Source organism: Xenopus laevis, chromosome 9_10S (genome assembly GCF_017654675.1).
Source record: "Xenopus laevis strain J_2021 chromosome 9_10S, Xenopus_laevis_v10.1, whole genome shotgun sequence".
Classification (NCBI taxonomy): domain Eukaryota; kingdom Metazoa; phylum Chordata; class Amphibia; order Anura; family Pipidae; genus Xenopus; species Xenopus laevis.
In genome coordinates this window covers 10,777,920-11,056,932 of record NC_054388.1, presented here as the reverse complement: position 1 = coordinate 11,056,932, position 279,013 = coordinate 10,777,920, and the positions used below count along the sequence as shown (strand labels likewise).

At 41.9% G+C, this 279,013-nt stretch overlaps 1 protein-coding gene across 1 annotated transcript; it reads right to left on the bottom strand.

The window, feature by feature from the left end:
* Positions 1-74,815: 74,815 nt before the first annotated feature.
* tshz2.S (teashirt zinc finger homeobox 2 S homeolog) lies at positions 74,816-204,979 on the bottom strand. Its single transcript, XM_018238182.2, has 2 exons — positions 204,189-204,979; positions 74,816-78,277 (listed from the first exon to the last, which is right to left on the bottom strand). The coding sequence occupies exons 1-2, from the start codon at positions 204,226-204,228 to the stop codon at positions 75,237-75,239; spliced, it is 3,081 nt and encodes a 1,026-aa protein (XP_018093671.1). The 5' UTR covers positions 204,229-204,979; the 3' UTR covers positions 74,816-75,236.
* Positions 204,980-279,013: the final 74,034 nt, after the last annotated feature.

The window sequence follows — 279,013 nt, the reverse complement described above, 5'->3', positions numbered from 1 at the left end:
CCCTGGCCCTTCCCATACTAATGCCCTGGCCCTTCCCATACTAATGCCCTGGCCCTTCCCATACTAATGCCCTGGCCCTTCCCATACTAATGCCCTGGCCCTTAACATACTAATGCCCTGGCCCTTCCCATAATAATGCCGTGGCCCTTAACATACTAATGCCCAGGCCTTTCCCATACTAATGCTCTGGCCCTTCCCATACTAATGCCCTGGCCCTTCCTATACTAATGCCCTGGCCCTTAACATACTAATGCCCTGGCCCTTAACATACTAATGCCCAGGCCCTTCCCATACTAATGCTCTGGCCCTTCCCATACTAATGCCCTGGCCCTTAACATACTAATGCCCTGGCCCTTAACATACTAATGCCCTGGCCCTTCCCATACTAATGCCCTGGCCCTTCCCATACAAATGCCCTGGCCTTTCCTATACTAATGACTGTGCGTTTCCTATACTAATGCCCTGGACCTTCCCTAATATGTGAACTGTATGTTCAGAGCTCTACTAATTGGGATCAGCTGAGTCGCATTATTCAGCAGGTGCAGCTGATTGCCAGAGACCACTCTGTTCTCCCACTTCACTACTGCAGGTTACCCTCTGCTGTCTGCTTGTTCCTGGATTCCTGTTGCTCAGCATTTATGCCTTCCTTGTTCCTGGATACCTGTTGCAAGGCTCCTGAACTTTACCTGCTGTCAGTGCCAAGATAAACAGCAAAGCCTGTCCTGTTTGAAGCCAGAACCAGCATTGACTGTTTCCAGCACCAAAGTTCTTGCTAAACTGACAGTCCAAGCAAAGCCCCCTAATGGGTCCCATGACTTACAACCAACCAGTAGAACTGACAGCACCTGAAGAGCTAACAGTCCGACCCAAGGTGAAGATGACTGGTCCCAGGGGATTAGTCTGCCATATCTGGATTCCTGGCACTCGGGTATCTCCTATAACTGTGAGTAACAAATCTAATATACTGAATTCTATTGTATGTCCTGGAGTGTAGAGGGGGTTCTAGTGTGGAACCCATATTCTGCTAGAAAAACAATAGTGTTATTTAGTAGACTGTGCCCTTATTAACCCTGGCTTTCCTGAGCTGCAGCCCTGAGCAGTTGCAGGATTCGGGGGGAGTATAACCTGCTCTCAGTGGCCAGTGTGGCCCATATAAAAATAACAATCTGCCCATAAATTGAAAGCACAATAATGTTTCTAGAGCTTTCACTCAGAATTGATTTTGGAGTTTTCCTTATGGTCTTATAAATATCTTTTAGAGCTCTGCGGCCTTTTCCTTGCCGGCTATAAATGCCCCGACTTTTACAACTGTCAATGCTTTAGCCCAAATTTCTTTTCTTATTGATAGTCGTTTGGTATTTAAAGGGACAGTAAGGGTTCATTGTTCGTGTAAATGCCATAAAAATGACCAGAATTCAATATACAGTTTATGCTCCTTGTTCCGATTGCTCGTGGTGCTAACGCGGGTTTTGCCCTGGGGTCTGGTCTGTTTGTCCTAAACCCGTTTTCCATTTATTTCTGTGTGTCTGTGGTTTTAAATATTGGTTTTGTCATCCAGCCTAGAGCTTTGGCTTGTCTATTCTGTATCTGTATTGTACTGTCTGATTAACTGGGGTTCAGATATGTTAGTCTCCCCTTGTGAACCCAGTCACTGTGTATATTCCTCTGGCCAGTACTTTTAGGAATAAAGTGCACCAACCTGGGGGGAAAGGTAACACTGTGCTGCCATGTTTGGCTTCAATGTGGGGCTAAGGGCAAGACTCCGCGGACGATTCCGCCGCGATCCGACGCACTGTGCGAAAACGCAGGCGTCCCGCTGGATGCGACGGAAAGAAGGTAAGTAATTCTATTGTCGGATTGTGTCGCAGCGTTGACGTGACTATCGACACAAACCGACACTAACATTACTTTCCTTATTTCCGTGATGCCTGCATTTTTGCGGATCGCGGCGGAATGGTCCGTGGAGTCCTGCCCTTAAAGTTTTACTTGAATGACCTAAAGTTTCCACAAAAGATTTAAGGGGCTGAGTATTTGGAATATAGGACCTTAGGGTTAAGTGTTATGATAAGGTATAGGAGGTTTATATAGTACAGGTATGGGACCTGTTATCCAGAATGCATGGGACATGGGGTTTTCCGAATAAGGGGTCTTTCTGTCATTTGGATCTCCTTACCTTAAGTCAACTTAAATATCATGAAAACATTTTAAAACAGCCAAAAGGCTGGTTTTTGCTTCCAATAAGGATGAATTATATCTTAGTCTGGTTCAAGTACAAGGTTCTGATTTTTAAATCCGAATAATTTGATTAAAATGGAATCAATGGCAGACTGCCTTTCCGTAATTTGGAGCTTTCTGGATAACGTGTTTCCGGTTAACCGCGCCCATAGCAACCAAATTTTAACACAACCATTCCTCTTTCCTGATAGGACAGCAATAAACCGATGTAGATAAAAACATTGCCACCTTAGACCGACAGTTAATTTATGTTTTTGGTGATTTATTTTTAAAAACTTTGTGCATGACACGGTGGTCGGGTCCAATGAAGAACCGTGTGTATCGCTGTTTATGAATTTTGGCTCTATGGCAGCTTCAGCAATGCGTTTATATCATTTGAGCTTTGTTATGGGCAAATTATTGGCCACAAAATACGCATGACCATTTTTACGTAGTGAGGTCCTCTTGTATCGACTGTATTTTTGTATGGAATCTGTATGTTCAGATTATACACGCATTTATTGTACCGTTACTGCTTTATAAATACCTTTTACAGGTAGTGATGCAAGAATTAATTAGGTGCGAATTCCCGCGATTCACCGCTGGTGAATAAATTCGCAAAACTTCAGCGAAAATTCGGCGCAATTTCACCAAAAACTGATGCCGGCGTCCAAAAAAACCGGAAGCTGGTGTCAAAAACGGATGCCGGCGTCAAAACGAGACGATGGTGCAGATTTGCGTAATTTTCGCCGTTTCACGAATTTTGCGGGAAATTCACGAATTTTTCAGCGAAGCGAAACTTCCCAAATTTGCCCATAACTTGTTACAGGGCCTGTTTACCGATAACTTTTTTGTAGGCTGTAGAGAGTGATATTCTGAGACAATTTGGAGTTGGTTTTAATTTTTTATTATGTGTGAGTCCATGACTAAGCACCCTGGGGGGTGCGAAACGCGTAGGGTGGATGGAGATGCAGCTATATTTTTAACTTTTCTACCAATAAAATAATTTTTTAACTGAACACCTCTGGTCCTGTGGATCCATTCGAGTGCCGGTCAGCTCTGCTTCCTTTTTCTCGGCTGTACCGCTCCCTAAAGCTGAGGGTCTGGTGCACCCGAACCACTTTCACTGTTTGAGTTACTCTACATTTAATTCTGGAGCACCTTGTTTTCCCCTAACTATCTGTATTTTCATTTTTTTTATTATTTGTGGATTTTGAGTTCTTTGAGTTTTTATTCACCAGCTCTCCAGTTTGCAATTTCAGCTCTATGGTTGCTAGGGTCTAAATAACCCTAGCAACCATGCACTGAATCAAATAAAAGACTGGAATATGAGCAAGACAGGCCTGAATAGAAAGATGAGTAATGAAAAGTAGCAATAACGACACATTTGCAGCATTCGTTTTTTTTTTTTTTTTTTAGATGGGGTCAGTGACCAGTGACCCCCATTTGAAAGCTGGAAAGGGTCAGCAGTAGAAGGCAAATAATTTAAAAAAAAAAAAAAAAATTGAAGACCAATTAAAAAGTTGCTTAGATTTGTCCATTCTATAACATACTAAAGGGGAACCACCCTTTAACTTGCTATAGAATGGCTAATGTAAAGCAACTTTTCAACTGGTTATCTTTATTTTTATCATATTTTAGTTTTTTGGTTTTTTTTTACATCTTCTGACTCTTTAAAGCTTCTAATACTCTGTAAGGCTACACATTTATTGTTATTGCATCTTTTCATTACTCTTATTTCTATCTAGGCCCTCTCCTATTCATTTGCCAGTCTCTTCAAATAATGGTTGCTAGGGTATTTTGGACCCTAGCAACCAGATTGCTGTTGAATAAAAAGCTAAATATCCCACAATCCTACTGGTCCTTTAAAGGTGAACAACCCCTTCATTATTAATAACCATTAAAGGCATCACATCTGGCACTGAAATTCCATTTGCATGTGATACTTTTGGGGCAACTCTGCTGCATCTGTTGATACGTGTTCTTGCAATGCTTCTGCCCAGTGATGGGTGAATTTATTCGCCAGGCGCAAATTCGCGGTGAATCTCTGTGTGTCAGCCATAATTCTGATGACGGCGACTATTTGACTGTAATGCTCATCGGAATAGTCGCATTTCGCTAATTTTTTGCTTTTTCGTGGGGACAAATTCTCCCATCACTACATCTGCAAGCTCTTGTGTTGGCAAAATTCCCCTTTAAATAATTTAAATTTAATTTTTTTTTTTATCTAAGCACTATAGACTGTATAGATACTGACATCGCGCGTGGGGGGGGTAACGTCGGCAATAAAACAAAGTGAAAATAATGGAATTAAACAAATCCTTGGCAGCCGCACAGTTGAGGCATTACCATCTGAACAACCTGCACAGAAGATTAACATTGCTCAGACGCTCTCTGCTCGGCTGAAACTTAATAATTCTTGTACTTGCCATGATGTATGGATCCCCAGCGACCGCGTCTGATTGGTCGATCCAGGTGCAAATGCAATGGCTGCAGTGAATAGAAACATTTCCTTTAGACAAACTGTCCCAAAGGGATTATAAATAGGGGGAAATGGTCATTACGGCAAAAAGCAAGTTTGCAATGCGGCCGGTTTCTGTGCAGAAAACTCTGACATTATACGGTGACAAATAGCCCAGTCCCAGTAATAGGCGACCAATTGCTAAAACGAGCACATCACCCATTATCTTCTACCCGGGATGGTTTGTTTCCGAGGGAGAGAGAAAATGCGACAGCGGGGATGTGACTGTTTATCAGTGGGAAGGTAATATAGCTCATAAACCGGGAAGTGGAAATCAATACTTCATTACCCAATTGTTAGGCAACATAAAGAATGATAGGGACGGTGTCTAATGGACAGAATGGGACCTGAAAGGCCTTTATGAGACACGGCCCCCCGGCTTAGAAAAGTAGATGGACCTTCAGGCACCAGGAAAAAGAGTCTAAAAGTAGATACAAATCCTAATTTTCAGTAAATTGTGGGAACTGTGGAAGAAAAGAACAAGGTTTACAGATCTTAGAAAAGTAGATGGACCTTCAGGCACCAGGAAAAGTGTCTGAAAGTAGATACAAACCATAATTCTCAGTAAATTGTGGGAACTGTGGAAGGAAAGAACAAGGTTAACAGATCTGAGAGTGTTTCATAACCCTATAGTTTCATTTGCAGAGGACACAGGGGCCCCATTGTGAGGTCCTTCCAATGCTTGTAGACTTGTAGGGTGCTGGGTGTTGTGCCATGAAGTGGTGTTCTAATGTTCTACAGCAGAGTGGTGGGACATCATCAGGTCAAGAGGTGGTTCAGTTTTAGGTTAACTTTTATAGTATGTTTCAATTGGTCTTCATTTTTTCTTTTTTATACAGTTTTTGAATTATTCACCTTCTTCTTCTGACTCTTTCAAATGGGGGTCATTGACCCCATCTAAAAACAAATACTCTGTAAGGCTACAAATCGTTATTGCTACTTTTTATTACTCCTCTTTCTATTCAGGGCCTCTCCTATTCATATTCCAGTCTCTTATTCAAATCATTGCATGGTTGCTAGGGTATTTTGGATCCTAGCAACCAGATAGCTCAAATTGCAAACTGAAGAGCTGCTGAATAAAAAGCGAAATAACTCAAAACCCACAAATAGTACAAAAATTAAAACCAGCTGCAAATTGTCTCAGAATATCACTCTTTACACCATACTAAAAGTTAATTGGAAAGTGAACAACCCCTTTAAGTTAACCTTTATAGTATGTTATTCTAAGTTGGTCTTCATTTTATTTTATTTTTTATAGTTTTTGAACCATTTGCCTCTTTCTGGCTGTTTCCAGCTTTCAAATGGGGGAAGGGTCACTGACCCCATCTAAAAACAAATGCTCTGTAAGACTACACATTTATGGTTATTGCTACTTTTTATTACTCCTCTTTCAGGGTACCTTGGACCCTGGCAACCAAATTGTTGACACTGCAAACTGGAAGGTACTGAATAAAAAGCTAAATAACTCAAAAAACACATGATAAAAAAAAAAATGAAAACCAATTACAGATTTTCTCAGGATATCCTTCTCTACATCATACTAAAAGTAAATATAAAGCTGCTTAATATATTAATGCTTTGGGCATAGAAAGTGTCCTCTTTGCCTATGAACTGGGGAATTGTTGGGTTTGTTGGGCAGGAGATGCCAATTGTTAGCAGGGAATACAGTGAGAGACATACCCAACAGGTACAATGGATGTTAGCATGGAAGCCTGACTGGGAGGGTAAGCCCATCATTCCCATACATTTATTCCATCTAGTAGTTACTATGGTGTAATGATCACATTTTGGTGTTGCCTATTCCTCAAACCTAAACCCTTTCCCCTTACATTGACCCTACTGACGGCTATGATACCCTTTGGGTTTCTTTATAATAAAATCTGATTTGCTTCCTGTCTGTATATCATTTTCCACCATTGGAAACGTCTTTGTTTCCAATCTTTTTTCTCTCTTCTACTATAGTGTGACCTTCCCATCCCGTATTAGACACAACTGTTAAAGTCCGTAACCTGAGCGGGTGCTATGTATTGTATAGCAGGCAGTAGCATGGATATTACAGATCTTTGTCATAATACGTAATCCTTTGGTTTAATTTTGCCCTTGAGAACTTAAACATTTCCTTCCACCTCCCCAAAAATGCACCATGGTCTATAAGCTTGATATCAAAATATATATTAAATGTGCTACTTTGCATGACCTTTAGCAAACATCTGGCGTGGAATTATATAAGACTTTTGTTGACATCCGATCAGGAACCCGATTATGGCAACATTGCTGGAAAGCTCCGATAAATGATATCCCTTATAAACCAAATTTCCAGCCCGATACTCTTGACAGGCGTCGCAAATGGGTTCCCGGCCTATGGCGGTTCATTAAAGTTCAAAGAACGATGGCCTGACGCAGACACCAGATGCCATCACACAAGGAAAGAAATGGTCTTGTCTGTAGAAAACATCAAAACACTTTCTCCGGCAGGTTATATGGTCTCTCTTCATTTCCTCCTCGCCGCTAAGAGAATGAAGCCAATATCAAACCTATACATTTTATATGAATCTCGTTCACATTATTAAACCCTGATGGATCATCAAAAAGATTTTGTTTTCCTCCTTTCAAATAAAAGGCTGAATGAACACTTGGGTAATGGTTTCTTTAGTCTAATGGAAGACATGGCAGTTTTTTCCATGGAGAAAAGCACCCATTATACCTCCTATTGGATGGACACTGCTGACCTTCTAGGACTGACCGGAGACATGCAGGTTCCACTTCCACATAATTAGGTGTAGATTGTTATTGGCTTGGGCCCATCAGGAGATCCTCTGGTACCGTGGCATGCCAGGCTAAAACTGACCCAATCATGGAGACTTTAGAGATTTTAGATGTGTTTTCACTGAGTACTATTGTCCCCTCTATTCCATGCACAATGGACCAACCTATAGCTGATCAGAGCAGTAGAATGGACCAAGGGGTAGGCCAACCCATATCCAGTAGGATAATTAGATTGATAGGACTGGAGCAGGGGTCACCAACCTTTTGTAACTCATGAGCCACATTCAAATGTAAAAAAAGATGAAGCACAACATAAGCATGAAAACAATTGCTGAGTGGTACAAAATAAGTGCTATAATTGGCTATTTGCAGCCCCTGTGTGAACTGGCGGCCCGCTGGAGGCTCTGTTTGGCTGTAAACATGGTTTTTATGCAACTAAATCTTGCCTTCAAGCCAGGAATTCAAAAGTAAGCATCTGCTTGGCGGCAACCAAACATGTTGCCCACAAGCCACTGGTAAGGGGTCACTGGACTAGGCTAACCTTTAGCCAAGTAGAGCATTAACATCCACAGTGTTGGACAGGGTCGGACTGGGCTGGTGAGACACTGGGAAAAAAATTTGTGGGACCCAGCTCTTGTGGGCTTCGCTGACCCGGACCTGCACCCATCTATGGCCCGAGCTACCCCCAATCGGGGCTTCTGACCCGCCAGTCCTATGCTGGTGTTGGACCAGGTCTAGACTGGGAGTCAAAATAGGCCCTAGCAATCCAATACAGAGAGGCCCAATCAGCTCCTCACCAGCCCACTAAATAGTGACTTTATATGGCATTTGATGGCAGCCCCGCTGGTATTTGCCAGAACCCACAGATTGCCAATCCGGGCCTGTGTTGGACCACCCTGTACCCAATCAGAACATTAGAACAGTCACAGGCCTTAACAAACCTATGGCCAATCCATGCAAATAACTTCCATAGGCCAAGACCAATGAACCTTTTGGAAAAGCAGCTGAATGTTTGCGATTTTGTGTTTATGGAGCCAATTTCATACATTATACTTGGCATCAAGTGGCTGTTGGTTTCCAAATTAATCCAATGGAACATGTTATTGTATAGCCAATCAGTGAACATGACGAATACAACTTAACAAACTTGTAGGTACCCCCCCCCCCAAACAATTCTAAATCTCTTTTAAAATTTCTGTATCTTCATCCTCAATGAGGTGAAAAGTGTCCCAGTTGTCATGGCTGCACCCATGTGTAATAAACTTGTGTTAATGTAATAAATTAAATGTTGGATTTCATACGAGAGCCGTTCTTTATACAAAGTTCAGCCACGACTATCATTTATTGTGATATCATGCAATATTTGTCAACTTTAGAAAGAGAATTAGCTGAACGAAGATTTTTTTTTTTTTTTTTCCGGATTCCCTCTGGTGTCTTAAAGTTGGTAATTGTTTTGTTTTGTCATTTTTTGGAAGAGAACGGTGGAAGTTCTTGGCTTCCTTGCACGTCCTTTCCATTGACACATAGCAAGGAAAAATCATTTGGTGAGCGGCGTTCAAAAATATATATCCCGTGAGCAATAACATTCCGGCGCTCTGCATTCCTGATGGAAATGAGATGGATATAGTTGTTTCAAAAGAGCCGCCTAATGTTTCACAAAACGTTTTTAAGTGCTGCACGGCCTCATTTTGTGGAGGATTTGTTTTTTCTTACCTGTGGTACACCTGTCTACAGGCTGCCATGTTTGCACTAATATTCTCAAACCGGTTTTTCCGTTTTCCACATAGAATCTTGTCAACTCTTTGTATGCCAGTTGGATTGTCCAGAATCTCAGCTGCCATAAAGCAGGGCAGGACTGCTGCTTACAATGGGGATCAGATAAGATCTGTGCAGCCACTGGGACAGAATGTTCTGTTATACAGATGGCTAGAATCTCAGGAGCCATAAAGCAGGACAGGACTGCTGCTTACAATGGGGATCAGATAGGATCTGTGCAGCCACTGGGACAGAATGTTCTGTTATACAGATAGCTAGAATCTCAGCCATAAAGCAGCAGTGTTTTATAGTGTACTGTCTATTTCAAGGAAACTAAATGGTAAATAAACTGTAAAAATAAAGTAGGACATAGAGTAGCTGGTGGCACATTATAGCACAGTATATCAGCCAAGGACCCTTGTGAGGGGTGAGACCATTCCTCCTAATGCACTATATAGCATTATTCACTGCCAAGAATGCTCTACAGCAGGGAACCCCAACCTTTTGAACCCATGAGCAACATTCAGAAGTAAAAGGAGTTGAGGAGCAACACTAGCATGAAAAATGTTCTTTGGGTGCCAGATAAGTGCTGTGATTGGCCATTTGGTAGCCCTTATGTGGATTGTCAACCTACATTGAGGCTGTTTGACAGTGCACCTGGTTTTTATACAACCAAAACTTTCCTCCAACCCTGGAATTTAAAAATAGGCTCCTGCTTTGAGGCCACTGGTAGCAAACAATCAAGGGGTTGAAGAGCAACATGTTGCTCATGAGCTACTGGTTGGGGACCACTGCTCTACAGTCTACACCCTTATCATAACAGCCCCATGAAAAATAAAATAATATTAATACAGACACAAAATGAAGTATTCCTTGCCTATTCAACATCCTTAGCCTCATCAGCAAGTAGATAATCTGCACTCTTAACAGTCTCGGGATGGCACTGACTTCATCTCTAGTAACATTGTGCTGTTTCATGATCATGAAGTGACCCGGTGGAGAAATGAATAATCCCTTATAATAAATCTTTCCTACAGTGGGGAATAAAGAGACGGCACGATGGAAAAACTGTCCCTAAAGAACGATCAAGTAAAGAATCGGCAAACCTCGTAAAATCATGTTTTTGTTCAGCAGTATTTTGACGTAGTTGGCCAGCTTAAATATATTACAATATATGGACAAACAATCCCTGTTTTGTTTAAAGGGTAAGGCATTTTTCAGTAGCAGTATGCACAAAATGTCTCTGTTTTAAATATATTGATAATGGGTTGAGTGCAGAGGACTCTTGTATTTGTCTAGAAGGACTGGGTCGCTGGTCCACTTTGAAACCTCCTCAACTGATTCGATATTTTGAGTGAAGATGTTGTGGGAGGAGGGTTTTGAGCTGGTTGGAGGTTCTTGGAGAACCCTTGGGGTAACCTTTCTCCTACAGAAGACCATAGGAGTGGAAGGCAAGATAATAGATGGTAAAAGACCATTCAGTGCATAGGGTAATTTGTTGAACTATATTGGCTGGCCAGATTAATTTAATGGGCTTCTGTTTGACGGTGGGCTTCCTTTTAATTTGTTAGGTAGGGAACATATTTGTGAAGATTCTCATTCATCCAGGTCATGGTATATCCATAGAAATAAGTCAAATCAAGTGGACTTGCTGTGTTTTTTCCTTGAAAACGTTTCACCGGTCAGCCAGCTGGCTTTCTCAATTTTTTTCGGGAATTGAGAAAGTTAGTTGGACGACCGGTGAAACGTCTTCAAGAAAAGCACAGCAAGTCCAGTTGACTTGACTTATTTCTACAGATATAGGTAGGAAGAAGTACAAAATCTAGAATGTAGGTGCCCAGGAAAAGTAAGGGAAGATGGAGGTGAATGGATTATGCCTTTACTGCTACCTTATGGTGATCGTTTACCAGAAGTGGCAATTCTATAAGCAATTACAGTAACCAAATTACTGCGGCTGAAGAAATGACACCTGTCCGTCAAATTTTAGCTATGAAAAAAGCCTCCTGTACTCTCCAATTAGAGGCCGAGACGCGGTGCCCTGTCTGGAAGATTTGCTTGGCTAAGTTGTGTGCAATGAGAGGGACGATGAGAGATCTGTGTAAGTGACGGGGGAGGCTCAGAGCGGATGGCTATCATTATATCGTGGAGCCCTACACCTCCCCAATTACTGGCAGCCTTCATTAATTAAAACTGAATTTCCTTAATAGAATCATCGCTCTTCGGCTTATCAGCGTCTTCCCTCTGTCTGCCGAAACCACAACTCAGCAGTCGGTCAACAAGGGAAAAATGAGATGAGGCTTCTGTGCAGTAAGGCTGGGGGAAAAGTCTATCCGAAGAGGCAAAAGAAGAGAACAAAAAAAAAAATAGAATAAAATTGTTGCAGATATCTTAGAAGCCCGGTACTATTACGTGGTACATAGCGAGGCTAAATAAAGAGCTCCTTTGTAATAAATATTGACCCCTTGTATATTTTGTGCTGCTTTTTCAGTACAATGCTTGCAAAATATACCACCTTGTTACTTTCATGTGTCGCCAATGTTTCACAGACGCACAAATCCACATTCCATCCTTACCCACTGATAAAGCCTCAATAAATACCCCCTTGTGTAGGGGTCAGGAGACATTAGGCCTCGGTGATATTGTATTGAGGGGTCTTCAGTTTGTGGCCCTTTAGTGGTTGCCCTGTGGTTATGCTTCTTCTTAGTGATATCTAAGATCAGGGTTTCCCAATCTATTTTACATGCGAGCCATATTCAAATGTAAAAAAAGTTGTGAAGCAACATAGGCATGAACAAAGTCCATGGGGATGTCAAATAAGGGCTGTCATTGGCTATTTGGGGCCCCTATGGGGACTGACAGCCTACAAGAGGCTCTGTTTGGCAGTACACCTGGTTTTTATACAAACAAAACTTGTCTCCAAGCCAGAAATTAAAAAATAAGCTCCTGATTTGAAACCACTGGGAGCAACATGTTGCTCACCAGCCACTGGTCGGGGAACACTGTCTTAAGATACTTTGTCTCCACCCATGGTTTCTCACTTCAGGGTAATTCTCTAGTTTCTGGCATACAAAGGCAAAACTATTCTTACCTTTACAGGCTGTACTGTTGAGTTACCTCCAAGAACTTGAGCTGAGATGATATTGGTTTGCTTCTAATTGGAGTAGGTAGGTTTTGAGGTTTAGCTCCCTTGTCTAGATATGACCTGCTTGGGAGGTCTTCAAACAAATGTCTGGGAATGAGCAATTATGTGATATTCCATGTGACCATGAAAGTAAATTTTGACTTACGGCTTTATTTAGTATTTGCCTAATTGGAATAAAATGAATATGTAATTTATTTTTAGTTACGGCCAAGATATCCTTGTCTAACCAGAAATGTTTCCTCATTCTTCCCTGTAGTGGTATTGTCCTTCTATAAGAAGCCAATGGTAGCATGGTCTAATGGATAAAGAGTAGGTTCTAATATCATTTGTGGTAAGGCCAATAATGAAGCGAGGCAGGTATACTATTAGTGAGAAACCATAACACTGTATTACCCTATATTAAACACAGTTCAGCAGGAACAGCCCCCTAAGTTTGCTCATTGTACAGAGAGATACCATAAAACTATGGCAGCGTATGTATTCCCCTGTACTAATCACAATGCAGCAGGAACAGCCCTCAAACTTTGATCATAGTCTGTACAGAGACATACCATAAAACTATAGCAGCATATGTATTCCCATGTACTAAGCACAATTCAGCAGGAACAGCCCCCTAAGTTTGCTCATAGTCTGTACAGAGAGAGACCATGAAACTATGGCAGCATAGGTATTCCCCTGTACTAAGCACAATTCAGCAGGAACAGTCCCCTAAGTTTGCTCATAGTCTGTACAAAGAGATCCCATAAAACTATGGCAGCATAGGTATTCCCCTGTACTAAGCACAATTCAGCAGGAACAGCCCCTAATTTGTTCATAGTTTGTACAGAGAGATACCATAAAACTATGGCAGCATAGGTAATCCCCTGTACTAAGCACAATTCAGCAGGAACAGCCCCTAATTTGTTCATAGTTTGTACAGAGAGATACCATAAAACTATGGCAGCATAGGTATTCCCCTGTACTAAGCACAATTCAGCAGGAACAGCCCCTAATTTGTTCATAGTCTGTACAAAGAGATCCCATAAAACTATGGCAGCATAGGTATTCCTCTGTACTAAGCACAATTCAGCAGGAACAACCCCTAATTTGTTCATAGTCTGTACAGAGAGATACCATAAAACTATGGCAGCATAGGTATTCCCCTGTACTAAGCACAATTCAGCAGGAACAGTCTTAAATTTGCCCACAGTCTATTCAGTGAGCTAGCATAAAGCTATACCAGCATTGGGAAGCCCCCATTCAGAACAATTCTATGGTACAACGTTCCTTTAAGCCCATACAAATCTCTATACCCTACAAACAGCTGAAGCAGTAATTGCTGTAGTAAATTTTTCTAATCCCCCTTAACATTTCGGGCCAGAACTTTATGTATTTTGTTCCTGTATAATGCAGGTTAAATGGCGACGGGAATTGGAGAGCCGGGCAACAGATATTAATGAATGACAAAAGCAGGAGATTTTTATTGAGTCGAATTGCCGGCTGCACGCTGTCAATTGGTTCCGATATTTATCCGCGTTTAATGGCCGGGCCATCGCGGATCTCATGATGGAAATATTATTTGTTGCTCTAATTTAAAACTGTGTAGCCAACATATATTCTCTCTCCTTACACCCCTTTCCTGCCGCTATAAATAAGCCGAGATCTCATTTCTTGGGGAGCGAAGTTAAAAACCTCCTTTTTTTTTGTCCAATAAATCTCCCCCGTCGGTATTCTGTTTTTTTTTTTTTTTCTTCAGGACGACCAACTGGGTTGTCAGATTTTCATTTCTGTCCTACCTATTATTTCTCTTAATGGCATTCCTTAAATTTGAAATTAGCTTTCGAAGAATAAAATAATTGAATTCCTGCTGTTTTGTGTATACAGAGGGTGACAGCAGCTAATGTGATAATTTAAACTGTGAATGAGTCTTCACTTTGTGTTCATTAATTACAGCTAATTACTGAATTACAAACCTTCTTGGTTAGGCGCTCTTATGTATTCAAGTCGCATGTTAAGACTCCAGCTGGTAGAAAACTGACTTAGGGCTCTTACAGACGAGCGTTTGAAGCTGCGCTCCCCTGCGTTCCGTTTGTATGCGTTCAGCCGCAGGGGAGCGCAGGAGTAGACGCATTCAGTTTTTTCAATGGGGCTGTACTCACACAGGCGCATGTAGGCGCCGAACGCAGGATGAGACGCAACATGCTGCATTTTTCCTGCGTTCGGCGCCTACATGCGCCTGTGTGAGTACAGCCCCATTGAAAAAACTGAATGCGTCTACTCCTGCGATCCCCTGTGGCTGAACGCATAGAAACGGAACGCAGGGGAGCGCAGCTTCAAACACTCGTCTGTAAGAGCCCTTATATATAAAACTCCATACAGGCCGTCTACCAATATGAGAAGTTAACCCTTTTGCTGCTAATTGCTAATAGAAGCTGCTGGAGTAAAGGGGATGTAAACGTTGGAAGGAACAGTTCTCCAGAAAGATACCCAAAATTGCTAAAGGATGCTCCAAATGAGAATCCAGCCTTATGTCAGCCATTATGCTCCTATCCATTACAGGTTTACTGTGCCGTTCTGGTTTACAGGTATGGGACCTGTTATCCAAAAAACTTGGGACCTGGGATTTTCCGGATATAATGGATCTTTCCACAATTTGGATCTTCCTACCTTAAATCTACTAGAATATCTTGTTAAAATGAACTAAACCCAATAGGCTGGTTTAGCTTCCAATAAGGATTAATTATATCTTAGTTGGGATCAAGTACAAGCGACTGTTTTATTATTACTGAGAAAAAGGAAATCATCTTTAAAAATGTGGATTATTAAGATAAAATGGAGTCTATGAGACATGGCCTTTCCGTAATTCAGAGCTTTCTGGATAACGGGTTTTTGGATCTTCATACCTTAAAGAACCAGTAACATCAAATTTTATTTTTTTTTAAACTCGTTAGTATACAGGAAAAAAAAACCACAAAGACAAATTAAACTTTGAAATCTCGAAGTCTATATTAAGAAATACTGTAACTTATCGAAACTCTGCTTGCGCTCCTCATCATCAAAGGCAATCCATCGCGCGGTGCTCGATTTCTCCTCCCTGCTTTCCTTATAGGAGATATTACGACGGATCATCGCCTTTTCTGAAGAGAAGCGGAGTTTCAGAAAGTTATTTCTTAATAAAGACTTAGCGATTTCAAAGTTTAATTTGTCTTTATGTTTTTTTTCCCCATTGTATACTACCGAATTTTAAAAAAAAAAATTGGTGTCGCTGGTCCTTTAAGTCTACTAGAAAGTCATGTAAACATTAAATAAACCCAACAGGCCGGCTTTGCCTTCAATAAAGATTAATTATATCTTTGTTTGGATCAAGTACAAGCTACTGTTTTTGAATAAAATGGAGTCTATGGGAGATGGCCTTTCCGTAATTCAGAGGTTTCTGGATAATGGATACCATATCTGTACAGGCATTGGATCCATTACCCAGAAACCTGTAATGCTGAAGGCCCTCTCCCATTTTATTCCAATAATTTACATTTTAAAACTCGACTTCCTTTTTCTCTGTGATAATAAAACAGTACCTTGTACTTGATCCAAATGAAGATCCAATTCATCCTTATTAAAGGCAAAACAATCCTACTGTGTTTTTTTGGGTTTTTTTAGACCACGTATGGAGAGCCAAATAACAGAAATATCCCTTATCCGGAAATCCCAAGGATTCTGGATAACGGGACCTGTACCTGTACACCACTGGGTAAAATGGATCCTCCATTATTCAACTAGAAAGGCCCAATGGAAGAGGCAACATTCGGACGGTACAACACTATTAGGGGAAGTTTATTTTTCCTTTAATTACAGACGTAAATGTATTTTTTGATTGTCTTTGCAGCAGGGGAAAACTGTCCCAATATGTCAAAATATATATGACCTATGATATAGGGATAGTGAGCTGGTAATATTTATATTCTAGTAAAGTAGTCTCATTTACTTCTTACCTGTGCCTGAAGCTTGCTAGTTTAAAGTTTCCTGTAGGTGCTTGTGTGGGTTCCTGTGACTTACCTACTGTATTTGACTTACCTCCTGTCCATGTTCAATGTTTAACCCTCTCCTTTCCACCAACTGATTGCCTACCCCATAGCTTTTGGTTCCACTCAACTGCCCGTTCCTGAGCTCTCCATTCTCCCAGCTGTGACTGCCTTTCCCCTGAGCCATCACTTCCACTAACTCACTGCCTTGTCCTAAGCTTTCTGCTCCTATAGGTGATAAACATTAGTGATGGGGAATTTATTCACCAGGCATGAATTTCCGCATTTCGCCACCTGCAAATTGCTTCTCGAAACTGCTGCAAAAAAATTTCCAGCGGAAAAATTTGCTGCGACAAAAGAGCCGATTGTGTAAAAATTGTCACAAGTCAAAAGAGTTTTGACGCCCGTTGACTTCAATTCGTTTTCTCGAATTTGTCACCGGCACAGATTCGTCCATCACTAATAATCTTATTTCCGGTACACAGAGCCCCATGGGACCTTACAGCAGCCCCACTGGGGCCACAGATTTCCAGTCCGGGCCTGAGGTCGAAAAGAAACGTACTGCGGATTTAAACAGGTCTTTACAACTATGTCTGGCCTGGTATATCATGTTAGAAATCCAGCCGTTAAATCAATATACAGATTAGCCTATTAGACAGACTAAAACAGCACATGGAAGAGAAGCCGTTAGATATAGAGTCAGGGACATTGATTTTCTATGCAAAACCACGAAAGGTCAGACTTAGAATTCCCACTAGGAAAAGGAAGGGTCGAGTTAAATGTGTTGTGTTAATTTAACATCCCCCTGTGCAAGTCTGTGACTCTGTTGGCTAAATTCAAAGTAGCACTAGATAGGTGCCTAATATAAAAGGACAGAGACAAGAGGAAAGTGTTGGAAGGGTTACTGTCTGATCTGCTCTCATTTCCCTACAGAAATAGGGATTGGTAGCACTAGATAGGTACCTAATATACAAGGATAGAGACAAGAGGAAAGTGTTGGAAGGGTTACTGTCTGATCTGCTCTCATTTCCCTACAGAAATAGGGATTGGTAACACTAGATAGGTACCTAATATATAAGGATAGAGACAAGAGGAAAGTGTTGGAAGGGTTACTGTCTGCTCTGCTCTCATTTCCCTACAGAAATAGGGATTGGTAGCACTAGATAGGTGCCTAATTTATAAGGACAGAGACAAGAGGAAAGTATTGGAAGGGTTACTGCCTGCTCTGCTCTCATTTCCCTACAGAAATAGGGATTGGTAGCACTAGATAGGTGCCTAATATATAAGGACAGAGACAAGAGGAAAGTGTTGGAAGGGTTACTGTCTGATCTGCTCTCATTTCCCTACAGAAATAGGGATTGGTAACACTAGATAGGTGCCTAATATATAGAGACAAGAGGAAAGTGTTGGAAGGGTTACTGTCTGCTCTGCTCTCATTTCCGTACAGAAATAGGTGAAATGATGAAATTTTGTGAAATGTGTGTGTGTGTGTGTGTGTGTATGTATGTATATATATATATATATATATATATATATATATATATAGAAAAACTGGAGCTGGTGCACACGGCAAGTAAGAGTCCAATGCCTGTGTGCTGGTTCGTACAAAATAGTATATGTAGTTCTATTAAAAACCGCACCAAACAGGTCTTTGTTGCTGTGTCAAAAAATCTAATGATAAATAAACTTCGATTTTTTGACACAGCAACAAAGACCTGGTTGGTGCGGTTTTTAATAGAGCTACTATAAATATATATATATATATATATATATATATATATATATATATATATATATATATATATATATATATATATATTATATATATATATATATATATATATATATATATATATAGCACCATAGAAAGCCAGCACTCTCGAATAAAAAGTTCATATGCCTGGGTGCAGTATCAAAAATATTATCCACAGAATTCCAAAGGATCCGCACTCACAGGTCTTATGCGTAAAAAAAGGTTTTTATTGCAAAGCTTACAGCCTAACGTTTCGGCCTCCTCCGAGGCCTTTCGCTTTGAGAAAGGCCTCGGAGGAGGCCGAAACGTTAGGCTGTAAGCTTTGCAATAAAAACCTTTTTTTACGCATAAGACCTGTGAGTGCGGATCCTTTGGAATTCTGTATATATATATATATATATATATATATATATAGAGACAGAGACAAGGGAAAGAGTTGGAAAGGTACCAGAACACATTTTGGGGGCTGCACATCACTTCAGCGTAGGGGAGACCTTATTTTGTATTGTCTATAAAAACTGTAGTCCTGTTATGTATAAAGTGTTATGACAAACATTCGTGTCCCATGAAAACAACAAGTACTTTGACAAGCCCCAAATGTCACAACTCCTGATCCAAATCCTTCTCCTCGCCAGGCAGGGAATTACCAAAGACTCTTTGCAAGAAAGTTCTTGGGTTTCTCTTGATTTCCGTAATCAAGGGTTAATTCCTCGGCTTCCCACTTCATCTTCATATAATATCCATTCAGACTAATTAAATCTGTCTAATAACGGGAGCGTCTTTGTTCTTCCGATTCTTCATTTCTTACACCCTTCACATCTCATCTCGGCGACTACATGGCATCCCCGTTCTCTTGACAAGCCGAATCCATCCCTAAAATTAAAACATTCCTGACCTATCCGCGGTGACAAGGGAGCCGAGAGGCACGTTGCCGGGGCTATTGGACGAGCTGACACATTTGTTTTTCATTTCAAAAGAGTCGAGAGTGAAGAGCTGACCCCGTCAATCAGTCGCCGAGACAAGTTTAATCATCGTTGCCCTGCGAAAATCCGCACTAAATAGGAATGCAAATAAAGTATCACGGGGCTCTTATAAATGCTAATCAAGGGGAAGTAATCAGGTGGCAATTGCACTGATCTGCTCAGCTAGTGAGTGAGTCAATGTTCTACCTTTGATTTGGACTTAGAACGTGAATGGAGGGTGAGGGGAAGCGAGTAGCTGCCATTAAATCCTAAACGGTCTGCCAGGCCTCATCAGTTACTGGACTTCTTTCCTACTGGTTGATACTGGTTAACCGGCACAAAATAACACCCATTAGAATAAAAATTACCAGTCCCCTCTAAACAACTAATCTGCACCCTTGTGCCCATTGGCTCCCCGTTCTTCATTGCTATGAAAGATATTTACCAGGTTTTGCATTATGCATTTTCCCATCATACTAAAGGTGGCCATACACGGAGAGATCCAAATGAGCGGATCTCTCCCCGATGTGCCCACATTGAGGTGGTCAATATCGGGCTGATCCAATTCCAGGCCCTAGGGCCCAACGATCGGACCCTAACGAATAGTAACGGGCGGTCAGATCGCGGGACCGCATCAACGAACAGATGCGGCCACGATCCGACGGGATTTTTAGTCCCATCCGATCGACACGGTCTGTCGGCAGCTTTTATCGGCCCGTGTATGGCCACCTTAACTGAGCTTTTAACAACGGAATGGAAATGTTTCCTAGGTCTTGTTGGCATAATGAAATTGAAAAGGTCTCTGTTGTTTTCCTTCAGATTTGAATGCAGGTATGGGATCTGTTATATGGAAACCCGTTATCCAGAAAGCTCCGAATTACGGAAAGATCGTCTCCCACAAACTACATTTTATCGAATCCACATTTTAAAAAAAATTATGCCCTTTGTCTCTGTAATAATAAAACAGTCGCTTGTACTTGATCCCAACTAAGATATAATTAATCCTTATTGGAAGCAGAACCAGCCTATTGGGTTTATTTAATGTTTATATGATTTTTTTTAATAGACTTAAGGTATGAAGATCCAAATTGTGTAAAGATCCATTATCCAGAAAACCCCAGGCCGTCTCCCATAGACTACATTTTATCCAATAATCCAAATTTTTTAAAATGATTTCCTTTTTCTCTGTAATAGTAAAACAGTAGCTTGTACTTGATCCCAACTAAGATATAATTAATCCTTATTGGAAGCAAAACCAGCCTATTGGGTTTATTTAATGTTTATTTGATTTTCTAGTAGACTTAAGGTAGGAAGAGCCAAATTAGAGAAAGATCCATTATCCAGAAAACCCCAGTTCCCGAGCATTCTGGATAACTGGTCTCATACCTGTATTAGGAGCTAAATGGGTAATTGTTTTTGCTTGCATGTAGGCACATGATTCCGTATAAGAAGCGATCAAAGCAGGAAGTTTATAACTAACAGAGTAAAGGTGTCCATACACGGAGAGATCCGCTCGTTTGGCGGTGCCAAATTTGGCAATCATGAGATTGAGTAAAAATTGTTCGATCGAACGATTAAATCGTTCGAATCGAACAATTGGATAGATTTTAGTGTACGATTAAAGGATTTTTATTCGATGTGCAAAGACTTAGAAAAATGTTGTAGAAGGTCCCCATAGGCTAACATAGCACTTCGACAGGTTTAATTTGGTGAAGTATTGGTTTTTTTAAAGAGACAGTACTTCGATTATCGAATGGTCGCATATTCGAACGATTTTTACTTTGAATCGAAGTCGAAGTCGTAGTATCCTATTTGATGGTCGAAGTATCCAAAAAATTATTTTGATTTTTTTACATCAAAAATTCCCTCGAATTCACCTTGACCTTTAGTAAATCTGCCCCTTTAATTGTGCTGAATTTTGAGAAAAATAAAGTAAAAAACATACATTATAAAGAATGCTACGGACATGGAAGCTTTCCAAATAAGGAGACTTTCTGTAATGTGGATCACTATATCATAAGGCAGGCTTCCCAAACTGGCACAAAGATATCTGACAGCCTTACTCCCTTAAAGGGGTGGTTCACCTTTAAGTTAACTTTGAGTATGTTATAGAACGGAAATTCTAAGCACCTTTTCAATTGGTCTTCATTATTTATTCTTAAGTTTTTTTTTTTTGTTTTTTTTAATTGTCTTCTTCTTCTGACTCTTTCCAGCTTTCAAACGGGGGTCACTGACCCCATCGAAAAAACAAATGCTCTGTGAGGCTACATATTTATAGTTATTGCTACTTTTTATGACTCCTCTTTCTATTCAGTCCCTCTCCTATTCATATCCCAGTCTCTTTTTCAAATCGGTGCATGGTTCCTAGGGTAATTTGGATCCTAGCAACCAGGTGGCTGAAATTGCAAACTGGAGAGCTGTTGAATAAAATAAATCAAAAAATTATAAATAATAAAAATATGAAAACCAATTGCAAATTGTCTCAGAATATCACCCTCTACATCATAACGAAAACTCAAAGGTGAACAACCCCTTTAAGTGCCCACAACTTGGTGAGTGCCACCTGGGGAACACACTACTGTTCTTGCTAGGTCTTCCCGTCCAACACTCCTTGAATTTCCTATATTTCCTTATCCTGCCACTAGCTTTATCTCATTCTTGGGGTCTCTTATCCGTGACTTTACTAAGGCTTAAGTTACTTTAGGACCTGCCTTCTTCTCACGTCCTAAAGCCTAATTCCTCAGACACCCCCAGCACATCCACACTTGGCACCAGGAGAGTCCAAATAGAGAGAGAACCATGTGCTCCTTACTACAACTACCCCTGGTTTTATAGGTACAGTACACTTACCTCCTAAAGGACATAGGTACACTCTTGTAACTGCTTACATGCCCTACACCAGGGAGCCCCAACCTTTTTCATCTGTGAACAACATTCAGTTGTAAAAAGAGTTGGGGAACAACACAAGCATGAAACAAGTTCCTGGGTGGTTCAAAATAAGGGCTGTGAATGGCTATTGATGGCCACTATGTGGAATGATAGCCTAAAGGAGGATCTGTTTTACAGTACATCTGGTTTTTACGCAACCAAAACTTGCCTCCAAGCCTGGAATTCAAAAATAAGCTCCTGATTTGAGGCCACCGAGAGCAACATCCAAGGGGTTGGGGAGCAACATGTTAATCACGAGCTACTGTTGGGGATCACTGCCCTACACTAATCTTGGTGATATTTGGGGAGAAAGCATAATTACTTTCCTGGATACATATAAAAACCACATCTTGAAGGTCACATATGGTCCAATTTGCCACAAAAGCTAATTGTTGCCCTAGATATTCTTTGAACTTGTATTTATAAAATTTTCATGACCTCAGTGGGGCTCTAATCAAAGGATAGACCTCCTTGGGGGCAATGAACAGAAAAGTCCAACAATCACTGCCTCAAAGATGCTAAAGCATTTAAAAAAAACCTCAGGGTTTTTATAAAGGATTGATGTTGGAATGTGTCCGTTCTCCTTCTGTAAGGTTAGAGTTTTAATTTTGTGTTGATCTCAGCAAAAAAAAAGAAGAAAAAACTAATAAAGAACATGGAGTTAGATCTGTCAAGTGTTCTTTATTAACGGAGGCTTGGCGGAGCAGCATAAAAATTATCATTTGTCATTGCCATTAAACCAGCGTCAACTTCTCTTAAATCTCAAGAGCTCCGACCTTCCCGGTGAGCTGAAATAAAGCCTGCCCGGCCATTTGTAAGAATTGGATCACGGTAACTCTCAGGAAGAACCTCACTTTCAGCTCTTGAAGTATTAATCAAACCGAACTAGTTACAGCATGTCTGCTGGTGCTCATCTGCATTCTGGGAATGAAATCAGGCAGGAATTGTTTCAAGCTGAAATTATCATATATAGTAGCCAATGTCTAATGATTGACTGATGGTTTTTAATGTCACACGTGCTTGTAACTGTTATTTGGACATCACCAAGTACATAACTGGTTCTCCTTTAATATTGTAATCTGTGGGGTAACAATGGCCAACTAGGATTCCAGCACATCTCCAAGTTTGTTCATGGTTCAGTGGGCCATTTAGTATTCAGGTAACTGGAGTTCGATCTCTTTGTCTGCTCTTATCCAAAGCCTTGAGGAGCTTTCTTTGTTGACACTTGCCACTTAAACGTAGTTTAGTGCACTGCTGTATATGGCCACCATTAGAAATCCATCTAGAACTCCAGGCATCTGCTCTGCTAGGACATCCAGAGCTTTCTTACTTACTTGACATCTATCTATCTCTCACATGGCTGCTCCATTCCCAAGGGAAAGGTGCTGATAATCTAGGGAGCAACAACAGCAACACATGAGAAAATAGTGGGGACAAAAATAGGAATGAGTAAGTACATAGGGGTGATATAAAGAGGGGTAGGGAAAGGAGGTTAGGAAGGAGAACAGAGTCCTTCAGTTCATCAGTTGAGTCATTTGCTAATCTGATTTCCCATTTTAGATGTTCACCTTTTTAGGGATTCTATTCCAATTTAGTGGTGAATTATTAGTCCCTCTCACATCATGGTTATACAGTTCCTTCTTTGCTGTCAGCCCGAAGTCCCATCACCATGTCCCAGACCATATTTTAGACCAGTGATCCCCAAGCAGTGGCTTATGAGCAACATGTTGCTGCCCAACTCCTTAGATTTTGCTCCCAATGGCCTCAAATCAGGTGATTCATTTTAGATTTCTGAATTGGAGGCAATATTTTGTTGCATAAAAACCAGGTGTACTGCCAAACAAAGTCTCCTGTAGGCTGCCAGTCCACATAGTGGCTATCAAATAACGAATCACAGCCCTTATTTGGCACCCCAGGAACTATTTGCATACATGTTATGTTTTTACAATTGAATGTGGCTCATGGGTAAAAAAAAGGTTGGGGAAACCCTGCTTTAGACCGTATTTACCTGTAAATCACTTTCAAAATTTCACCTTGATGGCAGTACACTAGTGTCTTTATGCTTCCAAAACTTGCCTCCAAGCCAGGTATTCAATAATTAGCACCTACTTTGAGGCCGCTAGGAGCAACATCAAGGATTGAGGAGAGCAGCACAATGCTGGGTGGGAACCAGTTCACTAAAGGTATGAAGCTACTAGAGCTATAAGGGCTAAGGTACATCTACAGTAACGTCAGTCAAGACATTGAAATGGTCTTCCCCATTTACCCAAAAACAAGTGCAACTTTTGAATTGACTGCTTGTCTCCTAAAGTCATGCGGCATTATATGCTTGGATAAAAGTAGTGGGGCAGGGATTATATCTTTTCAACACCCCCACACAGAGTACCAATGAACTGCTCCATGATTTGACACCCCTAAGAATACAATAAGTGGGTAAGGCCACTAATTCAAGGCACATTTGAAATAAAGCCAAGGTCCCATGCCCAAATTTGTGAGATTTATTTGTAGGTAAAAACATTCACTTCCAAATCAATAGTAAATTTGCTGGTAGGGATGCACCGAATCCATATTTTGGATTCGGCCGAACCCTGAATCCTTTGCTAAAGATTCGGCCGAATACCGAATCTGAACCCTAATTTGCATATGCAAATTAGGGGTGGGAAGGGAAAAACACTTTTTACTTGTTTTCTGACAAAAAATCACGTGATTTCCCTCCCCGTCCCTAATTTGCATATGCAAATTAGGATTTGGATTCAGTTCGGCTGGGCAGAAGGATTTGGCCGAATCCGAATCCTGCTGAAAAAGGCCGAATACTGCCCGAATCCCGAACCAAATCCTGGATTCGTGCATCCCTATTTGCTAGGGCTGATCTTCAAAATATCATTGGCCTTCTCAGAGTTTTCCAGTTAAAATTTCCTTTTTTTTTTTTACCATAGGTCAAATATTTAATTTTTTTTTTCTTAAATCGTCAGTGAACAAACTTTTACCAAAAGTCCCAAAAGTCATTCTATCTTATGAGACAAAATGTAAAAAAGACAAAACAAAACTCCAATAATTTAGAGCAATATCTGCCATGTTTAAGCAGGGTACAACCCGACGTAACTGATAAAAACTTCAACGGGGAAGCAGTTAAAGAATATTACACATCGGTTTGGTAAAGAATGCAAAGTGGTACCGGTGAATTCATTCATTCCACTCAACAGGCAAAGCAGGGGAATAGCCGGGCCACCTGAAAAACCCATTATGATTCAATCCATACATCTGCGTGTTCCGAATGATCATCTTTTTCCCCTCTTTTTAGCTCTGAAATAACAAACCGTGTTTGTGCTGAAAATTCGAGATGACATGTGAGAATTCTGCAGCACGGCATTAGCAATCTGCCTGATATATACTGGCCCCTAGCTGTTTTCAATTAATTATATTTCTGATTTTCTAGCAGGCAGGTTGCAGAGAAGCAAAAAAAGAAAAAAAAATCAGACCCAGAGGTGACAGTGGAGAGGCATTTTATCTCCGCAAATAAATCTGAATTAGAGAAATGACAAAGCCAAAGTCATATTTTGCTTTGTTTTATGGTGTTAATTACTCGCTCGGCTACAACAAATGCATTTTAAATACAGCCATGTTGTCTAAAGTGTCAGCCCAGCAGCCTTAAATCTTGATGCTTAGGTGCTAAAATAGCCCTCCGTGGAGATGACGGGAAGGAAGGTGTCTTGGGGTCCCTAAGCTTTGGAATATTAATAAGCTGAATGTGTATTGTGTGTGTGTGTGTGAATAGTAGTATACTGCACACTCCACGGCTGATTGTTATACCATGTGACACCTACAAATAGAATGATGGATATGTTAACTACAAGCTTGCTTGAAATATAGACATATAGGGGTCACCTACTGACTAATGAACAACAGACAATTTTCAAATCTATTCCGTCTGTGTAAGGTCCCTGCTGTGTCAGCGTTGCGCCCTGGTCGGTGTGGTCGCAGGTGCAGTAATCAGGCAACTGATGTGCGCCTGCGCGCCGCATCGAATGCGGGCGACGGACGCCGGCGCGGAGGCGCGGGCGACGGTCGCTGGCGCCGGGGCGTGCGCGACGCAACGGACGCGCGCGACGTAACGGACGCGCACGACGGACGCACGTAACGGACGCGGTCTGATGACGTCAGTTGGCGCCAAACTAGCGCTATTTAAACCTGCTCCAGTCTCTGCTCTGTGCCTGGTTATTAGGTTTATAACTGAAACCCTAGCGTTGATACCTTCCTGTTGATATTGTGTTTGACCCCTGCCTGTTCCTGGACTCTGATTCTTGCTTGTTGCCTTGACCTTCTGCCTGTTTACCGTTGACGATTCTCGCTGCCTGCCTTGACCCGGATATCCTGACTACGCCTTGCCTGATCCTTCTGTACCTCGTTTAGTCTCACTGGCTACTCTCCACACCCCTGCTCCCCGTTTCCAACCTCGGGTGAGTTAGCGGGTGTGTGAGGCGCTTGTGGTTCATTGTCTTCTGTTCCTACTCCTTCTACGTCTGGATCATACTGGTAAGCCCGACATTATAACCAGGCCATGGATCCAGCTGAAGGGGCTTCACCGCTTACCGTACTCATCCAACAGATGTCGGAATTGACACAAGCAGTGAGGGAGCTTCAGAGCGGATATACCCAGATGCAATCCCAGCTGAGGGCCCAACCATCCACCGCAAGCCAATCCACTGTAGCTGCTACCACTTCTGTTGGTCCCACTGAGGTACAAGTTCTCACCTCCGAAATCTCGGAACCTAAAGTTGCTTTTCCCGAAAAATTCTCTGGGGATCGGAAAGCCTTCCGTAATTTCAGGAGCAGCTGCAAACTCCTTTTTTCTCTGAAACCTCACACATACCCCGATGAGAACACACGAGTAGGGGTTATTATTACTTTTCTGTCCGGAGAACCCCAGACCTGGGCCTTTCGTTTAATGGATCGACGGAGCCCTGTATTAGCTTCTGTGGACACTTTTTTTGATGCCATGGCGATTCTCTATGACGACCCTCATAGAGTCTCCACCGCTGAAGCCGCCCTTCATGCTCTCAAACAGGGAACTCGTCCTGCGGAGGACTATACGCTTGAGTTCCGGCAATGGTCCGAAGATACGGATTGGAATCCTGCGGCCCTTAAGCACCAATATCGTTTGGGTCTTGTCCCTGAACTGAAAAACGAGCTCGCTCGTACAGGAATTCCAGACACGCTGGAGGGTCTCATCACTCTTGCCATTCAGCTCGACCAGAGACTCAGAGAGCGCAGAGAAGAGGAGAAAGCCGAAAAGGCTGGCCTGATACCTCATACCTGGGTTGTACCTACCGCCCCTCCTCCAGTCCAAGTACCTTTTCCCTTGCCTTCCTCTGCTTCAGATTCGTCCTCGGAACCGATGCAAATTGGAGCCATCAGGTCTGCCCTCACTGCGGAAGAACGCCTTCGTCGCCGCAGATTAAACCTTTGCCTCTACTGTGGCCAGGCCGGTCACTTATTAAGGAGCTGCCCAACCCGTCCTACGGGTAAAGACTTTTTTAGTAAAGACTTAAAATGTTGTAACAAACCAGTACCTTTACTGACAGTCTCTCTCTTTCTGCAGTGGGGAAGTCAAACAGCAAAACTCCAAGCCATCCTTGATTCCGGAGCAAGTGGCTGTTTCATGGACAGTACGATCGTTTCCCAACTCCAGATTCCTCTCCAACCTAAGAAGAATCCCATTTCCCTTCGGGTGGCTGATGGTTCCTTAATTACTTCGGGCCCAGTGGTGCAAGAAACCATTCCTCTTTTTGTTTCCCTCAATAAAAAGCATTCGGAAATGATGAATTTAGATGTGGTCACGTCTCCTCTTTTTCCTGTCATTTTGGGGTTGCCATGGTTACAAAAACATAATCCATCCATCAATTGGGCCACAGGGGAAATAACCTTTCTTTCGCAATTTTGTCAATCTAAATGTAGATTCGAAAGTTATCCTTCTTCTAGTCAAGTTTGTTCGTTATCCTCCTCATCCGAAGTTCTTCAAATTCTTCCTCAAAGCTATCGGGAGTTCGCAGATGTGTTCAACAAGAAAGGTGCCGATTCTCTACCCCCTCATCGCATCTATGATTGCCCAATTAATCTTTTGCCCGGTTCCCAAGTACCCTTTGGTCGTATTTACCCGTTGTCCGAACCAGAACTAGCTGAACTTCGCTCATATCTTGATGAAAATTTGGCCAAAGGTTTTATTCGTCAATCTTCTTCTCCAGCCGGGGCAGGGATATTCTTTGTCGAAAAGAAAGATCACTCATTAAGACCCTGTATTGATTATAGAGACTTGAACAAAATAACGATCAAAAACCGATATCCTCTTCCTTTAATTCCAGAGTTATTCCAACGCTTAACGGAGGCCAAGATTTTTTCTAAGTTGGATCTGAGGGGAGCATATAACCTGGTCAGGATACGTGAGGGAGACGAGTGGAAGACGGCGTTTCGTACTCGCTACGGCCACTTCGAATATCTGGTGATGCCGTTCGGCCTTTGCAACGCTCCCGCAACATTCCAGCATTTTGTCAATGACATTTTTCGGGACTTTCTTGACATTTTTGTTATAATTTATCTGGATGACATTTTAATTTTTTCTAGTTCCTTAGATGAACACAGGATCCATATGAGGAGGGTTCTTGCTCGCCTTCGCACTCACCAACTCTATGCCAAAATTGAAAAGTGCATTTTTGAGCAGTCCTCTGTTGAATTTCTAGGATTCTTTATTTCTCCTCTAGGCATCCAGATGGATTCAAAGAAGATCTCGGCAATCCTCGACTGGCCAGCTCCCACATCCAGGAAGGCAGTTCAACGCTTTATTGGTTTCGCAAACTTCTACAGGAAGTTTATTAGAGGTTTCTCTCAGACTATTCTACCAATAACAGAGCTGACTCGCATGAATAAGAAATTTTTTTGGTCCTCTCAAGCCCAAGTATCTTTCGAAAACTTAAAGAAACTTTTCACATCAGCTCCTATCCTTCGTCATCCTGATTTATCCTTACCATTTGTTCTGGAAGTCGATGCCTCTGAAGTTGCGGTGGGCGCTGTTTTGTCCCAAAGATCTGGGATCCAAGAGGAGCTCCATCCAGTAGCTTTTTTTTCCCGTAAAATGGCAAAATGTGAATGCAATTACGATGTGGCCGATCGGGAACTACTCGCTATTAAACTGGCACTGGAGGAGTGGCGGTATCTTCTGGAAGGTTCCAAGCACCCTATTCTTATCTTCACCGACCACAGAAACTTGGAGTACCTTCGTTCCGCCAAGAGACTGAGACCAAGACAAGCGAGGTGGGCTCTTTTCTTCATGAGGTTTAATTTCCACCTTACCTATCGGCCTGGATCTAAGAATACTAAAGCCGACGCCTTATCCCGTATGTTTACCCTCGATGACGAAATACCTTCTTCTCCTGAAACCATCCTGAAATCCAACAATTTCCTTTTACTACAGCCGACCCTTCTTAAACAGATCCAGAACGCTTCCAAGTCCATCATGGAACCAGCCCTCGTTCCTAAGGGAGGATTTCTTCTTCTAAAAGACAAGATTTTTGTTCCTGAGGAGATGCGGTTGGAGGTTCTTAAAAGTATACACGACTCCAAATTGGCCGGACATCCAGGGGTCAAGAAGACTATTATCGCAGCTAAAAGATCGTTCTCTTGGCCAGGATTAGCCAAAGATTGCTTCCAATTCGTTTCTTCATGTGAAATTTGTGCCAGATCTAAAGACTCTCATTCTAAACCCTTTGGCCTTCTTCAACCCCTTCCTGTCCCTTCCCGTCCCTGGAGCTCTGTTTCGTTGGACTTTATCTCGGAATTACCACAGTCTGATGGATGTTCTACCATAGTGGTATTTATTGACCGTTTGACCAAGATGGCTCATTTCAAGTCCTTGCCCAAGCTCCCTTCCGCTTCCGAAACTGCAGACGTTTTTATCAAGGAAGTTGTTAGGCTCCATGGTCTTCCGCAGGAGGTGATATCGGATCGAGGTCCACAATTCACATCTCAGTTCTGGAAAACCTTGTGTGGCGCCCTTCAAATTTCTGTTTCCCTTTCTTCAGCCTTTCATCCTCAATCCAACGGCCAGACGGAACGAACCAACCAGACTTTAGAACAATATCTGAGGTGCTACTCTTCTCATCTTCAAGACAACTGGGCAAACCTTCTACCTCTTGCTGAATTCGCTTACAATAATGCTCACCATTCATCCATTAACCAGTCTCCTTTCTTTGCTAATTATGGTCTCCACCCTTTAACCTTTCCTTCTTCTATAGTGGCTGATATTCTGGTTCCCGCAGTTCAAGACCGCCTCAACTTCCTAACAGACAATTTTCGGAAACTGCAAGAGAACATGTCCAAGGCCCAGAAGAATTTCAAGTTATACGCTGATCGGAGATGGAATAAAGACCCAGAGTTCAAGGTGGGTGATCGAGTCTGGTTGTCTACTATTAATCTTAAGTTATCTTCTCCAGCAGGAAGCTCGGCCAACGTTTCCTGGGTCCTTTTTCTATTGTTCGTCAAATTAATCCTGTGGCCTTTCAGTTAAAGCTTCCTGCTTCTTGGCGTATTCATCCGGTGTTCCATTCGGCTCTCCTGAAATCTGCTTCCACCTTCCAGTTTCCAGGTCGTACGACTCCTCCTCCTCTCCCAGTTCTAGTGGATAATCAAGAGGAATTCGAGGTCGAAAAAATTCTGGACTCTCGTATTCGAGGCAGGCAAGTACAATACTTGGTGGGATGGAAGGGCTATGGCCCTGAAGAGAATTCCTGGGAGCCAGTCAAGAACATTCACGCTCCAGATCTGTTGAAAAAATTTCACGAAGAGCATCCTAACAAGACCGCTGGTTGTCGTGTCCTGAGGCCACTCCTTGATGGGGGGCAATGTAAGGTCCCTGCTGTGTCAGCGTTGCGCCCTGGTCGGTGTGGTCGCAGGTGCAGTAATCAGGCAACTGATGTGCGCCTGCGCGCCGCATCGAATGCGGGCGACGGACGCCGGCGCGGAGGCGCGGGCGACGGTCGCTGGCGCCGGGGCGTGCGCGACGCAACGGACGCGCGCGACGTAGCGGACGCGCGCGACGTAACGGACGCGCACGACGGACGCACGTAACGGACGCGGTCTGATGACGTCAGTTGGCGCCAAACTAGCGCTATTTAAACCTGCTCCAGTCTCTGCTCTGTGCCTGGTTATTAGGTTTATAACTGAAACCCTAGCGTTGATACCTTCCTGTTGATATTGTGTTTGACCCCTGCCTGTTCCTGGACTCTGATTCTTGCTTGTTGCCTTGACCTTCTGCCTGTTTACCGTTGACGATTCTCGCTGCCTGCCTTGACCCGGATATCCTGACTACGCCTTGCCTGATCCTTCTGTACCTCGTTTAGTCTCACTGGCTACTCTCCACACCCCTGCTCCCCGTTTCCAACCTCGGGTGAGTTAGCGGGTGTGTGAGGCGCTTGTGGTTCATTGTCTTCTGTTCCTACTCCTTCTACGTCTGGATCATACTGGTAAGCCCGACACGTCTGCTGGTATATTTTTGGTTTTAGTTCACTGGTTGTCAGCCGTTATTGATTTAAGCCCTCCTTCAAAAGACCCAGTTTGTTCAGGGCTACCTTAGCGCCCGACAAGGTTACAGATTTATGGGATTTAGGGGAGAAAATAAGTTACATGTCCTTCTGGTATTTCAGGGATATCTAGAGAAGCAGATAGGCATTCTTTCCAAATCTCAACTTCTTTTACCTTCTGGCAAGGATTTCAGGGGTATCTAGAAGACCAAATAAGCATTTCCCCCAAATCTTAATGTATATTACTTTCTGGTTGGGAGTTCAGGGGTTTTAAAAAGAGCATATAGGCATTTCCTAAATCTCAACCTTCTGGTTGGGCTTTTTGGGGTATTTAGAAGAGCAGGTGGGCATTCTTCCCAAATCTCAACTTATTTTACCTTCTGGCAAGGATTTCAGAGGTATCTAGAAGAGCAAATAGGCATTTCCCTAAATCTCAATCTATATTACTTTCTGGTTGGGAGCTGGTTGGGAGCAAATAGGCATATTCCAAATCTTAACCTTCTGGCTAGGGTATCTAGAAGAGCAGGTGCTCATTCTTCCCAAATCTCAACTTATTTTACCTTCTGGCAAGGATTTCATAGGTATCTAGAAGAGCAAATCAACATTTTCCCTAAATCTCAATCTATATTACTTTCAGGTTTGGCTTTCATGGATATTAAAGGAAAACTATACCCCCCAAACAATGTAGATCTCTATTAAAAGATACTGAGTAAAACAGCTCATGTGTAAAACCCTGCTTCATGTAAATGAACCATTATCATAATAATATACTTTTTTAGTAGTATGTGCCATTGGGTAATCATAAATAGAAAATTGCCATTTTAAAAAATAAGGGCCCCCCCCGAGATCGTAGGATTCACTGTGTACACATACAAACCACATGTAAGGTCACATGAGCCAATAAACAGACAGAGTTCTGCCTTTTGCTTCCTCACTTCTTCCTGTTACAGTTGGTGTTGTAGTATTTCTGGTCAGGTGATCTCTGAGGCAGCACAGATAGAGTCACGAAATGGTGGCTCAAGGCAAGAGATGTAAAAGGGCAATATTTATGTAAATATATATTCCAGTTTGGTAAGATTCTTTAATATGTCATTCAATTTGATATAAACTATCTGTTGCTTAAGTATTCATTTTGGGGGTATAGTTTTCCTTTAAGAAGAGCATATAGGCATTTTCTATATCTCAGCCTTCTGGTTGGGCTTTCTGGGGTATCTAGAAGAGGAGGTGGGCATTCTTGCCAAATCTTAATTGGTGTTGCCGTCTGGCTAGAATCTCAGAGGTATCTAGAAGAGCAAATAGCCATTTTCCCCAAATTACAGTCTACATTACTTTCTGGTTGGGCTTTCAGGGGTATTAAGAAATGTAAGTGGGCATTCTTCCTACATCTCAACTTGTGTTACCTTCTGGCTAGGTCTCAGGGCAATCTAGAAAAGCAAAAAGGCATTTTCCAAATCATAACCTTCTGGCTGGGGAATCTAGAAGAGCAGCTGGGCATTCTTCCCAAATCTCAACTTATTTTACCTTCTGGCTAGGATCTCAGGGGTATCTAGAAGAGCAAATAGGCATTTTCCCCAAATCTCAATCTATATTAACTTCTGGGTCAACTCTATCTCAGCCTACATTACCTACTGGCTAGGCTTACAGGAGAATCTAGAAGAGCAATTGGACATTCTTTCCAAATTTCAACCTAAATGGCCTTCTTGTAGAACAGTTTGGCAACCAGAGACAGCAGTTTTGGTTTAAACATCTGCAATAAACCCACATTTCCATATTGTTCCCTTTGAGCTGATGCATTTCCACTGATTGGGAACACTTCCCTTTCCTAATACCAATATTGATTGCTTTGATAATGACTGATAGGGAATTCTCTGGCCCGGAGACGTGAGTCACCCGTCACTCATATTTTGCTGACTGCAAATTTCTAAAAGAGGGAAAGCAAAAAAAAAACCCTTGGCTCGGGGAAATACTGCAGCTGAATGCCATTTATCATCCCAGTTTAAAGGATTACCGCGTTCTGACACTGGATTTAAAGAAAAGGAACAGCACATTGTTCTCCATGCGCGGGTCACCCACAGTTCGCCAGGAATAATGTTTTTCACTGTCTAATAAAACCAAGGGTGCTGCATGGGAACCCAGGACAACGTGTGGATGGCAGCACTTTCGCATTCATTTATCAGCTTGTGTGTTTTGGGGCACATTTTGGCAGCGAGAATCAAGGTGAAGATGAACAGAGGAGGGACCACATGCAACACCTCAACACTCTTTAGATAAAAAAGAAGAAATTGCAATATTGAAGAATATAATTTTTATTATTTGCATTCATTTTTTTAGAAGATCAACTTTTTAATGTTTAATTCATATTATTTGGACAAATCTCCAGGCTCCTGGCGAATCAGACCAATTTGCATCCCCTACGCTGATCACAAATTTGCATCAAGAAATGTATTTTATTTTCAAGGAAGTCTATTTCCATCTTCTTCCATCAGATGTTTTATATCCAGCTGAGACTCTGGACCTCTGAAGGAACCATCGCTCCTTATGTCCTGAAACCAGAATAAGCCTCTCCCACTGCTCTCTCCAAAGCACATGATCCACATGTAATTATACTGTAGATGCAATTCGATTCTCCAATCAGAAGACTGCCTTCACCCCAACGGGTGGCTGTAGAGCTGGGTATACATGTGAGAAGCCTTGTGCCTTTATATGGTCACAGAACCCCTCAGTGACTTCTAATATCCTTATCATTTACAGTAGGGGGTACATTATCCCTTATAATACATGAGTGATACTCAGAATTCCCTGTATATCTCAGCCTGTAGCCTTGTGCCTTTATATGGTCACAGAACCCCTTAGTGACTTCTAATATCCTTATCATTTACAGTAGGGGGTACATTATCCCTTATAATACATGAGTGATACTCAGAATTCCCTGTATATCTCAGCCTGAAGCCTTGTGCCTTTATATGGTCACAGAACCCCTTAGTGACTTCTAATATCCTTATCATTTACAGTAGGGGGTACATTATCCCTTATAATACATGACTGATACTCAGAGTTCCCTGTATAACTCAGCATGCAGCCTTGTGCCTTTATATGGTCACAGAACAACCCCTCAGTGACTTCTAATATCCTTATCATTTACATTATCCCTTATAATACAAAAGTGATACTCAGAGTTCCCTGTATAACTCAACCTGCAGCCTTGTGCCTTTATATGGTCACAGAACAACCCCTCAGTGACTTCTAATATCCTTATCATTTACAGTAGGGGGTACATTATCCCTTATAATACATGAGTGATGGACAGAGTTCCCTGTATAACTCAGCCTGCAGCCTTGTGCCTTTATATGGTCACAGAACAACCCCTCAGTGACTTCTAATATCCTTATCATTTACAGTAGGGGGTACATTATCCCTTATAATACATGAGTGATGGACAGAGTTCCCTGTATAACTCAGCCTGCAGCCTTGTGCCTTTATATGGTCACAGAACAACCCCTCAGTGACTTCTAATATCCTTATCATTTACAGTAGGGGATACATAATTCCTTATATATCCTTGCACTGCTTTTGGAATCTCCTAGATAACTGCTGTATACCTAGGTCCAGTCTCATTAGAGTGTGTGTTTTTGGACCTGACTTGGACGGCTACATGTTCCAATTAGATTATACTGAGGGCCTACAAAGAACTATTGAGCGAAGGCAACATCATAATTATGTGACAATTAACATATAACATATTTTTAAGGCCATTATAAATAGCAAATCGTATGCATTCTTTTTCTAATGACCACAATCTTTTATGTTTTGAGCATTTAATTTTGGAGTAAGACTGCCAAGACTTGGCCCCTTAACAAATACAATGATCTATACAATATCAACAAACACCCATTCTGTAGGTTGGGGATATTTCTAGCAAATCTCAAATAACGTTTTTAACAATAGGTTTAAAACCAAAAGGCAAATAACCCGAAAAGAAACAATATAAATCATCCCAAATCATAATTTCTTGGAAACAAACGAGGAAATCGGATCAATGAGCATTGTTCCCCAAACACTGTACCGATTGGCTCCTGGTAATGTTCCGTTAAATGTATCATAGGGAATTTGTGTACAGGGAGCTTTGTTCCAGGCATTTGTGGGCAGGATAATTGATAGTCCGATCCCAGGAACCAGCAACCTAAAGCATTATATTCTTTAATTAATATTGATCTGGTTTTAGAGAAACATAAAATCCTGCATCAGAGTAAAGCGGCTCACTAACTCCAGTCTGCCTCCTTTCTACCTACTCCAACGTCCCTGATTTCATTTGCTGCTTGGTTTAGGTTTAGATAATCATGAGGAACCTAATTAAGCAAAGCAGAGTCCTGAGACTCTGCTTATACAGATAGCTAGAATCTCAGCCATAAAGCCCGGCAGGACTGCTGCTTCCAATGGGGATCAGATAGGATCTGTGCAGCCACTGGGACAGAATGCTCTGTTATACAGATAGCTAGAATCTCGGCCATAAAGCAGGACAGGACTGCTGCTTACAATGAGGATCAGATAGGATCTGTGCAGCCACTGGGACAGAATGCTCTGTTATACAGATAGCTAGAATCTCAGCTGCCATAAAGCAGGACAGGACTGCTGCTTACAATGGGGATCAATGAGGATCAGATAGGATTTTATTGCAAAAATCTTACCACGGAACGGAGGAAAGTTATTGACTGCTTCTTTACTAAATATGATTTATATGAACAATGATGCAACTTCAACCATCTTGTCCTGTGATGCTTAATTATACAGACAAATTGTCCAGAATGGAAAACTAACGGAGATGCTAGAATTCTATTAAGCAGTTGAATTAAATTGAATGGTGTTGCCCTAAAGTCCACTAGTCACTATGGTACAGTACTGTTCTAATACTCTGGGAGTCTAGTACAGAGGTTGTTAAACTTCCAGCTCAAGCCCCCTTTGGAGGTATAACCTTTATTCAGGTGCCTATTAACTTATAACAAGGTTACAGATATATAGAAACATTGGGGTAACAGTCACCCTGCTATAGTTCCAGGGGTACCCAGGGCACAAATAAGCACTCACCCCAAATCTCCCCCTAACTGGCCTTCAGACTGGGCCCCCTTAGCTCATAACAAGGTTACAGATATATAGAAACATTGGGGTGTCACCCTGCTATAGTTCCAGGGGTACCCAGGGCACAAATAAGCACTCACCCCAAATCTCCCCCTAACTGGCCTTCAGACTGGGCCCCCTTAGCTCATAACAAGGTTACAGATATATAGAAACATTGGGGTAACAGTCACCCTGCTATAGTTCCAGGGGTACCCAGGGTACAAATAAGCACTCACCCTAAAGGTAGTACTCTACGAGCGTTTTTCATCGGATCAACGCCTGACGACAAAACGCACGCGACAAGTCGGATGGAGACGCAGGCGTCAAGATTCTAATTGGACCGAATGAAAAGTCGCAGGTAAAAACAACATTACATCCGACGCGACACAACTGTCTGGACGCAGAAAGCAGCGTCTTCATCCGACAGTCGGACCGTGTAGTTGTTACCTACGACTTTTTATTCAGTCCAATTATATTTTCAGACTCCATCCGAATTGTTGCATGTGTTTTGTCAGCGGGCGACGATATAACGAAAAACATTCTACCCTAACTCTTTTCGTTGTTGATGACTCCCCCTGCTATTGCATCCAAGGCGCATGCCTACCTGTAACACCAACACTAGGCCACCTACTGCTTTCATTTCCCAGACAGGAGACAAAATCTAATTATTTTTTTCCCCCAGCAGCAAAGTCTCAGATGATTAAGGGGATATAAAGCCAAAACAAGTGTCTTTGTATAAAGAGCAGCGGATAAGACAACCTTGAAAGAGCAGATGTGTTAAGTAGACGTCGTATGTTTTTATTATGAACAGAAGAATAGGAGCACTTTGAATGGAATTCATTTTATTTCATAGAAAATACAAAAAAAAAACCCCCATCTTTTTATTAATTTTTTTCAATTGTTCCGGAGTTGGATGTTTCCCCTTCTATTGATCAATTTGATTTTCCCAGTGATCAGTTATAGATTATTATTGTTTATACAAAGAAGGAGTGATGGACGAATAAATTTGGCAGGCGCAAATTAGCGGCAAATTTCCGCCAGCGAATAAATAAGCAAAACTCCCACGAATATTCAGCTTTAAAAAAAAAAATTGGACGCACATCAAAAAAGACGCTCGAGTCAAAACAGTCGCGCATCAGCACTATTCGGACGCAAATTGACTTTAACGCTGACGTCATAATTGACACAGACATCAATTTTCGAGTTTTCCGAATTTTTCGCTGAAACGGGAGAAATTCGCCCATCACTGGAGGTGTCACTTTTTCATATTAAAGGAGAAAGAAAGCTACTGAAGCAGTTTATTGCCAATAGATTAGCCACAATAGTGCAAGCTATAACACTATATTTATTCTGCAGAATGCTTTACCATACCTGAGTAAACATCTCTAGACATTGTCTCTGTTTGTTTAGGATAGCAGCTGCCATATTAGCTTGGTGTGACATCGCTTCCTGCCTGAGTCTCTCCCTGCTCACTCATAGCTCATAGAGGAGCAAACTGAGCATTCTCAAGCCCTAGCCCTGTTTTAATTGATTTAATTTCGATTGGTCTTTTTGAATTCGAATTTCGAAGTTTTTCAAATTTGAAATTCAACCCTTGATAAATCTGCCCCTTATTTATTGTTATTGCTAATTTTTCATATTTCTCATCTTTCTATTCAGGCCCCTCATATTCATATTCCAGTCTCTTATTCAAATCAATGCATGGTTGCTAGGGGAATTTAGACCCTAGCTACACGATTGTTTATAATGCAAACTGGAGAGCTGCTGAATAAAAAGCTAAATAACTCAAAAACCTTGAATAATAAAAAATGAAAACCAATAGCAAATTTTCTCGTAATATCACTCTCTACATCATACTAAAATTTAACTCACAGGTGAACAGCCCCTTTAAGAAATAAACCGACTTACCTGAAACCCCTCACCTTTGTTTTATTCAATTTGCCACTAGTTTGTTGACGATAACAGACACAGACCTTAAATGAAATCTGTGCCGTCTTGTAAATCCGGGAACATTGCACAGAAACGCTCTCACATCTGCGGTCAGATTCATGAATTAAACATGGAAGCCAGGCGACGGCAGAAATATTTAGAGGAAATGAAGAAGGATCAGCTCTGACAGAGGCAGAAATAAAAAAACACTGATATTTGGGCAGTGGGAGTTCACTGAAGGTTGTACATCCATTTGCACTTAGGAAAGAGCAGCAGCGTTGTACGGTAAATAATTTGTACGCAATGATTCCCTTGTAATGATCAAGGTCCCATGATAAATATTATATTCATTTTTGGGGTTTCTTACTGCAGTGCTTTATAGTTCAGGCCAGTAGGTGGCAGAACTGTGCTCTGAGTTAAAAGGGCAATCTGTATTAGGGCAGAGACAGATTCGGGGAGATTAGTTGCCCGGGGACGAATCTTCTCTTCTTCGGAGCCACTAATCTCTCCGAACTGCCTAGAATGTAAATCGCACGGCACTTGGAGTGATTCGTTTCCCTAAGTCGCCCGAAGTTTCCTTGTAAAGCGACTTTAGAAATCGAAGCGCTCCAAGTGCCATCCCTCCGGCGATTTACATTCTAGCCAGCGGGAAGGCAGTTTGGGGGGAGATTAGTCGCCCCGAAGAAGAGGAGATTTGTCGCTGGGCGACTAATCTCCCCGAATCTGAGCGTGTGTCTCTCCCCTTTAAGTTAACTTTCAGTAATTTATAGTATAACTAGTTCTAAGCAACTTTTTAATTGGTCTTCATTATTTATATATATTTTTTATAGCTATTGAATTATTTACCTTCTTCTTCTAACACTTTCCAGATTTCAAATGGGGGTCACTGACCCCATCTAAAACAAACGGCTACACAATTTTTTTTGTCTTTTTTTGGTGTATTTGTTTTATTTCTCCTCCCCTTTCTATTCAGGTCCTCTCCTATTGGTATCCCAGGCTCTAATTCAAATCAATGCATGGTTGCTAGGGCAATTTGGACTTTAGCAACCAGATTACTGAAATTGAAGACTGTTTCCAAATATCACTCTCGACATTTAAAGGGAAAAGAGAATACTCTCAGTATACATGGGCATAGGCCTGAGCATTTTTGGGGGTTTAGTAAGTATTTATAGGTTCTGTTGCATTATAACCAATGATGCAGGAGTCCCTTTTGTAGCCATGCCTCCAATGGACATGGGTCAAAGCTTGGAGATTACTGGTCCGACTCTTTTCTTAGTGTGTAGGAGATGTTTGTAGGTGTGTTGCATTTACTCAATTATGTAGGTACAGGTGTGGGATCTGTTATCCAGAAACCTGTTATCCAGAAAACCATCTCCAATAGACTCCATTTTATCCAAATAATCCAAATTTTAAAAAACATATTTCATTTTTCTGTGTAATAATAAAACAGTCGCTTGTACTTGATCAAAACTAAGATATAATTAATCCTTATTGGAAGCAAACCCAGCCTACTGGGTTTATTTATTGTTTACATGATTTTCTAGTAGACAAGGTATGAAGATCCACATTACAGAAAGATCCATTATCTGGAAGACCCCAGGTTCCAAGCATTCTGCATGACAGGTCCCATACCTGTACATGTCCAATTAGAGGGCTCTTGTGTAGGCATGCATCCAATCAAATGGAGTCTTGTGTAGGCATGCATCCAATCAAATGAAGTCTTGTGTAGGTGTGCATCCAATCAAATGGAGTCTTGTGTAGGCATGCATCCAATCAAATGGAGTCTTGTGTAGGCATGCATCCAATTAAATGGAGTCTTGTGTAGGCATGCATCCAATCAAATGGAGTCTTGAGTAGGCATGCATCCAATCAAATGGAGTCTTGTGTAGGCATGCATCCAATCAAATGGAGTCTTGAGTAGGCATGCATGCAATCAAATGGAGTCTTGTGTAGGCATGCATCCAATCAAACTGAGTTTTGTTTAGGCATGCATCCAATCAAATGAAGTCTTGTGCAGGCATGCATCCAATCACTGAGAGTCTTGTGTTCCACAGGGGTTCTTTCTGATTTAAAGGGGTTGTTCACCTTTGAGTTAACTTTCAATATGAGAGTGATATTCCTATACAATTTGTAATTGGTGTTTATTTTTTATTATTTGTGGTTTTTGACTTAATTGGCATTTTATTACGCAGCTCTCCTGTTTGCTATTTCAACCATTTGGTTGCTAGGGTCCAAATTGCCCTAGCAACTATGTATCGATTTGAATAAGAGACTGGAATATGAATAGGAGAGGCCTGAATAGAAAGATGAGTAATAAAAAGTAGCAATACATTTGTAGCCTTACAGAGCATTTTGTTTTTTAGATGGGGTCAGTGACCCCTATTTGAAAGCGGGCAACAGTCTGAAGAATAAGGGCAAACAATTAAAAAAACTATAAATAATGAAGACCAATTGAAAAGTTGCTAAAAATTAGCCATGCTATAACCTATTAAAAGTCAATTTAAAGGCGAACAACCCCTATAACTAATTCAGGGGAGTGAGCAGGCAGTAACATCAGGTACAGCTGCAGGGAACGGTGTCCCTGGTCAGGTTGGATTGAATAAAGACACAATATTCAGGTGTTTCACTTATATTGAGGTTTAAAGTATTGGGCAAGCCTCAGGTGATCACAAAAAAACGTTGCGCGTCAACATTATTCAGACGCCCAATAAATTTAACGCCGGCATTAAAATCGACATGAGTGTCCGAATTGAAGTGGGAGTCGAAATTTGCGTTTCGGGAATTTTTTGACATTTCACGGGAAATTCATGGGCAAAACAAAACAAAACGGGACAAATTCGCCCATCACTAGTGGGAATGTTTATAGAAGGGCAAATATATGATTTTAGGGAATAGATGACCTACAGGAAAACATACGGGCAACCACTGAGACTGGTGGAAAGGAGATTTCACCATCAGCATAGGAAGGGTTTATTTAGTGTACGGGCAGTCGGGTTATGGGATTCCGTACTGTGAAATGACTTTTATTCACTAATGACCCTCTTTTTTTATATGAAAAAATGAGAAAACGGAAAATAATTCCGATCTTGCTGGACCTTAATGCTTGTTACGCACGGTGAGTAAAAAGGCAAAAGCTAAACAATAAAATAAATAAATAAAATAAAAGCTAAACAATATTCGAAAAAAGAGAATTTACAGTTAATATTCCTATTATTTTCCATTTGAAAGGAAAGAAGAAAAAAAACTCCTATTTTCTCTGTCATTACAGGAGGTAGAAAAATCCTTTTCATCCCGTCATTAGTTATAAACATTCTCCGTTCCCCCGGGACCAGGCCCCGGGGCCCCTCATCTCACTCTGTAGCTATTTTCTCACTCGAATGTTTTATACACACGCAGCGGCAACGGGGGCATCCGTTTATAGCAAATCCGAATTGTCACCCCTAGCAACCTACAGCATTGAAACATTTATTCGGCTTCATAATCCTGGCACGGAGAATTATTCCCTTCAAGCCTGATAGCCAAATTACAATATGGCAGGTCTCCCCTGAGCCAAAAGATCATTACTGGCAGCTCACAACATACTTTCATACTGATCTGGCGTTACGTGAACACCTGTCAATCAAACACAGCGAAATGCAAATGAGGGGGGGTCTATTGGCGTTCAATTAATCTCCCAACGCCTTCTTTTATTTTCGCCGAGCTGAAGGATGTTTAAAGGGGGGGCTTTGGACTGGAATTTAAAAGGGAAAAAAACAAGTTATTTCCCCAAGGAAGACCAATGCCGGAGAGTTTTTCCATTTGATTAGCATATTGTTCTGCATGTTATTCCTTCCTACCTGACCTGCTTACACATCCGGCCTCATACTAATCTGCATTTATTTCTTTATGTTCCATGTAAAAATACAATTTTTTGTAAATTGGAATACATTAGAGCTGTCCTTACAAGGGTTACAGAAGGGGTAACAGCACAGCAATGGTCCTAGAACATTTAATAGGGATAGTGGGGTTAATAGTCTCTCTGGGAAGGGAGTGTGACTGTGGGATAGCAGGTATAGTAGGGAGAGATGGTGTCTATAGTAACAGTGGGATAATAGTCTCTGGGAAGGGAGTGTAACTGTGGGATAGCAGGTATAGTAGGGAGAGATGGTGTCTATAGTAACAGTGGATAATAGTCTCTGGGAAGGGAGTGTGACTGTGGGATAGCAGGTATAGTAGGGAGAGATGGTGCCTATAGTAACAGTGGGATAATAGTCTCTGGGAAGGGAGTGTGATTGTGGGATAGCAGGTATAGTAGGGAGAGATGGTGCCTATAGTAACAGTGGGATAATAGTCTCTGGGAAGGGAGTGTGATTGTGGGATAGCAGGTATAGTAGGGAGAGATGGTGCCTATAGTAACAGTGGATAATAATCTCTGGGAAGGGAGTGTGATTGTGGGATAGCAGGTATAGTAGGGAGAGATGGTGCCTATAGTAACAGTGGATAATAATCTCTGGGAAGGGAGTGTGACTGTGGAATAGCAGGTATAGTAGGGAGAGATGGTGTCTATAGTAACAGTGGATAATAGTCTCTGGGAAGGGAGTGTGACTGTGGGATAGCAGGTATAGTAGGGAGAGATGGTGCCTATAGTAACAGCGGATAATAGTCTCTGGGAAGGGAGTGTGACTGTGGGATAGCAGGTATAGTAGGGAGAGATGTGTCTATAGTAACAGTGGATAATAGTCTCTGGGAAGGGAGTGTGACTGTGGGATAGCAGGTATAGTAGGGAGAGATGGTGCCTATAGTAACAGTGGGATAATAGTCTCTGGGAAGGGAGTGTGATTGTGGGATAGCAGGTATAGTAGGGAGAGATGGTGCCTATAGTAACAGTGGGATAATAGTCTCTGGGAAGGGAGTGTGATTGTGGGATAGCAGGTATAGTAGGGAGAGATGGTGCCTATAGTAACAGTGGGATAATAGTCTCTGGGAAGGGAGTGTGATTGTGGGATAGCAGGTATAGTAGGGAGAGATGGTGCCTATAGTAACAGTGGATAATAGTCTCTGGGAAGGGAGTGTGATTGTGGGATAGCAGGTATAGTAGGGAGAGATGGTGCCTATAGTAACAGTGGATAATAGTCTCTGGGAAGGGAGTGTGACTGTGGAATAGCAGGTATAGTAGGGAGAGATGGTGCCTATAGTAACAGTGGGATAATAGTCTCTGGGAAGGGAGTGTGATTGTGGGATAGCAGGTATAGTAGGGAGAGATGGTGTCTATAGTAACAGTGGATAATAGTCTCTGGGAAGGGAGTGTGACTGTGGGATAGCAGGTATAGTAGGGAGAGATGGTGCCTATAGTAACAGCGGATAATAGTCTCTGGGAAGGGAGTGTGACTGTGGGATAGCAGGTATAGTAGGGAGAGATGGTGTCTATAGTAACAGCGGATAATAGTCTCTGGGAAGGGAGTGTGACTGTGGGATAGCAGGTATAGTAGGGAGAGATGGTGCCTATAGTAACAGCGGATAATAGTCTCTGGGAAGGGAGTGTGACTGTGGGATAGCAGGTATAGTAGGGAGAGATGGTGCCTATAGTAACAGTGGATAATAGTCTCTGGGAAGGGAGTGTGACTGTGGGATAGCAGGTATAGTAGGGAGAGATGTGTCTATAGTAACAGTGGATAATAGTCTCTGGGAAGGGAGTGTGACTGTGAGATAGCAGGTATAGTAGGGAGAGATGTGTCTATAGTAACAGTGGGATAATAGTCTCTGGGAAGGGAGTGTGACTGTGGGATAGCAGGTATAGTAGGGAGAGATGTGTCTATAGTAACAGTGGGATAATAGTCTCTGGGAAGGGAGTGTGACAGTGGGATAGTAGATGAACTAATGCTTCAAACTACTGTATAGTTCAATATACTATAAAAGGCCATTAAGGAAAGATCAAGTCTTCTTTAAAGTCACCAAAGGTCCCCACTCTTTCCCCTGCCCTTGGTACTGTTGGCAGCTCTGGGGGATAGTTCTGATCAGAAATAACGCCATAAAGCAGCTCATTATTCACAGAAGCATCAGTGGAAGAGGTGTGAGCGCCTGTTGAACTTTCACTGCCCTTTTAAGTGTTTCTTTGGCAATTTGCAATGCTGCCGATTTAATAAAAATGCTCTTTTCTTAAAAAAAAAAAAAAAAATCTCAGATTCCCCATTAAAAATGAACAGTTGGAATCTGTTACCAAGAAATGAAACGGATAAAAGAAGAATTACAAATAAAAAGTCTCCCCGTACCCTGGAGCCGAGAGTCAAAGTGATGGGAAGAGCCGAGATCCCTGCCAGCGCTTACTGGAACCCACCTTGTGTTATTCATATTATACTAAAATAGGGGAGAGGCCCTTTGTGATTCATGGAGGGGTAACGGGGGGGCTTACATAGAAGGGGACAGCTCTGATGTCTATTAAAGGAGAACTAAACCCTAAAAATGAATGTGACTACAAATGCCATATTTTATATAGTGAACTTATTGCACGAGGCTAAAGTTTGAGCTTGTCAATAGCAGCAATGATCCAGGACTTCAAACTTGTCACAGGGGGTCACCATCTTGGAAAGTGTCTGTGACACTCACATGCTCAGTGGGCTCTGATTGGCTGTTGAGAAGCTAAGCTTATGGGCTCGTCACTAATTATCCAGCAGAAAATGAGCTTCCCTGGCTGTAATATAAGCTGATGCTACAGGTTTGCTGATTATTAAATTCTGATGCTAATTGCACTGGGTTCTGTGCTGCCATGTAGTAATTATGTGTATTAATTACTAATCAGCCTTATATTGTGACATTTCTATTCTATGTGTACTGTATATTGTGAGTGGGTCCCTAAGCTCAGTAAGTGACAGCAGCACAGAGCATGTGCAGTGAATCAGCAGAAAAGAAGATGGGGAGCTACTGGGGCATCTTTGGAGACACAGATCTTTACTGCTAAAGGGCTGTGGTTGCCTTGGGCTGGTACAGAAGCACAAAACATCATGTACAACATTTCTAGCCACGTATATAGTTAGGCTTTAGTTCTCCTTTAAACAAAAGTGGAACAATGTACAAAAGGAAACCAATAAATTCATCAAACCTTTGCAAGCTCTATCTGAAGTGATTAGGACACCCAATACATTCACAGAGATTTTTGGGGCTTTTGTACAGATTGAGACTTTAAGAGGAACAACAAATTACGTCGGCGTGGAAACCCCCTGGTTCAGGAAGCGATTTGGGGGATAGAGAGAGAGGAATCGACTGATTTAATCATCTAAAAAACAACCGCAGGGCTGAAAATTGATTTAGCCGAGGGACGGAGCAATTACCCAGTCGCGCCTCAGCCTTAAAGTGTTTTTCTGGGAATATTCTTTTTCTTGTAAATGCGGCTGAACTTTGGCAGGAAACACATTTGTCATATTTAGGCTCCATTTGAATAAAAGTCCAATTTGGCTGCACGGTTTAATAACGGCAGGTGCTGTCCAGATCTTAAATGCCACCAGCACTTCATCCTCATACTTTCTCTTTGTGTTGATCTAATGGAAGGATTAATGGGCGACTGTATCATTATTTCACTCTTCCTTCCATGAAAGTCTTCCATGTCTTCCATGACAGCTTCCATTATTATTAATTAGCAACTAAAGTCTAACATAGAATAAGGCTAGAAATGCTGTATTTTGTATACTAAACATAAACATTAACTTACTGCACCACAAGCCTAATCAAACAAATGATTTATGCTTTCAAAGTTGGCCACAGGGGGTCACCATCTTGTAACTTTGTTATACATCTTTGCAAGACCAAGACTGTGCACATGCTCAGTGTGGTCTGTGCTGCTTAGGGATTGTCATAAATGATCAAAACAGCACAAGTCAAATAATATCTGCCAGAAGCCGATACACAAGACTGATTAATAATCAGAATATACAGACTGCACTGGGTCCTGTGTTGTCATGTAATCTAATGTGGATTTTATAGTTTTTGTATTGTTTAATATAAACTTTCTCCAACTCTGCAGAACCAGTGGCTGCAGCAAAATAATCCTCCAAATAGAATCCCAGTTTATCTGTTTAAATCTGGCTCCATGATCTTTGTCCCTGCAGCTGGAGTTGGAAACAGTAAAGGGGATGTAAAGGCAAAAATAAAATCCAATACAAATCTCTACACAGTCGCCGACTGCTCTACAGGGAAACAAAGAAAGCTGCTTGAGTTCTGCATGGCTGGGAAGTAAGGCGGGTGCTCCCCCTGCTGTTCATAAGTATGATTGTTTCCCTGCAGAGCAGTTAGGGACTGTCTGACAATTCCTATAAATAGCCGTAAATGAAGGGAGAATTTCACTGCATACAGTCAGGTTTCTTATTAAAACAGTAAACATTTTTTAAAGTATATTGGAGACAGGTTTCTTTTTCATTAAAGAAAGTAAAAATGGTATTTTTTTTTGCCTTTACATGCCCTTTAATTATCTTTTCTGCACCACCAACTTATCCTATGATGCTTAACAGCGATTATACATCAGTCCCTACCCTTGGAGCTTACAATCTTTCAAACAGTGTTAATTGTGTCAGGGTGTTAGGGATGGCTGTTTTGATTTGCAGATAGGAGCCAGGGTGCTGAAAAATATATGCAAAAAAATATATTGAAAAATATATACAGCAAAGAAAAGTACAAATCCAGAGGTAGGCAGAAAAACCAAATCAGTCAAAAACAGATCAAGAAGGGGTACAAGGGAACAGGAATGAAACAAGGATTACCGGGATATTGTCAGGAGCAGGAAAAACTGGATATCAGGACTCTGGAACAAAACAAGAATTCTGGAAACAGGTTTCAGGAACAAGATCGGAATCATGAGGCTTGGAGTCCGCGGTTTTAGCCAATAATCCAGCAAAAGGGGGGTTGGGGGAACAGGCTTAAGTAGTGTTCCAATTCATAATTGCTGGATCGAGGGCGTGCACTAGGACATACCTACCTGGAGGCAGCAAAGCAGGAGTCCCCTGAGAACCAGGCCAAACCCAACCAGCCTCCTGTGGCTCAATCATGAGGAGCAGTGTCTGGAACCCAACAGGTCCGTGGTTCGAAACCAGGGAGTTCCTTACAAGGGGACGATGAACCCATGCTAACCACTGAGCCCTTCTTACTGGCTTCTTGTCATGTCATAAACCCCCTTAAAGTAGTTAACGGGTCATGTCCTATAACACTGGGGGTGTGGTTTAGTCGTTGTGGGTGTGGCCAACAAAATGTACCGGACTGTATAAAACAAGCTAATAACAAGGCACGAGCATCGCATGATCAATGGCACCTCCATGAGCTTAGGAGATGCCACGTTTATATAGGGAAGCTATAGAGTGGATGGTGGAGCATTTCACATCAAACACCAATGCGATTGGCAGAAGTTTCTAGTAAATTCCATGACTTCAGTAACAACACAATATACATCTCCCCCCTCCATGGTTTAGAAGTAAGTGTTCCTTAACATGAATGGGACTACTATGGGCTCCATTAGGGCTCCATTAAGGCCCCAATCAGTTTGTCCACCTTTTTTGATGGATTGTAACCGAAAATGAACTATCCCTCTTTGGAACTCATCTTGTGTAGTGACTCTTTGCAATCAAAAGCAGAATAGCTGACCTCTTTATCTACTCTTACACCCACCCCCATTAAGGCATGGGTTCAAATCTCTCCGCTCCCAGGTGGCTTGATGGTTAGAACTGCTGCAATGTTTAGGATCACAAGCAGAACACTCTCTGCAGGGAGTTATTTCCAGCTCACAGCACGGGGACTACTGGGGGCTCCAGTAGGTTTGTCCTTCTTTCTAGCTGATTCTAAACACAAATGAACTATGGTACTTCTGCATAAGGGTTGACCTTTCTGTTTTTTCTTTCCCCCCTCTCCATGGCATGTGTTCAAATCCCTCAGCTTGCACGTGGCATGAGGGTTAGCATTGTGTTATAGTGTTTATGTCTTGACATCAGTCATGACCAGAACATTTTCTGCTGGGAGTTGCTCCTGGTAACAACACGGGACTGCTATGAGCTCCAGCAGGGCCTAAACTAGGGGTAGGCATGTAGTGAGGGCACAAAGGTGGAGGGTTGCTGGACACGTACCTCTTCCGTCTGCCAACCCCTCTTGCAAGCCCTCGTCTCCCGCTGAAAAAAGTAATCGCACACTCTGGAGCCTCTTGTGTGACGCAAATGGGAGGTGGCCGAGGTAGCCACAGGATTGTCTAGGCCACCCAGCTGGTTTGGCCTGGCTCTGGGCTACAATAGAGTTCCAATAGGTTTGATTTTTATGTAGAGACTAATCAAAAGAGTAAGGGCTGACCTTTTTACCCCTACTCCCATTAAGGCGTGGGTTCAAATCCCTCCACTTCCAGGTGGCTTGATGGTTAGAACTGCTGCAATGTTTTGGATCATAAGCAGAACCCTCTCTGCAGGGAGTTATTTCCAGCTCACAGCACGGGGACTGCTATGGGCTCCAGTAGGTTTGTCCTCCTTTCTAACTGATTCTAACCACAAATGAACTATGAAACTTATGCAAAAGCATAAGGGTTGACCTTTCTCTCTTCTCTTAAACCCCCCTACCCATGACATGGGTTCAAATCCGTCACCTTGCACGTGGCATGAGGGTTAGCGTTGCCTCCTCGCAGTGTTTGGGTCTTGAGATCAATTCTGACCAGGACCCTCCCTGCGGGGAGTTATTCCATAAATTGCTGATCAATCCCAACATTTTCTGTTTGAGTGCTAGGGTGGGCGAATACATGATACAGGTGTGAGTTTGCTCCTTTTAGATGTGATTGTGTGCGTCCAACAATGCGGCGTTTCTACGGCTCCAGCAAGGCTATTAGTCGGCCGTACAACTGTCAGTTATTCATTTACTGTCTCACTTGATTCAGTGAATCTGCCCGAGGCTAAGGCATTATCCTTGAGCACATTGTTCATTAAAACACACACCTATTCCGTGCCCACCAGGCTCCCCTAGAAACCCCCTCAGGGACCTTATCCCACGCGCATTTAAAAACCGATTAGTGCAATTTAGCGGCCGGGCCGAGGGAAGAATTCCGCCCGAGTCAGCAAACGGTTAACGGTTTAATTCTTGACAAAGAGAAAGTCAAGACAGTGGTGCGATGGGTGATGTTAATGAAGGTGTCACACATTGTCTGCGGAAAGTTGTGCCTAGCAATCTTCCTTTTTGCGGATGCCTAAACCAGTGACATTTCATCTCACATTCAAAGAGCACTACCTTAATGAAATGCGTAATTAACATATTCTAATTGTGCTGAGGAGCTGTGATGATTCTGACAGAATTCACTTTCCATGTCTAATTTGATGCTAATTTAATCTGTTTCTCTCCTGCCGACATGACCTTTCTTGATTGAGTTTCACGAAGGGAGGAAAAAAAAAAATGTTTTCCCTTATTTGATGGATTGATTTATCCGCGATTGCGGAGACAACAATGACTGAGAGAGAGGAATGGCCGCCGACGCACGGTTCTGAACTCCCGCTTTCCTCAGGCCGCGTTTATCTCTGAAATCTAGTCGAAAAGTCATTTTTAGTGAAACTTTTAATTTCCAATGCAAATCTCTGTATTATGTGCGACATATTCCATTGCTGCGAATACTCACATCATCATTTCTATTCTTGGGTTGAACTCTGTTCCTCGACGCACAATAATGGACTGCGACTTCCAGCCTACTCTTAAAGGAGAATTCAACCCTAACGTTAAAAAACCCTACTCTACATAGACCCCCACCCTCCTCCTCCCATCCTAAGTGTTACCCCGGGCAAATGTCCCTAACGTTTTACTTACCCCTCGTGCAGATTCAGACATCGGAGTTCGCAGGCGCCATCTTCTTCTCTTCGGAATTCTTCAGAATGAGACCGGCGTGTCGATGCATGTGAAGTTGGAGCAATTTTCTGTATTGCAACAACTGCGCATGCGCGAAACGAAAATTGCTAAGGCCCGGTCTCATTCCGAAGATTATCGAAGCGGCTGAAGATGGCGCCCGTGAACTCCGATGCCTGAATCTGCACAGAGGGGTAAGTAAAACGTTAGGTTCATTTGCCCAGGGTAACACTTAGGCTGTGGGGAGAAGGGAAGGGGTCTATGTAGGGTAGGGGTTTAGGGGATTTTTAACTTTAGGGTTTACTTCTCCTTTAACATTTTTCCAATTGTTAAAGCATGCTGGGAGCTGTAGTCCAACAATATCAGGGATGAAATGTGTCACTTGTGTCCTCCTTTAAGAGCTGGTTCACCTTTAAGTTAACTTTTAGTATGCAATAGAATGGCTAATTCTAAGCAACTTTTTAATTGGTCATTATTTGTCTTTCATAGTTTTTGACCAGATTTCACCGGGGTCATTGGCCCCATCTAAAAATCAAATGCTCTGTAAGGCTACTTGTTATTGCTACTTTTTATTACTCATCTTTCTATTCAGGCCTCTCCTTTTCATATCCCAGATTCTTATACAATCAGTGCATGGTTGCTAGGGGAATTCGGAGCCTAGCAACCAGAATCTGAACCCCTAAATCAGAGAGATAACTTTGGTTAACCTTTAGATTGTAAATTCTTGTGAGCAGCGCTGTGTATCTACCATTGCAGTTGGTCATTCTTTATGGTATCATGGCTCCTGATGGGTCAGGGTGCAACTTTTGCAGATATAGGCGTGCCAGATTTGGTGCAAAGCAGAGCCTGCCCTGAAATCCTACTGGTGCAAGTGATATGTGCATGGGTGCTATGGGGTGCAATTTTGTATCGTTTTGGGCAACATCACATGATCCACTGTGTTTTTAAAGGGCATGTAAAGGCAAAAAATAAAATCCCATTTTTACTTTCTTTAACCCTTTCCCTGCCAGCCGTTTTGTCCTAGATGCGAACATCTACTGCCAAGCAGTTTTTAGATATTTTGCACTCTTTCACTTTAAGGGCCTTTCCTGGGGTGGTCTTTTAGTTAACCCAGGAAAACAATATATTGTTTTTTTCAGGACAACCTGAACTTTCACAATATGCAAGAATTTTGGTGTAATTCTACTTCTGTAAAAAAATATTGGATTCTAAGTGTCAAATAAAATGAAAAAAATCATGTTGCACGAAGAAGAATCACATATATCAGAAACATCATTCATTTTATGTACGAGAACACAGCCGATTTAGAAAGGTCTATGTCTCCTGAACGCGACAATACCAAATATATATAGTTTTATGGAGATTTCTCACTTGTATAGCTCAAAATCTACAAGCAGTACACAACCAAATTTCCAAAGCAACACTCCCCAAACGGCATACTTTTGATTTCAAGGCCAAACATTCCGCTAACAGTAGGTTTACCCTAGAAAACTACCCATTACTAGAAAGAACAGATTCTGGTGAATCAAAAATGGGTAGAAATATCTTTGTACTCCAAACCACCAAGTTGCAATTGTTTCCTAAAGTTATAATGTTTTATAGAAATTGGTGAATATTTTGAAAAATGACCTCAAAGCTTCCACTCTACAGCAACATATCTCCCACACATCATTAGGTATCAATGTAAAACACCCCAAATATAAAATCCTGGGTCCACTGAACAGTTTGATGCCCAATATGAATAGATGTACCCAAGCACGTGCATAGGAGGCCCCAAAAGGAAGACCCCCCCGTTTGTTCTGTCATTTCAGATAACTGCAAAATCAACACATTTACATCGTTTTGGGGGGCGGCAAAGGTAGAAAAAAGTATGTTCACCCCAGAAAACCATATATTTCGGAAAGTACACATTCCCCTGAATCCAAAATGGGTATGCATGTCTTTGCACTCCAAAGTACCAAGCGGCAAACCATTCCTAAATTTGGTGATTTTGGCGACATTTCCAAAAATCACCTAAAAAATTTCTAACCTGCAGCATCGTATTACCCACATACTTTTAGGTATCAAGAGAAATCACCCCAAATATGAAAGCCTAGGGTCCTCTGAACAGTTTGATGCCCGATATGTATAGGTGTACCCAAGCACGTGGCATACAGTGGCCCCAAAAGGAAGACCCCCATATAGTCTATCATTTCAGGTACTGCAAAATCAACACATTTACATCGTTTTGGGGGGGCAAAAGTAGAAAACAGTAAGTTCACCCCAGAAAACCATATATTTTCGGAAAGTAAACATCCCCACGAATCCAAATTGGGTATGCATGTCTTTCTACGCCAAAGTACCAAGCCGCAAACCATTCCTAAATTTGGTGATTTTGGGGACATTTCCAAAAATCCCCTCAAAATATCTACCCTGCAGCATCGTATTACCCACATACTTTTAGGTATCAAGAGAAATCACCCCAAATATGAAAGCCTAGGGTCCTCTGAACAGTTTGATGCCCAATATGTATAGGTGTACCCAAGCACGTGGCATACAGGGGCCCCAAAAGGAAGACCCCCATATAGTCTGTCATTTCAGGTACTGCAAAATCAACACATTTACATCGTTTTGGGGGGGGGGGCAAAAGTAGAAAACAGTAAGTTCACCCCAGAAAACCATATATTTTCGGAAAGTACACATTCCAATGAATCCAAATTGGGTATGCATGTCTTTCTACACCAAAGTACCAAGCCGCAAATCATTCCTAAATTTGGTGATTTTGGTGACATTTCCAAAAATCACCTCAAAATATCTACCCTGCAGCATCGTATTACCCACATACTTTTAGGTCTCAAGAGAAATCACCCCAAATATGAAAGCCTAGGGTCCTCTGAACAGTTTGATGCCCGATATGTATAGGTGTACCCAAGCACGTGGCATACAGGGGCCCCAAAAGGAAGACCCCCATATATTCTGTCATTTTAGTTACTGCAAAAGCAACACATTTACATCGTTTTGGGGGGTGCAAAAGTAGAAAACAGTAAGTTCACCCCAGAAAACCATATATTTTCGGAAAGTACACATTCCCACAAATCCAAATTGGGTATGCATGTCTTTCTACACCAAAGTACCAAGCCGCAAACCATTCCTAAATTTGTTGATTTTGGTGACATTTCCAAAAATCACCTCAAAATATCTACTCTGCAGCATCGTATTACCCACATACTTTTAGGTATCAGGAGAAATCACCCCAAATATGAAAGCCTAGGGTCCTCTGAACAGTTTGATGCCCAATATGTATAGGTGTACCCAAGCACTTGGCATATAGGGGCCCTAAAATGAAGACCCCCCCCTTGTATGTTCTGTCATTTCAGGTACTGCAAAATCAACACATTTACATCGTTTTGGGGGGGGGGGGGCAAAGGTAGAAAAAAGTAAGTTCACCCCAGAAAACCATATATTTTCGGAAAGTACACATTCCCACGAATCTAAATTGGGTATGCATGTCTTTCTACTACCAAAGTACCAAGCCGCAAACCATTCCTAAATTTGGTGATTTTGGGGACATTTCCAAAAATGTCTTCAAAATATCTACCCTGCAGCATTGTATTACCCACATACTTTTAGGTATCAAGACAAATCACCCCAAATATGAAAGCCTAGGGTCCTCTGAACAGTTTGATGCCCGATATGTATAGGTGTACCCAAGCACGTGGCATACAGGGGCCCCAAAAGGAAGACCCCCATATAGTCTGTCATTTCAGGTACTGCAAAATCAACACATTTACATCGTTTTGGGGGGGGGGGCAAAAGTAGAAAAAAAGTAAGTTCACCCCAGAAAACCATATATTTTCGGAAAGTACACATTCCCACGAATCCAAATTGGGTATGCATGTCTTTCTACGCCAAAGTACCAAGCCGCAAACCATTCCTAAATTTGGTGATTTTGGGGACATTTCCAAAAATGACTTCAAAATATCTACCCTGCAGCATTGTATTACCCACATACTTTTAGGTATCAAGACAAATCACCCCAAATATGAAAGCCTGGGGTCCTCTGAACAGTTTGATGCCCAACATGTATAGGTGTACCCAAGCACGTGGCGTATAGGGGCCCCAAAAGGAAGACCCCCATATGGTCTGTCATTTCAGGTACTGCAAAATCAACACATTTACATTGTTTTGAGGGGGGCAAATGTAGAAAAAAGTAAGTTCACCCCAGAAAACCATATATTTTCGGAAAGTACACATTCCCACGGATCTAAATTGGGTATGCATGTCTTTGTACTCCAAAGTACCAAGCCGCAAACCATTCCTAAATTTGGTGATTTTGGGGACATTTCCAAAAATGACTTCAAAATATCTACCCTGCAGCATCGTATTACCCACATACTTTTAGGTATCAAGACAAATCACCCCAAATATGAAAGCCTGGGGTCCTCTGAACAGTTTGATGCCCAATATGTATAGGTGTACCCAAGCACGTGGCGTATAGGGGCCCCAAAAGGAAGACCCCCATATGGTCTGTCATTTCAGGTACTGCAAAATCAACACATTTACATTGTTTTGAGGGGGGCAAATGTAGAAAACAGTAAGTTCACCCCAGAAAACCATATATTTTCGGAAAGTACACATTCCCACGAATCCAAATTGGGTATGCATGTCTTTCTACGCCAAAGTACCAAGCCGCAAACCATTCCTAAATTTGGTGATTTTGGGGACATTTCCAAAAATGACTTCAAAATATCTACCCTGCAGCATCTATTACCCACATACTTTTAGGTATCAAGACAAATCACCCCAAATATGAAAGCCTGGGGTCCTCTGAACAGTTTGATGCCAATATGTATAGGTGTACCCAAGCACTTGGCGTATAGGGGCCCCAAAACGAAGACCCCCATATGGTCTGTCATTTCAGGTACTGCAAAATCAACACATTTACATTGTTTTGAGGGGGGCAAATGTAGAAAAAAGTAAGTTCACCCCAGAAAACCATATATTTTCGGAAAGTACACATTCCCACGGATCTAAATTGGGTATGCATGTCTTTGTACTCCAAAGTACCAAGCCGCAAACCATTCCTAAATTTGGTCATTTTGGGGACATTTCCAAAAATGACTTCAAAATATCTACCCTGCAGCATCGTATTACCCACATACTTTTAGGTATCAAGAGAAATCACCCCAAATATGAAAGCCTAGGGTCCTCTGAACAGTTTGATGCCCAATATGTATAGGTGTACCCAAGAACGTGGCATACAGGGGCCCCAAAAGGAACACCCCCATATGGTCTGTCATTTCAGGTACTGCAAAATCAACACATTTACATCGTTTTGGGGGGGGCAAAAGTAGAAAACAGTAAGTTCACCCCAGAAAACCATATATTTTCGGAAAGTACACATTCCCACGAATCTAAATTGGGTATGTATGTCTTTTGACTCCATAGCACCAAGCTGCAAACCATTCCTAAATTTGGTGACTTTGGTGACATTTCCAAAAATCACCTCAAAATTTCCAACATGCAGCATCGTATTTCCCACATACGTTTAGGTATCAAGACAAATCTCCCCTAATATGAAAGCCTAGGGTCCTCTGAACAGTTTGATGCCCAATATGTATAGGTGTACCCAAGCACATGGCATATAGGGGCCCCAAAACAAGACCCCCATATGGTCTGTCATTTCAGGTACTGAAAAATTAACACATACATAGTTTTGGGGGGGAGCAAAGGCAGAAAAGAGTACATTCATCCCAGAAAACCATATATTTTCGGAAAGTACACATTTCCACAAATCCAAATTGGGTATGCATGTCTTTGTACTCCAAAGTACCAAGTCGCAAGCCTTTCCTAAATTTGGCGATAAAAGCAACAGTTTTTACATTTCTGAAAATTGCCTAAACATATTGCAATTGGCCGCATTTATCTCACCCAATTTCTTACATAAAATTGTAAAACACCATAAATACTGATGCCAAGGGTCTACTGAACAGTTTGATGCCCAATATGCATAGATATACCAAGGCAGCTGGCATGTACGGACCCTAAATTAAAATAGTGCATATGAGTTTTCTCCGCTGCCAATTCGCCTTCTGTGAACATAGACCCTTGACTTCATATTATGTGCCTCAAGACCCTCCTAACAGCAAAAACCCCCCCCCAAAACATATATTTTTGGAAAGTACACATTCTGACGAATCCAACACAGATAAAGATCTCTTTCTACACCAAACTACCAAACTGCAAAGCTTTTCTAAACATAGAGGTTTTTACAACATTTCTGAAAATCGCCTAAAAATGTTGCAGTTTTCTGCATTTATCTCACACAATGTTTTACGTACAAAGAAAAATCACCCTAAATATGGACGTCAGAGGTCTACTGAATAGTTTGATGACCAATATGCATAGCTTTACCAAAGTATGTGGTGTGTACGGACCCAGAATGAAAAATGTGCATATGAATTTTCAAGCCGGCCAACTCATCTGCTGAAAAGAGAACCCCAACTGTGCGTTATGTGCCGTAAGACCCCCAAACTGTAAAAAAAAACCTAGAAAACCACATATTTTTGGAAAGTACATATTCTGACAGATCAAACAAAGTAAAATATATATTTCTATACCAAAGCACCAAACAGCAAAACAATACTAAAGATACATAAGCAAAACAGAACAGAATATTCAATAAAAAAATCACAGAAAAAGCAAAAATAATAAAATGACAGCAAATAAATATAATTATGCAGGTGTATACTCTTGCAAAGGAGTGTGTGTATATATGTGAGTATTGGTGTGGGTATATGGTTATACAAATATACAAATATAGTGGGGGAAAGAAGTGAGAAATTGAAGAAAGTAAAAAAAAAAAACAAGTTTGATAAAAACAAAGTGTAATAAAGTAAATTTTGTACCTGGGGATAGGCAAAGTCTCCCCCTCTCGAACACCACTGGAGGTCCGCAGCAGGAAGGCTCCCAGGCAGATCAGCACCAGCAGAGAAGAAGGGGGGCGGTGCTGGGAGGCAGGATTTCTTACCCCAGAAGCAGCCACGTGTCAGCTGACGTTGGCGCTGCTTGGGGTCACGTGGGGGAATGATCGTGGGGCCAGCAGGCGACTGAGGACCCGAACTCGTTGCCTAAGGGGCTGGCAAGTCATCTGCGGCTTTTCCCAGGAGCGCGATCACAGAAGAAAACAAAGTTGGCTGAAACCCGACACAGTAAGTGTGTGTGGGTCGGCGCATCTTGGGGTCGGGTGGGGGGTCGATCGGTGGGGCCAGCAGGGGGTCGAGGACCGGGTGCTCGTTGCCTAGGGGGTTGCAAAGTGATCTGCGGCTGTTTCCTTCCCCTGCGAGCCGCAGATCACACTAGAAAGCTGGAAATTCCAAACAACGTACGAGGTACGTGTTTGGCAGTCTGAGCCCTTGCCTGCCAGAACGTACAGCGTACGTGCTTGGCAGGCAAAGGGTTAATGGAAAAAAAACTTATCTGCAATATACTTAAATTAAAAAATGTGTACTGTTTTTATAAGAAACCCGACTGTATGCAGTGAAATTCTCCCTTCATTTACTGCTGTGGATAGGAATTGTCAGACGGTCCCTAACTGCCCTGCAGGGAAACAATCATACTTATGAACAGCAGGGGGAGCCCCTGCCTTACTTCCCAGCCATGCAGAACTCAAGCAGCTTTGTTTGTTTCCCTGTAGTGCAGTCAGCGACTGTGTAGAGATTTGTATTGGATTTTATTTTTGCCTTTACATCCCCTTTACTGTTTCCAACTCCAGCTGCAGGGACAAAGATCATGGAGCCAGATTTAAACAGATAAACTGGGATTCTATTTGGAGGATTATTTTGCTGCAGCCACTGGTTCTGCAGAGTTGGAGAAAGTTTATATTAAACAATACAAAAACTATAAAATCCACATTAGATTACATGACAACACAGGACCCAGTGCAGTCTGTATATTCTGATTATTAATCAGTCTTGTTGTATCGGCTTCTGGCAGATATTATTTGACTTGTGCTGTTTTGATAATTTATGATGATCCCTAAGCAGCCCAGACCACACTGAGCATGTGCACAGTCTTGGTCTTGCAAAGATGTATAACAAAGTTACAAGATGGTGACCCCCTGCTGCCAACTTTGAAAGCATAAATCATTAGTTTGATTAGGCTTGTGGTGCAGTAAGTTTATGTTTAGTATACAAAACACAGCATTTTTAGCCTTATTCTATTTAGACATTACTTCCCCTTTAAATAAAGGCCTGTCAGAGGCGTCACTAGATATTACTGGGCCCAACATCAAATTATTTTTTAGGCCCCAAAAATGTCTAGAAGTTGACCTGTTTTACCAATATTTACTGAAATTGAATTAAGGCCTTGTGGGGCCCCTACAGGCCCAGACTGGCAATCTGTGGGTTCTGGCTAATGCCAGAGGGTCTGCTGTAAAATGCCATAGACAGTCACTATTTATTGGGGTTGTGGGGGGCTGTGAGGGACTCTGTGTGTCTCAAATGTCAAGGCTGTTTTTAAATCCCAGTCCGGAACTGGGCCCCTATAACTCTTGGGCCCCTGTGCAGCCACAGGGTCTGCTTCTTCAGTATTTGGCCAAAATCAATAAATTTGGTGCACCCCTAAGGGAGAGAGATCTGCACACTAGCATTTATGGGAAGGTGACAGGTGCAGACCTTGGGTTGCCCAATTCTAGGTGCTGAATGGCACCCTTGCTGCATTTACACTGGGGTTGGGGCCAGTTGAGCCGAAGAGGGTGTAAGACCCAGAAAAGGGACATAATGGTGTACTCTGCTTGTGCAAAATACAAATATGGTTATACAGTGTCGGACTGGCCCACCGGGATATCGGGAAAAGTTCCGGTGGGCCAAAGTGTCAGTGGGCCCTCATGCTGCTAAACATTTGGCCTATTTCATGGTTATTCCCTATTTTTATGAGAACAAAGTGGCTAAATAGATGGAATAACAGGTTATAGTATTATAGTATGTAAAGAAAAGAGACTAGGAGAATAGAGGAGAGGAAAAAAAATAGTTCTAAGAGTGGGCCCCTGGTCTAAGATTAATTGGTGGGCCCCTGGTCAAAGGTTTTTGGGTGGGCCCCTGGTGTCCCAGTCCAACACTGTGGATATATGCCAAACATATCCAGGAATTCAGGATTCGGTTTGGGATTCGGCCTTCTTCAGCAGTTTTCGGATTTAGCCAAATCCTTCTGCTCTGCCAAACCAAATCCGAATCCTTAATTTGCATATGCAAATTAGGGACGGGAAGGAAATCACATGAGTTTTTGTCAAAAAACAAGGAAGTTAAAAATGTTTCCCCCCTTCCCACCCCTAATTTGCATATGCAAATTAGGATTCGGAAGTCGGACAAATCTTTTGTGGTTTGGCCGGATCCAAAATAGTGGATTCAGTGCATCCCTAACAAGTTTGGGGGAACCCGGGGAGCCAATTGTTCTCTAACTCTTCTCTATCAGGTTGGACTTGTGCAAATTGGATTCCCGAAAACCAAACTCCCATGAAGCCAATGAAACCAGCACTCCGTGTTCCAGTGGGAGACAACACACAGTATATTTACAGCATGTGTGTGCAACGAGTGTAATGAAATAGGAACTTTGACTCCTCGGCAGCAAGAAGCAATATCCGAGGGCCCTTCCAAGCGGCCAATGTTGTAAAATATGATGAGCGGAGGAGTCTGGCAGCAAAACGTGCGGCAATGAGATATTGGACTCGAGCTGAGAGATGGGAAAAACAGGCTTTTTGTGATCTTGCTGATGATAACGAGCCATTAGCAGCCAGAACCAGCGCAGTCCACAATCCCCTCCACTCGCTCCGTGGTCATAAAAAGCCGAGGCATTAAACGGAATGGATTGAATAGCGACTCCCGGCCAAGAGCGTGGGCTGTGGCACAGGGCCCAATGAAGTGACTTGGCTGGTGTGAAATGTTCATCTTAAGTGAATTTCATGGGGCGGCAGGATATTCAGGGGGTTCCCTGCCAAAAATCAGGGTCCTCAAGAAAGATATTAACCAGCGGCGAGCCAAATGGTGACCTCAGCTTTCATCGTTCAAAGCAACACAACAGCCATGATGTTTACTGATGTGTAATGGGGTCTGTAGGGCAGTTAATTCTCTATTCCAAAGGGCTCTGTTAGGGGCAACCCAGGCTGGTCGGTGGGCTCACTGTGCCATACTATGTGCCCTTTACTGACTCCCTCCCAACAAGGTGCAAAGAACTTATTAGTCCAACCAAAGCAAGTGTCCTAATTACAGAAACAATTCCTAGAGCTGTCACCGGAACAATTACTGCTACGAGGAAGTATTACTGCAGATGTGTAGGAGCCGCAGGGCCATTTTGGCCTCCGCAGAACCCCCCCCCCTTTTTTTCTGTGAGCTGGGGACACAGCTGACACTCTGAAATGTCAGATACTGGGAGAGGCTGGTCCTGTGTGGAAATATTCCCCCTTTTGCATAAAAAAATGACAACCTTATATATTAGGCACCTATCTAGTGCTACCAATCCCTATTTCTGTAGGGAAATGAGAGCAGAGCAGACAGTAACCCTTCCAACACTTTCCTCTTGTCTCTATCCTTATATATTAGGCACCTATCTAGTGCTACCAATCCCTATTTCTGTAGGGAAATGAGAGCAGAGCAGACAGTAACCCTTCCAACACTTTCCTCTTGTCTTTGTCCTTATATATTAGGTACCTATCTAGTGCTACCAATCCCTATTTCTGTAGGGAAATGAGAGCAGAGCAGACAGTAACCCTTCCAACACTTTCCTCTTGTCGCTGTCCTTATATATTAGGTACCTATCTAGTGCTACCAATCCCTATTTCTGTAGGGAAATGAGAGCAGAGCAGGCAGTAACCCTTCCAACACTTTCCTCTTGTCTCTGTCCTTATATATTAGGTACCTATCTAGTGCTACCAATCCCTATTTCTGTAGGGAAATGAGAGCAGAGCAGACAGTAACCCTTCCAACACTTTCCTCTTGTCTCTGTCCCTGTATATTATATTCCTATCTACTGCTACCAATCCCTATATATATATATATATATATATATATATATATATATATATATATATATATATATATATATATATATATATATATATATATATATATATATATATACAGTATATATATATATGTGTTATCACAGAGTATGCTGGGATTTGTAGTGCAGTGATATCTGAGCACTGGGAATGGCAATTGGCCCACAGCTTTGCTCAGACAAACAGTGGACTCCCAGTTAGGCTGCTCCGGCTTTATCTGTCTTAGACAAGGATCAGTCAAGTCAATATGGATACGGGGCCGACTGCAGCCAAACAATTCATATGTTCTTTAACTACAAGGAGACGACCTGCAAGTGCTCAAGAACTTGTGTCGTGTGTTTTTTTTTTTGTCTATGTCAGTGTTGGGGCTTTTTACACCATTATTGATATTATTTAGTAAAGGGATGGCCAAACACGTATGACCTCATGTAATGCTATGCTCATGATGAAGTCCATAAATAAATATGGCTATGAGCAAACTTAGGGGGCTGTTCCTGCTGAATTATGCTTAGTACAGAGGAATACCTATGCTGCCATAGTTTTATGGGATCTCTCTGTACAGACTATGAGCAAACTTAGGGACTGTTCCTGCTGAATTGTGCTTAGTACAGAGGAATACCTATGCTGCCATAGTTTTATGGGATCTCTCTGTACAGACTATGAGCAAACTTAGGGACTGTTCCTGCTGAATTGTGCTTAGTACAGGGGAATACCTATGCTGCCATAGTTTTATGGGATCTCTCTGTACAGACTATGAGCAAACTTAGGGGACTGTTCCTGCTGAATTGTGCTTAGTACAGGGGAATACCTATGCTGCTATAGTTTTATGGTATCTCTCTGTACAGACTATGAGCAAACTAAGGGGGCTGTTCCTGCTGAATTGTGCTTAGTACAGGGGAATACCTATGCTGCCATAGTTTTATGGGATCTTTCTGTACAGACTATGAGCAAACTTTGGGGGCTGTTCTCCTAAAAGCAATGCCACAGCCTTTACCAGAAAGATGTCCTGGTTCAGGAGAGCCACATTCCATTGGCTGAAGTATCTCATTTATTGTGTCAGGCAACTGTATTAGATATTAACTCATACAAAAAGAAGTATTTTGTGTCCTGCTGCTGAGCTGTGAGTTTGCTTTGAAGGCTATCCATCCTGACTGCTCATATTTCCCTGATCTGTAATGAGCCGCGGGGATATTTGGGTTCAGAGAGAGTCCTCTGATGTAAGTGTGGGGGTGAGGGGAAGTGCAAGCTGTGCATCTCCTCTGAACAATTTAGAGACTGTGGCCAAGTTCCAGTGTGAAGCCAACGAGAGAGAATGTGATACGGAGAAGCGTCACTTGCCTTGTAATTCCCATCAGCATCGGCTCAGAGCCAATCACAGTCATATCTGTATTCCAGCTGCACTGTGGGGCCACCATAACACCCACAGATGTAATACTAATGAATAGGCTTCAGAGTGGGGTAACCCCCTCCCCTATTACCTTGTGGTGAACTATTCAAAGAGGAACCAAATCTCCTGCAATCTGATTGGAAAGCTCTTTCATACTCCTTTTAAAGAGATCACCTCTAAATTAGCTGTTATTGTGTTATAGAATGGCTAATTCTAAGCAACTTTTCAGTTGGCCTTTAATTTTTTTTATAGTTTTTGAATTATTTGCCTTCTTCTGACTCTTTCTGGCTTCCAAACTAGGGTCACTGACCCCATCTAAAAAACAAATGCTCTGTAAGGCTACAAATAAATTGTTATTGCTACTTTTTATTACTCCTCTTTCTTTCCAGGCCTCTCCTATTCATATTCCAGTCTCTCGTTCAAATCAATGCATGGTTGCTAGGGTAATTTGGACCCTAGAAACCAAACAGCTGAAATTGCAAACTGGAGAGCTGCTGAATAAAAAGCTAAATAGCTCAAAAACCCCAAATGATAAAAAATGAAAACCAAATTGTATGGACTTTTCCAGATAATGGATCTTTCCATAATTTGGATCTTCATACCTTTAAAGCATACCTCCCAACATTTTGAAAATAAAGAGGGACAAAAAAGTTGGGGAAATGTAGCGCGGGGAAATTTTTTTTGAGACCACGCCCCCTAATTACCATGTTCATTTTACAAAATTTGGCAGGTTATGAAAGTTTGAACATATTTCTATGTTTTTTTTTCCAGTTATTACAGTTTAGCTAATGAAGGTGAATTGCCCTTTAAGCTGTGAGTCTAATTTTTCCTAAGGGACCTGTTATCTTATATTGTTACAATTACTTATTTACTTATCTTGAAATTGTTACAAAAGTACCTTGTATTCAGCTGTGGCTGTTCTTGGCTCTCTGCCAAAAGCCAATTAAGTTAGAAACTTTGTTTCTTTTTCTGGTTGTTCAGTGCAGTGAAAAAGGGACTTTCCAATTCAAATGAGGGACTGCAGGTTGAGCTGTCAAAAGAGCGACTGTCCCTCTAAAACGGGACAGTTGGGAGGTATGCTTAAAGGAGAAGGAAAGGCTAACATTAAGTAAGCTTTATCAGAAAGGTCTATATAAATACAACAGTAAACACTCAAAGTAATGCTGCTCTGAGTCCTCTGTCAAAAGAAACAGCACATTTCTTTCCTTCTATTGTGTACTCATGGGCTTCTGTATCAGACTTCCTGTTTTCAGCTTAAACCTCCAGGGCTAGGGCTTGAGCATGCTCAGTTTGCTCCCCTCTCTCTCTCTCCCTCCCCCTCCCTCCTCTACTGTAATCTGAGCCCAGAGCTATGATTGAGCAGGGAGAGACTCAGGCAGGAAGTGATGTCACACCAAGCTAATATGGCAGCTGCTATCCTAAACAGAGAGCGCTTCTAGAGCCGTTTACTCAGGTATGGTAAAGCATTCTGCCGAATAAATATAGTCTTATAGCTTGTACTATTGTGGCTAATCTATTGGCAATAAACTGCTTCGGTAGCTTTCCTTCTCCTTAAGTCTACTAGAAGTTCCAGTAAACATTAAATAAACCCAATAGGCTGGTTTTGCTTCCAATAAGGATATATTATATTTTTGTTGGGATCAAGTACAAGCTACTGTTTTATTATTACAGAGAAAAAGGAAATCATTTTTTTTTATATAAATTTGGATTATTTAATTATAATGGAGTCTATGGGAGACGGCTTTGCCATAATTCTGAGCTTTCTGGATAACGAGTTTCCGGATAATGGATCCCATACCTGTACTTGTCTTTCTATTCAAGTCTTTTCCTATTCATATACAAATCAATGCATGGTTGCTAGGTTAATCTGAAATTGCAAACCGGAGAGCTGCTGAATAAAAGGCTAAAAAACTCAAAAACCACAAATAATGAAAAATGGAAACCAATTGCAAATTGTCTCGGAACATCCCTCTCTACATCATACTAACAGTTAATTTAAGGATGAACTATCCCTTTAAATGTCTGACTCTAAATGATACAGGATGACTCGCATCTATCTGATTTAAATAATCTTGGTTTCCCTTTATTTCCGCCTTCCATTGTTTCCCTGGAGGACGTTGATAAATGAACGGACTCGGTAGCCAAAAGTCTCTGTGCGGTGAGTTGGACTCCTTCAATGAAACATTTACCAGCCAAAGAAGGGGTTCAATGAAAAGCAACGGAAAGCTTGGCACTTTCCACCGCACTAATTCCATTGTGCTCGGCGTCCAATAAGGTCTTTGCCAGATCATGTGACATGTTCATACCGTTTGTGAGTGAACTCTTAGAAATTAAAAATCTTTTTTTTTTTTTAAAGGGAGAACTAAAGCCTTTAAAATACTGATGTTACAGTACCAGGTCAGAGGTTCAGCAGTTCTATAACAGTAATGATCCAGCTCCTCATCTTGGATCTTGTGAGGTTCCCTTTTGTGTGTCAGCGACACTGCACATGCTCAGTGAGCTCTGCTAATGAGAAGCTAAGCTTGGGGGGTGATTGATGATCATGAAGTGGAAAAGAGGTTCATATGTTATAGAAGGTGATGCTATTGGTCTGATTATTAAAATCTGAATGAACTGGTTTCTATGCTGCCATGTCATGTGACACTGAATTAATTACTATTAACATTGTATTGTGAATTCTGTATTATATACATACTAAGGGAAACTATATGGCACCTCCTTCCCATATGTATAAATACAAATATACAGAGAAGGAATGTTCTGGGCACACAATAAGCTATACCCTCATACTGTACTGTCTAAGGGAAACAATATGGCACCTCCTTCCCGTATGTATAAATACAAATATACAGAGAAGGAATGTTCTGGGCACACAATAAGCTATACCTTCATACTGTACTGTCTAAGGGAATCAATATGGCACCTCCTTCCCATATGTATAAATACAAATATACAGAGAAGGAATGTTCTGGGCACACAATAAGCTATACCTTCATACTGTACTGTCTAAGGGAATCAATATGGCACCTCCTTCCCATATGTATAAATACAAATATACAGAGAAGGAATGTTCTGGGCACACAATAAGCTATACCTTCATACTGTACTGTCTAAGGGAAACAATATGGCACCTCCTTCCCATATGTATAAATACAAATATACAGAGAAGGAATGTTATGGGCACAGAATTGGCCACTGACACAAAACCCGTTTCACTCCCCAATATGGCAGAAATGCCATCACTCCAAAAAAAAAAAAAAAAAAAATCATTTAAAAGTTCAATTTTCCAGCCGCACAAGGCGTGGCCAAACATTTGATTTAGAAGTGCCGCATGGCTAAAACAGCTTTGCCTTCTTTATCAAGTTGAGTCATTTTTATGAGAGGTGTCAAAGCCTTGGGAACAAATAAGCGCTGCCAGCTAAATCCGATTCCTCATCCCAAACCCCACGGCTAAATAATTTATATCTTTAATCTGCTCACCGAGGTGTGCGCTCTGTGACAGTAATTATAAATGCACGGAGAAATTATAGCCGAATGCGTTAACTGCATTAGGAGCTATTTGATGAACAATCGTGATTGCTCACTCGTTTCCAACAATAGAGGGCAAGTGAGTGTCAATGCATTAGAGAGGTTTTTTCCCTTTATTTCTCCTCTAGTCTTTTTTTTCCCCCCCACCCTTTTTAACTTGTCATCAAATGTCAGTCATTGTCTGCAGCAAAGAAAATAAAGCTGCGCAGAAGAATTAGCTGGCACCTATCTAGTACTACCAATCCCTATTTCTGTAGGGAAATGAGAGCAGAGCAGGCAGTAACCCTTCCAACACTTTCCTCTTGTCTCTATCCTTATATATTAGGTACCTATCTAGTACTACCAATCCCTATTTCTGTAGGGAAATGAGAGCAGAGCAGGCAGTAACCCTTCCAACACTTTCCTCTTGTCTCTGTCCTTATATATTAGGTACCTATCTAGTGCTACCAATCCCTATTTCTGTAGGGAAATGAGAGCAGAGCAGACAGTAACCCTTCCAACACTTTCCTCTTGTCTCTGTCCTTATATATTAGGTACCTATCTAGTGCTACCAATCCCTATTTCTGTAGGGAAATGAGAGCAGAGCAGACAGTAACCCTTCCAACACTTTCCTCTTGTCTCTGTCCTTATATATTAGGCACCTATCTAGTGCTACAAATCCCTATTTCTACAGGAGCAGACAGTAACCATTCTACATCAAATATTTTCCACACATGAATAATATGCCCCCAGGTCCATTTTTATTGGAAAATTGAAGTTTCATGCGTGAACGTTTCATCTTGCAGCGTCTGTGTGTCATGTTCTGTAATACACAAGAGCGAGGGTGCGGATTCATAATTCAATGGAAAGGGGGCAGATGCCAGTAGTTTCCATACTGACCCGTTAAAAGCTGGATCCTCCGCACTGGGAGACACATGGAGACAGGCGTAAGATCTCACACGTGGTTGCCGAGCTGCTGAACGCCGGATACCAATGTAATTACCAACAGGAACGTTTTACTGATATTCATTTGTGCTGGAAGGGGCCAAATGGAACAATCTGATGACAGACTGGGGGCTTTAAGTTCTCAGCTTTGTAAACAATTTTTTTGTCTTTATGGAATCTGAGAAGGAAGCGAATGTAATGGCCTCGGCAACTCTCTGCATCTCATTTGATGGAGCTTTTAAAGGGCAACTAACCCTAAAACACAAGCTGATTGAATTGAATGAATTTTGCAACATTCACAGAAATAATATATACATTTATAAGAGAGCATTTGTTTTCTGGGTCTCCAACCTATAAAAGTGATAAAATGAACGTGGTAGTCCCAAATGCACAATTCTCTTAGGCAGAGCCCTATCTGGTGTGCCGAGCCAGAGAATCCAGACCCATAATTCCATGTGACTAATGAATTTAAAGACTAAATATGTATCCGTGATGCCCAGTTTTCCCTGCACTCTCTCAATAACAAGTCTCTCACATGACAAATATACTCTGCTGAGTCTACAGCACAGACATTGTGTCACTATGCAGTATGTTCTAAGGGTGGTCCTGAGCAGTTACTTGCATGGTCCTATTAGGTTTTCTTGTCTCCTGCCCTGCTCTGCATGTGTGTGCCATACTGTGCCAGCCCCCGGCTCTTGTGGGCCCTGTTGGCCCAGAGCTGTACCGAGATCCCACATCTGAAGGCTTCTTCTTGCCGCAACCTCCCTTTTTCAGGTGGTCTTGGCAAAAACGTAGTGCGCACATGCGGGGGTGGAGCAGTGTCGGACTGACCCGGCGGGATACCGGGAAAAAACCCGGCGGGCCCCGACCCTTGTGGGCCCCCGCCGGGCCAGAACCCTTCTCCCGATATTTCCAATCACTAAATTTTTTTTTTATTTCCGGCGATGCGCAGTGCCGCCTGCACATGCGCTCCGTGTGGCGTTGTTGCGCATGCGCGCCGAACGGCTGGGCCGACAGGTTTAAGTAGGGGGGCGGGGGCCCCTGGACAGCAGTCCCGGTGGGCCCCGGCCCTCCCAGTCCGACCCTGGGGTGGAGGGCGGCCCTGGGTCAGCAGCCCCGTTGGGCCCCTGGCCCCCCTGTCTAACCTGCCTGTGTGTGGCCCTACTCTGCCTTCCCTATGCTCCCTGTGTGTGTCATACTCTGCCTTCCCTATGCTACCTGTGTGTACCATACGCTGCCTGTCCTATGCTCCATGTGTGCCATATTCTGCCTGCCCTATGCTCCCTGTGTGTGAACTACTTTGCCTGCCCTATGCTCCCTTTGTGTGCCAAACTCTGCCTGCCCTATGCTCCCTGTGTGTGCCATACTCTGCCTGTGTATTCCATACTCTGCCTGCCCTATGCACCTTGTGTGCCATACTGTGCCAGCCCTACTCTGCCTTTTCTATGCTCCCTGCATGTGCCTTACTCTGCCTTCCCTTTAAGAGATTGGCTGTGATGGCTCAAGGGCCATTTGAAAGGTGGGCTCCTAAATTGGGTTGAGTTAAGTGTTTTCTCAACTCATTTTCCCAATCCGAGGAGCCCACACCTTGAGACAAAGTTTACCAAATGGATCCCAAAGGTGTGGATGGAGGACACTACCTGGATGTTATTTGCTGTCGTAGATCTTTCTTAAAGTTGAGCCTGAAGGTCCATTGGATTCTCTAAGACACATTAGTTAATCCTTTATTCTTGGAAAGGTAGCGCCATTGTGCTATATTTCCAAGAATATCTGCCCCAGAGATTCCAATGGACAGTGGAAGATTTAGGATTGGAAGGGCTGGTAGAAGTTCACCCACTAAATCTGGGGATCACTGTAGATGGCTGGTACCTGCCGTATTCACTGCTTTTACTTGGAGAATTCTCTTCTCTTCCTTTAGAGGCCAATGGTTTAGGTGGTAGAGAGTAATATAACTTGCCAGTATCCAGTATGGCAGAATCAAGGTGCCCATACCAAAACTTCTTACTCATGGCTCTTATCTATATTCCTAATCAACTTTGGAAGGCTGCTGATTCAGATCTTGATCTGTCAGGGTGGAAAATCCCAAGGCATTGGATTGTGGATATGGTCACTGGCCAATTGCTCTTCCCAAACCCTTTATCCAACCCCAGAGAAGACAGAGAAGCCAAACAATAAAGCATGTCATTTTGGTTATGATGAAACCACAGCCAGTCAACGGCCCTTTTCTCATTTCATTCTCTTGGTAACTGTTTATTATCTGTCCCGGACCTCACACAGTGCCGCTAATTAAAAAAAACCAAAACTTCAAGTCATTAAAAAATAATAACAGTTTAATTGGTTTGAACAGTAATATGCATTTAAATCGTTATAACCTGCTTAAATATGAATCGTTACAGCATTTATATATTACAAACTTAACAGATTCCGAGTCCGTCATAAACAAGAGGATTCTTTTTTTTTTTTTTTGTCTTTGTAAATTTAAGTTATATCTGAAATCAGTTAAACATCTGTAGCAAGGTAACGTAGCATAGAAAATAAGGACTTTCCTTCTCTGGTTGGACATTATCATAAACAATGCAAGGCATGAAAAAAGTACCTCTACGTTGTGCTTGTCCCCATTCGCAAAGTAACATTGGAACTATATACAATAAGCGCCTGGTAGAAAATTCCCACTCTTTCCAGTAAAATGGGTCAACAGAACCAAAGTCAAGGATGGGAAGGAGTCTACAAGCATAGAGAGTCCATTGAACGATGAGTAATGCAAGAACATTGCACGGGTTACACTGGGAGTATAGTAGATGGAGCCTCCAGGCTGCATATAGTTGTCCAGGTCGGTACAGAACTTTGGCTTAGAATGCAAGCGTCAAGTGTTTTATTGAATGGAGAAGTCAATGTTGTCCATCCGTAGTGGGGCAGGTGGAAGGACAAATGGGGTGGATAATATGTGAACCCATTTTCAAACTAGAGTGATTGTCAAAAAGATTCCTATTGGAGACATTCAGACCTGTATGTGATCGGTTTGCTGAAGGTGGAGGAAAACTCTAAGACCGTACAGGGCAAGAGGAGGACCCAGGAGGTTTTCGGTGATGCACAATACAGTTTATATATGTGAGAAACAGATCAGAGTTCCAAAGGTTTTGGGGAGAGGCTGAAATATCTTTGCTATGGAACTAGTAATCTTTTGGCCAATATGTTGGGCCTCAATGGCGCCTGTGTCTTCACCAAGGCCAGATTGACATAGGAGGCGCCCATAGGCCCGTCACCCCAGTCACCTCCCCTTCATTCGTGCACATGCAGGTCAGGCGCACTCCCCTTCATTCGTGCACATGCAGGTCAGGCGCACTGAGAATTGGCACATGGGAAATTTGATAAACTATTGTATCTCATGAGCAACCCCAGAACTTCCGATCCAATGTGGATGTGGTTGGTTGGAATGCCACCCCCTAAAATCTTGCCACCCTAGGCCTGGGCCTTTCCACAAATTCGAGCCTGGTCTTCACCCACAACCCAGCAGACCTGTGTCTGATTGTTATGAATTTGGGGGTGTGGTGGGGGGCTGCGTGGCCAACTTTACTCATGGAAGCCTAGGGTTCAATTCTGTGGTCAAATCCTTGTGATCCTGGAAAGGTGTAAAGTCATTAATGTAGTGACGTGATCTTGATGGCCACATGTTCATATCTCTAGAAAGTGGTACAGTAGTAATTATAGCATCACAGAACCCCATATCTTATCATAATGCCCTTGATGTTCTCATTGAAAGTGGGTTTTTTTTTCTCTGTTTTAATTTTGGAAAAACCTTTTCAATAACTGGTCCTACTGGAGAGTAAGGTCACATTTCTTGAGTTATGATTTTTGGCACAATTTGGGTTACCACACCAAAATCTTAGTCACCTAAAGTATTTTTTTTTTTTAAAAAAAAAAAAAAGATTCATCACAAAGTTTGTTTTTGCAACAAATAATCTTGGCAGGTTTTAGGTGGGGAGATTTTTTTCAAAAAACATGATCACCCAAAAAAAAAATAAAAAACACCGGAAAATGTAAATTGCTGCCAAGACCGGTCAGGATTATTCGTGAAAAACTTGCATTTTAATCCTTTTTTTTTCTTTTTGGAGTTTAAAAAATAAAATGATGCAGTTTTTAGTTAGAAAACTAGGGATGAGCGAATTTTTTCGCCCTTGTTTTGCTGCAAAAATGCCGCCCATAGACTCGTATGGCGTCGTGCGTCAAAAAAAAAGGTTGCACGTCAAAAAAATTCCGCCGCGCGACAAATGGGCGTCGGCGACATTTCAACGAAACGGGTCAAATTCACCCATCCCTACAGACAACAACAAACTACAAAATAAGTGATTGTAAGAAAACAGTGCAACAAATGCAACGACTTTACTTCACAATTCCTTTTTTTTTTTTTAACTAAAAATCTGTAACGAAAGGCCATTTTTAATTTAAAAAATGAATACTTTTGCCCTTAAAATCCCGTGTTTATCTAAAATCACTGCTATAAAGCAAGACATAAAACCAGTACAGTAAAGGAATACTCCGGAGCCTAAGACTTACTCTTAGATGATGTCATTTCTGTGCAATGATGTCATTGGGCCAACAATAAGGGCAGTGATAAAAGTCACGTTAATGGTTTAGATTGATTTTTGGCTTGAAAATTTAGAGAAAGGGGATTTGTTCAATTCTTGTATTCGGTGCATCACTAATTCCTGATATTTGTGATTCTACTTCCTTCCTGGTAACATATGACTTCTCTATCTTGCTTTTTGGCAGGGGTTTTCAGATATACCAAAAATGCCACCCATAAGCAGGACTTTAAAAAGAACTTTCAGTCTAATTTTTGGCATTTTTCAATTTCATTTGTCCAAAGTGGCTCAGTCCGTGAAAACGGTTGTATATTTTGAGAGGAGCCCTAAACTTTAATTTGGGAATTTTGGCAGGTTTATTATGGGATGCTGGAACTTCCATTGGGTTAGTGAGGTTTCCACTGTATCAGTTGTCAAGAGGAAAGCTATACTATCTGTATTGGAACCACAACATAAAGACGACCAGACCCCTAATATAAGTTCTCAAAGCCCTTTCCACCACCTGGTTCCATGGATGACCCTTGTTCAACCATGTCAATGAACGGGTTGAGCGGACAATATGTCTTTCAGAGATAGAACATTCACTGCTGAAGTTGGAAAATGCATGTGAGAAGTTCACAGGGTCTGGACAAAAAACCCCACATGGGTTGGACATGTATAATATATGTTCAGCCCTTTCAGCCCACTCGGTGTTTCTCCTCCCTGTTTGCACATCCATCTAAAAATGGTTTAGCAACTAGGTGGGTCATTTTCATCCAAATCTAAAGACCATTATGGAGCCTCCATAAAATTGAGTGGTGCATTGGCAACTGTCTAGGGTTACCATGAAGTTAGTAGAGGGAAGAAGCTGGATGATTGGTCAAAATCACTGATGACCATGCAATCAGAGTGCTTCTGGGCATCTGCAGTAAAACTTGGGGTTACTGTTTTTTCCTCAACCTTGTCATAGTTTCTGCCTATAACGTGCTCTACTTTCCACTTATGGAGAATCATTTTAAGGTGGAATATAAACTACAGAACCAAACAAGTCTGGATCCTCTGTTTCTACACTAATTGATCCCCAGAGATGCTTCCGTTTTTTCCCAGAGCAAATAATCTCAGTCACCATGGAAACGCTTTTTCCTCATATTTTGCATAAACAACCAATTCATCCACTGACTTTGAAAACAACTGAACCCAAACTCCCGTTCCGATCAAATTTTCTTCTAAAAATGTGTTTCCATTTTAACTTGGGGTGCCAAAAGTTAGGCACCCCAAGTGATGGCATGTACTTACCTAAAACCCCGGGCAGGAGCACCTATTAGGAGAAAACTGCACCAGCCCGGGATCGGAGGTGCTCGCTGAAAGAATGTGGGTACGTACATGCGATCACTTGGGGGTACCTAACTTTTGGCACCCCAAATAAAGAGACTTTTCCTTTAAGGAAAAACTTTGCTTTTTTTTTGTTTAAACATTTCTTTTCTAAATAAAATTTGTGGCAATCGTCCAACTGGAAAATGGGCATGATCAAGCGGCACAAAATCAATCGGGCATTTGTTTGCAGGTATCTCTTATTTTAATAAAAATATGAATGGGTTAAGGCCACCTTGCCTGTGATTGGTCGTGCTGTGCAAATAGATGGATGGGGCGGGGTCATTACAATACGCCGGGAGACTGGAACATAATAAGGCGATTCCCAGCCGAAAAAGAAAAGAATGGGCATTTGTGACGTGAACATTTTAAGCAAAGGGGTAGTGGCATGTTGTGAGTATGGAAAGAACCCGCGCTACTGATATGGGACCTGTTATCCAGAATGCTCGGGACCTGGGGTTTTCCAGATTATGATTTATACTATAAGTTGGATCTTCATACCTTAGTCTACTAGAAAATCATTTTTAAAAATGTGGATGATTGGATAAAATCAAGTCCATGGGAGACAGATAACAGATCCTATACCGGTACCTATTTTCAACTCTTGGCAGCAGCCAATCGCCATTTCCACTGTGTTTCAGTCAAGAGTAGTGATGGGCGAATTTATTCGCCAGGCGCGAATACACGGCGAATTTGCGCGATTCACCGCCGGCGAATAAATTTGTGAAACGGCCACGAAAATTCGCCGGCGTAAAAAAAAACTAGATGCCGGCGCTCTTTCACAAATGTTTTGCGAATTTCGCGGCAAAGCAAAACAGCGCAAATTCGCCCATCAATAGTGAAGAGCAATACAGTGGCCTCATTTCATTCAGAATAAAGTTCTACAACATTTTATACATGCGTGTTTTCCTTGAGTGATGCTCATCATGGGTGCCATTGAGCCCAGATGGACATGTCTCATATTATTCACGGATAATGGATGTAGATCCTTTTGTATGACATGAATTTGAGTTTTCCCAGTTTTCCTCTTCTTGCTGCTTTAACACAATCTCTAAAATTGAGCCAAGTATGGGACCTGTTATCCAGAAGACCTGGGATTTTCCAGATAAAGTATCTTTTCATAATTTGGATGCCACTTTGTCTACCAAAAAAAAAAAAAAAAATCTGCTAAACAATAAATAAACCCAATAGGATTGTTTGGAATGTTTCTCTGTTTCACGAATTTTCCGGCCAATCGAAACGAGACAAATTCGCCCATCACTGCTTGAAGGTAAGCCACCTGTTTAATTTAAATGAAGCCTATGGAAGATGGTCATTTCAAAATTGCGGGCTTTCTGGATAATGGATTCCATACCTGTAGTAGGAATACAGATAAAGTGGTATTGAGTATTCATTTGAATGAATTGTAGAGATATGTTGGGCACACGGTAGGGGGAAAAGCCATGAACAAAAAAAACTCCTGCTCCTCCTTTCTCTTTATCCCTATAAAAAGGGACTGCAAGTAAACTGTAACAGCGCCTCATGAGAACACAATGGTCTGGCTGCCCATAAAGCCAAAAAATCCAACTTTTATTTAGTAAATATTTATATAAGAAGAGCAGGAACTTCTCTGCCAACAAATGCAAGACAAATCCTAAAGGGAAACACTGTGCCATGCCCACGGTGCTTTGATTGTATCGCTTTCATAGAGGACGCTGAACTCTATTTTATTGTTGAAGTCCACAAGGTCGTTGAAGGAGAAGTTTAAGTCGGAAGTTTAATAGCAGCATTTACAGAACCCAAACTAAATAAAATGTATGTGTGTAGGGAGCTTCCTTTCCAGCATAATGCAAAGTAGCCCAATATATATACATCATACAAACACCTTTACATGTTCAGTAAAGTCGACTACTTCTATGAAAGCCCAGTGGCCCCGTCCTGTTGGTACAGCCAAAGAAGCGGACGGCAGATTAAATGCATGATATACAAACTAGTCGTCATCCACTTCGGACACAAACTGCGAATGGTTTTCCGGCGACTTGCTGTGAGTCTTACTCAGATGCAGTTTCACCGCGTGCTTGCTGGCGAATGTCCGACAGCAGAGCTTGCATTTGAACTTACAGTCTGTTTCCTCGTCGCCGGCTATGGACTGAGGTGACCGTTGAGCCGCTACCCTTGAAATCTCCTTTTCTACCTTAGTTTGCTGTTCAGTGGCCAACCTGTTCATATCTTTCATTTGGAAACCAAGGTGGGTTTCTAAATGGCTAATGTAGCTGGACGGTGTTCTAAACTGGGATGCACAGTCACTACAATAAAACATGGGGTGCCCTTTGTCCATGTTTTTTAAAAACTTAGTCCCCCCCGTCTTTCGAAGTTGATACTTGACATTGGCCAACCAGTGGCTGATTGTTGTCATAGAAAGTCCTGTAAATTTCGAAATCTGCATGCGTTCCTGAGGGCCGAGGTCCGAGAGCAGATACTTTCCCTCTGAAGTCTGAAAAAGGCTTGAGGCAAACTGGGCTTGGAGGATGAGAAGATGCTGAGGATTCCAGTTGGACTGTCTGCCTTTTCTCTTATGTAACGTGGAGACCTCAGATGAAACATCCTCAAGGCTCCTGGCATCCATCTCTATCTTTATTGGAGCTATTCTTGCAGGGGCAGCATGCTTTGGGGTGGTGGCTTTGGGTAGAACTTTGACCATGTCCGCTATGTCAGACAAAGCATGCTTTTGAGGTGGAGATGTACAAGACTGTGCTTTTGCCGACTGTAATCGCTTGCTTTTTGATTTGGTAAGATCTATGGGCTGGTCATTGGCATCAAATAAATAGCTGCCTACTGGACGTGGAGGCGTTAGACATGCAGTTGGTCTTTCACTTTTGCTCCTAGTTAATTTGGGGAACATGCTGACTGTTTTTGAACTGGAGTTTGAACAGGCTTGAGGCCTTAGTGATTCAGTGGCTTTTCCCAGATGGTTGTTTAAAACAGACTGTAGAGCACTCAGTGGATTCACACAAGGTAAATCTGGAGAACAATTTGCAGAACTTCTTAATGCAGAGCAGTCGCTGATGCTGAGTGAAGGTTCCATGGATTCCTGGATTCTTGCTTTTTCCTTCTCACAGTTTTGCTTTAGCTTTTCCTCCTCAGTGCAGCTTGATTCTCTCCCAGTTGCCTCACAAGAGACTTGCATTGTTGGAGAGTCTTCATCTTTGTCAATTGCTGTAGCTTCAGAGTCTTCCGTTGTCTCTTTTTGATCTTCCATGTCTTCTGATTCTTCCTTTACCTGGGTTGACTGGGGGTCGGGTGGCGTGTTTGGAACATGCGAAACAGATCTACACTTGGGTGCAATGGGCCTAAATTTGTTGGAGAATGTGTTTCTCATTTGCATTACTTGAGAACCAAGGGAAACCGATGGCTTTATGACATCTGTGATCTGATAGGCAGCATGGATGCTGGGGTAAGCACTCCAACTTGGAGTTCCATTTTGAGCCTTGTTGATGGCTGAGGTTACAGTGTTTTCAAGAGACTTTAAGATGTCGCCACCTTCTTTTGATCCATCATCCAGATCTTCTTCTCTCAGATACTGATATTTTAGAGTAGGGTCTAATGGTTTTTCTACTGCATCTTCAGGTTCCTCACTTGTCTCTGATTTTTCTTCTTTGTTTCCATCTTCTGAATTGTCCAATAAACTTTCTTTACATGTCTTAGGCTCAGGCGTTGAGCTACCAGACGGGGAATTAGTTGGTGGCTTGGATGGGCTATCATTAGATGATTCAGACAGAGATTGCATTTTCTCTACAGCAAGGGGATCTAAGACTAGCTGTTTTCCCTTCTTGGAAGCTGAGTTTGTAACTTTTAAAAAATGTCCAGTAACCATCATATGTGAAGTAAGCTGTTGCAAGGTGTCATGTGAACTTCCACATTCCATGCACTTTAAAATTTGAGATTTACAGGCTTCAAACTGCCAGGTGTAGCTGGCACCATTCTGATACCCATAACGATTGTTGGAGGATTGCTGTACATTGCCATTTTTATGTGACGAGCCATGATCCCCAAAAGAACCAGTGGTAGAATCTGGTGAGCATGGCCTTGTGGCTTCAAACACACGTTTTCTTGCTGGGGATACCATCTTTGAGAGTGATGGTATGGGTTCCTTCAAAGGCACTTTTTGGTAATGTTTCGTTTTAATCATGTGGACACTCAAGTCTTGGAGAGAGTCAAACGAGTCACCACAAAACATACATTTTAAGACTTTCTGAGCGTCTTCCTTGTCCATATCACGGAAAGCTCTTTTTCTTGGCTTGGAGTAGCTGGTTGATATACGCTTGTCTTTTTTGTGGTTGTCATCTTGGTAATGGCCCGTTTCGTTCATATGTACCGTTAACTCCACCAAGGTGTCATAAGCTGCACTGCACTGCCGGCAACGGAACCTACTAGCGCCTGTAAAGACGGTGCCGTACATCTTTGCATTTTGACGGTACAACTGGACTGAGCTGAAAAGGTTTGGCTTCGACATCGACTTTGAAGGCATGTTTTGCTGTAAACTTTTGGATAGTGCATCTTGATGCCAATCAAAGTCCGTTTTGCTAGCTCCATTGCGACTCTCGCATACTTTACTCTCTGAATGAGGCACCTTGACATTAAGTCCCAAACTTGTCCAGTAGGAATCTGATAATATGTTGGCATAGGCTGTCTTCATTTTATTCATGCAATCATGCCCCTCTGCTTGAAGCCTTGGAGCAGGGCTGGTTTTTGGATCCTGAGCATCTTTAGTAGATGGGCCTTTGATGTCGCTAATTTTATCGCTGGAATCGCTGACCAGAGACTCACTTTCCCCATCTTGGTTGCATAGATGACTTCCTGGGGAACTCTGGTAGCCCAAACTCCTCTTAAGTTCCCCGCCTATCTCCTGCTCTTCGTCAGTAGGTGAATAAATGCTGTCTTGTTGTTGAGCCGTGGAATTGCTGTCATCATCTTCCTCGTCATCGTCCTTCATTTCATCACCTTTTAAATCCTCTTCATCCTGAAAATAGCCTGCAAAACAAATAGAATAAAAGAGTGATCAGTTCTCTTGTAGGTTGGAGTTATTCACACAAACACTGAACAACAAAAAAGACCAATAGGGTTTAATCTGCTTAAGATACTGGACCTTATCTACAATATTTCGTCTTGACCTACGGTGTTCTTCAGCTTAAGTGAAATACTCAAATTTCAAATATGATAGACAATTGTCTGTACTCAACTGTACTGAGCAAGGTAAGAAATGTGTCTCCTTAGTCTTTTAATTAGCAACCAAGTGACAGTTGGTGGAAGTCTGAATGGATGGGGAATAGAGGCACGTCTAAAAAGCAAGATGAGCAATACCAAATAGGAATAAAAATAAAACTGAACCCTTAAAAAATTGTAAGCCTTGGCGTACAGAATCTTCACTAGCTCTTTGTGTAAGTCACTTTTTTCCTATTTGCAGAACACGCCTGGGGCAAGAAAACTCAACTGGAGGTTAGGTATTGTGCCAAGATACCCAAAATATACCAGATTTCTCTCTCTCTCCTAACGACAGAATAACTTTGCCTGATTTGATAAAAACCCAATAGAGTCACGACTTCCTTGCGGGTTTATAGAGGAAGACAAATTGCAGAATAATATTAGAAAGTTTTTGCTAAAAGCCCAAAGGCCGACTTTTGATGTTTGGACGTTTTTTTGGCACAAAATTCCCGGTGTAAAGTGTAAATCCTTTGAACATCTGCACGCCGCATGCTGACTTAAAGGGATACTGTCATGGGAAAAAACATTTTTTTCAAAATGAATCAGTTAATAGTGCTGCTCCAGCAGAATTCTGCACTGAAATCCATTTCTCAAAAGAGCAAACTGATTTTTTTATATTTAATTTTTAAATTTGACATGGGGCTAGACATTTTGTCAATTTCCCAGCTGCCCCAAGTCATGTGACTTGTGCTCTGATAAACTTCAATCACTCTTTACTGCTGTACTGCAAGTTGGAGTGATATCACCCCCTCCCTTCCCCCCCAGCAGCCAAACAACAGAACAATGGGAAGGTAACCAGATAGCAGCTCCCTAACACAAGATAACAGCTGCCTGGGATAGCTAAGAACAACACTCAATAGTAAAAACCTATGTCCCACTGAGACACATTCAGTTACATTGAGTAGGAAAAACAGCAGCCTGCCAGAAAGCAGTTCTCTCCTAAAGTGCAGGCACAAGTCACATGACCAGGGGCAGCTGGGAAATTGACAAAATGTCTAGCCCCATGTCAGATTTCAAAATTGAATATAAAAAAACCTGTTTGCTCTTTTGAGAAATGGATTCCAGTGCAGAATTCTGCTGGAGTAGCACTATTAACTGATTCATTTTGAAAAAAACATGTTTTCCGATGACAGGACCCCTTTAATAAGCCAAAAATATGTCTGTGACGAATTTCTCAAGCAGCTGGCACAGATTAAGACTAACGGTGTCTATTAAAGAGTGACAACCGCACCTCGAATGTTTAGCGCTTAAACTATCGAAACTGAGAAAAAAAAGCCCAGTTATTAATACTGGAAATTCCGCTGGCGTTATTAATGCTGGGAATAAATTTTATGGTGTCACAATCATTCGTTTTGCCTTAAGACAGGAATACCATCTCGTCTACAAACAACAGTGAGACGTCCCCATTTAGCCATTATTTATTCATAACCAAACTGAATGGATGGTAGATCGGTAGATATATGACATCACGACTTGACAAATGAATTAATGGAAGTGGAATATTTGGGATCAGTGGGCATGATCGGTAAAAATGACAAGGTTTAGAGCAAAGACGAAAACCGGAGTCATTGGGAAGTGGATATCTGCAGCTACGAGAGAAATGTGTAACATTTAACTAAGTAAATGGAATCTCGGTGGCTCACAAGCAACATGTTGCTCTCCAAACACTTGGATGTTGATCTCAATCTCAGTGGCCTCAAAGTAGCTGCTTATTTTTGAATTCCAAAATTCAAGGCAAGTTTTGGTTGCATAAAAACCAAACAGAAACTCCTATAGGCTGCCAGCCCACATAGGGGCTACCAAATAGCCAATCGCAGCCTTTCTTTGGCACCCCCTGGGACTCGCTTCATGTTGGTGTTGCTCCCCAACTCTTTTTGCATTTGAATGTGGTTCACCGGTATAAATGGTTGGGGGTCCCTGCTCTAAGGCTTAAAGGAGATCTCAACCCCCCAATTAAGAAAAGCCCCTACCAACTAACCTAGATTATCCCTCCCCCCCACATACTCCTGAAAATGTCCATGAAATATTTCTTACCCATCAGTGCAAAGTAACTAGGTTAGTAGGTAGGGGCTTTTCTTAATTGGGGGGGTTGAGTTCTCCTTTAAGGCATATGACGCACACTCTCCACCAGAATGTTTCAGAAGACAGAGAAGCATTAAATCCTTCCAAAAAGACAGTTATTAGTTTTAATGGATTTGTGTGGTTGAAAGTGCAGACATCTTGCTGAGGTGCCTTTCTAAAAGAGACCTGCGTTCTTCTAATAAATACAGTGTTGTATTGATGAAGGGAGGGTGCCTGATGGTGTCCCCCTCTTGCATCCTATCCATTCCCTAACTGTCACATCTGGATTGATATACTTTGTACCAGATTTATTTTAATCCAGTGCAATATGCATACTGCAGCAGTCGCATTGCCTGGCCCGCCACCCCGCGAGCGCATGCATTTAAACGCTGGTGGACTGGGGATGCACAGCTCCCCATAAAGCGGCATGCCTGTCAGGGGCACAGTTTTGCAGGGTGTAGGTAACAAGCCTTGCTGGTAGTTCCTTAGCTGGAATCAAGGACAGGATCTCAGCGCTTAAAAGGATACTGTCATGGGAAAACGTTTTATTTAATTCGCATCAGTTAATAGTGCTACTCCAGCAGAATTCTGCAGTGAAATACGTTTTTCAAAAGAGCAAATAGATTTTTTTATATTTAATTTTGAAATCTGACATTGGGCTAGAAATAGTCAGTTTCCCAGGTGCCCCCAGTCGCTCTTTATTGCTGTACTGCAAGTTGGAGAGATATCACCCCCCGACCTTCTCCCGGCAGCCTAACAACAGAACAATGGGAAGGTAACCAGATAGCAGCTCCCTAACACAAGATAACAGCTGCCTGGTATAGCTAAGAACAGCACTCAATAGTAAAATCCAGGTCCCACTGAGACACATTCAGTTACATTGAGTAGGAGAAACAACAGCCTGCCAGAAAGCAGTTCCATCCTAAAGTGCTGGCTCTTTCTGAAATCACATGACCAGGCAAAATGACCTGAGATGCACCTACACACCAATATTACAATTAAAAAATACACTTGTTGGTTCAGGAATGAAATTTTATATTATAGAGTGAATTATTTGCAGTGTAAACAGTGTCATTTAGAAATAAAAACTACACCATAAAAACCCTGAAATCGGTGACCTTCCCAAATCGTTTATTTTTACATTTTTGAATTTCAGTGCTATTTTCTATTCACTTTCCAATTCCCTCTGTTTCTCTTGTTTGCTATAAAGTAACCCCTGACCTTTGCTGTTCCCAAACATATTCTTTCTAGGAAGAAACATAAAGCCTATACATAATTTACATCATTTCATGCAACGAGATATTGTATTTACTGCCACAACACTTGCCAATGATTTGGCAACAAAGGAAAGAATAGTCCACTGTATATTGTATAAGGTCCTTGCTTGGATTCCTTTTTGGAAACGACCGAGGGAAAAAGAAAAGGAATTCTGCTTCCATCAGAGAAACGTTTCGTACACCACACAAAGCCACAAATGCAACAGTTTCATCAATATCTCACAACAACCTTGGGGAAACGGTAGATTGCTGTGCTGTAGGGCAGCCAATGGAATCTCACACAAGGGTTTTGTACATTTAAAAGAAGCAGCTACTAAAAGAGGGGAAACAAAATTACCTTTTGGTTTGGCATTAAAGAAAAAACCCGTCGGGTTTGGGAAACGATGAACAACATTAGGTGGTGTAATCAGCAGGTTATGGAGCATTAATGAAGATTACGGCTGCTGAGAGATAACAAGCAGCAGAGATCAGCGCTATTAATAATTAAGCAGCTTTCTTTTTTGTGCGGAATACATTTTATTCATCATGTTTTGGGAGCGCTGGAAGCAGCGAGTGTAAAGCCGAGTTGTGGTCAGTGGTTTGTAACATTTGGTTAAATAAACGGAACCTCTAAGGCTCGAGGGATTCGCCACCAGAATTTCCCAGGCAATAAAGAATTGCCGAATCCGTCCACGTAGCCCGTTATTGGTTTTAATGAATTTGGGTGTTGAAATCCTGCTGAGGTGCCTTTTAATAATTTTAGCACCTTTTCTGGGTTTGGGCGTTCATCTTCCCACATTAAAATGCTGTTGGAGAATATATCCCCTGAGCCATGTCAAGTTGTTCCCAATGTCATTCTGGGTTTGGCTGTTGACTCCATACATTCAATCATGAGACCAAAACCATTGCCTTAATGGTATCTGACCATTCTCAGTTTAAATAACGATTGGGCAGGGCTGAAAATCCAACCAACCAGGCTATGCTGTGGAGCCCACGTGTATTTAGATTGTTAGCCCAGTGGACCAAATGTTCAGATCATCAGACCAGAATCTTTCCTCTATAATATATATAGCAGGTGTATGTTAGAAAGGAAGGAAAGTGGTGCTCTAGACTTTATAGCCCATGATGAAGTACCCGAAACGCGTAGGGCCTCATGGTGATGAAGTTATACTTTTAATTATGACCAACAAAGACTTTTTTACTTATACTATTGGCCCTGTGGATTCCTCTGAGTGGCGGGCAGGCCTTTTCTTTTTGGTGTATGGCCAACTCAAATGCTAAGTTGGGCATAAACATGAATTGGTCCTTGATAGCGATGGGCGAATCTGACCCGTTTGAGAAACGGCAACTGCTCGTCCGTAGTCCCTGACCACACAAAAAGTTGACTGCGAGTAATATTTATTTATTGCAGAAACAATGAAGCGGTATAATCAATAGCTCGATTTCCATTTGTTACATAGAATTACTTCCCGCTGCTTGTTGTTTAGCTACGGGGTGGCGTTATCAACCTGCAGCCATTTTGTTTTCCATTTAAAGGACCACTATAAAAATGATTTTTTTCTTTTTTTAATAATGATTAGTACTGGAAAAACCTACAGTAAAATAGTTTTATTGTCAAGGTATCATTATAGGAAATGAAACGTTTAGGGGGTCGGTTGCAAAGATACATGTATAATCCTCCTACTGGCTCTTATTGGCTAGCCACAGCCCATGCGTTGTCAGATCATGTTCCATTGCCTGACTAAAAATCCCGTCGGATTGCGGGCTGCATCTGTTCCTTGATGCGGTTTCGCGATCCGACCGCCCGTTTACCCATCGTTATAATCCGATCATTGGACCCTAAGGCCCACGATCGGATCAACCCGATATCGCCCACCTCAAGGTGGGCATATCGGGAACAGATCCGCTCATTTGGCGACTTCGCCAAACAAGCAGATGTTTTTTCTGTGTATGGCCACCTTAGGCCCATGCCACTATCTTCAGAGGACATTATAACAACACTGGAGGGCTATGGGAGGTTGGAGACAATAACAGAGGTTCAAGAGAGATTAGTTAGTATAACGATTTCATAGGGGGTTAAAGGAATACAAGGCAAGAGACTTAATTTGATTTGCCATATGGAGGAAGCACACCAAAGCATTTGGGGTTGCCGAAGGCTTTGGTGTGCTTCCTCCCTATGGGAAATCGAGTATAATGACTGGCTTGGAAGTAGCCTGAGGAGTTGAATGCACCCAAAAAAGTAAGTGGTGTGCTGAAGAAATTGTATATTGATATAAGAGACTTAATTCTACATTTATCGCTTGACTCAAGTCATTCTTTGTATAACCCAAAAGCAGCATCACCTTCTATTTCAAGGACCAGTAACACCCAACTAAATGAATCCAACATCTACATTTAGCAAAAGTCTTCCTTTCTCAGTCTTAACTCTATTGTCTAAAAACCCAGTGTGTCTTCCGATCACTAGATGGCGCTGTGGCGTCTGCAGAGAACACCTGACCAAAACAATATGGCAGCCACCGCTCATGAATAAAAAGCAGATCTCCAGAGAAATTATCCATGAACTCAACACAGAACCACACTGCACATATAAAAGGAAGATAAATGGTATCTAGCGCTTGCTTCTTCCCAGGTTATAGTGGTTTTCCTTTAAGTACTGGGAATTCTGTATCATATCCAGTGTAATCTGGGTTAGTGATCATTACAAATTACGCCGGTGATTAATGAAATACGCCTCCTTGATGCTCTTTTGTTCTACCATCATGTAGCAAAATCAAGCAGCCGAGAGGGGAAAATACAAAGTTCTTCCTTCCTTACTGGAACGGCTTGTTATTCTTTGGTGCCGCATAAAAAATGGCACTTGCGGGCGCCCCTTGCATTGTGTACCTTAGAGTGAATTATTGACTGTCAGGAACAAGTCTACAATTACAATGCACAGATGTTGCAGAGAGAAGATACGACCTTTCCTATCTTCGTCCGGAACAAATAACAGAAAGAATGAAATGATAGAGAACAAGGGGTTTTTATTTATTTTTTTTCCCTCCCCTGACAAAGTTGTAATGACAGGGAACGGTGAGTACCAGGTAGTTATTATAGATCCATTCAAAATGCCAGCGGCCTAAAATGGATCAATGCTGAAATGCTCTTCCGCCTTCTTGCAGGGGATAAAAATGGCAACATTCCCTGTTCTACAGAAAAAGGACACACTTCTTTAAAGGGGAACTAACCCGCCTAAAAAAACCTAATCTAAAAATATTCCGAGCACTTTTGCAATTGAATGTTTCACTGTCTACAGGTTTCTAAGATATTACAGGCTTTCAACTTGAGTCTTATTTGAAGGCCACAATGCTGCCTCTTAGTTGAGCCAGAAGTCTACTGAAAATGCCAACTGCAGAACTGTGCAAGTGTCTTAGAAACGAATTAAAAACTACAAATTGAATGTAAAATGCAAAACAGAAGAGGAAATCAATTACATATTCATAAATACTTGCTGATCTCAAAAATGGAAACAATATGGCACCTCCTTCCCATATGTATAAATACAAATAATATAGATAGAAGGAATGTTCTGGGCACACAATAAGCTATACCCTTCTATTGTACTGTCTAAAGGAAACAATATGGCACCTCCTTCCCATATGTATAAATACAAATAATATAGATAGAAGGAATGTTCTGGGCACACAATAAGCTATACCCTTCTATTGTACTGTCTAAAGGAAACAATATGGCACCTCCTTCCCATATGTATAAATACAAATATACAGAGAAGGAATGTTCTGGGCACACAATAAGCTATACCCTCATACTGTACTGTCTAAGGGAATCAATATGGCACCTCCTTCCCATTTGTATAAATACAAATATACGGAGAAGGAATGTTCTGGGCACACTAAGCTATACCCTCATACTGTACTGTCTAAGGGAAACAATATGACACCTCCTTCCCATATGTATAAATACAAATTTACAGAGAAGGAATGTTCTGGGCAGTGGCGGAACTACCGGAGAAGGAATGCTCTGGGCACACAATAAGCTATACCCTCATACTGTACTGTCTAAGGGAAACAATATGGCACCTCCTTCCCATATGTATAAATACAAATATACAGAGTAGGAATGTTCTGGGCACACAATAAGCTATACCCTCATACTGTACTGTCTAAGGGAAACAATATGGCACCTCCTTCCCATATGTATAAATACAAATATACAGAGAAGGAATGTTCTGGGCACACAATAAGCTATACCCTCATACTGTACTGTCTAAGGGAAACAATATGGCACCTCCTTCCCATATGTATAAATACAAATATACAGAGAAGGAATGTTCTGGGCACACAATAAGCTATACCCTCCTACTGTACTGTCTAAGGGAATCAATATGGCACCTCCTTCCCATATGTATAAATACAAATATACAGAGTAGGAATGTTCTGGGCACACAATAAGCTATACCCTCATACTGTACTGTCTAAGGGAAACAATATGGCACCTCCTTCCCATATGTATAAATACAAATATACAGAGAAGGAATGTTCTGGGCACACAATAAGCTATACCCTCATACTGTACTGTCTAAGGGAATCAATATGGCACCTCCTTCCCATATGTATAAATACAAATATACAGAGAAGGAATGTTCTGGGTACATCAGAGCCTTTAAGTGCTCCACAGCCAATAGCACAATGGTGTCTCTTCTAAACACAGCATATCACCGACGCAGAGATAAAAAGCGACACAGAGCTCTGCCCTACATGTCTCCTGCTTTCCCACCTCTCTAAACGTTTGATAGGAATATAATTTCCTTTTTTTTTAAAAAAAAAAAAAAAAAAAACCAATATGACCTCATTTGTAGAGCAATATACACAAGGAGCCGGTCAGCTGTTAAATGCATCTCAGCGCTTTGCATGATGATGGAGCTAAAATGGAATTTCAATTATTTTCCGGGCACATTTGAAATTGTAATACTTTACTAGGTTAGTGCTGTAGTTCATCCAAATTACTCCGAGTATCGTATTAATCTCTCGCCACTGCGGGCGCCTTGCAGATCAGGGAAGGTGGATAAAAGGAGAGAGAGAGAGAGTGCAGCTAGTGAGTGACCTTCATGCTGTCTCAGTGCCCGGGTGACTGTCTAATTGGCCCCCCAGTGTCAGTGTCACCATAGATTTCTGCAATGGGAATAAAGATTTAGTCCAACCCAATTCTCTTGTACAGGGATCCAAAATCAAATGCACTTGAGAGAGAATTTAAATTCATGCATTTAGGGTTTTACCACTTAATGGGTCGAAGATAGACTAATTCTTTATTCAGAGGGAGCAGGTAGTATTTTTGGGTAGAAAGAAAGCAATGTGAGTCGGGAACAGGGCCAGCATAGGGTCCTGCTGTATATTTAATAAAGCTACAGATTAACAGAAGGGGATGTCACTCCACTGGTTATAAAACTAGAAATGCTACAGAGAAAGGCAACTAGAGTAATAAAGGGAATGATAGTTCAATTATAGAGATGGCTGAGCTGGGACCATTTATACAGAAGAAGAGGCAATTAAGGGGGGGATATTATACTGCAGCTACTGTGTATGTCCCAATTAATTGTGCAGCATCCAATATAGAGGAGTTTAGTGACTCTATAAAGAGATTGCACCCCAGATTTCATCCTTTATGCTTAAACTGAGGCTGTGTGATAATCAGGGTTGGATTGGGCCGGCGGGACATTGAGGGGAAAAAAACTGGTGGACCAGCCTAGGCAGGGGTCACCAACCTTTTTTATATCCATGAGCCACATTTAAATGTAAGAAAAGTTGGAGAGCAACAGAAGCATGAAAAGAGTTCCTGGAGGTGACAAACATGCGCTGTGATTGGCTAGCCCCTACATGGACTGGCAGCCTACAGGAGACTCTACTTGGCAGTTCATCTGCTTTTTATAGAACAAAAACTTGTCTCCAAGACTGGAATTAAAAAACAATCACCTGCTTTAGGGACACTGGGAGCAACATCCAAGGGGCTGGAGAGCAACATGTTGCTCGCAAGCTACTGGTTGGGGATCACTGAGCCCTAGTGTTGCCATCTGTCTGGTTTCGACCTGGACAGCCCGTATTTTTGAAGGGCTGTCTGGGTCACAACTGCCTGCCCGGTTTTCCAAATTAGGAAAACCAGCAGGATTCCCTATGATTGACTCAGTGATTAACCAATTTCCATGTCATAGTCCCACCCCTGATGTCATGGCCCCGCCTCCATTACACCCAGGGTTGCCACTTTTTAAAAATATTCTTACCGGCCAGTGGGTGTGGTGACACACCAGGAGGCGGGGAGATGACGTAAAGGGATAATGACTGTGAGGGGCGGGTGATGACATCACCAGACGTCCGAGAAAGTCTTTGGGAAGGATGAAGAGTAAGACACAGGTATGTTTTTACTGGATGAGGGGCTTAAGGGGGTGGGCCAGGGGCTGCACTTTTGGTGTTTTCCCGCAAGGCCGGTAAAATACTGGTCTGGTGTCAACCTTTGCCACGCCCCCCTGCTCGAGTTAGAAGGGTCAAACGGTGGCAACCCTAGACCTACCCCCTTCCTGAAACCATTGCCGCTGCCCCCGGCCTCCATCCCTGGCCCTGGTCATTAGAAGAAAAGGGTACATGCCAGGTGGGGGGTTTCAGAGGAAGGGTGCAGCTGGGTGGTTGGCTGGAGGAGGCTTTGCAATTAGGGGTGGGAGGATGGAGGGGTGTGGGTGGCCCTTGAGACAGCAGCCTCGGTAGGCCCCCTGGTCCAACGCTGGTATGGCACTTGGAATGGCCCATGGCACACAACTTTTGCCTACAGCTACCTTTGGTGGTGGTGCCATGTTTAAAGGAGAAGGAAAGGTTTGGGGCACTTGAGGGTACCAAATGTTAGGCATCCCCAAGTGATTGTATTGGACTTACCTGAAACCCCAGGCTGGTGCTCCTATCAGCAGAAAACTGCACCGACCCGGGGTTATACCAGTGAGCACCACAGAGCCATCTTCTTCCGGATTCTTCTTTCTTCAAATTTCCCGGGGCAGACGCATTCCCAGTTGAACGAAATAGCCGACTTTTTAGTTAAAGTTCAGCTTTACGTTCTACTGCGCATGCGCAGCCGTGTGAAGAAATCGGAAAAGGGAAGAGAAGTGCTCCGTGGTGCTCACTGGTATAACCCCGGGTCGGTGCAGTTTTCTGCTGATAGGAGCACCGGCCTGGGGTTTGAGGTAAGTATATACAATCACTTCGGGTGCCTAACATTTGGTACCCTCAAGTGCATACCTCCCAACATTTTGTAAATAAAAAGAGGGACAAAAAAGTTGGTGTGCGTAACGCAGGGAAATATTTTGACAACGCCCTTTGTTGTGGCCCCACACCCGATTCCCATGTTCATTTTACAAATTTTTGCAGGTTATGAAAGTTTGAACATATTTCTGTGATTATTACAGTTTTGCTAATGAAGGTGAATTGCCCTTTAAGCTGTGAGTCTAACTTTTCCCAAGGGACCTGTTATGCTAATTCTATTTGCTTATCTCAAAATTGTTATAAAAGTATCTTATCTTCTGTTGTGGGCTGTTCTGGGCTCTCTGCCAAACGCCAATTAAGTTAGAAACTTTGTTTCTTTTTCTGGCTGTTCAGCGCAGAGAAAATCAGGACTTTCCAGTACAAATGAGGAACTGTGGGTTGAGCTGTCAAAAGAGGGACTGTCCCTCTAAAAACGGGACAGTTGGGAGGTATGCTTAAGTGCACCAAGCCTTTCCTTTCTGCATGTACAGCAGCCTTATTACTAAACCTATGGCTGTATGTTCCAAATGACAGGGAGCAGCGAGACTGGATAAAATGATAACAAAATAAGGAAGACGAAAAGGCAACAAACAGAGGAGACTCTTTGTTTAGAATTTCATTGTTGTCTCCCACCACCACTTCAGTCGGACACTCAGTTGACCAGTAAAAGTCAAGTGCTACTTGGTTGCTATGGGGTTACGACCCTGGTGTGATTTTGCAGCTATAATTGTAGTTGTAATTCAGCCCCAGAAGGATTAATGGTTCCCCCGATACAGACAAAGCTGTTGCCTCACACAGGGAATTTATAATAACATTAACATGCCCTTCTGCACAAAGCCCCCTGCAAGCGAACACCAACCTGTAAATACAATTGAAAGTGCAGTTTTATGTCCTATAACTCGTCTCCGCGTGTATATTAATGTCTGTCAGAAGTATTTACCCGGGAACTGCTGACAGCACCTTATTTGCCGTCTAAATTTACATGGTAAATAAATCAGTAACGCTGCACTTTAGTAAAGGCGCCTGTGCTGATTGCAAATACACATCCAGTAAACAAACGACAAACCCAGCAATTTGCGGCTACAAAGTATATCCAAATGTGTCACACTGGCAATGGCAACCCTTTCAGCTCTTGTTGGACTGCAACTCCCAGCACCCCATGACCGCCTTTAGCTCATGCTGGATGATCAAAGTTGTGCTTCAACAGCAGCTGAAGACTTGTATAATAGGCAACATGGATAGAAAATATTAGTCTCCACCTTGCCCTGCCGTCTTTCCCTATTCTCTATCTTTCCCTACTATCACTATCTTTCCTAGTGAACGTTTGCCCTTCTGTCTCCATCTTTCCCTACTGTCAACATTTGCCCTGCTGTGTCCGCCATGCCCTTCTGCCATTGGGCCTGACTGTCTCTCTTCTGTCCTATTTTCTCCATCTCATCCAACTTTGTCTCTCTTACCCTACTGTCTCTGTTTTGCCTGACTTGCTCCAAATTGTCCTTCTGTCTCCATTGTACCTTACAGTCTATACCAGGCCCTGTCTCCATTTGGCCATATTGTCTCCCTTTTTGCCTACTGGCTCCCTCTTGTCCTACTGTCTCACTTTTGTCCTATTTTCTACATTTTAACCAACTTTTACCATTTTGCCCTACTATCTCCATTGTGCCATACTGTGTCCATTGTGCCCTACTGTCTCTACCAGGACCTACTGTCTCCAACTTGTCCTTCTGTCTCCATTGTGCCCTACTGTCTCTACCAGGCCCTACTATCTCCAACTTGTCCTTCTGTCTCCATTGTGCCCTACTGTCTCTACCAGGACCTACTATCTCCAACTTGTCCTTCTGTCTCCATTGTGCCCTACTGTCTCTACCAGGCCCTACTATCTCCAACTTGTCCTTCTGTCTCCATTGTGCCCTACTGTCTCTACCAGGACCTACTATCTCCAACTTGTCCTTCTGTCTCCATTGTGCCCTACTATCGTCAACTTCCACTACTGTGTCCATTGTGCCCTACTGTCTCTACCAGGACCTACTGTCTCCAACTTATCCTTCTGTCTCCATTGTGCCCTACTGTCTCTACCAGGACCTACTGTCGCCATGTTGGCCAACTGTCCCTACGGTCTCTACCGGACCGTACTGTGTCTATCTTGCCCTAATGTGCAGGGCCGGATTTCTGCTGATCGATCCTGAAGGCTGGCTTCCTCCATCGCCCCCTCCCCTTGGATTGCATGCATACGCATCCTTTTTATCTCTAGTCAGAGCGCTGGGACAGGGTGCATAGTCCCTAGTGCTCCGGCTTGGTGCAAATTTAAGTGCGGCTGCTGTCCCTGAGCTTGTGCCGCCCTAGGCCCGAGCCTGCAAATGTGTCCAACTTGCCTACTGTGTCCATTGTGCCATACTATCTCTAATGGGCCCTACTGTCTCACTCTTACCCAACCTTTTCCGTTTTGCCCTACTGTCTCAAATTGTCTTTCTTTTTCCATTGTGACCTACTGCCTCTACCGCGACCTACTGTCTCCATTTGGCCCTATTATCTCTGTTTTCTAAAACAACTTCTTCTGTCTTGCCCAACTGTTTCCATCATACCATACTGTCTAGTTGGGCAAGACTGCGCCCATGTCCACTGAGATCTATTTTGTGAAGTAATTGCCTATGGAATAATTGAAAGGCAAGATGGAATGTTCCAAGAACTTTTCCATATAGGAGCAGACTGGGGTCAATTTTATTTTGTTTGTGCTAATAACTTCCTGGTTTCTTTGATAATCAAATGGATATCTTAATGTAACTATGTGGCTAGTAAATCATACTGAGGTAGCCCACCCCTCATCCTGGAAGAATAGGACACATCAGGGGGGTAAAGGGGACTGTAAATTATGAAGGACGGCTCACTGGTTTTAAAAAAAAAAAAGCTTACCTAGGGTTTTACTTGCCCTTTACCTTCTGCTCTCTTAGAAACCAAAAAACATATCCTGATCTCCTGCCCAACCCCATAGAGTTAAACTGGAAACAATTACCCTGCGCACATTAAATGGAAATGCTGATTTAGCAAAAAAGAATCCACTGAACCCCGCAGCCGATAAGAAGAAAAGAAATTGCGTAATTAAATATTTGGAATACTGTTGGGGCGCAGAACAAACAGCAGCACATCATTTAGCCCACACTCCCAAATACACTCGAGTGAGATAATATTCGCTCTGGTCACAGGAGGAGCAGCCATTAGTGCTTTTCTTGTTGCTGTACATTAGAACCATTGTTCAAAAATGCACAAAAAATTTGTTCCGTATCCAAAGCAAAAAAGCTTTTTATCCTTTTAATTTTTATATATATATTTTTTTCTCTTGCTGAAAAGCTTCTTAGTTAATGCAGCACAGATTCCGGCGTCTTTTCATAAAACAAGCACTTTCTGGGGGTTAAAATAACGACGTTGCGCCTCTTGTGAATACGCCACAAATGTCTTCCACCGGCTTCATAAATGAACCATGTCTAGAAAAGCCTTAGAATTATCCAATCACAGGTCACCAAATGATAGACTCCTGTCTGAGCAGCACACGCTGCCAATCACAGGTCACTATATCGTCATCATTATCACCAGTTCATTGATAAAGCTCCAGCAATTACACATTTCCCAATAATGTTCTTCAATGGCTTTAAATGGGACAGTGGATTCAACCCTAACTGACCCAAGCCCCCCTTATAACCTACGGGTGTCTGACCCAGCTCGACCGTTTATAGCTCCTGGATATATATTGATCTTTACAGGTATGGGATCCATTATCCGGAAACCTGTTATCCAGAAAGCTCCGAATTATGGAAAGGCCGTCTCCCATAGACTCAATTTTATCCAAATAATCCAAATTTTATAATGTGATTTGTCTGTAATAATAAAACAGTCGCTTGTACTTGATCCCAACTAAGATATAATTAATCCTTATTGGAAGCAAAACCAGCCTATTGGGTTTATTTAATGTTTACATGATTTTCTAGTAATCCATTCAGGTCAAAAATGATGCAGTTTATTACACAGGGACGTGTGGTGTATTTTGTCACCGTCCGATAAATAAGCCCCTAAGTCTATCTAACCTTCAGTCCACCAGCGATAAGGAAACGACTTCTTTCAGCAACCGGTGTGATGTCACAGTTTGACATCATCACTAATGTTATGGGAAATAATTGGGTAAATTCACTGACTGTCATACAAATATACAGAGAAGGAATGTTCTGGACGATCTTTGCCATTACTGCTTACGAACAGGGCCAGAACTAGGGGTAGGCAGAAAAGGAAGGTGCCTAGGGCACAAAGCTTGGGGGTGCCAGGCACATACGTTCCCTGTTGCCTACCCCTATTTCCTTTTCCCAGAATGCCATGTGTTTGACCCTCTGTGCTTATCCCGTTTATACTGTGCATAGAAAACAGAGACAAGTAGAACCACTGCCGCAAATGACTCCATAACGACTTCTCAACAGAGAAACAAACCGCTTTCTCCAAAATCCTTACACTGTTGGTTTCTAACCGTGATTACGTGATCAGCTGATCAACTGCAGTCTCTCTCTTAAGCACCATGTGATCGGTCCAGATGGCAGAAGCCAAATATGTGCCTTCAGCATCTGCAAAAAGTTGGTTCATCAAGACTTGGCATTCAGCTCCTGCAGAACATCTTCTTATTTCCTTCTACCACCTTTGCCTATGCCGATGCAACACATACAATCTAACACCTTAAGCACAAACACACACACTAGCGCAATATACCCAATTCATCTACTAGGAGGAAACCAACACAAGATCCAACTGAACCCAAGAACCCAACACTGAAAGGAGAACATGTTAAACATCTGGGCACAAATACAGCCTCATACTAGAGAACTAGTATCTTGTATAGAACGCTACACTTTCAACCTGCACCCGACCCAAACCCACCGATTGGCTTACCAATACACACCCAAAGTTCTCCATCATTATTAAATCTACACTAGATCCACTCAATGATGCGACACATGGAGGGTGGTTGACTTGATGGTATGGTTATACTTCTCTATGCTCCCTCAATTATGCCCCTCAGGGGCATATTTATGCACAGGCTACCCTAGGCTATAGTCTATGGGCCCAGTCTGATCAGGGGTCATCAAGCCTACTTATTTGTTTTTATTTGCACTGCTGAGTCTGGTCTGGTGCACCTGCTGGGAGAAGAAGCCAAGAAAAGTCAACACAACCCAACGTAGAGAGCTCAGGTGTACTCTAGCCTGGAACTGCATGAATCCAGACCCAGCAGGGGGGCCTGTGTGGATGTAGCCTAGGGGTCCCATATGTCATTAATCCACCACTAGGGATGAGCAAATTTTTCCGCCGAGTTTTGACACGGAAATTACACCCATTGATGCCAATAAAATTTCTCCTTTCGTCAAAAAAATGCATTTCCGTGAAGCTTTGCCGGTGGAGAATTTTTGGCGATACGAAATGGTTAAAATTCGCCCATCCCTGTCCACCACTGATCCAACCCCATTGTCTCTCCCATAGCTGCTTTTTATCCTCCAATTCAATACAATCTTGCCACTTATCTGCCCATTCCCCTTCATTCACTAAGTAATTATTTCAGATTAAGGTGACAACTAGTGGTGGGTGGGTCTTCTTCAGGTGGGTCACAGGCAGACCTCGCTCTTTCTCAGCCCAATGCCTGTACTACCCCCTCTGGATTGGCAAAATAAGGGGGTTGGACACAGATGTATAAATCAAGGAAGGCTTAGTTAGCGGAGGGAGGGATAGGGATGTCTACAAACATCTGACCACAAATCACTAGTGGCAAGCCTATTAACACTAGGCTGGAAGGTTCAAGGTCTTGATTGGCTGGGGATTTCTACAATGGCACAACTGGCCAATCAGAATCTTGCTCTAACTGTCCACCTAACATAGAGGTCGTACCTATGACTACAGACCAGCAGGAGGGCAGCAAACAGGAGCGTGGGAGCAATAAAGCAGTCTGTTACCTTTTTAAAAGGTTATTGACACTTTCCCTTTATTTCCTGCTGTATTTAATTAAAGCTTATGCAGATTTGAGCTCCGACTGAACTCGTCATTCATTCAGCACTGCAAATATCCAAACGGAAGCAATAGACAGAGATCTCATCTCACTGAGCGGGTTCTGGTGCCAAAGCGCAGAAATCCAGCAGGAATGGGGTTAACGTCCGTGAGTGACAGGACTTCCGCGTGATTTACAACCTGGAGCCCCATTGTGAAACGACTGTTTGATGGATGATCCCTAAAGTCAGAGAAGAACCATAAATCATGTCTTTGAACCATTGACAAAGATAAAGGAGAGGCAGCCGAAGCTCTGGCATTGACATCCATTCTCCCAATAATGGGCATTGACAACTTACAATACAGAACCTTAATTAAAAAGGGGAGAGACAGAGAGAGAGGGAGATCCATGAGGATTTCTTTTCATTTTTTTCTGGTTACTCTAATAAAATGATCAGTAGCCAGAGTGCCTTTAACCCCATCACTGCCAAAGGGGCTTCGTGCCACTGTACTCGAAAATCCATCTTACCAGTCAATTTAAAGGAACAATAAACCTTAAAAGACATGTAGGCTTTTCCTTCTGGCTTGGAATCATGCTGATAGCATAGAAGTTGTTTTGCAAGGGTTAATGCATAATACTAGATAGGTGCCTAATATATAAGGACAGAGACAAGAGGAAAGTGTTGGAAGCGTTACTGTCTGCTCTGCTCTTATTTCCCTACAGAAATAGGGATTGGTAGCACTAGATAGGTGCCTAATATATAAGGACAGAGACAAGAGGAAAGTGTTAGAAGGGTTACTCTCTGCTCTGCTCTCATTTCCCTACAGAAATAGGGATTGGTAACACTAGATAGGTGCCTAATATATAAGGATAGAGACAAGAGGAAAGTGTTGGAAGGGTTACTGTCTGCTCTGCTCTCATTTCCCTACAGAAATAGGGATTGGTAGCACTAGATAGGTGCCTAATATATAAGGATATAGACAAGAGGAAAGTGTTGGAAGGGTTACTGTCTGCTCTGCTCTCATTTCCCTACAGAAATAGGGATTGGTAGCACTAGATAGGTGCCTAATATATAAGGACAGAGACAAGAGGAAAGTGTTGGAAGGGTAACTGTCTGCTCTGCTCTCATTTCCCTACAGAAATAGGGATTGGTAACACTAGATAGGTACCTAATATATAAGGACAGAGACCAGAGGAAAGTGTTGGAAGGGTTACTGTCTGCTCTGCTCTCATTTCCCTACAGAAATAGGGATTGGTAGCACTAGATAGGTACCTAATATATAAGGACAGAGACAAGGGAAAGGTACTGCTTTCATACCCATAGAAATACAGATTTATGTATTTTCAACACATTAAATTCCTGTATTAAGCATAGGAATAATGTATAATCCTATGCTTTCTAGTAAAATAGTCCTTTAGGTTGCCTTCCTAGTAACCATCATTTACTAGTCCTATATTTACTAGTCAGCCAAGCACCCCCCATTCACAATAATAGTATTCATTCTTACTGTATTATATAGGGCTGTAACTGGAGTGTGTGAAGTAGTTACAACAGCACTGGGACCCGATGGAGCCCATTGGGAATGAAGTCCTAGATGTTTCAGAAGAGAAGGAGAAGAATGAAATGTAAAAGGGTCAGACGTGATGCCAGGTGCAGGGTTGGAGCATAAGGATGGGCCCACATAGTGGGATGAAGAAACAGTTTGAAACGCTAGAGGTAACAAGACGGGGGCCCGGGGACACAGCACCCTCTTATACTCGCCCAGAAATTGTATGTGGGTGTCACAGCGTGACAATTAGTGATTGGCGCGAATCCGCTGCGAATTTCAGCACCGGCAAATAAATTCCTGAAATTTTCGCAAAAATTCATATTTTCACCGGCGCCAAAGGTTTTTTGATGCCGGCGCCAATTTCGACATCAGCGACAAATGAACGGCAATTGACTCTAATGCAAATGGACAAAACAGGCGCACGTCAAATTGTTGCCGGCTACGGAATTGCTGTTGGGTTGATTTTGATGGCCCTGAATTGACGCCAGCATCAAAATTCTTGTTTCGAGAATTTTTCGCCGTTTCGCGAAACAAATTCGCCCATCACTAGTGATATTAACACTGCACTGGTGATAAGGAAACTAACCGTTCAGATCAAATAAAGTAATTAAAGAATAAATCAGACGATGTTCTGGCCATGACGGCAATCGTAGAATAGTTATGTCCAACAAATAGAAGTGACAGTCAGCCATTGATATTGGCAAATACATGCAGAGAAATGATCATTCGCTGGCAGAAATCGGCTAACCTGTCCCATCGACTAAACGACCGATCGCCGTGGTAGGAAAACCGTTGGGACGATCTACACACTCGATTCGCACGACTTTATCTTTGTGTCTATGGGCAGCTTTATGGATGAGTCTGTTGCGCAGCTGAATGAAGTTCTTTGGCCCCTTCCCAGTTGGGCAGTCAAGTAAAACTGATTTCTGTTTGGATATACTTCTATAGAACTCATACAGCCTTTCTGATATGTGGCAGTTGCAGTTCTACGTCAGATGGAGCTCCCTTGAGTTATTAATTTCGGACCTTTTGGGAAGGCTTAATGGTTTTCTATATATATATATATATATATATATATATATATATATATATATATATATATATATATATATATATATATATATATATATATATATATATATATATATATATATATATATATATATATATATATATATATATATATGTGCGGGAACTGCCATACAGTTTGACTTACAATATTAGGGTACCGGTATGGATCCATTATTCAGAAACCCGTAATCCATAAAGCTCCGAATTACAGAAAGATCCAAATTATGGAAAAATCAGGATAAACCCTAGAGCTCTGGCATTCTGGATAACTGTTCTCATACCTGTATATGTTATTGTGTGCCCAGAACATTCCTTCTCTGTATATTTGTATTTATACATATGGGAAGGAGGTGCCATATTGATTCCCTTAGACAGTACAGTATGAGGGTATAGCTTATTGTGTGCCCAGAACATTCCTTCTCTGTATATTTGTATTTATACATATGGGAGGGAGGTGCCATGGTTAATGCGGATTTATTTTTGTTTAGTTCTTCAGCAGATATTCAGGAAAGGAAATTATAGTCAAAGGAAAATCATTTTTGCCTCGGGGGGGGGGGGGTAGAATCCAGCTTTAATTAAAATAATAATAATAATAAATGGAAACAGATGGAAAAAGAAAACCATAAATTACTTTTAAATCTTCCCATTGGAGGAAATGCCTTATAATGTACCTACAGGTATTGCTATTCCTGACAACCAAACTTATAAAGTAAAAGTGAGGGTTATTTCAAGGACTTGGAAATGGCCAATTTATGGAGCATCGGTGAGTTTTCTACTGGGGTCTAAGGAAACTGAAACCATCTCTCCAGGGCAGCAGATTTATTCATTTCCTGATTTGAGTCTTTTAGAAACTATATTCCCAAGCATTACGATTGTTCATTACAATAAAAACTAAATTGTAAACTGATGATTTGGACTGATACATTTTCAAAGTTTGATTAAGGAAAATTCAAGATTGAATTCTAGAGTTTGCTCATAGTCTGTACAGAGAGATCCCATAAAACTATGGCAGCATAGGTATTCCCCTGTACTAAGCACAATTCAGCAGGAACAGTCCCCTAAGTTTGCTCATAGTCTATACAGAGAGATCCCATAAAACTATGGCAGCATAGGTATTCCCCTGTACTAAGCACAATTCAGCAGGAACAGTCCCCTAAGTTTGCTCATAGTCTATACAGAGAGATCCCATAAAACTATGGCAGCATAGGTATTCCCCTGTACTAAGCACAATTCAGCAGGAACAGCCCCCTAAGTTGGCTCATAGCCTGTACAGAGAGATCCCATAAAACTATGGCAGCATAGGTATTCCCCTGTACTAAGCACAATTCAGCAGGAACAGTCCCCTAAGTTTGCTCATAGTCTGTACAGAGAGATCCCATAAAACTATGGCAGCATAGGTATTCCCCTGTATTAAGCACAATTCAGCAGGGACAGACCCCTACATTTGCTCATATACTGTACAGAGAGAGAGAGAGAGAAAGACCCGGCACTGTGCCCAAGAGATTAAAGCAGGGTATGTATATATATATATATTATAGGGTCGGCACAGAGAAGTGATGCTGTATCTATTCTGGATAAACAGTGCATTGCTCCTTGAGGCTTCTGAATGCTGGAGAGGAAAGAGCTTATGATTCGTTGTGACAGGCTGAATGTGATGCCAGATTAAGTGGCAGCGCTCGGCACAGTAACACTTACAAGAAGGAGGCCACAGATACGGCACAAGCTGCCTGCTAAACCCATTATGTGTACAGCGCATTTTAAGCAGTGTCTTGTTCACTGGGGAACGCAGGGAGAGGTGCACAGGAACATGACATGCGGGTCGTGCACTTATGGTTCCCCCCCATGAACTGATCACATTACAAAAAAAAAAAAATGACTAAGCGCTTGGCTATAAGTGCCTCCTGTCTGCTTTTCTTTTCCCATTGGGACACGGAGGCTTTTCTTCTTTAAATCATCTCCCACAATTTGCTCCTTATGAATAAAATTGCTTTATAAACAACTACAAAGCTTCCTCTCTTCGACATTGAGCCCCATCCACACGGCACAATGTAAAAGCACTATGTACTGGCACTACTGTATGGCATAAAAATTTGGCGAAAAAATTGCAAAATCCGCGTTTTGATAAATTCTTGCCAGTTTCCAGTGAAATTCGCGGCAAAGCAAAACGGGACAAATTCGCCCATCACTAGTTTTAAATACTTTTTATTTTAAGGGGTGGTGCACCTTTAAGCTTTCAGTATGCTATAAAATGGTTAATTCTAAGCAACTTTTCAACTGAACTTAATTTATTCTTTTGTATTGTTTTTTAAATATTCACCATTTAAAAAAAAAAATGTTTTCCAACTTTCACTGACCCCATCTAAAAAAAAAACCCGAATGTTCTTTAAGGCCACAAATGTATCGTTACTTTTGATTACTCGTCTTTTCTATTCAAGCCGTAATCATATTCAAATCAATGCAGGGTTGCTAGGGTAATGTGAACTCTAGCAACCAGATTGCCGAAATTACAAACGGGAGAGCTGCTGAATAATAAAAAAAAAAAAGGTTGATAACTCAAAAAAAGCAAATAATAACAAAATCAAAAAAAAAAATCTAATGCACATTGTCTCAGAATATCCCACTCTACATCATAATAAAGATTATTTTAAAGGTGAACAACCCGTTTTAGGAGGTTGAACTTATTACATGGTTTTCTAGTTAGTGGGGGGGGAGGGGTTTCTGTTCCCCGTAGAGGATTCTCTCTAGAATTTTTTTTTTTTTTTTTAAACCCCAGTAATACCCCATCTCGGCTAAATAAGGGCAAAGATGCCCAATAAGGAAGCCATGCTATATCCCAATAGGAATAGGGCTGGGTGCCTGCAGGAATGATCCAACACAAATGGATAAAGCGTTAACATCCTGTTGGGTGTTCATCCGTTTCTGCGTTTCGTGCGAGACCACCCAGCTCGCTGGGAACGACATGACAAAATGATACTGTTCCCTCGCAGAAAGCGCCGGAGTGTTATTCTTGGATATAAAAGGTAAAGCAAAACTGCAGCCAATTGCTCACTGCGAAGGGGAAACAAAACAGCATCAAGTCGTTTATCAAACTTCAAGACAAGACGTTTGCTCGAAACTCCAACCTCGGTGCTGTTGGAGGCGTTTGCAAACGATAACACCCAATAATATCCCCAATGACAAATGGAAGCGCGGCTTTTCCAGCGCCCGGGGGGGGGGAGGCGATGGATGTGGCTCTGAGCCATCTGGACCTTACTGGCAGGAGGGGAAGCAAGAAAAGGGGACCGTTTAGTGGAGATCCGATACTCGGCAAATGTTTCATGAGATCTTAAGTTGCAGCTGCATTAGGGTTTATGGAGACATCAATCACGCAATGTACATGGCTGCCGGGAATTACAACTTGTGGCCCTGCAACTCCCCGCAGCCCTGATATATATGCACTGAAAAGCCAATATTGGACAGATATTAGACTAAAGGTGGCCAAGACGCTCGTTTGGTGAAGTGGGCGATATCGGGCTGATCCGATTGTGGGCCCTAGGGCCCAACGATTGGATCGTAATGGATCCGGTACGGGTGGTCGGATCGCGGGACCGCATACAAACATAGATGTGGCCGCAATCCGACAGGATTTTTTAACCTGCCCGATCAAGATCTGGCCGACTTTAGGCGAAGCCCGTCGGATGGCCCAACACACGGGCCAGTAAGCTGTCGGCAGTCTGTCGGCAGCTTTTATCGGCCGGTGTATGGGGGCCTTATAGGTGGCCATAGACGCACAGATAATATTGTACGAAACTAATTTTTGTACGATATTTGGTGCATGTATGGTGGGACCGATATCGGCAGAAGACTTGGATATCGGTCGGCTTGGCGATCGGGCTGGACGGAAAGTTTTGATCGGGTGTCTTTGAAGGCACCTGAACATCAGCCATTGTTAGTGCTGAATCATCAGATACAGGTAGAATTCTATTGTTTCTATCTGTATATCTGACCATTCAGCATTCAGTTAATTGTTGAGTCTCTATGGCCACCTTTAGGCTGATAAAAAGAGACTTGACTTTTTGCTATAAAGCTGAAGGAAGTTGCTACACCACCTTCACTGGGTTGAGCAGTCAAGCAAACAAATAGCCCTATAGAAGAGGAATATCTACAGATTTTGTTTGTTACATTGGGTTCAGGGTCGGACGGAACCCGACGACCCACCTGAGACCCCACACTGCCCTCTGATCACTGCCGCAACTAGAGAACAGGTACAAGCAGGGGGTCTGGAGGGGGATGTTGGGGGCTCCGAGGGGGGTTTGCAGCTGGGGGGGCCCCTGTGGCAGAAGCCCCTCCAGTAAGAGTCCTGCAGCGGGTCGGGTACCTGCGGGTTACCCGCAAAATTCTGCGGTACCCTGCGGGTTGCAGGTAGAAGTTTCGGGAGTGGGTATAGACGCAGGTCTGCGGTTCTCCGGGTTGGCTGGTCACGGGTCTTCTCAATATCGAGTTTTACTCCTTTTTTTCTGATCACGCCTACTTCCAGTGATGTCACTTACGGTTTACAATGACAGACTTCCTGTTTCTTGATGGTCATTGGCTCGCGGATCGGGTTGCGGATAAGGTACTTGCGGTTTGGGTAGCAGGTCCAAGCGGGTAAGTATGCGGGTTGCGGGTCTGGGTGCAGGTTGTGGCTCGGGCTAAACAAATTGGTTCCGCGCAGGACTCTACCTCCAGTCCAATGCTGATTGGGTGTTCCGACTTCTTATTTGAAATGTGAGGGTCTGTCACACCCACCTATACCAAATGGAAGTTCAAAGAATGGAAGAAGAACTCATGAGTCCATCACCAACACACCTCCCAGCATTTCGCAAAAAGACATAGGGATAAAAAGATTTGCAGAACGCAGCGAACATTTTTGGACCACGCCCAATTTTGTGGCCACACCCCCTAATTACCATGTTCGTTTTAGGAAATTTGGCAGGTTATGAAAGTCTGAACACGTTTCTGTGGTGTTTATGAGTTATTACAGTTTTGCTAATGAAGGTGAATTGCCCTTTAAGCTGCAAGTCAGTTTCCCCACGAGACCTGCTTATCTTAAATTATTACAATTGTTCCTTTGCTTATATTTAAATTGTAACAAATGTGTCTAAGTGCACCTGCCGCATATTCTGGGCTCTCTGCCAAAAGCCAATTAAGTTTTAGAGACTTTGTATCTTTTTTCGGGCTGTTCAGTGCAGGAGATCAAAGAGAAAGTCGAGACATTTCAGTAACAAACCCGGGACTGTGGGATGAGCTGCCAAAATCGGGTCTCACAAAGAACAGGACAGTTGGGAGGTCCAGTGTTCTATTTAAAGTCTAATCTCTACACTAACACAGCAACTATGGACAATCAGATCCACAGACTAACAATAAGAAGCATTGCCCAGGTCTGCACCACACACACAGCGTCCGCCACAAGGTGCACTGTCAGGACATGACTCCAGCACCACTGCTTAACTCAACCCCCAGCAATGAAAAGGTTAACGGCAAATCACAGTGACGCCCTTTATTTTACCAGGAGGTCGAGAGGAATGGAATTTGTGTGATATAAAGTCACATTTCCGCTTGATTCAGCCATCCAGATTGAAACACTTACATTATGACCTGGAATACTTTATATTCCGATATGCCAGGTACTGTTATGTTAGATGAGGTGTCGGGAATGCTTGGACATCTGACTTTAAATATAGGATTAACTTTATTGTCTAATAGGGGAAATCTGTGGGGCTGGAGGCAGCTGCAAATTTTATAGGGATCCAGATTCCTAATTTAGCCCTATCCCAGGCCGTTGCACCAACTGCCACTATTATATAATTATTATACTAATATTATTTATTTCTGTCTGTGAAATACGTGGGGTGAATGTGCACAGGGATCATTTGTGCCGCTACTTTATTTTGCAGGCAGATGGCGCTGTTCTATTTGCTACACTTATACGGTTTGTTTCTGGGCAACTAAAAAAACAGTGTTTCCCCAACTGTAAATGATAAGGATATTAGAAGTCACTGAGGGGTTGTTCTGTGACCATATAAAGGCACAAGGCTGCAGGCTGAGTTATACAGGGAACTCTGAGTGTTACTCATGTATTATAAGGGATAATGTACCCCCTACTGTAAATGATAAGGATATTAGAAGTCACTGAGGGGTTCTGTGACCATATAAAGACACAAGGCTGCAGAAGTCACTGAGAAATTCTGTGACCTGTGAATTACTGAGTGGAAAGAACATTTAATGAACCGCAGATGTGCCCAGTTATTTTGAACAGATATAACCTTGATGCCAGCAAAGGTTTTCCCCTGTACTAAGCAAAATTCAGCAGGAACAGCCGCTAAGTTTGCTCATAGTCTGTACAGAGAGATCCCATAAAACTATGGCAGCATAGGTATTCCCCTGTACTAAGCACAATTCAGCAGGAACAGTCCCTAAGTTTGCTCATAGTCTGTACAGAGAGTGGGAGCATAGGTATTCCCCTGTAGTAAGCACAATTCAGCAGGAACAGCCCCCTAAGTTTGCTCATAGTCTGTACAGAGAGATCCCATAAAACTATAACAGTGTTGGTATTCCCCTGTAGTAAGCACAATTCAGCAGGAACAGCCCCCTAATTTTGCTCATAGTCTGTACAGAGAGATACCATAAAACTATAGCAGCATTGGTATTCCCCTGTACTAAGCACAATTCAGCAGGAACAGTCCCTAAGTTTGCTCATAGTCTGTACAGAGAGATCCCATAAAACTATAACAGTGTTGTTATTCCCTGGCCTGTCCTAAGCACAATATTTTAATTTAAATGCTATAGAGACCCTTTAGTATAGAGACCCAGGGGTTAAGGCAGGTGAGTTATCACATCACATACATTGGGCAGATTTCCCTGTTTTGATAAGAATTCAGTATCTAACAGGAAAGGTATTTTTCTTTCTGCTGCCAAAACCTTCCTGCCCCATATTAACCCCCTGTTATCAGCACAAAGGTCACAAACAAAAAGTGACTCTCAAACCCCCCGAGTTCAATTATGATCCGGAAACTCCCCGACTTCCTACCCAACTCGTCACGCTCGGCTTCCAGCAATTAATTGTGAGGCAATAATTTGTGTAAACGTCTTAACGAAATGTTAAAGGGTATTAAGCTCCCTGTTTTATAAACATAACACTTCATTTAGAAGGGGGGGGAGAACATTTAGTAGGTAATGCGTTCGGAATAAGCGCGTAACAGATGAAAATAATAAATGCATTTTTCCCAGTTTAGAAAATGAATGTAATTAATTAACATTTAAATTACATTTTTAATTGCAATCATGCCCTCCCAGAAGACTCGTAAGAGACCATAATTGCAATTAAAAAGCATGTGGATTTGATAATAAAAGAATTCGCAGCGTCTGAAACGCGCAGGTTTAGAATGGGAAGCAGACATTGTTATCGGTACATCGAACTTAATTGTGGCCATAAAGCAAATGTGCTGCACGGAATAAAATCCACATACGGGAACGTTTAGTTTCCCCGCGTCTTAAAGGGGACACGCATCAAAGCCTTTGTTATGATAGGCTGAGTCTGGGGGAGAGAGCGCTTGTGTCTTTAATGCCAGCGCGTCAATAAAAACCAAGAGCGAGAATGTCTATTAGAATATTGAAGTGCATTAAAGTGTCGTGAAATAAAATCGCATGGTTGGGAATCCGTGGCGTTTCTGCATCACACGAAGAAATATTGGGAGTATTTTTTTTTTTAATGGGAAATTTATGAAAGTGCAACAGATCTGTCATCTCTCTCGTGTTTATCGCTATCTATCCATCCATCTGTCTATTTATCCATCTATCTATCATCTATTTATCAATCATTATCTATCACTATCTCTCTATCTCTCTATCTATCTATCTCTCTATCTATCTATCTATCTATCTATCTATCTATCTATCTATCTATCTATCTATCTATCTATCTATCTATCTATCTATCTATCTATCTATCTATCTATCTATCTATCTAGTCATTAATCTCTACAACCATCTTTCCTTCTTTCATTCTATCCCTCGTCACATGTGCCACTATTCCCCAAAACGCTGTGATATTTCTAGCCATGTCCCATTTCCCCTAAACCAAACCCACATTTTCCCACATCTTCACCCAAATTATTTTCTGATATTTAGGCACATAAATATATATTACTATCTAGGAAAAATATTCCTAACCTGGGTATCTCTGAAACGGGGTGACTGTTACCCCAATGTTTCTATATATCTGTAACCTTGTTATGAGCTAAGGGGACCCAGTCTGAAGGCCAGTTAGGGGGAGATTTGGGGTGAGTGTTTATTTGTACCCTGGGTACCCCTGGAACTATAGCAGGGTGACTGTTACCCCAATGTTTCTATATATCTGTAACCTTGTTATGAGCTAAGGGGGCCCAGCCTGAAGGCCAGTTAGGGGGAGATTTGGGGTGAGTGTTTATTTGTACCCTGGGTACCCCTGGAACTATAGCAGGGTGACTGTTACCCCAATGTTTCTATATATCTGTAACCTTGTTATGAGCTAAGGGGGCTCAGCCTGAAGGCCAGTTAGGGGGAGATTTAGGGTGAGTGATTATTTGTACCCTGGGTACCCCTGGAACTATAGCAGGATGACTGTTACCCCAATGTTTCTATATATCTGTAACCTTGTTATGAGCTAAGGGGGCCCAGCCTGAAGGCCAGTTAGGGGGAGATTTGGGGTGAGTGTTTATTTGTACCCTGGGTACTCCTGGAACTATAGCAGGGTGACTGTTACCCCAATGTTTCTATATATCTGTAACCTTGTTATGAGCTAAGGGGGCCCAGTCTGAAGGGCAGTTAGGGGGAGATTTGGGGTGAGAGCTTATTTGTACCCTGGGTGTATTTTGAATAGCAGATAAATAGAAGAGAATGAATAGAAGGGGAGTTGTTAATATCAATAACAATATACATTCATTATTATGATATAAGTCAATTCTGATATGTGAGAGGTCACAGGTGAGTGCCAAAGGGCCGGCGTTTACAAAAACACCTGTATGTTTAAAGTAAATACGTGATTTATGCCGGTGTATTTGAGGTTACCATTAAAGAATAAGCTTGTGATTTATTTTTCATTCTGATGAAATAGAGGGGTGGGGATTAGCGGCGTATCTATTAATTGTGGCAAATATGTCAATCTTGTGTCACACGGCGGCGCTGAACAGATACTTGTTCTCTGATGGAAATCTCGCCCACGCTTTCATATTACAAAACATTTACATTTTTGAAAGCGGGTGTGTATAGTAAACATTTAAGAGATTTTTTTTTTTTGGAAGGTGGGGGGGGCGGATGGAAAGTGGTTACTTCTGTCACTGGATGAATGGCAGCGATTTTCGTGCCGATGGTTTTACGCGGAGGAAAAAAAATTACCCAAAAAGGGCAATACTGTTATTTTAGAAAAGCTTCAATCTTAAAACGTTGCATTGAGATGAGGTTTAAATTATGGCTTAGAGGGAAGATAAAAGCCAACGCAGGAGAAACATTAAATCCTTTCAGCTTTTCAGCCTGTGAATATTAAGAGTGTTTGCGGAGAGGGACGGATGCCAGCGGAATTCTGAGGAAACCAATAGGTGTTTTGTTTTCAGTGCGAAAAAAAAAAAAAAAATTAAAGCCGGATTATTGCGGCGACTCCAAGCTCTCAACTGCCACTGCAGGCAACTTGCATATAAGCCTCCGGGGATGCTGGGAGTTATAGTTCTGAAGATTGAATTCTATTCAAAGATATGGTTTGGAAATAATCGCCATTGATTCATTTATAAATATGTACAGAAAGAGTATCCCTCATGTAGGGATACTGTACCCCCAACTGTAAATGATAAGGATATTAGAAGTCACTGAGGGGTTGTTCTGTGACCATATAAAGGCACAAGGCTGCAGGCTGAGTTATACAGGGAACTCTGAGTATCACTCATGTATTATAAGGGATAATGTACCCCCTACTGTAAATGATAAGGATATTAGAAGTCACTGAGGGGTTGTTCTGTGACCATATAAAGGCACAAGGCTGCAGGCTGAGTTATACAGGGAACTCTGAGTATTACTCATGTATTATAAGGGATAATGTACCTCCTACTGTAAATGATAAGGATATTAGAAGTCACTGAGGGGTTGTTCTGTGACCATATAAAGGCACAAGGCTGCAGGCTGAGTTATACAGGGAACTCTGAGTATCACTCATGTATTATAAGGGATAATGTACCCCCTACTGTAAATGATAAGGATATTAGAAGTCACTGAGGGGTTGTTCTGTGACCATATAAAGGCACAAGGCTGCAGGTTGAGTTATACAGGGAACTCTGAGTATCACTCATGTATTATAAGGGATAATGTACCCCCTACTGTAAATGATAAGGATATTAGATGTCACTGAGGAGTGACCATATCTACAGGGCACAAGGCTAAACTTTAAGGGAACGACCCTCTGATGCCTATATGGTAAAAATACTAACTTTTGGGGGAAAAAAACCCATTTCCTCACACAAGTCTAGTGCCTAGGGCTGTACTGGAGCTGAATATGATACTGGTCATAGGTCGAGATTTGTGACTTGAAACTCTTATGTTACAGCAATTGGTTCTATTGGGCAGGGCCTGCTTTAACTTCTGTATTGATTATAGGTTATATATTTGTAACAAATCCATATGTTTAATGTACACACCCATTTACTGAACAGCGTCGCTGAGTATGCTGACACTTTATAAATGCTATTTAATTATAACCCTCACCTCCCATTGAAATGCATAAAATTATCACCCATATCATTTTTGGGGGTGTCAGAGCGGGGGGCAAGACCTGAGTGAAACTGGGGCACTGATTGGCTAATCATAGCCAAATGTGCAGGTTAGCGTTTCGGATATCAGGCAGACTATCAATGGCCCCAAATAAGCTTCCAAATCTATCTATAGGGGCTGTATGTATAAGTCTGTGTATGGCCCACCTTAAACGGATTCTGTCATGTAGTTTTGATTTCTAAATTAGTTTACACTCCAAATAATTCACTCTACAATATAAAATTTCATTCCTGAACCAGCAAGTGTATATTTTAGTTGTAATATTGGTGTGTAGGTGCAGCTCATGTAAAATTGCCTGGTCATGTGATTTCAGAAAGAGCCAGCACTTTAGGATGGAACTGCTTTCTGGCAGGCTGTTGTTTCTCCTAGTCCATGTAACTGAATGTGTCTCAGTGGGACCTGGATTTTACTATTGAGTGTTGTTCTCAGATCTACCAGGCAGCTGTTATCTTGTGTTAGGGAGCTGCTTTCTGTATAACTTCCAACTGTCTTGTTTTCAGCGGGACAGTCACGCTTTTGACAGCTCAACTTTTCCTCGTTTGTACTGGAAAGTCCCGTTTTTCTTTGCACTGAACAGCCAGAAAAAGAAACAATGTTTCTAACTTAATTGGCTTTTGCCAGAGAGCCCAGAACAGCAACAGCTGCGGATAAGATACTTTTGTAACAATTTCTAGATAAGCAAATAAGTAATTGTAACAATATAAGATAACAGGTTCCTTGGGAGAAGTTAGACTCACAGCTTAAAGGGCAATTCACCTTCATTAGCAAACTGTAATAACTGGGGAAAAAACACAGAAATATGTTCAAACTTTCATAACTTGCTAAATTTTGTAAAATGAACATGGTAAGTAGGGGGTGTGGTCACAAAGTGGGCGTGGTCAAACTTTTTTGTCCTTTTTATTTCCAAAATGTCTGGACTAGTGGCAACCCTATAATCTTTTTTGTTTTTTTCCTAGAAACCATATAATGCTGGTAGAGATGACATTCCTACTAGGGATGCATCAAATCCACTATTTTGGATTCGGCCGAACCCCCGAATCCTCTGCGAAAGATTCAGACAAACCAAAGACAAATCCGAATTTGCATATGCAAATTAGGGATGGGAAGGGGAAAACATTTTTTACTTCCTTGTTTTGTGACAAAAAGTCATGAGATTTCCCTCCCGCAGAAGGGCAGAAGGATTCGGCCGAATCCTGGCCAAATCCCGAACTGAATCCTGGATTCGGTGCATCCCTAAAATAAAACCCCAAAACATAAGATGTGGCTGGGAGTGAATATACCGTATAATAAACGGTGGGCGGACGCGGAGCTTATCGAATGCCAATTTCCATGTTTGAGCCCCAAGGTTCCCCGCTGGACTTTTATCCTGTAACTGAAAGGATTCCAACTGCCAGCTGAGCATCCACATCACACAAATAAAAATGAAGGTACCAGACTGGCCTGTGTAGATAAAAATAAAGAAAAAACTCCTCTTTGAAGCCTTTTCCAGCCCAAAAGAAAAAAAAAGAGACGGTTCTTGCAGATCTGACGCGCTGCTTTTATTGACCCCGAAGACAACAATCGTATTAAAACATCTTCCTTTTTGTAACAGACAAAACCGGTATCTCCAGTCCATCAGTTTTGTCTTGCGAGACATTTATTTCCCCGTGTAGTTCCGCAGTCGCTTGTGTTTAGCCAGTGATTTATGATGTATTTTCTAAGCAAAATTTCTCTCTTATCTCAAAGCCTGGGTCAGACAAAGGAAATATTCAAGGAAAGACACTATTAACATAACACTGGCGATGGCCTATAATGTTCTGTTGGAAGCCACATGCTGTCAGCAAAGAATCTGCTTGTTCCACGCAAACCGACAAAATAACGTTTATTATCTTTCAGGCACAGTGGGGGGGAATGTACGTAACCCCTTCAGTGCTGAAATTAGATTTTTTGGAAAGAAGAATTAACAAGGACTGAAAGCTAAATTAGGCATATTTCTCAGATAATTGCTGTGCCTCATTTTTAAGACATATACTGTTTAACTGACTGTTCCCACAGTCACACTCCCTTCCCAGAGACTATTATCCCACTGTTACTATAGACACCATCTCTCCCTACTATACCTGCTATCCCACAGTCACACTCCCTTCCCAGAGACTATTATCCACTGTTACTATAGGCACCATCTCTCCCTACTATACCTGCTATCCCACAGTCACACTCCCTTCCCAGAGACTATTATCCACTGTTACTATAGGCACCATCTCTCCCTACTATACCTGCTATCCCACAGTCACACTCCCTTCCCAGAGATTATTATCCACTGTTACTATAGACACCATCTCTCCCTACTATACCTGCTATCCCACAGTCACACTCCCTTCCCAGAGACTATTATCCACTGTTACTATAGGCACCATCTCTCCCTACTATACCTGCTATCCCACAGTCACACTCCCTTCCCAGAGACTATTATCCACTGTTACTATAGACACCATCTCTCCCTACTATACCAGCTATCCCACAGTCACACTCCCTTCCCAGAGACTATTATCCACTGTTACTATAGGCACAATCTCTCCCTACTATACCTGCTATCCCACAGTCACACTCCCTTCCCAGAGACTATTATCCACTGTTACTATAGGCACCATCTCTCCCTACTATACCTGCTATCCCACAGTCACACTCCCTTCCCAGAGACTATTATCCACTGTTACTATAGGCACCATCTCTCCCTACTATACCTGCTATCCCACAGTCACACTCCCTTCCCAGAGACTATTATCCCACTGTTACTATAGACACCATCTCTCCCTACTATACCTGCTATCCCACAGTCACACTCCCTTCCCAGAGACTATTATCCACTGTTACTATAGGCACAATCTCTCCCTACTATACCTGCTATCCCACAGTCACACTCCCTTCCCAGAGACTATTATCCCACTGTTACTATAGGCACCATCTCTCCCTACTATACCTGCTATCCCACAGTCACACTCCCTTCCCAGAGACTATTATCCCACTGTTACTATAGACACCATCTCTCCCTACTATACCTGCTATCCCACAGTCACACTCCCTTCCCAGAGACTATTATCCCACTGTTACTATAGGCACCATCTCTCCCTACTATACCTGCTATCCCACAGTCACACTCCCTTCCCAGAGACTATTATCCACTGTTACTATAGGCACCATCTCTCCCTACTATACCTGCTATCCCACAGTCACACTCCCTTCCCAGAGACTATTATCCCACTGTTACTATAGACACCATCTCTCCCTACTATACCTGCTATCCCACAGTCACACTCCCTTCCCAGAGACTATTATCCACTGTTACTATAGGCACAATCTCTCCCTACTATACCTGCTATCCCACAGTCACACTCCCTTCCCAGAGACTATTATCCCACTGTTACTATAGGCACCATCTCTCCCTACTATACCTGCTATCCCACAGTCACACTCCCTTCCCAGAGACTATTATCCCACTGTTACTATAGGCACCATCTCTCCCTACTATACCTGCTATCCCACAGTCACACTCCCTTCCCAGAGACTATTATCCACTGTTACTATAGGCACAATCTCTCCCTGTCTCCATCCCACCAAGGTCCATTCTCTCTACTGGAGCCAGGGTGGATAAATGTATTGCTGCTTTTCTGTCCCAAGACCTCTGTACATAGAATAATAATGTCATCAGATTGGCTCATTTCTGACCTCAAACTACCCCCCAGTCCCATCATTCGGCAGTGTCATTGGGTTCCTGGGGGATGATTCATTTTTTTTCTTTGAAATGTTTCGCAACTCCCCATCTGTTTTCCCACCTTTTACTGTAAAGACCCCCTTTCTCTTGCTCACAAGTTATGTTTTTGGGCTTTAAAGAAACAGCCAGACACCAGCCTGAGCTTCTCTTTATGGGCTCTGAACATGAGCAACTGGCAGGGGCCTCACATACACACACAGGGGTCTATGTGGGGGAGGGGGATAGTAGATTTACTAGTAGATTTAGTAGTAGACACTGACTGTTCTGACTCAAACTGAATTTATCTCTTTTTTTCCCCCCCTAAACCAAACAAGAACCTGCTAATTACATGTAAGTTATTGCACCGAGCTGGACATGACTAATGAATTTCTTGGCAAAAGATGGAACTGCTGGACCCCCCTATCTGCAAAAATGCAACATCAAAGCGAGCAATGCCCCCCCCCCCGCGCAGGTTATTGACGTACAGAGAGAGAGAGAGTATCAAAAACTCCACTAACCTGCATCTCCCACTTTTTATTTAAAAGCAGTTTATTTTTCAGGAAGACTTTCTTTACTTTGGACACATTTTTGGAAGTGTTGCAAGAGGAACGGTCGGAAGAATTATCTTTTGTTTAGCTGATTCAAGTAGTTTACAATTTGCACAGGGCCCTTGCACAACCTTAATGGAAACACATCTATTTCCAGGAACGAGATTACGAAAAAAAAAAAAAGAAAAAATACTTCTTTGATCAAAAACTGTAGGGAAACACCGGCAACACACGGGCCGACTGTCAGGATACCTGATTATGGGTCAGGCCACACTGGGCGTTTTGGGGAGATTTGGTCGCCCAATGTGGCCTGACCCTAACTACTAGAAAAGTTAACAGCTTTGGGTATGGGATCTGTTATCCAGAAATCCGTTGTCTGCAAAGCGCGGAATTATGGAAAGCCGTCTACCTGTAGATTCAATTTCATCCAAATAAGACAAATTTTTAAAAAAGTATTTCCTTTTCCCCTGTAATAATAAAACAGTAGCTTGTACTTGATCCCAACTAAGATATAATTAATCCTTATTGGAGGCAAAACCAGCCTATTGGGTTTATTTAATATTTACATGATTTTCTAGTAGACTTCAGGTATGAAGATCCAAATTACAGAAATATCCCTTATCCGGAAAACCCCAGGTTCCGTGCATTCTGGATAACCGGTCCAATTCCTGTATATAATTACATGTCAATGTGGATTAATTACATAGAGAAGACACTAAACAATGAAAGGAACATATGGGAAACCCTTACTCAGTACTGTGAGCTCCTCCAGATAAATATTAGAGAGAGGACAAATTCTACCCCCTAGTTTCTAGTTTTAAGGGAACTGATCTGGTGGTTAAACCCAGAGGAGGTGATTGGCCACATATGTTGGTACAAAGGGAAAACCTTTTGGATTCAGACTTTGAATATTGTTGAATTAACAGTATTCCACTAATTTATTTATGTCATCATCATTAATTATAAGAAATGCACTAGTGATGGGCGAATTTCTCCCGAAAAAAAAACGTGAAACCCGAAAATTGACGCCCGCGTCAATTTCAGACGCGCATCTGAAAAGTTGCCCATTGACTTTAACGTTGGCGTTAAAGTCAATGGTTGTCCGAATAGTGTTGACAGACGGCGATTTTGACGCAAGCGACCTTTCAGACGCGAGTCTAAAATTTTTTGACGCTGGTAAATTTTCGCGGGAGATTCACACAGCGCCGGCTTAGTGTCTGCTCAATCGCGCATGCGTGAAAATGCGCGCCAGCGCGAAAGTACGCGCCAGCACATTTAACCGCAAATTTCCAGCGGCAGCCAGGGAGACACAGGACCGGACATGGGGTAGGTGAAAGAGCAGGTACGTGCCTGGCACCCCCTCAGCTTTGCGCCCTAGGCACGTGCCTACTCTGCCTACCCCTAGTTCCGGCCCTGGTGCCTGGCCGAACCAAATCAGAATCCAAAAAATCTAACGACTTTTCATCACACAAACAAGGAAGTCAAAAATGTTTACAGCACAGTATTCTTTCCCCCTTGTTTCCCGAAATTTTTAGGGTTCAGCTTTGGTTTGGTTGGCCAAATCTTTCACAAAGGATTTGGGATTTGTCCGGATCCTAAAATAGTGGATCAACCACCATATGTAATAAAAGGCACTAAGTTTGCCCAGGAGCAGTAACCCATAGCAACCAATAAGATGTTTGCTTTTAAACAGGTGACCAGTAAATTTTATCAGCTGATTGGCTGCTATGGGTTACTGCTCCTGGGCAAACTTAGTGCCTTTTATTACATAACCCCCTTGGTGTATTAATTATGGAAGCGTCAATATTTATAAACCTATAGGTGTCAACTAGGGTTGACACCTTTCTAAACGGAGGAGACCAGGCAGGGGTGGAGCTATGTCATGGCGCGGAACTATGCCATCAGGGGGCAGGGCTATGATGCAGGGATCAGTGATTGGATGATCGCCCTGTCAATCATGGGGAATCCTGCCTGGTTTTCCTTATTTGGAAATCTGGGCAGGTGGCAACCCTAGTGTTAACTTGGGCCAATAGGAACGCCTGTAAGGCCTGACCAATGGGTGCTCACTGTATCTGTCAGTATCTTGCTCAGAAGGGGTCAAAAATGTGCTCTTCTAATAAAGTCCAGATATAACTGTGCATATTCATATTCAATATTCATATATATTCATTTTTCCTGTGTTCCAGTTATAGAAACAGAAAGGCGAAGAAAAGAAATTCAGCAAACGCATGGGGAAGAAAAACATCTGTGCAACCCGATATTTCTCACCCGGTCACCTTAAGAAACGAGCGTTGGCGATTAAATTCCGATTGTCAAACAGCGACTTTGCATTCGGCACGCGGACATTCTTTCAATAAAAGGTAAGAGGTTAAACAGCGACAAACCAGATCATATTAGATCAAGGAAATTAGAAGCATACTATATGCTTTCACAACCCAACCACAGCTCACGATAAGGGGATTTACGTAAAATTGTGTAAAATCAGCATTAAGTTGATGGATCTACAATGATATAAGTTGCCTGGCCTGACCTTAGTCCAATCTGATTTCCATATTACATCCAACAGAATAGATTGGCCCAATAAGACCATTAAATGGCCTATAACACATCAAAAGAAAGTATGGGATCCATTATCCAGAAACCCGTTATCCAGAAAGCTCTGAATTACAGAAGGGTCGTCTCCCATAGACTCTGTTATAATCAAATAATCCAAATTTTAAAAAATTTGGATTTTTTGAATAAAATTGAGTCTATGGGAAACGGCCTTTCCGTAATTCGGAACTTTCTGGATAACGGGTTTACGGATAACTGATCCCCATACCTGTACAAACTTGCCTGAAGAATTTCCCATTGAACATAGAAGATCTGATATTGATATTCTTTTTCCAATCCCTGCAGCTTCCGGCAGTGAAGAAAATCTGTAAGTACCTGAATGGCGAGGAGTCTGGAGTTAAGTCATTATTACATTACTATAATTTATATAATTTGAGTGCCGCGTTGATTTCCTACTTGTAATATCTATGGCTGGGGCGCAATCATTTAGCACGGTGGGGGGGACTTGCTCTCCGGCAATAGAGCACAGAACTGTAGGTTGCACTGAATATTCAGGAGATTGACAGAGGTAATAACCAACAAAATCCATTTGCCTGACAATCCCGGGGCTTCATAGAGTCATTTACCGAACAATTACCGACCCCTAAAAGGATTCAGATGAGAGCTCAGAACATTTTATTTTTTTACCGACAATGGCCCATTCTTGCTACAAAAACCTAGTATTTGTCATTTTAAATGTTGAAATAATGATATTTTAAAGAAAATGTAAAAAAAACCCAAAAAACTGTTGACAGCAGTGAAATTTGAACGTTTAGGAGGATATAAATAATTCCTTTCTCCAAAAGAGCAATTTGGAGGAACATTGTACTATAAATATTCATACTGGTAACATTTTGTATTGTTCCTTGCACCGAACGGGCGCCCAAGGCAACCCCGCCCCCGCCACGTGCGTGCACTATAACGTAGGTACAAGAAGCAGAGGGGGAAGTTTGGGGCAGGGGAGGGACGGAAAAAGCCGAGACGGACAGAGGAGGGAGGGACGGACAGAGGAGGGAGAGAATGACGGTGGGACAGATGGAGAGACAGACAGAGGAGGGAGGGACGGACAGAGGAGGGAAGAAGGGACAGATAGAGGAGGGAGGGACGGACAGAGGAGGGAGGGGGAGACAGAGGAGGGAGGGACGGCGGGACAGACAGAGGAGGGAGGGTCGGACAGAGGAGAGAGGGACAGACAGGAGGGAGGGATGGACAGAGGAGGGAAGGACCGCAGGACAGACAGAGGAGGGAGGGACAGACAGAGGAGGGAGGGACAGCGGGACAGACCAAGGGAGAGATGAACAGAGAAGAGAGGGACAGACATAGTTGTGAGGGATGGTGGGACAGACAGAGGAGGGAGGGACAATATTTTTTACTTCCTTGTTTTCTGACAAAAAGTCATGTGATTTCCCTCCCCACCCCTAATTTGCATATGCAAATTAGGATTCAGATTCCGTTTGGCTGGGCAGAAGGATTCGGCCAAACCCGAATTCTGCTTAAAAAGGCAGAATCCCGAACCGAATCCTGGATTCGGTGCATCCCTAGGAATTAGAAGAGAAGACCTAATGGGAAGAGCTTGGCATTCTCAGGCAAGTTGCAGATTCCCGCTCTGAACTGTGCACAACATTTCCGCTTCATCACAACATAATAAAACCGCACACAATGCGAGCAATTAAATAACACAAGTGAACTCAAGAAGGGTATTGTTCCCGTTTCTTCCTTTGGAGCTAAAATCTCACGTCTGAGTCTCCCTTCTGATTTATTGTGATGCTCAAGAGTCTGATGGCAGATTCATCCGTTTCTTTATGTCGTAATCTACTGCTCCCTCACTGTAACCCCCTTATCATATAGGCACATAATGAAACTCTATGCTATATAGACCAGTGATGGGTGAATTTGGGACGTTTCACTTCGTAGGAAACGGCAAAAAATTTGTGAAAAGGTGCCAGCGTCTTGTTTTTGACGCTGTCGTTCGTTTTTGACGGCACCGACCGTTTTTTTTTTATGCTGGCGAATTTTCGCAGCGGTTTTGCGAATTGCAGGTATTCGCCGTGAATTCGCGCCTGGCGGATATATTCACCCATCACTAGTCTATATAGCATAGAGTTTCATTATGTGCCTATATGATAAGGGGGTTACAGTGAGGGAGCAGTAGATTAGGACATAAAGAAAACGGGTGAATCTGCCATCAGATAATGTAACTGTATAATATATAGACACATAATGTAACTGTATAATATATAGACACATAATGTAACTGTATAATATATAGACCAGTGATGGGTGAATTTTCGTTTTGCTTCGGCGTCTGGTTTTTTTTTTTGACACTTGCGAATTTTCACGGTGGTTTTGCGAATTTATTTGGCGGTGGCGAATAAAGGGAATTAGCGCCTGGCGAATAAATTCGCCCATCACTAATATAGACATATAATGTAACTGTATAATATACAGACACATAATGTAACTGTATAATATACAGACACATAATGTAACTGTATAATATACAGACACATAATGTAACTGTATAATATACAGACACATAATGTAACTGTATAATATACAGACACATAATGTAACTGTATAATATACAGACACATAATGTAACTGTATAATATATAGACACAATGTAACTGTATAATATATAGACACATAATGTAACTGTATAATATATAGACACATAATGTAACTGTATAATATATAGACACATAATGTAACTGTATAATATACAGACACATAATGTAACTGTATAATATACAGACACATAATGTAACTGTATAATATACAGACACATAATGTAACTGTATAATATACAGACACATAATGTAACTGTATAATATACAGACACATAATGTAACTGTATAATATATAGACACAATGTAACTGTATAATATATAGACACATAATGTAACTGTATAATATATAGACACATAATGTAACTGTATAATATATAGACACATAATGTAACTGTATAATATATAGACACATAATGTAACTGTATAATATATAGGCACCTAATGTAACTGTATAATATATAGGCACCTAATGTAACTGTATAATATATAGGCACCTAATGTAACTGTATAATATACAGACACATAATGTAACTGTATAATATATAGACACACATTAGGGAGAAGTGGCTTCTGAAGCTCAGTAGAACTACTTTGTCTGATCAGTAAATAAAGTGACTCCCCATGTGAATGATGTAGGAGACCAGAGACACTGACTAAAATTATTTCCAGCTTTCTTCCCCCCCAGTTTCCTCCAGCTTTTTGTTGATAAATGACACCTGTCATTGTGTCACAAGTCACACAGATGGGAGGCTGCTGATATATAGCTCAGCTCTGCAGGAAATTCTTCATTTTTTCCCCTCCTTCATATTATTGCACTTTAGGTCAGAGGAACATATGCCCTGGTGTCCTGTGCGCTGGTTGGTGGGGGGCACAGAAGGGGCGGCAATTGAGGGGTAAAAGTTACTAATACGATAAGTCAAACTGGAAAAATAACCATAAGGATTAACCCTTCTATAACGCTCTACAGCAGAAGTGTCCAATCTGTATATTCTCAGGCTGTTGTTGTACTAAAACTCGAATCTCTTTTGAACATACCAAATGCCCTCATTTTAGACCCCTAAAATAAATCACTACCTGGTAGGAAATCCCATAACCCGCTTGCCCTTACAGTAAAGAACCCCTTCCTATGCCGACAATGATGCGCATCCCAGATCTCTGTTATTGGACCGGCAGAAAAACGAATAACCCTTTTGACATCACTGGCGCTGAACGAGTGAAAAAAGACAAATGTTGAATATTTTGTATGAATACGAGTTCAAGAAGTGAAGACGCTGGAATGATTTACAGTAACTGTATCCGCTCAAATCACGGAATTTGTGTTGATTCTCTAAAAACTGGCATCGATTCCTCCCTGAATTATTGGCCGGGTCGTTAGGAAGGCGATAATTGCCTTGGAAATGGCCACAGAACAGCACTGAGAAATTTACATGTCAATCAGCGCCTCGCAAATCACTAAGATTTGTTCAGAATTGGGTTTTGTATGAGTCAATTCGCTCATTTAACCGCCATTGATTGGGATAACGAGGGAGTCGAGAGTCGGTGCTCTGGTCTGACACGGATCCGCAGAACTGCGCCTGCCACGGATGCATTTGTGTTTCTTTTCTTTTTTAATTGGTTTGATTTAACCCCCAACTCCCAGTTGCACTTAAAAGGGGCACAGGGGGAAGCACTTACCCTTTAGGTGGCCATACACTGAGAGATCCATTCGGGGTGATCCCTTGTGCCAATCAATGGGATCACCATGAGAAAAACTGGGCAGGACTCCCCTAAACTGAGAGGGTGATCTGCTATGAGGGCACTACCCCGACCCACATCGTCACAACAATGCCCCACCACAGCAACATCAATGCTACAGTTTTCAGAGCAGGAAAGATCGAAATCCTAAATACAGGCTGGATCTGTGATTTTGGCTAGGGTTGGCATGCCACCCATCTGCTCCTGTAATTTACTCACACATGGGCGTCCCCTATGTAAGTTTAAAGGATGCACTTGCGTGTGATCCCGGGGGAGCGGTGGATGATGCCGGCCTCAAAGTAGGGATGCTCCGAATCCAGGATTCATTTCGGGATTTGGCCAGGATTCGGCCTTTTACAACAGTTTTCGGATTCGGTCGAATCCTTCTGTCGGCCGAACCGGATCTGAATCCTAATTTGCATATGCAAATTATGGGCAGGGAGGGAAATTGAGTGACTTTTTGTCACAAAACAAGGAAGTAAAAAATGTTTCCCCCCCCCCCCCAAATTTGCATATGCAAAGTAGGATTCAGTTTGGTATTCGGCCGAATCTTTTGCAAAGGATTCAGGGGTTCGGCCAAATCTAAAACAGTGAATTTAGTGCATCCCTAATCTAAAAAGGGGTGCATTGCGGTGGGGCAAGAGCAGAACGGCAGCGGGGCTGTCCTAGAAACCCTGGAACTTTGGATCTGGGTTGGCATCTCTGTACAGGTCGCAGGGCCGGAACTAGGGGTAGGCAGAGTAGGAACGTGCCTAGGGCAAAAAAAGCTGCTCTCTGCTGCCTGCTTACCCCTAGTCCGGTCCCATCTCTTCTGTAGACTGTTGGCTTGCGCTTGCGCATCCATTGGCGCATGTGCGCCAGCATCTATTCGAGCATACACGCCAGCATCCGTTCGCACGCACACAGCCTAGGGCACCTGGCTGGCCTGGCCCGGCTCTGTATAGGGCCTTGGGTGCCTATATATGGCCCTGACTAGAGTGTGCAGTGCCTGGCACCAAAGAAGGCATCACCAACAAATGAGTATAAGGAAGTGGTGTAACTATAGAGGAAAAAGATCCCGCAGTCATAGGGGGGCCTGGACTGTGGGGTCTGCTTTCTCTATAGCTAAAAAGATAACCCGCTCCTCCCCAGCCGATGTCTTACCAGCGAGGAAGGGGACGCAATTGGGCGGGAGTGGGCGGGGCATGGGCAGATTCAGGGCGGGGCATGGGTAGGACGTGGGCGGGAGGATGGGAATAGGAATGCACCTTTTATTGCAGGGGGTCCCGCCGCACTCTAGTTACGCCACTGGTACAAGGCTCTAACATAAATACGGGAAAGCAGGTACATTCAAAACCAGATGTTTCCATGATCAAACCATAATGGTTAATGGCTCCTTTCTAGGCCTGCGAGATCTGTGCTGCACACATGTAACGTAAACCATCCATCTTGCCCTCTCTCCGCTGCAATCGCCCGCCTTCCCTCGCAGCTGTATTGTCTTTGTAATCCTCCCAGGAAATATATTACAGGAAATATCCCAACTTGTTCCCTGTGAGTAATGGTTTGTCCCCGGAGCAGCCGCTCATAGCATTGTTATGTATTATACATCTCCTGCAATCCTTCCCCGCGACCCACATTTATTTCAGCGCGCGGTGATCACTCCTGGTGACAGCGGCAATGTGTGCTGATTAGGCCTGATATGATCGGCCACTGGCGGGCTTGGGTCAGCGGGGGCCGGCGACCTGTCCTCCGTGTGGCAGATAGACTTTGTTCTGAGCAGAAATTCGGCAGATCAAACACGGTGATTGGACTCGAGGGACAAGTGGTTTGTGCGAAAAAATCTCACGGATTGTTCATTGTACAGTTAATTTATTGTCTCTAAAGGAGAACTGAAGCCTAACTAAAGAAGCAGCTAGAAATGTTGCATATTATGGGGCATATTTATCAAGGGTCGAATTTCGAATTGAAAAAACGCCGAAATTCAAATTCAAAAAGACCAACTGATATTAAGTCAAAGTTTTTTTTTTTTTTGGTCAAATAGGTCCGTATTCGGACAACTTCTAATCATACGAATCGAAGGAATAGCGCATTCGATCGAATTCGATTCGAGGTTTTTCCCCCAAAAAAAACCTTTGATTGACTTCAAATAGGTTCTAGGAGGTCCCCCATAGGCTCAAACAGCAATTCGGCAGGTTTGAGGGCAGGACGATTCCGCTGCGATCCAACGCGTTGCGCAAAAACACAGGCGTCACGTCGGATGTGACGGAAATAAGGTAAGTAATGCCAGTGTCAGATCGTGTCGCATTCTTGATTATCTGCACGCTGCGTCTGCATCCGACGGTCGTGTCGCATCAACAATGCGACACGATCCGACAATAGAATTACTAACCATCCAACGTGACTCCTGCATTTTTGCGCAGCGTGTCAAATCGCGGCGGAATCATCCGTGGAGTCCTGCCCTTAGATGGTGAATGGTCAAATTTTGAAAGAGACATTTTTGAATCTTTTTCAAATTCGAATCGAATTTGAATTATTCCCTAGTTGAAGTACACAAAAAATAGCTTGAAATTCGAATTTTTTTCATTCGAATATTCACCTCGCCCTTTGATAAATCTGCCCCTATGTTTTTGGGCATCTCTACCAGCCCAAGGCAACCACAATAGCAGCCGAATCTGTCCCGTTTCAGCGAAAAAATGTGCAAAACGGAGAAAAATCCGCCATACACATTTAAGTCAAATTTTTTTTTGCAGCAAATTTTTTGGCGGTGAATTTTCGCCACAGTTTCATAAAAACATTCATGGGCAGCGAAATGCAGAAATTCGCAACGAATCGATGCATGCCGAATAAATTCGCCCATCTCTACTTAGGGACTAGCTCACAGCATACCTCCCAACATTTCGAAAATAGAAAGAGGGACAAAAAGATTTGCCGTACGGAGCACGACAAAAGTTTTTTGATCACGCCCATTTTGTGGCCACACCCCCTAATTACCATGTTCATTTTACAAAATTTGGCAGGTTATGAAAGTTTGAACACATTTCTGTGTTATTACCCTTTTGCTAATGAAGGTGATTTGCCCTTTAAGATGCAAGTCACAGTTTCCCCAAGAGACCTGCTTATCTTAAATTGTTTCTCTGCTTATCTTATATGTAACAAATGTATCTAAGTGCACCTGCCACCTATTCTGGGCTAAAAAGCCAATTCAGTTTTAGAAACTTTGTATCTTTTTCTGGCTGTTCAGTGCAGGAGATCAAATAAAAGTCGGACATTTCAGTAACAAACACGAGACTGCGGGTTGAACTGTCAAAATCAGGACAGTCTCGGGAAAAACGGGAGAGTTGGGTGGTATATCACAGTATAGACTTTATATACAATACAAGACTGAATGCCAATGAGTCACATTACATGGCAGCCTAGAAACCAGTGCCTTCTGTATCAGAATCATTTAAAACTCAGCCCTGTCGCATCAGCCTCTATGATAGATGTAACCTCCCTTCCTGCTATAGTGTTGATAATTCTCCACGACCCCTAAGCTTAGCAGAGCACAACAAGATACAGGATCCAGCAGCCTAAGAACAGAACAATGGGAAGGTAACCAGATAGCAGCTCCCTAACACAAGATAACAGCTGCCTGGTAGATCTAACAACAACACTCAATAGTAAAATCCAGGTCCCACTGCGACACATTCAGTTACATTGAGTAGGAGAAACAACAGCCTGTCAGAAAGCAGTTCCATCCTAAAGTGCTGGCTCTTTCTGAAAGCACATGACCAGGCAAAATGACCTGAGATGCACTAAAACACCAATATTACAACTAAATAAATACAATTGCTGGTTCAGGAATGACATTTTATATTGTAGAGTGAATTATTTGCAGTATAAACAGGGTCGTTTAGAAATAAAAACGACATCATAAAAATCATGACAGAATCCCTGTGACCATTTCCTTTCTGTTGAATTACAGCAGCCCTTCTTTGCTTTAGAGCAGAGACACACGTGGAGATTCGGGGAGATTAGTCGCCCCCAGTGGCAAATCACCTCTTCTTCGGGCGACTAATCTCCCCATTTTGCCTTCCCGCCGGCTAGAATCGAATGGGAAATTGGAGCGCTTTGTTTTCCGAAGTTCCTCATGAGGCAACTTTGGGCAACTTCGGAAAATGAAGCGATCCAAGTGCCATCCCGCCGGTGATTTACATTCTAGCCGGCGGGAAGGCAGTTCGGGGAGATAAGTCGCCCGGAGAAGAGGCGATCTCCCCGAATCTCCACGGGTGTCTCTGCCCTTATGGCAAGGATTCTAGATATACTCTCAGAATCAGAGACAAAACAGGATCAAATACCCTTTATCTGGCGGGGAAGTTAAAACTCCATAATTCCATATTTGAAATATTTTATCTATAATTGAAAAAATTATAATTCTTGTAAAACAAAAATCCAATCCCTGTTGCAAATGAGGAATCCGATAAGATTCAGCGCCGGGCGAGTTACTGCCTCTCATGTTGCAGAAGTGACACCGGGAGAGACATATTCTTATAGATGTGATCCAGTCTGATTTATTTCTGAAGTCTCCCATGGATTGTGAAGAGTCAGCACAGAACAAGACGAGTGAATGTGACATTTGCTCATATTCTATAGTAAAGTGACAGGCGATGGGTCGGCTATGAGATGTGACAGGTTAGTGCCAGTGGGCTATGGACGCACGATGACTTAGTGGCCCGGGAACTTGTTAATTACAGGCTTAGTCACTGGAGAGAATAGACGTTAAAGGAGAAGGAAAGCTATGGAGACATTTTACTATAGTTTATATAAACAAGCTGCTGTGTAGCCATGGGGGCAGCCATTCAAGCACAGGATACACAGTAGATAACAGATAAGTACTACTATAGTTTATATAAACAAGCTGCTGTGTAGCCATGGGGGCAGCCATTCAAGCACAGGATACACAGTAGATAACAGATAAGTACTACTATAGTTTATATAAACAAGCTGTTGTGTAGCCATGGGGGCAGCCATTCAAGCACAGGATACACAGTAGATAACAGATAAGTACTACTATAGTTTATATAAACAAGCTGCTGTGTAGCCATGGGGGCAGCCATTCAAGCACATGATACACAGTAGATAACAGATAAGTACTACTATAGTTTATATAAACAAGCTGTTGTGTAGCCATGGGGGCAGCCATTCAAGCACAGGATACACAGTAGATAACAGATAAGTACTACTATAGTTTATATAAACAAGCTGTTGTGTAGCCATGGGGGCAGCCATTCAAGCACATGATACACAGTAGATAACAGATAAGTACTACTATAGTTTATATAAACAAGCTGCTGTGTAGCCATGGGGGCAGCCATTCAAGCACAGGATACACAGTAGATAACAGATAAGTACTACTATAGTTTATATAAACAAGCTGTTGTGTAGCCATGGGGGCAGCCATTCAAGCACAGGATACACAGTAGATAACAGATAAGTACTACTATAGTTTATATAAATAAGCTGCTGTGTAGCCATGGGGGCAGCCATTCAAGCAGAGGATACACAGTAGATAACAGATAAGTACTACTATAGTTTATATAAACAAGCTGCTGTGTAGCCATGGGGCAACCACTTAAGCACATGATAAACAATGGATAACGGATACGTTCTGAAGAATCCCATTGTATTCTACAGAGCTTATCTGTTATCTGCTGTGTATCCTGTGCTTGATGGTCTGTGCTTGGGCCCCGGGAGACCAGCCCCACAATTTCGGGAATCGGCGCCCTATCAAAACAGGGTGTGGTTGCGGAATAACAAGGGCCGCTGATCTCACGCGTTTCACATGGCTACAAAAAAACGCAATGAAGACGGCAGATTATAAATCAAGAAAATGATGCAGGAAGAGATTATTTTAATAGCAATGTCTGTTATTGTTTTATAAAAGGGCCATTTAGGATGGATTTTCCCAAAGGAATTCTGTCTCTTTATACAGCGGAGGATACAGACCAGACTGTTATGTGGAGCAAAGCCTGAACTGATCGGTCTCATGTTGGGTTGTCTCTGTGCGCCCTACTCTTCTGACAGCAGTCGCCAGTCTAACGCTCACTTCTTATCAACGTAACGCGCGGTCTCAGACTGTGTCCTGTTGTCTGACAAGGCCTCGCTCATGTTGGATCAGCATCAACACTTCATCAGGCCTGACAAAGCAATATACGAGCTATAAGCGGGGGGGGGGGGCTCGGCGAGGTCAGTCTAATGCTAAATTAAATGGGGAATCCATAACAAACCAGACCTATCCCTCTGTAAGTATGAAATAGTGTCTGCGTCATCCAGATGTTGTGCAACTTTAGTTCTCATCATGTCCTCTCTATCCTCCTACTCCTATTCAACAGTAGATTCTAAAGCAATTTATCATAACCACATACCCCCCCAATAGTCTCCATTTAAGATGAGTTTGACGCATATTTTGACCTTAAAGGGCACCAATCATGACCAAAATCACTTACTAAGTAAATACACTATGTGAAAGTTCAAGAAATCTGATTTTTAAAACAGTTAGAATTGTTTGTATAATGTAAATGATCAGCTCACTATTCCTTCTGCAAGATCTCCCCCATCTCCCCTGCAGTTCTAGATGAGGCAGCCATCTTGGATTTCACTGGCTCCTCCTACCTATATCTTCCCAGCCAACTGCAGCTCTGAAATCTCGCACATGCTCAGTTGAAATTCCTTGATTGCTTATCAAGCAAAATCAGCCAAACCTGTGTGTTAGCTGCTGTACAGTAGTGCTGCCACCTGCTGGAAGTTAGTTTGTGCCCTTCATTTGCATAATGACTTTACCAGCAGGAGACAAGAGAGGGAAATATCCTGATACTTCTAGTGGAGGAGTTTACTTAAACAAGGCATTCTGGGTAGAATACTCAAAGCAGTGTTACAATCTGAGCATGCTCCTGAAATTTGCATATTAGAGTCTCTGTTATAGTCACAATATGGCCTCCCTCAGTGAAAGAACCCATTTGACAAAGTAAGGGATTTTTTTAAAACCTGCAGTTTTTTCAAAAAACTATATATGTGGTTTGATTAAACGTGTTTAGCTTGTACTGGTCAGATTGTTAATATGTGTTTGATTTTGGCTGTGATAGGTGCCCTTTAAAAGGGGCTATCTAGCCATCTATCTACACAAGCCATGAATTTATACAGGACCTGTTATCCAGAATGCTTGGGACCTGGGACATTCCGGATAAGAGATCTTTCCGCAATTTGGATCTAATGCATTTGGAGAAAAAAGTCACCAGAAAAAAAATGCCTATTGACTTTAATGCATTTGGAGAAAAAAGTCGCCATAAGAAAAACGCCCATTGACTTTAATGCATTAAGATTAAAAAAGTCGCCATAAGAAAAAATGCTCATTGACTTTAAGGGTAAGGGCACACCTGGAGATTCGCAGCGCTTCGATTTCTGAAGTCGCCCAAAGTCACCATAAGAAAAAAACGCCTATTGACAATGCATTTGGACAAAAGTCGCCATAAGAATAAACGCCGATTGACTTTAATCCATTAGGACAAAAAAGTCGCCATAAGAAAAAAACGCCCATTGACTTTAATGTATTAGGACAAAAAAGTCGCCATAAGAATAAACTCCCATTGACTTTAATGCATTTGGGGGAAAAAAGTCGCCATAAGAAAAAAATGACCATTGACTTTAATGCATTTGGAGCGAGAAAAATTGTTGTGAGCGTAAAAATTTGACGCGCCTAAAAACGCCCATGGACTTAAATGCGTTTTGCAAAATCTTGTTCTCCCGAATTTTTTCGGAGTTTCTCGGGACAGATTCGCTTATCACTATAAATTAACCCAATAGGCTGGTTTTGCTTCCAATAAGGATTAATTACATCTTAGTGGGGATAAAGTACAAGCTACTGTTTTATTATTACAGGTATGGAATCCGTTATCCGGAAATCCGTTATCCAGAAAGCTCCGAATTATGGAACGGCCGTCTCCCTTTTTCTCCAAATAATCCGCATGTTTTAAAATGATTTCCTTTTTCCAAACTTAGATATAATTAATCCTTATTGGAAGCAAAACCAGCCTATTGGGTTACTTTATAGTAGACTTAAGGTATGAAGATCCAAATGACAGAAATATCTGTGATCCGGAAAGCCCCAGGTCCTGAGCATTCTGGATAACAGGTCCCATACCTGTACAGAGAAAGGGGAAATCCGTTTTAAAAATGTGGCTTATTTGGATAAAACGGAGTCTAGGGGCGATGGCCTTTCCTTAATTCAGAGCTTTCTTTATAACAGGTTTCCAGATAACGGATCCCATACCAATACCCATAATTGACTCATCCTAGTAAAGCCTACAAAGGCATAAAAGGGGTTGCAAGGAGTTAACCGGGGAAGTGTCAGCCGACCCCCTCTCTTAATATAACCAAACTTGAGGCTTTTTATCCTGGAAGATTTATGAAGTAATTTTAAAGAGGCCCAAGCAAACATCTGTCAATAAATTGAATGCCGGGTTGCAGGATTTATACGCAAGACAAGAATTTCTCATTAAGTGCACATTAGCACTGTTGGGATCATAAACAAGGGCAGGATGCTGAAGCTCTCTAGTTGTCATTAAAACACTATCTAAGAACTAATGAGGAACTGGTGGAAGGATACTAATGAGACTGGAGGCTATGCAGTAAAATAAGAATATATTTCAGTGACCCCCCATCCCCAGCTAAACAGACACAACTCCAGCTCCAGACAGGCCCAGGATCATTTAGAAAAATGTGCCCAGAAGGGTCGGGAAGAGAGATTTAATTTCTGAAATTCAATTTAAAGGCAAAGCATTGCTTCCCTTATGATTGGAAAAATAAAAAAAAAACATAAACTTCCCTGCATGAGTGAATTGTTTGAACATGAATCATTAATTTGGGGTAGTGAAAAGTCATTAATGGAACAGGAAACGTCTGAAAAAAGGAATTAGAACTAGTAGATTTATTTATCAGATTGCTAGTTCCCCTTTAAACATTTTTAGTGCCTAACTCCAGATGTTGTCGACTACTACGAGACCTAGTCCACCAACGGCCTGGGAGTTGTATTTCAACGGCTGGTTTAATTTGACAAGATATTTGTTGATCAGAACAGGGCTCTGTTGACAGAGCACCCCCAGTGCCTAGTTGTTCATGGAGCGTTGGTAGGAAGACTGATTAGAGTTAATGAGTAATATATTTAAACAACACAATGGCTATGGCACAAGTGGTCTCAGTAGCTTCCTACTCATGTAGTGTGGTCACTGGGCGGAAGTCATAGGCAATGCAAGTTTTTGATTTGATGCATAGCAACCCACCAACAGAGGAACCTTAAGAAGAACATACATAAATATCAACAGGTTGGCCATTCCTCAGTTGGGAATCAAGGTGGCCATAGACGTTACAATTACGATCTTTCATGGAAAAGATGTTTCCAAGAAAGATCGTTTGTTTCAATGTAGAGCTGAAGGTCAGATATACAGATAGAAACAATAGAATTCCACCTGTATCTGACGTTTCAGCACTAACAATGGCCGATGTTGTTGTGCCTTCCAAGGCATCCGATCAAAATTTTCCATCCAGCCCAATCGACGAGCCGACCGATATCCATAAAGAGATGATAATGGGCTGGCACATACCAAACCACACTCCTTGAGTTTGATGTAGTTAAGTATTCATTTATTAAGCAAAAAACATCACAAGGCCTAACGCGTTTCGTGCCTTAGGGGCACTTAGTCATAAGGTGCCATACACGGGCAGATAAAGCTGCCGATATCGGTCGTTTAGACCAATTTGACAGCTGATCTGCCCGTGTATGGGGGCTTACAACGGGTCTTCCCGATCGATATCTGGCCACAATATAGATCGGGAACGTTTGATTTTTACCCGACCGACCCGTCGGAGGCCATTGGTGTATCGTAATCCGATTGTTCGACCACACGGCGAACGTTCCAATTACCCCCGATATACAGTAGCCATGCCCTTAGTGGCATATCAGGGAAAGATCCGCTCGTTTGGCGACATCTTTGAGTCTATGGCCAGCTTTAGGCTGATGACTAAGCCTATGACAGCCTCTGACTGAGTGCCCCTAAGACACGAAACGCGTTAGGCCTTGTGATGTTTTTGCTTAATAAATAAATACTTTTTAACTACATCAAACTCAAAGAGTGTGGTTTGGCATGTGCCAGCCTATCGTCATCTGTTTTTGCAATATTTGCCTCCCCAAGTTGAAGGTATGGGGTTTGACCACCTGGACCCCCCTTCTTTCTGGGTAAGTTAACCCCTATGGATTCATTGTACTCAACACTAAATACCTTCTCATCTAAATTGATGATATCCAAGTCTTCTGCCGATATCAGTCGGTTCTTTTCCCACACGCACCGAATATTGTACGAAAATTTGTTTTGTACGATATAATCTGTGTGTCTATGGCCACCTTTTAGAAGAACATACACCAGGACACTATAGAAGCTAAAAAGGCTGCACAGATATCAGCAGGTTGGCCATACCTCAGTTGGGACTTACTCCAAAGACACTGTGAAAAAAAACACCATAAAAACCAGCAGATGGACCTTATGAAGTAGGATATTTCTAAAAGAACTCCAACATACAGTTCAGACACCAGCAGATAACCATTACTTAGTAGGAATTCAGTCCAAGGACACTACGAAGCTGAGAAGGCAGCGTATTGGTCATACAAAGTTGGAAACAGCACTGTGTTGAAAAGACTGTCCTTATGGCTCTTATCAAGTAGGAGGTTTCTCCAAAAACACTGCAAATATGCCAGCAGATGGGCAATACAAAGTAAGGACTTCCTGTTTGAAATGTTTGACTGCATGTTTGAAAAGACTGAATAGATACTGGCAGGTGGACCTGACTAAGTAGGAACTAGTGTTGCGCGGGTTACAAAAACAATGACCTGCACCCAAACCTAACTCACCTTAGGGGCCTCATACCCACCTGAGTCCACAGACTCTTGCTATTCCTGAACCTGATGGTGATGTCATGAAGAGGAGTCTGGCATTGAGTTTTATGATATTTACAGCAAATGGACTTTACAGGGCCTGAAGGTGGCAGGTCTCCACCATCAATTCCTCTTTGTGTCTGAAACGTGCCGGACCTGTGGGTTAACTTGGGGGCATCGGATACACTGTGAGACAGAAAAGACGACATACAGTAGATACCAGAAGGAACTTACTCCAAGGACACCATGAAGCTGAAAAGACCAGCACACAGGCCAATCTACACAGGAATGTTCTCAGATGACACTGAGAGGCTGAAAAGACTATACAGAAACCAGCAGATGGACATAACTACATAGGAACTCACTCCAAAGATGTGGTGAGGTTGAAACAAAGAGAACGAGATTCTTTACAAACATAGGAATTTAGTTCATGGACACTGTGGGGTGAAGAGAACATAGAGATACCTGAAGATGGAATTGACAAGAAAAAATGGAATCAGTGGAGACTATGAGATTGAAAAACAGACCAACATACAATAATATAAAGGGAACATTGGCACATATGTCACTAATAATGATTTCCTGGAGGCAAACATCTAATATATACAACTGTTGTAAAGTCTGTGAAGAGTAAAAGGCTTTATAATATAACTGAAGAACGTTCATGAAACCTTCTATCCTACAAATCTCAACAGATGAAACCTGATTGATTCAATGATATCCCTCCTCAATAAAGGTCCTGGTTGACTGCAATATTGCACGGGATCGGAATTCATCGGAACTAGACAAGGGTTAACAGTTTCCCATCAGCAGGTTCCAGGGATGTGAATCTCCCAGCACTTGGACAATTTTTGGTCTATTCTGAGGAAACTTTATCATAATCAACCATTGAAAACAGGTCTTAATAAGAGCGTACACCCACTTACCCATTTTTGGTCTATTCTGAGGAAACTTTATCATAATCAACCATTGAAAACAGGTCTTAATAAGAGCGTACACCCACTTACCCATCTGTCAGGCCAGCTGTGAATGTCAATACACACTCCCTGCAAGGATTCTGTTTCATATTGTAGTTCGTTCCTCACATTTTAACTGCTGATTACAACAACAGATTTATTAACCGTAATTAAGCAAAACAAATGCAACTTGCTATACTTCTAAAACTACAACAAACAGAGATTGGCTTTAGGCGCCCTTCGCTATCCGTGAGTTGAATATAATTTTAGAAACGAGGATGAAAAGTTCCTGTAACGAATCCCCATCGTCAGAGCATACAGAAGATGCCAAGTTTTATTTTGGTGCTTTTATGTTATTTTTCTTATTTTTCTTATAGTTAAAAGGAAATACAGCTGCTGTTTTTACAAACGTGTAAAAATACTTCCAATGAATGGATGGTATTAAATATAATTAAGTAGTATGTGATGCAGAATGCAAATGACAAAGCTTCCTCCTTCAAGCTGTTGTAGAACTATAAAGCTCATCATCTGTGGTTGGATAAGTAGTTCAATTAGAAGCTATGGTATCACAAGATGGCACACTAGAGTGAGATTAAGATTGTAGGGCAAGATGTCAACACTGGGGCTTGATGTCAATAGAAGGACAAGATGGAGACCGTTAGACAAGATCAACGCAGTAGTACAGGTAGGAGTGAGCAGGACAAGATGTAGACAGTAGGGCAAAATGTCAACTGTAAAACATGATGGAGACAGTAGGACAAGATCGAGACAGTAGTATAGGTTGGCGTAAGAAAGATGAAGACAGTAGGGCAAGATGGCAATTGTAAGAAAGTAGGTCAGGATGGAGAAGGTAGGTCAGCATGGAGAAAGTAGGTTAGGATGGAGATAGCAGGTCAAGATGGAGATAGCAGGTCAAGATGGAGACTGCAGGACAAGATGAAGACAGTAGGGAAAGATGAAAACAGTAAGGCAGGATGGATATTGTAGGACAAGATGGAGATAGAAGAGCAGGATGGATATTGTAGGACAAGATGGAGATAGAAGAGCAGGATGGCTATAGTAGGACAAGGTGGAGATAGAAGGGCAGGATGGATATTGTAGGACAAGATGGAGATAGAAGGGCAGGATGGATATTGTAGGACGAGATGGAGATAGAAGGGCAGGATGGATATTGTAGGACGAGATGGAGATAGAAGGGCAGGATGGATATTGTAGGACGAGATGGAGATAGAAGGGCAGGATGGATATTGTAGGACGAGATGGAGCTAGAAGGGCAGGATGGATACTGTATGACAAGGTCTACAATAATGAGGCCCCTCGAAGTCTGGTTGCCCTGGGCCCTGCAGCTACTAAAACCAGAACTTGATTGGGAATCATATCACTGTCCCCTGAATGTACTTGCTCCAACTGCATCCCTCAACCTACTGTTAAACTGCAACTCCCAACATCCCCTGCCAATGCTATTTTGCCCTGCAAGGCCGTGCGTTGAATTCCCTGATATATTTGAAATGTATACTCCATATAATATAATTGAAAAACACCCAACTGCTGTCAAACACATGCACAACCCTCGACGTACACATCGTCCTTCTTATCAACAGAAACATTCTTCGTCTAACACAGAGCGGAAGGACAGCCTCAGGCTAAACTACAGCAGATCCCAAAAGAGTAAACCCATCAGGAACAGAGTCACTGAAGAAGAAAATGTAAATGACAGGGTAGTTGCTTCTTAATAAACATGATCCCATCTTGGCATCCATTATTTAGCAAGGCTGCTCCACTAAACCAGGAACCAAATGTTCCTTTTTTCACCCTTTTATACTTATTCATCTCTGGGAGATGCTGATTCTTGTCCACTGATGTTAACGTCAGATCCGAGCTGAAGTCGGCACACACATCGGACAAACGGCAAAGAAGGGCACTTATTTAACAAAACTCCCAGTTCATTTAGAGAAAGCAAATCTTTGAGATCACTAATGTCTAGTGTAATATAGAGAGAAGGGGACCCCAGGTGCTGAAAGGCTCAAGACCATAAAGTAATGGCACAATGGAGAATTGCTGAATGGAGGTGGGATGTGGAACAATGGACTCTGTGCCAAACTGGTCTTTATCTCTTAGAAAGTATTAGAAAGCTGAGAAAACACTCAACATCCACTCATCTTGCAGTTGGTTCTTTGCCCGATTTGCATGTGCATCATATAGGGCTAGGAAGACCAATCGGTTTACTGATGTAGGTTAGAAAATCCATATACATTGGCTATTAAGCTGTCAACTAAGTCTGTAGGGGCCAGTCAGCCACTGATATCACCCTGTGAATGGGCAACTTTAGGGACAATTACATAGTTAATTCGGGTTGAAAAAAGACGAAGTCCATCAAGTTCAACCCCTCCAAATGAAAACCCAGTATCCACACACACACCCCTCAATACTTTCACATAAATTCTATATACCCATATCTATACTAACTATAGAGTTTAGTATCAGAATTGCCTTTGATATTCTGTCTGTCCAAAAAATCATCCAAGTCCCTCTTATAGTCATTAACTGAATCAGCATCACAACATCACCCGGCAGTGCATTCCACAACCTCACTGTCCTGACTGTGAAGAACCCCCTACGTTGCTTCAAATGAAACTTCTTTTCTTCTAGTCTAAAGGGGAGGCCTCTGGTGCGGTGATCCACTTTATGGGTAAAAAGGTCCCCTGCTATTTGTCTATAATGTCCTCTAATGTACTTGTAAAGTCTAATCATGTCCCCTCGCAAGCGCCTTTTTTCCAGAGAAAACAACCCCAACCTTGTCAGTCTCCCCTCATAATTTAACTCTTCCCTCCCTCTAACCCAGGGATCAGGAACCTTGGCTCTCCAGCTGTTAAGGAACTACAAGTCCCACAATGCATTTGCCTTTAGACTCCTTCAAAAGGCTCCATTATTGCATTGTGGGACTTGTAGTTCCTTAACAGCTGGAGAGCCAAGGTTCCTGATCCCTGCTCTAACCAGTTTAGTTGCACTTAGTCTCTGCACTCTCTCCAGCTCATTTATATCCCTCTTAAGGACTGGAGTCCAAAACTGCCCCCATACTCCAGGTGAGGCCTCACCAGGGACCTATAAAGAGGCAGAATTATGTTTTCATCCCTTGAGTTAATGCCCTTTTTTATGCAAGACAGAACTTTATATGCTTTAGTAGCCACAGAATGACACTGCCCAGAATTAGACAACGTGTTATCTACAAAGACCCCTAGATCCTTTTTATTTAAGGAAACTCCCAACACACTGCCATTTAGTGTATAACTTGCATTTATATTATTTTTGCCAAAGTGCATAACCTGCATTTATCAACATTGAACCTCATTTTCCAGTTTGCTGCCCAGTTTTCCAGTTTAGACAAATCACTGTGCAAAGTGGCAGCATCCTGCATGGAACCTATAGTTCTGCACAATTTAGTTTCATCTGCAGAAATAGAAACCGTACTTTCAATGTCCACCTCCAGGTCATTAATAAACAAGTTGAAAAGCAAGGGACCTAGTACAGAGCCCTGCGGTACTCCACTAACAACACTGGTCCAATTAGAAAATGTTCCATTTACCACCACTCTTTGTAGTCTATCTTTTAGCCAGTTCTCTATCCAGGTACAAATACTATGTTCCAGGCCAACATTCCTTAATTTAACCAGTAACCTTTTGTGTGGCACTGGATCAAATGCTTTAGCAAAGTCTAAGTAAATCACATCCACTGCCATCCCAGAATCGAGGTCTCTACTTACCTTCTCATAAAAAGAAAGTAAGTTAGTCTGGCAAGATCTATTACACATAAAACCATGCTGGCACAAACTCATAGTATTATGATTTGCTATAAAGTCCAGTATTTTATCTTTTATAAACCCATCAAAAAGCTTTCCTACCACTGACGTCAGACTAACTGGCCTATAGTTTTGAGGCTGAGAACAGGATCCTTTTTTGAATAGAGGCACCACATTAGCAATTCACCAGTCTCTCTGCACTATGATCTATGCCAGATCTCAATGAATCCGGAAAAAATAAGTAAAGAGGTTTGTCTTTTTTTGTTTTCATCAAAGTAGCAGCTTTATATTGTGGGGAGGCAGAGATTAAAAAGCACATGTTTTGGTCTGAAAATGGAGACAGAGCTCCACCCCCCGAGGAACTTGCTCCACCCCAGAATCAATACGTCTGACTCATGAATAAACAAAACAGAAACACGATACAGAGACAAAGTGCTGTTGGGTGATTATGCCAATGGGGGTGCTTATGTGTAATGACTATATAATGCCGAGTTGTGTTACACATATAAGTGAGTAGCTATAGGGCTTTGACTTTCGTTATGTGCATCAGATCAGTGACATTCTGTGGCTCAGGAATATATTTAGCAGATAAGGAAACAAAGTGTATTTGAAAATTCTCTTCAAAAACTGTGCAGGTTAAACCCAACATGTGGCTGGATATTGCCCTTTTTTTTGCTTTCTTTTTCATCTTCCTTTCTTTCTTTTTCCTTTGTTTCTCTCTTACTTTCACTTTCTATTTTCTCGCTTTTATCTTTCTTTTTTTCTTCCTATCTTTAGCTTTCCCTTTTCCCTTTCTTTTTCTCATTTCAATTTTCTTTCCTTTTAAATCTATAATTTTTTTCTTATTCTCTTTCTTTTTTTTTCTTTTGTCTTCCTTTCTCTGTATTTTTTGTTGTTGTCTCTTTCTCTTGCTATGTTTCTATATTTCTTTTGAATTCATTATTTTTTTCACTTTGTCCCTCTCTTTCTTTTTCTTTCCATTTCTCTCTCTCTTCTTCTCTTCTTCTTTCTTTCTTTCTTTCTCTCTTTTTCTCTCTGTCTTTTTTTCTATCTTTCTTTCTTTCTTTCCTTCCTACTTTCTTTTTCTTTCTTTCTTTCTTTCTTTCTTTCTTTCTTTCTTTCTTTCTTTCTTTCTTTCTTTCTTTCTTTCTTTCTTTCTTTCTTTCTTTCTTTCTCTCTTTCTTTCTTTCTTTCTCTCTCTCTCTTTCTTTCTTTCTCTCTTTCTTTCTCTCTTTCTTTCTCTCTCTCTCATATGATGACACAGTGGTAATTTACCCAGCTCCTGAGCCTATTGCAGTAGCTTTCTTCTCTGCAGTGATTCTCATGCTGGAGGCAGCACAGAGGAAGCAGAGCATTAGAGCCTTGGGGTAGAATTAAGGACATTTAGTGAGAGCGACCTATTTACCTGGAGGAGAATGGGTTGTGCTGAGAGAGAGGCAGGATTGTTTAGGGGAGCCATATAAAGATTGCCTGGCACTAAGAATCCGATAACTACATTTCCTTAACAATGAGATTCCAGACGCCTGCGGCAATTAACATTCTTTCTTGTGCAGTTATTTCTGTTGGGTGGGATAAGACTACAGTTCTGTGCCAGCATTGTAACTGAGCAAGTAAAGGAAAGTTATTCTTTAGTGCACTCTGTTCCCTTCATGGATATCAAAGCCAAGTGTTGTGCACTACAAGTCCCAGCATCCTCAGGTGGCTGTTGGCACTCAAATGTGATGAAGGACTATCAATAAAATTGCTGTAACAGCTTGTATATGGCAGTCAAAGCAAAGCAATATGGCACCACTATGTATAAGTACAAACAGAAAGAATATACACAATCCCCTTATACTAAAATTACCAGATTATGAGCAATGTTTGTGCTAAAAACCTTAGCAAATTGTCTATTTAGGAGATAAACAGTGTATACGTTTTATTTAACCCTCTAACTCCCACATAGAGTATGTATGCATATATATTTATAATTATATATATATATATAAAAACTATTAATAACATTATTTTTCCAACTCGTATATAAAATCAGTGCTCCCCTGCGTGTACTTTTTGGAATCCATGCATTCTGAATGCAAATACATAAAGAAATAAGCATCAGTGCAAACACTCTTTAACAAACGGCCTGAAGCATCCCGCACTGATCTGGCCCACTAAGCCATAAAAACCCTTGGACCCTTCAGTTATTATTGAAGTAAAACTCCCACATAACCTAAAAGTCTTCAACTATTGGAAGGTTCAAAGAATTGTGCCTATAAACAACTACAGGGCTGCAAGTTGGGCAACAATGATACAAAGATTTAGTCTTGTCACCTTGTCCCTATTCTCTCTCCCTATTTTCCCTACTATCTTTATCTTACTCTGCTGTCTCCTCTTGTCCTACTATTTCCATCATGTCCATTGGCTTATTGCTACATCTTGCCCTTTATTTCCATGGTGCCTTAGTTTTGCCATCTTGTCCTAACAACTGCCCTACGGTGCCATACACCGTTCCCTTCCTTGTACCCCCTAAAGAGGGTTCCACCTACCAAACACTAGAATGCAAAAAAGCCATGCTTATAGTTTATGAGATGTCGACATCACATAATTACATGCAGTACAGTACCATATTTAAACAATACCAGTCCCTATAGGGCCGCAATAGTAACAGAGTTGAAAATACATTGATGCTTGAAAGTGAACAGGTTTTACAAGGGACATAAACTGTGTTTGCCCTTGGTGTCTTGGCCCTTTGGATAAGGTACAGGTATGGGTGGGACCTGTTATCCAGAATGCTTGGGACCTGGGGTATTACGGATAATAGATCTTTCCTTAATTTAGATCTTAATACCTTAAGTCTACTATAAACCCAATAGGATGGTTTTGTTTCCAATAAGGATTAATTATATCTTAGTTGGGATCAAGTACAAGATACTGTTTTATTATTACAGAGAAAAAGGAAATTAAAAATGTGGATTATTTAATTAAAATGGGAGACAGCCTCTGAAATTATGAGCTTTCTGGATAAAGGATTTCCCACATAATAGATCCCATACCTGTAAAAAGAGTTGCATCTCGGGGTAAGTAGAGATACCTGTGTCCGACCTACAGAAAGAAAAGAGATGGGGAACCATTGGGAGGCCCTCTAGCTTGTGTGTCATAGGCACCTTACTGTCTGTTTTGCCTTTGCTCTTTCCTTTATCATAATTAAGACTACAAATAGGAAATACAACAAGGAAGGATGAAGATAAAGGTCCCTTTCAACAATACAGCTCAGTATAACTTTATATAGAGCTCAGTATAGCTTTATATATACAGCTCAGTATAACTTTATGCAAGCCATCAAACAGATAAAGAATATTTTATATATATATATATATATATATATATATATATATATATATATATATATATATATATATATATATATATATATATATTGCACAAAAGCCATGAATATCCTGTAAATGATATCCTTATAAAGGGTGACTAGTGATGTCATCAGTGAGCAGTGATGTCATTTTTGTCACTTGACTCACTAAAACGTGTATTATAATAAAAATAGTACCCCTTGTTCGAAAATATCAGGATATTAGACGTAACCTCGGAGTATAAAAGCAGGGTCATGGAACTCCTCGTGACTTATAATATCCTTATAATACACAAAAGCCATGAATATCCTGTAAATTATATCCTTATAAACGGTGAGTTCTGATGTCATCAGTTATAAACGGTGAGTTCTGATGTCATTTCTGTCACATGACTCACTGAAACTTGTGTATTATAATAAATAAAGTACCCCCAGTTGCAAAATATGAGGATATTAGAAATTACCTCGGAGTTGTCATGAAACTCCTCGGTGACTTATAATATCCTTATATTTTACAAGAGGGGGTACTTTATTCACTATATATTTTCCAATAAGGGGTACTTTATTCACTATATAAAATACAAAAAAAAATGTTGAGCGCAGTGGAATGTTTTTAAACATATCCTACAATGCCAAAATTCTTTCCACCTTAAAACAACAATTACCCAGACAATGTAGAAGACAAAGACGTTGGCGTTAAAAGGACGTTTCTTTGCCACGCAAATTACCGGTATCAGCTAAACGGGAAGTAAGTGCGTCATGACAATCCGCTGCATTTTTTAAAGACACGGCTGTCAGCAAAGGAGGCGCTGAGTAGGAGCTGGAGTTTTCAGATTGTAAAGTATCTGTTTCACTTACTGCTTAAATTATTCAACTCCGTCGCTATCAAGCACTTGGCAAAATACAAGCGTATTTCTGAGCGACTGAAACAATTGCACTTTCCTTCTCAAAATATCACCGTCTTTATAAATTTCTTTTGTTTTGTTTTTTTTTTGTAATTTTTTGAAACGCCAAATAGAGTTTAAGTAACAGGAGCAGTAATACAAAATTGCCTTTAAACACCGAAAACACCTTCGCTTTGTTACGAGATGTAATTTACAGTCTTTTTGTCTCATGGCGTCGGCGAGTAGAAAAATGTTGCGCTAATGCAAGTTTTAAAGGTTCAGCCTTTGGTTTTCTTTTGTGCTGCAAAATGATACGTTGTATAGACGGCTCCTATGCCATTTCATTCTAAGTACTTATAATCATTTCATTTATTGCTGTATAAAAAAAAAAAAAAACTTTCGAAAGTTTTTTTTTTTTTTTTTATAAAAAAGGCAAAGAATGGAATAAACAAGTAAAAATTGCAATCTTTGTATGCAGCAACAATTTAGCTGTAAATTCTGACGTCCCAAGAATTGTTACATACACACAGAAATTAATATCATTCATGAGGCTAAAAATAAAATACACGCCCATAAATATTAATCTTTTTACTCAAACTAGTTATACAGGCATGGGACCTGTTATCCAGAATGGAATTGCTGTGCTGTGATTGCTGCTATGGTGCAACGAATAAGTGCGATGGTGCAGTGGGTTACTGATGATGCAATTCATTGTTGTAATGAGGTCATGTATCGCCGTGATGATGCCACGGTTTGTAGTGATGATGCAATAATAAAGAATGGGCTGATGTGGTGATGATGATAATGTAATGGTTTGTAGTGATGATGCAATGGATTTTACAGGAATAGGACTAGTTATGCAGAATGCCAGGCCCCGAGGTTTTCCGCATTACAGATATTTCCGTAATTTGGATCTTCGTGTCTAGAAAATCATGTAATATAAAATAAACCCAATAGGCTGGTTTTGCTTCCAATAAGGATTAATTATATCTTAGTTGGGATCAAGTACAAGGCACTGTTTTATTATTACACAGAAAAAGGAAATCACATTTGGAGGATTTGGATAAAATGGAGTCTATGGGAGATGGCCTTTCCGTCATTTGGAGCTTTCTGGATAACGGGTTTCCGGATGCTTGGACCATCTCCGTCTTCTTGTTCTTCAGCTTCCCCCCCCCTCAGGGCGCTATTATCCAATTTGGGGGCTAAACGAACAGCAGAAGTTTCATGTATGGATAGCTTAAGTCTCTATAAATATACGTATGCTATATCAATATATATATATTTTAGTGACGTTTTTAAAGCACCAACCTATTCCTCAGCGCTGTCCGATAGAAAGTGATAGAGAAGGTAAAGAGAACCCTGCTTATTAGATCTTACGGTGTGGAACCAGTGCAAGGGCCCAACGATTGGATCCTATTGCAGGGTAAATGGGCGGTCGGATCACGGGACCACATCAATGAAAAGATGCGCTCCACCATCCAACGGGATTTGTAGTCCCGTCCAATCGACATCTGGCGACTTTCGGCGAGATATCGACTGGGGCAGCCCGTCTGAGGGCCCCATACAAGGGCCAATAAGCTGCCGACTCTCTCCAGGGTCGGACTCGTGACACCAGGAAAAAACCCAGTGGGCCCCAAGCTTTTGTGGGCCCCACTGGCCCAGACCCACTCCCTGGACTCGCTCCCTAGAGTAAGCTTCCTTCTGCAACCTCTGTTTTTTGGGCAGGTCGCAGGAAATACAAAGTGCATGCATGCGCTACGGGGGTAGCTCGTAGTGGAACGGCCCAGCAGGGGGGTCCTGGGCAGCAGTTGCCGGTGGGCACCAGGCCCCCCAGTACAACCCTGGCTCTGTTGGCAGCTTTCATCAGTCCGTTTATGGGCACCTTTAGGATCAAAACCTCAGAGAAGCTCCCCAGCCAATTTATTTCCTGATATTTAATACATATAAGCAGATCGCGGAACGTTTAAGGAGCTAGTATTGACCGTTTCATTATTAAAAAAAAAATAACACAGATGTAGATTAAATGATTTTATTCTTTTTTAACGACGCCTCTAATGCATTTACGTTTACTTCCCCTTTAATCCGAATGTTCTTCCCTCCGAGGAACAAGCGAAACGTTTATGAAACAAGATATACGGTTGAAGGGAAATGTGTATACAGAAATAGTGCCGCCCAAATCTGCCTAAAATCTTCAATGCACTACAGTTGGCTGCCAGTGAAAGCTTCTCTTTATCAGGCCCGGCTTGTTCTGCACCCACGTACTGGGGGGCGATGCTTGACTGGCAGTGATCAATCATTCCTTCTGGGGGATTAACTGATATTTCTCTTGTGAAGCAACACTCCATAAACAGAGGGGAATATAAACACACCGATCCTTAAGGCAATTACAGGCTGCACAATCCATAAGGCCCTCCATGGGCTGGTTTAAAGGGCAAGTACCATACAGAACAGAGAAAAAGAATTTAAAAAAAAAACAACAGAACTTCATGGTGGTCTCGGCTTTCCGGCAGTTATTGCTGAGCAAAGCATTAAAATGATGTTGTTACCTTTCCAGAGTTTATAGATTGCCGTTTCCAGGAGCTTATTGATGGGGGGGATAGTAAAGTCTCGCCACTTACTGATAATTGAATTATTGCAGCATCAGGTTTGGTGTATGTGTAAAGTACTTTGGAGCTCATTTGCTTAACTGCCATACATTTCACAGGGTCCCTAAAATGAGTGGATTTAACCTGCCACCAACAAACGGCACCAACTGTCCCATTTTGACAGCTCAACCCGCTGCCCTGCATTTGTACTGAAATGTCCCGACTTTCTCTGCACTGAACAGCCAGGAAAAGATACAAAGTTTCTAGCTTTTGGCAGACAGTCCAAAACAGCCACCAGGTGCAACTAAGATACTTTTGTAACAATTTTGAGATAAGCAAACAAATAATTGTAACAATTTAGATAAACAGGTCTCTTGGGAGAACTAAGGGCAGAGACACACACGCAGATTCGGGGAGATTAAGTCGCCCGGCAATAAATTGCCTCTTATTCTGTGCAACTAAACTCCCTGAACTGCCTCCCGCCGGCTAGAATCTAAATCGCCGGCGGGATGGCACTCGGAGCGCTTCTTTTCGCCCGAAGTTTCCTCGTGAAAACTAAGGACAGAGACACGCTCAGATTTGGGCAGATTTAGTCACCCGGTGATAAATCGACTCTTCTTCGGGGCAACTAATTTCCCTGAACTGCCTCCCGTCTGCTAGAATCTAAATGTTAGCGGGATGGCACTCGGATCACTTTGTTTTCCGAAGTCGCCCGAAGTTTCCTCGTGAGAACTAAGGGCAGAGACACACGCTCAGATTCGGGCAGATTTAGTCGCCCGTCGATGAATCTCCTCTACTTTGTTGCGACTAATCTCCCAGAACTGCCTCCTCTCGGCTAGAATCGAAATCGGCAGCGGCATGGCACTCAGATCGCTTCGTTTTCCGAATTCGGCCGAAATTTCCTCGTGAGGCAACTTCGGGGGACTTCGGAAAACTAAGCGCATCGATTGCCATCCTGCCGGCGATTTACATTCTAGCCGAGGGGAGGCAGTTTTGGGAGATTAGTCGTCCGAAGAAGAGGTGATTTGACTCTGGGCGACTTATCTCCCTGAATCTGAGCGTGTGTCTCTGCCCTAAAGGTTAACATAAAGATGTACCACCCCTTTTAACTCTTGTGTAGGAGACATGAAAGTGATGCAGACGTAAGTCTTCAAAAGAAGTGAACTTCCTACCCAAAGTGGACATGAAGCCCGTTGCAGGGCCCCACACATGGACCAATAAGCAGCCGACTCAGTCTGTCGGCGGCTTTTATCAACCTGTGTATGGGGGCCTTTAGGCTAATGGCACAAGAGGGGGACTTTTTGATCATTGTTGCCATCTGAGGGATAACAGTGATGGTCAAAATGTGCTCCAGCCCGGGCCACTTTCCATTTATCAGGAGTGGAGACTGGTGCCCTGTGTTCCAGCTGATGGTGCTGCACCAAATACCCCTAATGTGCCAATATCAGGAGTAGGAGCTGTAAGGGTTAAACAACCCGGGGGAGGAATATGCTGTTCTTGTTCTTAAAGAACCATTGTAGATCTATTCCCTTCCCAAGCAGAAAATGGCATGGGATCTTGGCACGGCTGAAGATCTCTAAATGTTTGGCTGGCTCTGTGCATAATGTGCTGAAACGCCCTAGAGGCACAAACGTCCCCTTTCTGCCGAGCACGAGAGGCTTATTTTTCCTTTTTTTATGTTTCTGACGCTGCTGAGTAAAACTTGGATGAAGCGTCACCGAATCGTCTGCATTCGCTCTAATCCTGTTACACGGCAGCCACCTTATCCTGCAACAAAATGCGCCAGAAATTAACCCCGACGGGGACTCGCAACACATGCAGTTCTCATACTGCTGCCCTGCATCCCTACGGCCTACTCAATTTCAGCATTTTTTTTTTCCTTAAAATACATATTTTGAAACTTCTGTGGAGTCACTTGCTTGGGGGGCTTCCGATAGCTCCTCCGACATGTTTGGGGCCATGAAAGGCTTTAAAGGGGTGGTTCACCTTTTACGTTAACTTGTAGATATAGAATGGCTAATTCTAAGCAACATTTCAATTGACCTTCATTTTTTTTCATTATTTGCCTTCTTCTGACTGTTTCCAGGCTTTCAAGTTTGGGGGTTCACCTACCCCATCTAAAAACAAATGCTCTGTAATGCTACACATTTAGGGCCTTATTTATATAAAAAAAAAGTCCGACCAAACTAGAATCCACAATTGGACCTTATTTATTATTAAAAAAAGCTCGATTTAATCTGATCGGGGACAAACTCAAGCGAAAACCCGAATCGTATGTTTTCTTCCGAATTGCTCTCTTTTTTCTTGATTTTTCCTGGAAAGCCCAAAATTTTAGGGGTTTTTGCCTGAAAATTCCGAAATAGTAAAATTTTTGGGCTAATTCCAGCGCAGACCACAGATATTTCCAAATAGGATAGGGACCTCTCCCATTCACTTATATACAACCTCAGAAGGTCTGAGATTTTCGGATTCTGACTTTTTCCATCCTTGGGAGAAATCTCTAAAAAATTTAAAAAAAAATTTTCCACTAAAAATTCTAATTTTATAGTAAAGAAAAACTTAAATTTTTTTGGCATTCAGACTTTAATAAAGAACCCCTTTATTGTTATTGCTACTTTTTATTACTTGTCTTTCTATTCAGGCCTCTTCTATTCATATTCCAGTCTCTTATTCAAATCAATGCATGGTTGCTGGAGTAATTGGGACCCTAGCAACCAGACTGCTGAAACTGCAAACTGGAGAGCTGCTGAATAAAAAGTTCAATAACTCAAAAACCACAAATGATAAAAAATAGAAACCAATTGCAAATTGTCGCAGAATATCCCTCTCTACATCATCCTACAAGTTAATTTAAAGGTGAACAACTCCTTTAATTATTATAGCCGGCGGAAGACAGGGGAAAGCCGTTCGGGGAGATTAGTCGCCCCAAAGAAGAGGCAGTTAGTCAACAGGCGACTAAATCTCCCCGAATCGCCAGGTGTGCCCTTACCCTAATAGTAACTCTGCGTGTCTTCACCCCTAAGGGCAGAGACACACGCTCAGATTTGGGGAGATTTTGTCCGGCAATAAATCACCTCTTCTTCGGGGGCGACTAATCTCCTTGAACTGCCTCCTGCCGGGTAGAATCTAAATTGCCGACGGAATGGCACTCTGATCGCTTCATTTTCCAATGTCGAACCAATTGAAATCCCACCGTCTTTTTACATTCTAGCCGGGGGGAGGCAGTTTGGGGAGATAAGTCATTCCGAAGAAGAGGAGATTTGTCTCTGGGCGACTAATCTCCCGAATCTGAGCATCTCTGCCTTAAAAAATATTATCTCCACTATCTTAAAAACTGTCAACCCGCGGCCATACACATCAATGCATCAAAGCTGAGGAGGGTACCCCGCACCTACCCGATTGGTGTATAGGAAAGGAATAGGTGAGTTGATTTGGGGGGCATACATAAATTCAATTGGTCCATATAAAGTCCATTTATCAGAGCCGCTGGAAACCTCACCTGGAGCTGCCATGTCAGCAGTGTGTGAGATGGTAACTAGGCAAGAGTATTATCACACAATACATTTACACCTCTCAGAGCTGAGATCAAACCTCTTCACGTCTTATTCCCCAAAGCACCAGAGAAAAAGCACTAAAACTGAATATTTTCCAGAAATCACTCTACTGCCTCAACGCATTTCGCCTCCTTATCTATATGTAAGTCGCGGGCTTTTGAAATTGCTCTTTAATGTAGAACGGGTGGGGTGATAAATACTCTAATCTTAAAACAATTACCCCATAGTTCAAGCGGGAGATAACAGATCCTTTCTGCTGGCGCTTATTGACACTGACAACAGTGAAGGAGGGAGCTGGTGTAGTGAACCTGTTGTACGTCTGTCTCATAGGAACCAGCCAGAACTTCAGGGAATATTTCTGCTGGGGGTTGGAGAATAAATTAAACTAGTGAGGAAGATGCCAACGTTTATTTGTTTATGGGTGTGAGGTGCACAGACACGTGCCGTGAATCAATAATTAAATGCAGACAATGTTGGGGTGTATATACACCATTGTAATTCCTTTGGGCAAGGGGTGGGTGGCAAAGGTGTAGCTTTCATTTTGGATGTCAAAACACATATAAATATGGAATATGCGCAGATTAGAAATTGTCCTGAATGGTTATATTTGGGGAGATAATAATATCCCAGTTTTTAAATGCGGAGTATGAGTAACCACCCTGCCCAGACAGAGGGGAAGGTGAGTGGTACATACAGAATGAGGAACCACAGATGGACCCTGCCCAGACAGAGGGGAAGGTGAGTGGTACATACAGAACCAGGAATCACAGATGGATCCTGCCCAGACAGAGGGGAAGGTGAGTGGTACATACAGAATGAGGAACCACAGATGGATCCTGCCCAGACAGAGGGGAAGGTAAGTGGTACATACAGAATGAGCAAACACAGATGGACCCTGCCCAGACAGAGGGGAAGGTGAGTGGTACATACAGAATGAAGAATCACAGATGGACCCTGCCCAGACAGAGGGGAAGGTGAGTGGTACATACAGAATGAGGAACCACAGATGGACCCTGCCCAGACAAAGGGGAAGGTGAGTGGTACATACAGAATGAGGAATCACAGATGGGTCCTGCCCAGACAGAGGGGAAGGTGAGTGGTACATACAGAATGAAGAATCACAGATGGACCCTGCCCAGACAGAGGGGAAGATGAGTGGTACATACAGAATGAGGAACCACAGATGGACCCTGCCCAGACAAAGGGGAAGGTGAGTGGTACATACAGAATGAGGAATCACAGATGGACCCTGCCCAGACAGAGGGGAAGGTGAGTGGTACATACAGAATGAGGAACCACAGATGGACCCTGCCCAGACAAAGGGGAAGGTGAGTGGTACATACAGAATGAGGAATCACAGATGGGTCCTGCCCAGACAGAGGGGAAGGTGAGTGGTACATACAGAATGAAGAATCACAGATGGACCCTGCCCAGACAGAGGGGAAGATGAGTGGTACATACAGAATGAGGAACCACAGATGGACCCTGCCCAGACAAAGGGGAAGGTGAGTGGTACATACAGAATGAGGAATCACAGATGGACCCTGCCCAGACAGAGGGGAAGGTGAGTGGTACATACAGAATGAGGAATCACAGATGGACCCTGCCCAGACAAAGGGGAAGGTGAGTGGTACATACAGAATGAGGAATCACAGATGGGTCCTGCCCAGACAGAGGGGAAGGTGAGTGGTACATACAGAATGAAGAATAACAGATGAAACCTGCCCAGACAAAGGGGAAGGTGAGTGGAACATACAGAATGAGGAATCACAGATGGGTCCTGCCCAGACAGAGGGGAAGGTGAGTGGTACATACAGAATGAAGAATCACAGATGGGTCCTGCCCAGACAAAGGGGAAGGTGAGTGGTACATACAGAATGAAGAATCACAGATGGGTCCTGCCCAGACAGAGGGGAAGGTGAGTGGTACATACAGAATGAAGAATCACAGATGAAACCTGCCCAGACAAAGGGGAAGGTGAGTGGTACATACAGAATGAAGAACCACAGATGGATCCTGCTCAGACAGAGGGGAAGGTGAGTGGTACATACAGAATGGGGAACCACAGAAGGTGAGTGGTACATACAGAGCAAAAACCTACCCAGATAAAGGGAAGATGAGAAGTAGAATATCACACATTCTGTCTCACTTCCCCTCTCTATATCAGTTCTTTAATTTAAAGTCCTGTATCAGAATTAAAGCACCGCAGACACATTATAATTATGATTATAAGTACATTTATAAGTCAGTAAGTCGAACACCCTGGCTCTTTGTAAATAACAGCACACAAGCCAAAGAAATAAGTGAGATCCCTCTCATGGATTCCTGTTCCGACGCTGCTACAAGTATTAAGATATTATTAATGATAATAATCCCACCAAATTCATTACACATTGTGAAGTCTGTGTTCCCTGCGTGATAGATGTTCCTTTGAGCCGACCCAGATTAATTACTGGGGGGTAGGAATGCAGTCGGATTGTTCCAAGGGCTTGTGGTTGTTAATTTGAATTCCGCGTGCATTATTGTGCAATATTAATGATGGTTTTCTGGAAACGACTGCACTTCATAATTACAAACAATAAGAAATAGTATTGACCACGTTCTTTGATTAAACGGCTATTTGCCAAAGTCTGGGCCAGACAAACACCATTCATCCCACTATAGTTTTGTAGGATGATATGTTTTATAAAGAGGGAGGCCACACATATGAGAATATATAATGATCAAAACTCCGCCCCTTATTAAATATACAGATAAAATGTATTGGGAGGGTTCAGATGTGGCCTGCACCCTTTTATGCTCCCGAACTTGCACATCTAAAGTTATGGGGGCTCCTAGTTACTTCCCCTGCCCCCCCATGGGACCTGTTATCCAAAATGCTCAGGACCTGGGGTTCTACGGATAAGTGATCTTTCTGTAATTTGGATCTTCATACCATAAACGGCATGTAAAGGCAAAAAATTAAAATCCCACTTTTACTTTCTTTAATGAAAAAGAAACCTATCTCCAATTTACTTTAATTAAAAAATGTGTACTGTTTTTATAAGAAACCTGACTGTATGCAGTGAAATTCTCCCTTTATTTACTGCTGTGGATAGGAATTGTCAGACGGTCCCTAACTGCTCTGCAGGGAAACAATCATACTTATGAACAGCAGAGGGAGCCCCCGCCTTACTTCCCAGCCATGCAGAACTCAAGCAGCTTTGTTTGTTTCCCTGTAGAGCAGTCGGCGACTGTGTAGAGATTTGTATTGGATTTGATTTTTGCCTTTACATCCCCTTTACTGTTTCCAACTCCAGCTGCAGGGACAAAGATCATGGAGCCAGACTTAAACAGATAAACTGGGATTCTATTTGGAGGAGTTGAAGAAAGTTTGTATTAAACAATACAAAAACTATAAAATCCACATTAGATTACATGACAACACAGGACCCAGTGCAGTCTGTATATTCTGATTATTAATCAGTCTTGCTGTATCGGCTTCTGGCAGATATTATTTGACTTGTGCTGTTTTCATCATTTATGATGATCCCTAAGCAGCCCAGACCACTCTGAGCATGTGCACAGTCTTGGTCTTGCAAAGTTACAAGATGGTGACCCCCCGTGGCCAACTTTGAAAGCATAAACCATTTGTTTGATTAGGCTTGTGGTGCAGTAAGTTTATGTTTAGTATACAAAATACAGCATTTCTAGCCTTCTTCTATGACTTCCCCTTTAAGTCTACTAGAAAATCATGTAAACATTAAATAAACCCAATAGGCTGGTTTTGCTTCCAATAAGGATTAATTATATCTTAGTTGGGATCAAGAACAAGCTACTGTTTTATTATTACAGAGAAAAAAGAAATCATTTTTAAATTATTTAAATCTATGGGAGATGGCCTTTCCGTAATTTGGAGCTTTCTGGATAAAGGGTTTCTGAATAACAGATCCGAACCTTCCAATAAGGCTTTTTGTGTGCAGAGGGTGTGGCGGGGACAGCCTGCATAATATTTCACCAATTCCATTATTTATACGGGAAAGCCCCGTAATTTACCTTATAATAATAATAATAATAATAATGGGGTTACAGGCAGAAATGAGCCTGTTGGGAAAGAGCTGTAGGCTAAACAGGGCGAGACATCAGGAGGGGGGATAATAGGGGTTATACTTCCATCTTTCTGCTCTTTCTCCATAGAAAAGCCATAATGTATATTATATATACTAGGGACTTGCTCGTATCGTTACAACAGATGTTCCAGAGCAATTGGGCCCGTCAAAAAGATTTATGAATTATTACAGATGAGAAAATAACAATACCCCAACATCCCGTACTGAATTTGACCCCAAATCAGCCATTAAATAAATCACAGCATCAGCAGACAATAAAGATTCTCGGTACAATGACGGTAACTATTACAATTTAATGGAATTCTGGGTAAATACAAGCAGAATAAAGGCATTAAGTTCCACAGCATACACTAGATCTGCTGCAGCAAAAGTCACTTAAAAATGTGATGCTTGAAGTATGCAGGGAATTTGCTGGGAGTTGCAGCAAAATTCGGGAGACTTGTAACTAATCCGCAGATGCAGTAAATTACCCATTCTACCTGAATAACTGTGGGCACAGCGCTGGTTACAGCACCTAGAGGTGCCAGTGAATCACAATGGGTTTGTTCTGCCTGGGAATTATATGGTTTTTCCCCGAGCCGCTTTATAATCACAACATCAAAGGCTGCCTGTAATTTAGGACAATTATCCGGGAGGGGTCGTTGGAAGGATTAAACTGCACATTACAATGGGTTAATTCTTTATATGTAATGACTAATAGCCACAAACCAAGATTGGCTCGGGGAATCCTGACCAAATACAGCCAAAATAAAGACACCAAGAGGCGGGTGCTCATATACAGCCCCTGCTTTGGACGCTTCCCAAGTTTTCTTATAATACACATGGACACCCCAATAAATGGTGAGATGATCGACCCAGGGTAAAGCCGACCAGTCATGTTTAATCCTAATTTTTAAGCCATTCTTATTAATAGGGAAAAGGGAAAAAAGATAAATATATAGGAAGGTCTGTATTTTTTTCAAGAAAAGGCACCAACCCTAGTTGTGACTTGAAAGTTTGGAACAAAAGTTGGGGGAGCCAGATACTGCCAAATGGGGGTAGCCATCGCTTTTGAATTCCAAAGAGTCTGCAGCAATCCAACTAGCATGGAAGGTAAGGATGCAAATTGAAGAAATAACATGGCGCATTGCACCATGTCTTCCATGCCATAAATGGCCCCTAATATTTGTCTATATCATACTAAAAATTATTTTAAAGGTAAACTACCCCTATAAGTTCTGGATTAATGCCCTGCTTTGAAGCTGTTTATATTTCCTTCCCAGTCCCCAATGCATCCCATTATTTATGATATGGGCAGGTCAGCAATTTGGGCACCCTGCCACCCTAGGTCCAAATAAGCAAATCAGGCGGCACTCCGGATAGGTTTGAGGAGGTGTATTGCAACATTAGGCCTGAGTCTTTCCCCAAATCCTTCACCCAAATTCAAATACCTTGGAGTTGGCACTGTGCTTTAAGACAGTTGCACTTTAGGAGCCTGAACTCTTCATGGTGCATCATGGTCAGATGGCTGATCACTAGTCCCTATGGGAGTAACCCAAGTTCCAGTCCTCTGTGTAGAGTTGAATATGTAGTTCAGCCCATGGATGCCTTTATAGAAAATGATTCCCCCGTTATGTTCCAAAACCCCAACTCAAAGTTGGACACTTCAGTCCAGAGGCACATGAATAGACTGTATTGTTGCATTGTATTATGCATGTGCCAATGGGGTAGAAGAGAGGGTGGGAAAGGGCTGTGCCTATGGCAGTGCCAGTTGTATCTCTGGAAGTGCTTATGTATAGTTTAAACAAAAGTTCATTGACTTCAATGCATTTACCAAAGAGAGTCAGATTCAAATTAAAGTTGCTTAGTTTAGCCCACTCTACGGGCAGAGACACACGCTCAGATTTGGGGAGATTAGTCACCCAGTGACAAATCTCCTTTTCTTCTAGACGACTAATCTCCCCAAACCTCCTCCCGTCGGCTAGAATATAAATTGTTGGCAGGATGGCAAAAGGTGCGTTTCGATTACTGAAGTCGCCTCACGAGGAAACGTCGGGCGACTTCAGAAACCGTATCGCTCAGAGTGCCATCCCGCCGGTTATTTACATTCTAGCCGGCGGAAGGCAGTTCGGGGAGATTAGTCGCTCCCAAGATTTATCGCCCGGCGACTATTATCTCCCCGAATCTGAGAGTGTGTTTCTGCCATAAAGCTGATCCAGCCGTTTTACCTTTGGGCTCACAATCCGATCTCACAGGGAGGCCACGCGGTGCCTCTGACGCTCTACATCAGGGGTCCCCAACCTTTTTTAACCATGAGCCACATTCAAATGTAAAAAGAGTTGGGGAGCAACACAAGCATGAAAAAGTCCATTGGGGTGCCAAATAAGGGCTGTAATTGGCTATTTGGTAGCCCCTAAATGGACTGGCAGCCTACAGAAGGCTCTACTTGGCACTATACTTAGTTTTTATTCAATTAAAACTTGCTTCCAAGCTTGGAATTTAAAAATAAGCACCTGCTTTGAGGACCCTGAGAGCAACATCCAAGGGGTTGGAGAGCAACATGTTGCTCACGAGCTACTGGTTGGGGATCACTGCTCTACATCCTTCTTCTTTTACGAAACCAACTCAATTCACGCCGAATTTGCTCGATTTCCTCAACTTCCTTTGTAAAATAAATACTGTGGAAATCTTTATTTTTTTCCTATATTTTTCCCTTTTTTGTGCGGCCTTTGAAACGTTTATTAATGAGGCATGCAGATCTCCTGATTTATGGGTATCAGTGAGCAATAAACAAAGAAAATGACTCAGATTTCAGTAAACGTCTCTTGGCAATCGCACGGAACAAAACAGCCTGTTGTTCTACAGTTCTAATGGGGAGGGGGGGAACTCCTACACTGATTTCCAGAGAATACGACACAAGTACAGTCAATGCCACTTTGTCTCGTAATTGTTCACAAATGTAGAACAGGCAAGTTTGGTCAGTCAGGGAAATAATAGGAAATCTATGAGTGTGCAAAACATTCTCCGACACGGTAGTTTTTCCGACAGTTTGGAGAAAACACCCACGTGCTAATGACAGGAAGCCTCTGTGCTGTCTTTTTGTTTCCGGGTCTGAGTAAACAACATAGAGTCTTTCTATTCTGGGGGGAGGAGAGCTTGATGTCTCTGGAAGCTAAAATAAATCATTTATTTAAGGGAAACTGGTTTTTACAATTTCTAAAATCAGATTATAGAAAGATTTCCCTATCCTGAAAACCCCAGGGCCAAAGCATTTCAGATAATATATATATATATATATCTCCTACTTATTCAGTATAGAAGTGATACTAATATTTATTCATTATATCTACTATGTGTAGAATATAAAGAGTTGACCGCCCACAGTATGGAACATCCTCTAGACCAGTGATCCCCAACCAGTGGCTCGCGAGCAACATGTTCCTCACCAACTCCTTGGATGTTGCTCCCGGTGGCCTCAAAGCAGGAGCTTATTTTTGAATTCCAGGCTTGGAAGCAAGTTTTGGTTGTATAAAAAACAGATGTACTGCCAAACAGAGTCTTCTGTAGGTTTCCAGTCCACATAGGGGATAACAAATAGCCCATGAAACATGTTTCATGCTTGTGCTGCTTCCCAACTGTGTTTACATTTGAATGTGGTTCACGGGTAAAAAAAGATTGGGGGCCCCTACTCTAGAGTGTGTAACCAATACCAAGGGGGGTTATGGCTTATCTCTACACTATAAAATGGAAGATGTCCACGCTATTGAGATGGTGGGGACTGCTGGGTAGTCTGAGGTCTCAGTTAGGAGAAGGCAAGCAAGATGCCTAAGTGGAAAACGTTAGAAGAACCTAAGGGCTTACAATAAGTGATAGTATATCATAGCACGCTCTAGGACAGCGTTCTTCAACCTTATTTTACCCGTGAGCCACATTCAAATGAAGAACTAAGTTGGAGAGCAACACAAACATGGAAAAAGTGCCTGGGAATGCCAAACATGGACTATGATTGGATATTGGTAGACCCTATGAGGAATTGCAGCCTACAGGAGACTCTGTTTGGCAGTAAACATGGTTTTATGCAACTAAAACTTGCCTCCAAGCCAGGAATTCAAAAAATAAGCCTTTGCTTTGAGGCCACTGGGAGCAACATCTAAGGGGTCGAAGAGCAACATGTTGCTCACGAGCCACTGGTTGGGCATTACTGCTCTAGGAGTATCAGTTCGTAAGGACAACTGCTCGATCCACCAAAAACACTGTAGTTCACCAGTCGGCATCTGCCATACTGTAGAAACTCCTGAAATAACCTGGTACACTTGGGGCAATCACCTGGAAAGGAACTTCAAGTGATACCAGCCTCACAAACAACAGTCGGCTCCATACTTGAACCGTCTCGAAGCCAATTGTGCCCAATTGTGACAGATGATCTTTGGTGGGATTTTCCAGTAGATTCCATAGAATGCAGGCAACTCCATTAGATAGATGACCTAAGAGTTGTAAAAAGTATTTAAAAGTATAAACCTATTCATGGATTATAATTTAATATAACTTCTTGTGGTGACGGTAGGAGGTTCACCCTGATGGTAGCAGTCTAACAAGAGTCTCCATTCTAGAGTGAGCAGACTACTCTCAACAAGTAAAGCTGATGCCTCGGTCCATCCAGACATGCGTATGGAACCAACTGACCAGCCTGCCTGACCAATGGCAACCATTAAAAGATCAGTTAGATATCTGGGCATGTTTGAATCCCACTGATCAAGGAGTTCTCCATTGATGGGTCTCCATAGGTCTTGCTGTATCATCTAAACATTGACCCCCAAGCTTGAGAATTGTGTCTAAATGTTACTGTTTATTAAATAATGAATTAGCCCAAGTTACCCGGGGAGGATCTTATTTAGCTATGAGATTGAAAGCGAGAAAACACAACAAATAAGCCCTCTGAACTTACATCAGTTAATGTTAAAGGGAACCGCCAATGCAACAGAGCCCTCTCCGAACTTGTTTATACACAGAAATGGAATTACGGGGTGTAATTATGCGATGACATTATCCTTTTATTAACCACAAGGCTTTCAACCAGCCCGTGGGTTAAGACTGCAGAATCCAGGGATTTGTCTGCCGGCATGAATGATGTCAGACAGCAAAACATAATGCAAAATCCCTGCAGAAGTGCCGAAATCAGCAAATTTACCGATACGCGGTTGACGCATACTTTTAATCAGAAAACAAATCACTGCTTAAATAGCATCTCCCTCGCCAGATGGGAAGCTTAGAACATTCCAAGTCCTATCCGTCTTCTACTCATCTTCACTTGCAAACCCCCCAGCGCAGACGGATGGGGGGAAAATTTCATAAATCACTCAACGATGCCAAGTCATCGATCATAAGGGTCTTATCATTCACGTGTGACAATAACGGATGCGCGGCCCCTCTCCAAACCATTATATATTCTAAGCCGAGCAAACAAAAAGCATAGAATAACACATTTATCCTCCTTTGCGACGGTGTATATTCATAGCCCATATGGCACGGAGAGGGGACATGGACCTCTTCTATTATGATTGATGGAGGGTTTTTGTTGAAGCTTTTTAGAGCACATCTCATGCTGACATACTCCAATTATCCCAGGCTTTCACTTGGAATAATATATCTATGGGTGCTGCCCTGAGATCCCTGAGCCTAAGTTCAAAATTAGGGACACCCTTTCTTTAAAGCCCCCCCAAAATGCCAGTGATCTAACTACCTTCCAAACGTAACCTAGGCCTCAGGAAGAAGATCCAGTGGCTTCATGGTAGGATAAGTCTATGGGTGGTACAGTGTTAGGGTTAGCGCCTGGGACCAAGGTTGGATTCCATCCAGGGCATTATCTGCAAGGAGAGTGTATGTTATTCCTGTGACTGGGGGGGGTCATCCAGGTGCTCAAATTTCCTCCTAAACTTTTAAACACACAGTTAGGTTAATGCAGACTATTAGAGCAGCTATCCCCAAATCTTCCTGCACTACCGCTCCCAGCACCCTCTGGAGAATGGAGGTAGTCCAACAACCATAAAGATTCTTGCGAGTCCTACCCCAGCAATTATACAGTACCTTTATAGAAATCCATCACATCATAGCAACAGTCTTCACATCATCAAATCATCCTCCATTGTATCATCACTACAATGCACTGCATCATCACTAAAATTCATGGCATCATCAGCCCACTGTATTATCATTACAATGTATTGCATCATCACAACAAACCATTGCTTTATCATTACAACCCATTGCATCATCATATAATCCCATTGCATCATCGCATCAATACGTTGTATTATTATTACAGCTATGGGATCTGCTATCCGGAAACCTGTTATACAGAAAGCTCTGAATTATGGAAAGGCCATCTCCCATTGACTCCATTTTACCCAAATAAACCAAATGTTTAAGAATAATTGCCTTTTTCTCTGTAATAATACAACAGTAGCTTGTACTTGATCCCAACTAAGATATAATTAATCCTTATTGGAAGCAAGAATAGCCTATTGGGTTTATTTAAAGTTTACATGATTTTCCAGTAGACTTAAGGTATGAAGATCCAAATTATTGCAAGATCTGTAATGCGGAAAGCCTCGGGTCCTGGGAATTCTTCATAATAGATCCCATTCCTGTAAAATCCATTGCATCACTACAAACCCTTGCATTATCATCGTCGCCATATCAACCCATTGTTTATTATCATTGCAACCCATAATCATTACATCATTACAGCAATACATGACCTCATTACAAAAATGAATTGCATCATCAGTAACCCACTGCACCGTCACACTTATTGATTGCTGCAATCACAGCAATTCCATTGCACTGTTTGAAGGCCACGTGATGTCTATCCTCACTATCAAGCAGGGAACGTCACAATATCTTCCTTCCCATCTCTATCTGCTCTTTAGCTACAGAGCGGGGGATTCACTTTATGCTCATTCATATAAGTGGAACTCTCGGTGACATGCAGCAGCAGCCCGTGCGCTCTTTATTCTGCTCTGTACAATTAACATTGATTTCTTTTGTGTCTGCTAGCAGGCGGAGTTAATTAATAAGAGGATACAGTTAATAGCATGCTGATGTGATGCCGGGAGAGTATTTAAACTTATTTGGTCATTGTGGTTTTTAACAATGCTACCAGGCTTCATTATAGTGATGTTACGTTACCTGGTAACATGGTATCATCCAATATATTCCGACATTCTGCCCCCACCTCCAAAATTTTTCAGAATTGGTATTCCCTTGTACTAAGCACAATTCAGCAGGAATAGTCCCCTAAGTTTGCTCATAGTCTGTACAGAGAGATCCCATAAAACTATGGCAGCATAGGTATTCCTCTGTACTAAGCACAATTCAGCAGGAACAGTCCCCTAAGTTTGCTCATAGTCTGTACAGAGAGATCCCATAAAACTATGGCAGCATAGGTATTCCTCTGTACTAAGCACAATTCAGCAGGAACAGTCCCCTAAGTTTGCTCATAGTCTGTACAGAGAGATCCCATAAAACTATGGCAGCATAGGTATTCCCCTGTACTAAGCACAATTCAGCAGGAACAGTCCCTAAGTTTGCTCATAGTCTGTACAGAGAGATCCCATAAAACTATGGCAGCATAGGTATTCCCTGTACTAAGCACAATTCAGCAGGAATAGTCCCCTAAGTTTGCTCATAGTCTGTACAGAGAGATCCCATAAAACTATGGCAGCATAGGTATTCCTCTGTACTAAGCACAATTCAGCAGGAACAGCCCCTAAGTTTGCTTATAGTCTGTACAGAGAGATCCCATAAAACTATAGCAGCATAGGCATTCCCCTGTCCTAAGCACAATTCAGCAGGAACAGTCCCCTAAGTTTGCTCATAGCCTGTACAGAGAGATCCCATAAAACAATGGCAGCATAGGTATTCCCTGTACTAAGCACAATTCAGCAGGAACAGTCCCTAAGTTTGCTCATAGTCTGTACAGAGAGATCCCATAAAACTATGGCAGCATAGGTATTCCCCTGTACTAAGCACAATTCCACAGGAGCGGCCCCCTATGTTTGCTCATAACCTATACAAAGAGAGAATACAACATTGTATTATAATAGTTCAGGGAATAGTTAAGAAACATAAAAACAGCTGTGTTGAATCTTGGGATGAGTTCCCTGGACTCAGCAATCAAAGAGTAAGCAGGACAAGACTACAAAGTGTCGCACTAGGAAGTCTGAACATGTAGCTTGCACTCTGGATGCTGTCCAGAAATTCCTCACCCAAAATTGCTGGTTCACTTCTGTGGCCGTCACTAAGTAATCAGGATGTTAACCCTTAAAAGAGGCTGATGAAACAAGAATTCTTTCCACAGCCCTATATCAACATTATTCCCAAATAAAGGCACATACATAGAACCCATTGTAAGCAGCCGTTCTGCCTTGCTTTATGGCTGAGATTCTAGCTATCTGTACAACAGAGCATTCTGTCCCAGTTGCTGCACAGATCCTATCTGATCCCCATTGTAAGCAACAATCCTGTCCTGCTTTATGGCAGCTGAGATTCTAGCTATCTGTATAACAGAGCATTCTGTCCCAGTGGCTGCACAGATCCTTTCTGATCCCCATTGTAAGCAGCAGTCCTGTCCTGCTTTATGGCAGCTGAGATTCTAGCTATCTGTATAACAGAACATTCTGTCCCAGTGGCTGCACAGATCTTATCTGATCCCCATTGTAAGCAGTAGTACTGTCCTGCTTTATGGCAGCTGAGATTCTAGCTATCTGTATAACAGAACATTCTGTCCCAGTGGCTGCACAGATCCTATCTGATCCCCATTGTAAGCAACAATCCTACCCTGCTTTATGGCAGCTGAGATTCTAGCTATCTGTTTAACAGAGCATTCTGTCCCAGTGGCTGCACAGATCTTATCTGATCCCCATTGTAAGCAGCAGTCCTGTCCTGCTTTATGGCAGCTGAGATTCTAGCTGATTGTATAACAGAGCATTCTGTCCCAGTGGCTGCACAGATCCTATCTGATCCCCATTGTAAGCAGCAGTCCTGTCCTGCTTTATGGCTGAGATTCTAGCTATCTGTATAACAGAGCATTCTGTCCCAGTGGCTGCACAGATCCTATCTGATCCCCATTGTAAGCAGCAGTCCTGTCCTGCTTTATGGCAGCTGAGATTCTAGCTATCTGTATAACAGAACATTCTGTCCCAGTGGCTGCACAGATCCTATCTGATCCCCATTGTAAGCAGCAGTCCTGTCCTGCTTTATGGCAGCTGAGATTCTAGCTATCTGTATAACAGAGCATTCTGTCCCAGTGGCTCAGACCCGGTCGATATTGACTGAGCTACCGTAGTGGGTCTCTATAATGTTACAACTGTTATGTTACGGTTACAATATATTATCTTATAGTCTTGATACAGTTTCCAAGAAGAGACATATTATTATATAAGGAGAGGCAGAGGGCATGACCCAGGAATTGTTTCTGTAAGACGATCAGATCAGGCAGAATGTAAGTTCAAGTGCAGTTCTGTCTGTGTGTTGGTTCCTATACACAGTAAATCAAGCGGCCAGTCCCCCCTCCTTCGTGCAGCGTTCCATGACAGATACAAACTCCAGGCCTAGGCTAAATCTATAAATTGTAAATATTTTCCAGAAGTGCAGAATCAATCAGCAGCCATTTGTGCTGAGATTACAAGAACCATAGAATGTATGTGTATATAATTACGTGCGCCTGTCTGTATGTGTCTATTCTAGGACAAAGATTCTTTGTGAATTACAGCAATACACCAAACTACGCTCTGAAAGTCTTAAAGGGGATGCAAACCCTATCACTTTACTATTGGCAAGTTGGGTAAAGGGGTGATTCACCTTTACGTTAACTTTTAGTATGTTATAGAATGGCTAATGCTAAGCAACTTTTCAATTGGTCTTCATTATTTATTTTTTATGTTTTTTTAATTATTCGCCTTCTTCTTCCGACTCTGTCCAGCTTTCAAATGGGGGTCACTGACCCCATCTAAAAAACAAATGCTCTGTAAAGGCTACACATGTATTGTTATTACTTCTTTTTATTACTCATTGTTCTGTTCAGGCCTCTCCTATTCATATTCCAGTCTCTTATTCAAATCAATGCATGGTTGCTAGGGTACATTGAACTCTAGCAACCAGATTGCTGATTTTGCAGGAGACAGGAGAGCTGTTGGATAAAAAGCTAAATAACTCAAAAAACACCTTTTATAAAATCAACAACAGGAACATGGCTAATACAGGCTGCCATTCCTTATTTCTGCAATATATAGTACAGGTATGGGATCTGTTATCCAGAATGCTCGGGACCTGGGGTTTTTTGGATAACAGATCTATCTGTAAATTGGATCTTCATACCTTAAAATCACTACTAGAAAATCATGAACACGAAATAAACCCAATAGGCTGGTTTGTCTTCCAATAAGGATTAATTATATCTTAGTTGGGATCAAGTACAAGTTACTGTTTTATTATTACATAGAAAAAGGAAATCATTTTTAAAAATTTGGATTATTCGGATAAAGTGGAGTCTATGGGAGACAGCCATTTCGTAACTTGGAGCTTTCTGGATAACGGGTTTCCCGATAACGGATCCCATACCTGTTTATGAACTAGGGATGCCCCAAATCCACTATTTGGGATTTGGCCGAATGCCCGAATCCTTCATGAAATATTTGGCCAATATTTCATATTCGAATTAGGGGTGCCAAAGGAAAATTAGGCACACACCCCACCCTACATAAGCCACACCCTGGCTGTTTCAGGCACCACCTACTTTTAAGACTTGCTTGTTTTCAGGTTTGCAAATTGATACAGAGACTGTTCCTAGGCAATTTACTATGACCTCATGTTTGCTTGAGGTTTTGAGTTTGATTCCCACCAAGACATGATATGTATGGAGTGTCTGAGACTTTCCTAATTTGCTTGAGGTCTTTACTTTGATTCCTACCAGAACATGATCTTTATCTTTCTAAGACCTTCCTAATTTACAGGAGGTTTTGAATTTGGTTCCCACCAAGACATGATTTGTATGGCATTTTTAGGACCTTCCATGAGTCTTTAAGTTTGGTTCCCACCAAGACATGATCTCGGGACCTGGGGTTTTCTGGATAACAGATATTTCTGTAAATTGGATCTCCATACCTCAAGTCTACTAGAAAATCATGTACATGAAATAAACCCAATAGGCTGGTTTTGCTTCCAATAAGGATTCATTATATCTTAGTTGGGATCAAGTACAAGCGACTGTTTTACAGGATTCACTGAATCCCTAATGTGAACAACCTACTTGTACCCCGAGTGTAGAAGTGATTGGGTCATAAAGGGATAAGCATAATTAACACTACTGTGATTATTACGAATATTATTATTTATGATAGGGAAGTTGCTTAGAATGAGATTTGACTTCCATTATACAAAACCGCTGCTTGGGTGGAGTTCCCCTCTAATCAATCTTTTAAACTGCTCGGCGCTCTATAGTGTATGCGAGAGGTGTAGTTTCTCCTTCGAGTGCCGCCGCCGCACAACCCGACTTGTCACTATGTATCAGAATAAAGTACCAGGGAGAAAGCTGCCGGGCTTTCCGGATCTTTAACCCCACTTGCTCTTCTCGCTTTCTGGCTTGGCTCCATCATAAAAGTCCCCCCGAACCCGATCTCGCCAGGCGGACTTAACGCGATTAGCCGGATTTTTTTTTTTTTATAGCTCGGTTTTGACCTCCAGCGGAAAATTGAGCACATACGTTAGCGCAGCCGAATGGGACTTAAAAACATCAAGTTGATTCTTCAAATTAGCTCCAACATAATTGTGCTGCATGAGTCGCTTTGGAAACTGTCAACTATAAAACTGTCAGAAAGGCATCAGCTTTAATGTTAAATAGAGACGAGGCTGCTGCTGCTGCACGGCTCAGAATGTGACATTCAGCGGACTCCAGCCTGATAAAGAGGCACTTTCTCTTGTTTTGCTGTTTCATTTTAATGCCTTAATCCCATCATCCCACGTGGCAGGATCTAAGGGTGCCACCAAGGTTTTGGGGAGGGGAGGGGGTCTCTTGACAACAGATATTTCCAGCAGAATAATTCTGATCATTTAATGAGGGAGCTTCAGTTGACATCACAGAGCGAGATGCAAGGGTAGGGGGGGCTCTGAAAATAATTGCCGTGCATCAGAGGAGCCATGAGCGATTCCATAACGGGGAGCGTTTATGGTGGGGGGGAGAGAAAATCAATGTGAAAAATGATTTCGTTTACTGTAGTGATGTGATGAATAAAAGACACAGTCGGGCAGGGGTAACCAGCACTGGTTTTCTCTTTCCATCTATTATGGGTCATTCTTTCAAGCCTGATATCTAGGGACAGACAGATTTGGGGCCTAAACCTAAAATAAACAGGGGGTGCAGGACGGGAAGGGTGAGGAATAGCGGCTCCCTATAAGGGACTAACACTAAGGGGGCAGATTTATCAAAGGTCGAGGTGAATTTTCAAATTCAAAATATTTGAATTTTGAGTACTTTGACTAGGGCAGGGGTGCCCAAAAGGTAGATGGGGATCCACCAGTAGACCTTTAGCTGGTGATCAGTAGATCTCAAGTCAACAAAACAGCTTGTCTAAAATCACCCTCCTATTTCATGCTTTTGATTGATATTTATTATGTTACAAAAGAAATAGTTGTTTGTTAAATATAGCTAAATACATTTTCTCATAAATCAAGTAAGTAAGTAATATTTGGAATGGAACATAATTGTAGCTTTTTTTTTGTGGATGTAGATCATAATGGGACATCACCACTAAAAAGTAAACCTCTAATTAGTAAAGTGTGGGCACTCCTGGACTAGGGAATAGTCCAAAAATGTACTGTCTCTTTAAAAATTCAACTTCAATCATTCGCCATCTAAAACCTGCCAAATTGCTGTTTTTAGTCTATGGGGGGACCTCCTAGAATGTATTTGGAGTCAATTAGTGGACCTTGACATTTTTTTCTTTTTGGAAAAACTTAGATTCGGATTCGATCAAATGCGCTATTACTGCGATCCAAATACGGACCTATTCGATCGAAAAGGGGCAAAAAAAAAAAACCTTCAACTTAATTTCGGTTGGTCTTTTTGAATTTGAATTTCAGCGTTTTTCAAATTCGACCCTTGATAAATATGCCCCTAAAGGTTAAGTACTGGTAACCCCTGAAATAGTCCCGAAATATTTTAGTCTAAAGGGGATATAAACCCAAAGGGTTCTACAGCTGGGCACGTCTGTTAAATATTCCTGTCCCTTTAAGTAAAGGTTCAATCAAGGATCCATCTAAGGATGTTTACTGATGTGTAGCCTGGTGTCCCTTATGGGAGTTTAGAGAGAGAGCAGGTGCTGGGAGTTTTCCCTAGATACTCTGACAATGCCACGCAGATCACCAGTGGGGATGGGCAAATTCAACCTGTTTCGCCTTTATGAAAATTCACCGGCTGTGATAATTCGTCAAAATGCATTAAAGTCTATGGGGGGACAATATATATATATATATTTTTTTTTTTTTGATGCGCGTCATTTTTTTCCTCCTATTGAAGTCTATGCGCATCATTTCCACGGGGAAACGTGGCGAAAAAGAATTGCTCTTCCCTAATCACTAGCTGTGTGGGATCAAAACTCCAGGCAGAGAGGGATCCTCCTTACCCCCTACACAGACAGATATCATCTATATAGCTGATGTAACAATCCCGCAGGGCACTGCTGGGAGCTGTAGTTCAACAACAAATGAGGCCCAGTTTGTCTCCTTATCACAGGGTGGCTAATTACATATATAATAAGTGGTCAGTAAGGCCTGGGCTCTGCTGTATCCCCAGCACATGCTGTACTATTAAAGAGAAAGCTTGTACTTGGATGGATGTCTCTCTATATGATGCAGGGAGAGGCTGAGTCTGTGCCGGATTGAGGGAAAGCTGCTCTGGCCCATCCCAGCCCAACAGAACATTCTCAATGCTAAATACGGGCAATTAATCCCTGTGTCACTGATTCTGCAGGGACTAAACAAAGGGCACATTGAACACCTTCTCTTTGGTCCAACCTCTGATGCGACTGCGAGACCCCCTCTCTCTCTATATGGGGGGGGGGGCAGAGACTGGTGCAGAACGGAGCATTTGCAATTATTAAGGACACTGTTTAATGATCGGCACGGAGTCTCCCCTGTCACCTGCACCACTGCTATCTGTACTGCAGTCACACTGCGGCGAGGGGATCACGTATCTGCTCTCTGCTGGAATCTCTTTATACACTGCTCTCTATGTACAATGTCCTCGCTTGCTCTATAAATACAATGTTCACACACAGAGCCAACACACCAGCATGTGCATCACAGTGCGGCTTCATTTAGCATCCCTGCCCCATGGTGCTGGGGTTAAGGGTTTGCTTCTTATCAGGTCACATATTCCTAAACAATTAGGCCATACAACCCGACCTACATAAGCCACGCCCTGGCTGTTTCAAGCTCCACCTACTTTTAAGACCTGCTTGTTTTTAAGTTTGCAAATTGATACAGTTGTGCCCATACAGAGACTGCTCCTAGGCAATTTACTATGACCTTCCCATGTTTGCATGATGTTTTGAGTTTAATTTCCACCAAGACATGATCTTTATGGAGTTTCCGAGACCTTCCTAATTTGTATGAGGTCTTGATTTAATTCCTACAAGAACATGATGTTTATGGAGTTTCCTAATTTGCATGAGGTTTTGGTTCCCACCAAGACATGATTTTTATAGAGTTTCTATGACCATCCTAATTTGCATGAGGTTTTGAATTTGGTTCCCACCAAGACATGATCTGTATGGTGTTTTTAGGACCTTCCCATCTTTCCATGAGTCTTAAGTTTGGTTCCCATCAAGACATGAACTTTATGGAGTTTCTATGACCTTCCTAATTTGCATGAGGTTTGGTTCCTACCAAGACATCATCTTTATGGTGTTTTTATGACATTCCATGTTTGCATGAGTCTTAAGTTTGGTTCCCACCAAGACATGATCTGTATGGTGTTTCTATGACCTTCCCATCTTTCCATGAGTCTTAAGTTTGGTTCCCACCAAGACATGATCTTTATGGAGTTTCTATGACTTTCCTAATTTGCATGAGGTTTGGTTCCTACCAAGACATCATCTTTATGGTGTTTATATGACATTCCATGTTTGCATAAGTCTTAAATTTGGTTCACACCAAGGCATGATCTTTACAGAGTTTCTATGACCTTCCTAAATTGCATGAGGTTTTGGTTCCCACCAAGACATGATCTGAATGGTGTTTTTATGTCTTTCCCATGTTTGCATGAGGTCTTGATTTGATTCCTACCAGAACATGATCTGTATGGAGCTTCTATGACCTTCCTAATTTAAATGAGGTTTCGGTTCCCACCAAGACATGATCTTTATGGAGTTTTTATGACCTTCCCATGTTTGCATGAATCTTAAGTTTGGTTCCCACCAAGACATGACCTTTATGGAGTTTTTAATGACCTTCCCATGTTTGTATGAATCTTAAGTTTGGTTCCCACCAAGACATTATCTTTATGGATTTTCTATGACCTTCTCATGTTTGCATAAGGCCTTGAGTTTGATTCCTACAATGGGTTCCCTGTGTTTCCCCTGGGTTCAGGAGTTCAGGCCTGAATATTGAAACTATTATTCTAGGGACAGTTCATAGGATTTTACAATGTGTGGAGTGTGCATATTTTCACAGTTTTTTGCAGTGGGTGCTAAGTTCAAGTCCCACCAGGACACTATCTGTGAGGAATCTATCTGCTCCCCATTGTTTATGGGAGTTCTTGAGTTTGGCTGCTCCACAACCCAAAAACATTTTGGCAGGTTTATTGGCTCTTGGTGAAACAGGTTGAAATGAATGTGATACGGAAATTAGATTGTAAGCTCCCGTGGGGCAGGGGCTAATGGGAATGATTATGCATTCTCGCTCAAGCTTTGTGTAATATGTCATTCCATGTATAACATGTGTGATGTGTGTGTGTATGTGTGTATATATATATATATATATATATATATATATATATATATATATATATATATATATATATATATATATATATATATATATATATATATATATATATATATATATATATATATAATTTTTTTTTTTTTTTTCTTATTTTCTTTGCAAGCTGCCAGTTACATTTATAGAATATACACATTGCACCGACGCAGGAAGCCCTTTAATGTCGGAGACAGCACATTATTATTTAGCATTAAATCTGCTGTCCTATGCATTAAATACATGAAAAATCCCCGGATCAGTGGTGAAGCGCAAAGTTGCAAGTCTCTCTCTGACGGGACCGTCACAGGTTGAATATGCAGAATATTCCAATTACGTTCACCCTCTCCTTGACTATTCAATACTGACATCCCTGCACCGTAATTATATACATTCTGTGTTCGGCAGCCGGAAGTATCTCGGTTTCACCTGCTCGGTGACAATCATATATTAATAACCAGTCGGCAACCTCTAGGACTTCCCTGAGAAATCATTATCTCTTTAATACCATGTTGTCAGGGCGTATGTGGAGCTGAAGGTTATTTCATTTGCTTTTGGTAAAGGGATGAGTTGGACGTGAGAGGTCTCCACAAGAAGATATTTATAGGTATTGATAATAAGATATTGTGTTTTTGAGGGATGTTTGGAGAGGTTCAGCCCATTACCTGGTACACAGGGGATGGGTAAAAACAGAAGTTGCTGTTGTTGCAGAGCTGTTATGAGAAGGTCCAAATTAGGGAATCTGTCAAGGACACTGCATGTAGTGGTTGCAGGCAGAAAATATAAAGGCAGTAGTGCAATATGGAGACACAAGGATGAGGTGGAAGCAGCAGGTCAAGATGGAGGCATTAGGGTAAGGTTGAGACAGTAGGACAAGATGGAAACAGAAGGGCAAACTAGAGACAATAGGACATGATGGAATCAGGACAAAATGGAAAGCGTTGGGCAAGATAAAGTAAGACAAGAGGCGAAAGTTGAAAAGAATGAGTCAAAATGGACAGCAGGGCCATAGGACAAAATAGAGACTTCTCCATCTTGCCCTACTGTTTCCATGTTGTCTTATTCTCTCCATCTTTCCCCATTCTCTCCATCTTTACTGCTGTTTCTACCTTGTCTTACTTTCTCCACATTGTCCTACAATTTCCATCTTGTCCTGCTGTTTCTATCTTGTCTTACTTTATCTTGCCCTACGGTTTCCATTTTGTCCTGTCTCCATCATGTCCTATTGGCTCTGTTTTGTCCTACTGTCTCCATCTTGCCCTGCTGTCTCCATCTTGCCCTGCTGTTTCCATGTTGTCTTATTCTCTCCACCTTGCCGTATCACATGCGTATATATGCCCTACATATTATGCAGAGCTTGAGAGAGAATACATAATCATTCCCATTAGCCCCTGCCCCACGGGAGCTCACAATCTAAGTAGGACAAGATGGACAGTAGAGAGAGATGGCAACAGAATGTGTTGATGGCTTAAGAGGACAAACAAGGGGAATGATAGAAGCAATAGGCAGTGCTGGCCCAAGATGGGGACAGCAGGGCAATTAGGGTAGGATTTACTACTTGAAAGCACAAATCTAAAAGGTTACTAGAGTCATAATGAACTTTGTACCTGAGTCTAAAAATCGGTTCCTCCTGTTTAGCACACGGACACACAATGGATAATTTCGGATTTCAGGAAACTGTCAGTCCATTCTACAGACTCTTTAGAGATTAAACATCCTTCTCATCAGTCCCTGCCCCAGTGGAGCTTACAATCTAAGGTCCCACTCACACTCACTAGGGGCAGTTTCACCAGGAGCCAATGAGCCTGCTTGTAGTGTGGGAGGGAACCGAAGAACCCAGAGGAAACAGACACAGACATTTCTTGCAGACAGTGTCCTGGCTAACTTTGCTTCCCCTTTACTCCAGTGTTATCGGGTAGTTAATATCTCCAAGCAGCTCATTATAAAAATACCAGAAATAACAAAGAAATGTTTGGAATAAGTAAAGCATAAAACACTGTTATTCCCCACGTTGAATTTATCTGGGGAAAGGTTTCTCTTTGAGTGCAGCCAGCAGGGGCTTACACAGCGATTAAGGCAAATATAGAAAAGGCAGACGAGATCCTTATATTTTCCTGTTTTTTTTTTTTTCTCCTTTTATTCTTTCTTATTTTCGCCAGGCCTTTTGTCTGCTTTCCTAAGAGCGAGAACATAATAACACGGGCAGAAACAAAAGGGGTTGTGTCTCATATGTGCAAAATGTTCTGTTCACAGAGTCATGTTACAAAAGCAGGTCAGGTTTGATAGGGAGCAGCTCCGTCTCCAGCTTTTGGAACATCTGCTGTTTTATAAATCACTTGGCGACTCTCATGCCTTTAAAAAAAAAACACACACCTGAACAAAACAAAAAAAAGGTGGGGGGGGTGTGAATCGGAATAGGAGTTTTCACGGGCAGGAGCAGTAACTGACACAAATAGGGCGAGACATAAATAATAGTTTGTTTGAAACGCGCTGCTCCACTTTCCCAGCGCCGAGTCACAAATCCCAGGGTACCTCAGTATTCCAGCGTTGTACAGGTGTCGTTATTAGTATCTATAAGCGCCAACAGTCTCCGCCATATATACTGATTTCTGCCTTGTCTAGCGTTATTGGAGGGGGTGAGTAGTAGTGATGTTCAAATCAGGTAAAACTCAACCCGCACCCCAAACTAAAGGTGGCCATAGACTTAACTTTGCAATCTTTCTTGGAAAAGATGTTTCCCATAAAGATCGTTCATTTCAATTCACACGTGTAGAGCTGAATGGTCAGATATAGAAACTATAGAATTCTACCTGTATCTGACCATTCAGCACTAACAATTGCCGATGTTCGGTTGCCTTCAAAGGCGCCTGTCCAGCTGATTGACAAGCCGACCGATATCCAAGTCGTCTGCCGATGTCGGGCAGCTCTTTTCCCACCATACACGCACCGAATATCGTAGGAAAATTAGTATTGTACGATATTATCTGTGCGTCTATGGCCACCTTTACCCGCAAAATGTTGCCATTCTAGGACAAGCACCCGACCTGTGCCCACATCTTCTCACTCTATATGCTACGTCTGTGCACTTCTGATTCCCAAACAGGGAATCTTTGGGGGAGTACATGTCTTCTCTGTTCCCAGTCTGCCCCGTGCCCAACCCTTACCTGCAATGGTTGGCCAAATTTCAACCCACACCTGCCCAACTGGTGCTCAAACCATGGGTCACCATGGGTTTCGGGATGAAACTTTCAGCTCTCAGTAGAGGGCATGGGCTGGCTGCACATATGGCCCACCAACACCCAAAACCTGCCTATTGGGGTGATAGGTCGGCTCCGAACCCACCTGAACCCACATAGCATTGTGCATTAGAAAAGTGCACTCTCTAACATACTGATCAAAACCACAAGTAAAGAAGGCCCTGCCCATTAGAGTTTATAATTTACAACTAAAAGAGGGTACGAAACGCCCCCTTCTCTGGGGGTCTACCACCCAATGATTCTTGTGGCTTACAACCTCGGGTGCCAACAATAAAAAGTACTAGCCACTAGAAGCCAGGGGAAGGGTTACCCAGCAACTTGGCACTAAGGTTTACACCTTTTGTTGGGAGTCCAGCTGATGAATGGACAGTGCCAAAAGGAGGTAGAACAGTGATTTAAATGTGTCTATACTTGTGACTTAAGTGGCCGGAGATTTGTTGAGTAGATAAGGTTACAGAGGTTTTCGGGGATAGAAGTGAAGCATGGATAAGGGATTGGGGTGAATCGGAGGCAGAACGACTAGGCATTACAAATTTACCAGCAAGTACATTATCAGCGTATTGTAGGGTTGCCACCTTTCCCGATGTGAGCTCCGGGTGTGAGGGGCAAATGATGTTACGGGGGCAGGACGATTACATTGTAAGGGTGGGGTGGTGGGCGGAGCCATGATGTGGCGATTGGCCAATGCCGCATCAATGTTCGAGAATTCTGCCCGGTTTTCCAAATTAGGAAAACCAGGCAGGCAGTTTTGACCCGGACAGCCCTCCTGAAAACTGGGCAGTCCGGGTCCAATCCGGACAGGTGGCAACCCTAGTGTATTGTCAGTACAACCCCCTGCCTTGTACCCGGCCAGGTGATAACCCTTCTTGGCGATTCTACTTTTCCTTCTCCTTTAAAAAAAACCAGGAAGAGAAACAGAAAGGTTCACAGATATCCCAGGATTATTTCAGATCCCTCCAATAGACTCAATTAAAGGGAACTGCACCTAAAAACTGTTTTTTTTTTTTCTCCTTATCTTAAATAGAGAAAATGCAATCATAAGCAAAATTCTAATATATAATCATTAAACATTATACCCCCTTTTCCAACATAACGTCAACAAATTGAGCTCAACAAACATTTGCCAGTTGCTTTGTATTGTTATTTCTTGCACTAAATTATAATTGAAAGTAAAGTTGCATTGACAGCCTCCATGGCCGCCGATCAAGCTGGGAAATGACCAGGAACCAACCAATAATCTGTTCTCTCTATTGTACTGCGCTATTACACAGGCTGGGAAAGACGGCCTTCAGGAAGGAGAAGATTTAGGAGGAGAGAATCCCCGTCATTTACATCACTAATGAAGACATGTATGCGGGAGACAGGTGTCTGTGCAGGGCCCAAGGAAGGAGAGTGATGAAGGCCACACTGGGAAACTGACTCATTTTGAGCCTCTGTGTCAGGAATTTGTTATATTTTCAAGTGGAAAATTAGGAAGGAACAATGTTTTATTACTTTAAAAAAGGCAACTATCATTTATTATAACATTTATGTCTTCAGACCTGAAATACATTATATAAACTGTTCAGTGAGTCTACTGTTTTCATTGGAACTTTGTCTTCAAGCAGAAGGATGTTCCTGCTGAATTGTGCTTAGTACAGGGGAATACCTATGCTGTCATAGTTTTATGGGATCTCTCTGTACAGACTATGAGCAAACTTAGGGGGCTGTTCCTGCTGAATTGTGCTTAGTACAGGGGAATACCTATGCTGCCATAGTTTTATGGGATCTCTCTGTACAGACTATGAACAAACTTAGGGGGGGGGGTTCCTGCTGAATTATGCTTAGTACAGAGGAATTCCTATGCTGCCATAGTTTTATGGGATCTCTCTGTACAGACTATGAGCAAACTTAGGGGACTGTTTCTGCTGAATTGTTCTTAGTACAGAGCATATGGAAACGCTAGAATAAATGGCAGTGACAACCTGGTACCTCTAATCCATTCTCCATTGCAGTACAGATATGGGATCTATTATATAGAATGCTCGGGAGCTGGTGCTTTCCGGATAACGGATCTTTCTGTAATTTGGATCTTCATACCTTAAGTCTACTAGAAAATCATGTAAATGTTAAACAAACCCAATAGGCTGGTTTTGCTTCCAATAAGGATTAATTATATCTTAGTTGGGATCAAGTACAAGTCACTGTTTTATTATTACACAGAAAAAGGAAATCATTTTTTAGAAATTTGGATTATTTGAATAAAATGGAGTCAATGGGAGATGGCCAGAGCTTTCTGGATAACGGGTTTCCAGATAATAGATCCCATACCTGTATATAATAAAGAACCATAGTGAGCTATCCTGCAGAGAGGACAACTATGGACTTGCCTCCACCAGAAGATGCCTTGGTACCATTGGGACCTTTCTGTAATTCAGAGTTTTCTGGATAACGGGTTTCCGTATAATGGATCCCATACCTGTATATACAAACACAATTCTGCTACATTAAACAACCACAGGTCCCATAGATTCTCCCCCCCCCCCCCGTCTAACTCTCTCTCTCTTAAACTCCAACCAGCAAAAACCCTCCTTGTTCCCTTCATTACTTCTCAATTTGCCGATTTTTTTTTTTTTTAAAAAGGAGAAGGAAAGGCTAAAGTTAAGTAAGCTTTATCAGAAAGGTCTATAAAAATATCCAGTAAACCCTCAAAGTAATGGTGCTCTGAGTCCTCTATCAAAAGAATCACAGCATTTCTTTCCTTCTATTGTGTACTCATGGGCTTCTGTATCAGACTTCCTGTTTTCAGCATAAACCTCCAGGGCTTGGGCTTGAGCATGCTCAGTTTGCTCTTCTCTCCCCCTCCCTGTTGTAATCTGAGCTCAGAGCTATGAGTGAGCAGAGAGAGCCTCAGGCAGGAAGTGATGTCACACCAAGCTAATATGGCAGCTGCTATCCTAAACAAACAAAGAGCTTCTAGAGCTGTTTACTCAGGTACGGTAAAACATTCTACAGAATAAATATAGTATTCTTGCTTGCGCTATTGCAACTAATCTATTGGCAATAAAATGCTTCTGTAGCTTTCCGTCTCCTTTAAGGAGAGGCGCTTTCGGAAAAAAAAAAAGATGGAGTAGAAGCTTTTACGGAGTGCGTGTGTATCTGTGTAAACACATAGATCATTTTATTATGACTTATATCTGCATGTGCAAATCTCCCAAAAAAAAAAAAAAAAAAAATCCGGAATATATTTTTGCCGCTGCCGATAGCGCATCCCAAGTGGCCCCGGGATGAAATATTAATGTACAATTTGTTTATCTGTGGGTTCACATCTTTCCAGCACTGAGCTGTTAATTTTCTATCAGCGCAGACAACGGATCATTCAGTCATGAACTCCTCACAGCCATTACTGCGAGACATTTTGATTAAGTATGCCTAATGTAGTGGATAGCCTCGAATGAAAACACTCCAACTGCCAGCTTTTGATTGACCATTAAGCCACTGATGAATGTGCCTGTCACAGGGAAGACAATTACCTCAACAATGAAGAAAGTCTTCTGGAAGGCTTATTTCTCCGTAGGGCTGACACATTTACCAGATTACAGACGGGGGCCCCGGCGCTTTTTTCTTTTTTTCCTTTGAAAAGCGTGTAAGCCGATCGCCCAGGAATCCACTCAGAAGTTCACAGGGAGAAAAAGCAAAGAATCGAGAACAGCTGCACCCCCCCAGCTTGAGTTACTGTACCCCGATCCATCAGTCTGAATTTCTGCAGCCCCCCCAATTCTACATTCAGGATAAACCATTCCTTAAACGGATTTTAATATGTCTACTAATACAGGAATGGGATCTGATATCCGGAAATCCGTTATCCAAATTACGGAAAGGCTGTCTCCCACAAATAATCCAGATTTTTTAAAACAATTTATTTTTTTCTCTGTAATAATAAAACAGTCGCTTGTACTTGATCCCAACTAAGGTATAATTAATCCTTATTGGAAGCAGAACCAGCCTATTGGGTTTATTTAATAGTTACATGATTTTCTAGTAGACTTCAGGTAAGAAGATCCAAATTACAGAAAGATCCCTTATATGGAAACCCCCAGGTCCCAAGAATTCTAGATAACCGGTCCCATTCCTGTACTAAATCACTAGCACAGGTATAGGATCAGTTATCCGGAAACCTGTTATCCAGAAAGCTCCAAATTACGGAAAGGCCGTCTCCCATAGACTCCATTTTATCCAAATAATCCAGATTTCTTTTTTTCTCTGTAATAATAAAACAGTAGCTTGTACTTGATCCCAACTAAGATATAATTAATCCTTATTGGAAGCAAAACCAGCCTATTGGGTTTATTTCATGTTTACATGATTTTTTGGTAGACTTAAGGTATGAAGGTCCGTTATCCGGAAAAAACAACCCAGGTCCAGAGCATTCTAGATAACAGGTTCCATACCTGTATTAAATCATTAGTACAGGTATAGGATACATACGGAAACCCGTTATCCAGAAAGCTCAGAATTACAGAAAGGTCGTCTCCCATAGACTCCATTATAATTAAATAATCCAAATTTTTAAAAAAAATATTTCCTTTTTCTCTGTAATAATAAAACAGTAGCTTGTACTTGATCCCAACTAAGATATAATTAATCCTTATTTGAAGCAAAACCAGCCTATTGGGTTTATTTAATGATTTTTAGTAGACTTAAGGTATGAAGATCCAAATTATGGAAAGATCCGTTATCTGGAAACCCCCAGGTCCCGAGCATTCTAGATAACAGGTTTCATACTTGTATTAAATGATTAGTACAGGTATAGGATCCATTATGCGGAAATGCCCCTAAGTCTAGTAAAAACATCATTTAAGCATTACATAAACCCAATAGGCTGGTTTTGCTTCCAATAAGGATTAATTATATCTTAGTTGGGATCAAGTACAAGCTACGGTTTTATTATTACAGATAAAAAAATAAATAGTTTTTAAAAATGTGATTAAAACGGAGGTCACCTTCCTGTAATTTCAAAGCTTTCTGTAGAAAGGTTTTCTATATAACAGATGCCATATCTGTACCCTAAATGGAAGAGCAGGAACCGGCCCCCTAAGTTTGCTCATAGTCTGTACAGAGAGATCCCATAAAACTATGGCAGCATAGGTATTCCCTGTACTAAGCACAATTCAGCAGGAACAGTCCCCTAAATTTGCTCATAGTCTCTACAGAGAGATCCCATAAAACTAAGGCAGCATAGGTATTCCCTGTACTAAGCACAATTCAACACGAACAGTCTCCTAAGTTTGCTCATAGTCTGTACAGAGAGATAACATAAAACTATGGCAGCATAGGTATTCCCTGTACTAAGCACAATTCAGCAGGAACAGACTACTCCTGAGAGGTAGAATAAAATGATGCTTCCACAAGTATTCCACTCTGCTATGCACAATTTAGTAATCACTCCCCTCCCTTGTACTAAGAATAGTCCGGTTGGAGAAAGTAGTCGATACTGGCCCAGTGTCATGATAAATGATAATGTATTTATCATATATCGGTGACACAGGCCTGTCTGCCTGACACGTCTACTTGGTGATGTGAACCTTATGGGAAAATGTAAGGGCCAGGAACCGTCGCCCAGTAGAGAAGGTATTTTAATCAGCAGCAAACTCCAGCAGGCTGTATGTGATAATTCGATTGGCCGGGGTTCTGTAGCAGTTTGGCTTTGGATCAGTAGAATTCTGTTTGTATTCTGCAAATTGTTCCGTGTATTTAGATGAGTCTATAGGAGTACCCCAACCTGACCCACAGCTAAGGACAGCACCTTAGAGATGCTCCGAGGAGAGTTAAATGGGTTGTTCACCTTTAAATTAATGAAGTTATTAATCTCTGGGGGTTCAAATGACCCTAGCAACCAGGTAATGATTTGAATGTCAGACAGCATTATGACTAGGAGAGGACCTGAATATAAAGATTAGCAGCAAAAAATAGCAATAACAATAAAAGTGTAGTCTCGCAGAGCAATGGTTTATAGGCTACTGGGGTCAGTGACCCCCTTTTGAGAAAAGTCAGAAGAAGAAGGCAAAATTTCAGAATAATGAAGACCAATTGAAAAGTTGTTAAGAACTGGCCATTCTATAACATACTAAAAGTGAAATTAAAGGTGAACCACCCTGGGCAAAAAAGCCCAGGACCAGGGTTGCCAGGCCGGCGGTTTTCCAGCCAAATTGGGCTACTAATTTAAAGCCCAGGTGGGTTTTGAAAGTACGAACTAGCCAGATTTGGGCTACTTTGTGGGCCTTTGGCTGCTTTGTACTTTTTTCTGCCCTAATGTGCCAAGCCTGCGTCTCCCAATGCATGTTGGGTAATGTCGTTTTTGTTTAACAATTTGCCGACTGCCAAGTTTAATGGAAGACTACAATACCCAGAATGCAATGGTAGAAGTTGTGTAGAAGTTACCAGATTTTGGGCTCTGCACCCCAGTCTCCTATGACTCTTAAGCATTCTCTCGTTTTCCGGTGACACTTTTGGGGCAAAAATCTGCTGGCCACCAAAATGTCTAGAGGTTGACCTGTTTTACCAATATTGATTGAAATTGTATATGTATTAGGACTTTATGGGGCCCCTGTACCTCTGTAGTTACACTCCTGGTGATGGGTAGATCTGTCCCATTTTGTTTCATGGAAAAATATGCGAAATTGTGAAAAATTTGAAAAAGGCGTATTTTCACGTATTCATTTTTTTAGACTTTTTTTTCACCGCACATATTGTGCTATTTTGGGGCTACTTTTGAAGTTCCTCTTGGCAAGTTTTGGGCTGGTTTTGAAAATTAGACCTGGCAACCCTGCCCAGGACTTCTGCTTCAAAGACCCATGCACCGGGTACATATCACTGCTGTGCCGGAGCACATTAATCCCAACCTCCTACATCCGTGCGGCATCTTGGCCCGAAAACTCAAGGGTTAAACGGCGGATTGGCCAAACTCTCTACCTGGTCAACTGAGATTCCGAAATAGATTCTGACGCCGGAAACCGCCTCGGTGTCCATCCCCTCGGCTCTGACTTTGGGTTGGGAGAGCGGCAGGGAACGCGCGGGTGTTTATAGGAACAACATGTGACAGTTGCACAGAGCTGAGGGGGGAAAGGGCGGCATCAGGGGCGTAACTACAGAGGAAGAGGCATAGGGGGCCCCATAAGGCTCTAATTAATTAGGAATTTTAATATATATTGTTAATACAGGGCAACCACTGGATTTTTTGGGAGCCCTAAAATTATTTTGCTGTGGGGCCCAGTAACATCTCGTTACGCCACTGGGCGGCATTTTGTTTTATTTCTGTGTTTAGCTCGCACAGGCAGTATCACTTAATACATTTATCTACCTGACAGCCTAAGTCTCTCCTACAGCTGCTGTTGTGCTGAGTCAAACACATTCATTCTCTCTGGAGCGGGAGGCGGCTGGTAAACCTAATTTCATGGGAATGCGTGTATATATCTCTGTATATATATCTCTGTGTATATATATCTCTGTGTATATATCTCTGTGTGAATACATCTCTGTGTATATATCTCTGTGTATATATCTCTGCTCGCATGCAGGACACTCAAAAAGAAATGTAGGCTGGGTGGATTCGGGAGGGTTAAGGCGCATTTTGTATCCCCTTGTAAATACAACAAGGCTGAAAATACTACAAGAAATCCAAATAGTTTCACGAGAAGCATAAGTCTTAATATGTCATTAGGATAAGCTTACCGCTTTCCCAGTTGGGTCCGGGTGCACATGCCCCAAACCTTCAGCATAGGGGAGTACTTCACAACACTTCACAACACTTCACATTAGGCAGGCACCAATCCGGAACATCCAACGCAAGTAGAACGGCTGAAAATACAACAAAGCAGCTGCAACTTACTGGGAACCTCTGTAACTTCTCACCACTTTCTCCCAAATCCTCCCCTGATCTTCATGCTCTCTCCCGCTTCTCCCAAGTCTTTACCATACCCACACTTCTTTCTGTCCTCTGTGCTTTTTCAACATCTCTCCACCCATTCCTATGCCAATCTCAGTGGGACCCACTTCTCCTAAATCACTGCTTTATCTCCATGACCTCTCCATTCTCACCAATCTCTGTAACTTCTTTACCATATCCACACTCCTGACCTCTGTGCCTTCTCTACCCTCTGCCCATTACTACTCCAATCCCATGTCCACTCTACTATTCCAACCCTAGTTTGCCCCACTTCTCCTAAATCCTTCCATGATCTCCATGCCCCTCCATCTTCTCCCCAGTCTCTAACTTCTTTGCCATATCCACACTACTGACCTCTGTCCTCATCTCCACTCAATCTCCATTCCTCTCCACCCTCTCCCCATTCTGAGCCAATCTCCCATCAGCCTGAGCTTTGCATGTATTTAATAAAGTGTGTTCATGCCATTAAGCACTTGCCCTGTCTGTTTCCCTGTTCTTTTTTCCTCCTTGTTCTGCTCTCCAGCCTCTATGGCCAGTGGCCAGTGGAAGTCTAAATAGGCCCAATAGTAACATTCATGACAAACTGTATCTACACTGGTCAAGGCCTAGATCAGAGCTGTCCAAAAACGTGTCTTCCCTTCCATGAGGAACCCTAACTGGTAAAGTGTAGGATTTCATCCTAATTGATTAGGGTAAAAGTGGGATGAAAATCTATTTGATCACTAGAATTCCAGCCACTTGTAGTAAAATGTTGGGAGAACAAAGGAAGCCGAATAATAATAAACAAAAGCAAAATCCATTTTAAAATGACGAACAAATGAAAAGTTTGATCGAATTCCATCAACTAATTAGAAAAATGTCATTTGAAACTCCCCCTTTCCTTTCCAGTATAACAAAGCAAATAGGAGTGAGAGTTACAGTCACACTGCTCCAAAGACACTGCAACTATCACTTATACTCCAAAATGCATTGACACACACTCACACGGATACAGTAATACACACTGACACACTCCCATAGGGATCCATTAACCGGCAAACCTGTAATCCACAAAACTCAGAATTACGGAAAGGCCGTGTTCCATAGACTTCATTGTAGTGAAATAATCCGAATTCTAAAAAAAAAATGATTTCCTTTTTCTGTGTAATAATAAAACAGTAACTTGTACTTTATCCCAACTAAGATATTATTAATCCATATTGGAGGCAAAACCAGCCTATTGGGATTATTTAGTATTTACATGATTTTCTAGTAGAATGAAGGTATGAAGATCCAAATTATGGAAAGATCTGTTATCCGGAAAACCCCAGGTCCAGAGCATTCTGGATAACAGGTCCCATATCTGTTCACTTATACCTAGCACCTCCCCATTTCTGTATAGAGCTGGAGTTATTAGCACAGGTACAACTGGCAGAATGTTGTTCATTCAAAAGAATTGACTTTTTAACAAAACTATTGAAAAAGTATGAAAATATAAAATATTCCAGTCTATCATCTTTCTATGAAGAATCGGTTATTAAACAATGGGATTTGAGCAGGTTTTAAGACGGGTGTGGGATTTCTTCAGAAATAAGGGAAAGAGTAAATGTTCAATTACTCACATGAAACAAAGACTGATAGAGAATTAACCCCCCGATTATCGACAAGCTCTCACTGCCCTCCAGATTTCTACTGATGACATATTTTCGGAACGCCTGACATCATCCCTTTTTGATTATTGCACTGTATGACATCATCCCCATTTGGCCCTGGAAACGCTCTGTCTGTCATAGTGTGTTACTTTCCAACCATGTCATAATAATATATAATATAAGTTAATTTCAGCAATTAACAGTTTGTTTGCAGTAAAAGCTCTAGTTGCCAAACTGCAGGGCTGCCCCGTTACATGGGAACCTAAGTACTGGCCCAGTCTGAACCTTCAGGATAATTTAACTGAATTCTAATTAGGAACAAGGTGACTGTAACCCCAATGTTTCTATATATCTGTAACCTTGTTATGAGCTAAGGGGCCCAGTCTGAAGGCCAGTTAGGGGGAGATTTGGGGTGAGTGATTATTTGTACCCTGGGTACCCCTGGAACTATAGCAGGGTGACCGTTACCCCAATGTTTCTATATATCTGTAACCTTGCTATGAGCTAAGGGGGCCCAGTCTGAAGGTCAGTTAAGGGGAGATTTGGGGTGAGTGCTTATTTGTGCCCTGGGTACCCCTGGAACTATAGCAGGGTGACTGTTACCCCAATGTTTCTATATATCTGTAACCTTGTTATGAGCTAAGGGGGCCCAGTCTGAAGGTCAGTTAGGGGGAGATTTGGGGTGAGTGTTTATTTGTGCCCTGGGTACCCCTGGAACTATATCAGGGTGACTGTTACCTCAATGTTTCTATATATCTGTAACCTTGTTATGAGCTAAGGGGACCCAGTCTGAAGGTCATTTAGGGAGAGATTTGGGGTGAGAGCTTATTTATACACTAGAAGAGTGTTACCCGCCTGTGTGCCAAACTCTATTCCAATAAATATTCCTGCAGAGACAGATACTGATAATAATAATAACGCGTAGTGTTAGAGAGCGGTGCACTCCGGTTGAACTACGGGAAAGCAAAGTCAATACATTGTCCTGTTCGTATCTCAATCTGCCGGTCACCTCCCTGTTCCAACCAGGCAAAGATCACGGCACCATCTGTCGCAGCATCAACATTGGCTAATGACGGCAACCAAACACCGCAGTTAATAAGGTGACAGCTGTAATTTCTGTTTTAACCATATGCTAGTTATCATTATGAACGGTCTCCTTTGCACAACAAAATGACTCCTCGGGAAAGAGGAGGCAACGCGTCCATCGCAAGCGGAATGAGTCCAGATATTCTCAGCGCAGAGCCCTGGATATAAAGATCAGTTCTTAGGCAAACACACTCACTTCTATACAAACTAACAGGAATACAAATGTTCCCCACTACTAAGCCCCCAAGCAACGAGAAGGGCCCTATTCGATGGAAAAAGTTCAGCTAAATTTATATTTTATTATATTTAAAGAAGCAAAATGACGTTTGGTTGTTTTTTATACTTAGGAAGAAATGCAATATGGCACCTCCTTCCCATATGTATAAATACAAATATACAGAGATGGAATGTTCTGGGCACACAATAAGCTATACCCTCATACTGTACTGTCTAAGGGAAACAATATGGCACCTCTTCCCATATGTATAAATACAAATATACAGAGAAGGAATGTTCTGGGCACACAATAAGCTATACCCTCATACTGTACTGTCTAAGGGAAACAATATGGCACCTCCTTCCCATATGTATAAATACAAATATACAGAGAAGGAATGTTCTGGGCACACAATAAGCTATACCCTCATACTGTACTGTCTAAGGGAAACAATATGGCACCTCCTTCCCATATGTATAAATACAAATATACAGAGAAGGAATATTCTGGGCACACAATAAGCTATACCCTCATACTGTACTGTCTAAGGGAAACAATATGGCACCTCCTTCCCATATGTATAAATACAAATATACAGAGATGGAATGTTCTGGGCACACAATAAGCTATACCCTCATACTGTACTGTCTAAGGGAAACAATATGGCACCTCTTCCCATATGTATAAATACAAATATACAGAGAAGGAATGTTCTGGGCACACAATAAGCTATACCCCTCATACTGTACTGTCTAAGGGAAACAATATGGCACCTCCTTCCCATATGTATAAATACAAATATACAGAGAAGGAATGTTCTGGGCACACAATAAGCTATACCCTCATACTGTACTGTCTAAGGGAAACAATATGGCACCTCCTTCCCATATGTATAAATACAAATATACAGAGAAGGAATATTCTGGGCACACAATAAGCTATACCCTCATACTGTACTGTCTAAGGGAAACAATATGGCACCTCCTTCCCATATGTATAAATACAAATATACAGAGAAGGAATGTTCTGGGCACACAATAAGCTATACCCTCATACTGTACTGTCTAAGGGAAACAATATGGCACCTCTTCCCATATGTATAAATACAAATATACAGAGAAGGAATGTTCTGGGCACACAATAAGCTATACCTCATACTGTACAGTCTAAGGGAAACAATATGGCACCTCCTTCCCCTAAGTATAAATACAAATATACAGAGAAGGAATGTTCTGGGCACACAATAAGCTATACCCTCATACTGTACTGTCTAAGGGAAACAATATGGCACCTCCTTCCCATATGTATAAATACAAATATACAGAGAAGGAATGTTCTGGGCACACAATAAGCTATACCCTCATACTGTACTGTCTAAGGGAAACAATATGGCACCTCCTTCCCATATGTATAAATACAAATATACAGAGAAGGAATGTTCTGGGCACACAATAAGCTATACCCTCTTACTGTACTGTCTAAGGGAAACAATATGGCACCTCCCTCCCATATGTATAAATACAAATATACAGAGAAGGAATGTTCTGGGCACACAATAAGCTATACCTCATACTGTACAGTCTAAGGGAAACAATATGGCACCTCCTTACCATAAGTATAAATACAAATATACAGAGAAGGAATGTTCTGGGCACACAATAAGCTATACCCTCATACTGTACTGTCTAAGGGAAACAATATGACACCTCCTTCCCATATGTATAAATATAAATATACAGAGAAGGAATGTTCTGGGCACACAAGATCCTTTTACATAATTCCTATTTTGAGATGTTCCACTTGTCCCAAATCATAGGAATCAGCTGTAAACTGGAGCTGGAACATGTACTCCCAAATGATCATCTTGATTGTAAGACGGTTGCCCATTGAGAACCACTTTAGATATTCTGTAAAAAGCTCATTTATGACAGCGTTGAACTCTGTTCTAAGTCCAGTGTCCGAATTGCTTTTTACATGAGTTCCAGCGTTTGTCACTAATTGGACTGGGTTTGGGAAAGCCGCAATTTCAGGTTATCACATTTAAGTCGATGTGCTGTCTGCAGCTCCCAGGGGCCATAGGGCTGGAATCCTAAACTATCAGGTACAAAGGCACTGGGGGAAATCACAAATACAGTATATTATACCACCTGTATAACTGCTGCCTTTAATATAAGGGGAAGGTATAATGTTCCCATCATGGTAAGGAGACCGAGACTGAATCCACCACATACTGGATAACAAAAGGCTTAATGTGTGTTTCACCAAAAAGCCCTTAATACACTAAATCTGACACATATATTATTATTATTAATAATGTAATTATATAATATATATATATATATATATATATATATATATATATATATATATATATATATATATATACACACACACACACACAAATTTATGGGATCTCTTATTAGGAAAACCGTTATCCAGAAAGTGAAGGTTGACTCCCATACACTACATTTTAATAAAATAATTAATTTTAAAAACAATTTCCTTTTTCTGTGTAATAATAAAACAGTAGCTTGTACTGGATCCCCACTAAGATATAATTAATCCTTAATGGAGGCAAAACCAGCCTATTGGCTTTATTTAATGTTTACATGATTTTCTAGAAGACTTAAGGTATGAAGATCCATATTACAGAAAGATCCGTTATCCAGAAAACCCCAGGTGCCAAGCATTTTGGATAAAAGGTCTCATACCTGTATAGATATAAAATAATGCTTTCTTTATAAATCTCTGTGGCCAGTAACTCTGAAGTATAAAAGAGTTAATTTTGGTGTATATACTATATCTGCCCAGAGCATGCCCAGTGCCCTTGATTCATGAGCAGGTAGGTTCAAGATGACTATATTCACAGCGCCCTTTGATTGGTTACAATCTAAAGCCAAGGTGAGGACATTCAGACACAATTACCCCTGATTCAGGGAGTGAGGGACAGTTGGGGCAGGTCTGGCTGGAGATACAGTAAAGAAGATGCCCAACTTGCTTAGGTATCACAAGAAACAGCAGCAAAGGAGAATATTGTTATGGAAACCTAAGGGAAAGGCACCGACTAGGGGGCAACTGAAAGTGCCTACTCCTTGCCCGTGATATCCATGCACTGGTGCCACAGTCTTGGCCGAACAACTGTGGTTGTATTACTATCAGCCTAGAGTAGGAGCTTCCATAATCTTTAAAGCACAAGAAGCCTAATGTCATAAAGGTCGCAGGTCTAGTAACCCACAGTAACCAGTTAGATGTTTATTATTCTCAAACAGGTGAACAACAAGTGCAAACTGCTGCTTGGTTGCTATGGTTACTAGACTGGTGCAAACTCTACAATTTTCATTAAAGGAGAGCTAAACCCACCAATATAATAAATAAATAAAACCCCCTACCCTTTACCATACATAGCCCCCCCTCCCTGCTTCCATCCCGCATAGGTGATTACCCCTGAAAGTGCCCTTAATTCATTACTCACGGATAGGTGCAGAGTAAGCACAGTGGAGCTCATGGGCACCATCTTCCGGCTCTTTGGTATTCTTTGGGAAGTGCCGGAAATTGGCGAAGGGAAGGAAGAGGACCCGAAAGAGCGTGAATTTGATGCGCATGAGCTCCGCTAGGCTTGCACTGCATCTATACATGAGTAACGAATTAGGGGCACTTTCAGGGGTAATGACCTATGCGGGGTGGAAGCAGGGAGGGGAACTATGTAGGGTAATGGGTAGGGGTTTTTATTGTGGGGGGGTTAGTTCTCCTTTAAGGAATGTGTGTAAATATTTGGATATTCCCTCCTACAGTATAGTTCCTCTGCTTACAAATCTATGAGGAGGCTGCATGGTGCCGAGGCCTGAATCAGCTCAGTGTAAGTCAGGACTTTGTCCTTGCATTATTTATCAGGACTGTGACAGTTAATCAGTTCTCTTCAGCCCGCGAGTCTCCTGTAACCTCAACACAAGCCACCTGCTCTCTGCCCGAGTCACTCCAGGTGAGTGTGAGGTGCCGGCATGTTTACGGATTCGCTCAGGGCTTTCTTTTTACAGAGAAGTCAATACAAATCTTTAACTCCTGATACCCTGGCTGGTGAGCAACAAAAAAAAAAACCTATTCAGTTATCACTAAAAAGGTTGGATAACAAGTGTACAAGCAGTGGGAAAGCAGAGGGTCAACAGAGTCTTGTTTGATGCACAGCTTCTCAATGTTCTGAGACTCTAAAATATATTGCTATGGGTAAAATTATCTGAGGTGACATCCCTTGGGTAGTGTGAAATGCTTTGCCTATGATCCTACAAAGCACTAGTTTCATTACTTTTTTCTTAAAGGCCCCCTTCGAGGGCCAATGTTTGGTCAAACTCCCTTAAGTTTCAGAATATTTAGGACAACAAATCAGTGTTCACCCCAAATGTCTTTTTAACTGATCTCACAGCTCCAGGAGAAGTATTCTCCTGAAATTGGATCCTTCACACTGGAAACACCAACAAGATGAGACCCACAGATTGAGAACTGCCATTATCTCAAATCTTTAACTCCTGATACCCTGGCTGGTGAGCAACAAAAAAAAAAACCTATTCAGTTATCACTAAAAAAGTTGGAAAACAAGTGTACAAGCAGTTGGAAAGCAGCGGGTCAACAGAGTCTCAGCTTCTCAATGTTCTAAGTCTCTAGAATGGGGGGCTCTAAAATATATTGCTATGGGTAAAAGTTATCTAAGGTGACATCCCGTGGGTAGTGTAAAATGCCTTGCCTATGATCCTACAAAGCACTAGTTTTATGATATTTTTCTTGTAGGCTCCCTTCAAGGTGCAATGTTTGGTCAAACTCCCTTAAAGGAGAAGGAAACCTAGTCGGCGCAAAAACCCTCCCCCCTCCCCTGTGTTGCTTCCCCTCCCTCCTCCCCCCTGGTCTACCTGTCCCACTGGGCAAATGCCCCTAACTTGTTACCTACCCTTCTGCGCAGGTCCAGTCTACGGAGTTCACCGACGCCATCTTCTTCCAAGCAATCTTCTTCCTGCTTTGACCAGCGCATGCGCAGTAGGAGCATTTCGCCGGTACGATCTACTGCGCATGCGCCAAAAGTCACAAAGTGAAATCGGAAAACTTTGTGACTTTTGTCGCATGCGCAGTAGATCCGTACCGGCGAAATGCTCCTACTGCGCATGCCCCAAAGCAGGAAGATCGAGTGGAAGAAGATGGTGCCTGTGAACTCCGTGGACTGGACCCGCGCAGAAGGGTAAGTAACACGTTAGGGGCATTTGCCCAGGGGGGAGGAGGGAGGGTGGGCAGCACATGGGAGGGGGGGAGGGTTTTTGCGCCGACTGGGTTTCCTTCTCCTTTAAGCTTCATAAGAAGGTTTCAGGACTGGCTGTATCCACCTTTCAGCCACAATTTCAAGAATATTTAGGACAACAAATCAGTATTCATCCCAAATGTCTTCTTAACTGATCTAACAGCTCCAGAAGTATTCTCCTGAAATTGGATCCTTCACACTGGAACCACCAACAAGGTGAGACCCACAGATTGAGACCTGCCATTATCTCAAGCCCCTAAGAACAACACTCGAACCAGGCTTTATCCCTGCTATAATGTCCAACCTCTACACCAGATTTTTAATAGAACCCTAACTCTGAAGAACTTGGTTCATCCTTACAGTTTAGAGTCCCAAGAACTACAGCAAGGTGATGAGGTCTTGTGCCGACACTTGGGCATACAGTACAGGCAGAAGCCAAAGTTACAATTCACCCAAAGTTACAATTACAGCCCGAAGAAAGTTTAAAAATGATGATCACAGAATGTCTATTAATTGCAGCATGACGGAGATTCCCACGAGAGGTCGGCAATAACTGTGTAGGATGAGTAGATTCTGTTTTGTTTTCTTCTGTAGAACTTTGGGTCCCAAGCTACCGAGTCCCAGTGGATCTGTCAGTGATGGCTGCCTGCTAACGCATCTGTTCTGTCATTAGAGGGATTTGTTCGGGGTTTGGCGCCTGGGGACTGCCGCAGACAATGGTGGAGGGTTTAAGACAGGGGTGTCCAAACTGCGCCCGAGGGCCACATGCGGCCCAGGATGCATATGAATGCGGCCCAGCTTGAAACACTTGGTTCCCGAGGAAATAGGAGGACCCTGCCCATTGCCCAGTTAGTAATAATAATATAATAATACGTCTATTTATTATCCAGGTGTCCCATATTCCAGTGTATAGCTCCATCTGGTTATCCAACTGGCATTGTTGTTCTTTTCTGTGTATTTTCTTTACTTTTACAAATCAAACGTGTTTGTGTATTTCATGTGTGGCCCCAGACAATTTTTCTTTTTCCAATGTGGCCCGGTGAGCCAAAAGTTTGGACACCCCTGGTTTAAGAGAAAATAGATCTGTAAGTGGTTCTTTTTCATTTTATTTGGCTTAAAGGAATACTCTGTATAAACCAGCCTTTCCCAAACTATGGTCTATGTGGGATGAGTGTTTATTTGTACCTCTGGAACTATAGCAGGGTAACTGTTACCCCAATGTTTCTATATATCTGTAACCTTGTTATGAGCTAAGGGGGCCCAGTCTGAAGGCCAGTTAGGGGGAGATTTGGGATGAGTGCAGGGTGACTGTTACCCCAATGTTTCTATATATCTGTAACTTTATTATGAGCTATTGGGGCCCAGCCTGAAGGCCAGTTAGGGGGAGATTTGGGGTGAGAGCTTATTTGTGCCCTGGGTACCCCTGGAACTATAGCAGGGTGACTGTTACCCCAATGTTTCTATATATCTGTAACCTTGTTATGAGCTAAGGGGGCCCAGCCTGAAGGCCAGTTTGGGGGAGATTTGGGGTGAGTGCTTATTTGTACCCTGGGTACCCCTGAAAAACTATAGCACAGTGACTGTTACCCCAATGTTTCTATATATCTGTAACCTTGTTATGAGCTAAGGGGGCCCAGTCTGAAGGCCAGTTAGGGGGAGATTTGGGGTGAGTGTTTATTTGTGCCCTGGGTACCCCTGGAACTATAGCAGGGTGACTGTTACCCCAATGTTTCTATATATCTGTAACCTTGTTATGAGCTAAGGGGACCCAGCCTGAAGGCCAGTTAGGGGGAGATTTGGGGTGAGTGCTTATTTGTGCCCTGGGTACCCCTGGAACTATAGCAGGGTGACTGTTACCCCAATGTTTCTATATATCTGTAACCTTGTTATGAGCTAAGGGGACCCAGCCTGAAGGCCAGTTAGGGGGAGATTTGGGGTGAGTGCTTATTTGTATCCTGAGTACCCCCTGAAACTAAAGCCTTGACCAAAGGTTGGAAATTTAAAGGGGTTCTGAATCAAAAATTCTATCTATTTAACTTATAACAGCAAGCAGGGCTGGTCTCTCTCCTAGGCAGTGGATAGGAATCACACAGTGATTTGGGTCAAACTGTAATGATGCTTCTATGTATCTATAAGGTTGTTCTTAGCTCATGGGGCATGGGAAAGGGAAACTTTTGCACCAATGGATTGCTAATGTGTGTCTTTATATTACAACCCCCCGACGTCTCTCTTAAAATGAAATGTTGGCTCATGTTACATTTAAATCATAGACTGTAAATTATGGTCCAGAATGTGATGTGACCCAAGGGACTGTACAGAACAAAACCCACCATATAGGAGTGTGGGGTTATGAGCCCCAATTACATCATGGTTACTCCAACATGAATGGCGGAGAGGATGTCATATATCAAAAGTGGAACACTATTTTCCGTTATTAAATCCCTGCTTGAACATTACTTCTTTACAATCACAAGCGCTGCATAATTCATGGGTTTCACAGGTCAAACGAAAAAAATAAATAAAAGGATCCAGCTAAGCCAACAGAGTGGTGTAATTAATGGCTTAGGTGTAAAATCAAAGGGACTATAAAATGATTTATGTACTTCTTCTTAAATCCACCCCATGTCTTGAATGGTCTAATAGGCTAAAATAGTACTTGGAAAACACTGTTCTTTAAACAGAAAGGCACTTTAGCTGTGGTGCTACAAGGGGCAAACAGGACCTTTAAGAGACCATCTTGTCCTACTGTCTCCTTCCTGCCCTACTCTCTCCATCATGCTCTACTGTCTCTATCTGGTGCTATTGCCTCCACCTTGTCCTAGTACTTGGAAACCTCTGATTCTCAAAACAGAGTGGCTCGTTAGATGTGGTGTTACAAGGGGCAAAAAGGACCTTCAAGAGACCATCTTACCTTACCGTCTCCATTTTGTCCTACTGTCTCCATTTTGTCCTACTCTCTCCATCTTGCCCTACCATCTCCAACTTGTCCTACTGTCTCCATCTTCTCCTACTGTCTCCATTTTGTCCTACTCTCTCCATATTGCCCATCTCCAACTTGTTCTACTGTCTCCATCTTCTCCTACTGTCTCCATTTTGTCCTACTCTCTCCATATTGCCCGTCTCCAACTTGTTCTACTGTCTCCATCTTCTCCTACTGTCTCCATTTTGTCCTACTCTCTCCATATTGCCCGTCTCCAACGTGTTCTACTGTCTCCATCTTCTCCTACTGTTGCTATCTGGTGCTATTGCATCACCTTGACCTAGTACTTGGAAACCTCAGATTCCCAAAACAGAGAGGCTCTTTAGATGTGGTGCTACAAGGGGCAAAAGGGACCTTCAAGAGACCATCTTGTCTCCATTTTCTCTCTCCATCTTACACTCTAGACATCAAGGCTGTGACTGGGTACCTGACAATACTAATAAGCTCAGGGGTTTAAGGATCCAGTCATTGTCCTGTCTGATGACAAGCATCATTATGTATTATTGAACACACATTCTCTTCTCAAAGTTTTGGGGAAGTCCTAAAACAAAGTTGTTGCAACGTCCTGTAACTTCTTATTATGTATAGATATAAATGTACAGAAAAGCTTTATTTCTAACAATTTATAAACAAAAGGAACAAAAAGTTCCTCTCCTGATCCCCCCCTTCCCGCAAGGAATGATTCATCACTAGGAACGTGTCAGACCTGTGTGGGAGGAGCAATCAGGGCCGGGCCCAGTGATATACACCAGATGGACCTTTAAGCAAATACTTCTCTGTTTTTAGAGATGAATCCGTCACACCCAAGGACAACAGATTCATCATTAAAGGAGCAATTTCCTAAAGCCTACTCTCTTTAATGACTCCTTATCTCCTGCTTTTCAGTGTAAGCTTGGGTTTCTAAAGGCAGAAACCTGGCAGCGGTTTAAAGGGGGAGTTAACCCTATAATAGTTATTACAAATAGGAACAACTCTACAACACATCTTCAGTTTTTGCCTGGTGCTTCATAGCAATCCCTCTGCATATAATATTAATATCAAACCTATTATTCACATAATATAACATGCCCTTTGTACTTTTATCTATATTTAGAATGGTCATGAGTAGGCAGGGAACTTTTCATAAGGTTTTGGGGATTAGTCATCAGTAAATACACCTATGACACCTTAAAGGAGAAGGAAAGCTACGAGGCATTTTATTGCCAATAGATTAGCTGCAATAGTGCAAGCTAGAATGCTTTATTTATTCTGTAGGATGTTTTACCATACTGAGTAAAAAGCTCTAGAAGCTCTCTGTTTGTTTAGGTTAGCAGCTGCCATATTAGCTTGGTGTGACATCACTTCCTGCCTGAGTCTTTCCCTGCTCACTTATAGCTCTGAGCTCAGATTACAGCAGAGAAGGGGGGGAAGAGGAGCAAACTGAGCATGCTCATGCCCAGGGCAAGGAGGTTTAAGCTGATGGCAGGAAGTCTGATACAGAAGCCCATGTGTACACAATAGAAGGAAAGAAATGCAGTGTTTCTTTTGACAGGGTACTCAGAGTAGCATTACTTTGGGGGTTTACTGGTATATTAAGGTGGACCTTTCTGATAAGGCTTACTTAGTTTTAACCTTTCCTTCTCCTTTAAAGCGGTGTAAATAATGATGTGCTGTCTAAGAAAACCCACAAGGCAGCTCCAACCAATATATATATAAATTCACAAAAATAATGAAAGTTCTGGGCACACAATAAGCTATACCCTCATACTGTACTGTCTAAGGGAAACAATATGGCACCTCCTTCCCATATGTATAAATACAAATATACAGAGAAGGAATGTTCTGGGCACACAATAAGCTATACCCTCATACTGTACTGTCTAAGGGAAACACTATGGCACCTCCTTCCCATATGTATAAATACAAATATACAGAGAAGGAATGTTCTGGGCACACAATAAGCTGTACCCTCATACTGTACTGTCTAAGGGAAACAATATGGCAGCTTCAACCTATATGTATAGATAAACGTATCCCACACAGTTCAGTGCTCCCACAATGCACAGGTGAAATAGTCTTATAACAAAAACAGGTTTTGGCTGCATCCAGCAGTTCAACTTCACTCCACACATGAGAATGGAAAAGCTGAAAAGCATTCAGTCCCCATTGTGCTGAATCTGGTGCCAAAACTGCTCTATAAAACCCTTCTTGCTGATAAAACTAATTTTAAGACTCATTAAAGAGCGCAGCAAGAAAAACGTGCAAGGACCTATAAACGACTCTCAATCCATGTGGGTATTCTCATGAAGATCCGGCCCCATAGAATTCTCGCACCATTAGAGACCTCGGATCAACTTATGAACTCACCGTATAAAGCAAATTCTCTGTCCATGAGACCCTGAAACATTTTTCTCCATACACTGTATGGGGCTGATGTACATTTCCATACCTCCCAACTGTCCTGTTTTTCGGGACAACCCGCAGTCCCGGATTGTTGCTGAAATGGCCTGACTTTTTCTTTGATCTCCTGCGCTGAACAGCCAGAAAAAGATACAACGTTTCTAAGACTCAATTGGCTTTTGGCAGAAAGCCCAGAACACTTCGATACTTTTGTAACAATTTAAGATAAGCAAAGAAACAATTGTAACAATTTAAGGTAAGCAAAGAAACAATTGTAACAATTTAAGATCAGCAGGTCTCTCGGGGAAACTGTGACTTGCAGCTTAAAGGTCAATTCACCTTCATAACCTGCCAAATTTTGTAAAATGAATATGTAGTTAGGGGGTGAGCACTTACCCTCTTAAGTTTCTACTTATCTCTTCCAGCAAGTGCCAGAAAGAAAGGGAGTCTGCAAAGAGCTGCTTCACATTTGAAGTGTACACCAGCCCCACACACAAATATACTTTACTTAGGCCTTGTAGAAGTCATTATGTGTAAGCAATGATGCCTCCCCCCCATATCACGCCTAAACATCTACTCGCAGTCTCCTCGTAGGACATTTTATATACAGTCACACCCTCAGAATGGCTTTCATTCTGGATCTCGATAGCGCTTCCACCAATATAAACTCATTAAACCAAGCAATAAAAGAAAAATTGACAACCTGAAGATGCTCCTTCCATAAATACAAATGAATAGCAGCTCTGTGCCTGGCTGAGGGCACACCCTGACTAATGAAATAACCCAATGATTGTAAACTGTCAGGGTGCCAATCTGATCTGTCACAGCCTGAATGTTGGGAGATATTAGATGCATAATTACCCTTACCACTCAGCACCAGATGGAGCAGATCAAGAAAAGATTGGCAATTTATCCACTACAAACTAATCCATGGACTGCTCCAATTGCCCCATTTACCCCAGCCTATTACCAATTAAGTATGCTGATAGCATTGATTGTTCCCAGAATCTCAGCCATAAAACAGGACAGGACTGCTACTTACAATGGGGATCAGATAGGATCTGTGCAGCCACTGGGACAGAATGCTCTGTTATACAGATAGCTAGAATCTCAGCCATAAAGCAGAGCAGGACTGCTGCTTCCAATGGGGATCAGATAGGATCTGTGCAGCCACTGGGACAGAATGCTCTGTTATACAGATAGCTAGAATCTCAGCTGCCATAAAGCAGGACAGGACTGCTGCTTACAATGGGGATCAGATAGGATCTGTGCAGCCACTGGGACAGAATGCTCTGTTATACAGATAGCTAGAATCTCAGCCATAAAGCAGGGCAGGACTGCTGCTTCCAATGGGGATCAGATAGGATCTGTGCAGCCACTGGGACAGAATGCTCTGTTATACAGATAACTAGAATCTCAGCTGCCATAAAGCAGGACAGGACTGTGACTTACAATGGGGATCAGATAGGATCTGTGCAGCCACTGGGACAGAATGTTCTGCTATACAGATAGATAGAATCTCAGCCATAAAGCAGGACAGGACTGCTGCTTACAATGGGGATCAGATAGGATCTGTGCAGCCACTGGGACAGAATGCTCTGTTATACAGATAGCTAGAATCTCAGCCATAAAGCAGGACAGGACTGCTGCTTACAATGGGGATCAGATAGGATCTGTGCAACCACTGGGACAGAGTAATATCACATTAGCCCCCTTTTTTCTGGGATAAATGAGGGTGTAAGAGGAGAGGTGGGGGTAAGCTGATACCCTGTTCATGTTACAAACTGCATACATGTGTTAGTATCCCCTGATACGTGTCTCCTCTAGAGGTTGCTCACATGGAATCATTGGGTACTAGAGGATTTTAACATCGTTAATTATGGAAAATACTAAAAGGATTTAGAGAAATATCACACCTTTCTTTCCTCGTTCTCCATGAGCCAAAACTTGAGAAAAAAAAAAAAAAACCAATCCCCGTTCCCATTAAATAATTCTTGGGGGGAAAGCGGATTGGAAGCCAAACATTTCCTTGTAATTTTCTCTGTCTCTGGAGCCCAGTAAAACTATTCTGCGTTCGGGAAAGCAGGAAAAAAAAAAAAACAATGCACTTTTCCTTTTCATTAAAGCCCTCATTTTTATTTAGAAAACTGGAAACACATTTACCCCCCGAACACTAGTAAACTCAGCTTCGCACAATTACCGTGCACGAAACGCGAGGCAATCAGGTGACATTTGAAGCCGAGTGCAGAATGTTTAACCCCTTGGCTGCCGCCATGCCCCAGACCTTTTTTCTTGTATTGGGGGTCGCAGAATGATAAAAATACGTAAAATGTGAATTTCATTGTCACACGGATGGATTAAAAGAGACACCTACGCCTGAAACGGTTTAGAATAAAGGGGTCAGCCGGCTTGGCGGTCCGGGGGCAGAGTTAACGCATTTCTCAAATTAACAGATAATTAACCAAGTAAATTTCTTTTATGTATGACTGAACAAATAGGAACGAACAACTACCCTGACACGGAGAAGTGCAAATTGGGAGGGTAGAGCTAATCATGGGTGAAATGCAGGAGCCCTGGGGTGCTGGGATTAACCAGAAAATTAAATACGGGTATGGGATCCATTATCTGGAAAGCTCTGAAATTGCGGAAAGGCCGTCTCCCATAGACTCCGTTTTACCCAAATAATCCAAAATTTTTAAAATGATTTCCTTTTTCTGTGTAATATTAAAACAGTAGCTTGTACTTGATCCCAACTAAGATATAATTAATCCTTATTGGAAGCAAAACCAGCCTATTGGGTGTATTTAATGTTTATATGATTTTCTAGTAGACTTAAGGTATGAAGATCCAAATTACAGAAAGATCCGTTATCCGGAAAACCCCAGGTCCCCAGCATTCTGGATAACAGGTCTCATTCTTTTACTACAATGGAGAATACGGGGTTGTCACTGCCATTTTTTCAAGCATTTCCATATGCTCTGATATTGCTGAGGGGCATTAACATACCCGTACTAATACGGGTTTGGGATCCTTTATCTGGAATATCCTGAGCCAGAAAGCTCTGAATTACAGAAAGCCTTTTCCCATAGACTGTATTTTATCCAAATAATCCAAATGTTTAAAAATGATTTTCTTTTTCTGTGTAATAATAAAACAGTCGCTTGTACTTGATCCCAACTAAGATATAGTTAATCCTTATTGGAAGCAAAACCAGCCTATTGGGTTTATTTAGTGATTTTAAGTAGATTTAAGGTATGAAGATCCAAATTATGGAAAGACCCCTTATCTGGAAACCCCCAGGTCCCGAGCATTCTGGATAACAGGTCCCATAACTGTATACCCAAATTTATATCCATCCTTTCACCTATTTATATTCACTTCATTCGAGCATGGAAGTATTAAAGGGGTTCACTTGGAGTAAATTTTTTTGCATGATGTGCAATTTGCTTTCATTTTTGTTTTTATTATTTGAGATATTTCGCTTTTTATTCAGCAGTTTCAGCAATCTGGTAATCCAGGATTCAGTTCGGGATTCGGCCTTTTTCAGCAGGATTCGGCTGAATCCTTCTGCGCGGCCGAACCGAATCCGTATCCTAATTTGCATTTGCAAATTAGGGGCGGGGAGGGAAATCGTGCGATTTGGATTTGGACGCCATATTTAAAATACGCTGCGTATTTATGTAAAGTGTGGTTTCAAACTGGCAGATCCCATAGAGTCTATTGATTTGGTAGTTTCTTGACGTATTGACGTTTCTGCTGAAAAACGCCAGTGGCGGATTTCGGCTTGCAAGCGCCCTGTGAGAATTGCCATAGTATGTTTTCCTTTAATTTTAGTGGTAGTGCAGTTTATACGTATTTACGCCAGACGGAGCTTTTTTAAAAACGCAATGTAAAAACGCCACGTCTGGCCTTGCCTTAAAAGTGAACCACCCTTTTAAAGGAGAAGGAAAGGTAAAAACTAAGTAAGCCTTATCAGAAAGGTCTATATAAATATACCAGTAAACCCACAAAGTAATGCTGCTCTGAGTCCTCTGTCAAAAGAAACAGCACATTTCTTTCCTTCTATTGTGTACTCATGGGCTTCTGTATCAGACTTCCTGTTTTCAGCTTAAACCTCATTGCCCTGGGCAAGAGCATGCTCAGTTTGCTCCTCTCCCCCCCCCTTCTCTACTGTAATCTGAGCCCAGAGCAGGGAGAGACTCAGGCAGGAAGTGATGTCACACCACATTAATACTGCAGCTCCTATCCTAAACAAACAGAGGGGGTCATTTATAAAGTTCGCGCAGTGCATATTTTTTGCAAATGGTTGTATTGCGCATGTTTTTTCCTGAACGTTAATATATTGCACTGCTCTGCCCGTCTTTCCGGTTTTTGCGAATTCGCAGTGTGAATAAATTTTCGCAAATGAGATGGGAGTTTGCGCGAGCACACCCAATGGGGGTCATTTATAAACTTCGCGCAGGGCAGATTGGCGCACAGAGACCACCAAATGACAATAGTGTATATACATTTTCACGGCTGACGCGCTGGCTGCTGCAATATAAGCACCTGGTGTGTGTATTATGCGACATTAGACCCCCCTAACAGTACAGATACCCCAGAAAACCATATATTTTCAGAAAGTACACATTCTGACGAATCCAATATGGGTAAATATGTGTTTCTACTGCAAACTGCCAAACTGCAAAGCAATGCTGAACATAACGGTTTTTATCAAATTTCTGAAAATTGGCAGAAAGCTTGACTTTTACCCCATTATATGCCCCACATTTCGTAACGTATCAGCATAAAACATCCTAAATATGAACACCTGGTGTCTACTGAACACTTAGATGCCCAATATGCATAGATATACCAAACTATGTGGTGCACAGAGACCCCCAAATGGATATATAGTATATAAAATTTACAAGGCAAAACAAAATAAGGCAGTAAATGCAAAAAAATCCAATAAAACCACAAAAATCAATGTTTTTTTTTCCAGACTAGTGTTATCGGCCGTCAGAATCACAGTTTGAATATTTTAGCTGGGCCAAACAGGTTCTACGGCTAGAAACAAGTGAACACAACATATGCAGAGCTGAAAATGCAATAAAATGGCTAAAAATTCAATAAAATGGCTAAAAATGCACCAAAATACCCAAAACTGCAATATAATCACCGAAATAACATACAAAAGGTATTGCACAGTACGGTTAGCGAATACGCTATTCGTAATGGCAATAAAACATTTTTTTCAGCCAAAAAAAGAGACGATGCGATAAGAAAAAAAAAAAAAAGCCAAGTACCTTTGCCACAGAACGTAGATTCTACGATCTGTGGCATTTAAAGGGTTAATACAAACGCCTGCAAATAAATTCCAGCTGAAACTTTTTTTTTTTTTTTCACAATTTTTGCTTTATGCACGAATTGTGCTTTATACACAACAAACACCTACCATGATATACAGGTATGGGACCTGTTATCCCGAATACTCGGGACCTGGGGTTTTCCGGATAACGGATCTTTCCGTAATTTGGGTCTTCATGCCTTAAGTCTACTAGAAATTCATTTAAACATTAAATAAACCCAATAGGCTGGTTTTGCTTCCAATAAGGATTAATTATATCTTTGGGATCAAGTACAAGCTACTCTAGAAATTCATTTAAACATTAAATAAACCCAATAGGCTGGTTTTGCTTCCAATAAGGATTAATTATATCTTTGGGATCAAGTACAAGCTACTGTTTTATTATTACAGAGGAAAAGGAAATCATTTTAAAAAAATTGGATTATTTGAATAAAATGGAGTCTATGGGAGACAGCCATTCCGTAATTCGGAGCTTTGTGGATATCGGGTTTCCGGATAAGGGATCCTATATCTGTACTATTATTAACCTGCAGTGAGCGGGTCCCTAATGCGGCAGCTCCAATGGGCCCCAGTCTGACTCTGAATTGGTTCCTGATAAAACTGCCCCTAGTGACTGTGACAGGGACCTTAGATTGTAAGCTCACTGGGGCAGGGACTGATGGGAACAATATCTAATCTCTGGACAACTATGTGGGATGTTTCAGTGTCATATAATTAAAGGGCTGGTTCACCTTTAAGTTAACTTTCAGTATGCTATAGAATGGATCATTCTAAGCAACCTTTCAATTGGTCTTCGTTATTTCTTTTTTTATCGTTTTTTAATTGTTTGCCTTTTTCTCATGACTCTTTCCTGCTTTCAAATGGGGTCACTGACCACAATCTAAAAAAAAAAAAATGCTCTGTAAGGCTACTGAATAATTTTTAATGGCTAATTTTAATCACTCATCTTTCTAATCAGGTCTCTCCTATTGAAATTCTAGTCTCTTATTCAAATCAATGCATGGTTGCTAGGGGAATTTTACCCTAACAACCAGAATGCTAACATTTGCAAACTGGAGAGCTGCTGGATAAAAAGCTAAATAACTCATAAGCCACAAATAATAAAAAATGAAAACCAATTGCAAATTGTCTCAGATATCACTTTCTACATCATACTAAAAGTTTTTAAAAGGTAAACAACCACTTTAAAGTAGAAGGAAAGGCTAAAATTAAGCAAGTTTTATCAGAAAGGTCTATATAAACACACCAGGAAACCCTCAAATTAATACTATCAAAAGAAAAACAGAATTTCTTTCCTTCTATTGTGTACTCATGGGCTTCTTTATCAGACTTCCTGTTTTCAGCTTAAACCTCCAGGGCTTGGGCTTGAACATGCTCAGTTTGCTCTTCTCTCCCTCTCCCCTCCCTCCTCTGCTGTAATCTGAGCCTAGAGCTATGAGTGAGCAGGGAGAGACTCAGACAGGAAGTGATGTCACACCAAGCTAATATGGCAGCTGCTATCGTAAACAAACTTCTACAGCTGTTTACTCAGATATGGTAAAGCATTCTGCAGAATAAGATAGCATTCTAGCTTGCACTATTGTGGCTAATCTATTGGCAATAATCTGCTTCGGTAGCTTTCCTTCTCCTTTAAAGGATAATAATGAGTTCTGGGATGACGTGGTTCTGCACCAGTCAGACCCGCAGTCTGACTTACTTATAAAAAAAACAATAGGAGCCGCAATTAAAGGGCCGGCCCACAGCAAAGTGCATTAATATGGGAATAAAGATGGGCTCAAGCTTCAGTCCCCGGGGGACGATTAGAGAAGATCTATCACTGGCTAATCTATAGTAAGTGGTCTCTGTTCCTTCGGACTTACAATTCATAATCTCCCTAAGAGGGTTAATATGCGACGCTTAATACCAATGTGTATTAAAGGGGAAAAAAACTGGGGGGGGGGAGCGGAAAAAAAATCAATAGACGAGTTAAAAGAAATTTGCTTTTGAGCTGTCCCTTTCAATTGCCGCATCCAAAGGAATGAGTTCTCCCTTTGACTTATGGAGATCATTTCCATGGCTGCAGCTTCATCCAGGCCGAGCCATTTGCTTCCACCTCCCCTCCAGGGGAATACAAGTCGCCGGCTGCGTAATTGTAGCAGTTAGTGACCAGCTATATAGGATCATACTGTACTGTATAAGGGAAACAACATGGCACCTCCTTCCCATATATATAAATACAAATATACAGAGAAGGAATGTTCTGGGCACACAATAAGCGATAGCCTCATACTGTACTGTCTAAGGGAAACAATATGGCACCTCCTTCCCATATGTATAAATACAAATATACAGAGAAGGAATGTTCTGGGCACACAATAAGCTATACCCTCATACTGTACTGTCTAAGGGAAACAATATGGCACATTCCTCCCATATGTATAAATACAAATATACAGAGAAGGAATGTTCTGGGCACACAATAAGCTATACCCTCATACTGTACTCTCTAAGGGAAACAATATGGCACCTCCTTCCCATATGTATAAATACAAATATACAGAGAAGGAATGTTCTGGGCTCTTAAGGCAAAAACATGGCAGCTCCCACACACATTATTATCTCTACACAACCAGTCCATATTTACTTATACCTAAAAAGTAAGAAAGAGAGAATATAATTTAAAATTTCAGGGCTTCTGAAAAAGCTACAGGGGGTAGTGTATTACCTCTACTTCCTGCCTGGCCATAATACAGCAATTCTGCCTCTCTTTATGGCAGGAAGTGTAGACAGATGCTCAGGATCAGTGACTTGGTCTCACAGAGCAGGATCGATGACCCATAAAAGGGAAAATCTAATATTCCCATCACTGCTTGGTGGAATTGGTTGGAATAAGGATGCTAAATATTGACTCCATAATCCATACTTACCATACACTAGGAGATTTTCCGATTGTAAGCTTTGTTGAGCAGGGCCCTTCTTTATAAGTCATCTTTATACACCCTTCTATTGTACAGCGCTGCATAATATGTTGGTGCTTTATAAATGTGTGTTCGGGGTCTTAAATATGGGCGTTTGTTTGTGCGATTTCCTCCGTTCAGCCGCAGGGGAGCGCAGGAATAGACGCACTGAATTATTGTCAATGGGGCTGTACTCACACAGACGCATGTCAGCGCCAAACGCAGGTAAAATGCAACATGCTGCGTCTCAACCTGCGTTTGGCGCTTACATGCGTCTGTGTGAGTACAGCCCCATTGACAATAATTCAGTGCGTCTATTCCTGCGCTCCCCTGCGGCTAAACGGAAGAAATCGCACAAACAAACGCCCGTGTGTAAGAGCCCTTAATAATGAAAATAATAATAATAATAAGGATACTGCAGCGCATATGATGCAGATGCTGCACATTTTCTGTAGAACCTTCCTAGGCCTGCTTGCATTTAAAGCTACGTGCCCATTACCCCTCATTTGCAAGCCTTGCCTGATATGGCTGTGCTGCCTAACGAACGCCTGCTAATTGCGACGTGTCTCTGATCGTGAAAATCCGCTGCCAAGACTATATACATCGCAGGTAACTGCAAACACGTAATTATCCTGCCTTATGCACCCATCAATCCCAAAGTCACGCTTTATTACAAAATTAACCCCTTGTGTAACTCAAGGCAACGGCACGGATCTCCCTTAACGCATTTCTATTTATTATTGCAGTCTGTGCTCCCTATTAGTATATAATATAAATGCACTGCATATCCAAATAGCACCATATCAAAGTCACCTGGCAGCACTGGGGTTAACAGCACCAAAAGTGGGTTATATATTTTTTTTTTAATATTTCTTTATATTATTTTTCTTTGAAACAACCATGATAAAATATTCACAGCATGAACACTTCTGATATTTTTAGCGGCGCGGTGTTTGCATCAATTTACTTCAGAGGAATAAAACGAGCCCGGCGCGTGAATAAATTTGCATGCGTTTGTGTAATCCTGAAATTACAGGCTTTGGGTGCCTCTTGCGTCACCGTAAACAAGGGGCCCTGGGTTCTTTAGAAAAGGTTTGAAAAATAGCAATAATAATAATAATAATAATCTTGCGTTTCGGATTCATCACAGTCCCTACAGTCAGCTCCCGCACTCTTATTGGAGAAAAAAAAAAGTAGCCGCCATCATCATTTTAAAAAAAAAACAACAACTCCCAATTAGAGGGAAATTTCTGCTTTTTCTGGAGGAATTAGCGAACACTGGTGTGTTTTCCACCCCCAAGAAATCTTTCGATTACTCATTAATCAAATGACATGGCAGGCTCTTTAAAATGCAGCCACTACAAGGAGTTTGGCAAAGGAGGAGGGGGGGTTAATTTGTAACCGAGTTAACGACTTTACTGCCCCTTTAACCTTTTTTTTTTTTGCACTACCTTTAGTGCAGGACACTTAAACCATTGCTGCTTTCTGTAAGTGACCTGGGGGTTTCTAACATCATCATCACATTCACTCCCCAAAAAAATTAGCACCAATAGCCTTTCTACTCTCCCTCTCCCGACAAGGCAATATAATTATAATATAAGCCCTATGATACACTCGTATATGGAATTCCAACAATGTACTTGAAGCAGAAAGAACATTTACAATGTATCACTGCAAGTTTCCATTCTATATCCACACTAAGATACTTGATACACTTGAGGAAAGGAAATCCAAGTCAATAAACCATATATATATATATATATATATATATATATATATATATATATATATATATATATATATATATATATATATATATATATATATATATATATTTAGGTTAGTGAGAGTATCAATATGTGTGTGTGTATATTATAAATATAAATATGGTATAGGACCTGTTATCCAGAATGCTTGGGACCTGGGGGTTCTCAGGATAACGGATCTTTCCGTAATTTAGATCCTCAAACCTTAAGTCTACTAGAAAATCATTAATAACAATAAATAAACCCAATGTTTTGCCTTCGATAAAGACAATTTATATGTAAGTTTGGATCAAGTAAAAGCTACTGTTTTATTATAACATAGATAAAGGAAATTTGGATTATTTCATTATAATGGAGTCTATGGGAGAAAACCTTCCTGCAATTCAGAGCTTTCTAGATAATGGGTTTCCGGATAATGGATCCTATATATATATATATATATATATATATATATATATATAATCTTCACCAAAGATATATATATATTATAAATATATATATCTATAGCTATATCTAAATATGCATAAGAAAGACCAGCAACACCAGGATTTTTTAGTAAAAGAAAAAAGTGTTATTGCATACATGAATTACCTGGGTGCAATTCCTTGCACCCAGGTAGAGACTTAGAATGGAGTGCTGTCCATCACTAAATGATAGATAGATAGATAGATAGATAGATAGAGATATAGATATAGATATATATATATATATATATATATATATATATATATATATATATATATATATATATATATATATATATATATAGATATATATATAAATATATATACATGCCGGATAACGGATCTATCCGTAGTTTGTTCTACTAGTAGTTAAGTCTACTTGGGATCAAGTACAAGCTATTGTTTTATTATTACAGAGAAAAAGGAAATCACTTTTTAAAATTTGGATTATTTGGATAAAATGAGAGTCTATGGGAGACAACAGCATTTCCTTAATTCGAGCTTTTTGAATACTGGGTTTTCGGATAAAAGATTCCACACCTATATATATATATATATATATATATATATATATATATATATATATATATATATATATATATATATATATATATATATATATATACTGTATATATATATATATATATATATACAATGACTTTAGTCCTGATATTATGTAGAACCATGGCTCTGTATTGAAATCAAGTCGTGGAGAGAACTGGCACCAAAGTGAACAAACAATCCCACCAATTCACACACTCAAACGCAGAATTCAGCCTCAGGTCGGCAGCTTTGGGCCTTTCGGGTTCTATAAATCTCCTAACTTGTATAGGCTGCCAGCTTATTAATAATAAAAAGACTAAGTCAGGCTAAAGGGAAACTCCACCCATAACATTTTGTATAATGTTAAAAAATTATCATTCAAAGCAACTTTCCAATACTCAATATTCATATGCATTTAAAGTTCGGTGCCATAGACACATCTATTCTCTCAGCCGGATGTTTCTGCAATACTATTTCAAGAATCAGAACCGGAGAAGAGGGACAGACAGACGGACGCTGCTTTCAATAGCAATTATGTTTACTATTCACTTCAAAACCAGTGTCATGAAATATTATTGCCCTTTAAGACTGAAATAGTGTTGAAAACAAAACAGGAAATCAAATCTAAAAGATACAAATAAATTGATGTTTATGATTTAAGGGTCAGGGCACATGCTCAGATTCGGGGAGATTAGTCGCCCCGCGACAAATCTCCTTCTTCGGGGCGACTAATCTCCCCGAACTGCCTCCTAAAATATAAATCGCCGACGGGATGGCACTCGGAGCGCTTAGTTTTCCGAAGACGCCGAAGGCTAGAATGTAAGTCGCCGGCGGGATGGCACTCGGAGCGCTTCGTTTTCCAAAGTCGCCCGAAGGCTAGAATGTAAATCGTCGGGGGGATGGCACTCAGAGCGCTTCGTTTTTCGAAGTCGCCTGAAGGCTAGAATGTAAATCGCCGGCTGGATGGCACTCGGATCGCTTTGTTTTCCGAAGTTGCCCGAAGTTTCCTCTTGCGGCAACTTTGGGCGAATTCGGAAAACAAAGTGCTCCAATTGCCATCCCATCTTCGATTTACATTCTAGCCGGCGGGAGGCAGTTCAGGGAGATTAGTTGCCCCGAAAATGAGGATATTCTGAGCCTGTGCCCTGACCCTAAATGTCTCCTTAAACTGTTACACAGAAAGCAGTTGTATCCCCCCCCCCCCACCCAAGACCCTCAAAGGATATGATATTGTTTTGGAGGAAGAGGTGGGCTGTCTGGGTAAAGTTCAAAGGCCGGAGTAGTTTTGATGAATAGGAAAAGTCAGACTGATTGTACAAACTCTTAAGGAAACAAAAGGGTTTTGATTGTGGTTAGGAGCCCCATGGGCAAACAAGGCGCTGACTTGGCACCAGTGTTGGAAGCAAAGGGGTTAAACGAGGCCACGGAAGAAAAGTGGAAATTGCAAACGTTTTAAAAAACAAAGCCTTGTTTCACCCCCCTCTTCCTTATTCTCTTCCCTCCCTAAACATTCAAAATACACCCACGTTAAAAGCCTAAAAAAAAAAACCACCCTAAACGAGATCACAATTGTGCCAGTTTGGGTCGAATAAAAAAAAAAGAAGAAGAAGCGAAGGCCAAGGTTTTGCGTCACCACCGGTTCTGGCGTTTCCATGGCGAATGATTTATTGATATCAATCAAAAGAATGGAAAAGATCAAAAGAGAGAAGAAGCTGGTGGTGGGGGGGGGGGGTGGAAAGGCCACACATATGACAGTTGATCAATCATGTGTCACATCAAACGTGGCACTGGAAACACCAGGGTGCGGCTGGCAAATAGAAACAAATATAAAGAACAAGTATATATATATATATATAATGAATAACTTTTATGTATCTCATCCCGGCAGCCACCATAACAACAGGCTTTACTGGCAAAGACATTAAGTGGCTTAAAGGCGAACACTTTAAGTTTAAAGGGCCCTGGAACGAGGGCCCGGGGCCCCTTTTAACTCTGCTCTGCCCTTTAAGTGTTAGCCTTTAAGCCACTTAAATGCATATAAAGGTTATAGATCCAGTACAATTTAGAAATGCTAACCGAATCCTACCGTCCGCCATTGCAATACGAACTGACCAATTAGGAGCTTTAATACCTTCAATATATGCCTTTATCAGTAAACTGAATTTGTAAAAGAATATTAATTATCTGGCAGTTTATATTATAAGCTTATGACACTGGTATAGAATAGATAAGGGATATAGGCATATCCCTTATAGATCCCATATAGATACAATGACAGATACATATACATATCACTGACTGTCAGTTGCTGAGACTGGCACAGAGAACCCCTACTTGTAACTGTAACCCCCTCACATGGAATCCCAGGGAAAAAAAAAAAGGTAGCAAGAAAGTTGCACTGCCTGGGAGACGCCAAGTTAGAAAGTTGCAGGCGGCAGTTGGAGGGAAGGAGACAAGGTCACTGGGTGCCAGTCTTACCTGCTGCCCGTTTTGGTGCCTGCTGTTTCCTCCTGGGCATCTCTCCTCCAGTCCACGCCGCCTTCTCCCAAAGCCTTTTAATTTTTAATATTGATGGGGTTTTTTTTTTCCCTCTTCAATCCAGATCACGAAAAAAGAAAAAAAATCACAAATAAGAAGAAGAATAAAAATGCCTGGGGTTTGTTCTGCTGCTTCTTCCTATTTGGCTTAGATCTCCCTCCTCCTCCTTCTTCTCTTTTCTTGAATGGATCTCGCAAAGCTCCTAAATTTCCTGATTCCCATCCAAGATCTCAAGGAGATCAGAAAAAAAAAAAACACAAAAGGGGGGGATGAAGAATAATGCAGAAAAAAGGGGGAGAGAAAAAATAAAAGAGGACTAATTGCAGAGAATGGGAGAGAGTGAAGGAGAGAGAGAGGGGGGGGATGCAGCTGGGTGAGACCCCCCCTCTCCTGGGTCGGGGGGGAGAGGGTCGGACGGGGGTGCAGCAGGGCTGGAAGGAAGTGCAGCTGTCAGGCAGGGGGGAAGCTGCTGGCAGTTGGGGAGAAGCCTCTTCAATTGAGACGGGCAGGGAGAGGCGATGCCAGGCAGCCAGGGATCTAGTGAACAAACTGAGTATTAGCAGAACTCCTCCTCCTCCTCCCCGACCTGATGACAGAGAGAAATGACTTCAGGCAGATCATACAGGAGAGTCAGTGAGTGAGTTACACGCGGGAGGCCACAGCGAGGAGCAGCTCCCTCTCTCCGACCCCTCAGCCCGACCACTGGGGCACAGGGGTAACTCAGCTGCAACTCACTGCCAGTCTGAGACCTCTGGCGTCATAGGGTGACAGCTCCCCCCTCCCACTACCCAAACTGCCAGCTACATTCCCTTCTCATTTGGATTTGGATTTCCTCGCAGGCAGCTAAAGGGTTAATAGTGTATTATTCCTCCTTTACTGACAGGTAACATATATTTTTAAACTCTCACAGGCAGCTAAAGGGTTAATAGTGTATTATTCCCCCTTTACTGATAGGTGGCAGTTTTTTTTAACCCTCACAGGCAGCTAAAGGGTTATTAGTGTATTATTCCTCCTTTACTGACAGGTAACATATATTTTTAAACTCTCACAGGCAGCTAAAGGGTTAATAGTGTATTATTCCCCCTTTACTGATAGGTGGCAGTTTTTTTTAACCCTCACAGGCAGCTAAAGGGTTAATATTGTATTATTTCTCCTTTACGTATAGGTAGCAGGCTGTTTTTAAGCCTCACTGACAGCTGAAGGGTTAATATTTTATTATTTCTCCTTTACTTATAGGTAACAATTTTTTTAACCCTCACAGACAGGTAACCATTTTCTATATTTAACACCCTCACAGGTAGCTAAAGGGTTAATAGTGTATTATTCCCCCTTTACTGACAGGTAACATTTTTTTTTAACTCTCACAGGCAGCTAAAGGGTTACTATTGTATTATTTCTCCTTTACTTATAGGTAGCAGGTTTTTTTAAGCCTCACTGACAATGGCTTATAGTGTATTCTTCCTGATTTTCTGACTGGTGGGTTTTCTAACCCTTACAGGCAGCTAAAGGGTGAATTGTATATTATTCCCCCTTTTCTGACAGGTAACATATTTTTTTTAACTCACAGGCAGCTAAAGGGTTAACATTGTATTATTTCGCCTTTAGGTATAGGTAGCAGGCTTTGTTTAAGCCTCACTGACAGCTGAAGGGTTAATAGTGTATCATTCCTCCTTTTCTGACAGGTAACATTTTTTTAACTCTCGCAGGCAGCTAAAGTTTTTTTTTATAGTAAGTGTTTACGGCAACTATGAGATGTTTATCCCCTAACAGGCAGCTAGATGGTTAATTTTTTATAGCGCTTCTGATAGGTGTGTATAACACGCACAAGGTAGCTAAAGGGTCAACAGTTTTTTTTAAAGTAGTGGTTTACCTTTAAGTTAACTTTTAGTATGTTATAGAATGGCCAATTCGAAGCAACTTTTCAATTGGTCTTCTTTATTTATTTTAGTTTTGTAATTATTTGCATTTCTCTTCTGACTCTTTCCAGTTTTCAAAGGGGAGGGGGTGACTGACCCCATCTAAAAACATTAGAAAACTTTTTCTGGCAGGTAAATATTTACCCCCCCCTCCCTTACGGGTAGTTAAGGGGTTAAGGAGGGGCAGTTTTTGTAAGTTTTCCCAGCTGGTACATGTGTATGGCAGTAATGACAAGTGTTTATCCTTCTCACAGGCAACTAAATGGTTAAGAGTTTATTTTTCCACCTTTTCTGACAAGTGGCAGTTTATAATCGTCACAGGCAGCTAAAAGGCTATTGTAGGGAGCTATGACAGGTAAAGGTTTATGCCCCTCACAGGCAGATAAATGGTTAATGGTATTTCTTCTACAGGTAAGCGTTTTTACTCTCTTACATCACAGGCAGGTAAATAGTTAACAGATTAGTCTATTATGTTCAGGACCTCTGAAACAAAATACTTTCCCAGCTCTACCATCAAAGTTAACTCTTCATTCCCCTCTACCCAATATACTCCATGCTAACATCCCTAGCTAAATACGCTATATGAATAGCGATGAGATTTAACACCAGACCCCCTTATGGTTAATATCGCTGGAAAATTAACCCCCTTTATGCCTGATCTAAGATAAGGGATTTGTAGCAACAATGTAATCATCATCATCACTACAGTCTCCTATGCCAAGGAGAGGAAAGACTCAACATAGATTTTTCGGAAGCTAAGTGGTTAACCCCTCTTTATCAGTTCTATTTTAAAGGTGTCATCTCTTCTCAGAGTTGTGTGTAATCTACACGCATGTTCCATGCTTAGGGCAGAGACACACGTGGAGATTCGGGAGATTTAGTCGCCTAACGACAAATCACCTCTTCTTCAGGCAACTAATCTCCCCGAAAAGCCTTCCCGTTGGCTAGAATCTAAATCACCGGAGGGTTGGCACTCAGATTGCTTTGTTTTTTCGAAGTCGCCCGAAGTTGCCTCTTGAGGAAACTTCGGGGTGCGACTTCAGAAAACCTAAAATCGCCAGAGGGGTGGCACTCGGAATGCTTAATTTTCCGAAGTCGCCCGAAGTTGCCTCTTGAGGAAACCTCGGGTGCGTCTTCGGAAAACGAAGTGATGTGAGTGCCATCCAGCCAGCGATTTAGCCGGCAGAAAGGATTTTCGAGGAGATTAGTCACCCGAAGAACAGGCGATTTGTCGTTGGGCGACTAAATCTTCCCGAATCTCCACGTGTGTCTCTGCCCAGTGTCTTGGTGCTTTCAAAGTCTACCACCCACTTTAACCTTTCCCTATTTCCCCTCTTCAGCGCAACAAGGGGTTAAATCCATCCATAGCGCTGCCTCTTATGATGATAATGGTGAAGTAAACTTGTTTCATTGCCGATAGTATATAAGGGGTTAATTTGTTACACTTCAGCTCACATAATAATTGGCGGAACAGTTACAGTAGCCATTATATACCTCCTCGGGGCCAGACGCTGATCTATAGTTCTACAAATACATTTATAGCGCAGAGGGTTGGGAGTAGGTGTATAAATAACAAGGGCTCTGCCCTGAAGAGCTGACGGGTTTCCTAGGCGACATGGGCAGCCGTGGGTAGGAGTTGGGCAGGAATAGTAGGGCAAGTTGGAGGCAGATGGGGCAGTAAGGGAAGATGGCAACAGTAAGACAAGATAGTTGCAGTATGGAGGCAGCTGCATTACCGCAAACCGTTCACTTTATATTGCAGTGCAACTCCCAGCACCCACGGACAACCAAGGATTGGTCGGAGGCTGCAGGGGGGCCCAGGCGGTATAAGGGGCCCCATGAGGCCCTAAGGTTAATAAAATCAACCTTTCATCAGGAAATTAGGGCAGATCCAAGACAATCTCAAATGATATATGAATTAGGGCCTCATGGGGCCCCTATACCTCCAGGGCCTGGGTCCATGGGTTGGACAGAGCTATTGAGATTTAATTAAAAAAAATACTTTGGCCCAGGCGCAGCCACAACTAAAGGCAACTCTAGAGCCATCCCTGCGGGGGCAGAGCAAGGCTGGCAGGGTACTACTACTGTGCAAGGCAAAAAAGCAATAGCAGGGTTAAATGTTTGTCAATGTTTGAGCAGTTCCCTATGTATTCCTGTGCATTCCATGTGTATCCGCGGTGTATTCCCTGTGTATTCATTATGTATTGCCTATATATCCCCTGTGTATTCCACGTGTATTCCATTTATATTCCACGTGTATCCCCTGTGTATTCCATGTGTATTCTCTGTGTATTCTTTATGTATTGCCTATATATCCCCTGTGTATTCCCTTTATATTCCACGTGTATCCCATGTATTCCCCGTGTATCCCCTGTGAATTCTGTATATTCCACGTGTATTCCCTGTGTATCCCCTGTGCATTGCCTATATATTCCCTGTGTATTCCCTTTATATTCCACGTGTATCCCATGTATTCCCCGTGTATCCCCTGTGCATTCTGTCTATTCCACATGTATTCCCTGTGTATCCCCTGTGCATTGCCTATATATTCCCTGTGTATTCCCTTTATATTCCACGTGTATTCCCTGTGCATTCTCTGTCGATTCTATGTGTATCCCCTGTGTATTCCTTATGTATTGCCTATATATTCCCTGTGTATTCCCTTTATATTCCACGTGTATCCCCTGTGTATTCCCTGTGCATTCTGTCTATTCCATGTGTATCCCCTGTGTATTTCACGTGTATTCCCTGAGTATTACTTGTGCATTCTTGGTCTATTCCATGTGTATTCCCTGTGTATCCCCTGTACATTCTCTGTCTATTCCATGTGTATTCCCTGGGAAGAAGGTCCCATTATGTCTCCCTGTGTCGCCTTCCACTGGCAGCAACCGGGATAACTCACTCATGTCTGACAGAGAACAGCTTTTGTTTCTGCTCTTACAATCAGGTGTCCCCCCTGCTCTGTGACAAGGAAAAGGTTAATATTTTCTCTCTTTTTGGCTTAAGGACTCTTACACACAGGCATTTCCCTATGGGTAGGACTACATGGGCGTTTTTGGCGCGATCCGATGCACTGCGACAAAACGCCACCGACAAGTCACATGCGTCAGTAATAAGGTAAGAGATAGAAATGTCGGATGCAGACGCAGCGTCGCAGGCATTTTGTTGCAGAGGGTCAGATCACGCCGAAAACGTCTACCCTATTTCTGTAGGGAAATGAGAGCAGAGCAGACAGTAACCCTTCCAACACTGTCCTCTTGTCTCTGTCCTTATATATTAGGCACCTATCTAGTGTTACCAATCCCTATTTCTGTAGGGAAATGAGAGCAGAGCAGGCAGTAACCCTTCCAACACTTTCCTCTTGTCTCTGTCCTTATATATTAGGTACCTATCTAGTGCTACCAATCCCTATTTCTGTAGGGAAATGAGAGCAGAGCAGACAGTAACCCTTCCAACACTTTCCTCTTGTCTCTGTCCTTATATATTAGGTACCTATCTAGTGCTACCAATCCCTATTTCTGTAGGGAAATGAGAGCAGAGCAGACAGTAACCCTTCCAATACTTTCTTACTCCCACCTGACTCTTTCTCTTTGCTTTACCATATCTCTATAATCCAGGCTGACCCCAGCAGGTCCTTATCCTGTAAAGTTGGCTGCACCAGACCAAACCAGCAGATTATTATCTGATAAACGGGGAAGTCCAGCCTGGCCCATTGGTAGAGGATCACAGCCTTTGAGGTTTCTCACTGAATAATTCAGTCATTGGAATTTGGCCTAATTTGACCCAACAGATCTCTCAGTTTATGGATAGTTTAAGCATAAATAGCAAGTGACGGCAATACGATGGATCTGTGTGGTCTTGTTGTAAAACTATTTGTGGATAAATCATCCAAGAGTCATGATGCACAGTCTAAGGTGTTGCTGAACTGCAATTTTTCAGAAATGCTGGGAGTTGTATTCGAGAACCAATGATGGGAAGGCAGTTATATTAATTGTATTGGAAGTGGGGGGCACAGAATGCTGGGGTGGGAGCCCAATTCTCAGGGTACCATATTACCAGAAATATAAGGACACTGTTTATCATCTGGACAAACTTCTTCCCCTTTAACATATGTGTCCCTGGGCTCAGCGATCAAGTGTCACGGGCAGAAATGGGCAGATTTAGAGCCAAATCCTCACCACTGAAAGAGGATAAAGGGAAAGTCTATTAATTCTCCTGCGCCACAAAGCTGATTTGCTGACATGCAGACGACTGGCCCTTTAAGGTCACTGACCTCAGACTAATCTGTGCCTTGCAATCATGGGCAGTTTATTGAATTAAAATAATTAGTGATGGGCGAATAAATTCACCTAGCACAAATTCGCAGCAAATTTCTGCGTTTCGCCGCTGGAGAATAGCTTCGTGAAAATTCGCCAGCGTCAAAAAATTTTGAACGTGCGTCCGAAAAGTCGCCCGCGTTAAAAATCTAATTCGGAAAACACTATTCGGACGCCCATTGACTTTAACACCTGCGTCAAAATTGACACGAGGGGCTTTTGATAATTTCGTGAGAAATTTTTGCAGGATTCGAAAAACTACTGGCCTATCAAAAAGGTATAAAGAACAAATGTTTTATAAATACCATTTTTTCATGTTGTGGTTTATGATAAACTCCAGTAAAAACCGATGAAGAGGAAAAGAATAGGGTGCACAGTCCTGTATCTAGGTACTTGGAGATAGAGGGGTTAAGCCCAACTTCTCAATCTTAGTTAGAGCATCCATTCCCTTAATTAACTTGGTTGTCTTTCTCTGAACCTTTGTTACTTACTTTCCTATGGGTAAGGCCACACTGGGCGTTTTGCAGCAACCAATCTCCCCAAACGCCTTCCCTCACGCTGTGTCAGCTAAAATGAAAAAACCGCCGGCACCAGTCACACGCGGCGGTTAGTTTTCCGAAGTCGCCCGAAGTTGCAGGAAACTTCAGGCGACTTCTGGTAACGAATTGCCGCGTGTGATTAGTGCCGGCGTTTTTTTCATTTTAGCCGGCGCAGAGTGATGGAAGGCGTTTGGGAGGATTGGTCGCGCAAAGACGAGGCGATTAGTCGACAGGCGACCAAATCTCCCCAAAATGCCCAGTGTGGCCTTACCCTAAACCACCAGCCAAATTCCAGTCCATACTTTAGGGCAGTCAGGTCACTGCACATTTGTACTCAACTCACTGGCCCCTCAACAGTCACGGGGCCCTTAATAACATCATGGAAATAAAGATTAGATTGTAAGCTCCACTGGGAAAAGCTCTGTGTAACCGAGGCCTAGTTATAGAGGCTACTCTCTGTATCTGTTCATGAACTAGGGGAAGGTACGAGGAATAAACTAGGCCTCCCCATGGCGGTTATTTGAAGGTGAACGATTTCAATGTTTTTGGAATGCGGAATTTGTACTTTGCCACTTGTAGCGGAATCCGTGCCACCCGCCCAGCCGTGCAATTTGCTGCTAAACTGTCAGAGAAAGATAAATGAATTCCTGCTTTGCACTCGCACTCGTCATCCCAATGAACAAAGGCAGCGCCTTTAACTGAAATGCCCTTTGGGGGGGGAGGGGGAGCACAAGACTTAATTTGATTTTAACCAAAATTACATATATTTAGATGATCTCCAACCTTAACCCTTTCACAGCCAGTGGATGAAGCGGCAAAGCCTCGGGCAGCAGTGAAAAGAGACATTTACTAGCCGAATCAGTCACAGGCATCTCTAGTCTGCAGTGCTGTCATTATCAATGGAGGACTTGTATAGGACTTGTATAGGGCTGTACAGCTTTTAATGGTACCCCTGGGGGAGGCTTCTCTAAATGATATTTGACTTTACGCAGTTGGCGGTAGGTATATTGATAGACCGCCCAGTAGAGAGGGAACACATTGTGACTCAATGTAAGGGCCCTTATGGGCGTTTGAAGCTGCGCTCCCCTGCGTTCCGGTTTTATGCGTTCAGCCGCAGGAGTAGATGCGCTGAATTCTTTTCAATGTGGCTGTACTCTCAGCGCAGAACGCAGGTAAAATGCAACATGCTGCGTCTGGCGCTTACATGCATCTGTGAGTACAGCCGCACTGAAAAGAATTCAGAGCATCTACTCCTGCGGCTGGACGCATAAAACCGGAAACGCAGGGGAGCGCAGCTTGGAACAGCCGTGAGAAAGGGCCCTAAGAGGGTTATTTATCAAAGTCTGCCAAAAACTCAAAAAAGTAGAGTTTTGTTTACTATAAAATACAAATTTCTCGTGGAAAAAAAAACCTAGAAATTTTTCGCAATTTATTTAACCCCCGAGGGTGTTAAAGGTGAAGGAAAGTTAACTAAGTAAGCTTTATCAGAAAGGTCTATATAAGTACACCAGAATGCTGCAATTAGCGATGGGCAAATAAATGCGCCAGGCGCGAATTTGCGGCAAACCTCCGCGTTTAACAGAATAAATTTTCGAAACTGCCACAAAAATGCGCCAGCGTCAAAACATTTTGGACGCACAGCGGAAAAGTCGTTCGCGTCAAACCCGTCGCACGTCAACATTATTCGGACACCCATTGACTTTAATGCCGGCATCAAAATTGTCGCAGGCGGCAAAATTCTAATTTTGCTAATTTTCAAAGGGAAATTATCTAATTTTTCATTGAATTGAAACGAGACAAGTTCGCCCATTACTAGCTGGAATTTTGCTAATTTTCAAAGGGAAATTTTCTAATTTTTCATTGAATTGAAACGGGACAAGTTCGCCCATTACTAGCTGTCAAAAAAACCACAGCATTTCTTTCCTTTTATTGTGTACACATGGGCTTCTGTATCAGACTTCCTGTTTTCAGCATAAACCTCCAGGGCTAGGGCTTGAGCATGCTCAGTTTGCTCTTCTTCCCTCCCTGCTGTAGTCTGAGCCCAGAGCTATGAGTGAGCAGGGAAAGACAGGCAGGAAATGATGTCACACCAAGCTAATATGGCAGCTGCTATCCTAAACAGAGACAGTGTCTGGAGCTGTTTACTCTGGAATAGTAAAGCATTCTACAGAATAAATACAGTGTTATAGCTTGCACTATTGTGGCTAATCAATTGGCATTAAACTGTCTCTGTAGCTTTCCTTCTTCTTTAAAAGTCAGAATAAAAAAGTACTCCAACATAGACCTGCTGAGTTCCTGTAGAAGTCAATGGGAGAAGCCCCAAAGATATCCTGATCTGCGCTGGGTTTCGTGGAATAATCCAAAGATTTTGTCGTTTTCGGGCAAAAATCCGAAAAATAGTAGTTTTCAGGCATCAAATTCAAAAAAATCTTACGATTCGAATTTTCTCAAAATGTTCTCAATTTTTTTCCTGGCACAGGAAATTTTTAGAAAAATGGACTGACAGGTAAAAAAAAAATCAATGCGGACTATTTTACCGAAAATGATCAGAAATGTTCGCATTTTGATAAATAATCCCCTAAATGTTTGCCTGGTCTGTGGCCCCTGAGCCGTCAGTACAGTACTAAGTGTATAGGAAGCAGAGCTTTGCAGCTATTTCGGGGATCAGAAGGCGTCCCTGCGCTTTGTCTGTCTGGACCAGAGCAATGATCCACTGATTAGTTGTGAGCGGGGGGGGGGGCTTGTCACTCACAGGGAGACAAAATCTCGACTCCAAAGAACCATCAATTTAGCGAAGCAGCCGCCGAGCTGTCACTTTCATACTAAATCAAAGTTGCTATTCTGGGTTGCACTCAACTTTACTCTGTCATTCACCGTCTCCTTCTCTCTTTCCCTCACTCTTTTTCATCCTTCCACCCGAAAGCGATACATGTTTTAATCATTCGCTGCTGATTTGTTTATGCCTCGGAAGATCTTCAAATCCAGCAACAGCTCCCATCATCCCCAGCCAGCTTTTGGGGACAAAAAAAAATGTGTTACTGTTTCAGCTCTGCATAAGACTCCATTGTTCTCCAAGTCCTCCTGCAGTAATAAAAATCGAATAAGGTGCGTAATTAGGACCCTTTGATGGCAGCGGAATTCTGGGTATTGTAGTTCACCTGGAGGTGTCTCAGGAATGCTTAGGATGGGGGTCAGGCCTCTGGTAAGGAACGTATAAAATCTAAATATGCTCCTATGCTTGGTCGGTAGATATGAACCCACCCAGGAAGTCTCTTTTATTGTCTTGGAGTGATTGGGTGCTTGCTAATAATGACGGACAATGAAAATAGTCACATGATCAAAAGACTCTGGTCTTAAAATTCCACTTTATCCACCTCCCAGCAGCCCTTGTGATCTTAATTTGTCTCATTTGATTAAACGAGAAGGAAAGCTACCAAAGCAGTTTATTGGCAATAGATTAGCCACAATAGTGCAAGCTATAAGACTATATTTATTCTGTAGAATGCTTAACCATATCTGAGTAACCAGCTCTAGAAGCTCTCTCTGTTTGTTTAGGATAGCAGCTGCCATATTAGCTTGGTGTGACATCACTTCCTGTCTGAGTCTCGCCCTGCTCACTCATAGCTCTGAGCTCAGATTACAGCAGGGAGGGAGAGAGGAGCAAACTGAGCATGCTCAAGCCCTAGCCCTGGAGGTTTAAACTGAAAACAGGAAGTCTGATACAGAAGCCCATGAGTACACAATAGAAGGAAAGAAATGTGCTGTTTCTTTTGACAGAGGACTCAGAGCAGCATTACTTTGAGGGTTTACTGGTGTATTTATATAGACCTTTATGATGAAGCTTACTTAGTTTTAGCCTTTCCTTCTCCTTTAAAATGTTACACTAAACAGAGCCTCCCCCCTATTAATTTAGTCGCTCTTCTCTGTCCTTTTTCCCTCCCACCCCGTCCATTTGCCCAAAACTAATCAGTGTAACGAATTACATTGAAATAATTCTGAATAACTTTATATAAGGACCCAAAACACCTCCATACGAGGTGGGGACTATTTTGGGGGCGATAATTCCCTTTAATTATAAGGAGAGGAAGGAGATTTCTGATCCTGATAATGAGCCGTCCTTCTCTGGGAATCCGTGCCAATACCCTGATAAGTGGAACTCCCCAATCAGGGACAGTTCTGTGACTTGTGTCCTGCCGAAGAAGGGGGTAGATTGGTAGCCGCTCATTAGAGAGGGACCCTGAGAGAGAAACGGGTGATAAGATTGAAGTTGATTACATGTATAACCATTGGGGTGGGATCCGTCCCAAGTCCCAGCTGCCCCCAGTCGTGTGACTTGTGCTCTGATAAACTTCAGTGACTCTTTACTGTTAGTTGGTGTGATATCACCTCCCCTTCCTTTTCCCCCAGCAGCCTAACTACAGAACAGTGGGAAGGTAACCAGATAGCAACTCCCTAACACAAGATAACAGCTGCCTGCCTGGTAGATCTAAGAACAGCACTCAATAGTAAAATCCAGGTCCCACTGAGACACATTCAGTTCCATTGAGTAGGAGAAACAACAGCCTGCCAGAAAGCAGTTCCATCCTAAAGTGCTGGCTCTTTCTGAAATCACATGACCAGGCAAAATGACCTGAGATGCACCTACACACCAATATTACAACTAAATACACTTGTTGGTTCAGGAATGACATTTTATATTGTAGAGTGAATTATTTGCAGTGTAAACAGTGTAATTGTTTAAAGGATCCATTTAAAGGATATTGCTAATTGCCTTGTGATTCCACCATGTAATGCCGTGTATTAAAACCTGCCTTTCTACTGGGGATATAGGGGAGAACTGAGTCATGATAAAAGCTGCTGTACCCCCCCCTATACTGTGAGTGGCAGTATAGAGCAAGTGTCATTTACACGTATAATAGAAACAATATGACAGTTCCTATCATTAGGTATAAATACAAATATACTGGGCACACAATAACATTTCTTTTTTTCCTTTGGTCATATTGTATTAAGTTGCTTAATTTAAGCCCACGATCCTAACCTGCCTCTTGCCAGCTGTCATTCTCCCTTAATAACTGCACCTTACAATCTGTTTGGGGATGCTGAGATTTGTAGTTCAACCTCAGGCTGGGAAAGGAACAGGCTGAAAATCCCGGATAACATGAGAAATAACATCCTCGCCAAGGTCAAATGCAACTTTTTTCGCTGCCAGCTAAAATGCCTAGTGATCACTGCGCCACGTGTAGCGTTTGATTTCATTCTCGCGGAGACCTTTGGTCGGCTTCTAAGGCCTTCCGTAAACTCACAAAAAACCAAACCCGTCTCTTGTCAGGGGAGAAAGCAGCAGGAATACAGAGCTGACTGGCAGATTTGTGAGGCAGTGATCTGAGAGGGGAGAGAAGAGAAGAGACAGCCTTAGAAATGTTTCCACGAGTTCTGATGCCTTTTCTCCTTTTTCAAAGTTGCATTAGAGAGAAGAGCTTGTCTCCTCCTGACAATGGCACAGAAGCTCAGCCACAAAGCTTTGTAGAACCAAGTTATTTGTGGATCAAGGACAGGGGTGAAAGTTCTCAGCTCAGTGCCAAAGTGGGGGTACAGTATGTCTAGAAGGGAACAATGGTGCCTATAGTAAGGATAATAGTCTGTGGGAAGGGAGTGTGACTCTGGGATAGCAGGTATAGTAGGGAGAGATGGTGCCTATAGTAAGGATAATAGTCTGTGGGAAGGGAGTGTGACTGTGGGATAGCAGGTATAGTAGGGAGAGATGGTGCCTATAGTAACAGTGGATAATAGTCTCTGGGAAGGGAGTGTGACTGTGGGATAGCAAGTATAGTAGGGAGAGATGGTGTCTATAGTAACAGTGGATAATAGTCTCTGGGAAGGGAGTGTGACTGTGGGATAGCAGGTATAGTAGGGAGAGATGGTGTCTATAGTAACAGTGGATAATAGTCTGTGGGAAGGGAGTGTGACTGTGGGATAGCAGGTATAGTAGGGAGAGATGGTGTCTATAGTAACAGTGGATAATAGTCTCTGGGAAGGGAGTGTGACTGTGGGATAGCAGGTATAGTAGGGAGAGATGGTGTCTATAGTAACAGTGGATAATAGTCTCTGGGAAGGGAGTGTGACTGTGGGATAGTAGGTATAGTAGGGAGAGATGGTGTCTATAGTAACAGTGGATAATAGTCTCTGGGAAGGGAGTGTGACTGTGGGATAGTAGGTATAGTAGGGAGAGATGGTGTCTATAGTAACAGTGGGATAATAGTCTCTGGGAAGGGAGTGTGACTGTGGGATAGCAGGTATAGTAGGGAGAGATGGTGCCTATAGTAACAGTGGATAATAGTCTCTGGGAAGGGAGTGTGACTGTGGGATAGCAGGTATAGTAGGGAGAGATGGTGTCTATAGTAACAGTGGGATAATAGTCTCTGGGAAGGGAGTGTGACTGTGGGATAGCAGGTATAGTAGGGAGAGATGGTGCCTATAGTAACAGTGGATAATAGTCTCTGGGAAGGGAGTGTGACTGTGGGATAGCAGGTATAGTAGGGAGAGTTGGTGCCTATAGTAACAGTGGATAATAGTCTCTGGGAAGGGAGTGTGACTGTGGGATAGCAGGTATAGTAGGGAGAGTTGGTGCCTATAGTAACAGTGGATAATAGTCTCTGGGAAGGGAGTGTGACTGTGGGATAGCAGGTATAGTAGGGAGAGATGGTGCCTATAGTAACAGTGGAATAATAGTCTCTGGGAAGGGAGTGTGACTGTGGGATAGCAGGTATAGTAGGGAGAGATGGTGTCTATAGTAACAGTGGATAATAGTCTCTGGGAAGGGAGTGTGACTGTGGGATAGCAGGTATAGTAGGGAGAGATGGTGTCTATAGTAGCAATGTGATACTATATCGAGAGTAAAAGGTCACTGGGAGTGGAACTTCAACAAGAGCTTTTGAGTAAAGGTTTTTGCAGCTCAGATAATCTAGTTAGCAAGACATAAATATGTGAGCTGGTTAGACTTACAGTCACCAGACCAATTTTCTCTTTCCTGACAACATTATCTATTGCGCAGCAGTGAGAGGTTTGCTTGCCCTACTTATTGCTGTATAGCATCATTTGTTGCCTAGGCAACCCTGTCTAGACCTGAATGGTTACTCTAAGACTGAGCGTTGATTTTACCCCATCTCATAGGGCACTTTATTAAACTAACCATGCAAGAGCATTATCACATCTGCTTTATTAGGGCTGCCAGAATAAGATACGTGATCTGCAGCAGTTTGGGCAGATTTGCATGCCTGAATAATATCACTAGAATTGCAGACTTCGAAAGACATTTATAGAAGATTCTCATGCTAAAACTGGTCCTGTTTCTCATTACTTTCTGGATAATTTATAGATATCAGGACCATATGCTACAAATACGTGATACCAAACACTTCTTTAAGTGGTGGGAATGGACTCTAGGGTGCAAGGTGTAATGTGGGAAGATAGCCAAGGAGGCCTATGAAGCCGTGGAAAAGAACGGAGGGGTCAAACCAGCACAGAAATACATATACCGGTATATGTTTTTTTGTTCAGCCTCATTATGACAGCTAGGGGCAGTATTATTAATCATGGGGTCTCCCTACTACTAAATTAACTACAATTATTAGCCCAACAGTCATCTAAGACATCTGGGTGGTGGGATCAACCAACAAGTAGAGTGGAGCCAAAACGAGAAAAGAAAATGCTGTGCACACAGGTAGAGATTAAAGTAGGAACAGGCCCAGATCATGCCATAGTGAAGGCAATCTATTTAGATTTATTTAAAGGTCACGTTGATCAAATACAGTTGAACGGATAGGCATAAGGCTAACGTATTGATTGAAGTATACTGTATAGGTGTCATTTGAACCAAGCAGTAGGGAAGAAGAAGGAAGAAGAGGAAGAGGAAGAGGAGGAAGAAGAGGAGGAAGAAGAAGAGGAGGAAGAAGAGGAGGAAGAAGAAGAGGAGGAAGAAGAGGAGGAAGAAGAGGAGGAAGAAGAGGAGGAAGAAGAGGAGGAAGAAGAGGAGGAAGAAGAGGAAGAAGAAGAAGAGGAAGAGTTAAGGGTGATGATCAAAGAGATCAAGGTGGAGGTGAATCCTGGTAGCAGGAAAAAGTGTCTAAAAAAGAGAAGGAAGAGCAGATAACTTCATCTTCCAAGAAGAGGTAGATAAATCCATCATCTTTGCTCTTCGCTCCTGCATAAGAAGGATAGTCCAATGCAACTGTAAGAGCTAGATGCGGGTGAAGGGTGGTACATGTGCTGGTCCCTTACAAAAGCAGCCGGTTCAAATTCACTCATTTCAAAAAATGACCCCTCTATACCACAACCTCTTATTAAATTAACTGGTAGAGCTTAAAGCATTAGCCACTATACCTATAGCTACATTGCTTATAGATGTAGCGATTGCTACGGTGTCCATTTGGCTCTTTATACCGTCAGAGGATGCCAAATATTACGGCAGAAGGCTCTAGTGTGAGTGTGTTTCTATATCATACTACAGGCATGTTTCCTCATATAAAGTGTATCAGGAAGAAAACAGGTTTCCCAGAGCCAACATCCATTTTGGTCCAATTAGTAGAATCCCATTTGGCCCATTGCCCTGTTCCTCAGGAGAGAGGCTTGAAGGTCACTCATTTGATACCAGTTTCCTACCAGAATCTTATTCCTTACTAGATACTGATCACCATCCATCAGCGAGGAACCCGTGGAGCTGCCTTCTGACCCAAAGCCTTTTCTCCCTCTCTAGTCTAATGATCACTAATTTGTTTGTGCCTCCCGCCTCCCTGATATAATATGCCAGGGATCTCGTATAGGAACTTGGTGACATAACACTAATACTCGCCTAGTGTGACACGGCAAGAGCTCAGCTTAATTTCGCCAACCCATTAACCCCTCGCCAATTTTTTTAAACCCCCCCCCATTAAGGCCATTAAAGCCCTTGAAGAAGAAGCAGTTTCTTTGATAAAATGCATCACTAAAAATTACTGACTGTGATGAGTTCTTAGAGTCTCACAAAAAGGAGAGGAACAGCTGGTGAATGTTTCACAGATGGCAAAGCTCTTGGCGCATTTCACGAGAGGGCCACCCGTGCAGATGGCTCATTATTTTAACATTTGGATTTTTAACTTATTAAAACATCTTTTTTTTCCTGGTTTTTATTTAGCATCTTGGTTTCCGTCACATTTTTAGCAAGAAACTTGGGGCTGGAGACTGGCCATTAATATCGCTGCCCCAATGGCTTAAGGCCTAGAACCTAATCAGCATCCACCAACTCTGAATAATTATAATAATCATATGCTTCTTGGAAGGGATTGTTTTACTTTGTGCTGTATTTACAGTCTGTCCCTGTTCCATGAAGCTTACAGTCAAATAAACTCAACAAATAAGCACTCACCCCAAAACTCACCCTAAGTGACCTGTAGGCTTTGTCCCATTGCTCATAACAAGGTTACAAATATATAGAAACATTGGGGTAACAGTCACCCTGCTATAGTTCCAGGGGTACCCAGGGACCAAATAATCACTCACCCCAAATCTCCCCCTAATTGGCCCTCAGGCTGGGCCCCCTTAGCTCATAACAAGGTTACAGATATATAGAAACATTGGGGTAACAGTCACCCTGCTATAGTTCCAGGGGTACCCAGGGCACAAATAAGCACTCACCCCAAATCTCACCCTAACTGGCCTTCAGGCTGGGCCCCCTTAGCTCATAACAAGGTTACAGATATATAGAAATATTGGGGTAACAGTCACCCTGCTATAGTTCCAGGGGTACCCAGGGCACAAATAATCACTCACCCCAAATCTCCCACTAACTGGCCTTCAGGTTGGGCCCCCTTAGCTCATAACAAGGTCACAGATATATAGAAACATTGGGGTAACAGTCACCCTGCTATAGTTCCAGGGGTACCCAGGGCACAAATAAGCACTCACCCCAAGTGATATTGAGGCTTGGTTTCCTAGGATATATAGAGAAGAATATAGGCATTCTCCCTAAATATCAAGCTCAATGCCCCCCCCCCCGGAAGGCCGGGCCCCACAGAACTTTAAGGATATAAAAAAATATAATTGACCATAGTCTGAATCTGCAGAATTTGTGTGCCAAGTTATTTTTATCCAAATGCATGGAAAACCTCATAGATAATCACATTTGATAGGCTGTCTCAATCATCTGTTCCCAATCACTTCACCTACCATAAAACAGTGATGAAAAAAAAGAAAATCTAAATTTTCTTCGTCCACCAAACAGAAATAATATTTTTGTATTCTCAATTACTTGCGAGGGATTGGCAACGTATATTGTGTGCGAGTCTGTAGAGAAGGAAGATTGTAGTATGGTTGGTCTTAATGTAAACTGTATATGTTGTACATGTATGGGATCTGTAATCCCGTAACCCATTATCCATTAAGATCCGAGTTACAGAAAGGCGGTCTCCCATAGACTCCATTATAATCAAATAATCCAAATTTTTAAAAACAATTTCCTTTTTCTCTGTAATAATAAAACAGTAACTTGTACTTGATCCCAACTAAGATATAATTAATCCTGATTGGAAGCAAAACCAGCCTATTGGCTTTATTTAATGTTTACATGGTTTTCTAGTAGACTTAAGATATGAAATTATAGAAAGATCTGTTGTCCGGAAAACCCAAGATCCCAAGCATTCTGGATAACAGGTCCCATTCCTGTCCATAGATGAATAAAAGCACTGTGTGGTTGTTGAGAGGATTTTGGGAGTTGTAGTTCATAAACAGGTTTAAGACAAGTGTGTGGGACATAGATAACCAATGTAACTACCTCTAGCCCCTGGCACAAGTTCCCGGCATGTAATTGTGTCTCTGAAGTTATCTCTGTTGTTAGAAGAGAAATCAAAGGTGAAATTATAATTTTTTTTTAATTTTACGTCTCGGGCGGCATTTATAAGGAACGAGACTAAAATGGGCCAACACAAAAAGCCCAGGAAACATTGTGTCTGGCAATTAGAAGCCATAACAATATTTATCATCTGACAGGCTCTCATTGCAGACAAGCACTAATCTCCTGCTCTGCTCTGTCTCCTAAATATATTAATGAGCCCTGACAGATGTTTACATCATGGGGAGGGATAGGGGCTGCGCAGGGCCGCGCGATCTCAGTGCAGATATTTAACTTTCCACTCAACTGGCAACGGAAAAATGGCAGTTTGAGGTTCTGTGCTTACGGGAGGGTCAGGTTACGCTCTATGTTGCTAAACTACAGCTACCAGAATGCACTTTTAGGGTAAAGGCACACGCCCTGGGTAGAGGGCGACAAATCGCCTCTTCTTCGGGCGACTAATCTCCCCGAAAAGCCTTCCCGCCAACTAGAATCTAAATCGCCGGCGGGATGGCACTCGGAGCGCATTGTTTTCATACCTGTAAAGCTGCACCCCAAAGATTTGTGTTGGTCTACAAGAGGTGTCCTTTCAGGAATAAATTACATGAATTTAAATTTTTTTTAAAAAAACCATTTGTAGAGGGCACTTACATCACAAGGACAATAGCTGGAGACATCTTGTCCAAACAGAATGCTGCTTGTGATGAAAAGGAGAAACATAATATTGTGTGGGATAACGGAATAGAATAATTGGCAGGCGACTGGTAAGACTTGGCCACTTTCCTAAATGTTTTGAAAGATTATGAGATATCACCAGCCCCGCACCTATTCAAAGCAGACTTTAAGGAAAATGCCTTCAAATCTACATCTGTTATAGGAAGGAACATGCTAAAATAGTCCCAGATACGTGTGCAAACATTCCTAGAACAGCAGACAGTGTTAGTGACAATGTATATCCTTGCCCATCTTCTGACAATTAATAAGCTTGTGTATCTGTATGTATGTATCGATCTGTGTATATATTTGTATAACTGGTAATATTCATTGTCCATTAGAGGGCAAGTAGCAGAGGAGAAGATGGAGGGAAGGCCAGGAATGCACAATGGGTAGGACTGGGGGGACTAAGAGGAACAATGGGATAGAGGATATCAGGTGGCAAAGTTATGGAAGTGTTGAAGAGTACAGTATGTAAGATAGAGGATGGAAGGAGTAAGAGAAGATAGAAAGGATAGCAGATAGATAGAGGGAAATGGGAATAGTGTGTTTGAGAGGCAGGAGTGAACAGATGTGTAAGTGAGAAAAGGATTGAGTGTGCCATCCAGTAGGTTTTAAGAAACAGTTCAACATAGGGTTTACAGAGTACAGTTCATTAAATGTTGGCAGAAGATGTGAGCAGATGTATTAACAGGTGGGTCAGGACAGTAAACAGAACAAGTGGGTGAAATATTGAAGAAGGTGGAAGATGTACAACAGACAGGAGATGAAATGTTGCTGAGGGAAATTAGAGAGAACAATGAGGTACAAACGTAGGTGAGGAAGGTGAGTAGGTATTGGGAGAGAGGACAGTGATTAGGATAGGAAGGTGAGTAGTAGATATAGGGAGAGAGGACAGTGAGTAGGATATGAAGGTGAGTAGTAGATATAGGGAGAGAGGACAGTGAGTAGGATATGAAGGTGAGTAGTAGATATAGGGAGAGAGGACAGTGAGTAGGATATGAAGGTGAGTAGTAGATATAGGGAGAGAGGACAGTGGGTAGTATAGGAAGGTCAGTAGGTATTGGGAGAGAGAACTGTGGGTAGAATAGGAAGGTGAGTAGGTATTGGGAGAGAGAACTGTGGGTAGAATAGGAAGGTGAGTAGGTATTGGGAGAGAGAACTGTGGGTAGAATAGGAAGGTGAGTAGGTATTGGGAGAGAGAACTGTGGGTAGAATAGGAAGGTGAGTAGGTATTGGGAGAGAGAACTGTGGGTAGAATAGGAAGGTGAGTAGGTATTGGGAGAGAGGACAGTGGGTAGTATAGGAAGGTGAGTAGGAACAGGGAGAGAGGACAGTGAGTAGGATATGAAGGTGAGTAGGTATTGGGAGAGAGGACAGTGATTAGGATAGGAAGGTGAGTAGTAGATATAGGGAGAGAGGACAGTGGGTAGTATAGGAAGGTGAGTAGGTATTGGGAGAAGACAGTGGATAGCAGAGCCAGTAGAGAAAGTGGACAGCGAGAGAGGACAGAAGACAATCATATTAGTATAAAAAATGTTCTAAATGCTCAAAGAGGGAAAATCAGGGTTAAAAAGGCATACAATGATGGACAGCTCACAAGGCACAAAGATTAACTTCCCATTTTTGCTCTAGTGTGGTCTTGCCCTCTGGCACTGGGTATAAGCTGTTATCATCTTAATGTTCCATGCTCATGTCAGCTTCAATCGTCAAAACATTTCCATTGTGTTCCCATGTCTTCCTGCTCCAGCCGTCTGGCCTTCCATAGCAAAGTCGTATTCAAATGATCCCCTCGCACAAAACCTTTCTGATGTGATTCTTCCGGCCCAGTTCTTATCATCAGTGCCTCCCTATCGTTTCATCCATCTCCCGTCCTGAGTCATATCAGGCCATGCAAAGATGGAAGCTGGATTGTCTGGTGTGCCCCAGATAGTGTTAATTAATTAACAAGGATGATAATGCGAAGTTTCATTTTGCAGGTAGCCTTGGGAGAAGTGAGCTATAATTACTCTTGCCAGGAGGGCAGGTTACCAGCTCAATGTGCTCATCACCGGATTAAAGACACCGAGTCCTGAAGCAAGAGGAATCTGTGCCAGGTTGGCTGTTTGTAGACAGATGTCTAGCGGACGTAGAATTTCAGCAAATACAGGGGACTGTTTAACAGTGCAAACCCTTCCTGAGAGGGTGTGAAAATACAAGCTGCTTTTATAGTAATGAGTATTTAGTAACATTCACACAAGAAATGCATTGTCAAGTAGACCCTGGCACATATAAATTGTGTTTATCGCTTCTTAAGAGAATGCAATTGTGGTGGATTGTGCAATTTCTCTCTCTGTTGTAAAACAATGCAGCTTATTAGTAATGCGATCTCATAAAGATACTCGTCCTTTTGTTCCTCCTCTCATAATGAAAGGGTTTGAATAATGATTTGGATAATTAATAATAAATAGATTTGTTCTATAGTATAGATTCATTGCAGTCTTTAGCATGGTCATGGGCCCAGCAGTGAAAGATACTAGGGAAACTAGTAGGGTGGCAAGATGGTGACAGTAGATAAAGACCACAACACAAAGTCAAGATGGAGAGGAAAGAACAATATGGAGGCAGGATAATCTTTAGCATGTGCATGAGCCCAGCAGTGAACGATACTAAGGCATCTATGTGGGGTGGCAAGATGGTGACAGTAGAGAAATACCACAACACAAAGTCAAGATGGAGAGGAAAGAACAATATGGAGGTAGGATAGTCTTTAGCATGTTCATGGGCCCAGCAGTCAAAGATACTAGGGCATCTGTGGGGTGGCAAGATGGTGACAGTAGAGAAAGACCACAACACAAAGTCAAGATGGAGAGAAAAGAAAAATATAGAGGCAGGATAGTGGTTAGCATGTTCATGGGCCCAGCAGTGAAAGATACTAGGGCAACTAGTAGGGCGGCAAGATGGTGACAGTAGAGAAAGACCACAACACAAAGTCAAGATGGAGAGGAAAGCACAATATGGAGGCAGGATAATCTTTAGCATGTTCATGAGTCCGATTAACCCATCAAAATCTGTCTGTAAACCAGATGGCCTCGAACAGGGCCGGACCTAGGAGTAGGCAGATGAGGCACCAGCCTTGGGCGCAATGATATGGGGGTGCTGGGCAGGTACCTGTTAAAGTGTCTTCTGCCTACTCCTAGTCCATGTTCGCATCCCTCGGACGTGGTAGCCAGTCTGGTTTGCTTAGGGAGCCCAGTCAGCTTGGCCCTGCCCGGCCTCTGCAATATCCAGGAATAGGTATTTTCAGATCAGATTCTGACCTAAAGTAGTCTATGGAGGAACTTTGAGGGGATGGGTTGTCCATGAACCTTTTACCCAGCGTTGGAAACCGTGTCTCTCCTTAGAATGATAGAATAGAAGACACCTATGCCTTCGAAGTCAACGTTTTTGCAACCTCTCTCAAGCTGAAGGTCTGGGGCATTGGACCTCACATATACATTTGTGAGCTCACTCCCAATAACATTTTTCATAATTTGGAACCTTATATTTTTCACTCCAAAAGTCAGGATTCTATATATTGTATTTTGCCTCCTTTTTTAAGGGTTTCATATCTAGATAAGTGATAATGGACCATCATTGCATGTGTCTTTCATTCAGATTAGGTCTACATAGAGTGATGGTCCCCAACCAGTGGCTCATGAGCAACATGTTGACCTTCAACCCCTTGGATGTTGCTCCAAGTGGCCTCAAAGCAAGTGTTTATTTTTGCTTTTCCAGGCTTGGAGGCAATAAATACCATGCCAACTGCCAAACAGAGCCTCTTGTAGGCTGCCAGTCCACATAGGGGCTACCAAATAGCCAATCACAGCCTATATTTTGCACCCCAGGAACTTCTTGCATGCTTGTGTTGCTCCCCAACTCTTTTTACCTTTATTTGTAGCTCATGGCTTAAAGATGTTGGGACCCCTGACATAGACTTATGTAGAAGCAAAAGTACATGACCGCTTTTTTTACGATATCCTTATGAATTTTTGGTTTTGCTTACCTTTATGCCATTAAGGCTTCATAGTTTATCACGAGGACTGGGTTGATGATGTCTGAAACCTTTGCAGCAATGCCATCTTCAACTCTTCTCTCCTGTTTTCACTGCATCCTTCACCTGGTGACAGAATATATTAAAAAAAATGAAATGGGTTAATCATAAATAAAAAAATGAACATAATATAAATAGTCTATAGGCACAAATTCCTTTCCATTGGCTCATGGAACCCCAACTTATTATATTGCATGGGCCCTGTTAGGCAGAGTGATCCATAATTTGTATCTCCAAATCTTTAGACTTCTAAAAAAAAACTATTTAAACATTAATTAATAGGATTGGACTGGATTGTATTGGCTATAATAAGGATTAATTATATCTCAGTTGGGATCAAGTACAAGGTACAAATATGGGACCTGTTATCCAGAGTGCTCAGGACCTGGGTTTTTTTTCTGAAATGGATCTCTTTGTAATTTGCCTTAAGTCTACTTGAAAATCATGTAAACATTAAATAAACCCAATAGGCTGGTTTTGCTTCCAATAAGGATTAATTATATTTAAGTTGGGATCAAGTACAGGTATGGGTCCCGTTATCTGTAAAACCCCAAATTACGGAAAGACTACCATTTAACCAAATTTACAAAAAATAATTTCCTTTTTCTCTGTAATAGTAAAACAGTAGCTTGTACTTGATCCCAACTAAAATCTAATTAATCCTCAATGGAAGCAAAACCAGCCCATTGGGTTTAATTAATGTTTACATGATTTTTCTAGTAGACTTAAAGTATGAAGATCCAAATTACGGAAAGATCAGTTATCCGGAAAGTCCCAAATATTCTGGATAACAGGTCCCATACATGTTCATACATGTTATTACAGAGAATCTGGATTATTTGTATAAAATGGAGTCAATAGGAGACAGTCATTGTGTTATTCTGAGCTTTCTGGATAACAGGTTTCTGGATAACGGATCCCATACCTGTACTGTTTTATTATTACAGAGAAAAAGGAAATCATTTTTAAAAATTTGGATTATTTGATTAAAATGAAGTCTATAGTAGACGTCCTTCCCATAGTTTGTCGATTTATGGATAACGGGTTTCCAGGTTACAGATCCCATGCCTGTATTTTCACCTTTCCCTTGATTTAAGTTTTTTTTCGGGCCTGTGATGCTGAAGGAGTTGCCCTTGTTCCCCACCCAATTCCGAGGCAGCTCCAAATGACTTTGACACATTGAGCTCCCTGTTGTGGAATACCTACTATGCTTGGCAGACGAGCTTGGCGCCCGTGTTAATTGTTTGTCATTTGCAGTGCGATTTGTGACATGCGGCAATGAATAAAAAAAAATTAAACACATTAAAATTAAATTAAACAAAGTTAAACAAAATTAACATAACGATTCATACACAGTGATGCAAATGAGCTTTATTTTAATTCCAGATAATAATAGACATTTGAGATCAACCTGCTGGAAAAAGCCACAGTGGGGGGGTACATGATGCTTAGAATTGTGTTTATATACTTTAGTAAAAATCCTTCATTTTGGTTTACTTCCCCTTTAAGTCATGGATTCAGGATTTCAACCTGGATGAGCGCAGGTTTGATGACATTGCAGCAAAGACGATGAACAGGAAAATTAGGAGAGGTGTAATGCTGGAAGGCTATGTCCCAGCACAGAGAGCAATTGCTAAATAAATGACACTGAACTACATTCTACATCCAATGATTTGCCCTTTAATTTATGGTGAATTTCCCATTTAGGTTTTAGAATCCCATCACCGGATACTTATCTTGTAAACCTGACGTGCAATACCAGTCTGGACTCGGTTTTTCTGCATGTCCAATAAACCCCTTGATATATTTAAATAGATTCCTACTATCCTGCCCGTCGAAAAAGGTTCAGAGATGGTTTATAGCCGCCGTGTGCCGGCATTAAAACCCAGGCGAAACTAAAATGCTGCTAATTATTATTATTAGAGTTTTATATGAACAATAAATGTCAGCAAGAGCCCTGCAAACAAATAATTACCTGTCAGCTGGACATCACAGAAGCAATTCCAGGAAGGTGAATGAAACCCCCCAAAATACATGCCGAGCGGTGGTCAGCCTGCAGGGATGTAGGGGTTGCTATAAGGAGATTAGTCTGACCTTGGGGTGCCCTTGAGAGTGATGGTAACTAGAGTAAGTCGGGTATTTGAATGGACAGTGAGCTGCACTTGGTGTTGAAATCAAGACTAGAAGCCGAGCCGAGTGTTCTGCATGGACAAGGAATCATTCCTAATTGACTTTAGTTTATTTGGGGGCCCTTAATGGGGGTTTTGAAGATATTAGCAGAGGTTTGCAAAGGTCTCACAGCAGATTGTGCCTTGAACACTATATTTAAATATGGCTCATTGGACAAAAGGTTGAAGACATCTGGTCTAGGTCAACGCCAACAAGAGATTACCATTGAGCTTTGTAGAATGGTGCATTGGTCAGACTGGAGTATTGCAAGTGGGCACCGTTGACCTCGTTTCGGATAAGAGGATGGTCCTGAAACACTTTGTTGTATGTGGCTGTATCCTATGGAATATCAATATCTGATTATCAGATAAGACTGGCCGGATGTTCTAGTTGAGGAACCTTAGTTGGTCAACAGAAGGTGGTCATTGACCTCCTCCCAGATGCATGTTGTGTCCAAATTAATCATAAGCGGTAATATTCAGAAAAAGGGCCCGGAGGGGTGATTTACTAAAGGGCGTAGCGGCTGTCACTAGAGATAATTCACCAGAAATCCCATCCGCAGGGTCATTGCCAATTTACGAACAGGCATAGAGGACAATTGGCTAGTTTTAAGCACAATCACCAGGCAAATTTTCGATCAGGCGAACAATCGTTACTCCTCGATACTTTTACAGAGTGTTACCTCCTTCACCAGAGTTTCCTTCGTCACCTTAGACCAGGCGAACTGATAAGTTGAAGCTACATCCTCCTCAAACTTATTTCAGTGACATTTTTTCATATTTTAAACCGGGATTGCTTTCAAAAGTTCTAACTATTAAAGATTTTTGTGTTAACTTTTTAGAACTAATTTGAGGGGCATGCCACATTTGATTTAGGGTGGGCTCATGTCTAGGGCATTAGAGGATCTCTTCTGTCTTTATTTTGCTTCCTTGGACATCTTTAATAAGTGGCCCCTTCAAGCATTTGCACCAACATCTCTGATAAAGACATATATATGACCCTATGTGAGAGATCGTCTACTAAACAACTGTTCTTCACATGAGTACCTGATTTAAATGGTTCAAGCCAATCCAAGCTCCATTTTGCTTATTGCTCTTGACTGCATTCACCTTCATGCCTCCCATGTTACCTTTCAGTCAAACCAAAGTTTCCCTAGAGTGACTGTGACTGTGCACAGTATAATTTTATTATACATACTCTATCATTAGATAAAGCAGCTCCAGTATTTAAAAAAAGTCGCCCTGATGCCGTCACCCTTACTTGAAAACTATTATTATGCCTTTGTAGTTTTATTAATTTCCTGCCACATTTTTATATAGGACAGTGTAGGTGTCCTTTGTCATCACTACTATTTCTGCAGCAGTGGCTGCTTTATAAATTGTCCAGTCAGCTGGATACTGTGCAATTTGGTGACACATGTGGATTACCAGATTACACTAATCTAAGTGATTTGTACCATTACAACTCACTATGGGGTGCTGTTTACCTTTTTGTCTTCTTTACTGGACCAAAAACCTTATAAACAGTATGTGCTGAAGGGAGTCATGATGTTACTTTAGAGGTATGATTGTCCAAAATGTTGTCCATTTGCTTCATTAATTAAAATTTGGGACACCAAGAGCCAAAGGGGTTTATTGACCAATATTGTTAGTTCCTAGTGTACCCCTGGGGCTTCTTAATGGTTATAATGGTCAACAGATTAATGTGGAAAAAGGTGCCTTAGAAGGTGCTTCCAGTACAGCCTCCATGATGCTCTTCATGATCAAATACCAAAACCTTCTGTGGACTATTCCAAAGTTCATTGTTGGCCAAGTAAGACAGCAAAACATTATAAACCAGAAGAAACTAACAAAGGAAAAGACAATGAAGAAACTGCTGTAAAATAAGTGAAAATGATGTTCCTTGGGGATTCATAAGGGTACAGGCCCCACAATTTTCCAAGGTCTCCATGGCTGTTCAACTAACAGAAGCATTAAAAGCAGGTGAGATCTTGACACACTTTCTTAGTCAGGAAAGCAGTATTACAGCAAGAAATATAAAGAAAGAAGTTTGCTTGTATGAAAGTGGAGCAAACATTGGGGAACGTTGCCTTGAAGATAAAACTTATATGAAGGACCTGTTTCAGCTGAATCCTAATGCTGAGTGGGGTTTTTAAAGCAAAACCAAGAGTTTGGCAGATTTCAGAACCATTCAAGTGAACTATGTTAATATTATATTTCTTATGTATGCTTAAATTCCCATTGCAGTGTAAATGCACATTTGTTTCCTTATTAAATTTGCCCAAATATGAAAAAAAAAAAAAAAACAGATTAATGACCACTTCCAGCTTGACTTCAATGGTTTCATCATTCACCAGTCACCTCATTCAACTTGATTCTTAATCATCAGCATTTACCATCGTTATGCTTGGGAGATGTATAATGCTCAGTAGATCCCCCACTCCTTCTAGATCAGCCTCAGATTAGCGAATCACAATACATGTCTCCAACTTCAATGTTGGTATTCTCATGGTCACAATGATCAAACAAAAACAGAAATATTGTCCACTTCATCATTCCATTCCTCTCCAATGCTAGGAAAAGTGTGCTAAATGTGGCCATCATTGTCAACCCAGTCACCCAAGTCAACTTGCTTCATCAACTTGACCCTTTTTTATCACTCTGCACAGTTCATATGTCTTCCAAGACATCCTTATTTCACCTCACATATCTAGAGCAGCCTTAGCTTAGCTCTCTGAAGCCCACTGTTTCAGTTGATCCAAAAATGAGGTCTTTAAATAACCATGCTTTTAGAAGCCTACACAAAATCTTAATCTTCTCCTAATGGCCAATCAAAAACTCACAAACCACTATCCCACCAGCAATCCATATTTTTGCTTCATGGATTTCATTTTAAAATGAATGTGTCCCAGTTTTTTCTCGCCGAGTACCTGTCTCCTGTCCAGGGGCGTAACTACAGAGGAAGCAGACCCTGCGGCTGTAGAGGGGCCCAGGAGGTACAGGGGGCCCCATGAGGCTCTCATTGATGAGCAATTTGAACATATATTGGTAAAACAGGACAAATACTGGATATGTTGGGGGCCCTAAAATTAATTTGCTGTGGGGCCCAGCAACATCTAGTTACGCCACTGCTCCTGTCAACATTTTACGGTTCTTCTTCAAGGGCTTCAGTTGACCTCCTATATAAAGAAGTCCTTTCCCACACACCCTGACATTCTGGGACAGTTTTGCCTGGTGCACAGTGTAGAGGATTTGGCCTCCCTCAAAACCTTAAATAAAGGAGAAAATTAATTAATTTTCCACTTTATTAATGTCCACTAGGGGCGTCATTTCCATCAAGTCTATAGAAATCACTTTTTATTATTTATGGATAATAGCAGATGGTGGACTTCGCATGGTTGAATTTAACATGATATCAAATCTATCGGTGCAAACAAATTACCCAAGAATAACACAGTTCAGTCTTAATTAGAACCTCAAAGAGCTGCTCTGCTAAATCTCATTATTCTCGTCCAGTTGACAAAAGCGCAATGGCTTCCACGTTGTCCTTTTGCAATAACAGGAAGTCCCCTTGTCACTAAAGAAGTAATGGCATATGGAGACGTTAAATAATTGTATATCACAGTTGACCTTCATAGGTTCCAGCGATTTTAATAAATATGCAAATGATGCAGTAAATGGCTAATATCCACTCTCAGCATCCTGTCAATATAACACAAATAGACTTGAGCAGGGTTGACGAGTGACAGACTAAGACATTTGACGCGTCCTGTCTGTTTAAACACCTCCGAAATGTTTTATTCTCCCGAAGCCTCATGATGAGATTCTGCTTGGGGTGAGATAATGGTAATTAACCACACGGCCCAGCAATTTTTGCTTTGACAATCTCTCTTTAAAATCCCATTTTACAGTATGTTATGTCAACTGCTTCAGATGGGCTGTGCGAAGTTTTATTTAGATTAACAGCTTGATCCCACTGGTGTGAAACAGAGAGCAGTTTTAACGGCATAATTTCTAATAAACAGTATGGTGCTTGTGGTTGTTGTATATCTTTAGCTCTACGAGAGTCGGAGTGCTTCTGTTTAACATTGATATGTCAACAACATCTTGGGGAGGCATGGAATACCATTGGAATCTAGTCCAAAACATACACTTCTGAGTGACTGTTTTCAATTTCTTGAGTTTTTTTCTTTCATAGTGGAGGTTTTTTTTGGGCCAAAAATGCAAAACGCACTGCAATTATTTACACCAACCAGGTTTGCTGCATCAACATTTAATACATGGGAAATCAGCATTTTAATCAACAACTGAACAACACAAGCTGCAGTGAAAGATCTTCTGTTTTAATAGACAAGGAGGTAGTTAGTCTGAAATTAGGAATTTCCATGATGACCACGTTGATACTGCTGGCAATGGAAATGTGGTTAATACAAGCTTTGTCTTGCTTGAAAGGTATCACCACTGTATTCATGTGTATCCATGACCTCAGACCACCTCCGCTTCTTTCCTGTGTGTGGAGCATGCTCACTGCTCTCAGCCCTGGTCTTAGTTCTAGAAGATTTCTTGGACTTCAGTGAGACCCACGGGTCAGTGAAAACCCTCCGAGGTCCACCATTGTGTGTGGCGTGCCTTAAGTTTCAGCAGAAGAATGTTACACAGAAGCAAGCCACAAGTGTTGTAGAAAGTGATTCCATGTGTTGTCTTGTAAACTTAATGTTTCAGATCTCTTTTAAGTGGTCTTTTTAGTATGACAATGGTATCTTGCATAAGACATTTGCCCTTTCCCCTGGGCTTCCATACCAGCATCCCCTTAGTCAATGTTCCTCATGATTCCTGAGGATGTTGGGTATATTTTTCCAATATATTGTCTCTAAACCTGCTCCAACATCACCAGTGTTGGAGTGGGGGGAGGAACACCACCCATTCCCACCCTCCACCACCCAAACCAGCCACAACACCACTCCTCCCCCCTACCCCTGCCAGCACATACCTTCTGTTCTCTGCTCTTTGTGATCGGCGCAGAGGGGAGCAGCGATAGGGTGCAGGGAGCACAATCTTAAGTGCCCATGGGGAGCGGGTCTGGGCCAGCAAGGCCAACCGAGTTTTCTACCGGTGTCCTGCAGGCCCAATCTGACCCTAACAGTCACTTTCTCTTTTTCTAGTCATTCACAACCTGCCCATTATTGCAACACATGGCTCTAAGCTTGATAGAACAACAATTCTTGTGTTATTAACTGGAGAACCATACCAGAGTGGAGGCATTATACTTTGTAGTCCTCTTTTTTTTCGTAAATAATCACTGGCAATGAGCATTGGTTTTGGTTTTTGAACCATGTTGGCTTTTTTCAAAGAATACACAGAGGCAAATTTCCATTAAGGGTGATATAACTTCAATTAGGAACAGAATGTGTGGATTACTGGAGCTTTCCATTGCTTATTGACTGGAAGAACTTAATATCAGAGAGGAACCACTCAATAATGATTTATAAGGGGGTAGAACTACCAATGACCTCTTGGGTAGAACAGTCTAATTAGAACACTGTTATTGGTGTCCTAATATGCCTGTCCCTTGGGCATTCCCCAGTTTCCAACCATTCCAATCATTTTCAGGAGAAAGTCACTTCAAAGGTTTTACATTTCTTAAAAAATGACCACGTATGCCTTTCATCTTTGAGTAATTCTGATTATGGAGTCATATCTTGTTTTGGGAAATAAACATCCTCAAATGAATGGGTTATTTCTTGGCTGTATTTTTATTTTATTGTCAAAATAGGTTGGTTATATTCAGAGAGTTCCCTGTTTGAAACTCTCCAAATATTATATTAAAGGCAAGGGAAAATACCCTACGGCCAGAATCACTGACAGCTGAACATTATAGTAGAACATGTCTTGGTAGAATATACTTCTCCGAAGCTCAGCTCTTTGTTGTAATGGTTTCTTGAATGTACTATGTAAAATCAATGGTTGTGAAATCTCCCAGGATCTCAGCTATTAATCTGTTACCAGATATTCTAGAGAATGGAGTAGACGCCTTAAGATGCTGTAACTTCAACCACCGGTTTCCAATTTCCATCAAAAATCTTACATGTTTTCAGGAAATTACCTTGTGCCTTCGCAATAATTACATCAAAACACAATATGGCTCTTGGGTTTCGCCAGGTTTAAGAGATTTTATAAAATCACTTCGCTGTATCCACCTTCACTAATATCTTCGGAGGCTTTTTTTTTCCCCCAAAATGTATCTATCAACGAAAATCCTGTAAATCTATTGACGTAATGTCAAGTCAACTTGAACCAGCAGTAGTTTGCGGACTGACACAAATGAACTGTGGGAAGAGGTATTGATCGGTCCGGCAACTAAAAAAAAAAAAGTATAGTAAATTGTCACAATGAAGCAATATCGTGTAGAAAATAAAATATTGAAGGCGGCTTATTTCTGTATGAATAGCCATCTTAAATAAGTAGTGCAGATGCCTTCAAACCTTTAGGGTTCTGGCCTTCCGATGAAGAAAACCAATATCAATAAGGTGCAGTTCGACAATAAGTGGCCCCTTATTGTAACATCCTAAATAAAACATATGAGAATGATACCCCCCACCATCAACATGATATTAAAAAAAACATTGCCAACCAGGGAAGATGAGATCTGGCACGTTTGAAGATTCTTTACAACCCAATCTGCACTGGCATCTGCTTTCCTGAATAATATATATATATATGTACTGTAAAAATGCCATGCACATTGTGCCGTCACTATCTGACATTTAAACTGGATAGAGGTCACAATGGAGCTACCAAAGGTTCCATATTAGAAGCCATAGGAAATATATGGCTTTTCCCAATAAATTATGTGTTTTTGGGCACAAAACATCTGAAAGATTGTCTTTTCCGATAAATTGCATCTTCTCATATATCCAAAATAAGGCAGTTAAATCCAGTCTTTTGAAAATAAAGGTACAATCGGGTCAAGGATCCACTTGTTTGTTTTCCTTGCAGACTACCGTATTTTCAATAGTCAACCGATTCCAAAGGCATCAACACATTTACCTTGCTTCTTTATTATCCAACTTCTACTTCCAGAAAATGCCATATCCTGGACAACTGCGATCATTGCTATAAGAGATGAACTGCATTTGATCTTTTCTAGGCCTCTCATCCCGGTTCTATCAAGTATTTCTTGCTTGTTGGATCATTTGGAGGCAGGGGTGGTTATGGTGGATTACTAATGAAAAGTATTGCAAAGTATGCCATGAAGCATGCCATTTAAGATGGTCTTGTAGTGGTCAGAATGGGTTATTATAAGGGCAGGGTGATGGATTGAGGGCCTACTGCCCAAATACAGTACTCCAGGATAATTTTAAGCTGGGAGAAGGGGGGCAAGGGTTAGTTCAGTAATTATTGTAGGGTAGGGTTGCAAATTATGGACAGTTAGGGGGCAGTGTGCCATCATTATTATAGATCATATGATCTATGGTGCTCACACTCAATTACCAGAATATAAGCCCAGTTAAGTCTACTTTTCCAGGTTCTGGTTTTCCCTATTGTAAAAGTTGCTGAGGCATCGCACAGTTCCACCTGCAACTGGCACTTGAAAGATTAGAACAACATGCTCTTTCCCGGCCCTTTGATCATGGCCTTTATTTTGTGCCATCCCAAGGGACCAAATATTTGCTCTGCAATTGAGTTTTCTCCTATAGAGCACGTAGAGGAACCCTCCCGAGTGTCGGACACATGGCGTTTGCTTTCAGTTAGTCACGGAATGGTTATGGAACGGCAGGATTCTTTCTCTGCTCTCCTCTGTAACATTTTTCATCAATTAGAACAGACAGTTTATGACCTACAAATCTTGACAATCTGGAAGTGCTATGCAAATTGCCCTCACTTGTCTCACAAACGAAGGCTGAAGTAATAATATTTTGCTGACAGTAGTGAGTGAAACGTCCCGGGAGTTTTTCTCTCTTTTTTTCTCTTCTTTTTAATCTGCAATTTTTTTTTTCCCCAAAACAAACTCGAAGGCATTTAGACCGTGTGCAGCAGGAAGCGGAGAAGCTACACTGGAGCCTCAGAGAGATGAATTGAAAGCCGGGTTCTTCCAGCGAAGTTTAAGTCTCGGATGGCACATTCAGACCTAGTGATGCAACGTAATGGAATCTTTGATCATTCCGATGGAGCAGAGATACAAAGGCTGACATAATGAGAATCATGATCAATGATTTTGCAGGGTCCATCGAGGGAAAGGCCAAGAAGTAATGGACTTTAACTTGCGACTAGGGAGGCTTAAATTAGACCTTATTGTAGCGGTTAAACAGAGGAACAGATTGCTTAGGTAAATTATGGATTGCCCATCATAGGACGATTGGAAGCGCGGGAAAAGTCATTGTCTATTCTGTCAGATGTTCTATGAAGCCACAGTTTCAGTCTGAGCAATTAAATTGTGTGAGATATAGAGATGGTGTGAGAAATATGTTTATATACAACCAAAGTTGGACTAAGACACCTGCACCAGGAAACTTGACTTTCCAGGACCACTCTTCCAAGCAGTAGATCTACCTGCTGCTAAATTATTTGTGTGTTAGAACAGGAGAGATATATAAATATACAGTAAAATACACACTCACCCCAAAATCCAAGAATAATGTCTTATTAGCAGTGAATTGTCACATGACTTGAGGCACCTGCCTTCCATATGTATAAAGACAAATATACAGAGAAGGAATGTTTTGGGCACACAATAAACTATACCCTCATACTGTACTGTTTAAGGCAGTGATCCCCAACCAGTAGCTCGCGAGCAACATGTTGCTCTCCAACCCCTTGGATGTTGCTCCCAGCAGCCTCAAAGCACCTGCTTATTTTTGCATTCCAGCCTTGGAAGCAAGTTTTGATTGCATAAAAGCTAAGTATAGTGTCAAGTAGAGCCTTCTGTAGACTACGAGACCACATAAGGGCTAGCAAATAACCTATCACAGCCCTTATTTGGCACCCCAAGGAACTTTTTCATGCTTGTGTTGCTCCCCAACTCTTTTTACATTTGGATGTGGCTCACAGGTAAAAAAGGTTGGGGACCCCTGGTTTAAGGGAATCAATATGGCACCTCCTCCCATATGTATACATACAAATATACAGAGAAGGAATATTCTGGGCACACAATAAGCTATATCCTCATACTGTACTGTCTAAGGGAAACAATATGGCACCTCCTTCCCATATGTATAAATACAAATATACAGAGAAGGAATGTTCTGGGCACACAATAAGCTATACCCTCATACTGTACTGTCTAAGGGAAACAATATGGCATCTCCTTCCCATATGTATAAATACAAATATACAGAGAAGGAATGTTCTGGGCACACAATAAGCTATACCCTCATACTGTACTGTCTAAGGGAAACAATATGGCACCTCCTTCCCATATGTAGACATACAAATATACAGAGAAGGAATGTTCTGGGCACACAATAAGCTATACCCTCATACTGTACTGTCTAAGGGAAACAATATGGCACCTCCTTTCCATATGTATAAATACAAATATACAGAGAAGGAATGTTCTGGGCACACAATATGCTATACCCTCATACTGCACTGTCTAAGTGAAACAATATGGCACCTCCTTCCCATATGTATAAATACAAATATACAGAGAAGGAATGTTCTGGGCACACAATAAGCTATACCCTCATACTGTACTGTCTAAGGGAAACTATGGCATCTCCTTCCCATATGTATAAATAAAAATATACAGAGAAGGAATGTTCTGGGCACACAATAAGCTAAACCCTCATACTGTACTGTCTAAGGGAAACAATATGGCACCTCCTTCCCATATGTATAAATACAAATACACAAAGAAGGAAAGTTCTGGGCACACAATTAGTTAAGTTCAGAGATTTTCTATTTAAACAGTGAAAGCTAAATGGGAAGTGGGAAACAAGAGAATAAATGTGCCAATCTCGTCAGCTATTAAATCAGCTGTTATTTTGCCTGTGTACCAAATAGGAAAGGTCTGTTTTAAATTGGATTTTTTTTCACCCTACATATTGTGTTGCCAGAACAGATGAATCTTATGTAACTTATAAACCAGACTAATTTCCATAATTGTTTCCTTAAATTGTGTCCTGATTGAAAATCATTTTGGTGACAGTTGAAGAAAACAATGCTACCTTCTGCCTAATGGCTGATGTTAAATGTTTTTCTGTATTGCAATCAGGTAATTATGCAGATTAGTAAAGAGACAGAAAATATGCTGATTGACGAGACCGCACCTAATTACAGTTGAACGCAAGCGTGCATCCGTGCGATGGGCTATTCACCTAATCCCGGCTGGCGTGTCAGCCCAAATTCCTGCTCCCCTCTCATAACATGACGGACGTTCAGGGAAAAATTACCATTGGATTCAGTTAGTGAGACCTTAACAACAAAGAACGACATATAGGGGCCCATTTACTTAGCTCGAGTGAAGGAATAGAATAAAAAAAAACGTTGAATTTCAAATGTTTTTTTTGGCTACTTCGACCATCGACTATCGACTACGACTTCGAATCGAACGATTTGAACTAAAAATCTTTTGACTATTCGACCATTCGATAATCGAAGTACTGTCTCTTTAAAAAAGACTTCGACCCCCGACTTCGCCACCTAAAACCTACCGAGGTGCCATGTTAGCCTATGGGGAAGGTCCCCATAGGCTTTCTATCAATTTTTAGGTCGAAGAGAAATCGTTCGATCGATGGATTAAAATCGTTCGGTCGAACGATTCGAAGGACTTAATAGTTCGATAGAATGATTTTTCGTTTGATCGAACGATCAAACTATTTGCGTTAAATCTTTTTAGTTAAATTGGGTTGAAAAAAGACAAAGTCCATCAAGTTCAACCCCTCCAAATGAAAACCCAGCATCCATAGATATTCAAAGTCGAAGGATTTACATTCGGCAGTCGAATATCGAGGGTTAATTAACCCTCGATATTCGACCCTATGTAAATCTGCCCCCTAATGTATAATATAGCAGAGTTGTTAAAGTTTAATCTAGGATTACCCTCAAATGGGAAATAAAAATACAAATAGGAATATTCTCAAAACCTGATCCTTAACCATATAAAGGGTTTTCATACAAAGTGACTTAAAGGCGAACTAAAAGATAATACACTAGGGTGCCCATATGTTGCGCCCCCTCCATTGAGACAAATCCCTAACCCTATGGCCTGAGCTGTTGCACCTCTTTCATAAAAATCAAACTCAACCTGAGCACACACTGGTTTTAGCAGGCGCCATCTTGCTTTGCTTTAGATCCTCTTCTGTGCAAACTAGGATTCGGATTTCCCCCGGACAACCCGGTTTTTGGAAGGGCTGTCCGGATTTACAAATTAGGAAACCAGGACAGGCCATTGATGTTAATAACGTGGCGATCGGCCAATTGCTGATCGCCACGTCATCAGTCCCCACCCCTGACGTCATCTGTAAAGCTGCCTCTTTTAACTTTAAGAGGCAAATTTCTGGGTTTTAACCTGGAAATTAGGCTCCGCTAGTGCAGTAGTGTTATTGCACTCATTGCACTTTGACCCGCTCCAAAGCTGATTTTTAAGGACGGAGTGGGGAAGGGGCATCTGGGCAGTAGCCACATAAATGCCCCTGGCTGTTCCAATAGAAGGGTTGTGGGGAAGTATGGAGTGCAAGTTGGAAGTAGTATTGTCCCAAAATAATGGGAGAAATGTAACCACTCAGTGTTGCCTTCGCGCCTTTTACTATCTCAACCTCATTTATGTATTCTTTAATTTTTGTCACAATTTTTGCATAACGAGCAGAAAGAGAGAAATGTGTCACTGAATTTGCATATGTTTCACAGTGATTCTCACACCTTGTTACTGGCTGGCTGCTCAGTCTTGTGAGAAGCTTGAAGGATTCTCTTCCGTTCTACAAAGTGGTTGATCCAAATGGCTTATGTTTTTGGGAACAGCCGCTTTGGCCTATCTGCCATTGGTATTGTTTGTAGGGGGGTTTCTTCACTTTCTGCTGCCTGTTTTACTATGTTGGGTTTACAGGTTAAGCCAAGATGAAACTGGCCCATTGGGGTACCAGAAATATTTCCAGTTCTCGTCAATGAAATTCCACCATGGGCACATAGATCATTTTCACCATTTGTCACCAAGTTCTGAACCTGTGCAATACCTGGATGTAGCCAGTGGTGGGGTTTGTTGTGGTGGTGCCGGCTCAGGGGGTACAAAGTTGGCGGGATGGGCCATTGGACCCAAACCTGAAGCTGGGGTGGGGGGCCCAGGTTGGTGTGGGGACCCCTGAAGCGGCAACACCAATGGGACCAGGACCCCCCCCAGTCCAAAATGAAATAACTTCAATAATCATATCATATAAGAGTATGGGACCTGTTATCAGGAATGCTCGGGACCTGGGGCTTTCCAGATAACGGATCTTTCTGTAATTTGGATCTTCATACTTTAAGCCTACTAGAAAATCATATAAACATTAAATAAACCCAATAGGCTGGTTTTGCTTCCAATAAGGATTAATTATATCTTAGTTGGGATCAAGTACAAGTTACTGTTTTATTATTACAGAGAAAAGGGAAATCATTTTTACAAACATGGATTATTTGGATAAAATGGAGTCTAGAACAGGCAGAACGGGTTTCCGGATAACAGATTCTATACCTGTATACATTTGTAGCCTTACAGAGCATGTGTTTTAGGGATAAGGTCAGTGACCCTCCCTTTGAAAGCTGGAAAAAGTCAAAAGAAGAAGGCAAACTATAAAAAAAGAAAAAATGAAGACCAATTGAAAAGTTACTTAGAATTAGCCATTCTATTACATGCTAAAATTTTATGTAAAGGTGAACATTGCTTCCCAAGTAATGGAAACCCTCCCTCCCTTCCTCTTCCAGAATACGGATAATGGGTTTCTGGATAACAGATCCCATGTATACATTTGTAGCCCTACAGAGCATTTGTTTTATGGATAAGGTCAGTGACCCCCTTCCCCTTTGAAAACTGAAAAAGAAAAAGGTAAATAATTCAAAAACTATTATTATAATGAAGTCTATGGCCATTCTGTAATTCAGAGCTTTATGGATAAAGGGTTTCTGGATAAGGAATCCGATACCTGTACTGGAAATCTGCTAAAAAAAAAAAAATCAAATGTCATTATCCCCTCAAACAGTATCAATATCAACACCGAACTATTGTCAGATGAACTTTCTGTCTCAAGCTCGTCTGTAATGCAAGAAACAGGATTTTGGTGCAATAACAAGAAATAATCATGGAAAAAAAAAAAAGTAATAACAGATTAGAGGATTTAAGACAAAGCTAAAAAAAAAAAACCTTTGTAAAGAGACTCTTTACTTTAAACCCCTGACAAGCTCCTCGGAGGAGTTTTACAGCTTCATTCCCATTCTGAGAAACTCCAAACACAGAAACCCTAGTTAATGGCATCGTGTATAATGCAAATCTGCGATTCTTTAAGCACTTTGAAGTTATCAATGCTCAAATACATTCCAAAGCAATGCATTATGAAAAGCCCCTGGTTAATAAAAATATATATATACCGTATTACACCACTTCACAATCATTATGTCTCTTTGAAGGCTGGGGAGATTAGGTAATACAGAATTAAGTACACTTATCCTTCAGCGGAAAAGGGAACAGAAATGGGGATAATACATCTTTTTGCCATGGAACAATAATGCAAAATGTAACAGCCCTTGCACAGCCGTGTATCACTTATACATAATATAATGTTAGCATCACACGCCTCTATTCTGATGGAATAAAACAAATTACAAGAAAATATTGTTACGTTTCCCCCCATGCCAAGTCAGTTTGCGAGAAAAATAGAGGAATAAACTAAAAAGCGATAGAAAAATTCAGGGAACTCTGAGTATCACTCATGTATTATAAGGGATAATGTACCCCCCACTGTAAATGATAAGGATATTAGAAGTCACTGAGGGGTTGTTCTGTGACCATATAAAGGCACAAGGCTGCAGGCTGAGTTATACAGGGAACTCTGAGTATCACTCATGTATTATAAGGGAGAATGTACCCCCTACTGTAAATGATAAGGATATTAGAAGTCACTGAGGGGTTGTTCTGTGACCATATAAAGGCACAAGGCTGCAGGCTGAGTTATACAGGGAACTCTGAGTATCACTCATGTATTATAAGGGATAATGTACCCCCTACTGTAAATGATAAGGATATTAGAAGTCACTGAGGGGTTCTGTGACCATATAAAGGCACAAGGCTGCAGGCCGAGTTATACAGAGAACTCTGAGTATGACTCATGTATTATAAGGGATAATGTGCCCCCTACTGTAAATGATAAGGATATTAGAAGTCACTGAGGGGTTGTTCTGTGACCATATAAAGGCACAAGGCTGCAGGCTGAGTTATACAGGGAATTCTGAATATCAATCATGTATTATTATAAGGAATAATGTACCCCCTACTGTAAATGATAAGGATATTAGAAGTCACTGAGGGGTTCTGTGGCCATATAAAGGCACAAGGCTGCAGGCCGAGTTATACAGGGAACTCTGAGTATGACTCATGTATTATAAGGGATAATGTACCCCCTACTGTAAATGATAAGGATATTAGAAGTCACTGAAGGGTTCTGTGACCATATAAAGGCACAAGGCTGCAGGCCGAGTTATACAGGGAACTCTGAGTATGACTCATGTATTATAAGGGATAATGTGCCCCCTACTGTAAATGATAAGGATATTAGAAGTCACTGAAGGGTTCTGTGACCATATAAAGGCACAAGGCTGCAGGCTGAGTTATACAGGAAACTCTGAGTATCACTCATGTATTATAAGGGATAATGTACCCCCTACTGTAAATGATAAGGATATTAGAAGTCACTGAGGGGTTGTTCTGTGACCATGTAAAGGCACAAGGCTGCAGGCTGAGTTATACAGGGAACTCTGAGTATCACTCATTATAAGGGATAATGTACCCCTACTGTAAATGATAAGGATATTAGAAGTCACTGAGGGGTTGTTCTGTGACCATATAAAGGCACAAGGCTGCAGGCTGAGTTATACAGGGAACTCTGAGTATCACTCATGTATTATAAGTGATAATGTACCCCCTACTGTAAATGATAAGGATATACTATACGAGCATAGGTATTCCCCAGTACTTGGAACAACGCAGCAGCAGTACATATAACACTATATACTTCCACATCTGGAATTTAACAAACCTCTTTCCTTCTGAAAATTAAACTTTTCCAATCAAATAGAGAAAACAAAATATTATTTGTGATTTTTAGTACAGGGGATCCAATGGACACACGCATTCTGCTTTTATATTCACAGGATAAAAAACCTGTTCTGTTGAAGATCACATAAAAAACCTCGGGTCAAGGACAGGGACATATCAGGCAGGAGGAAAAGAGGAAACGGGTTCTTGAAATATTATCGGTTTAATTAAAACACTGCCTAGGTGCCATGCACATATACAATGCTGTACATAAAATATTATCGCTGCTGCGTTTGTCATTTTCCATTCTGGGAAACCTTGTGCATTGCTTCCCTGGCTGACATGTTAATGTCTCGGAGCCAAGAGGGAAAAGTGTAATGGAGGGGCAGACAGACGATTGCTTCTTTTGTCTGCATTTTTTTTCCCAAAGCAGATGGGGTAAAGTGTAGCACTAGATAGGTACCTAATATATAAGGAGAGAGACATGAGGAAAGTGTTGGAAGGGTTACTGTCTGCTCTACTCTCATTTCCCTACAGAAATAGGGATTGGTAGCACTAGATAGGTGCCTAATATATAAGGAGAGAGACAAGAGGAAAGTGTTGGAAGGGTTACTGTCTGCTCTACTCTCATTTCCCTACAGAAATAGGGATTGGTAGCACTAGATAGGTGCCTAATATATAAGGAGAGAGACAAGAGGAAAGTGTTGGAAGGGTTACTGTCTGCTCTACTCTCATTTCCCTACAGAAATAGGGATTGGTAGCACTAGATAGGTGCCTAATATATAAGGACAGAGACAAGAGGAAAGTGTTGGAAGGGTTACTGTCTGCTCTGCTCTCATTTCCCTACAGAAATAGGGATTGGTAACTAGATAGGTGCCTAATATATAAGGACAGAGACAAGAGGAAAGTGTTGGAAGGGTTACTACCTGCTCTGCTCTCATTTCCCTACAGAAATAGGGATTGGTAACTAGATAGGTGCCTAATATATAAGGACAGAGACAAGAGGAAAGTGTTGGAAGGGTTACTGTCCGCTCTGCTCTCATTTCCCCTACAGAAATAGGGATTGGTAGCACTAGATAGGTGTCTTATATATAAGGATAGAGACAAGAGGAAAGTGTTTGATTGGTTACTGTCTGCACTCTGCACCATTACATTTTTCTTATAGATATATAAGTTCCTAATGTCCATATTTTGCCAGGTTTTTGCCCACTATTGTTTAATTTTTGGTGCTACGTCTCCAAGTAATACTTAAGGTGCAAGTCTTTAGAGCCTATTGACTCAGTGGGAACCCTGCAATTACCCCCAATTTAAAGCTGGCAGTAACTCCAGGGTACCCCTCTGCCAATAAGAGCCAATTGGTCAATTTTTATATAATTTTTTTTCTTATCATTTTTATAAGTGCCAGTTCCCCCGAGGTTTTTTTTTTTTTTGCCTCGCTCTCTGAAACAGATCAACAGACTGAGCGGCGATTCATCACTCAGAAGGCAATAAAGATAAAATAATAGGACCGCCTGACACATTAGCCACTGGAACCTGTCTGAAAAAGGAGCACAAATCATATCTCGTGCATTTTGCAGGTTGGGGTTAATTATTCACACTGTTAATAAAATTTTTTAAAAAAAAAGGCGGCTGGCGGGTGTTTCAGTAGGATTCGGCGTAGAGCAATAACGATTGTTACATGGGAATCTCTAGGAAATGCCATTAAGAAGAATGGGAAAGGATTCAACTACAATAAGGTGAGTGCTCCATTAAAGGAGAAGGGAAGCTACCATGGTAGTTTATTGCCATAATAGACTAGAACACCATTTTTATTCTTTAGAATGCTTTCCATGCGGTCTCTGTTTGTTTAGGATAGCAGCTGCCATATTAGCTTGGTGTGACGTCACTTCCTGCCTGAGTCTCTCCCTGCTCACTCATAGCTCTGAGCTCAGATTACAGCAGGGAGAAAGAGAGGAGCAAACTGAGCATGCTCAAGCCCAAGCCCTGGAGGTTTAAGCTGAAAACAGTAAGTCTGATACAGAAGCCCATGAGTACACAATAGAAGGAAAGAAATGTGGTGTTTCTTTTGACAGAGGACTCAGAGCAGCATTACTTTGAGGGTTTACTGGTGTATTTATATAGACCTGTCTGATAAAGCTTACTTAGTTTTAACCTTTCCTTCTCCTTTAACCCCAGTCCTGTATATCAGTTGTGACTGTATAAAGCACCGGCGCAGCCCCTCATAAATCGAACGTATCCCCCCAATCTCCCCAGCAATGGCATTAACTTATCCACAGAATGAGAACAGATCTCAACACCTGTAGGGGGCGCTCTCTCTCTCTCTCTCTGCCACTTTTAATGTCTCGGCTTTCTGCGTTTCTTATGGATTTCACAAAGCCAGTTGTAATTGGATTTGGATAAATTAGGCCCAGTGACCGATGATAAGGCAAGAATTACGGCCCGCGGCTTTCTCAATTTTACCTGCGCCTCAGGGGTAATATATTCCAATGACTTGTATTCAGACCCAGGCGCCGGGAAAGTATAAAGCGGACAAAACAGGACGTGACGAGCCGACGGTTATACACAATAGTAACAATAATTTCTGATTTCATTAGAAAAATATGTGGTTCCAGTGAATGGAACCATCAACTAAGATATGAGAATATTTTTTTTTAGTCAAGAATTCATCTGAAATATGAAGTTACTATACTGTAAATATATATACAGTTTTGACAAACTCAAATTTGGACCTCCTGTTTATTATGTATAATGTGAGGCACCTATCTAGTGCTACCAATCCCTATTTCTGTAGGGAAATGAGAGCAGAGCAGACAGTAACCCTTCCAACACTTTCCTCTTGTCTCTGTCCTTATATATTAGGCACCTATCTAGTGCTACCAATCCCTATTTCTGTAGGGAAATGAGAGCAGAGCAGACAGTAACCCTTCCAACACTTTCCTCTTGTCTCTGTCCTTATATATTAGGCACCTATCTAGTGCTACCAATCCCTATTTCTGTAGGGAAATGAGAGCAGAGCAGACAGTAACCCTTCCAACACTTTCCTCTTGTCTCTGTCCTTATATATTAGGCACCTATCTAGTGTTACCAATCCCTATTTCTGTAGGGAAATGAGAGCAGAGCAGACAGTAAAGGTGGCCATAGACGCACAGATAATATCGTACGAAACAAATTTTCGTCCGATATTCGTTGCGTGTATGGTGGAAAAAGAGCCGACCGATATCGGCAGAGGACTTGGATATCGGTCGGCTCGTCGATCGGGCTGGACGGAAAATTTTGATCGGGTGCCTTTGAAGGGACCCAAACATCGCCCATTGTTAGTGCTGAATCATCAGATACAGGTAGAATTCTATTGTTTTTTGCCGTATATCTACCTGTATATCTGACAATTCAGCTCTACACGTGTGTATTGAAACGAACGATCTTTCTTGGAAAGATCTTTTCCAAGAAAGATCGTAATTGTTACGTCTATGGCCACCTTAACCCTTCCAACACTTTCCTCTTGTCTCTGTCCTTATATATTAGGCACCTATCTAGTGTTACCAATCCCTATTTCTGTAGGAAAATGAAAGCAGAGCAGACAGTAACCCTTCCAACACTTTCCTCTTGTCTCTATCCTTATATATTAGGCACCTATCTAGTGCTACCAATCCCTATTTCTGTAGGAAAATGAAAGCAGAGCAGACAGTAACCCTTCCAACACTTTCCTCTTGTCTCTGTCCTTATATATTAGGCACCTATCTAGTGCTACCAATCCCTATTTCTGTAGGGAAATGAGAGCAGAGCAGACAGTAACCCTTCCAACACTTTCCTCTTGTCTCTGTCCTTATATATTAGGTACCTATCTAGTGCTACCAATCCCTATTTCTGTAGGGAAATGAGAGCAGAGCAGACAGTAACACTTCCAACACTTTCCCCTTGTCTCTATCCTTATATATTAGGCACCTATCTAGTGTTACCAATCCCTATTTCTGTAGGGAAATGAGAGCAGAGCAGGCAGTAACCCTTCCAACACTTTCCTCTTGTCTCTGTCCTTATATATTAGGTACCTATCTAGTGCTACCAATCCCTATTTCTGTAGGGAAATGAGAGCAGAGCAGGCAGTAACCCTTCCAACACTTTCCCTTTTCACTGCCCCTGTATATTAAGTACCTGTCTAAGACTATCTCAGTCTCTGCGGTTATCAAACTTGTAGTTTAATAAAAAATGATCATATGAGCAGAACCCGCCTTTCCCGCAAGCTGTGGATTCTGGGATTTGTAGTGTAGCAGAAGCTTCTTGGATATCTCAGCCATTCTTCAGCTCTAGCTCTCCTGTATATAATCAGTGACGGACGCTCAGTAAAGGTACCCAGGTGGCACTTGCACATTTTAATCTCCTATTTTGCTGCCCCTCCCAGTGTCACCTTGATAATAAGCACCCAGCCATCCCATGACCCTTATGCATAAACACCCATGGGTGCCCAATTCCTCCTTTCCAAGGCCCAAGTGGCGGCACACGTTTTGCCCAAAAACATAAGGAATTTCCGCAGTTCAAATGCAAATAGTGCTCAGCAGCCTCACCATGTGCACATATCACACTGCAATGGAGGGTGTCTGCTCACACAACTCCATCTGCCGCGGGAAGGGGGCCAGCATTATGGGTGTTCTTGGCCAGTGAGGACTGAATTTAAGCAGCTGATGAAGAGGATGTCGTTCGCAAGCCAGGGAAGTGCTTTTTGTTAAAGGGGGGGGGGGTGCCTGGGTTCACGCAGAGACATACAGGTGCAATAGTGCAATATTAATACTAGGGATGCACCGAATCCACTATTTTGGATTTGGCCGAACCCCCGAATCCTTCGTGAAAGATTTGTCCGAATACCGAACCGAATCCTACTTTGCATATGCAACAGAACCGAATCCTAATTTGCATATGTAACCGAACCAAATACGAATTAGCATATGCAAATTAGGGGTGGGAAGGGGAAAACGTTTTTTACTTCCTTGTTTTGTGACAAAAAGTCACACGGTTTCCCTCCCTTCCCCTAAATCGCATATGCAAATTACGATTCACATTCAGTACGGCCCGGCAGAAGGATTCAGCTGAATCCTGGCCGAATCCTGGCCGAATCCCGAACCGAATCCTGGATTTGGTGCACCCCTAATTAATAAGTGGACATTAAGTGGCGGTGCTTGCAGATTATCACCTCTTTATAATACACATAAGCAGGGCCAGGCCAAGGGGTAGGCAGAGTAGGCACGTGCCTAGGGCACAAAGCTGGTGGGGGGGGGCGCTGCGGCCGGCCAGGTTGCCTAGGGTGCTGGGCCAATGTGGCCCGGCTCTGCACATAAGACCCTAATGTAAATAATACAAGCTGGCCAAGACTGGCGGCCCTCTGCCCGGGATTTTACAGGGCCAGTCATTGAGAATGAGACTTGCTGCCAATGTTATTAATAGGAAAGAAAGTTAAAAAATAAGAATGGCGGTATTGTTTCCAAGGCCGGGTATAGGTGTCGTAAAAGTCAAATTAAAAGCAACTATTATAGGAGGGCTATCCTACATAAAGGGGCACATTTACTATTGGTCGAATATCGAGGTTTAATTTACCCTCGATATTCGACCCTCGAAGTTAAATCCTTCGACTTCGAATATCGAAGGTGAAGGATTTAGCGCAATTAGTTCGATAGAACGATTAAATCCTCCTTCCTTCGATCAGAAATTGGTTAGAAAGCCTATGGGGACCTTCCCCATAGGCTAACATTGGTGCTCGGTAGGTTTTAGGTGGCAAAGTTTTTTTTAAAGAGACAGTACTTCAACTATCGAATGGTCGAATAGTCGAACGATTTTTACTTCGAATTGTTCGATTCGAAGTCATGGTCGAAGTAGCCAAAAAAAAACTTCGTAATTTGAAGTATTTTTTATTCTAATCCTTCACTCGAGCTAAGTATATGTGCCCCAAAGAAAATAAGGGTTGTCATTATGGGGGGACAGGTAAGAGCCCAAAGGGGGATCCTGTGAATCCCATGCATGAGGGTTGCCACCTGTTTGGTTTTCACCAGAACAGTTTGGTTTTTCTAAGACCTGTTCGGGTCTCAACTTACTGTTTCAGCCTTGTGAAAACCGAACATTAATTTGGCCAATAAATAAAAGCATTTAAATACTAAGATACTCACCTTAACATGGCTTAGCTAATAGCAAGTGCAGTTACTTTCTTATTATTAGAGACAAAAAAAAAAAAGAAGCAAATCATAGTTAAATAGTTAAGTTGTGTTGAAAAAATGTCCAATCAATCAAAAACAAGAAATTGTTTTTCTAAATAAGCATTTCTGTATTTCATAGCTTTCTTGATAACCGATTTCTTTATAATAGATCCTGTCATTAGAGGTTTGGGCTTAATCATCAGTCAGAATATACTGTATATAGAGATAAGGTTGCCACCCCTGTGGTTTTGAATTGGGCATTTCAGTTTTTCAGAGGGTCGTTTGTTTAAAACATTCGGAAAACTGCCATTTGTGTCTAAGTGATGCAATAACCCTAACTCGGTGTCATAACTCCACGGACATCAAATGGGGCTCATTTATCAACACTGGGCAAATTTGCTCATGGACAGTTACCTATAGCAACCAATCAGTGATTACAAGACTCTTGACTCCTTTACCTTACAGACCTTGAAGTTGTGAGAAAAGTTAATGCAGAAATAACTACTATAACAGGGTAAGATTTTATTGTTCTAAAGTTTTTTAATTGTCTCAAGTATTTTAGCCTTTTTCTAAGGGTAGTTTTAGATGGTATTATCACTTTTACCTTTACATTTTGTATCTAATTTTGTTTTAAACAGGTTGGTGAAATTAAAGTACTCATTGATACAATGTACTTAATATTAGAATGTATTTGGCTGTTTCTCTACATTGTCTCGATTTGACTTGACAATATGGCACTTAATAATGTATACAATGTACTTTTTTATATTTGTATATTTTTTATGACTGGACACTAACTTTAAATAAGAGTACATAATCACCTGAAGATTTGTGGATTGCACTTGAATCACCTGTGGATACAACACTGAACTTTTTGAGAATTTGCATACCACATCAGATTGGATGTGGAGATTTAATTGGCAGAATGGGTGTGTTTAAATGTTCACTGTGTATCTGTGTGTGTTACACTTGAGAAAGGGCTTTTTTGGGCCCGAAACATGTTGTGTTTCACAGATTGAAATAAATAAGCAAAAGCAGTTAAATCTGCAAGTTTGAGTGCTCTCCTTTTACTTTCTACTAAGATTGATACCTTTGGATGCACGGTACATCCATACAAGAGGATTGAGGCATTCACTGCATAACCATTGTTGGGCTGAGCGCAGATTCCCCCATATTCTACTTGATTGGTTGTCATTGGTTACTGCCCATGAGCAAATTTGCCCAGTGTTGATAAATGACACCCATTGTGTCTTCGTCTGATGTCATCGTGTCCACCCCTACATCACTGCCCCATCCCAAATGCTATCTGCCCACCCCCTTTGTTTGGGTTTAGCCGCTGGCAAATGTGGCAACCCTAGGCATGACTACAGAGGAATCTCCAGGACAAAATCATAGATGGGACCCAGAAATTTTATTTATGGGGGGGACCTGAAACACGGAAGTTACAGATTTCTACAAATGGAGTGGGCTGGTTTTAGGGCAGACTAGACCCAGGGAGTGATTAGGGGGTGATAAGGAATTTTCAGACAGGTGTATAGGGCCCCGTGATTTTTAGTATTAGCCTTTATTTGTCCTTTAAATCTGGGCAACAGACTGAATTGGCTGCTTCTTCACGGGGCATGCACTGTGCATTTACAGGGAATGTAAACACTCCTGGTTGCCACTGCCAACAGACTGCAACTGCCAATCAGGCCCTACAGACAACAACAGACTGCAACTGCCAATCAGGCCCTACAGACAATATAAGGGGCCTGAATGGCAGGTTTTTACATTCTATACAAGCGGCTCAGTGATTGGCAGTGGGGGTCTCGGTAAACATCATCAATCACAGGAACCCACCAGAAACTCATATGGGGTTTTTTTTTTTACAGCTTGCCGTGTATTTGCTGAATCAGCAACTTTTTTTTTGGCCTCCTTCTGAAAATGACAAATGATTTCCAAGGTTAACGAGCGGATCCCCCTCATCCAATATTTACTCTCGCCCGCATATGATAAAGGCTTTGACGTCTCCGTGATCGTTGCTTTTCTTTTCTTCCCTACATCCAGTCGACAAGGACACCGTCCGTTCATATAATGCCCTGGTTCATCAAGAATTAAAAATGAGCTTTATTAATCAGGAGGAGCTCATTAATTATTATTAAGCCCGGCTTACACGTTACGCAGTGCTTTGCTCGTTTCCCCGCGCTTTTTTTAATCATTGCCATTTTTCTGCTTAGGGAGACGTGCAAACAAAGTCACTAGGAATGGGCCAAGGATACATATATATAGGTGTCCCCCCACCAGCCTCCTTCAATATGGCACAGGAAGAAACATGTTTTTTTTCCTCGCCATTTCTCATTTATAATTTATCATTTGCATACAAAGTGAGGAACACGAATTGGCAGCCTCATCAGTTTTCAAAATACCCAGGGACCTGCTTGTGATTAATAGAAGCCCGTGTTATCTAGTTCATAAAAGGGAGGCAGGGAGATTTATGGAAGGAAGGGATGCGTCGCCTGGATTTACAGTTCTGTGAGTTCAATTCCCACCACCGACGACGTGGGACCCGTTGGCTAAGCAGTGCTTTTGACTTGAGATGCTTGGGGTCCAGTAGGAAGCCAAAGTTGCGGCTGCCAATCAGTCATGCAATTGAATCAGTCTACTATTAGAGAGAAAATGAAAGCACATGCCTAATTGGTTGCTACGGGTGACTGCACTGGTGCAGTTACTATGTTGTTAAATCAGCACTATAACATTGGGTTTCTAGACAAAATATCAGGGGTTACTAGCAATGGGCGAAAAAAATTTGCGGCTACTAAATTCGTGAATCTCCCGCAAAAATTTGGCAGCAGCAAAAAATGTTGGACGCGCGTCCAAAAAATTGCTTGTGTCAAAATCGTCAACACTCATTGGACTCCCATGGACTTTAACGTTTCGGACTCACATCCAAGATCGGACGCGCCCGTCAATCTTTGCGTTTCACAATTTTTTTGCTGTTTCGCGGATTTTGCGGGATATTCACGAATTTTCCTGCCAAGCGAAATGGGAGAAATTCGCCCATCACTAGGGATTACATCAATGACAGCTGAAAATTAAAAGTAAAAAGGGAAGGGATGGGGTCTAAATTAACTGATTGTTATTGTTAGAAGGAGATTAAAAATTAGGTGAGTTACAAGAAAAAAATATGTTATTGTTTTACATCTGTCTTTGTTCACAACAAGACCAACACCACCATCTCTTTCTGTTACCAAACCCAACTTGGTAATGAAACTTAGAGGGCAATGCCCATCGTTTAGGGGGTCACTCAGGAGGTTTCAACATGATTGGGTGAGGCTGGGGCAGATCAGGGCTGTGACCTTTAATATCATGATTTTTCAGCTGATCACATGAGGAAGATGCTTTCTAATACATATTGCAGTGGAAGAATTATCTACTATACCAACATACATAGTCTTTGGAGTTCTCACTTCATGGAAGCCTCTTGGTTTGTCACGTTTGGCCTGAAGGCTTCCATCTTTACTGACCAGCAAGGAATGGTTCCATGTATATCTCATATAGGTGATTTCAACTGTATGAATCCCTGGAGCATAATCCTTAAGGACTGCAATGGGCCTAGCCATTGCACCTTTGAATCTTGCCAACCTACCTACAGACAGGGATAGCTTGGAAATCACTTTCTTAGATTTCTAGATTCTGTCTGGTGGTGGTGGCCCTGGCAGGAAGAGGGATCATAAAAAGTATAATGGCACCTATTATGTATCTACTTACAGGCATGATGGGAGCATCCAGGTCCTTATTTGGGTATTAGACAGCTTAACATAACCAATTTGTGCAGCAGATTTGTGTGAGTTCTATTTCCTTAGAAATAAACTTTTTTGTTATTAAGTAACCCTAGAGGTCCTACTTATGTCCTACTACAACCTAAATAAAATATAAATTCTACTATGCTTTAAAAGGCACTTCAATGAAAAACCTAATTATGGCCATTGTGTAGAAACAGATGCTTGAGTCCCTACCAGGGAAGGAAAGATAATATTTAGCCCTATATGGTGCTTATAATGGATCCAAAGCACTGGGCAAACAGGACCTGGGTCTATAATTTAGTTTGGACACCAAGACAGTAAAGTCACAGAGTGTGGTGTATGATTGCTGGAGAACATTTAGGAGGAGATACAATGAAAAGGGTCTGGTTGGCCAGTTTCTTGGCTACCACCACTAAAGCACGAGCCATTGGCCAATGCAAGAGATCAAGACACCTTTTTCAGGAGATAAAGTGAAGTTTCCCACATTAGTGACATATTATGAAATGCAATGACTAAGGAGATGTTGGCATGGAATCTGAAGTGAAGGCATCTCAAATAAATAGCCATCCATAATGTCCTTGTGTTGGTGGAACATGCATACACAGTGGTACAGACTGATACATTAGCTTTAAGAAGGGGTTGGATAGCTTTTTAGCAAGTGAGGGAATACAGGGTTATGGTAGAGCTCATAGTACAAGTTGATCCAGGGACTAGCAAGATTGACATTTTGGAGTCAGGTAGCAATTTGTTTTCCCTCTGAGGCAAATTGAAGAGTCTTCAAATGGAATTTTTGCCTTTCTCTGGATCAACTAGTAGTTAGGCAGGTTAAAATAGAGTTAAAAGGTTGAACTTAATGGAAGTGTGTCTTTTTTTCAACCTACAGTAACTTACTATGTTACTGGTGCAAATGTTTTGGGTTGCTTTCTACTGTAGTCAATGAGTAACAAAAAAATCATTGTATTTAGAGCATGACCTATCCTTATGTGGTTATGGCCCAATGCATAGATAAAAAGTTCTGTTGCCATGTTTACCTATTGTTGCCAAGCTGCCCTACTGCCAGCATCTTGTTCTTCTATGATCATCCTGATCTACTCATTCCATAATATCCTACTTTCTTTATCTTCCTACAATCAGCATCTTGTCCTTATGTTGCCATCATGCTACATTATGGTCATCTTGGCTTCTGACTCCATTTTGCCCTACTTTCTGCACCCAGTTCTACCATCTCCTTCCTGCTCTACTGCACCTGGCTTTATAATACCTACCAACCCCCAAGTGCCACTCTTCAGGACTGCGCTACTGAAACCAGCACCCACATAAGCTGCTCCTCACCCTCACACCTTTCTGCAATGTTTTTGTGTTTATGTGCAGCAAATCGTTGCTGATCTAAACAGTGAGTGAGTCTCATGTCGTTCTATAAGGGTGTAAGTATATGAGTAACTCGAGTCATTTATCAGACCAATTATCTCTGAGAGCTAAAGGAAGGAATCTCATACTCTCCTACACTTGCAAATTATGAACCTATCACACATTATTATTGATAATATGCCAAGTACGGAACATACAATTAAACCCCCGCTGTTATAGGAAAACATCTATTGTTGCCATAGTTCCTCTCAAAAAGAAAATACCATCCTCGGCCCTGATATCTAACAGAGAGTGTGGAGTTTAATCTCTGCTCAGCAAATTGATGTATTAAATAAAGTGAAATAGGAGTAGTAAGAGAATAGGGGGGGGATCCCTTGCAAAGGGTGGGGACAGGACCTTATAAATTGACTTGAACCCACATCTGTAAGACAACTTTGTTGACTTGGTGGACACACGGGCTATGGTCCTTCAGATGCCCCTATCTGTCACCTCTAAGTGGCACTTGGTGCAGAGTGCAGAACTAGGACAGGGGTGATATTTGAATGATCACTAAGGTGCACACTTTTGTACCCAGTGGAGCAAATAGTGTACCTTGGTCAGGCCCCCCAACTTTGGAGGGCCCAAGCTTGGCATGCCAAGTTCTCTTTCAGCAACTCCGTCGCACCCCACTGCTGCCTGGGCTTCCCCATATTGTTTGCAGTGGTGAAAATTAGAAGTCATAAAGGGCAGGAGAAGGGAATTCCATACAGCAGACCCTGCCCCCTGTTCCCCGGGTCATTGGGTTTGCTGTATGGTAGTTACACTAGTACGGGAATGAGATCCATTATCCGGAAACCGTTACCCAGAAAGCCATCTCCCATAGACTCCATTATAATGAAATAATCCAAATTATTAAAAATCATTTCCTTTTTCTCTTTAATAATAAAACATTAACTTGTACTTGATCCCAACTAAGATATAATTAATCGTTATTGGAAGCAAAACCAGCCTATTGGGTTTATTTCACGTTGACATGATTCTCTAGTAGACTTAAGGTATGAAGATCCAAATTATGGAAAGATCCGTTATCCGAAAAAACCCAAATCCCAAGCATTCTGGATAACCGGTCCCATACCTGTGTTTTCACCCTTAAAGGAGAAGGAAAGGTTAAAACTAAGTAAGCCTTATCAGAAAGGTCCATCTAAATATACCAGTAAACCCCCAAAGTAATGTTGCTCTGAGTCCCCTGTCAAAAGAAACACTGCATTTCTTTCCTTCTATTGTGTACTCATGGGCTTCTATATCAGACTTCCTGCCTTCAGTTTAAACCTCATTGCCCTGGGCAAGAGCATGCTCAGTTTGCTCCTCTCCCCCACCCCTCCCTTCTCTACTGTAATCTGAGCCCAGAGCAGGGAGAGACTCAGGCAGGAAGTGATGTCACACCACATTAATACTGCAGCTCCTATCCTAAACAAACAGAGAGTTTCTAGAGCATTTTACTCAGGTATGGTAAAACATTCTACAGAATAAGCTAACAGGTTCTAAGCTAACGCAAGACAGAACAAAAAAATCTATAGTAATTCACAAAGCGACCAACTGCAAACTGTCTTATTGGTGTTGTGTAGCCAATTGTATTTTAATTCATTTTAACCCATGGATACCAGGCCTTAAAATTAATTACTGCACCATTGGCTACACCACACAAATAAGATATCGATACAAATTGATATCGATACAGGGACAGTGACTATTCCTTGAATTCCAGCTGTAAGTTGGTCCTTATTTACGCGCAGTTCCGTTACTTTTCTATTCAGCAGCAGTTACTAAAATAGGAAATATAATGAGACTCAGCAGGAAAGAAAAAAAAAACAGAAGCCTAATTCAGGATTCTTGGTTTTCAGAGCATCCTAAATCCAAAGGGGACGTCTCCAATTTCTGGGGAATCACCAGCGCTCCAGGTAAACAGCTAATGAACAGGCTGCCAGCTTCGTTTTTATCAAGGGCCCTTGGAGAGCCTACCGAGCCATTTCATAAAATATGCAGATGATAGTGGAAGGAGACTGGCAAGGGCTTTGAAAATGATTCACACAACCTGAAAATGATGTTGAGGAAAAAAAAAAAAAAAAAAAAAGATGGAATTAAATATTCACAAAGTGAGGAAAAATTAAGGCCTGTTAACTGTTTGAATTGAGAGTGCGGAGGCGAAGGAGAGGCGTTGGAGGGAACAAACGCAGAAATAATGATGATTAGAGGGACAGAGAGGTCGGTAGACCTTCATCGGAGGGTCAAGGATGCAGAACGCGGAGCGAGCGAGATCAAAGCCCGTGTTAAGGATACAGTGTAGCGCGTCTGTATAGGTCAACTCGCCATTCACTGTGAATGTTAATCTGGGAAGTTCAGCAAGAGCATCACCACCCCGGGGAGCCAGAGGCTTTGCTGCTAATATCCTCGTAACGCATGATTATTATGGAAACGCAGCCTCTCTCTAATCTGCCATAAAGCAGCATTGTAACGTAGAACCCATCAAGCTCAACCCTCTCATTTCATAAATGCACCTAACCTTGTACAGGTACGGCATCCGATATCCAGAAAGATCCGAGTTTTGGAAAGGCCGTCACCTATAGACTCCATCAAATCAGCCACGTTTTTCAAAATGATTTCCTTTTTCTCTGTAATGATAAAACAGTAGCTTGTTTAGGACCTGTTAAGCAGAATGCGCAGGACCTGGGGATTTCCGGATAATGGATCTGTCTGTAATTTGGATCTTCATAAGTTAAGTCTGCTAGAAAATCATGTAAACATGAAATAAACCCAATAGGCTGGTTTTGCTTCCAATAAGGATTAATTATATCTTAGTTGGGATCAAGTACAAGCGACTGTTTTATTATTACAGAGAAAAAGGAAATCATTTTTAAAAAATCTGGATAAAATAAAGTCGATGGGAGACATCTTTTCCGTAATTTAGAGCTTTATGGATAACGGGTTTCCGGATAACGGATCCCATACCTGTACTGCTGTAACTACCATACAGCAAACCCAATGACCCACAGAACAGGGTCTGGATAATGGATCCCATACCTGTACTTGATCCCAACTATGATACAATTAATCCTTGTATCTTAGTTTTATTATTACAGAGAAAAAGGAAATTATTTTTAAAAAATCTGGATAAAATAAAGTCGATAGGAGACATCTTTTCCGTAATTTAGAGCTTTATGGATAACGGCTTTCCGGATAACGGATCCCATACCTGTACAGCTCTAACTACCATACAACAAACCCAGTGACCCACGGAACAGGGTCTGGATATTGGATCCCATACCTGTACTTTATCCCAACTAAGATACAATTAAGCCTTGTTGGAGGCAAAACAATGTTACTAAGTTTAATGTTTAAATTATGGAGATCCAAATTACAGAAAGATTCCTTATCCGGAAAACTCCAGTCCCAAGCATTCTGGGTAATACATCCCATACCTGTATCTTTTCTTCTTGTCTATCTGGTTGCTAGGGTCAACAAGACAATAGCAACCAGATAATAGTGGAAAGCAATGACCAGGCAGCACTGATCGCCATTGGCCTGAAATATAGAAGTCCCATGATTTCTGAAGGCAAAGAATAAGCAAACCTTATAGATCGCAGGAATCTATTCAATCAAATTGCAAATAATGCTGCTTGTAGCAAAAACGCTTAATTTAAAGGTGAATATCTCATTTAATCAGCAGAGCCAAGGTGCTTCCTCGAGGGACCCAAATACCCTTGAACCCGTAGAGCTCACAATTTCACTTCCCATTCAGTCTCATTCACAGACAATCGATTCAACAAGGAAGATTAATGAACTTGCAACCAGTAACGATAATTAACAGGAACAATTCGGTTGCTTCATTGTAACTTCATCACATTTACTTTCCCCAAGATTCCGGATTCCCGAAGGAATGGCTCATGTTCTCCCCATTCTGCCGGCGGATTTAATCCCTGGATATATTACTGCCTTATATACAGGAGACAGGGAAGCAAATCCAGCCTGAAATTACATGTAATTATAATGTGATACGTAATTATAAGAGTGAATGGAAAAACGCCTTTTCTGGGCTCAGATCATTTAGAAATGGCATAAATTAAAGGGCTGAATTAATCTCCTTCTCTTGCTTCTCCCAGGCAGCTAAATGGAGACTTGAGATGGGCCCTGAGTTTGACAAAGTCATTAGAGGGGCTGTTTTTTTTTTGTTTTTTTTTTTTTTTATTTAGTTTCTTTTAAATTAAGTTAAAGCAGACTTTCCAAGTCCATTAAATGTAAGGTTAATGGCTGTAAAAAGAGGGTTGATCTTATAAATGGCTATTAACGTGCCTTGGTGCTCGCTAGTAGTAATGGGCGAATTTATTCGTCAGGTGCAGATTCATGGCGAATTTTCACGCTTCGCCGCTGGCGAATAAATTCGCAAAGTTTTTTGACGATTATCGGACGCCCATTGACTTTAATGGGCGCCAGCGTCAAGATCTGCATTTCGCAAATTTTTCCCCAGTGTCGCTGGAAATTTGCGAGATTCGTGACGAAGCAAAACGGGACAAATTTGCCCATCCCTACTCGCCAGTTAAAGAGTTCCATCATCATAATTATTAAGGTGGCCATAGACCAGCTCGTTTCTCTACCCAATATGCCCACATTGAAGTGGGTGATATTGGGCTGATCATAATGGATCCAATATGGGCGGTCGGATCGTGGGACAGCATAAATGCACAGATGCGGCTGCGATCCAACGGGATTTTTTTAACCTGCCCGATCAAGATCTGATCGTCTTTCGGAGAGATATATCGGGGAAGCACATTGGATGGCCCCGCACATGGGCCAATACAATACCAACTCCGTGTATGGGGGGCCTTTAGTAGGTGGAGGGAAAGCCTATTCATATACTCACAAAGGGGCTCATTTATAATCACTGGGCAAATTTGCTCCTGGGCAGTAAACCATATGAACCAATCAGTAATTACGTGGATCGGAGGGGGTCGGGGAGGGGTCTGGGGGGTTGGGAAGGAGGGTCGGTGATGGGCGTCGGGAGGGATCGGAGTTCAATTTGGCACACTGGCATCCAATTTGGCGCGCCACGTTAATTGTTCGGCAGCCCACTTAAGGACTGTCAGAGGCCCGGTTCTGGCCCATGGCCCGGCGATTGGGGGCCGCTGTCCTAGAGGACTTGAATCGGCATCTTAAATCTACCCTTGTATGGTCACCTTAAAGGAGAAGGAAAGCTACGGAGGCATTTTATTGCCAATAGATTAGCTGCAATAGTGCAAGCTAGAATGTAATATTTATTCTGTAGAATGTTTTACCATACCTGAGTAAAAAGCTCTAGAAACTCTCTGTTTGTTTAGGATAGGAGCTGCAGTATTAACATGGTGTGACATCACTTCCTGCCTGAGTCTCTCCCTGCTCTGGGCTCAGATTACAGCAGAGAAGGGAGGGGGGAGGAAGAGGCGCAAACTGAGCATGCTCTTGCCCAGGGCAATGAGGTTTAAGCTGAAAACAGGAAGTCTGATACAGAAGCCCATGAGTACACAAAAGAAGGAAAGAAATGTGGTGTTTCTTTTGAAAGGGGACTCAGAGCAGCACTACTTTGGGGGTTTACTGGTATATTTAGATGGACCTTTCTGATAAGGCTTACTTAGTTTTAACCTTTCCTTCTCCTTTAAGGAGCAGATTTATTAAAGGAGAAGGAAAGCTACCGAGGCAGTTTATTGTGGTTAACCACAATAGTACAAGCTAGAATGCTATATTTATTCCGTAGAATGCTTTACCATACCTGAGTAAACAGTGCTAAAAGCTCTCTATGTTTATTTAGGATAGCAGCTGCCATATTAGCTTGGTGTGACATCACTTGCTGCCTGAGTCTCTCCCTGCTCACTCATAGCTCTGGACTCAGATTACAGCAGGGAGGGGAGGAGGGAGGGGGAGAGAGGAGCAAACTGAGCATGCTCAAGCCCTAGCCCTGGAGGCTTAAGCTGAAAACAGGAAGTCTAATACAGAAACCCATGAGTACACAATAGAAGGAAAGAAATGTGGTGGTTCATATGACAGAGGACTCAGAGCAGCATTACTTTGAGGGTTGACTGGTGTATTTATATAGACCTTTCTGATAAAGCTTACTTACTTTTAGCCTTTCATTCTCCTTTAAGGTTCGAATTGTAAATTGGAATTTGGAGAAAAAAAACTCGATTCCAGTTAAGCCGAATTTGATTCGAGCTTCCAGGTTGGTAATATTCGATTGAGTTTTAGATGTTTGAGTTTTTTTCCCCATTTGAGTTGTGAGTAAATTCGAATTTATTACAGTAAAAAAAAAAATTCACATAAATTCGACCTTTGATAAATCTGCCCACAAGTGCTGCCATATTGTGTCCGTGACATGTACCAAAATGTACATATTCGGGCAAATACGAAACCAAATTCAAACTCAAATTTGCATAATGAAATAGAGGCTGACCAGCGATGTAAACAAATCACATATCACCTGCAAACCCCGCCATCGAACCTCCCCCCCAAACAAAACTCTGGGTGACTTACAACACAAGCAAAATTAGGGGGTGTGTTCATGATTCTCATGGGGGGGGGTCTGCTTCTATCCACGTTAAACATCTGTTTTATATACAGGTGTGGGATCTGTCCTGGTTCACTTTGCTGACCAATTCGCGAAATGGCGAAATTTCGTGAAACGCATTGAAGTCAATTGGCGTTAGTACTAATGCATTTAGAGCGAGAAGAATTGACGCGCATGTAAAAATGTTGCGCGACAATTCTTCTTGCTCCAAATGCATTAGTCAGTGGCTGTTTTTTCTTATGGCGACTTTCGTCCTAATACATTAAAGTCAATGGGCGTTTTTTCTTATGGCGACTTTTTTCTCCAAATGCATTAGGGCAGAGATACATGGGAAGATTAGGGGATATTTAGTCACCCGGCGACTAATCGCCTCTTCGTCGGGCAAATAATCTCCCCGAAAAGCCTTCCTGCCGGCTAGAATCTAAATTGCTGGTGGGGTGGCACTAAGAGCGCTTAGTTTTCCAAAGTCACCCAAAGTTTCATCATGCAACTGTGGGCGACTTCAGAAAACGAATCAATCCGAGTCCCATCCCTCCTGCGATTTAGATTCTAGCCGAAAGGAAGGTTTTTCGGGTAGATAAGTCGTCCGAAGAAGAGTTGATTAGTCGCTGGGCGACTAAATCTCCCCGAATCTTCCCGTGTGTCTCAGCCCTTAAAGTCAATGGGCGTTTTTTCTTATGGCGACTTTTTTTTGTCCTAATGCATTAACGTCAATGGCCGTTTTTTGTTATGGTGACTTTTTTCTCTAAATGCATTAAAGTCAATGGGCATTTTTCCTTATGGCGACTTTTTTTGTTCTAATGCAGTAAAGTCAATTGGCGTTTTATCTTATAACTGTTTTCTGAAGGCAAAATTCTTGCCGCAGTTTCGCAAAAAAATTGCACATGGCAAAATTTGAAATTTCGCAGCGAATCCATGGCTGGCGAATAAACTCGCTCATCACTACTCATATTAATCTCCAGTACTTTTCCTGAGACAAACCCTCCGGGAGCCTAAGTATTTACGAGACTTGTATGTTTGGAATGCAAAGCAAAAGCTGTTGGAAACTCTATGCAAATTGTACAACACAAATAGGTGTAACGTTCGCTTTTCAAGCCAATCTATCAGAACAACAACATCTTTCCTGTGTGACTAATGGGGCTGCTTTGTGAAATTCCCAGGAACATATGTTAGCTCCGTTCTGATTCTTATTAACAAGGCGTATGGTGCGCACTCTCAACAAAGCTAGACGCCGCTTTATCATAATTGTGTGAAAGAGAAGGCTCCATATACCAATTCTCTAACTTTTGTTTGGGTTTTTTTTATGTTCCTAACAGTTTACATTTTACTTTAACCCCTTGCTCGAGTGTTAGTGAGCATAGCAACCAGCATTACCATTTTATCCATGTGCGCAATGTGATTGGTTACAATTATAATCATCGGTGTCTGTTCATACTGGCACTAAATACCAATGAGTATCAATGAGGTAAGAGAAGTTAACATAGAGGAAATAATGTAGGTAACACACAAAAGAGTAAGGTGATTCGGCACACCCTGCCCAGACAGAGGAAAAGGTGAGTGGTACATACAGAATGAGGAACCACAGATGGATCCTGCCCAGACAGAGGGGAAGGTGAATGGTACATACAGAATGAGGAACCACAGATGGATCCTGCCCAGACAGAGGGGAAGGTGAATGGTACATACAGAATGAGGAACCACAGATGGACCCTGCTCAGACAGAGGGGAAGGTGAGTGGTACATACAGAGTGAAGAACCACAGATGGACCCTGCCCAGACAGAGGAGAAGGTGAGTGGTACATACAGAGTGAAGAACCACAGATGGACCCTGCCAAGACAGTGGGGAAAGTGAGTGGTACATACAGAATAAAGAACCAAAGATGGATCCTGCCCAGACAGAGGGGAAGGTGAGTGGTACATACAGAATGAAGAACCACAGATGGACCCTGCCCAGACAGAGGGGAAGGTGAGTGGTACATACAGAGTGAAGAACCACAGATGGACCCTGCCCAGACAGAGGAGAAGGTGAGTGTCATATACAGAATGAGGAATCACAGATGGACCCTGCCAAGACAGTGGGGAAAGTGAGTCGTACATACAGAATAAAGAACCAAAGATGGATCCTGCCCAGACAGAGGGGAAGGTGAGTGGTACATACAGAATGAGAAACCACAGATGGACCCTGCCCAGACAGAGGGGAAGGTGAGTGGTACAAACAGAATGAGAAACCACGGATGGACCCTGCCCAGACAGAGAGGAAGGTGAGTGGTACATACAGAATGAGGAACCACAGATGGATCCTGCCCAGACAGAGGGGAAGGTGAATGGTACATACAGAATGAGGAACCACAGATGGATCCTGCCCAGACAGAGGGGAAGGTGAATGGTACATACAGAATGAGGAACCACAGATGGACCCTGCTCAGACAGAGGGGAAGGTGAGTGGTACATACAGAGTGAAGAACCACAGATGGACCCTGCCCAGACAGAGGAGAAGGTGAGTGGTACATACAGAGTGAAGAACCACAGATGGACCCTGCCAAGACAGTGGGGAAAGTGAGTGGTACATACAGAATAAAGAACCAAAGATGGATCCTGCCCAGACAGAGGGGAAGGTGAGTGGTACATACAGAATGAAGAACCACAGATGGACCCTGCCCAGACAGAGGGGAAGGTGAGTGGTACATACAGAGTGAAGAACCACAGATGGACCCTGCCCAGACAGAGGAGAAGGTGAGTGTCATATACAGAATGAGGAATCACAGATGGACCCTGCCAAGACAGTGGGGAAAGTGAGTCGTACATACAGAATAAAGAACCAAAGATGGATCCTGCCCAGACAGAGGGGAAGGTGAGTGGTACATACAGAATGAGAAACCACAGATGGACCCTGCCCAGACAGAGGGGAAGGTGAGTGGTACAAACAGAATGAGAAACCACGGATGGACCCTGCCCAGACAGAGAGGAAGGTGAGTGGTACATACAGAATGAGGAACCACAGATGGATCCTGCCCAGACAGAGGGGAAGGTGAGTGGTACATACAGAATGAGGAATCACAGATGGACCCTGCCCAGACAGAGGAGAAGGTGAGTGGCACATACAGACTGAAGAATCACAGATGGACCCTGCCCAGACAGAGGAGAAGGTGAGTGTCATATACAGAATGAGGAACCACAGATGGACCCTGCCAAGACAGTGGGGAAAGCGAGTGGTTCACACAGAATAAAGAACCAAAGATGGATCCTGCCCAGACAGAGGGGAAGGTGAGTGGTACATACAGAATGAGGAATTATAGATTGACCCTGCCCAGACAGAGAGGAAGGTAAGTGGTACATACAGAATAAAGAACCACAGATGGACCCTGCCCAGACAGAGGGGAAGGTGACAGAATGAAGAACCACAGATGGATCCTGCCCAGACAGAGGGGAAGGTAAGTGGTACATACAGAATAAAGAACCACAGATGGACCCTGCCCAGACAGAGGGGAAGGTGACAGAATGAAGAACCACAGATGGACCCTGCCCAGACAGAGGGGAAGGTGAGTGGTACATACAGAAGGAAGTGCCACTAAGGGTGGTAGCTAAATGTTAGGTACACACAATAAGTTACATCTTCATGTTGTGCAGAGGAAACAATATGGCAGCTCCAATACATACTTATATATAACATTTACAGATATACAGAGACAGAATTTTCTGAAGGAACAATATGCATTGCCCTTACACCATATTAAGGAAGGAAAATCAAGTATAAATAGGTTAGACTGTCCCCTTAAGGATGCCTGGGAGAACAGTTCTCTCCTGATACCATTCCCATCTCCTACAGGGAGAGAAGTGAATCAATAAGACTCTTCCCAGTGACATGCCGTCTGTTGTTTCTGACAACAAAATTAAAACCTCATTGCTGCTATTTATGCGTTTTTTTTACCCCGATTTTAAACCGTCTCTAAACGCCTGTTACCCAGCAGCAGTCACGTAGGCGCTATAGAGAAACCTTATATTCTCCCCCATTGCTGGATGTTGATAAGGAGCAGGACAGTCTCTGTGTGTGTGTGACATATCTGTTCTTTAAAAACAAATCAATGGCGGAGAGATTTGGCACCTGAATACAGAGCGGCGTCTGATGAAGCAAAGATTGTCTTCATTAAGGTCATTAATATTCATGGGGAGTAGAAAGTCTGACACAAGAGAGGGCTGAGTAACCTTTTCTCATATTAGATTTTTACTTCTTAACACAATTACCGTCCGGCAATGACTTAATTAATGCTGCTTTCCGTCAGCCGCCTTTAAAGAGCTGTCAGTTTGGTGGCGCGGAGGCTGTCACAGCGCGAGAGAGACAGTCATCCCGGCTAAAGAGACACAGGGAGAAATTCAAACACTTAATAAGATTCAAAGTGCCATCAAGCTACATATCAGCCGGTATTAAACTACAAATCCCTCATCCCTCCTCTGCATTTGTAAATACGTTGTTGGATCTTGCGCCGAAGGTAAACTGTTACAGGTATGGGACCCGTTATCCAGAATGCTCGGGACCTGGGGTTTTCCGGATAACAGATTTTTCTGTAATTTGGATCTTCATACCTTAAATCTACTTGAATATCATGTAAACATTAAATAAACCCAATAGACTGGTTTTGCTTCCAATAAGGATTAATTATATCTTAGTTGGAATCAAGTACAAGCGACTGTTTTATTATTACACAGAAAAAGGAAATAACATTTGGATTATTTGATTATAATGGAGTCTATGGGAGGCAGCCTTTTTGGATAATGGCAGGGATGCACCGAATCCACTATTTTGGATTCAGCCGAACCCCCAAATCCTTCGCGAAAGATTGACGAATACCAAACCAAATCCAAATCCTAATTTGCATATGCAAAGTAGGGATGGGAAGGGGAAAACTTGTTTTACTTCCTTGTTTTGTGACAAAAAGTCACATAATTTGCCTCCCCGTCCATAATTTGCATAAGAAAATTAGGATTGGGATTCGGTTCGGCCATCAGAAGGATTCGGCCGAATCCTGCTGAGAAAGGCCGAATCCTGTCCAAATCCCGAACCAAATCCCTAGATAATGGATTTCTGGGTAATGGTACAGGTATGGGACCGGTTATCCAGAATGCTCATGGTTTTCTGGACAAGGGATCTTCCTATAATTTGGATCTTCATACATAACTAGAAAATCATGTAAACATTAAGGGGCCGATTCACAAAGGGTCGTATATCGAGGGTTAATTAACCCTCGATATTTGACTGCGAATTAAAATCCTTCGACTTCGAATATCGAAGTTGAAGGATTTAGCGCAAATAGTGCGATCGAAGGATTATTCTTCGATCGAACGATAAAATCCTTCGAATCGAACGATTCAAAGGATTTTAATCCAACGATCGAAGGACTATCCTTCGTTCAAAAAAAGTTAGGAAAGCCTATGGGGACCTTCCCCATAGGCTAACATTGAGTTCGGTAGCTTTTAGATGGCGAACTAGGGGGTCAAAGTTTTTTCTTAAAGAGACAGTACTTCGACTATCGAATGGTCGAACGATTTTTAGTTCGAATCCTTCACTTTGAAGTTGTAGTCGAAGGTCATAGTAGCCCATTCGATGGTCGAAGTAGCCCAAAAAACACTTCGAAATTCAAAGTTTTTTTAATTCGAATCCTTCACTCGAAGTTAGTGAATCGGCCCCTAAATAAAGCCAATAGGCTGGTTTTGCTTCCAATAAGGATTAATTATATCTTAGTTGGGATCAAGTACAAGCTGCTGTTTTATTATTACACAGAAAAAGGAAATCGTTTTTAAAAATTTGGATTATTTTATTATAATGAAGGCCTTTCCGTAATTCGGAGGTTTCTGGACAGATCCCATTCCTGAACCAATACTTTATGCTTTTGTTCATGATTAACATTCTCACCGACAAAAAATTTATTATATATACAGGTATGGGATCAGGAAACCCATTATCCAGAAAGCTCTGAATTACGGAAAGCCTGTCTCCCATAGACTCCATGTTATCTAAATAATCCAAATTTTTAACAATCATTTCCTTTTTCCCTGTAATAATAAAACTAATACCAATGAAAAGAATCTGCTGTGCTAATCCTGCGAGTGTATAAACACGTCATGCCGTAAAGCAATACAGTCATGCTGCATTTTTGCAGAAAGGAAGTAGAGACAGTCACATGACAAACACGCGCCCCAATACAAGCCGACATTGTACTCCAGCACCAGTATCACATGAACAGAGGAAATGAGAAAGTGAAATTAGCCTCCGGCTCATATTTATTTCCCAAGGAAACTCGTTAGGCAAGATATAAACAATTAACTAATAAATACAATTGCCTGCGCTCTAGTCTCATCAATTCATTTATTATGGGTTCAGGGAGGTGGTGATGAATTAAGCTCCAGATGTTAACATGGGCCAATTCAGGGATTCCATATTGCGGTGGGATTTTGGCTGCCACTTTTTTCCCCCCTTTGCGTGTGCATTAAACCATATTTATTAGCCGATACCTATTATTATTTTGAGCAAGGTATAATTCAGTTGTCAGGCTGCGGCGCAGGCAAGACGAGATTTAATCATTCGCTGTTACATTGCTGCTGAGAGTGAAACAATGCCGGGGCAATCAAGCCAGGGTGGAAAAAATGGGATTAATTAGTATTGTACAAGAACAGGCAGCATGCTCATTAAAACCTTGTGAGTTGCCTCTTGATAAACTGCTGCTTGATAGGGCCGCAGTAATGTGACAAGGCAAAGACTATATTTCTCCATCTGATGTTATCTTCATTCCCGCTCAGCTCAACTCTCCCGGCTTATTTGTGTACAGAGAACTCCAGCTGCTCCGCACAATCCAATAATGATAGTGAGTTCTTCCCTTCTCCACTAAATTTCACATGTATTGGCAGCAGCCAGGGTTTTATTAATGGATCAAAAGCGCCTGTTTCTGCCATCAGTTGTGTTTGTGTCTCTCCTATGGCATTCCTCTGCTTCTTCTTCCCTCTCCCTTCTTCTTCCATTCTGTATCCCTCTGTTTCTTCTTTTTCCTCTCTTCTTCTTCCATTCTGTATCCCTCTGCTTCTTCTTACTTCTCTCTTCTTCTTCCATTATGTATCCATCTGTTTCTTCTTCCTTCTCTCCTTTTCTTCCGTTATGTATCCCTCTGTTTCTTCTTTCAATCTTCTTCTTCATTCGGTATCCCTCTGTTTCTTCTTCATTATCTCCTTTTCTTCCATTCTGTATCCCTCTGCTGCTTCTTCCATTTCTTTAATATTTTTCTTTAACATTACGTCAGCCATGTTCTCCCCAATTAAGTTTTATTTTATTACCGTGTACTTAAAATGTTCTCATGACTCCCACACACACACTCTTTTGTTGTTTTTTGTTCCACTCATTTTCTGTTGCTTTTGTATTATTTCTCGAAGTTTTGCTTGTTTCTACCAACACCCTCCTCCAGGCCCGGACTGGCAATCTGTGGGTTCTGGCAAATGCCAGAGGGGCTGCTGTATGGTTCCATAGAAATTTACCATATAGGGGGCTGGTAGGAGGCTGTTTGGCCCTTTGTGTACTTGGAATGGCAGGGCCTATTTTGACTCCCAGTCCAGGCCTGTCCTCCTCTTTTCATCCTTTTTGTTCACCTTCTTGATCATTGTGGCAGTGTTCCACCATGTCTAACCAGTGTCTGCGCTTGCTTCCATGTCTTTGTGGTAGGAGCGGTGAGCCGTGTAGGTGGAGTACAGACAAATTATGTAAATGTTGAAGGCCATATCTCTCTACTATACCTGCCATACCACAGTCACACTCCCTTCCCAGAGACTATTATCCACTGTTACTATAGGCACCATCTCTCCCTACTATACCTGCTATCCCACAGTCACACTCCCTTCCCAGAGACTATTATCCCACTGTTACTATAGACACCATCTCTCCCTACTGTACCTGCTATCCTACAGTCACATTCCCTTCCCAGAGACTATTACCTACTGTTACTATAGGCACCATCTCTCCCTACTATACCTGCTATCCCACAGTCACACTCCCTTCCCAGAGACTATTATCCCACTGTTACTATAGGAACCATCTCTCCCTACTATACCTGCTATCCCACAGTCACACTCCCTTCCCAGAGACTATTATCCACTGTTACTATAGGCACCATCTCTCCCTACTATACCTGCTATCCCACAGTCACACTCCCCTCCCAGAGACTATTATCCACTGTTACTATAGACACCATCTCTCCCTACTATACCTGCTATCCCACAGTCACACTCCCTTCCCAGAGACTATTATCCACTGTTACTATAGGCACCATCTCTCCCTACTATACCTGCTATCCCACAGTCACACTCCCTTCCCAGAGACTATTATCCCACTGTTACTATAGGCACCATCTGTCCCTACTATACCTGCTATCCCACAGTCACACTCCCTTCCCAGAGACTATTATCCACTGTTACTATAGGTACCATCTCTCCCTACTATACCTGCTATCCCACAGTCACACTCCCTTCCCAGAGACTATTATCCACTGTTACTATAGGCACCATCTCTCCCTACTATACCTGCTATCCCACAGTCACACTCCCTTCCCAGAGACTATTATCCCACTGTTACTATAGACACCATCTCTCCCTACTATACCTGCTATCCCACAGTCACACTCCCTTCCCAGAGACTATTATCCCACTGTTACTATAGGTACCATCTCTCCCTACTATACCTGCTATCCCACAGTCACACTCCCTTCCCAGAGACTATTATCCCACTGTTACTATAGGTACCATCTCTCCCTACTATACCTGCTATCCCACAGTCACACTCCCTTCCCAGAGACTATTATCCACTGTTACTATAGGCACCATCTCTCCCTACTATACCTGCTATCCCACAGTCACACTCCCTTCCCAGAGACTATTATCCCACTGTTACTATAGGTACCATCTCTCCCTACTATACCTGCTATCCCACAGTCACACTCCCTTCCCAGAGACTATTATCCCACTGTTACTATAGGTACCATCTCTCCCTACTATACCTGCTATCCCACAGTCACACTCCCTTCCCAGAGACTATTATCCACTGTTACTATAGGCACCATCTCTCCCTACTATACCTGCTATCCCACAGTCACACTCCCTTCCCAGAGACTATTATCCACTGTTACTATAGACACCATCTCTCCCTACTATATCTGCTATCCCACAGTCACACTCCCTTCCCAGAGACTATTTTCCACTGTTACTATAGACACCATCTCTCCCTACTATACCTCCTATCCCACAGTCACACTCCCTTCCCAGAGACTATTATCCCACTGTTACTATAGGTACCATCTCTCCCTACTATACCTGATATCCCACAATCCCTTCCCAGAGACTATTATCCCTCTATATACCCCTCTAATATTTTATGAAAGGAAACAGGTAAAAAAGCTCTAAGTGCACCAGAATGTTATATTTATAATTTATACTTCACAGAACTGTACCTTTAATGCCATTTAAACCCCCAGCTCCCATACCATGACTAATTTCAATGAACTTAAATTACAGAAGTTACATAGACTAACCTTGTAGCCGACTGAAAAATGCCCATGTTAAGCTATATTGGCCACATCTTATGTTTCGCCTCACCTTCTCAGCTCGCTCATTTATGTACAAATCAATAGCTGCAAATAAAATTACTCCAAAAGGTGGTACATTTGCATAGACACCCGGCAGCAGGGTGAACAGCAACTGATTTGACAACTGGCAGAAGCATTTTGAGAATGCAACATAACACGCTCTTACCGAGTTTGTTTATGGAAGGTTTCCATATGTTTTATATGTAGATGTGAAAATCTTGAAATGTCTTTGCTGCCTCTGAATATTCATTTAGGTGGAGGATCGAGGAGGTAAATGTTGAGCAGAGGAAGGAATGTTAGTTTGCAGAAGAAATGCCAAGAAAGGAAAACAGCATGTCAGGGATCAGGGCAAGTGTCAGGGCAAATGTTGGATTTTTAAGAGTTTTTTGCGTTATAAATATAAATTTAACTACTATCTAATTTTGCATTTCTAATTAATGCTCAGCTTAAGATAGGAGGAGTCAAATACAACTGCAAGACAATATGTAGGGGGTGATGCGCCTGATACAAGTGCGGCTAATCCATCAAAATTTGTGCAAATGAGTCTCATTTTTATTGAGAGTCGGACATAATCGCAACGAGATTGTCAGGCATGTCGTCACTTCTGACACTCAACGACAAAATGACATCTACACTTGATTCTTTATCTACACTTGATTCTTTAGGCTCATGTATACTGTGCTTATTGACACTGGCTGCTGTGGGAACCATGGAGATAACGTCACCTTCAAAATGCCAGTAGGATCTCTGGGTTCTGTAGTCTGTACAGAGAGATCCCATAAAACGATGGCAGCATAGGTATTCCCCTGTACTAAGCACAATTCAGCAGGAACAGCCCCTAAGTTTGCTCATAGTCTGTACAGAGAGATCCCATAAAACTATGGCAGCATAGGTATTCCCCTGTACTAAGCACAATTCAGCAGGAACAGTCCCTAAGTTTGCTCATAGTCTGTACAGAGAGATCCCATAAAACTATGGCAGCATAGGTATTCCCCTGTACTAAGCACAATTCAGCAGGAACAGTCCCCTAAGTTTGCTCATAGTCTGTACAGAGAGATCCCAGTAAACTATGGCAGCATAGGTATTCCCCTGTACTAAGCACAATTCAGCAGGAACAGCCCTCTAAGTTTGTTAATAACCTGTACAGAGAGATACCATAAAACTATGGCAGTAAAGGTATTCCCTGTACTAAGCACAATTCAGCAGGAACAGTCCCCTAAATTTGCTCATAGTCTGTACAGACAGATACCATAAAACTATAGCAGCATAGGTATTCCCTGTACTAAGCACAATTCAGCAGGAACAGCCCCCTAAGTTTCTCATAGTCTGTACAGAGAGATGCCATAAAACTATGGCAGCATAGTATATTTCAAAAATTAATTCAGACTTATAATACTATAAAATTGAACTATACAACCCAGTTATAATGGATTGACCAACCCATTGTTCCCATTCCCCATTGATACAATCTAAGCAAGAGTTTATATGAAAGGTTAATATAATGTAGTCAGGTACTAATGTAAGTCATTCTGGTTTGTGTAGCAATGTATTGCCCACATGGCACAGCCCTGAGACTCCGCTCTATTGTTCTACATTTCTCTCCCGCTAGATAATAAATGTCTTGATAGGAAAGTCTCATGCTGGGATGTTCCACTGTACAACCTGCTGTACCCCGCTCAGTATTGATTGCCTTGAAAGCACTCAAGGGCAAAAATAATATTAGTGCCATAAATATATTACCATCCGGATGTAACGTTAATTCATTGCCAATTTACCCCCCTTGTGTTTCCTCTTCGCTATGGTGGGAGGCAGAGAAATTGTGAGATAAATGTCCCCTGTGACCTCCCCCTATAACAATTACCAATATATCCCAAACTCCCAGGGTGTGTCATTGTGTAGATAACAGGTAGGTACAAAGAGAAAGCCTGTAGGTGACTGAATTGCAGGTGGGTGGATTGGAGAGTCTCTGTATGTGCTGAAACATGGATCAGGTTTAATCACATTTACTTTCCGCTTCAAACATTAGCTGAATAAGGTTCAAATTCACTTTTGTATTTGTGTTGAAGTGCAGTTTTTAGGTTGTCTCTCTGGCTCTTAAATGACTCTCTATAGGAATTTCATCCCTTTGCCGGGCTGAGTATCAGGGATGCAACTATAGAGGAAGCAAGGGGCCCAGGAGGTATAGGGACCCCATGAGGCCCTAATTCATATGCAATTTCAATAAATTTTTGTGAAACAGGTCAACTTCTTGACATATTGGGGGCCTCAAAAATAATTTGCGGTGGGGCCCAGTAATATCTAGTTATGCTACTGCTCTACCCCTCTGCTGAATGATTTCAGATTTCTGTTTTTATCCACCAGTCGCCCAAATACCATTATTCTGCATCTCTATGAGTCAAACTATGAGCTGGAAGGTAATCTTGCTGTTTATTGAAATCCCTTCTGCAAAGGGCTCTTATGTTTGTTCTATTGATTTGCTGTCCCTGCTGGATCAGTCCTGTCTGAGCGAGGGATGTGGCACATGAAATAATACTTTCTAGTATAAAACATTTACAGAGTATTTTGTTCTAAAGCAGAGGGTTTTAGTATTCGTGCATTAAGGACCAACGTGTGGTCAGGGCTTCCCTCCAAATATCAAAGGAAGCAAAGAAGCATTCCCCTAAAATCAGTGTCGTAACTATAGTGGAAGCAGACCATAATGGGTGGTCGTGGGAGAGCCTCGGGAACAGGGGGGCCCAGACAGTGGAGTCTGCTTCCTCTATAGTTTTGATTCCCCTCTACCCAGCCGCACTCTTACCAACTTTGGCGGAGTGGGCGGGGTGCATCAGTTGTGGGCGAGTAGTGTTAGGGCCGTGTAGGAGCTGCTGTGCATCCTGGCCCTCTGAACATTTTTTCTACGGACGGGGGTCTGGCATTCAGTTGTAATGTCACTACAAAAATCTCACTCTAAGGGGTGATCAAACTCTCAAAATCTAATTGGGAATTATACAAACTCGATTTTAATTCAAATTTCGGGATTAATCATAATCCAGCCCTTTTTGAGTCAGTAAAAATTGTTTGAAAATTGTTGATATTCCATTTTTTTATTAAATAACTCCCCCAGTTGAATTTCGATTATATTCAAATTTAATAGAGTTTAAACATGAATTCTAAATTTGACCTTTAATAAATGTGCCTCTAATTGACCAAGAGAAGCAACATTTTAAGAAGACCCATAACTTTCCAGCACGGTGAGCACAAAAACACTGGAAATCCTCTACCCATCAGTAATTGCCTGCACCGTGCTGCTGCCCTTTTGGTTCAGGACTATTGATGCAACTCTCTGTGTGAACCCTGAAGCTAATTTCTCTCTGAACATGGCAGTAGCTCCAGGTTTCCCATAAAGAGTTGTGTCCATAGGTGCCCCAGATTTACGCTAAGTGAATCAGATGCAAACATTGTCTTTATTGTGGTGGTTCCCTAATTGAGGTGCAATAGTGAATGAAAGGGTCTACTTGAAGGTCAGTTGGACGACAAGGACATCCTCATATCCAGAATTTCAGGACCTTGCCATGAAGGTCTTATAAGACATACATTTAAAAAAATCAGATGACTTCTATTGTATGGGGAATGAGGACAGCGGTGCCCAAATGACTACACCCCAACAAATCAAACAAACTCAGTACCCTGGTGAGTGTGTATGTTCTAGCTTCTAGCTCTGTCTCAGTTTATATATCCATTACTGAGGATCCTAGCTCGCATTCCTTGCAGCTCCTGTAATTTTGCCTTGTTTGCTCTGTCGAAATTATATTTAGCAGTTGACAAATTACAGCCATTTGTATTCACCAAAAACACAGCACACACAAAATACACCCTGAAATATCTCCGAAGCGGCGTTTCGCTTGTAACAACACCATCATCTCCTCAAAGACTTTTCCTCAGGCATGTAATTGCTGTTTTCTGCCTTTTAAAATAATTTTCCTTGACTCCCATGAGGGATATTGTATATACTACCACAATGCAAGCATTGTGTATATCTCTGGTGAATACAGTAGATGTACAAATTGTTTTGTTAGTTGACTTTTTTCCTCTCTTTTCAGATATAATGTGAAAGTTTCAGAATATTAAAATGTATTCCAAGGGCGGCAAGCTGGAAGAAACTATTGCCAAACAACACTTACACCAAAACTACCACTCAACCATAGATACAAATGTCAGCCTATTATCAAGGGTAAAGCCATTCCATAGCCACCAACCCAAATGATACACAATGAACAGCCTATTGTTTGATTATAGTCTAATAACAATACATTTTGTCATTTCCCTATGTTAGATATAAGCAAGATGATGGAGATAGAAGGTCGGAGACTTTCCAGATCACGATCTTGGGGTTCAGAGTTGATACAGGGGTCACATCCAGTTTATCTTCTTCAATTCTGCCCCTTTTTTTCCATTGTGACATTGGATTTTGCGGTGATTCATGAGTAACAGCTACATGCATAATAACGATTCAACTAGTTTCAGTTATGCCGGAACATTCTCAAAGTGATCAGTCACGATGTGGTCAAGACCGTTTCTGAAATTTTCCTAGTTATTTCCCAGAGGTGATTACTCATTGATTTGCATATCAGACTCATGTTCAAGCCAATGAAAACTTTTGGCCATCAAATTGATGACTTTCATCTAACGTCATGCCAATTCCTGGCCCATTTGTCATCAGTTCAGCACAAGCTATATGATTCAATGTGAACTGGCTTATGAATAGTCGCTATCACTCCTAGGCATTATGGTCAAATAAAGAATTTTGTTCCAGTTTGGATTTTTTCAGGAAAACTCTGGCTGATTCTTAAAGGGATACTGTCATGGGACAACATGCTTTTTTCAAAATGCATTAGTTAATAGGGCTTCTCCAGCAGACTTCTTCACTGAAATACCTTTCTCAAAAAAGCAAACATGTTTTTTATATTTAATTTTGAAATCTGACAAGGGGCTAGACATATTGTCAGTTTCCCAGCTGCCCCCAGTCATGTGACTTGTGCTCTGATAAACTTTTCTCACTCATTACTACAAGTTGGAATGGTATCACCCCATCCCACTCCATCAGCAGAACAATGGGAAGGTAACCAGATAACAGCTGCCTGGTAGATATAAGAACAGCACTCAATAGTAAAAATACATGTCTCACTGCGACTTCATTTTATTGAGTAGGAGAAACAACAGCCTGCCTGAAAGCAGTTCCATCCTGAAGTGCTGGCTCTTTCTGAAAGCACATGACCAGGCAAAATGACCTGAGATGCACCTACACATCAATATTACAACTAAACTTTTGGGTTAGGAATATAATTTTAGAGTGAATTATTTGCAGTGTAATGTAGAAATAAAAACTATACCATAAACATCAAGACAGAAGCCCTGGAATGATCTCCAGGGTACTTGGTGCAACTTGCACACAATTTAGAATAAAAGGCAGAACAGCTCCAGTGGTGCCAAGAACAACACAATGAGCATATTTTGAGATAAGTACCTGGATATAGCAACATAAATTAAGTCCTGTTGACTTCTAACATGGACACCATATTGATCACATCTTCAAACTGTCCACATCCTTTTGTTGTACTGTAAAGGAAGACCAAGAACGTATACAGTGCTCTTTTTATACAAGGGGTTGAGCATCGGATTGGTCAGCTCTTGAAATCTACTAAAAAATGTTCAACCAACAAATCTCAGTGAATGTTAAAAATTTAAATAGCAAAATAAACTGTTCCTAAGTTGACCATCTGTTGACCATGTTATGATAATTGCATTGAGCCATGAGAAAAAGAAGCCCATTGCTACATATCTTCGTTGGCCTCAGTTTTTTTGTTGATGCCACCCTACGGATATCTACTCTAGAGGAATCTGTCAGTGGCTTAGGAAGGAATAGTGAGGGTATAAACCATATGGGGTGGTAATGGGATCTAGAACGTTATGAGTGCTATTTTGGTATGTGTCCATCCAGGTCTATGGACTCTTGCATGTTCTCCTGCTTTCTAACATGGGCACCGTATCTTGATGACATCAATCATGTGGGAAGATTCAGAACATGGAATCTTTTCCCAGGTATCTACTAAAGCTTCATCACTAAAACGTGGGTTCCCTGAAAGGAAAGCTAAAAGCATTGTAGGATCAGAGATAGAGCTTGCACGCTGAAGTCTAGTGCAGGAAAAAATTAGCTATGTCTCTTAAAAGGCAATCTAATGATACAGGTATTATATTTAAGCAACAATACCATTTTAATCATTTTTTATTCATAGCAGTGTGCAGAGAATCAGAGCAGAACTGGTCGGAATGAGAAAACCTTGGCTAGACTTGCCTGAGGGGGAAAGGCAAATGGCTATGAACATGGGATTAGAATACATTGCATATCGGGAGCCTTTGGCAGGCAGCAAGGTGATGAAGCAAAGTAATAATGTGCTTTTCTTTAGGTGTAAATACTTTAAAAAAAAAAGCTGTTTAATTTCTTCCCACAAACATACAGCTCATGTTCCCAATGAATCATATGCCCTGGCACCGACGTCTGTGCGCCAAATGATAAAGAAATTTGCACTGAATGATGGGGAGGGAAATGAAGTGGCATCTCAGTAAAGTCAAGTACATTTTGATTATTCAAGAAATCATCGAAGCCCCACTTATAGGCATTAACAGAATTCACCATCACAACAACCGGCATGGCATTTTCCCACCTCACAGTCTTCACCATGAAAAACCACCTGATGCTTCAGATGAAACTTCAGTTCCTCAGTTCTAAAAAGCAGTGTCTCTGGTGCAATGATCTTTTCTATGGCAAAAAAGATCCCCCACTATCCATCTATAATGTCCTCTAATGTTATTGTAAAGAATTGTAAAGAGTAATCATGTCCCTTCACAATCACCTTTATTCCAGAGAAACAACCCCAACCTTGACAGTCTTCCCTTATCATTTAAATCTTCCAACCCTCTAACCAATTTAGTTGCACTTAGTCTCCGCACTCTCTCCAACTCATTTATATCCCTCTTAAAGGGCAACTAAAGTCTAAAACAGAATAAGGCTAGAAATGCTGTATTTTGTATACTCAACAAAAACATGAACTTACTGCACCACAAGCCTAATCAAACAAATGATTTATGCTTTCAAAGTTGGCCACAGGGGGTCACCATCTTGTAACTTTGTTATATATCTTTGCAAGACCAAGACTGTGCACATGCTCAGTGTGGTCTGGGCTGCTTAGGGATCGTCATAAATGATAAAAACAGCACAAGTCAAATTATATTATATACAGCAAGACTGATTAATAATCAAATATACAGACTGCACTGGGTCCTGTGTTGTCATGTAATCTAATGTTTTTTTTATAGTTTTTGTATTGTTTAATACAAACTTTCTCCAACTCTGCAGAACCAGTGGCTGCAGGAAAATAATCCTCCAAATAGAATCCCAGTTTATCTGTTTA

What these genes read in the sequence shown, in the direction of transcription:
- tshz2.S (XM_018238182.2), bottom strand. Translation starts at nt 204,228, where the DNA reads ATGCCCAGGAGGAAACAGCAGGCACCAAAACGGGCAGCAG. An exon ending in GGCACCAAAACGGGCAGCAG is followed by an intron (nt 78,278 to 204,188) that starts GTAAGACTGGCA and finishes TTTGTTTTGCAG; the next exon opens with GCTATTTTCAGGATGAAGAG.